Below are 278,185 nucleotides of genomic sequence, written 5' to 3'. Positions count from 1 at the left end.
ACAAGTGTTATGTTGCAGCTGTGGAATGTGGAAACTTTTGGATGCCAGTGCGATCCAGGACAAACATGTCTGTAGAAAGTGTAAGCAGCTAGAGGAATTTGGATCAGGATTATTGATCTGGAAGCTGAACTGCAAACACTGCACAACATAAGGGAGGAGGAGAAATGACTGGATACTTTGTCCAGAGGACGATCACACCTCTTAGAATAGGTTCGTCTGTTATGGTCAGCAGTGAGGGACAGGAAAATGTGACCATGAGAGAGGCAGGTAAAGGGGCCAAGCAGACAGTAGTGGAGGAACCTCAGACTTTGTAATTGTCAAAACAGGTTTGAGGTGCTCGCAACCCGTGTGGATAAAAGTGAGATCTGCAGGATGGATGAACAGGTTGGCCATGGCACCCTGGTGCAGGAAGCCGTTCAAGCAGGGGGAGCAAACAGGAATGTAGTGGTAGCAGGGGCAGTACAGTGAGGGGGATTGACACTGTCCTCTGCAGCAAAGTACGAGAGTCCAGATTGCTGTGTTGCCTGAGTTTGGGACATCTGCACAGGGCTGGAGAGGAACTTGCAGTGGGAAGGGGAGGACCCAGTTGTTGTGGTCCATGGAGGTACCAGTGATATAAGCAGGACAAGGAAAGAGGTTTTGCATAGTCAGCAGGAGAAGCTAGGTATTAAATTAAGAAGCAGAACCCCAAAGGTAATAATCTTGGGATTATTACTTCACCCATGTGCAAATTGGAATAGAACAAATAAGATTGGAGAGATGAATGTGTGGCTCAAAGACTGGTGTGGGAGAAGTGGGCTCTGGATTCATGCAGCACTGGCACCAGTATTGGGGAAAGTGGGTGCTGTACCGTTGGGATGGTCTACACCTGAACCATGCTGGGATCAGTGTTCTTGCTAATTGCATAACTAGGGAAGTAGAAAGGGCTTTAAACTAAACAAGAGGGGTGAGGGATCAAGCTTGGGTGGATGTAGCAAACCAAGGGGTAGAGTCAAGGCAGGACAGCTAAGTAGTAAATTGGAAATTGGGGTCAGAGAATGGCAGGAAGGGATAGAGAGAAAAATCTTAAGACAAGACTAGATATTAAAAGGATAACAAAAAGACAAAATGAAAGGCTCTGTATCTGAATGTGCATACCATTCATAACAAAGTAAATGATAGTGCACATTGAAGTAAGTTAATATGATGTGCTGACATTATGGTGACATGGCTGCAGGATGATAATGATTGAGTCCTGAATATTAAGGAGTATATGACATTCAAGAAGAATAGGAAGTTGGTAAAAGTGGAGGGGTAGCATTGTTAATCAACGATGGCATTGGTGCAATAGTTACAGGTGATTTTGATTCAAGAGATCAAGGTGTAGAATCGGTTTGGGTGGAGATGAGGAATAGTAGGGGAAAGAAGTCACTAGTGGGAGTGGTCTACAGGGCCCCTAACAGTAACCAAGTTGTAGGGCAAAGAATACAAGAGGAAATATTGGGTGCTTGTGATAAAGGGATGGCAATAATCATGGGTGACTTTAATCGACATATAAACTGGAAAATTCAGATTGGCAGTAGTAGCTGGATGAGGAATTCATAGAATGATTTTGAGATAGTTTCTTAGAGCAGCACGTTCTGGAACCAACCAAAAAGCGGGTTAAATTAGACTTGGTGTTGTGTAATGTGACAGGATTAATTAATGACCTCAGAGTATAGGCACCCTAGGTAGCAGTGACCACAATATGATTGAATTTTACATCCAGTTTGAAAAGGAGAGGAGTGGGTCGAGCACTAATATTTTAAACTTAAATAAGGGCAACTACATGGGCATGAAAGCTGAGCTAGCTGAAGTGAACTGGGATACTAGGCTAGGGGATAGACCAATAGAGAAGCAGTGGCAGACATTTAAGGGGATATTTCAGAATACACAGAATAAATATATTCCTACCATAAAGAAAAATTAAAGAAGTTAAGGAAAGCACCAAACTTAAGGAAAAAACATAAAACTGGACAAAGATAAGTGGCAGGTCAGATGATTGGTCAGAATATAAATAACAGCACAGAATGACTGGGACATTAATTAGTTGAAAGAAATTACGAGTATGAGAGGAAGCTAGCTAGAAATGTAAACACAGATAGCAAGAGTTTCTACAGGTATTTAAAAAGGAAAGAGTAAGTAAAGTGAGTGTTGGTCCCCTAGAGAGTGACAGTGGGGAGTTAGTAGTAGATAATAAGGAAATGGCGAATGAAATGAACAAATACTTTGTTTCTGACTTCACTACAGTAGATACAAAAACCATTCCAGTAATAGCTGTAAAACAGGAGTTGGAAGGGAGTGAGGACCTTGGATAAATTACAATCACTAAAGAAGTGGTACTGAGCAAACCGATGGAGCTGCAGGTTGACAAGTCTCCGGGTCCTGGTGGATTTCATCCTAGGGTCTTAAAAGAGGTGCCTAATGGGGTAGTAGATGTGTAGATGTTAATTTTCCAAAATTCGCTAGATTTTGGAATGGTTCCATCAGATTGGGAAGTAGCAAATATAACCCTCTATTCAAGGAGGGAGAGAGGCAGAAAACAGGCAACTATAGGCCAGTTGGCTTGATGTCTGTCATGGGGAAGGTGTTAGAATCAATCATTAAAGAGACTATAGCTGGACACTTATAAAAACTCAAGGTAACCAGGAAGATTCAGCATGTTTTGTGAAATGGAAATCATGTTTAACCAATTTATTAGAGTTCCTTGAAGGAATAGCATGTGCTGTGGATAAAGGGGAGCCTATAGATGTACTGTACTTGGATTTCCAGAAGGCATTTGATAAGTTGCCACATCAAAGGTTATTGCAGGAAACAAAAGCTCATGATGTCGGGGGTAATGTATTCACATGGATAGAAGTTTGGCTGGCTGGCAGAAAACAGAGAGTATGCATAAAGGGGTCTTTGTCTGATTAGCAGGATGTGACGAGTCGAGTTCTGCAGGAGTCTGTGCTGGGGCCTCAATTTTTTACAATTTACTTCAATGACTTCGATGAGGGGAGTGAAGGCATGGAAGCTAAATTTTCAGATGACACAAAGAAAGGCGGGAAAATAGTTTGTGTAGAAGACATAAGGAGGTTGCAGAAGGATTTAGATAGGTTGAGTGAGTTTGCAAAAATCTGGCAGATGGAGTATAATGTGGGAAAATGTAAAGTTGTTCACTTTGACAGGAAGAATAAAAAAGCAAGTATTAACTAAACGGAGAACAACTGCACAATTCCGAGGTACAGAGGGATCTAGGTGTTCTGGTGCACGAGTCACAAAAAGTTAGTATGAAGGTACAGCAAGTAATTAAGAAGGCTAATGGAATGCTATCTTTCATTACAAGAGTGATTGGGCGTAAAAGTAAGGATGTTATGCCTCAGTTATACAGGGAATTGGTGAGACCACAACTCAAATACTGTGTGCAGTTTTGGTCTCCTTATTTAAGGAAGGATGTAAATGGAAGCAGTTCAGAGGAGGTTTACTGGATTGATCCTAGAATGAACGGGTTGTCTTATGAGGATAGTGTGGGCAGACCAGGCTTGGTTCCATTGGAGTTTAGAAGAGTGAGAGGTGACTTGATTGAAGTATTTAAGATTCTAAATTATCTTGGCAAGGTGGACGTGGAAAGGATATTTCCTCTTGTAGGTGATTCCAGAACTAAGGGGCACTGTTTTAAAATTAGGTGTCGCCCTTTTAGGACAGGAATGAGAAACTTTTTCTCTCAGAGCTGTGTGACCTCAGAACTCCCTGCTTCAGAATGCGGTGGAGGCGGAGGTCATTCAATATTTTTAAGCAGAGATAGCTAGATTCTTGTTAGGCAAGGTTATAGGGTATAAGTGACAATGTGGAACTTGAAACACAAACAGATCAACCGTAATCTTATTGAATGGTGGAGAATGCTCAAGGGACTGAATAGCCTACTTCTGCTCTTATTTCATATATTCATATGCTCTTAAAATCTGGATTTGCTCTTCCATACTGCGCATCACATCTTTCATGTTCTTCAGGTTGGATCGAAGTTCAAAAATGTCATTTTCTTTCACAGTGAAGTTCCAACTTTTCATCAGATTTGGTTGGTAATTCTGCATTTAACCAACTGTCATAATTCAGCAGTAATTCCTTGTCCTGTTCCAGGCATTTTTCACGATATTTAATAGAGACTTCTGATACTTGAAGTTCATCCAGTTCTAATTTTTCATTAGCAAACTCGTATTTTGGATGTGAACATTGGTTCTCTGCACTGAACATTTTTCTCTTACCAGAGCCTAATCCTTCTGTGCTATCTATCAAGCTCACATTCTTTAATTGCACTTCTGCTAATTGTTTCTGACACTCTTCCCGCTCCTTTTGTGAGAACTTCTACTTTCACTTGGGTATGCTGTAGAAGTGGTAGAGAATTATTTTTGTGACAGTCGAATTGGAGCTGCAAGTTTTCTACTTTTTGATGCTCCTGCATTCCTGCTCTTCATTCCTCCTTTTCCTCCTGCAGTTCTAAGTTTCTGCTGTTCAGTGATGTTTTCATTATCTCAAAGAGGAATGTATTGTAACTGTGTTCCTTCTTTCAATATCTGGATGTCTGATTGCAGCCTGGCATTTTCCTCCTGGAATATGGAACATTGCTGAGTCTGCTTTGCCAACTGGTTCATCAGTTCTTTCAGAGTGACATTAAATTCATTTTGCTTCTCTTTGTAATTTTTCAGAGGAACAAACTTTGATCTGAGGTGTTGGAGTTGTATAGAACCTTGGTGAAGCCACAGCTGGTGTACTGTGTGCAGTTCTGGTCACCACATTATAGGAAGGATGTGACTGGAGGGGGTGCAGAGGAGATTCACCAGAATGTTGCCTGGGATGAAACATTTAAATTATGAAGAGAGGTTGGATAGACTTGGGTTGTTTTCGTTGGGGCAGAGAAGACTGAGAGGTGATCTGAGTGAGGTGTACGAGATTATGAGAGGGCATGGACAGGATGGATAGGGAGCAGCTGTTTCCCTTAGTTGAAGGGTCAGTCACGAGGGGACATAGATCAAGGTGTGGGCCAGGAGGTTTAGGGGGGATGTGAGGAAAAACTTTTTTTACCCAGAGGGTGGTGACGGTTTGGAATGCGCTGCCTGGGATGGTGGTGGAGGCGGGTTGCCTCACATCCTTTAAAAAGTACCTGGATGAGCACCTGGCACATCATAACATTCAAGACTATTGGCCAAGTGCTGGTAAATGGGATTAGGTAGGTAGGTCAGGTGTTTCTCATGTGTCAGTGCAGACTCAATGGGCCAAAGGGCCTCTTCTGCACTCTGAGATTCTATGAGGGATCCTTGTAGCACGTGAAGGTCCTTCAATAGGCTTTCCTTTTCTTTGCAAAGCTCAATTGCTTTGCCTTGAGTTTTCTTGTAATTCAACAGGGTTTCCTCGACTTTGTTCTGTTGTTCTTCAATTCTGGTATTCAAGATTCAAGACAGTCCTCGTTTCTTCATGCTGCTGAACAATTATGTATTCTCTTTTTGCATTTGATCTTTAGGGACAATCAGCAGTTCTTTCAACTGTTTATTTTCTTGTTCAGCTCTTGACTTCTCACTCTGTGCTTCAGTACATTGCTTTATCACTGATAGTTCCAATGCAGCTTTCTCTAATTTGTATTCAACAACCTTTTTAACTCCTCGTTTATTTGCAAGGGCATGTGTGGGTTCCTCAAAGAGTCTTCCAACGCAGTGATTTCTTTGAGTACCTTTTCTGCTTGCTGTTGTGCCTGGCTGTATTTCTGGTTGAATTCTTCAAGCTCCCTTTTTGATTTGCCCACAATGGAATTCAGAGTTGTCCTCCTTGTGCTTTTCCGGGGATACCTATTGAGTCTGTACACAAATCAGATTTTTGCTAATTGCATTCTTCTCAACATTCAATCTTTCTGTTTCTTTCAAAGCCTCTTTGTACCTTTGTGACACCCCAGAGACTTATTTGTTCAGATCATGAACAGTTAGGTTCATTGAAGACTTTAGTTAATCATGCATTTTCAAAGGTATATACTCAGCTTGAATTTTGTTTCAAATCTTCAAATTCAGTCTTGATGCAAACATTTTCCTGTCTTATTTCATTTTCCTTTTGCTGGGTTTATTTCTTTGAGGTTACATCAGATAGTTTTCCTTTATTAACAGCTAGCCGCTTGCTCTGCACTGCCACCTGCTGTTGCAGTTTGGGTAATGTCTCACGATTTTCAAAAAGGTATATTTTTAAGACTTCCGGATGGTTCTCTGCCTCTCTGCTGCCATCGTGCTGTTTGCTTTTGCCCTTTCATTCCTTTCTTAGGATTGTCCTAGACCCTTTTCTAAGGTCTGCGCTCTCCGCAATTTGCAATTTAAAATATTTGTCAAAAAAATCTTTTAATATCTCACCAAGTATGGTTGAGGATTCATCTTGTTTTAGGATTGCTTCATATGCAAATACACCAAATAAATACAAAAGCGAATTAACTTTATTTTTTCTGATTTCTGACTTAATCCTAATGTACACGGGTAATCTAAAAATATTTTTCTCCATGATGCCCAATTTTGCATCTGCTTTGGTCCTTGTATGAGCTCAAATTGGTCTGGAAGTTTTAATTTACTATCCATGGCCGTTTTTCAGAACGGGGAATATCACTTTAAATTTTGTTTCTCTCTTCCAAGATGGCGCCACTGTAACTGAGCTTTCAATTCTTCTTGCCAAGCCAAGAGGACCTTGGTTGCAGACCCAGCTCTTAAAGCAATCGATTCCCCAGGAAATTCTCAAACAAGCCATTTGGGCCAGGTATTTGGTTTTTTAAAGCTTAGACCATATAACTGGAGGCGTTTTTTTTAGTTCTGACTGCTGATTTTAAAACTTTTTTCATTCATTTGAACTTGGCTGCCATGTGTTATGGCGCCGGCTGTGGACCCATTGCTGCAGCTTTTTTCCAGCTTTGCTCTGGTATGCTAATGCTGATCATTATTGGTGCCTTGGGTAATTTCTGCCTTTTTACTGTATTTTTCTTACCCTTTTTGTGGATCTGTCTAAGCCCCTTGACCCTGGTAGAGTGCTTCAACCTCCATGTCTGCAATGGAGCTTCTTTTTAGGTGATCTCAACTGTGTCTTCAATTAGACGCATTTCTCGCAGGTCAGACTGCAGTTTCTTAATTTTTTCATGTCTTTAGGATTTTGGGGTCCATTCTTCACTGCCACCATGTTATAAGGTTGTTTAGTGTCTCACTAAGAGGTTTGGAGGCTTGTATGGTTGAACATAAACTGTTTATTAACAATTCGTTGGGTGGAATTTTACGACAGCACAATTTTATGGTCCCACCGAACTGAATGGAGTTGAGAATGGCTCACCGCATTTTACAGACCCATCCCCACTGTGATGGGGCCTTAAAATTCTGGCCATTGTTATATACATCTTCTGACTAGGTGCTACCTCCATGTAGGTTTTTGCTAGGCTCTGCTGTATTCAGTCCACCATCATGTGACTCTACATCATACCATAGGCGGTACTGTTTCGCCAGTCCCACATTAACCTTTTCTCTGTCCAAACATCTTTATACTACAAGAACAACCAGGCTGAACTAACTGCCTTAATTCATAAATCCATGGAATTTAATGAGACGAAGTTTAATGAATCGGCTAAATCTCTCAAGATTTTGAAGGCTCCAAGTCAAAATATCTTGCGCTAAATCAGTTTTCTTAAACATCAACAATGTTCACATTCTCCTGAGGCCCCAGCACTGATCCTTGTGGCACTCCACTAGTAACAGCCTGCAAACTTGAAAATGCCTCATTTATCCCTACTCTCTGCTTCCTATCCATTAATCAATTCCCCTATCCATGCTAATATATCACCCCAGACTCCATGGGCCCTTATCTCGTTTATTAATCTGTTGTGTTACTAGTTACATTTTCAAAAAACTCTAATAAATTTATCAAACAGGATTTCCCTTTCATAAAACCATGTTGACTTGTTCCAATCATACTATGCTTTCTAAGTGCATAGTTGATAAACTTTCTAAGGAAGTCTTAACAGTCTTCTCTTTCTCTGGCAGCATCTCCTTCCTTGATAAGGATAGATGCAAGGTACTCATTTAGTACCTCACCCTGCCTCCGAGTGTATATTCCTAATTGACCCCACCCCACATCTTTCTACTCCTTTACCATTTATGTTCTCATGATCTCTTTTCCTCTCTAATTTCCTTTTTCACTTTCCTTTGAACTGTCTATATCCAGGCTGGTTCTCACTTCTATTAACAACTTGACATCTGTTGTAGATCCCTGCTTCTTCCTTATCTTACTCTTTATCACCTTTGTCATCCAGGAAGTTCTAGATTTGGTTACTCTACCTTTCCCTCTCGTGGGAACACGCCATGAATGTATTGAACTACCTCCTCTTTAAAGGCCGCCCATTGTTCAATTACAGCTTTGGCTGCCAACCTATGATTCCAATTTACCTGGGACTAATGTAACCCCCCTGTTTAAGAAGGGAGTGAGGCAAAAGACGGGAAATTACAGGCAATAGTCTGATATCTATCAAGCATGCATGACCATGCCTCTGTCTGGAGCCTCCCAGTGCCCCATGCCTTGGCATTCATGGGCCCGAAAGAAAATGCTGACATTCCATCTAGGCCTTAAGGACCCCAATTGTTGATGATAAAGGGCACACTTGGATGTCTTGGAGAACTTGCTCTGATCCCATTTGAGGCCTCCACATTTTCATTCCAACAGTCTGATGACTGCACATGGAACCCAGGCACATCGATGTGATGCAAGTTGCATATTAACCTTCTGCCAGCTCTGAGATGTCAATTGACAAGGTGATGTGATGGGACACTAGCCAGACCTTCTGGCCTAGTGCAGCATCCTCCCATGTCCAAGTCAGGCATCTGAGGCCTCTGCACGCAGCTCTTAGGCCGCACAGTTTTAACCATCTAGTAGGAATCGCAAGGCTCAACCTCTGTCAATGAAGCTCCCAGATCTAAATCATGGAGGTTGGAAGGTGAGGACTAATGTTGGGGTAATGTTCATGTAGACGCGGACATAAGATAACACAGCAGGCAGAAAGGAATGCATAAGAACTCTGAGTTTGTGTTCATATGTAAAGCTCTCTCAAGACACCGACTCCATGCATGTCTCCATTCAATCCTGTAAGATCCACATTGAGCATTCTACAACGCAGAAGCATCGGGGGAACTAAAGCAGCCTCCACGTGCTAAACTCATGAGGCAACATTATATGAACCTCTGAAACAGGCCTTGGCTAACCACAACCTTCCTAGAGGCAGAGGCTTCACTCTTGTCAATACTGCACAGAGAACAGTCAGGCACTGTAATGGATGGTTTCGGACACCATAGAACAGAGTCAGACAATGGGAAATCTAGGAGGAAGGGGTTGGGAGGGGCACATCTGTGACAGGACGGACCACAGATCATATCATAAGATAGAAGAGGCATACACAAAATGAGAAGTGGAATGAGTAAAAATCTATTTATACCCTACTGCTACATCTAGGTGCAAAACCTACATCCACAACAGAGGTGGAGGCAGCCTGCTGACTGCTACGCACTGTTGTCTGTGATGACCTTGGTGGGTGTCCTCTGGAGGGCTGAGGCCTGGAGGGCCCTGGCCTGCTTTGGGTCTCCTGCTGTGGGGCAGCTGCACCCTCCTCGGCCTTTGGAGCTGCAGATGATGGGGGGTCACAAGCGGAGGAGGTTGAGATCGAATGAATACTCATGGAGTCACTTAGATGGATGGCCGCTTGGTGTCCAGCTGACAGTCCTCCTCCCTATGGGTGCCTGCGTTTCCCTGCCTGACTCCTTGAGGAGAAGGGATACCTGAAGTGAAGTCAAATTGCCTCATCCACATCTTGCTTAACCACTGAGGGATCCGACCTAGCCTACCGCAATGGAGTGAAGGTCCTGGTGCATATCAGGTACAATATCCTGGACAAAAGTCTCCATGGCAGTAGCCATCCTACCAGTGTTGATCTTGGTGCGCTGGCATGTCGGCACATCCATACCAGGCTCCTCCATCATCCATTGCAATCTGGTGATGACATCTGACAACCCTGTCTGAAGTTCCCGTGTCTGGGCTGCAGAGAGTGAATGATGTGCGTTGAGTGCAGTTTAAATATGGTGCCTGGAAAGATGATCCGATGAGGTCAATCCTAGCCCGCCCCACCACGAGATACAATGTGTTTCATGTTCATGCGTATGTAATGAGCTGAAAAGCAGATGATCTGGCACAGAAACCCGCCATGCTGGCTGGTGGGAAACGTGCCACTGTTCATGCCCACCACTGCACTTAGTCTCTGGAGAGGAAAAGTCCACCCATTGTAATCTGTCCCTCTCCCCAACCCCAAACACACACATACACACTTCCCCCAACTCACTTGCTCACTCAGCAGCCCCTTTACCCCTTTTGATCTCATTTCTGGTACCTTGCAATATGGGTAAGGAACATGTACAACAGGCAGAGAGGAGCAGAAATACAATAAAGCTTGAAGCCACCTCTCACTTCCTGGCTTAGCCACGTGACCTCCCAATTTTCCATGCCTCAGGCAGTGACTGAGTTACAGTCACAGGCTTCTATCTGCACCAAGATAGTGTACAAACATTCCAGGCACATCCACTTAAACTCGCTGCTAGAAGTGTTTTCTGAAGTTAAAAGCTGCACATTTCGAGCTCACCGTCCACTCCATGCAGAATTGATCCAGTGGGTCCAGGGCTGTCTTGCTAGACCCTCCTAAAAGATTGCCATGTTCATTCACACGTCTTAAAGAGATCACTTCTTGGGTGCAGGCTATTCTTGCTCTCTGCAGTAAGTTCTGGAATGCTGTACAGTCACACACCTGCACAGTTTAGAGGGAACACTGCCTGTCGCTGTGCATTCTCAGCAGGGACAGTTAACTGGATTATTTGTGATGGTCTGCTCCCAATCTGAAGGTTTGGTGCTTTCTTCAGCCACAAAGGGTTAGAAAACAGACCTGTGACAGGGTAAAGGTTTGGTATTCACCTGATGGATTCAGTGTATTCAGGTGAGGGCGACTGTGGGACACATGCATCACATTGCATAAGGACTGAGGTGAATGGCAGCCATAGATGGATATACGCATATGATGCAGTTCATAGAAAGTGAAAGGTGGGTGCTGTTGAAAGTTGAATGAGTGTGAGAAGTGATGTGTTGGTGTATGCCTTAGCAAGACAGAGTAAAGTTGTGCGGGGGAGGTGTGGTTGAATCGGAAAATGTACTCACTTTTCCTGACCTGGTTAGGTCTTAAGCCGCTTTGTACATTGCATCCAAGACCTGAACACCATCTTCTTGCTGCTCACTTCCTTGATTACTTCCAACCCATGTCTCCTTGATGAGAGCTGCAGATTTCTCCCTCCCATTGTTGGGGAGTAGCATGCTCCTCTTGCTCTTGCTGCATACAGCAGTACTTGCAGGGATTACCCTGCATCACCAAATCTGGATGCTGTCCTTCTTCTGTGGTTTTTTTTTCATTCTTTCATGGGATGTGGGCATCACTGGCAAGGCCAGTGTTTGTTGCCCATCCCTAATTGCCCTTAAACTGAGTGGCTTGCTGGGCCATTCCACAGGGCAGCTAAGCATCAATCACTACTGTAGTTCCGGAGTTAACTGTAGGCCAAAGCAGGTAAGGGCAATGGATTTCCTTCCTGGAAGGACATTAATGAACCAGATGGGTCTTTACAATAATCAATGATAGTTTCAGGTCTCCAATACTGAAACTAGCTTTTAATTCCAGATTTTTATTCATTGAATTTAAATTCCACCAGCTGAACACATGTCCCCAGAGCATTAGCCTGGGCCTCCGGATTACCAGTCCTGTGACATTACCATTGCATCACTGTTCTTTCCATTTGCATCACCCATCTTGAACACCTCCAATCTCTATTTGTGCATCGTCTCTTTAATTACAGTTTAGATCACGTCATTCAGATGCGCATCACTGCTGCTGCACAGCTTGGAGATGTGAAGTCAAAATTGATTGGTTTAACTGAGTTGTGATCACTATTCTGACCCCATTGAGTTGACTTCCAGGTTTCAATCTGCAATTCCAAACTCAGCTCAGAAGCCACCTCTAGACTAATATTGGGGCCACTGTAGACAATGTTCCTGTCAGCACTACACACCAATGTGAAAATCAGTGTCTAATTCAGAGAAAAAGCATCAAATAGGAAACCTGAGTTTGTGCAGTGGGTAGCTGAGTCATATGGAACAGAAAGGGATCAACTTTAAGAAATGCATTGGGTGAAATGGCAGATCTGCACCTGGCCGAATATCCATCTGCACTGACTTCAATGGAGAGTAAAATCAGTGGTGAAAAACCAGTGTTGCACATGAACGGAAGTAAAAACAGAAAATGCTGGAAAAACTCAGCCGGTCTGGCTTTTGTGGCGTGAGAAACAGAGTTAACGTTTCATGTCCATATGACTTCTTCAGAACTCTGTTCCTATCTCCACACATGTTGCCAGGCCTGCTGAGTTTTTCCAGCATTTTCTGTTTTTAGTTCAGATTTCCAGCGTCCGCAGAATTTTGCTTTTATCTTGCACCTGAACAGGTCAGCTTCTTGTCAGGCAGGTTAAGTTAAAATTGTCCCTGGAGAATCTATAGTTTAATCCCCGGCCTGTACCGGGTTTGCTGATCCAAACTGGAGAAATGGTATGGGGTGCTACAATAGGCTTCGCTGCCCCTGGATTAGGGGTATATCTGCCCGGATTCCCAATCTTCCAATTGTTATCTAGTGCTCGCTGTAGAAAGAACAAGTGTGTTTAGTAACTTGGTGAGCAGCAGTTGTTATGATGCCATCTTCTGGCCAAACGTTCCTCCAGCAGCCACTGATAAGGCTCACAAATGAACATTAGTCACTTGGGCAAGATATAGGAGTGAACTGGCAGCTGTGCAATTGTAGCCCAATGAGATGCCAGCAGAAGAGGGAGGTAGAGAGAAATAACTGGCTGACAATTTTAAAACATAAATCAGTAAATAAAATGAATAATGAATGATCCAATGAAAGTCAGATGAAAAAAGAGAATATTCATTGTACACCGTTAAACTGTACAATATACCGTACTTGAAAAAAGTGCTTTACGGGTACAGATTTGTATGTCAGGTCAGAACTGTTATGTTGAAGGGTCATGAGGACTCAAAATGTCAACTTTACTCTTCTCCATCAATGCTGCCAGACCTGCTGAGTTTTTCCAGGTATTTCTGTTTTTGTTTTCGATTTCCAGCATCCGCAGTTTTTTGTTTTTATAACTGTAGCTAGTGACATTGTTATCTAAACTTTATTCAGAGAGTCTACTAACACCAATGTGTCAGCCAAAGAGTTGGAGGTGGGTGGGATTTCTGGCAGAAACAGTGTATTTTACAGCAAACAAGGCCTATTTATTCAGCAAACGTAGCCTGTTTAAACAGTGCACTACAAAAAATAGTCTACACAGTCTATTTGTAAAGAGTCTCTACGAATTAAAGCAAACAGGGTGTTTTCTCCAGCAAAGTGGAGGGAGTGGTGAACATGGATCGCATTATGATCGAATTCAACGTTAAATTGAGAAAGGAGAAATTTACTAAGATTTGAGTTTCGGCAAGGCTAACTTTAATGGAATCAGGTAGAAACTGACAATTGCAAACTGCTCAAAACTGTTATTGGGTGAAACCAGAAATGAACAATGAGAGCTGTTTTTTAAAAATTAGCTTAATACTGGATCAATATATACCCCTAAGGTGAAAGAGCTACACTTACCAAGTAAAACAGCCATGGTTGATAAAAAAGGTGAGATAACATAAAACTAAAGGAGAGAATATATAAAAGTCTAAAGAATAGTGTAGATCCAGGGGACTGAAGTAGGTATAGGCTGAAATTTACTTCTAGCAATGGGGGTCTCTCCCATCAGTTGGACAACCACTCGGAGACCCATGTCACATCCATGCGGGAGGCCCAACACTATTTAAGTGTCCTCGGGTACCTAAGTGGACAGTGTCAGGCCTTCCATGTGATCAAGCTCCAGTGGGGCAGAAATACCACTCCTGGGAGTTGCCAAACAATCAGTTGCCCAGTCCAAGGACCACTGCTGGATCCTTGGACACAGGTGAGTGGGGCAGGGTGGCAGTCACAGGGAGGGGGTCGCCAGGGTGGATCAGAGCAAATGCAGGGGCTTGGCTTTCAGTGAACCTCCCCCACCCATTCCCGATGCTGGGTCCCTCAATTGGGTACTCAGTGCCTGTCAACAAGAGACCACTCCCCACCACAAGGCCACTGGCAACCCTGGCAGGGTTTGCCGGGCAGCCTTTGGGAGGCATGGGAGAGCCATGTGAGTTCTGTTTAATCCCTGAGCCACCACTAAATTCTAGTGGGATCATTAGTAATTGGTGTCAAGTAGCTCACTAATGAGCTGAATTGGCATTTCACTGCTAGTGGGTGGGATTCCCGCATTGAGCCCTTCCCGCCCCTAAATTAATTAGGGACAGTTTCCCAACACCAGGGATCCGATGTGGGTACAGGCCCACATGTCCTAGGCCTAACTATCTTCAGGTACTTCATTAATAACCTTCCTTCCATCATAAATTCAGAAGTGGGGATGTTCGCTGATGATTGCACAATGTTCAGCACCATTCACGACTCCTCAGATACTGAAGCAGTCCATGTCCAAATGCAGCAAGACCTGGACAATATCCAGGCTTGGGCTGACAAGTGGCAAATAAGATTCGCACCACACAAGTGTCAAGCAATGATCATCTCCAACAAGAGGGAATCCAACCATTGCCTCTTGATGTTCAATGGCATTATCATCACTGAATCTCCCACTGTCAACATCCTGGGGGTTACCATTGACCAGAAACTGAACTAGATTAGCCATATAAATACTGTGGTTACAAGAGCAGGTCAGAGGCTAGGAATTGTAACTCACCTCCTGACTCAAAGCCTGTCCACCATCTACAAGGCACAAGTCAGGAATGTGATGGAATACTCCCCACTTGCCTGGATGAGTGCAGCTCCTACAACAATGAAGAAGCTGGACACCGTCCAGGACAAAGCAGTCCGCTTGATTGGAACCAAATCCACAAACATTCACTTCCTCCACCACCGACACACAGTAGCAGCAGTGTGTACTATGTACAAGATCATTGCAGTAATTCACCAAGGCTCCTTTGACAGCACCTTCCAAACCCACGACCAATACCATCTCCTGGTTCCCCTGCCTTCATGCCCGCTCCAGCAGGCTCAATTCAATTCCATCTATAAAATCAGCAAATTAAGAAAATAAATTAGTAAGAGCTGCAAGAATGGAATACATAAAGAACAAAAATACTAAGGGCTATCAAGATTTAACACAAGACATTTTCATGATTATATGAGAATAAAAAATGTAGTCAAGGGTAATGTGGGCTCATTAAAAACTGATAGAGGTCACATTGCAAATGAAAATAAGGAAGTAGCAGACTTGTGATCGACTGACTGTTTTTGTCAGTCTGCATAAAAGATAGAGAGGATAATAACCTGACATTCCAGGGAAAGTAATAATGAATCAGGGACAGGAGATTAATAAAGTTAGCGGAAGCAAGAAAATGGTATTACTGAAAATGATGGCATTAAAGACTGACAAATCCCCAGGACCTCATGGTTTCCAATCCTACACAGCAGTTAAGCACAGAAATCACACCAATTACATTAGATTTGTTGGTGTTGACAGAACATAGCAATACTGTGCAATAGGAGATGCTGCTGACTTCACAGTAGATTAACAGTAGTGTCCAAATGAAAACACAGAAATGATTCATGAAGCAGCATTGCCTTGTAAGTTTCTGAAATATCATAATTATTCCATTTTATTTCACTGTGATTCGGAATGAGAGTAATCAATTAGCCCCATAACCAGGAAATACCTTGCACAGGATTTGCTCTTTGGTCTGATTGTAGTTTTGTTTTTTGCTGGAATTAAATTAGTTTTCTGTTAATTCATCCAAAATAAAGAAGAAAACAATAAAGAAATAAAATAAAAAAATCTTGAGGATGGATCCATGAAAACAGTGAGTTTTGTATCAACACATTCTCATCCAGTCAAAGGTGTCAGAAGTTTGGTTCTTATCTGTTTCAACAAAATCCTTTTAAAATCAAAATGTTACTATGTTGTGGACACATTTAATTTGTATCTTACACCCTCTCAAACTTCTTGCCCAATAACTCCTGTTCCACCCACATACTGTCAAACAGTATATACGATCAGATACAAACTTAAGCAAAATTTGAATTCTCCTCAATACACTATAAGAGCAAGTTTGTTTGATTTCTAGATAGTCTATGGATTCACTCGTCTGCCAATCTCCTGTTCTATTGGAGGGTGATGGGGTGGGGTGGTTGGGGGTGAGGGTTCAAGCTTGATAGCATTTTGTAGTTAAAACTTAACTTATTGCTGCCGTTTCTGCTACTCTCTGCCTGAGCACATTTTAGACAAAAACAATTCGATACAGCCCACAGCTGGATTTAGCAGATAGGTTGAACAATCTCTATTTCAAGACATGAGATTGTCACATGGTAATTTATACTTCTATATTCATCATCCACAGAGACTCAATGATTTAAGACGGATAAGGAATTAATGTTGAGTGTAATTAAGGTTCCTGGATTTCTTATGTTAAGTATTGGAGAATCCTCTGGCCCGGATGGATTACATGTGTGAATTTAGAACTGTCTAGGGAAGAGATTGCATTTTAATAATTTGCTAGAGAAAGGAGTAGTAGAAGACTGGCTGTTAGCTAACATTATGCCTATGTTTAAGAAGAGAGATATAGCATGACCATGGAACTATAGGCCAGTCAGCTTAATGTTGGTGGGAAGAAAAATAATAAGGGAACAAGTAGCAAAGTGGTTAGCTAGCTGGCTTCCAAGTCAGAAAAACAGAGGGAAGATATAAAGGATTGCTGTTCAGAGTGGCAGATGACAGAAAGCGGTGTTCCACAAAGATCAGTGCTGGGACCATTGGTGTTCACAGTTTTATATCAATGACTTTGGAATCAAAAGCATAATTTCCAAACTTGCTGATGACACAAATTGGTGGATAGTCAATACCTAGGAGGAATCTGAAGCAAATGGGAAGTGGTAAAACATGACGAATGGTTGCATTTGATAGGAAGAGAACCACAAACCAAAAAACAGTACAAGTGACAGACGCTATGTTTTACTTATAAGGAGAGAAAGAAAAGAAGGAAGGTAATCTTGCGAGGCTCGGAGAAAACAGCTTAACGCTTACTCATTCTTCGCAGAGTAAGTTTTGGACACATGGCTTATAGCATGGACTATTCTGTATTGTTGGCTAGGTGTTAGAGATGAATGTTTTGATGGCTAGGTGTTAGAGATGAATGTTTTGATGGCTAGGTGTTAGAGATGAATGTTTTGATGGCTAGGTGTTAGAGATGAATGTTTTGATGGCTAGGGGTTAGAGATGAATGTTTTGATGGCTAGGTGTTAGAGATGAATGTTTTGATGGCTAGGTGTTAGAGATGAATGTTTTGATGGCTAGGTGTTAGAGATGAATGTTTTGATGGCTAGGTGTTAGAGATGAATGTTTTGATGGCTAGGTGTTAGAGATGAATGTATTGTTGGCTAGGTGTTAGAGATGAATGTTTTGATGGCTAGGTGTTAGAGATGAATGTTTTGATGGCTAGGTGTTAGAGATGAATGTTTTGATGGCTAGGTGTTAGAGATGAATGTTTTGATGGCTAGGTGTTAGAGATGAATGTTTTGATGGCTAGGTGTTAGAGATGAATGTTTTGATGGCTAGGTGTTAGAGATGAATGTTTTGATGGCTAGGTGTTAGAGATGAATGTTTTGATGGCTAGGTGTTAGAGATGAATGTATTGATGGCTAGGTGTTAGAGATGAATGTTTTGATGGCTAGGTGTTAGAGATGAATGTTTTGATGGCTAGGTGTTAGAGAGAATGTTTTGATGGCTAGGTGTTAGAGATGAATGTTTTGATGGCTAGGTGTTAGAGATGAATGTTTTGATGGCTAGGTGTTAGAGATGAATGTTTTGATGGCTAGTGTTAGAGATGAATGTTTTGATGGCTAGGTGTTAGAGATGAATGTTTTGATGGCTAGGTGTTAGAGATGAATGTTTTGATGGCTAGGTGTTAGAGATGAATGTTTTGATGGCTAGGTGTTAGAGATGAATGTTTTGATGGCTAGGTGTTAGAGATGAATGTTTTGATGGCTAGGTGTTAGAGATGAATGTTTTGATGGCTAGGTGTTAGAGATGAATGTTTTGATGGCTAGGTGTTAGAGATGAATGTTTTGATGGCTAGGTGTTAGAGATGAATGTTTTGATGGCTAGGTGTTAGAGATGAATGTTTTGATGGCTAGGTGTTAGAGATGAATGTTTTGATGGCTAGGTGTTAGAGATGAATGTTTTGATGGCTAGGTGTTAGAGATGAATGTTTTGATGGCTAGGTGTTAGAGATGAATGTTTTGATGGCTAGGTGTTAGAGATGAATGTTTTGATGGCTAGGTGTTAGAGATGAATGTTTTGATGGCTAGGTGTTAGAGATGAATGTTTTGATGGCTAGGTGTTAGAGATGAATGTTTTGATGGCTAGGTGTTAGAGATGAATGTTTTGATGGCTAGGTGTTAGAGATGAATGTTTTGATGGCTAGGTGTTAGAGATGAATGTTTTGATGGCTAGGTGTTAGAGATGAATGTTTTGATGGCTAGGTGTTAGAGATGAATGTTTTGATGGCTAGGTGTTAGAGATGAATGTTTTGATGGCTAGGTGTTAGAGATGAATGTTTTGATGGCTAGGTGTTAGAGATGAATGTTTTGATGGCTAGGTGTTAGAGATGAATGTTTTGATGGCTAGGTGTTAGAGATGAATGTTTTGATGGCTAGGTGTTAGAGATGAATGTTTTGATGGCTAGGTGTTAGAGATGAATGTTTTGATGGCTAGGTGTTAGAGATGAATGTTTTGATGGCTAGGTGTTAGAGATGAATGTTTTGATGGCTAGGTGTTAGAGATGAATGTTTTGATGGCTAGGTGTTAGAGATGAATGTTTTGATGGCTAGGTGTTAGAGATGAATGTTTTGATGGCTAGGTGTTAGAGATGAATGTTTTGATGGCTAGGTGTTAGAGATGAATGTTTTGATGGCTAGGTGTTAGAGATGAATGTTTTGATGGCTAGGTGTTAGAGATGAATGTTTTGATGGCTAGGTGTTAGAGATGAATGTTTTGATGGCTAGGTGTTAGAGATGAATGTTTTGATGGCTAGGTGTTAGAGATGAATGTTTTGATGGCTAGGTGTTAGAGATGAATGTTTTGATGGCTAGGTGTTAGAGATGAATGTTTTGATGGCTAGGTGTTAGAGATGAATGTTTTGATGGCTAGGTGTTAGAGATGAATGTTTTGATGGCTAGGTGTTAGAGATGAATGTTTTGATGGCTAGGTGTTAGAGATGAATGTTTTGATGGCTAGGTGTTAGAGATGAATGTTTTGATGGCTAGGTGTTAGAGATGAATGTTTTGATGGCTAGGTGTTAGAGATGAATGTTTTGATGGCTAGGTGTTAGAGATGAATGTTTTGATGGCTAGGTGTTAGAGATGAATGTTTTGATGGCTAGGTGTTAGAGATGAATGTTTTGATGGCTAGGTGTTAGAGATGAATGTTTTGATGGCTAGGTGTTAGAGATGAATGTTTTGATGGCTAGGTGTTAGAGATGAATGTTTTGATGGCTAGGTGTTAGAGATGAATGTTTTGATGGCTAGGTGTTAGAGATGAATGTTTTGATGGCTAGGTGTTAGAGATGAATGTTTTGATGGCTAGGTGTTAGAGATGAATGTTTTGATGGCTAGGTGTTAGAGATGAATGTTTTGATGGCTAGGTGTTAGAGATGAATGTTTTGATGGCTAGGTGTTAGAGATGAATGTTTTGATGGCTAGGTGTTAGAGATGAATGTTTTGATGGCTAGGTGTTAGAGATGAATGTTTTGATGGCTAGGTGTTAGAGATGAATGTTTTGATGGCTAGGTGTTAGAGATGAATGTTTTGATGGCTAGGTGTTAGAGATGAATGTTTTGATGGCTAGGTGTTAGAGATGAATGTTTTGATGGCTAGGTGTTAGAGATGAATGTTTTGATGGCTAGGTGTTAGAGATGAATGTTTTGATGGCTAGGTGTTAGAGATGAATGTTTTGATGGCTAGGTGTTAGAGATGAATGTTTTGATGGCTAGGTGTTAGAGATGAATGTTTTGATGGCTAGGTGTTAGAGATGAATGTTTTGATGGCTAGGTGTTAGAGATGAATGTTTTGATGGCTAGGTGTTAGAGATGAATGTTTTGATGGCTAGGTGTTAGAGATGAATGTTTTGATGGCTAGGTGTTAGAGATGAATGTTTTGATGGCTAGGTGTTAGAGATGAATGTTTTGATGGCTAGGTGTTAGAGATGAATGTTTTGATGGCTAGGTGTTAGAGATGAATGTTTTGATGGCTAGGTGTTAGAGATGAATGTTTTGATGGCTAGGTGTTAGAGATGAATGTTTTGATGGCTAGGTGTTAGAGATGAATGTTTTGATGGCTAGGTGTTAGAGATGAATGTTTTGATGGCTAGGTGTTAGAGATGAATGTTTTGATGGCTAGGTGTTAGAGATGAATGTTTTGATGGCTAGGTGTTAGAGATGAATGTTTTGATGGCTAGGTGTTAGAGATGAATGTTTTGATGGCTAGGTGTTAGAGATGAATGTTTTGATGGCTAGGTGTTAGAGATGAATGTTTTGATGGCTAGTTGTTAGGGATGAATGTTTTGATGGCTAGGTGTTAGAGATGAATGTTTTGATGGCCAGGTGTTAGAGATGAATGTTTTGATGGCTAGGTGTTAGAGATGAATGTTTTGATGGCTAGGTGTTAGAGATGAATGTTTTGATGGCTAGGTGTTAGAGATGAATGTTTTGATGGCTAGGTGTTAGAGATGAATGTTTTGATGGCTAGGTGTTAGAGATGAATGTTTTGATGGCTAGGTGTTAGAGATGAATGTTTTGATGGCTAGGTGTTAGAGATGAATGTTTTGATGGCTAGGTGTTAGAGATGAATGTTTTGATGGCTAGGTGTTAGAGATGAAGGTTTTGATGGCTAGGTGTTAGAGATGAATGTTTTGATGGCTAGGTGTTAGAGATGAAGGTTTTGTTAGCTAGATGTTAGAGATGAATGTTTTGATGGCTAGGTGTTAGAGATGAATGTTTTGTTGGTTAGGTGTTAGAGATGAGTGTTTTGATGGCTAGGTGTTAGAGATGAATGTTTTGATGGCTAGGTGTTAGAGATGAATGTTTTGATGGCTAGGTGTTAGAGATGAATGTTTTGATGGCTAGGTGTTAGAGATGAATGTTTTGATGGCTAGGTGTTAGAGATGAATGTTTTGATGGCTAGGTGTTAGAGATGAATGTTTTGATGGCTAGGTGTTAGAGATGAATGTTTTGATGGCTAGGTGTTAGAGATGAATGTTTTGATGGCTAGGTGTTAGAGATGAATGTTTTGATGGCTAGGTGTTAGAGATGAATGTTTTGATGGCTAGGTGTTAGAGATGAATGTTTTGATGGCTAGGTGTTAGAGATGAATGTTTTGATGGCTAGGTGTTAGAGATGAATGTTTTGATGGCTAGGTGTTAGAGATGAATGTTTTGATGGCTAGGTGTTAGAGATGAATGTTTTGATGGCTAGGTGTTAGAGATGAATGTTTTGATGGCTAGGTGTTAGAGATGAATGTTTTGATGGCTAGGTGTTAGAGATGAATGTTTTGATGGCTAGGTGTTAGAGATGAATGTTTTGATGGCTAGGTGTTAGAGATGAATGTTTTGATGGCTAGGTGTTAGAGATGAATGTTTTGATGGCTAGGTGTTAGAGATGAATGTTTTGATGGCTAGGTGTTAGAGATGAATGTTTTGATGGCTAGGTGTTAGAGATGAATGTTTTGATGGCTAGGTGTTAGAGATGAATGTTTTGATGGCTAGGTGTTAGAGATGAATGTTTTGATGGCTAGGTGTTAGAGATGAATGTTTTGATGGCTAGGTGTTAGAGATGAATGTTTTGATGGCTAGGTGTTAGAGATGAATGTTTTGATGGCTAGGTGTTAGAGATGAATGTTTTGATGGCTAGGTGTTAGAGATGAATGTTTTGATGGCTAGGTGTTAGAGATGAATGTTTTGATGGCTAGGTGTTAGAGATGAATGTTTTGATGGCTAGGTGTTAGAGATGAATGTTTTGATGGCTAGGTGTTAGAGATGAATGTTTTGATGGCTAGGTGTTAGAGATGAATGTTTTGATGGCTAGGTGTTAGAGATGAATGTTTTGATGGCTAGGTGTTAGAGATGAATGTTTTGATGGCTAGGTGTTAGAGATGAATGTTTTGATGGCTAGGTGTTAGAGATGAATGTTTTGATGGCTAGGTGTTAGAGATGAATGTTTTGATGGCTAGGTGTTAGAGATGAATGTTTTGATGGCTAGGTGTTAGAGATGAATGTTTTGATGGCTAGGTGTTAGAGATGAATGTTTTGATGGCTAGGTGTTAGAGATGAATGTTTTGATGGCTAGGTGTTAGAGATGAATGTTTTGATGGCTAGGTGTTAGAGATGAATGTTTTGATGGCTAGGTGTTAGAGATGAATGTTTTGATGGCTAGGTGTTAGAGATGAATGTTTTGATGGCTAGGTGTTAGAGATGAATGTTTTGATGGCTAGGTGTTAGAGATGAATGTTTTGATGGCTAGGTGTTAGAGATGAATGTTTTGATGGCTAGGTGTTAGAGATGAATGTTTTGATGGCTAGGTGTTAGAGATGAATGTTTTGATGGCTAGGTGTTAGAGATGAATGTTTTGATGGCTAGGTGTTAGAGATGAATGTTTTGATGGCTAGGTGTTAGAGATGAATGTTTTGATGGCTAGGTGTTAGAGATGAATGTTTTGATGGCTAGGTGTTAGAGATGAATGTTTTGATGGCTAGGTGTTAGAGATGAATGTTTTGATGGCTAGGTGTTAGAGATGAATGTTTTGATGGCTAGGTGTTAGAGATGAATGTTTTGATGGCTAGGTGTTAGAGATGAATGTTTTGATGGCTAGGTGTTAGAGATGAATGTTTTGATGGCTAGGTGTTAGAGATGAATGTTTTGATGGCTAGGTGTTAGAGATGAATGTTTTGATGGCTAGGTGTTAGAGATGAATGTTTTGATGGCTAGGTGTTAGAGATGAATGTTTTGATGGCTAGGTGTTAGAGATGAATGTTTTGATGGCTAGGTGTTAGAGATGAATGTTTTGATGGCTAGGTGTTAGAGATGAATGTTTTGATGGCTAGGTGTTAGAGATGAATGTTTTGATGGCTAGGTGTTAGAGATGAATGTTTTGATGGCTAGGTGTTAGAGATGAATGTTTTGATGGCTAGGTGTTAGAGATGAATGTTTTGATGGCTAGGTGTTAGAGATGAATGTTTTGATGGCTAGGTGTTAGAGATGAATGTTTTGATGGCTAGGGTTAGAGATGAATGTTTTGATGGCTAGGTGTTAGAGATGAATGTTTTGATGGCTAGGTGTTAGAGATGAATGTTTTGATGGCTAGGTGTTAGAGATGAATGTTTTGATGGCTAGGTGTTAGAGATGAATGTTTTGATGGCTAGGTGTTAGAGATGAATGTTTTGATGGCTAGGTGTTAGAGATGAATGTTTTGATGGCTAGGTGTTAGAGATGAATGTTTTGATGGCTAGGTGTTAGAGATGAATGTTTTGATGGCTAGGTGTTAGAGATGAATGTTTTGATGGCTAGGTGTTAGAGATGAATGTTTTGATGGCTAGGTGTTAGAGATGAATGTTTTGATGGCTAGGTGTTAGAGATGAATGTTTTGATGGCTAGGTGTTAGAGATGAATGTTTTGATGGCTAGGTGTTAGAGATGAATGTTTTGATGGCTAGGTGTTAGAGATGAATGTTTTGATGGCTAGGTGTTAGAGATGAATGTTTTGATGGCTAGGTGTTAGAGATGAATGTTTTGATGGCTAGGTGTTAGAGATGAATGTTTTGATGGCTAGGTGTTAGAGATGAATGTTTTGATGGCTAGGTGTTAGAGATGAATGTTTTGATGGCTAGGTGTTAGAGATGAATGTTTTGATGGCTAGGTGTTAGAGATGAATGTTTTGATGGCTAGGTGTTAGAGATGAATGTTTTGATGGCTAGGTGTTAGAGATGAATGTTTTGATGGCTAGGTGTTAGAGATGAATGTTTTGATGGCTAGGTGTTAGAGATGAATGTTTTGATGGCTAGGTGTTAGAGATGAATGTTTTGATGGCTAGGTGTTAGAGATGAATGTTTTGATGGCTAGGTGTTAGAGATGAATGTTTTGATGGCTAGGTGTTAGAGATGAATGTTTTGATGGCTAGGTGTTAGAGATGAATGTTTTGATGGCTAGGTGTTAGAGATGAATGTTTTGATGGCTAGGTGTTAGAGATGAATGTTTTGATGGCTAGGTGTTAGAGATGAATGTTTTGATGGCTAGGTGTTAGAGATGAATGTTTTGATGGCTAGGTGTTAGAGATGAATGTTTTGATGGCTAGGTGTTAGAGATGAATGTTTTGATGGCTAGGTGTTAGAGATGAATGTTTTGATGGCTAGGTGTTAGAGATGAATGTTTTGATGGCTAGGTGTTAGAGATGAATGTTTTGATGGCTAGGTGTTAGAGATGAATGTTTTGATGGCTAGGTGTTAGAGATGAATGTTTTGATGGCTAGGTGTTAGAGATGAATGTTTTGATGGCTAGGTGTTAGAGATGAATGTTTTGATGGCTAGGTGTTAGAGATGAATGTTTTGATGGCTAGGTGTTAGAGATGAATGTTTTGATGGCTAGGTGTTAGAGATGAATGTTTTGATGGCTAGGTGTTAGAGATGAATGTTTTGATGGCTAGGTGTTAGAGATGAATGTTTTGATGGCTAGGTGTTAGAGATGAATGTTTTGATGGCTAGGTGTTAGAGATGAATGTTTTGATGGCTAGGTGTTAGAGATGAATGTTTTGATGGCTAGGTGTTAGAGATGAATGTTTTGATGGCTAGGTGTTAGAGATGAATGTTTTGATGGCTAGGTGTTAGAGATGAATGTTTTGATGGCTAGGTGTTAGAGATGAATGTTTTGATGGCTAGGTGTTAGAGATGAATGTTTTGATGGCTAGGTGTTAGAGATGAATGTTTTGATGGCTAGGTGTTAGAGATGAATGTTTTGATGGCTAGGTGTTAGAGATGAATGTTTTGTTGGCTAGGTGTTAGAGATGAATGTTTTGATGGCTAGGTGTTAGAGATGAATGTTTTGATGGCTAGGTGTTAGAGATGAATGTTTTGATGGCTAGGTGTTAGAGATGAATGTTTTGATGGCTAGGTGTTAGAGATGAATGTTTTGATGGCTAGGTGTTAGAGATGAATGCTTTGATGGCTAGGTGTTAGAGATGAATGTTTTGATGGCTAGGTGTTAGAGATGAATGTTTTGATGGCTAGGTGTTAGAGATGAATGTTTTGATGGCTAGGTGTTAGAGATGAATGTTTTGATGGCTAGGTGTTAGAGATGAATGTTTTGATGGCTAGGTGTTAGAGATGAATGTTTTGATGGCTAGGTGTTAGAGATGAATGTTTTGATGGCTAGGTGTTAGAGATGAATGTTTTGATGGCTAGGTGTTAGAGATGAATGTTTTGATGGCTAGGTGTTAGAGATGAATGTTTTGATGGCTAGGTGTTAGAGATGAATGTTTTGATGGCTAGGTGTTAGAGATGAATGTTTTGATGGCTATGTGTTAGAGATGAATGTTTTGATGGCTAGGTGTGAGAGATGAATGTTTTGATGGCTAGGTGTTAGAGATGAATGTTTTGATGGCTAGGTGTTAGAGATGAATGTTTTGATGGCTAGGTGTTAGAGATGAATGTTTTGATGGCTAGGTGTTAGAGATGAATGTTTTGATGGCTAGGTGTTAGAGATGAATGTTTTGATGGCTAGGTGTTAGAGATGAATGTTTTGATGGCTAGGTGTTAGAGATGAATGTTTTGATGGCTAGGTGTTAGAGATGAATGTTTTGATGGCTAGGTGTTAGAGATGAATGTTTTGATGGCTAGGTGTTAGAGATGAATGTTTTGATGGCTAGGTGTTAGAGATGAATGTTTTGATGGCTAGGTGTTAGAGATGAATGTTTTGATGGCTAGGTCTTAGAGATGAATGTTTTGATGGCTAGGTGTTAGAGATGAATGTTTTGATGGCTAGGTGTTAGAGATGAATGTTTTGATGGCTAGGTGTTGAGATGAATGTTTTTGATGGCTAGGTGTTAGAGATGAATGTTTTGATGGCTAGTTGTTAGAGATGAATGTTTTGATGGCTAGGTGTTAGAGATGAATGTTTTGATGGCTAGGTGATAGAGATGAATGTTTTGATGGCTAGGTGTTAGAGATGAATGTTTTGATGGCTAGGTGTTAGAGATGAATGTTTTGATGGCTAGGTGTTAGAGATGAATGTTTTGATGGCTAGGTGTTAGAGATGAATGTTTTGATGGCTAGGTGTTAGAGATGAATGTTTTGATGGCTAGGTGTTAGAGATGAATGTTTTGATGGCTAGGTGATAGAGATGAATGTTTTGATGGCTAGGTGTTAGAGATGAATGTTTTGATGGCTAGGTGTTAGAGATGAATGTTTTGATGGCTAGGTGTTAGAGATGAATGTTTTGATGGCTAGGTGTTAGAGATGAATGTTTTGATGGCTAGGTGTTAGAGATGAATGTTTTGATGGCTAGGTGTTAGAGATGAATGTTTTGATGGCTAGGTGTTAGAGATGAATGTTTTGATGGCTAGGTGTTAGAGATGAATGTTTTGATGGCTAGGTGTTAGAGATGAATGTTTTGTTGGCTAGGTGTTAGAGATGAATGTTTTGATGGCTAGGTGTTACAGATGAATGTTTTGATGGCTAGGTGTTAGAGATGAATGTTTTGATGGCTAGGTGTTAGAGATGAATGTTTTGATGGCTAGGTGTTAGAGATGAATGTTTTGATGGCTAGGTGTTAGAGATGAATGTTTTGATGGCTAGGTGTTAGAGATGAATGTTTTGATGGCTAGGTGTTAGAGATGAATGTTTTGATGCTAGGTGTTAGAGATGAATGTTTTGATGGCTAGGTGTTAGAGATGAATGTTTTGATGGCTAGGGTGTTAGAGATGAATGTTTTGATGGCTAGGTGTTAGAGATGAATGTTTTGATGGCTAGGTGTTAGAGATGAATGTTTTGATGGCTAGGTGTTAGAGATGAATGTTTTGATGGCTAGGTGTTAGAGATGAATGTTTTGATGGCTAGGTGTTAGAGATGAATGTTTTGATGGCTAGGTGTTAGAGATGAATGTTTTGATGGCTAGGTGTTAGAGATGAATGTTTTGATGGCTAGGTGTTAGAGATGAATGTTTTGATGGCTAGGTGTTAGAGATGAATGTTTTGATGGCTAGGTGTTAGAGATGAATGTTTTGATGGCTAGGTGTTAGAGATGAATGTTTTGATGGCTAGGTGTTAGAGATGAATGTTTTGATGGCTAGGTGTTAGAGATGAATGTTTTGATGGCTAGGTGTTAGAGATGAATGTTTTGATGGCTAGGTGTTAGAGATGAATGTTTTGATGGCTAGGTGTTAGAGATGAATGTTTTGATGGCTAGGTGTTAGAGATGAATGTTTTGATGGCTAGGTGTTAGAGATGAATGTTTTGATGGCTAGGTGTTAGAGATGAATGTTTTGATGGCTAGGTGTTAGAGATGAATGTTTTGATGGCTAGGTGTTAGAGATGAATGTTTTGATGGCTAGGTGTTAGAGATGAATGTTTTGATGGCTAGGTGTTAGAGATGAATGTTTTGATGGCTAGGTGTTAGAGATGAATGTTTTGATGGCTAGGTGTTAGAGATGAATGTTTTGATGGCTAGGTGTTAGAGATGAATGTTTTGATGGCTAGGTGTTAGAGATGAATGTTTTGATGGCTAGGTGTTAGAGATGAATGTTTTGATGGCTAGGTGTTAGAGATGAATGTTTTGATGGCTAGGTGTTAGAGATGAATGTTTTGATGGCTAGGTGTTAGAGATGAATGTTTTGATGGCTAGGTGTTAGAGATGAATGTTTTGATGGCTAGGTGTTAGAGATGAATGTTTTGATGGCTAGGTGTTAGAGATGAATGTTTTGATGGCTAGGTGTTAGAGATGAATGTTTTGATGGCTAGGTGTTAGAGATGAATGTTTTGATGGCTAGGTGTTAGAGATGAATGTTTTGATGGCTAGGTGTTAGAGATGAATGTTTTGATGGCTAGGTGTTAGAGATGAATGTTTTGATGGCTAGGTGTTAGAGATGAATGTTTTGATGGCTAGGTGTTAGAGATGAATGTTTTGATGGCTAGGTGTTAGAGATGAATGTTTTGATGGCTAGGTGTTAGAGATGAATGTTTTGATGGCTAGGTGTTAGAGATGAATGTTTTGATGGCTAGGTGTTAGAGATGAATGTTTTGATGGCTAGGTGTTAGAGATGAATGTTTTGATGGCTAGGTGTTAGAGATGAATGTTTTGATGGCTAGGTGTTAGAGATGAATGTTTTGATGGCTAGGTGTTAGAGATGAATGTTTTGATGGCTAGGTGTTAGAGATGAATGTTTTGATGGCTAGGTGTTAGAGATGAATGTTTTGATGGCTAGGTGTTAGAGATGAATGTTTTGATGGCTAGGTGTTAGAGATGAATGTTTTGATGGCTAGGTGTTAGAGATGAATGTTTTGATGGCTAGGTGTTAGAGATGAATGTTTTGATGGCTAGGTGTTAGAGATGAATGTTTTGATGGCTAGGTGTTAGAGATGAATGTTTTGATGGCTAGGTGTTAGAGATGAATGTTTTGATGGCTAGGTGTTAGAGATGAATGTTTTGATGGCTAGGTGTTAGAGATGAATGTTTTGATGGCTAGGTGTTAGAGATGAATGTTTTGATGGCTAGGTGTTAGAGATGAATGTTTTGATGGCTAGGTGTTAGAGATGAATGTTTTGATGGCTAGGTGTTAGAGATGAATGTTTTGATGGCTAGGTGTTAGAGATGAATGTTTTGATGGCTAGGTGTTAGAGATGAATGTTTTGATGGCTAGGTGTTAGAGATGAATGTTTTGATGGCTAGGTGTTAGAGATGAATGTTTTGATGGCTAGGTGTTAGAGATGAATGTTTTGATGGCTAGGTGTTAGAGATGAATGTTTTGATGGCTAGGTGTTAGAGATGAATGTTTTGATGGCTAGGTGTTAGAGATGAATGTTTTGATGGCTAGGTGTTAGAGATGAATGTTTTGATGGCTAGGTGTTAGAGATGAATGTTTTGATGGCTAGGTGTTAGAGATGAATGTTTTGATGGCTAGGTGTTAGAGATGAATGTTTTGATGGCTAGGTGTTAGAGATGAATGTTTTGATGGCTAGGTGTTAGAGATGAATGTTTTGATGGCTAGGTGTTAGAGATGAATGTTTTGATGGCTAGGTGTTAGAGATGAATGTTTTGATGGCTAGGTGTTAGAGATGAATGTTTTGATGGCTAGGTGTTAGAGATGAATGTTTTGATGGCTAGGTGTTAGAGATGAATGTTTTGATGGCTAGGTGTTAGAGATGAATGTTTTGATGGCTAGGTGTTAGAGATGAATGTTTTGATGGCTAGGTGTTAGAGATGAATGTTTTGATGGCTAGGTGTTAGAGATGAATGTTTTGATGGCTAGGTGTTAGAGATGAATGTTTTGATGGCTAGGTGTTAGAGATGAATGTTTTGATGGCTAGGTGTTAGAGATGAATGTTTTGATGGCTAGGTGTTAGAGATGAATGTTTTGATGGCTAGGTGTTAGAGATGAATGTTTTGATGGCTAGGTGTTAGAGATGAATGTTTTGATGGCTAGGTGTTAGAGATGAATGTTTTGATGGCTAGGTGTTAGAGATGAATGTTTTGATGGCTAGGTGTTAGAGATGAATGTTTTGATGGCTAGGTGTTAGAGATGAATGTTTTGATGGCTAGGTGTTAGAGATGAATGTTTTGATGGCTAGGTGTTAGAGATGAATGTTTTGATGGCTAGGTGTTAGAGATGAATGTTTTGATGGCTAGGTTGTTAGAGATGAATGTTTTTATGGCTAGGTGTTAGAGATGAATGTTTTGATGGCTAGGTGTTAGTGATGAATGTTTTGATGGCTAGGTGTTAGAGATGAATGTTTTGATGGCTAGGTGTTAGAGATGAATGTTTTGATGGCTAGGTGTTAGAGATGATGTTTTGATGGCTAGGTGTCTAGAGATGAATGTTTTTGATGGCTAGGTGTTAGAGATGATGTTTTGAATGGCTAGGTGTTAGAGATGAATGTTTTGATGGCTAGGGTGTTGAGATGAATGTTTTGATGGCTAGGTGTTAGAGATGAATGTTTTGATGGCTAGGTGTTAGAGATGAATGTTTTGAGGCTAGGTGTTAGAGATGACTGTTTTGATGGCTAGGTGTTAGAGATGAATGTTTTGATGGCTAGGTGTTAGAGATGAATGTTTGATGCTGGCTAGGATGTTATGCTAGGATGAATGTTTTTTGATGGCTAGGTGTTAGAGATGAATGTTTTGATGGCTAGGTGTTAGAGATGAATGTTTTGATGGCTAGGTGTTAGAGATGAATGTATTTGATGGCTAGGTGTTAGAGATGAATGTTTTGATGGCTAGGTGTTAGAGATGAATGTTTTGATGGCTAGGTGTTAGAGATGAATGTTTTTGATGGCTAGGTGTTAGAGATGAATGTTTTGTTGGCTAGGTGTTAGAGATGAATGTTTTGATGGCTAGGTGTTAGAGATGACTGTTTTGATGGCTAGGTGTTAGAGATGAATGTTTTGATGGCTAGGTGTTAGAGATGAAGTTTTGATGGCCTAGGTGTTAGAGATGAATGTTTTGATGGCTAGGTGTTAGAGATGAATGTTTTGATGGCTAGGTGTTAGAGATGAATGTTTTGATGGCTAGGTGTTAGAGATGATGTTTTGATGGCTAGGTGTTAGAGATGAATGTTTTGATGGCTAGGTGTTAGAGATGAATGTTTTGATGGCTAGGTGTTAGAGATGAATGTTTTGATGGCTAGGTGTTAGAGATGAATGTTTTGATGGCTAGGTGTTAGAGATGAAGGTTTTGATGGCTAGGTGTTAGAGATGAAGGTTTTGATGGCTAGGTGTTAGAGATGAATGTTTTGATGGCTAGGTGTTAGAGATGAATGTTTTGTTAGCTAGATGTTAGAGATGAATGTTTTGATGGCTAGGTGTTAGAGATGAATGTTTTGTTGGTTAGGTGTTAGAGATGAATGTTTTGATGGCTAGGTGTTAGAGATGAATGTTTTGATGGCTAGGTGTTAGAGATGAATGTTTTGATGGCTAGGTGTTAGAGATGAATGTTTTGATGGCTAGGTGTTAGAGATGAATGTTTTGATGGCTAGGTGTTAGAGATGAATGTTTTGATGGCTAGGTGTTAGAGATGAATGTTTTGATGGCTAGGTGTTAGAGATGAATGTTTTGATGGCTAGGTGTTAGAGATGAATGTTTTGATGGCTAGGTGTTAGAGATGAATGTTTTGATGGCTAGGTGTTAGAGATGAATGTTTTGATGGCTAGGTGTTAGAGATGAATGTTTTGATGGCTAGGTGTTAGAGATGAATGTTTTGATGGCTAGGTGTTAGAGATGAATGTTTTGATGGCTAGGTGTTAGAGATGAATGTTTTGATGGCTAGGTGTAAGAGATGAATGTTTTGATGGCTAGGTGTTAGAGATGAATGTTTTGATGGCTAGGTGTTAGAGATGAATGTTTTGATGGCTAGGTGTTAGAGATGAATGTTTTGATGGCTAGGTGTTAGAGATGAATGTTTTGATGGCTAGGTGTTAGAGATGAATGTTTTGATGGCTAGGTGTTAGAGATGAATGTTTTGATGGCTAGGTGTTAGAGATGAATGTTTTGATGGCTAGGTGTTAGAGATGAATGTTTTGATGGCTAGGTGTTAGAGATGAATGTTTTGATGGCTAGGTGTTAGAGATGAATGTTTTGATGGCTAGGTGTTAGAGATGAATGTTTTGATGGCTAGGTGTTAGAGATGAATGTTTTGATGGCTAGGTGTTAGAGATGAATGTTTTGATGGCTAGGTGTTAGAGATGAATGTTTTGATGGCTAGGTGTTAGAGATGAATGTTTTGATGGCTAGGTGTTAGAGATGAATGTTTTGATGGCTAGGTGTTAGAGATGAATGTTTTGATGGCTAGGTGTTAGAGATGAATGTTTTGATGGCTAGGTGTTAGAGATGAATGTTTTGATGGCTAGGTGTTAGAGATGAATGTTTTGATGGCTAGGTGTTAGAGATGAATGTTTTGATGGCTAGGTGTTAGAGATGAATGTTTTGATGGCTAGGTGTTAGAGATGAATGTTTTGATGGCTAGGTGTTAGAGATGAGTATTCAAGGTTAATGTTTGGGGGTAAGAAATGAAGTGAATTATTAAACATAATGACCTAGATTTTTCAATCAGTGTTGAAGGGATGGTCTGTTGTTCACCAGACCATAGTTTCCACAAACATTTTGTGGGTTTGTTAGTGGGAATTTCTCTCAGCAACTGTTTTTATGGGGCACCTCCTTACAGGGAATCTGTGACATCTGCAAACAAATGAAACAACAGGAAGGATATTTAACCAATCAGAATGAAGTATCCTCACTGAGATGCACAGAATTAAAACCAGGGAGTAAAAAACAAGAACATCTCAGACCCACTCCTCTTTCCCCCAAACTGAATGTAAAATTCAATCATATTATGGTTGCTGCTACCTAGGGGTACCTTCACTTTGAGATCATTGATTACTCCGATCTCATTGCGCAATACTAGGTCTAGTATAGACTGCTGTTTGGTTGGTTTCAGAATATGCTGTTCTAAGAAACTATCCTGAAAATATTCAATGTACTCCTCATCTAGGCTATCTTTGCCCATCTGATTTTTCCAGTCTATATGTAAATTAAAATCTCCCATGATTATCACTGTGCCTTTCTGACAAGCTGCAATTGTTTCTTCCTTTATGCTCAACCCTACCATGTGGTTACTGTTAGGGGGCCTGTACACAACTTCCACAAGTGACTTCTTGCCTTTATCATTTCTCATCTCTACCCAAACTGTTTCCACATCCTGGTTTCCTGAGCTTAGGTCATCCCTCTCTACTGTGCTAACACCATCATTAATTAACAGAGCCACTCCTCCACCTTTTCTTTGCTTCCTGTCCTTCCTAAATGTCCAATATCCTTCAATATTCAGGTCCCAATCCAGGTCCTCCTACAGCCATGTCGTAATTATTTATTTCTATGTGTGCTCTCAGTTCATCTGTTTTGTTTCAAATGCTACGTGCATTCAGATACAGAGCTCTTAATTTTATCTGTTTATTATTTTTATAGCCTCTAGTTTCATCTGTTGATTTCCTGTAGTAGTTTCCTGTAGTATTCCTGCAGTATTTCCTGTCATGGTCTGTTTTTCATTTTCTGTAATAATACCTCTTATGTCTTGTCTCTGCTCTTTGATTAACCATATCTTCCCAAATATGATCCCTTGCCCCCCCTATTTAGTTTAAAACCATCTCTACTTCCCTAGTTATGCGGCTCGCAAGAACACTGGTCCCAGTACGTTTTGGGTGTAGACCATCCCAATGGTACTGGTGCCAGTGCCCCACAAACTGGAACCCACTTCTCCCATTTCAGTCTATGAACCACACATTCATCTCCCTAATATGATTTGTCCTATTTGCTCAGGTAATAATCCAGAGATTATGACTTTTGAGGTTCTGTTTCTTAATCTGGTGCCTAGATCCTCATACTGACTATGCAGAACCTCCTTCTTTGTCCTGCCTATGTTGTTGGTACTTATGTGGGCCATGACGACTGGGTCCTCCCCCTCCCACTGTAAGTTCTTCTCCAGCCCCGAGCATATGCCCCGCACCCTGGCACTGGGCAGGCAACACAGCCGTCTGGACTCACACTCTTTGTTACAGAGAACGATGTCAATCCCTCTGACTTTATTACCCCCTACTACTACTACGTTCCTTTTTGCTCCCCCCACTTGAATGGCCTTCTGTACCACGGTGCCATGGCCAGTTAGCTCATCCACCCTGCAGCCCCCACTCTCATCCAAACAAGCTGAAAAAACCTCAAACCTGTTGGACAACTGCAGAGGCTCACACACTTGTGCTCCTGCCCTCTGAGTCCCCTTACCTGCCTCACTCGCAGTAACACTCTCCTGTCCCTGACCACTGACCGAATCAGAAGACCCTATCCTAACAGGTGTGACTGCCTCCTGGTACAAAGAATCCAGGTAACTTTACCCCTCCCTGATGCGTCACAGTGTCTGTAGTTCAGACTACAGCCCATAAACTCTGAGCTGAAGCTGCTCAAACTTCAAACATTTGCTGAAGATGTGTTTGCCCTGGATCAAACTGACGTCCAGGACTTCCCACATGCTGCAGCTGTGAGAGATATCCTTAATGTGTTCTAATTAATTCAATTATTTATTTAAGGTTTTATATATTTTATTAACCTTAGACTATTAACCTAGACTATTTTGAATCTTAGGAATAGAATAAACCCTAGTCACTGACCAGATACTCACCAAACAACTAGCTTCTTCTCCTGTAGCAGGGTACGACCACTTCCTGAAGGCTGAGAAAGTTAGAAAACAAAATAGCACCTCTTTCCCTTCCTTTCCTAACTCCCGACTCCCAGCACTCTATTCCAAGTTGCACCTCTTGCAGTAAACCTTACCCACAGCACCTCTTTCTCCCATGCACCGAATTCCCACTTGAGCCAAATTCCCAAATATACTCACTCAGGCTGAAGTCTGCCCTCACTGACTGCGCGCCTCTTACTGAGTGTGAGCCTCATCCTTATTATTACAGTAAAATTAAGACCATTACTGTCTCTTCTCTTACAAATCCATTAAAAGGGACAGGAAGGAGTTTTCCAACAGGGAGGGCTGACAGCAGGCATTGGGTGAGGGACAGCGGGTAGTAGCAAAACTGACAAAGAACGATGGGAGGACAGTCAGTGGATGATAGGAGGGGTAAGGGTGGGTAGTGGGAGGATTGACAGTGTGCAGAAGGGGCAGTGACTGCAGGAAATGAGAGAACTAACAGCAAGTGGTAGGAGTGTAAGAAAATCAGGATGTTTTACATTGTTTTTGTTTCAATGGAGGCAAAACTATAATATAGAATGAATTTATTTAAATCATGTTCTGAAAAGCCCTTATTAATGCAGCTGATGAAGAAAGCTTCTGAAACTGTGGCTTTTATCACAGCAGGAGGTGCCATGAGGATATGCACCAGAGGATTGTTTATACCAGAGGATGGTTTAATGTGAAAATGACACTAATGAGGTCTCTCCTTTCTGTTTGGTAAATGATTGAAACAAAGGGCAGTTGTAAAACATGAGGTAAGGGTTGGATTTGATATTTAAGAGTACCAAAACCAAAATAGTACAAGTAACAGATGCACATTTTACTTAGAAGGAAGTGAAAAGAAAGAAGGAAGGAAATCCTTGGAGTCTTGGAGAAATCATCTTCACAATTTCACACTAAATCTATGCACAGTATGTTTTTGACACAGGGCTAGCATGTGTTATTCTGTATTGTTGGTTAGGGTGTTTTAGAGTACAGAATTGTCTGTAATAAATGAAGTAAATTATTAAATATACCTGCCTGGATTTTGCTTTCAGTAGTGGAGGAACAGTTTTTGCTGTTCATCTTGAGGACTGGTCTGGTCTCAACTGGAGTATTGTGTCTAATTCTGGGCACCACACTTTAGAAAGCATGTGAAGGTTTTAGAAAGGATGCAGAAAATATTTATAAGAATGGTTACAGGATTGAGGGACTTCTGTTATGTGGATAGATTGAAAAAAGCTGTGATTATTCTCCTTAGATAAGATTGAGAGGAGATTTGCTAAAGGTATTCAAAATCATGAGGGGTATAGAGAGTAGATAGAGAGAAACTGCTCCCATTGGTGGTAAGGTTGAGAATCAGAGGACACCGCTATAAAGAACTAATGGCAGTGTTGGGACTTACGAATCCCAGGTGCATGCTTGTTGTGGGATGGCCAAGTTGATACTATAGATAGAGTTGATCAGCAGACACTTCTTAGGTGGAACACATTCTGTTTATTTACAAAGTACTCAGCAGCTACACATATGTGTGCTTCTACATCAAACCCTATCTCCATACTTCTGACTCTAACTACAGACTACTGACTACAGAAGTAGCGCGCGCTACTCCTCTACTGGTTACACAAGATCATGTGATCTAATTACCAGATCCCTCCCCCTTTACTTGGAACATACATCTTACATTTACAATTACAATTTTCTCAAAATAGCAAATTATTTACACAAATAAATAATTTACAAATTCAGTCTTTCTGGGGGTTTTCTCAGGTGTGTAGAACATCTCAGCTGTACAACTTCAGGTGCTTTGTTAGGAACCTTATTTCCTGGAGTTATCTGAATATCAGGGGCAGAATTTTCTGCCTGTCGGGCGGGCGGGCCTAACCCAACCTCCAGCGGGTGCGGAGCCGATTCCCACCAGCGAAGTGGGCCGCACTGCCATTTAATGCCTGACATCTGGTGGGAAGTGCTATGCGCTCCCTGTGCAGGAGAGGGGGAATCCCTAAAAACGAGAGTGTGTTCTTTCACGCATTCGCACGATAGAGCGCACATTTCCCTGAGTCTAAGTGCAGCCTCAGGGAGATCGCCTGGACTTTGAAAAATATTAAAAATAGAAAAAAAAATTCCCTTACACGTCCCCCTCATTGGGACATGTTAATAATTTACAAATAACTTTTGCCACTCCATTTGCCACTGGGGCTCCTGGCCTGCCCGCCAACCTTAAGGTTGGATGGGCAGGTCCTTTAATTGTTTAAATGATCCTGTCAATGGCCTCAGTTGGCCATTGACAGGTCGGCGGGCCCACAGCTGATTCTGCTGCTCCCAACATCATCCCGGGTCATTTTAAGTGTCGGCGAGCAGTGCAACAGACACATCAGACACATCTATACTAGGTTGAGGTCTTTCAACAGGAACCGTTGCCCAGTCATGAACTCTAGTGGAATCATTTCTTGGTGATTTATTTCTCTCTTCCTTAGATGGTCCACATGTCTCCATATGACTCGGCCTTGCACCTTCACATGTTAAGATAGAGGTCCAGTGACTTCACTTATTTCACCCAGTAACCACTTTGGTCCTTCTCCAAAGTTATTCACATATACCCACTCTCCCACAGTAAATTTCCTCTCACGACTATGTCAGTTGTGTCTAGTTTTCTGACTTCCCTGACTCCTTTCCACCTTCCCCACTAAATTCGGCATTATTAAGCTCAATCTCATCCTGAGATGGCCTTTCATCAATAATTACGCAAGTGTGACACCTGTTGTTGTGTGAGGGGTGATCCTATAATGAAAAAGAAAGCATGCTAGCTTGGTTGCTAGGGAATTTCCAGTTAACTTTTTCAGACCTGACTTGAACGTTTGGACTGCTCTTTTGGCCAGTCCATTTGAGAAAGGGTGGTACAGTGAAGTTTTTACATGAATGATACCGTTGAGGCCAATAAACCGTTAAAACTCTGCACTCGTAAATGCCGTGCCATTACCAGAAATGACCACTTCTGGTAGTCCGTTATTGGCAAAACTTTGATGTAGCTTCTCACTTGTAGCAGAAGACATTCGTGACTTCACCTCATTTATGTCCATCTATTTTCAGTGGACATCAACCATGAGCAGAGACATTGTTCCCATGAAAGGTCCCACATAGTCAATATGTAATCGTACCCATGGCCTTCCTGACCACACGCAAGGGTGTAATGGAGCTGTTGACGGTAACTTTTGCAATTGCTGACACTGCACACAATTCTTTACTGAGCTTCCTATTTCTCCAGCCATCCGTGCTATAGTCTTCATTTGGGAAATTCCTGAATGTGCACTGTGTAGTTCAATTAATAATGGCTTTCTTCCCTTTGGAGGAACTATCACTCGTGCTCCCTGCAATAAAATACCATCCTGGCTGGTTATTTCATGTCTTCTGTTAAAGTACAGTTTCATTTAGTCAGATACAGGCTCTTGTGACTAACCATGAAGCAGTTATTCTCGTACTTGAGATAGGACTGGGTCCCAACTGATCCAGTTTCTGATCTGTCTAGCATATAATGGCAATGAGTCTAAGAAATTTAACAATAACGCAAGTTCTTGTGGAACTAAGACATCGTCATAATTTTCTTGTAAAGGCAAATGTCTAAGTGTACCGGTGTTTGCAATTTGATTTCTAGGCCTATATACAAAAGTATACTTGTGTTCTGCCAGGATCAGGGCCTTATTTTTGTTTCTGTGAGGAGAATTTACTCCCTGTCGGGGGGGCTGGGCAGGAGTGGGCATGGACGGGAGCGTAGCTGATCGCTGACTGCGATTGGCTGCACGCCACCATTTTATGTGGGCGGGCCAGTGTGACACGCACCCAGAAGTGCTGAGCGCTCCCTGTGCGGGAGGGGGGAGTAGGCTGAGTTGGGCCTGTGCTCTTTCGTGCATGCACGCAAAAGACCACAGAAATCTCCCTGAGGCACAGAGCTGCCTCAGGGAGATTTGTTTGATTTTTAAATATTTTAATAAAGAAAAAAAATTTTTTTCAGACATGTCCCCTCATGTGACAGTGTCACATGAGCTGGGGCTTGTCAATTAATTTTATTAAAAATTTTTATTAAACTTTGAAAACCTTCATGAAACCTCATCCCACTCGTTGACCCGAAGATTCTGGCCTGTGTCTCTTTTCGATGGAACTTCTTTTTAACACTGACTTTAATCTCGGTCTTTTTTTTGGCTTCCATATTGGCCATACTACTCTGAGATGCAAGCTCGACTTGAGTGAACTCAGTTGTTGAGTTTCCCAGAATTTCATCAGCTGTCTGCTTCTTAGAAAATTCTGTGACTTTTCCTCCAAAGCCTCTCTGGTTTCATTTAGCTGTTTCTTCAACTCTTCCTACTCTTTTTTGTAATTGTTTGCTGCCTCCTGGAAAATTGAGCATTGTTGTGCCTTCTCTGCCAACTCATCCTTCAGTTTATTCAAAGAAGTGCTGAATTCTTTCTATTTCTTTTCATACTTTTCCAGAGGTACAAACTTAGACCTGAGGAATCTTGTATTATGTAATCTCTCCTGGTTACTATCTACTTCCCTCAAACCTTACAAGCCACCATAGTGTGGTCACTGTTGTCAAGCTGTCTCTGACACTGACCTGTTCCATCATCTCCTAGTTGATATTAAATATTAGGTTCAATAGCAGCTATGGTTGCAAAGCTTTCTTGACTGATTGTAACCATCCAACATCATGTGAGAGATCATTTTTTTAAAGGTATTGCACGCCTTATAGATTTTCAGTTTATCACCAGTGTATTAAATGTAATCTGTCTGATGTCACATCTGGCTTTCTGTAGTCATGTTGCTGTGCCATGAGTCTGTCTCTCTGGATGTAGACATCTTGAGTTCAGTTCAATAAAGCTCCTCACTGAGAAGACACTGATGAAGCACTGCTGTCCTAAAACTTGAAACATGATGTCAGAAGTTTCCATAGAAGACATAGCTCAGAAAGGTACACAGAAATGTTCAAACCTGCAAAATAGCTACTAAAAATGGAGTTAAGGATAAAGCACTGAAGAAGCACAAAGCTGCTGAAAAGGATAAGAAAAGGGAAAAAAAGGAGTTAAGGGAAGGCAAACAAATTGAAGGCTGCAAGTAAAATACTGAGTGATTAACATGGCTGCAGTAAATATTCTACTCCTTTCTTTGGTAGAAATGAAAGGAGATACATGGAAAAACTGACAGATTTTCCACTTGCAATGGCAAAACTATGAGATTAAAACATACTTAATTAACAAGCTGGAACCAATAAGAGTAGCCATGCTCCTAACACTGCTGTGGAGCGACTGCTACAAAGTGTATACCACTCTAAATCTAACCAATGAGCAAGGAGAACAGACGGCAGAAATTTTGAATGAATGAACGCTTTGAACCCCAAGTGAACATTACTTATGAACGCTATGGGTGGGATTTTCTGGCCCTGCTGCTGCCAGGATCGTCCGGTCCCACCGAAATTCAATGGACTTTTGGCTGTGCCACTGAATCTCCCGTGGAGGATCCCACAATGATAGGGCTGGAAAACAGCTTGCAGAATCATGTGAATTCAGACAGCTTAAAAGATGATCTGATTAAAGATCAAATGGTCTTAGGTGTACAAGACCTTGCAGTGAGAGAAAGTCTACTGAAAGATGAGAAACTGATGCCAAAGAAAGCAATAGGCATGTGCCAAAATGCAGAAGTTGTGAAATGTCAGCTACAGTATACATATGGCAGAGCAGACCAGGAGATGCATTATACTGAGATACATTCCCGGCCAAAAGAACAGAGCAATTGCAGACAAAGGGCACAATGCAAATACGGCGGAGGACAGCACACAAAGGAAAAGAAGGATTGCCCAGCATGGAGAAACCAGTGTTTTAATGCAAGAAACTGTATCATTTTGCATATAAGTTTCATTGGAAAGAAGCAAAACATGCCTATACAGATGGCCACTGGAGAGATATCAGCAGATGTGTCTGATTGCAACAGCTTGGTTCCATCAAATCTACAGGCAATGAATGGTTTGCGACTGTTACAATGATGACCACAGAGGGAGAATGTCAAGCGAACAAGAAATGTCAGATGGATACTCGTGTGCCGTACAACATAATGACCATCACAGACCTGTGCGAAGTGGTACAACCTGATAATCCAAAAATGAAACCTTCAAAATTGAGGTGTCAATGTATCAGCATTTATATTGTCAAGGTCCAATAACAATCATCTTGTTGACTGGCAATAGCAATTACATTGTTAAGACAATTGCATTGTTAAAACAGGTGATGAGCACTGGCTCACCCATAAATGTATTCAGCTGTAACACTCCGGGGGAAAATGAATTGGGGGTCTGTCACTCTGTTGAGCTGGCTGAAGAATGAAGCTGCTTGAGCTAAAAGACTAGCTTCAGACTCATTCTTCCCTTATATACAATTAATAGAGTTAGCATGAAGTTGAAGCTATATGATGGCATGATACTCATGCCGAGAGGACAAATTAGTCTGAGAGCCCAATGCAATGGCAAGCAGGAAGATCTAGAGTTCCAGATCATAGATAGGTCACAATGGCCACTCATCTCAGCTGAAGCAAGTCTAAAGCTTGGGCTGGTAATCCTAAACATGGCAACAGAGAAAGGGCAACAAGACTCCAGAGAAAGGGCAGCAAAAAAGCCCCAGAGAGAAAAACCAAAACAAAAGATTTCAGAGCAAGGGAGACATTGGTTAAGTAAACCACAAGATGGTTGCTGCCCACATCAGTGCAATGAAATGCACGAGCCTAAAGGTAAATGAAGCAGTTCTACGGGAAAATGTACACATCAGAGCTGAACTAGAAGTTCTGAACAGCAAGATTCCAGCTGAGTATATACCTTTGAAAACACAGTAAGATGCTGAAATTGATTCCAACATACCTGGCCTAGGCAACAAATCAGCTAGATTCCCCACTCCTCATCTCAATTCTTGCAGAGAAGTGTTCCTGTGGATAGCAGCCTTGGTTTGACTATCCCACTGCTCCCCTTATTGGCCTCCTGTCCCTCCCCTCCCCACCCATTTGAATTCATCCAAAACTCTGCACATAGCTTAGCATGAAATTCCATTCACCATTCAACCCTGTGCTCACTGACATACACTGGCTCCCAGGTCAGCAACATTTCAGATTATTAATTCTCATCCTAGTGTTGAAATCCCTCCATGGTCTCGCCATTCTCTTCCTTTGTGACCGCCTTCAGACCTCCAGCCATCTGAGCACTCTGCATTCCTCCAACTCTGGTCCCTTGCCCATCCCTGAGTTCCTTCGCTGAACCTGGTGAGGTTTGCACAAATTGATAAATACTTTTACCTGCTGTTAAATGAACCCAAGTCAGTGCACTCACAATCATCAGCCTATTTCCCCAATAGGAAGAGTGGTACAAGAGGATACATTTGGTGAGAACTCCTCTATCAATGTCATGCCCCACTTGGTGGTTGTATAGATCAGGGACTTAGCACAAGGGTAGTGTATGGCTTTGGTGGCACCCGAATTTTCTCACCACCGATTTTAATAACTAGCAATTCAGGAGTGCCATGAATCTGGCAGTCCCATTCATTGAGATTATGTCAGGTGCAGAAGCTCAAGACTGATCCAAAGATGTTTAGCAAATTAATTTGTTGTCTTTATACCATACTTTATATCCAGAGTAATGTGTTTAATCTAAATAATGCATATCACAAAACACATAATAATTGGTTAGAACCATAGAAAAGTTACGGCATGGAGAGAGGCCATTCTGCCCATTGTGACAGTGCCAGCCTAAAAAGAAAAGAAAAACTAGCTACCCATTCTAATCCCACCTTCCAGTCTTGCAGGCTACAGGACTTCAGGTGCAGATTCAGGTACCTTTTAAATGAGTTGAGAGTTTCTACCTTCACCACCAATCCATGCAGCAAATCCCAAACACCCACCACTCTCTGGGTAAAGAAGTCTTTCCTCATGTCCCCTCTAATCCTCCTATGAATCACCTTAAATCTATGCCCCTGGTAATCGACCTCTCCACTACAGGAAACAAGGCATCCCTATCTACTCTATATGGGCCCTTCATAATCTTGTACACCTCAGTCGTCACCCCTCAGCCTCCTCTGTTCCAAGGAAAACAACCCCAGCCTATCCAACCTTTCCTCATAGCTACAATTTTCAAGCCCTGGCAACATTCTTGTAAATTTCCTCTGTATTCTCTCCAGAGCAATTATCTCCTTCTTGTAACCAGAACTCTGCACAAAATGCCATCTGTGGTCTAACCAGCGTCTTGTACAGTTCCATCATTACATCCCTGTTTTTGTGAAGAGTATATAATTTTTTTCCCTAATATTACCATGGGATATTGAAGCAAGCTTGTGAGTGCTGTGTGTATGTATGTTTGTGTGTGTGACTAATTTAATTAAACTGAAGATAGACTGCAAGGTTTAAATCTTTAAAGGGGTTAGGTGTAAAAGCAGGCATTTTGAAATGGAAATGGGCAAGCTAAGCTGAGATCCCAGTAGATACAGTATGGATGGGAATTTGCATTGGGAGATAAGTGAGGAGTGAATTGTTAGCTGTTTGAATTTCAGAGACATAACCAGAAGTTTTACAATTGGCAAAATCGTAAATAAATAAGGCAAAATTATGAAGTCTATTTTTCCAGAAAATGCTGGCCATAATGACAACATGAAAGATTTTTATATTCTTGGAAAGGTAACTTCCAAAGAAAGTTTAAAACAATGGGTTTTCAAGATCAAAAGGGAGAAAATATATTTAAGGAAAGGTTGAAAGTTGTATAGGAGTGGCCATGTGAGATCTTGAAAGGTGGGCTGTGCGAAGACAGACCTGTGAAAAGTAGCCTTTAGCCACCCTCAAGAAGTGTTTGCTCCAGAAAGCAAGGTTTTGTTAAAATCATTGGATTTCCATTGTTGCTTAAAAGGGAGAAGGAAGCCCTGTGTAATTCTTCCCTTATAGCAAAAGTGGTGCCTTATAGTAATATTACTGGATGTTTTATAGATTAAGAAACCATTTGGACTGTTGCCTGAAAAGGGTGTTTATTTTGGGAGTCTAGTTAAGTAGAATTACTTCGGGAGATTTTGTAAGACTAAATTTAACTGGCTAGCTGTAATCTTGTGCATTTAAATTTTCTTTTCTTTTGTTAGTAAATGTATTAATTTAATGTTTAAGATCTCCAAAAGTGGTAGTGGACTCTTTACTTCTGACTTCAGTGCACATACCTTCTCGTAATAAAAATACAAATTGAAAATCATTGTGATAGCTTGGCCAAGTTTCCCTTTGGGATTTGGTCAGCCCGGCAATTATCACCTGCCATATCATAACACTTTTGTATTCTATACTTCGTCCAATAAAGGAAAGTATTCCATATGCTTTCTCTACCACCTTATCCACCTGTCCTGCCACCTTCAGGGACCTGTGGACATGCACTCCATGGTCTCTCACTTCCTCTACCCCGCCATTTATCCTACCATTTATTGTGTATTCCCTGGCTTTGTTTGCCCTCCCCAAATGCATTACCTTACACTTCTCTGGATTGAATTCTATCTGCTACACTTCTGCCCAAATTACTCTAAACAAAAACCAATGTCTAAGATTTAAATTATTGACGTAAATTAGGGAACTGTTTGGAAAAAGTGTGAGTTGGACAAATTGGTGCTTTGGGTTCAAATCCAGGCCACAATAATGAGTTGAAAGTCTCCACTCACTGACTGCAAAGATCCTGTGTGAAATTAGTTTTGCCATTTCTAAACTGTCATTAGATTAGTATGTCTTATACCATGAGGACAACTGAGTTTGGAGATGGAAATGCCACACCAATGCTTTTGAGATTGAGGTAGAGTAGATGGAGCTTTTCTCTGCATATGGCTATGATGTATCTGACCCCACAGCACTGAGTGGCAACAATGGCAAAATTAGCCTATTCCTCAATGTAGCCATGCTTCACGTCTATAAGCACAAATAGACTTAATGCTCCTCAAATAAAAACTAATCTGGTTTATAGATCTGTCTCACATTTAATGAGAATGAATTGAAAAGATGTCTTTCTAAAATCTCTGCTGGATACAGAGGAGTTGCATGATACATTTAAGAGCTAACGCTTTCAGTGAGAACCTTTGAATTTTAGTTCTTTCAAAAGGAATTGAAGATTCATTTTGCATAATGATCTCACCGCTGGATATCCTTGAGTTCAATTTCTTTGTTCATTTGAGGAACGATGGGGAAAGAACTGTAGAAGACAATCTTTTTATCTTAACATTAAATCACACGATATTTTAATTAAATATCAACCATTTCTACTTTTGAACTTGAAGGTCGAACATTTTAGGTTTAAATAAAGTCATGTGATCAAATTAATTTAAATGCATGAAGTGTTTAAAATGGAATATATTAATATTGATTTATTATGAGAAGTTTGAAGTTACTGGTTTAAATTGAAGATCTTAATTGTGGTCAGTTCCTGTCACTCATAAGCTGATCAAAAGTTTATCTGGTACTTTAGAACAGTGTAGGAAATGTGTCCTATTCAAACCCAATTTATTTTACAGTGTTCCCTTTACCTTTCACAGATGATCTTTAAAGAATTCAAACTAGATGCAAGAAGTTTGCTCCTGTCAGTGCACCACCAGATGGCAGAACTGGGCATGCTTGTTTCACTTGTTACATTTTTTGAAACTAACTTTCCCTCTCTGCATTACTGGTGCCAAACACTAAGAGTAAAGTAGTTTATAACACAGATCACTCTGTCGCTCTTTGCTAGGTCAATTCAAAATAAATATCACTGCCTCATATTGCTTTAAATATTTTTCTTTTAAAGATGCAATGGCTTTGCCATTCCTTAAGCCTGATTTCCCTCTGGGGGCAGGAAACCGATGTCGGGACTGTTTCCAGGTCCTGATCCAGCCCCCAAAGAGAAAGAGGCACAGCCCTCAATTTTCATAGTTTCAGACTGCGATTGGTTGGACGGCAGGTTGGGTGGTCAATTTACTGGAATGCATACATAAAGGGGGCGCATTGAATTCCAGCCTGTCCCACAGCATTTTGAAGACTCAGCACTGCAGAGGCTTCTGCTGTGTATGGTTAATACTCATAATCTCTTCTTGTGTCTCCTGTAGGTTCAGACGTTGAAGTGCATGCATCAGCATGCCAGGCACTGCCAAAGCAGACCTTAAAATAAGCACCGTCACATCTTACAAGCGCGCTCTCCACCAGTACAGACAGTCAGGTAGATGTGCGATCAGATAGGATGGCACAAGGTGAGGAGCACATCATGAGTCTGCAGGAAGAGTTGACAGAGGCAGCCCCCCTTGGAGGATGGAACTCTGCTCAGCTGGGTGCAGATGCACGGTCTGGGGATTCACAGGAAATGAGCCTCTACTGAGATCAGCAGCAACTGGTACACTCCCACATGTCAGAGTTTCTCCAAATTGAACGAGAACTTTCTCCCACCTATTTTGAATGCTTACAGTTCCACAGATGCCAGTTACCCCTGAAACTTGGCCTGAGTAGTCAATCTTCATGTGTTAACCTAGACACTGACAGTAGGAGACTGCTTGCCCACAGAGAACATCACAGAGACCAGATTTTGGGATGTTCTGAGGCTGTAAAAAACATTATACAAATACAACTTCATTTTTTTTATTTATTGTCCATCCCTTGTTACCCTGAGAAGCTCTCACTGAAATGTTTTCCTTTCACCACCCCCACACCTTGCAGAGAGCCCGGTGTTGGGGCAAACTATGATGGGGCCAGTTAAGTATGTCAGTGCAAAACAGCTGAAAAACTGAAGCGTGATGAGTAACAAAGCAAAGGAATTTGCAAAGCTTTGACTCCGTGCCTTTTAGATCAGAATGAGAATGCCTGATAGTTATTTCAGTCCTCCCTGAAAAATACACTGTATAGAATGCAGTATTTATTCCCCATCTCTAATTGCCTTGGAGAAGGTGGTGGTGAGCTGTGTTCTTGAACTGCTGCAGTCTGAGTGGTGTTGGTTGATACACCCACAGTGCTGGTAGGGAGGGTATTGTAGGATTTTGATCCAGCAACAGTGAAGGAACGTGACTATTCCCAAGTCAGGATGGTGTGTGACTTGGAGGGGAACCAGCAGGTGGTGGTGTTCACCATCTACAAGGCAAAGTCAGGCATGTGATGGAATACTCTCCACTTGCCTGATGAGTGCAGCTCCAACAACATTCAATATGTTCGACACCATCCAGGACAAATCAGCTTGCTTGATTGGCACCTGATCCACCACCTTTCATAATTACCTTATTCTTCTGATGTCCTTATTCTTCTCGGGGGTTGAAGCTAGAGGTTTGGTAGGTACTGTTGAAGGAGCCTTGTCAAGTTGCTGATGTCCATCTTGCAGATGGTACACACTGCTACACCTAGTGCTCGCGGTGGAGAGGGTAATTATGAAAGATGGTGGATCAGGTGCCAAGCAAGCAGGCTGATTTGTCCTGGATGGTGTTGAATGTATTGAATATTGTTAGAGCTGCACTCATCAAGGCAAGTGGAGAATATTCCATCACAAGCCTGATTTTGCCTTGTAGATGGTGGACAGGTTTTGGGGAGTCAGGAAGTGAGTTACTTGCCACAGAATTCCCAGCCTCTGATCTGCTCTTATAACTATACTACTCAAGTGGCTGGTCCAGTTCAGCTTCTGGTCAATGATAACCCCCAAGATGTTGATGCTGGATGATTCTGGGTTTGTAATACCATCAAATTTCCAGGAGTGATCATTAGATTCTCTCTTGTTGGAAGTTGTAATTGCCTGGCACTTGTGTGGCATTAATGTTATTTGCCACATACAAGCCCAAGCCTGAAATCTGTCCAGGGTTTGCTGCTTGTGGACAAAGACTGCTTCATTATTTGACAAGTTACAAATGGGACTGAACACTGCATAAACATCAGTGTTTGGAGTTGGGCCACAAACAGCAGAGTCTTGAATAACCTACTTGTTGCAACTATATTTAGAGAAACCTGACAATTTATTTAATATTACCTACTATCCCATCCTCAGTTTCTATTTTAGCCCACAAGTTTGTAAGCTCCTTTCACTTGTTTTTATACTTGTTCATCATGCTACCTACTTCATACTACATGCTCAGTCTCTTGTTTTGCCATTATTCCACTTATTACTTCTGTTTTTGTCCACATTGCTCTTTTCCCTCTTACCCTTTTCCCTTGTGCGCTACATCAGTTCCTTACTCTGAACATTTCTAAGTGTTGTCTACTTCTCCTCCCTGCTCTTTCTCTCTAATGTTGCTGTCCTGTTTAGTTTCCTTCACTTCCTCCTCAAAATCTGCCTTTCTAAATTTGAATGCTAATCCTTTCGCCAAGCTGGCTGTCTCCAAGTAACTCTCCTTGCTACTATCCACTGCTCAAACCTCACAAACTATACATTGGGGTCACTGATGCCAAGGTGTCTCTGACATTGCCCTGTTCCACCATTCCCTTGTTAACGTTTAATAATACGTTCAATGGTGGCCATGCTTGTAACTTGTTCCTTGACCAATTTTAGGAATCTCCGACATTGTGCTCGGGATCACATTTTCAAAGATATTGCACACTTTATAGATTTAAATCTATGCCTCTTATATTGAAGTCAGAATTTCTTCTTGTACACACTTCCCTCATTAGATTGGAAAGATTCTCTTGGCCTGTTGGTCAATTGCAAACACCAATAGACAGTTCCTTCCCGTCATTGCATTTATCCCTATCCACAGAAGCCCCCGCCTTCTCCATACACCATAATAATCAAGTTCCCTTTCACCTTAACCGTCTGCAAACTAAATTTGAAAAATTAAGACCATTTAAACATTATTTTTCATAAAACAAAAAACTTAATATTTTTTAAAATTCATTCTTGAATTGTGGATGTTGTTGGCAAGGGGATGCATTTATATGCAGCATTTATTTTCCATCTTCATTGTCTTGAGAAAGTGGTGTAGGGCCTTCTTTAATCATAATGGTCTGATAAAACTGAATTGATCGCTAGACCACTTCAGAGGTAAATTAAGAATCAACCATGTTTCGATTAGGGTCACATATAAGACAGCTCGGGTAAGCACTGTATGTTGCCTTCCCTAAACAACATGATTGATCCGGTGGGTTTTTACAGCAATCTGACAGCTCATGATCACTTTTACAGTCACCAGTTCATTAATCTCCAAGTGTTTTAAAACTAAATTAAAATTCTAAAACTGCCACAGTGAGATCTGAACTTGTGTTCTCCAGATTATTAGCCCAGAACTCTGGATTAGTAGCCTAGCAGCATAACTACTACATTACTTTGAGATTCTCCGGGTGGAATTTTCCGCTCCCATTGGCAGCAGGTGTGTTTGGCGGCATGAGCGGGCAATATGGTGAGAAGGCCAAAAATCGGTTTTATGCCATCGTGAAACCAGCTTGTGATCGTTCGCTCTAACTGTCAATAGTGGCATGCATTTCCCGCCACCGCACATCGTAAATCTAATTTCAATACTTTAGCATCTCATTAGAAGCCCTGCTCACCAGAATCATCCACCATGCTGGATCGCCGGGATTCACGCTGACGTGTTTCACAACAGTACGTAAGTGACGTGCATCTGTGAGCTGCACTTCGCACGGGACTTCGAGGTTTGTTTGCCTACCTTGCTTCGGGCAGCACTCGCAGTCATCAGTGCCAGGCTTCGCAGGCAGCACCGCATCACTTTTAGCGGGGCTCACGGGCAGATATCTATCTACCAGACCAGCCATAAGATGGGGTGGCTTTTCAACGGCTACAGGGCAAGGGCTTGCTTGAGGAAGGGGGAGAAGTAGCCTCAGGCAAGGGAGGAGGCTGCAGGACGAGGGCTGTACTGGGGAAGGTGAGTATCCCAGGGTTTGTGTGGGGGCACATCTTGATCTATGCAAGTGGCCTCAAGATGGTGAGGGTTGAGGAGGCGGTCTCCAAAGGAGATGAGGCCAGATGGAGATGGAGATGTGAGGGTGTGTGTAAAAGTGAGAGTGATGTCCTTTGAGTGGCAGTGAGTAAAATGCCAGTGAATATATGATGGCCTTGTGAGTGTGTGAGTTTAGAGTGATGAGATGGTTGCCTTAACCTGGCAGCACAGGTAAGATCATTTATCCTTTTTCTGCACTGGATGGCCAACCTCTTCTGTGCAGTGTTGGCACTGACCACCACTGCCACCGCCTCCCAAACTGGAGTGGTGAGATTGCTGGACCTCCTGCAACCAGAGAAGGGATGGAGGACATCATTGCAGGCCTCCAAGGGGCATTCCAGTGACGGATGTGTTTGGTGGCATGAGCAGACAATATGGTGAGAAAGCCAAAAATCAGTTTTATGCCATTGTGAAACCAGTTTGTGATCGTCCACTCTACCTGTCAATAGTGGCACGCATTTCCTGCCACTGCATGTCATAAACCTAATTTCAATACCTTAGCATCTTATTAGAAGCCCTGCTCACCAGAATCACTGAACTCTTCTTGGCTTTCAGGGCCATGTCTTCACTGGAGCAGTCATGGGCTACAAGCATTGAGAACTGTATGTGCGGCTGCAGTTTAGATATGGCATCCGGAGTGAGGAAACGGTGAAGGAATGGAATGTGGGTGATTCAAAGGCCGTCTGCCAGCAAGACGGAATGTTTCCCATGGCTGCATAATTAATGAGGCAAGAAGGGGATGATACGGCACAAAAATCTACCATTGCAGCTGCTGGGTAAAATGTCATTTTTCACACCCACTACAGCATCTAGTACAATTCTGGGATGATTCCGCCCTTATCCTTACACATCGCAATTTGTCAGTGGGCAGTGACAATGTGCTATGGAAGGGCTGACAGTTTGAGGTAGGTGGGTGGTGGGTGGAGCAACACCAGGTGATAGGAGGAGAGACTCAAACAAAATGCAATGATTCGATGATCGTTACATACAAATTGTTTCTGTTTAATCAATTGCAGTCACTTATAGCAGTCTGATCCCCCAACCTGACTGGGGAATTAGCAGTCATTTCTTTTCTTCCCTGGATACTGTGACTTACGTCAATCAAAGCAACGGCCAATCTTATTAGAATGGGGTTTCTCACTGGACACAGTGCAAGGTGTTTACTGCTGATTTAACTGCAGTGACCGAGTGAACAGAAGCAACTGATCCATGAGCAATGATGTATCGTAAGTTTCTGAAATATTTTAATTATTACAGGTTATTTTACTGCAGTAATTGTCTCTGGTAAGGAAATGCTACGAACAGGTTCTACGTTTTGCTCTGATTGTACTTCTGATTTTGTCGGAATGAAATTAACTTAATTAACTAGATATCCTAAGAAAGGTATAATGATATGCAGTCAGAGAAATTAATCAATCCATTCTCATCCAGCTGGAGGTTTCACAAGGTTTGCTCTTGTCTTTTAGTTTAAACCTATTTATTTAAACCCTTTGTAAACCAAAATGCAGCTGTGATGTGAGTTGGTTTAATTTGTACTTCACACCCCGCTGAAGATGTTCTCGACTAATAACTCCTGGTCCGCTCACGTACTTTTAAACTGATCCAGGCTTTAGCGAAATCTGAACTTTTCCCAACTCCCTCCAAACTGGGTTAGAGACTGTTGCAAGGTCCTACGAAAGCTCACTCAGTTTGCCTGACTTCAGAAAGCCTGTGAATTTACTGTGCCAATTTCCTTAGCTTTTTGACTCATTGCAGTATGTCCAATCCTAGGGATGTAATTTCTTTACAGTTATTCTTGCTTAAGGTACAAATGGCAAAGAGTCAAAAAACTTGTATGCCTTCAAAGGTAATGTCACGTCTTGAAAGTATCTGTGGCCTCTCCAGCCTCTGTGGGATAGCCACCAAGACTAGACATCAAATGGAATATATTGATGTTGAGTCACTGTCCAAGCACCCAAGACAAATAAAATTTTACCTGAAGGGTTTACCATGGCGTAATCAAATTGCATTACAAAATAGTCTTGTCTAGGTGGTTATTTAGATGTTGTCTATAAAGAATGCACAGAGGAAGAAAGCTTTTTTCCCATCTCAGTCAGCTGAAATTACAATTGATAAGACAGACTATCTTGGAAATAAAGTTACCAAAAGAAGATAGGTCAACTGATTACAAACCCTGAAAATTCTGGAAATGTGCAGGCATGAAGATTCAGTAATCAGGACTCCAAAAACGGAGAATAGAGATTATTGAACATTGGCTCGTATTGTTGGACTGACAGGGCTGTCCAGTCTGAACCTAATCCTGCTCTAAAGGAATGACAGGTTAAAGGTAACTAACACCTATTATCTTGCAGACCAGACTACCCTCTAAAATTGGTTGGATCTTGAAAATATAAAAGATTCTCAAGCAAAATATAGTGAGATATGCTCATTCATGTCTTATCTTCAAATCTTTCTTGTTTCTGAGAAGCATTTTAAATGATTGTCTGTGACGTCACTGCATGGCTGGAGCACATACTGAGCAATTGATGCATCCACAACTTTTTATATAGTGTCTTTAACATAACAAAACATCCCAAGACACTTCACAGGAGATTGTAAAGCAAAATTAGACACTGAGCCACATAAGGCAATAACAAGGTAGATGGACCAAAGCCTAATCAGAGGTAGGTTTTTAGGATCGTCTTCAAGGAAGAGAGGTAAAGAGTTAGAGAGGCTTAGGAAGGGAATTCCATTGCTTAGGGTGTAAGCAGCTGAAGGCATGGCCGCAAACGGTGAAGCAATTAAAGTTGGGGATATTCAAGAAACCAGAATAAGATGAGCACAGATATCTCAGAGGTTTGTGGGATTGGAGGAGATTACAGATAATGGATGAGACCATGGAAGGATTTGAAAGTAAGGATGAGAGTTTAAAAGTTGAGGTATTGCTTGTCAGGGAATCAGTGTAGGTAGCTAGGGAAAGGAGTTTGGAGCTGGGACTGATGACAATGGCTTCCATCTTCTCAATACTTAATTGGTGGAAATTTCTGGATATTGGTTAAGCAGTCCGATAATTTAGTAATAATACAGGAGTCCAGAGAAGTGGTGGTAAGGTGGAGCTGGGTGTCATCAGAATACCTGTGGAAACCAAAGCATGTAGATGAGAAACAGAAACAGGCCAACGATATATCCTTGACAGACACTTATTGCTGGAGATCACGATGGAGGAGACAGTGGAGAAGGGGTTAACAAGATGGTTTGCAGTGGAGGAAAGAAGCTGGTTGTTTTATTTACATCAAAGAATTAACTGGGAACTTCCAGATTTCCTAATTGCACAGTCAGCTAAACTTTGGCTCCGATTTGGGGGTGGAGGCAAGAGGCGATGCGGGGAGTTAATATGTAGTGATTACAGTGAGTCAAAAACTATGGGAAGAGTTCCACACATGGGGGCCTGGAGCCTCCCAAGAATTATCCCAATACGTCTGTGACAGCATAATTGCTTCCAGCATTTTAGAATTAAAAGTGAGATGAGAGTAATAAACAAAGCTTCTGGATGTATGGCAACAGTTAACTATGGAGAGCTGTGAGTATCTGGGGTGGGAATAAGCTGCGTTGCATGTAACCAAGTTGAATTGACTCTTTTTTCTTTGCAAGTATTGATTATAAAGGAAAATTAATTGGTATAAGGAAACCAGGACACCATTGCCCTGTGCATTAAGAACCATTAAGCCAACCTAAAAAAAAAACTCTTGAAGAAGTTTCCCCACTCAAGTTGCCAACTCAGGCTGGATGTATTCATGGACATTTTATCACATGACGTCCTGCAGCCAACAAGTTTGCCTTGATTGGCAAAAAGACCTTTCATTCCCGACTGGATGATTCATGACTGTCAGTAAAACACCATTTTTTCCTGTTTCTAACACCCTTTACAATAAAAAGTGCTCAAAGAAAAACTTAAAAATGCGGTGTTAGAAACTGCGTGTGCAGCATGTAAAATTAGTGCAGCCACCTCATTTTCATGGCTGCAGCATGGCCCAGAGCAGATCCTGTGTTGCATGCTAGCTCTGCAGGCGGCATCTGTACATTGCAGGGGGCCAGCTAGCATTGTGAGGAAATCACATACTCCTTTTTAAAGACACAGCTCCTATAAAAGATAAGTTGCACTTAAGCGCTTCATGCCGCTGGATAATCACTTTGGAACACTCAGGGTTAAAGAAGAAGTTGCACCGTGTCACTCCTTAAATGATGCCACCTTGGAGACACTGATTGGACAAGCAGAGGCCAGGAGAGACACACGGACCTGACTTTCCTTCTGGGATTGGGAAACGGACATTGGACTGTTTCTCCTGAACCTGATCTCACCTTGGGTGGGGGAAAGCAGTCACAGGCCTTGATTTTCACAGGGACGGTCTCTTAATTTGTTAGAAGGTGGGTTGGCGAAGTTCCGCTGAGGGGCTGCCATTAATGTGCCCTTGGACTGATTCAATTGTTGTATAATTCATTGAGTAAAAAAGGCAGAGGGCTGGAACCCAGGACAGGACTGCCCTTCACTATTTGCAGATACAGCCCTGGAGATCCTCCTCGAAGCAGTGAGGGAAAGGAGAGAGAGCTCCTCTTTCTAGAGGGTGGCAGAGAAGACCACTTCCTCCCCAAACAAAACAAGCCTGAATAGAGGTGGCTGAAACCATTACCAGGTGGAGTGTGGTCAGGAGGAACTGGGTTCAATGCAGGGAAAAGTTCAATGACTTTCTTTGCTTTGGCAAGTTGAGTGCAAAGACAGATCCTCATGAAAGGCCGCTGGGTATTCTATCTCCAGCAGACACCCAGCTGAGGAGCCTGTGGTTGCATGCTGCTCCTGAACATGGGAGGAATGAATATGTGCCAAGGGTACCTACTGACCCCTCAACAATGCTCAGAGCCATAGCACTGCTGATGAATTGTCAGCACTGCAGCTTCCTAGCTCAATGAGCTATTGGCATTAGCCATACAGGCCAGAAGTGCTTTATTTCTCTCTCTTTTGTCTTAACAGAAGAAATTGACACAAAATGCCTGTGAATGGGTGCGGACAGGAGGAGGGCTTCTCATCCTGTATATTGTCACTGCCATGGGAGAGGGAGAACTGGAGGTCATCAGGGTAGCTGACCACGAGCAAGCTGGGGAAGATGAGATAGGTATCTCTGATGGAGAGGGTGAATCCACACTTCGATGAAGGGGAGCAGTGCACGCCAGTCCATTTGACAGCATGCCGAAGACTCAGTTGCATTGGGAAGTCTCAGCACTACAGAGGTTTCTGCTCTTCAAGGCTAGTTCTCATGGTCTTTTCTTGTGTCTCCCACAGGTCTAACCATTGAAGTGCAGAAACAAATTCGTGTGTCAGCACTGGGAGAAGACACCTTCCATCTATTCAGTCACCTTGTTGGGTCCTCGCATGCACATAGATAGTGAGCAGGAGGAGAGGCAGCTGTGAGCAGACCTCCTCAGGGAATGGAGAATATATGCAACCATGCTCAGCTGGGCACAGGTGCAGGGCCTCTGGAGTCACTAGAAAGGGAGCTATTTTATCAGCAGCAACAGACATGTTTCCAAATGTCAGAGTACCATGACGCAGTGTGGGGTCATGGTCTGAGAATAGAGGAGTCATTCAATTCACGTGTGCCTCCATAGCTCCGGGTTTTTAATGCACAAGCTCCTCCATTGAGAGTGTGGTCAACCTCATGGATAGCATATGCAGTAACTCTGCACTGACATTCACAGGATGCAAGCTGCCCTATGCAGCCTTGACTAGTCAGTGGCACTGATGATGGAGATGTTTTGAGGGGATGCCAGTTGTGTCCCAGCTGGTGCTCCTCTCTAGCCATCCAGAGCACAAGCCAAGGACTGAATCACCAAGGAGGAGGATGAGGATGCCATCCCTCACAGGGCACCATCATTATCAGCCTCCTTGACTTGTCTGAGGGAACATCTGTGCAGCAGCTTCTGAAAGTGTCACCCCAGCACCTCAAAGACAAGGATAACAACCACATTTATCTCAGCTGTGAATGGTTCTGATGCCTGGACCAGTCAGGTGACATCCTGCAGCATAATCCTACAAAGGGCTTATGCTTGGTGGTGGTCTGTGTACTCTCCATAATAGACCCTCAAAAGAGGAAGGGACTCTGAAGAAGGTGAAGCCGCATTCAAAGACAAGTGAGTAGGCTTTCTCCACCTCATCCAAAATACCATGTAGAAGTGAATAAGAACATCGGGCAGAGCACAAAGTGAGTCACAGGTTTGTTCCACCTCAAGTTACAGACCAAGTGGTGCTACAAAAACTACCCCCATACCTGTGCAAGGTATTGATCTTTCTTATTTTACTGAGTGCAGCATATATCTCCAAATATCTCCAGCAATTCACCACATTGTTTCCAAAAAATTTGCCTAAGTTAAAGATACCTCATCTGCAACTCATTGAGTGGCCCTTTAAATATCTTGACATTGCATTAGTCTGTTGGGGTCACTGGTGTCACAATAGCATTCCTTCAAGGTATTCAGGTGCATGCAGGTGGCACACCTCTGGGAGCTACTGAATTTTGCACCCACAAATTTTTAAATGTCCTCTGACTTTTTTCCTCAGTGTAGCTCCCAGCATTGCCCGGAGATTAATCTGGAATCCCTGGAGACTCTAACTCAATCCTGGAGGGTTGGCAACAAAGCTGGAAACTTTATCTGGGTTTTAGGTGCTACTGCTGTTGATAAATTGCATGTGTGTTTTCCTGAGGAAATACAGTACCCAGAGTGCACCACACAATCCATGCCACATGACCACAAGACTGAAGCTGTGCTTCAACGTTAAGCTGCTGGGGTCAGGACCAGATCATTAAGTGACAAGGTATTAGGGTTTAGATACTTGAGGGTAAGGAGTAATCTCCCTGCACTCTACCAGTAGCTTCAGCATGAACTATAAACCAGCTGTGGAAGCACCTCAATCCTTTTCCCACCATTGACCTCACCCTCAGCCTTCTCCCATCCTTCACCTCCCCCTTCAGCCTTTACCTCTGCCCAAAACTTCAACCTCAGTCCTTTAAACTTCCAGAAGGATTTTCAAAATGCAATCCTGATTGGCAGGGGGTGATGGGGTGGTGGTGATAGTAGCTAGCATTCTCGCTCCCAGCTCGTATCTGGTAACTGCAGCTGAAATACGTATGCTTATGGAGGTCAAGTGACAACAGCATTGGGATGACTGTAATGTATTTTACAGTTGAATAGCCTGTTAACCCAATGTTTAAGCCCAGCTAGGGGTAATAGACACTTCAGTGAGACGGGGGTGGGGGAGGAGAGAAACAATTGGAAAGTAAAACCAACAAGCATATTTAGCCCATCTTTGTGTTGCTCAGATAATGTTCCCAATTTCTGTATTACTGTTGATCTCCGATATTTCAGTCAAAGCTGCAGCAGTACTTGGAATCGTCTTCTTCCTCTTCTTGGTTGGAGTAGCTGTTTGCCTCTGGAGGAAGAGATGTGCCTTTTGTCATTACGGAAACTCGTACTTCACTTTGTCTGGGAATCTAATTTATCGTCGACTGATGGCAACAGTCACCACCAGGTTCCACTTCCGTGCTCCTCCAGCCAACCAGTAGCTCAAAGGTAAGTGAACCTAGAATGAAAGACTTAATATTAGGACTGCAGGTGCTGCAATGTGTCAGTGCTTTACTTTCACATGGGTTTCAAACCAATCAAATGAAGGGGACAGACTCTTCTCCCTCTGCCAGTGAAAGGGAGCTCAAACGAGGGTTGGTTTGAGGGAAACTTAACCCAGTGCTTTTTGGCTATGAATCCTAATACAAAGAGGTTGATAGGTCTGTACTCACTGACAATAACTAGTCAGTGTTACGGTGTTACCAGAAGACATGGAATGCAAAAATATAATGGAGTGGAAGGAGCCTCTCAGCTTCGACTGAAATTTGAAAAGGAGAGAAGTTACGCTTGTATAGTAGCTTATGGTGTCCTCAATACATCCAAGAACCATTGAATTACTTTTAAGTGTGATGACTGCTGTAAGCAAATGCAGCAAGGTTCCATGAACAGCAAATGAATGGGTGATCAGAGAATCTGTTTTCAGGGGTTTTAGTTGAGGCAGGAATGTTGATTAGAACACAAGCACCCTGTGCTTCTTCATACAGTGTCATGAGAGCCTTAACATCCAGCTAAAGATATGGATGGAGCTTCAGTTTATCTGAAATAAAAACAGAAAATGCTAGAAAATACTTAGCAGGTTAGTCAGCATCTATGAAGCGAAAGTGTTAACATTTCAGGTCTGTGACCTTTAATCAGAACTGGGACATGTTAGAAATGTAATATAATTTGAGCAAGGGGTAGGTGGGACAATCACAAGACGAAAGTCTCTGATAGGGTGAAAGATGGGAGAGATTGACAAAAGAGTTAAACCTCCAGGGCCGAAGGGAATAGAGATGGAGCAAAAAAATAAAGAAACAAAACATGTGCCTACAGTAGAGGTGCTGCTTGCTGAAAGAAAAAAGCAAAGCAAGCAAAGCAAAAGAAACAAAATGGGGAACAGAGCTTTTGTGTGAAATTCTTGAACTTAATGTTGAGTCCAGGAGGCTGTAAAGTGTACAGTAAAGTGTAAAATAATTGAAAGATGAGGTGCTGTTCATCTGGCTCTGTTAAGTTTCTCAGCTGCCAGTAACCATTTGGTACTTCAATCAGTCACCAGTTCCAGCACCTTCCCATTCGTGTGTGTTGGCAGGCTACTCCTTGACCTTTATATAGCACCTTTCACAACCTCAGAACATCCCGAAGAGCTTTAGAGTCAATGAAGAACTTTATAGCACTACTGTAATGTAGAAAACAAAGCAGCCAATTTTTGCATTGCAAGTTCCCAAAAACAGTATTAACATAATGGACGAATAATTTGTTTTAGTGCTGTTGGTTGAGGGACAAATATGGGCCAGGAGTTGGGACACTGGGGAGATCTTGCTGCTTTTCTTCAAATCATGTTCTGGGATTCTTTACGTAAACCTAAGAAGGCAGACAGAGTTTATGTTTCACGTCTCAAAACAACAGTGCAGTGCTCCCTCAATGTTGTAGGGTGGCTGAGTTGTACTGTTAGTGATAGAGTTGATCTGCAGACACTTCTTGGGTGGAAACCTTAAGTTTATTTACAAGATACTCAGCAGCAATTGCACATTTGCTTTCAACTCTATCTTTACAGTGGCTGCTGAGGTAACCCACAGTACTCTCCTGTTGGTTACTAAGATCATGTGATCTTCCTTAACAAGCATTATTCTTAAAGGTACATCATAACTAAATAAAACCATAATTACTACACTTAGTATGGTACTGAAATGTTTGCCTAGATTGTGTTTTCAAGTCTCTGATGTAGACAATCTCTGACTCAGCTAAAAACTTCTAAAGCCATGGCTGGAGATTCTATCCATAGGGGTAATAGGCTGCAAAGTTTGATTCTGTAGATGATTTTGGGGCACTAAGGGAAGCAAGGATATGGGGATAGGACAGGAAAGTGGAGTTGATGTAGAAGTTCCACCACGATCTTACTGAATGATGGAGTAGGATTGAGGAGCTGTATGACCTATTACTGCTCCTGATTCATGTCTTGTGAGTGTTACCATTGACCAAGGCTGAAACTTCTACTTAGACCAGCAACAGAACCTGAGTCTGTCGTAAGGCTCAGTCCCTGCTACACATTTAAGCACTAAGCATTTAGTTTTTGAGAAGTTCCACATGTCTACAGTTTCAACTTTTCTAGCAGCCAATAAAACATTCTCTACAAACAGGTCTCAGTCACCTATAAACATATGTCAGTCTATTCTCCCAGCAACTCCATGGTCTGAATAATATTGTTAGTGTCATAGTCTGATGTTACAAAACCCTTTGCTTTCCAGAACTGAAAGTATTCCGACCATCATTCCACCAAAGTTTCAAGCACGAGTGCTGTTTTGTCTAGTGAACAACAAATATATTGGAGCTGATAATCCAGCCAACACTAACCTGGATCTACACCGTTCGTTGTTTGAGTATAAGGGTAGGATCCTGGAATATTTAAACACAGATTTCCATTCATTAAGAAAAAACAATGCCTCTTCATTTTCAGCCTGTATGCTATCTTGTTAAGTTCCTATGTTTGAATTTCAATGAGTGACCTTGAATAGGAAAAGCTTGATATAATCTCACTTCTCATTCCCTGTGCTGTGCTGAATTACCTGATGGGCAGTATGGGCAACATGAGGGGTGGTCCAATTGCCAGTGGTGCCCTGCGGACAGGGCACATCACAGCTCAGGCTAGTCTTCACCTTGGCAGGGGTTTTCTAGATAAAAGCTGGGAAGTGGAGAGTGTAGAACTCCTTTCTCCCCTTTCAGGTTTCTAAAACTCACGTTTGGTGTCCCTGACACAACGTTTTCCTTTCTTAGTTTTGAATCAGCATCGGCCCTTTACCTAGTGTTCTTGATTTAAAACACTGAATCTTCCTTAATACAGGCAGACTGAGGCCAATTATCTGACTCATGCAAATGGTCCAGCTAAAATTATCCGACTCATGCAAATGGTCCAGCTAAAATTATCCAACTCAACACAGATCAGGGATCAAAGCTTGAGTTTCAGGAAAAGCAACCTGCATTTATACAGCACCTTTAACATAGTAAAACATTCTGAGGCGTTTTTTCAGAGCAATAACAGGACAAGTGACCAAAATCTTAATTAAGGAGGTAGGTTTTCAGAGCCATCTTAAAGGAGAAGAGAGATCTAGAGGCAGAAAGCTTTAGGGAGAGAATTCCAGCGATTGGGGGCCAGATATTCAATGACACAGCTACCAATTGTGCAGGAGAGGAAATCAGGAATGTGTAAAGGACCTGAACTGGAGGAATGCAGAGATCTCAAAGGGCTGTGGGGCTAGAAGAGGTTATACAGATAGGGAACAGTGAGGCCATGGCTGAGAATTTTAAATTTGAGGAGTTGCTAGACTGGGAGGCAATGTAGGTCAGAGAGTACAGGGGTGATGGGTAGATTAAACTGTTCTGAGTTGGGTACAGGCAGCAGTTTTAAATAAGAAGTTTACAGAGGATGGAAGATGGCAGGCTGGTCAGGAAAGCATTGGAATAGTTGAATCCACAGGTAGCAAAAACATGGATGAGTGTTTTCATAACAGATGGATTGAGTCGGGGACAGAGATGAGTGACATGTGTATCATCAGCTTACAGGGACAATCAACAATTTCTGGTTGATAAGTTTCTGTCCTACACTAAGTGACACATCTTAAGCATTGCTTGATTGATTTATTGGGCAGAATGAGCTTGATGGTATGAACAGCCTTTTTTCAGACCACTGCTTTTCGTCCTACCCTCTGCCCGCTGACTATAATTTGATCCTTGCCTTTCTCTTCATCTCCAATAACAGGAGCATGTGTCTTCAGAGCCTTTAATCCAAATTTAAATAAGCCTCCAGAGGATTACAGTGAGACAAATCATCCAGAAAGAAGCATTGGAAAGCTCTGGCTCATTGAACAGTATGAACAGGAAACAGAATGGTTTCTGCTCACATTAATCAAAGTAAGAAATCTGTCATCACAATCAGAGACTTCAATCCTCTTTGTGAAAATCCCCCTTCTATTTAACATTCAGTCAAGAATCAAACACCAAACTCACATGGAATGAAAGACTTGTTTCCAGGTGGGTGATGAAAAGGCGAAAGTTAGATTGTCAGTTCCAGAGATACAGAAAGACAGGCCCAAAGATACAGGCAAGCAGACTGACAGAAAGACAGACAATTGGAATGACAGAGATACAGCCAGGTGGACTGATCCTGAGAAGAGACGTGGACAGACCCAGAGATGCAAACGGGTGGACAAACCTAGAGACACAAACAGTCTGTATGACCCAGAGATACAGGCAGATGGATTGACTCAGAGATACAGGTAGACCAGCCAACCCAGGTATACAGGGATAGGACTGACCTAGAAATGCAGATAGATAGACTGATCCAGAGATACAGACAGAAATGAAGAACAGGCCATCACAGTAGCTCCTCAAGCCTGTTCCTTCATTAAATGAGACCATGGTTGACCTGTGACCTAATTGCATTTACTCATCTTTGCCCCAAATTCCTTCATACCTTTGGTTAACAAAAATCTATCAATCCCAGATTAAAAATTAACAATTTATCTAGCATCAGTTGTCATTTGGAAAAGGGAATTCCAAACTTCTACAACTTCTTTGTGTAGAAGTGTTTCATAATTTCATTCCTGTCTGGCTCTAATTTTTAGATTACCCCTATTTGTTTACCTTAATGTCTTGAAAACTTTGATCTAATGACTCCTTAACCTTCTAAATTCCTGGTTTGCTACACAATACTGGTTTCTGTAATCTCTCCTTGTAATTTAATTCTCGGAATTCAAGTATCATTCTGGTAAATCTGTGCTGCATTCCCTTCAAGGCCACTGCATTCTTCATAAGGTGTGGTGCCCAGAACTCCTCTCAGTACTCCAGTTGTGACCTAACCAGGACTTTGCGTAGCTGAAGAATGACTTCTACCGCTTGAATTTTAATTCTCTAGATTTAAAGGCCAGCATTCCATTAGCAGTTTTGATTGTTTTCTGTACCTGTTCATTTTAATGACCTATATACCTAGATCCCCAAAATATTTTTGGATCTCTGTTTCTAACTTTTCACCATTTAGAAAGTACCTATTCTATCATTTTTAGGTCCAAAGTAGTTGACCTAACATATGCCTACACTATAATCTATTTACCACAGTTTTGCCCAAGTCATGTTATCTATTAACATTTCTCGGTAAATATAAGCTTGCATCCACATTGCCTATAATGCTGCCTATCTTCATGTCATTCATATTATTTAACTCAGTAATAAATATAGTGATTAGTTGAAGCCCAACACAGATCCCTGCAGGACACAACTAGTCACATCCTATCAATTAAGCATACCTGCCAATTATCCCTTCTCCCTTTCTCCTGCCACTCAGCAAATTTCTTAAGCATGTCAATACTTTCCCTTCAACCCCATGCGTTTCAACTTTAGCTAACAGCCTGTGAGGAATAGATTCAGAGATATAGTTGGATTGTTTGACACAGGGTTCTTTTATGCCATTTCCTTCCTGCTGCTGGCCTTAGTGCAGTAAAATTCTCCACGAAATGTTGACTAGCTGCTTCTTCGCCCAATTGTTAGCCAGCTGTTGGGGCGAGTTGTCGTGGGATCATTCATGAACGCAAGTGGCAAGCAGGTGAAAAACTGGAATGAGATGATTAACAAACTAAAGGAGTTTGTAAAGCAGTTGCATGCACAAAACAAGGGCTTGAAGCAGCTACTCGAGGGCCAGGATACTTACGGTGCTGAAGGATTTTGCCTGTTCCTACAACCTCTCAAACCTCTGGCACAAAATCCTGTACAGCAGCTTTCTGATCATGTCTGCTGACTGTTTTATTCTTCTGGTGGTGATTTATACATAAATACAGTGCTTTCTACTGCTGTAGTGCAAATAACATTTCCTAATATACAGCTTAGCAACTGCAGTCTCTAACAATGTACTTGTTATACACTGTGCAGAATTGATGTTGTGGTCTGTAACACTGTACCTGTTATACAATTTCCAGAACTGGTGGTATTGCAGTCTATAATACTGTACATGTTATACACTGTGCAAAATTGATATTGTATTTTGTAATACCATACCTATTATACACTGTGCAGCACTGGTGAAACTGGAGTCTGTAACACTGTGCCTGTTATACACTTTGCAGAATTGGTGATACTGTAGTCTGTAGCACTGTTTGTTATACAATTTACAGAACTGGTGATATTGCAGTCTATAACACTGTACATATTATACACTGTGCAGCATTGGTGATAGTGTTATAGTGTTATAACAGTGTAACACAGTATGCATGGTGTTTAGCAGTAGGAGAATATTGCAACCATAAATCACATTAAATAAAGCCTAGATTATCAAAACAAATCAACCATGTTTATCTTGAATTTCTCCTAACTCTTAATCACTTGGAGGAAGCTCAAGGAAAGGCCTCACAGAGCACCCAGCTCCCTCCTACAGACCCGGATAATTATCCAACACAAATTCTACTCCATGCAATCAGTTATGGAAACATAAAGGACAACTGGAGCTGCTCGAATGAAGGCTCCCAATTTCAGTTTGAATAACCTGATTGATCCTGAGTTAGGGGCACATAACAGCTGCAGAAATGATTGAAAATGGGAAAATCTGAAATAGCAGCATGCTTTAGTGAGGCAGTCCAATCTGGTAGTCCCGAGCTGCTCAAGTAGTAAGGTACTGAACCACACAGCTCACCTTTGGTTTCAAGTCAGATATGTTGAGTTCACTAATCGGTGCTAGGGCAGTGGTAGGGTTTTGCAATTTTCCTCAGTGGACCTTAACATGGAATGGGAAAAGACAAGGAGAGGATTTTCCAACCCCACTGTGGCGGGACCTGTTGTGGCAGGACTCGCTGTGGGGAATGCAGTGTGCCAGCCAAAAGTCCACTGACTTTTGTGGGACCAGAAGATCCTGGTGGTGGGCGGGACCAGAAAATCCTGGCCAGGGTTCCTGCTCCTGATCCTTATTCAGTGACTGCTCCCTGGAAAATCCACAGCACAGATAACAGGGTCAAGCCTTGTTATGCCCCAATGGTAAAACAGTCTGGCAATGTGTACAGACTGTACACAAGCAATTGGCATTTTGCTGAAGCACTGGAGGGAAAACATCACCCATGGAACTGTACCCCACAAGAGTTAGCATCTTTGTTATTGGGAGGGAGCAATACATCAGTGCAGCAAAGCAGCCCACCCAGAATGGTGGTACATGCATTCTCAGCAGTTGCACATGCCCAGCATCAATCATTAGGCTGATGGGGGTGGTAGCTAAATGTAGACCACAAACCTCTTCATGGATTGAGGGAAAACCATTGGGAAGCTTGGTTTGCAAGATCACGAATGATATTAAGATAAATAATGATACATTGCTTTCACTGGTTGGCAAATTTGCAGTAAGAGAGCACAAATTTAGATAATCACAAAGTGCAGGAATTAAACCAGGTGGTTCACGTGGAAAGAAATACCGAGGCCGGTATTCCCTATGTACACCTGAATGTGGGATTAAAAAGGTTCAATTCAAAACAGGCCAACTCCAAAATGGGAAAGGAACTCTAGTTTCTCACATGTTGCTGGCAGCTCCAAAATAGAAAACAGGAGAGAAACCTTGGAGATCAGAAAGAAAGCAGATCTAACATGTTTTTTCAGGATTTGTCTCAGTTAAAGATTATTTTTAAAAATCGATTACTTGGTGATATTGTAGTTATGATTTGTACAAGCAATCACAAATTTGAGGGGCCGATAGTCTGTCTTTGTGCTGAAACATTCTACAGTGGACGCTTAGCAACCATATTTCAACTGCAGTTAATATACCATGAGGTCAAGAAAGATAGGAAGTCCAACCACTACAAATAGGTCAAGGAAAATAGGAAGTCCAACCATTATAAACAATCATACGGAAAGAAAACATTGATATTTGCAGATCCTCCCTTGCTCATGTTTCATTAGAAGGCCTTCGTATACACACATTCCTGTCAACTGCAGTGTAAGTATTAACAAAATTAGTGAAAAGCAGCAATTATCAGCCTCGCAATCAATGTTCTCTCTAAGCTGTGCCGGTGTGTGACCATGCAGCAATCCAAATGTATTGTGCACTGAAACAGGCCCTGCACAATGAAGAAAAATTGGACGGAATGTTGCTCTCAATTCAACTATGTACAACCTCACTCTACTGGTTCCATTAGTGGTATAGCTTGTGATGACAAAGTCCTAGACAAATGAGAGGGCTTTATATTCAAACAGAGGCATGATGCAGTCCAATGCTACAGCTAGCAATAAGTACAACCACAGTAATATATGGTGTTAATTAACATCTGATATCATTGATAATTTAGATTGCAAGTGTAAATATGTGATTGCTTGTACAAATCATAATTACAATATCACCAAGTAATCGATTTTTAAAAATAATCTTTAACTGAGACAAACCCTGAAAAAACATGTCAGATCTGCTTTCTTTCTGATCTCCAAGGTTTCTCTCCTGTTTTCTATTTTGCAGCTGCCAGCAACATGTGAGAAACTAGAGTTCTTTTCCCATTTTGGAGTTGGCCTGTTTTGAATTGAACCTTTTTAATCCCACATTCAGGTGTACATAGGGAATTTCCAACTTCAATTCCAAATCCAAATCCTTCCTTTGCATTTTTAACAGTTTTACCCTCTTCACATTCTCTCAAGTAGGAAGTTAAGTTCTTCTTATTGTCATCCAGCCACAGTAAATATGTCTATAAATGCTCATGGTCATTGGCCTCAGCTGAGGAACAATGCCCGACCAGACTTCCCCCTTCAACTTGATCACTGTAATTGCCCATAAGCCATAAGAGGATTATAGGAACAATGCTATGTCCCCTTCTGCTCTAATATCTAGCCATTTCTTTATCTGGTTAAAATATGGCCATCTATCCCTCTTATCAGTCTAAGTCTTGTACATATTACTTCAAAAATTTATTACTGATAAGTGTCATTCAAATCTTTTTGTCCATTTTCCTGTAACCTTATTTAGTTTCAAATTCATCTTATCCTCCTTTTCAAGATCTTTAACATAAGGACCAAGCTTCTGCCGACACTCATTATTGTGGACAATGGAGAGGGTGGAACTGTTTAAATGAATATGTAATTGCTCCATATGTATATCCATGTTCACAATCTCATGTTGAAGTCCAAGTAGGCTGCTCTGGCAACTACATCCAGACCTCAGATGAAGTATGTTCTGTCATCCAGGATGGTGTACCTCAAATTTTCATCAACATGACATGACAACTGTCCCACTGCCTTGGTGAGTCTTTGTCAAACAGTATGGTTCATACTTTGATCATCCCGGCTGCCACTGAATGTGAAATTTTTGCCTGATTCTTAGGAGCTTTAATTTTTAACCATCTTCTTAAGCCCCTCTTCCCCTATCCTCTCCACTCTCACCTCTTGCATTAAGTGTTAGAAGCTCATGGACCTCTTTGTCACTAAGATCGAGACCATCTGATCAACTGCCTCTGCTTTATCGCTCCCTTTCACTAGCCTACTGGGCCAAACTTCATCGAAAGACCCTTCCTGCCCGAGACCTGAACTCTCATTTTTCTCTGGTCTCCTATCTCCCCTCATGCCCTCTCCAAGTTCATCTTGCCCATGAATTCCACCTCATGCTCCCTTTACCCACTAAACTGCTAACCACCTAATCTCCCTTCCTGGTTCCCATACTGGTTGATATTGTTAGCTGTTAATCTTTGCACCACCTCCTCATATTTCTCATTTATGGTTCCCCTCAGAGACATCATCTGAAAGAATAGTGTTAGTTTTTACATGTACAGTGAAACCCAGCTCCATTCATCATTACCTCTCTGGACTTCTCCACTATTGCTAAATTATCAGGCTGCTTATCCAACACCCAGTGCTGGGTCAGCAGAAACTTCCTCCAATTAAATATTAGGAAGAATGAAGCTAATGGTTGCGGCTGCCACTCCAAACTCAGTTCCCTAGCTACTGACCCCTGGAAACAATCTAAGACTAAACCAAACTATTTGCAAATTTGGTGTCATGTCTGAACCTGAGATGAGCTTCCAATCTCAGATTTCCACCTCCATAAAATTGACCAACTTCATCCCTGTCTCAGCTCATCTGCTGCTGAAACGCTCATCTATACTTTTGTTAAATCTAGACTTGACTATTGCATTGCAGTCCTAGCTGGTCTCCCATATTCTACCCTCTGTAAACTTGAGGTTATCCCAAAACTATATTGCCTGTGTCTTAACTCATAGGAAGTCCCATTCTCCCATCTCCCCTGTGCTTGCTGGCTTATATTGGCTCCTGGTCATCAATGTTTGGATTTTAAAAGCCTCAATCTTGTTTTCAAATTCTCCATGGTCTTGCCCCACCCTGTCTCTATAATCTCCTCCAGCCTCACAACCCTCCAAGATATTTATGCTCCTAATTCTGGTTTCTTCTGCATTCCCAATTATAACTGCTCCAGCATTGGCAACCATGCCTTCAGTTGTCTAGGCCCCAAGCTCTGGAATTCCCTCTTCGTTTCTCTATTTTGCTTTCCTCCTTTAAGACACTCCTTAAACGATGCCTCCTTGACAAAGCTTTTGGTCATCTGACCTAAAATCTCCTTATGTGGCTCATGTCATACTTTGTTTTCTAATGTGCCTGTGAAGTGCCTTGTGATGTTTCCTTACATCAAAGGCGCTATATAAGTTGTTTGTTAACAGAGTGCAAAAGGTCTGGTACAAATTGCTAAATTATATCCCTTGTGAACTTCCACTAAATGAATGCATCCTTCCTTCCCTGTTCTCACACATCCAACGCTGATTTTTCCCAGCCTAATATTCCATTCATATCTTCTAACTTACCCTGCATCCATTCCATTTCAACCTGATTCAGTATCGTCTGTCTTTAGCGATCCCTTCTTTTCTTCATTTGGCTTGTCTCATTTTACTTGGAGTCACCACAATGCTGGTTGATCACTCTGCTCCATCTCCCCCTGTCAATCATGCTATGTTCAAGTCTCTTGTCACTGCATCTTTCCATCTGGTCTTAGGCCTTCCTCTTCTGCTTCTTGGCAGTCCCATCTCCATCATTCATCTTATACATTTCCTCTTTGCCCGCAACAGATGACCATATTATTTCAATCTCTTCTTGGCTACTTTCTTCGATGCTCCCACAATCTTGATTGACCCCCTGAAATGCAAGTTCCTGATTTTATCCTGTCTCGTTACTCCGCACATCCACCTCAGCATCCGCATCTCATTAGTATCTAGTGGCTTTTTAAAAATTCATTCATGAATTGTGAGCGTCGTTGGTTAGGCCAGTATTTATTGCCCATGCCTAATTGCCTTTGAGAAGGTGGTGGTGAGCTGCCTTCTTGAACCACTCCAGTTCATGTGTTATAGGTACACCTACAGTGGTGTTAGGGAGGGGGTTCCAGGATTTTGATCTAGCAACAATGAAGGAACAGCGATATATTTCTAAGTCAGGATGGTGTGTGGCTTGGAGGGGGACTTCCAGGTGGTGGTGTTCCCATGTGTCTGCTGCTCTTGTCCTTCTAGATGGTAGAGGAAGGTGCTGTCTAAGTAGCCTTGGTGAGCTCCTGCAGTGCATCTTGTTGATGGTACACACTGCTGCCACTGTGCGTCGGTGGTGGAGGGAGTGAACGTTTGTAGATGGGGTGCCAATCAAGCAAGCTGCTTTGTCCTGGATGGTGTCAAGATTCTTCAGTGTTGTTGGAACTGCACTCATCCAGGCAAGTGGAGAGAGATCCACCACACTCCTGGCCTGTACCTTGTAGATGTGGACAAGTTCTGGGGAGTCAGGAGGTGAGTTACATGCTGTAGGATTCCTAGCCTCTGACTTGCTTTTGTAGCCACAGTGTTTATATGGCTAGTCCAGTTCAGTTTCTGGTCAATGGTAACCCCAGGATGTTGATAGGGGGGGATTCAGCAATGGTAATGCCATTGAATGTCAAGGGGTGATGGTTAGATTCTCTCTTGTTGGAGATGGTTATTGCCTGGCACTTATGTGGCACGAATGTTACTTGCCGCTTGTCAGCCCAAGCCGGGATATTGTCCAGGTCTTGCCGCATTTGGACATGGACTTGCTTCTAGTTATTCCACTCCAGCTGTTCCACTCTTTTTGATGTTGCCCTAGATTTTGCACTATATAACAAGGCCGGTCTCACAGCTGTCTTGTAGATTATTCCCCTCAACTTCAGCAATACTTTTCTATCACATAAAACTCCAGTGCATTTCTTCCAATTAATCCAACCGTTGCTTAATTTCCATTTCCATACTTTCATCTTCTGGCACCACTGACCCCAGGTACTTGAAACTACCCATTTTCTCCAAGTTTTCACCCATAAATGTTACACCTTCACTCTGATCCTCTTCCCTAGGTTCAAACTGACAGTCTTTCTCAAGCAATCAGTTTCTTTGCATTATGTTTTGCCTTTTTATACTGTTCTTTATCTTCTTTCAGCCCTTGCTGTTTCCACTTCTTTATCAGTTCCTTGTGCTCTGAATTCCCACATCACATGTGGATCTTCACACTTCCACCGTCTGATGTTCTGTCTACCTCGTCTGTTGCTGTTTTGTTTTCTTTGCAATTAGCAATGTCATCAGCACTCTGTGTTGGGTGGTCAGTGCCTCACTTGGGGAGACTTTAGAGTTCTTTGCTTCCTTTGCATGCTGTTTTCTAACCAGGGGGATGTAGTCCATGTGTGTTTCTCTACCACCACTGTTGTAGATTATAAAGTGAATTCTGCCGTTTTGGTACCAGGTGTTTAGTATTATATTTAGTTGATATTACACGGCAAACTCCATGATCTTGGCTCTTTCTTCATTTACTTCTCCAAAATCATGTTCACCAAGGATAACCTTGTATCTCACTTTTTTCCTCCCCAAACATCCATTTAGGTTGACTACCACCACTATTCCTGTCACTGCTTGGTATTGTTTTTATTGTATTGTCCATCTGTTACCAGAATTCTTCATCCTCCTTTGGTCCACACCTGCTCTGTGGTGCATAACAACATTTCACCCTGATTTTTAGCTTTACTTTGATGATTCTAACCACTGACAGAATCTTGTTCTTCATTTCCTTGCATAGTACTAGTCCAACACTACTTCTTCTCCCATCCTGTCCACAGTAGTAAAGCTTATATCCATTACAAAGTTATCTTGTTTTACTGGCCTTTCACTTTGTTTCCTGGAGCCCCATGATTTGTATACCTTTTCTCACCATTGTTTCTCCCTGTCAGTCTACCAACATTTAGACTTGCTACTTTGAGTTTGATCATCTTTTCACCTCACGTCTGGGCTTTCTACTTTGGCCATCCTTGTCCATTGGATAGTAACCCTTGCTATTCTTCACATGGCTCCGGTAGGGGCCCTGCACCTTGCCTGTAGGGTAAGTCCATACATGGATTTTACTTCCATTTATATCAGCCATCTTTTGGATTTGGTGGGTGGTTTTATAGCTGGATGCCCTTCCTGCCACTAACCCTCCCCATTTGTCCAGGCTTGGGACTGGCACTGATACACACTGACTTGCCTGCACCACTGGCTGGGTTTAGAGGTGTTTGTGTCAAAACAGCTATATTCAGCCTGCCAGAAAACCCATGCAAAACAATAATTCCATGATTTCATCCCCACTAAGACAGTAATCCCAGATATAAAGACAGGACACTCTTGTGTCTGGTATAATGCCATGAATTGAGTTTCTGCAGTGCTGCTGGAGATGGTGCTATAGAACTAGCAATGTCTGCTGGGGAATGCTGCACCTCAAGCCATTTCTGGCGATGTGCAATCTTGAGAAGGGTGCTCACTCAAACATCCCCTTGTGCATTGGAAGCAACTGATCCAGCCCTATCCTGATGTGACACCCATCTACTAAATTTGGATCACTCAGGTCCATTGAGCAAAGTCATCCATCACACCACAAAGAACAACCCATCAACTGCTAGATGGACCCTGCACCAGTACTCTTTGTATAAGTTTCAGCTGAGGTGCTTTTGACTTAGTTTTGCTTAGGCTGAGTTTATGGAAATAGTGTGCTGACTATTTGGCATTTGGTACTTACAGGCAGGCAGGGCATAGTAATACCTATTCCAGGTTTGGGGGCTGTTGTTAGCTGTTAGGCTGTTGGAGAGCGGATTATAAGGCTTCATTTCCACTTGTTATGACATGGCAAATGAGGTGTGCCAGGTGGATCAAATCGACAAGGGAAACTTGACCACGTGGTCACAACTGTTTTGCAATTTGAATTTTATTTTGAGATACTTCTCCTAAATTCAGAAGTAATAAGACTATCACGACTTCAGAGGTTTTTAGAAGACTAAATTAACATTTTATATCAAAAGACAAGATTTCAAGCATATACATAGGTCTACGAATTACTATTATAATAACTCGTACAACCCCTAATTAATCTGGCTCCCAGTTATACCTCCGTTAAGGCAACAGTAAAAACAAATAGATTTAAACTGACCAGGCAAAGCAACACGATACCCTTTACGGTAGAATTCAAAGTGAGTTTTCTCAGCTTCAGTCTCTGGAGACAGCAACTTGATCCACAGAGGTTGGAGGCTTTTCACACTTGTGTTAAATCTTAGAATGCCTTCTCCTCTTACACATAGCCTCATCTCCTTTACATATGTTTCTCCCATTTTAATGCAAATTCCATTGTTCCGACATGTCTTTGGAACTTTACTTTTGTCATAATATAAATCTTTTCATGGTACTAATTTTATCAGTATCCTTTGGGAAAAATTAACATGCTGTTTTACTCAGCTTCTTCTACCTAGGTGTAACATCTTACCATCTCTTTGGAAATTCAAACCACTCTGGTTTATCTAAAAATGCAAATTTTCCTTAAGCCTCACATTCTAAAACCTCAACCATGTTTACGTATTTAGCATTTCAAACCTAGCTTCTTTTTGATGACTCAAAGCCTGCACTCCAGCTGTCTCCAATTTAATTAAATCCCACACACACGCATACAGACACACACACAGAGAAATTATCCAAGCCCCACTATAAACCCGCTTTTACAGTAAATCACAATATTATGAAATTTATTATATTTTCATGACCCACAGACAATTTTCCTTGACCAATATGGATCTACTTTTCCAAGTGGCTGCACACCCATCTGGACATCCCCTTGGCCATGATCCAACAATAAAAACCACCAACGAAAACGTTTACATAACATGCTTATCCAAGAATACATTCAATTGTACAAATAAAAATGAACTTTCTGCCCTTATGCGTTCTCTTAATGCCTATGAAGGTGCCCTTGCCTGACCTAGTGCTCCCACGTAGTGCCATCCAAATGGCTGCAATGTGGCTGGTTGAAGGTTGCTTAGTTTCACTGGATGGTCTTGTAGGTCACCATTGAGCAGCTCTGGGCCTTGACGACCCAGCTTTGAATTGAAACATTTCGGCATGGTGGCAGCAGTTGGGGCTGCCTGCCATACAATATTGGGAGCACAACTACTGTCATCCTGAGAAAGAACAGGAGCCATTACCACTCCCTTAGGGTGGCACCACTGCACTCCTAGCAATCTGTTGAGTCTACATGCCCTATTGAGCACTGAGATCTGAAGCACTGATGGCAGATATAGAATCTAGCTTGGGGCCTTTCTCAATCCTGTGGTTAAGTAGCATTTACTCTCTGAAATATCAGGATCCACTCCCTCCATTACCGGCATAATGTGACTGCATTGATAGGATGCAGCTGAGCAAGCTGCCAAGGCTTCTTCAGCAGCACCTCCAAAACCCAAGACATCCTCAACCTAGAAGGACAATGGTAGGGGATTCACGGGAAAACCATCACTTCCAGCTGCCCTTCCAAGTCACACACAATCCCAACAAGGACTGTGGTGTTTCAAGGCAACTGCCCACCGTCAGCTTCTGAAGGGCAACTAGGGATGAAAAATAAAGGCTGGCTTTGTCAGTGAATCCCACGTCCTGCGAATGAATAATAATAAAATAAAAGGATAGAGTTAACACTTAAGGGAATGTTTATTGTCCCTCAGCACCCAGCGGGGAGCAATCCCTGAAAAGAGCATGGATTGACGATAGGTCTGTGGGCACTACGGACAATTCCCTACCCACACTTGCCTCCTCACATCATAATTACCCTCCAAAATAACCCTACCTGACACACACACTGGTCCCACACTGCCCCCACACCCCACCTGGGGAGTTTGGAGATTGGTAAATTCACCTTTCAGTTCCTAACAAGCTCAGAGGTTAATGATCAGGGCAGAAATCCAACAAATAGAATTCCTGGTTCATTGCGATGCTGTTTTCATCCAGATGGAACTGGCTCTGCAATGTCAGTACGTAATAGTCACGAGGGTCTGCAAACAACGAACAGCACAAATCCGCCATCACCATTCCATATGTCACCTGATCAGATGGGCCTGCAACACACAAACCCAGCACTTTAGTGATTGATCTCTCAAATAGGTTCATCCAGGTACTTTACATTTTAATACTGATTTCCAATGTGGAACAGAACAATGAACTAACCATGTATCGCAGCTGCTCTGCTGACCAAACTCTAGGGAAACAGAGGAGGGAAGACAGTGGCATAGTAGTAATGTCACTGGAATAGTAATCCAGAGGTCTCTGGGGGACATGCGTTTGAATCATGGCATCATCACCACGGCAGTTGGTGGAGTTTAAAGTCAATAAATCTGGAATTGAAAACCAGTTTCAGTAACGGTGACCATGAAACCACCATTGATTGCTGTAAAAACCACACATGATTTGCTAATGTCCTTTAGGGAAGGAAATCTGCTGTCCTTACCTGGTCTAGCCTATATGTGACTCCAGACCCACAGAAATGTGATTGACTCCAAAATGGCCAAGCATGCCACTGAGTTCAAGGGCAATTAGTGATGGGTAATAAACGCTGGCCTTGCCAGCGATGCCCACATCCCATGAAATAATAAAGAAAAAAATCTCAGCTATAATGCCACTGACGAACACAAGTTAATGAATCAAAATGATTATTTGATCTTTCCAAACGGTGTATGATATTGGAAAAACAAATAAAAAAACAAATTGGGTTTGGATTAGAATGTCACTGTTGATTTCCTATTTCCAAGCAGCCTTAGTGTTGTACCCGGTGATAACATGAGCTTCCGATCACACATTCATGTTAGCAATAAAGCTACCTACTTCCAGCTCCGTAGCATCGCCCTACTGCTCTACCTCATTTCAATTGCTGAGAAATCCCTTATCCATGCCTTGGTTACCCCCAGACTTGACTAGGCCAAAATACTTCTGGCTGGTCTCCCACATTCCACTCTCTGTAAACTTGGTGTCATTCAAACCTCTGCAGACTGTATGCTAACTCGCATCATATCCCATTCACCAATCACCCATCACCCCGCTGCTCAATGACCTATACTGGCTCCCACTTGAGCAACTCTTTGATTTTAAAATTCTCACCCTTGTTTTCAAATCACTCCAATGTCTCATCCCTCCCTATGTATACAATGTCCTAAAACCCTCTGAGATACCTATGTTCTGCTAATTCTGGCTTTCTATGTGTCCCCGATTTTAATCTCATGCTGGCAGGCTGTGACTAGTGCAGTACCACAAGGATCAGTACTTGGGCCCCAGCTGTTCACAATATATATCAACAATTTAGATGTGGGGACCAAATGTAATATTTATAAGTTCACATATGACACAAAGCTAGGTGGGAGTATGTGATGTGAGGAAGGTGCAAAGCGGCTTCAAGGAGATTTGGACTGACTTTGTGAGTAGACGAGAACATGGCAGATGGAGTATAATGTGGGAAAATGTGTGGTTATCCAATTGGTAGGAGGAACAGATGTGCAGAGTATTTCTTAAATGGTGAGAGATTAGAAAGTGTAGTTGTGCAAAGGGACCTGGGTGTCCTTGCCAGTAAGTTACTTAAAGCTAACATGCAGGTGCAGCAAGTAATTATGAAGGCTAATGGTAATGAAGCCTTTATTGCTAGAGGATTTGAGTACAGGAGTAGCGAAGTCTTGCTTCAATTATGTAGAACCTAGGTTAGACTGCACCTGGAGTTGTGTGCGCAGTTTTGGTCCCCTTACCTTAGGAAGGATATTATTGCCATAGAGGGTGCAGCAAAGTTTCACCAAACTTGTTCCCGGGACGGCGGGACTGTCCTTTAAGAGAGATTGGGGAAACTGGGCCTGTATTCTCTAGAGTTTTGAAGAATGAGAGGTGATCTTATTGAAATCTACAAAATACTTAAAGGGCTAGACAGGGTAGAACTGGCTATTTCCCCTGGTTGGGGAGTCTAGGGCCAGGGGACACAATTTCAAAATCTGGGGAAGCCACCTAGGACCAAGATGAGGAGAATTTTTTTTACTCAGAGGGTTTGAATCTTTGGAATTCTCTACCCCAGAGGGTTGTGGAAGCTCAATCATTGAGTATATTTAAAGAAGGGATCAAAATGACATAAAATGATAGTGTGGGAAAAAGGCATTGAAGTGGATGATCAACCATGATTGTATTGAATGGCGGAGCAGGCTTGATGGGCTGAATGGCCTACTCCTGCTCCTATGTTCCTAATCACTCCAGCATCGGGGGCCGTGCCTTCAGGTGCCTGGGTCCAAGCTCTGGGACTCCCTAAATCTCTCTGCCTCTCTATCTCAATTTCCTCCTTTAATGTGCTCCATAAAACTTACTTCTCTGACTAGGCTACTCTTATCACTTTAAGTGGCTCAGTGTTACTTTTTAAAAAATGCTCCTGTGATGTGCCTTGGGACATTCTATTATGCTCAAGGCATCATATAAATACAAGTTGTTATTGTTAACTTGTATCAAGTCTTGTTCACCCCTTGCCCCTGTGCTTGCTGACTACATTGGTTCCCGGCTAAGTAATGTTTCAATTTTAAAACTTGCATCCTTATTGCTTTCAAATTCCTCCACGGCCTCACCCCTCCCTAGCTCTGTGACATCTGCCAGTTCTACAACTCTCCTAGATATTTGCCCTTGTCCAATTCTTGCCTCTTGGGCATCCCTGATTTTAATTGCTCCAGCACTGGTGGCCGTGCTTTCAACTACTAAGTCCCTAAGCCCTGGAATTCCATCCCTAAAAATTTCTTCCTCTCTACCTTCCTTTCCTCCTATTATCTGATTATCCTGGTAATATCCTTTACTTAATATGTGAGCTGGGATCAGTTACCTATGAGTTTGCTTAGCCAGGTGGGAGGAATATTGAGAAATATCTTCTCCATGAGTTTGGATGAGATAAAAACATCAATCCGGGAATCTTGATCTGTTATTGAAAGCATTGTGGGTCTGGGAAAACACAAAGAAAACAATGTCAAGCTGACAGCCCAAACCAACTCATAGCTTGCTCCTAACTGATTGGGAATGTGCAGGGATCTCCCAACATTTCTTCTGGCTAGGTACACGACTGACATACTTATGTTGGATCGTACTGATTGTTATGAATGCATGGTGTTATTAGATGATTATGTTTTGGACCGTCTCTTTAATTTAAGGTAAAATGGTGTATTGAAGAGAGTCCTGTGATCTGCTATGAGTTTGGTCCAACAACAAGCTGGTCACCATGGGGATTGGAGGCCTAGGTTAGATGTTACTGAAATGCATATGCTATATTTTAACATCTGAAAGCAAAGGCAGAAGCAGATGTTCTTGTTATTGTAGACTTTCTGTCTCAGAGACTTTGAACAGAGACAGAGAGCGAGGGAGAGACAGATGACAGACAGAGAGAGAGAGAAAAAGATTAGAGAGAAAGATGCAGTTGTGTGGTCTTCACAGGAAAAAGGCTGTTAGTTATCAAGCAGAATGCTGGGGAAAGCTTGTCCACTGGTCAAAGAGAAGGAGCCTGCAGTATTTTAAGGACTCTGGAAGATTTGCCCCGGCGAGGCTAGGAAGAGAAATCACCAGAGGAGGCCTTACTGCTGAAAGTGGTTTGGGAATTCTTAGGGGGAGAGGGCCTTCAACAGTCGCTGGATGCTACGACTCGGCAAAACAGAGAGATGTGAACCCTTTGGAAGCTGGGAATGACTTTAGACTGTTTCCTGAAAAGATTGCAATTCTGTGGAAAGCGTTGACCAACCCTTGACCAATCAGGGTCAAGCTACCTGGTTTAAATTTTAAACAATGTTTGGCAGGTAACTGTCATTCACCATCACTGGTGTATTTTCCATGGCAACACCACTTGCCAACCAATCAGCACTCTCTTCACATACAGTATAAATTGTTGTTCTCCCCTTATATTGGTATTCTTGCGAAGTGTCCTGATGAGCACAAGAAGAAAAGCTTAGACATGTCTCTTTTGTCAGCAATACTCAAGTTCTGTACTATGAAATGACTATTTAACATTTAGTCCAGGGGTGGAGATCCCACGGCCAGTGGGCCGGATTCGGCCCGTTGCTCAATTTCATCCAGCCCACAGCAAGATTTCTAAAAATACAAACTGATGTCAGTAGCGCCTTCAAAATAGTATTTATCATCATCATTATGAATTTGCTTTGGATAAAAGCATCAGCTAAATTACTATAATAATATTTAACAATATAATGTTCAAATTCAGGTGTCACATTAAAACAGTGGGTGAGTAGAATGTTTCTGTATTCTCTCTAAAGAGAATAAACTAAAGTAAGTTGATTTCTGTGCGTGTGTGGCTGGCGACTGATTTTGGCTATGTGTGAATGGCCTGTGATAAGAAAACTGTTTCCCACCCCGGTTTAGTGGCTGTTGCTATTAGTTTGTTTGGTACAGTAAAAGTCTTAAAACTTGTCATGCAATTCCTTTAAGTTGCTCACTGGGAACTCAAATATTTTATTAAAAGTTATCGGTCTCCACAGGATCGTAACAAATTGGGGGATCTTGCAGGATTCAAATCCAGAGGCTGGGAATGAGTACACTGGAATATGCCAGAGTTTAAATGAACAAGATTTCACAGTTTCTTTTTCTGCATTCAGTGAAAGGTTGACATGGCTGCTTCTATTGCTGAAGCATTTCTCAAAAAGTTAGGACCAGTCCGAGTACCCTGCAACAATTAATAAAAGGAGAGAAATTGAAAATAGATTGAGAAGTAGGAACTAAAAAGGCAGAAATTGTTGAAGTGTCGACTCAACACCTGAACCTTTAATGAGCACACAGGTTGACTCAGCTGGAATTCAATTGCAAATGCAACAAGTGGAATTTGAGTCAAAAAGGCAGAAGTCTCATGAAGAGAGGGAAAATAAAAAAAAACTTGAATTCAAAAGAGGGGAAAAAGAGAGAAGGGAAATACGAAAGTTTGAACTTGAGTTTCAAAGAGAAAGAGAGAAAAAGAAAACCTTAAATCCCAGAGGCCTGGATAGCGAAAAGCTTCAATTACACAAACAGTGGATAGCAGGAAAACTTGATAATGATTCAGATTTAATTCCTGGTTTAGATTTGACAAGAAATATTCGTCTAATGCCAAAATTCAGTGCGAAGGAGTTGAAATGTATTTTGTATTGCTTGATAAAACTACTACAAAGTTACAAGGGGGCAGGAAAGTTGAATAGTTTTATTGCAAAGGACGTTCATGGGGAAAAGTGTAAGGAGTGTATTTGTTGGTTTCAGATATATGGTGTAGTGATTATGATACAGTGAAGAATGCTGTTCTCAATGTGTATGAGTTAGTTCTGGAAGCTTACTGACAGAAGTTTAAAAATCTAACGAAGAAACAGAATCAGATTTATGTGGAATTTGCTAGGGAAAAGGGAATGGTACTTGGTAGGTGTTATAGAACTACGAAGATTGATTTAGAATTTTGAAAACCTCAGAGAAGTATTGCTGATTGAAGAATTTAAAAATAGTATTCCTTTTGGAATAAGGCCCCATCTAGAAGACCAAAAGGTTTCTAAGAGCAGTACAATAATGGCTGATGACTACAATATGATGTTGTTTGTGCCTGCATGCTATTGTAACGTGAAGGTGCTCGGCAGGTCAGGACATGCAGAACATCTGTATTTAGTTCACTAGCATGACCCCAAGCTTCCAGCTGCCTGTCATTTAAATTCTCCACCCCACACTGATCTCTCTCTCTCTCTTTCCTCGGTCTCCTGTACTCCTTAAGAAGCTCAGCGTAGGAACATAACCTCATCTTTCGGTTAGGCACTTTATGGCCTTTTGGGCTGAACATCAAGTTTGACAATTTCAGATCATAACCTCTGCCCCCATTGTTTTGGATGGCAGCTGTTGGTAATAATTCTGCCTTTCCCATTTACAGCTCCTCTAGACCCATTTTTGGAGTTGAGGGATAGCACCGTAATACAACATAACACTCAGCTGTGATAATACAACATGGTGAGTAGCAGCGGTATATTTGCAACACAAATCTCACAAACATGAGTAGCAACAGACCATTGTTTGCAAACCCACACAGAAACTGGACAGACAAGAGATCTGATTGAACAGAATACTGGTTACAGTGAGGAAGATAACAGCAATGAAAAGAGAGATACTCCTCAGGGTGGTAGAAAAGATAGTATGGAGAGTAAGTATGATTCAAGGGACCTAACAGTTTACGTTTGTCATAAGAGATCAGGTCAGAGGCTAGGAATCCTGCAATGAGTAACTCACCTCTTGACTCCCCAAAGCCTGTCCAACATCTACAAGGCACAAGCCAGGAGTGTGATGGAATATTCTCCACTTGCCTGGATGAGTGCAGCTCCAGCAACACTCAAGAAGCTGGATACCATCCAGGACAAAGCAGCCTGCTTAACTGGCACCCAATCCATAAACATTCACTCCCTCCACCACCAACACACAATGGCAAATGTGTACCATCTACAAGACACAGTCCAAGAACTCACCAACACTCCTTATACAGCACCTTCCAAACCTACAACTGCCACCATCTAGAACGACAAGGGCAGCAGACACCTGGGAACACCACCACCTGAAAGATCCCCACCAAGCCACGCACCATCCTGACTTGGAACCATATTACCGTTCCTTCACTATCGCTGGGTCAAAATCCTGGAACTCCCTAACAGCACTGTGGGTACCTACACCACATAGGCTGCAGCGGTTCAAGAAGGCGGCTTGTCACCACCTTCTCAAGTGCAATTAGGGATTAGCATTAAATGCTGGCCTAGCGAGCAATGCGTACATCCCATGAATGAAATAAAAGAGAGGACATCTAAAGGCAGATTGTTGGAAGTTAAAAGCATATGTGGGCATGCATCGCGTGACTGCAGAAAATGTTGTATCAGTAGGTGGCGCTTGTAATAAACTGATAGCTTTGAATGTATTTAAGTGATGGAAAACTCTTTTCTTACAGTATGGAACAGGTCAAGGAGGTTCAGATTTAGCCCCCATCCTGTGCTCAGACAGCACAATAGCTGAGGCATGACCATTGTAGTATCCCTTAATAAAGAATAGGGGAAATATCAGCCAGGTTGTTTACCTCAGAACACTATCCAGTGACTTCTGCTGCAATGTGTACATTGAGGAGACAATTGAGCTTGGGGAATGTCCCACACTGAGTAGCCAGTGACCTTCACTGTCTAAACTCAAACATCAAAAAGTGGCTATTTGGTGGAAGGCTGCTGAAAACAATGCAAATGTACCTGAGCATTGTTCATCAGCCTCACAGAAATAGGAAAAAGCCATTCAAGCCCTCAAGCCAGATCCACTATTCAATCAAATCATGGCTGATCTGTATCTTCACTCCAACTAAACACCTTGGTTCAGTAAATCTTATTGCCCTTGCCTAACAAAAATGTATCAATCTCAGTTTTTAAAGTTTCAATTGTCCAGGCTTTTACAGCTTTTTTAGGGAGAGAATTCCAGATTTGCTCTATTTGTGTGAAGAAGTGATTCCTGACCACCCTTAAATGGCCTAGCTATGATTGTACGGTTATTCCCTCTTTGTTCTGAACTCCGCCATCAAGGGAAATAGTTTTTATCTACCCTAACAAAGTTCCTAATCATCTTAATTCGATCACCCCTCAATATCAAGGTCAACATCAAAAGAGGACAACTAACATCCCTGTGACACATTGGGTAAATTGATCAGTATTTTGCTCCCAGTGTGGAGAGGAGCATAGGTCAGAGAATCAGCACTAAGTATTGTAGTTAAATCTCTCATACATGCCCTTTTGAATATAATTCCTTGGAGGACGGCAATCTGTGTGTTTCCCCTGTACCACAGGAACACATCAATACTTTCAGAATAGGACAAGTAGGATAAAGACAGAAGAAAAAGATTAGATGCAGAGTAGAGTTTTCTCAATTCTGTTATATTTAATACTCCTAAGGCATGCTGAGCACTTGTTAGATACAGTATAACTAATCCCTCACAATGAGTTGCTTCTCCAAAAGTTGGAACAGAAACATCTACAAAGCAAATCTTCTTTTCGCAAAAGATGAAAAACTTATTCATCCATCTTTATGTAATTTTCCTATGCCAGGAACATAAGGTCACCCACCTTTCCTGTGCTCAGCGACAAAAAATGATTCCTGGTCCAACAATGCCTCAATTTTAAAATCTCGTTTTAAAATTCCTCCATGGCTGCACTTCTATCTCTGTAAACTCACCTAGCCCTGCAACTCTCCAAGATCTCTGTGCTCCTCCAATTCTGGCCTCTTGCACATCCCCGATTTTAATCATTCCACTACTGACAGCCGTGCTTTCAGTTGCCTGGGTCCTAAGCACTGGAATTCCATCTCTAAATCTCTCCTCTTCACCCCGTTTAAGATGCTCCTTAAAACCTACCTTTTTGATCAAGCTTGTGATCATCTGTCCTAATATCTCCTTATGTGGCTCTATGTTAAATTTGCTTGACAAAGGTCTTGTAAAGCGCCTTGGGGACTCATACGACATTAGAACTGCGAGGTAAGGAAAACTCCAACTGCTGCTTATTGCTGGAAGATCCTGCCTTTCCCTCTGTCAAGCCTAACACTTTGCCTAATCCTGAGTTATTTTTAAGAATAGTGCTGAGTGAGTAATCAGGTAGAATCTTATCATCATTTCAATTAAAATCCCTTAGAAATCCAGCCTAGCTGGGCTCAGTTCAGGCAGCAGCTGGGGCCTCTAACAATTGGTTTCACCAATCCTGGATTAAGGAGGGTTTCCATTCCTGTTTGTTACTCAGCAATTCTTTCTAAACAGAAATGTAGAAACATAGAAGCATAGAAAATAGGAGCAGGAGTAGGCCATTCGGTCCTTCGAGCCTGCTCTGCCATTCATTATGATCATGGCTGATCATCCAATTCAATAGCCTGCTCCCACTTTCTCCCCATATCCTTTGATCCCTTTCGCCCCATGAGCTATATCTAACTCCTTCTTGAAAACATACGATGTTTTGGCTTCAATTACTTTCTGTGGTAGCGAATTCCACAGGTTCACCACTCTCTGGGTGAAGAAATTTCTCCTCATCTCAGTGCTAAATGGTCTACCCTGTATCCTCAGACTGTGACCCCTGATTCTGGACTCCTCCACCATCGGGAACACCTTCCTGCATCTACCCTGTCTAGTCCTGTTAGAATTTTATAGATTTCTATGAGATCCCCCCCCCATCATTCTCCTGAACTCCAGCAAATATAATCCTAACCGACTCAATCTCTCCTCATATGTCAGTCCCGCCACCCTAGTAAACATTCACTGCACTCCCTCTATAGCAAGAACATCCTTCTTCAGATAAGGAGACGAAAACTGCACACAATATTCCAGGTGTTGTCTCAACAAGGCCCTGTATAATTGCAGCAAGACATCCCTGCTCCTGCACTCGAATCCTCTCGCTATGGATCAATGGATGTCGGACTAATGACATCCTGTGCGACAGTGACAAAGGTAAATTATCCCTCCTTGACCTTCCAAATCTGTCTGCAACCTTGGAAATGGTTGAACATACCATTTGCCTCCAATGTTTCTTCACTGTCGGGCACTGCCGTCAACTTGCCGATTCCATTTTTATGTTATTGCAGTCAGAGTACTGAAATAGCTTGTCTTTTTGCTCCTGCACCATTAGTTCTGGTGCCCCAAGAATCCATCCTTGGTCCTCTTCTATTTCTCATCTACACTGCTGCCCTTCGACAACACCATCTGAAAAGCATTAACATTCACGTGTACGCTTACAACACCCAGCTTCACTCTCTTGACTCTTCCACTGTTGCTAAACCATCAGACTGCTTGTCTGACATTCGGCTCTGAATGAGCAGAAATTTCCTCCAACTAAACATCGGAAAGATTGATTGTCTGCGATCCCTATTGCAAACTTCATTTCCTAGCTGCCAACTCCATCCTTCTCCATGACAGCTGTCAGAGGCCATGTCCATACTCGCTCTAAGTCCCATTCACCCACCAACCATGTGTTCGCTGACCTACACTGGCTCGCAGTCAAGCAACTTCTAAAATTTCATCCTTGTTTTCAAGTCCCTCCATGACCTCACCCTCCCTATCTCGGCAATCTTCTCCAGCACCATAATTCTCCGAGACATCTACATTTATCTAATTCTGGAGTATCCTCGATTTTAACTGCTCCACCATTAGTGGTCATGTCTTCATCTGCCTAAGCTGTTCTAAGCTCTAGAATTCCCTCCCTAAACATCTCCACCTCTTTACTTCTGTTTTCTCCTTTAAACCGGTTAAAGTAATAAACCTTTTCTCCTTAAAACCTTTCTCTTTGACTAAGCTTTTGGCTGTCTGCCCTAATATTACTTTAAGGGCTGGGTGTCAAATTTTGCAGTCCTGTGATATGCTTTGGGATGTTTTATTACATTAAGGGTGCTATATTAGTTGTTGTTATTATAGTGGAGTATCAGATTCAGATGTAATGCCCTCCATGGTGAAATAGCCTACTGACATATTGACATACACAGTCTACACAATGGGCTGAATTTTTTTTGGAAAGGGTCAAGTCAAAAAGCCTACCTTGCTCTGGCAGATGCAGCGACCTTGGTTGGGGGGAGGGGGTGGTGGGCAGCATTTTACCAGCTGCAACCAATTAACAGGCTGCCAGCAGAGCCGCCAGCCAATTGAGAATGAAAGTCTACCCCCATCCACCAGAGCTGTAAGCCCAATCAGATGTGGCCAATTACTGAGGCTGTATCACAAAGGAGAGGATGCCAAGGCTCTCTCTTGAGGACTGGAGAGTTTCCTTGGAGAAGCTGGGACCAGGCAGGCAGATCCCAGTGATTGGGAGGCAAAGGGTTGTTTAGGCAATGGTGTCTTGGGTGCAGGGGTGTGGATGGCCATTGCTGAGTAAAGAAGCAACATAATTAGAGGAAGAACTTGCATATATGGAAAGCACCTTTTCTAATTTCAGGACATCCCAATGAACTTCATGGTCAATGAAATATTTAACTGAAGTGTAGTCACTGTTACAATGTGGGGAAATGCAGCTGCCAAATTATGCACCACAGGATCAAGTGAACAAGAATGAGATAAAAGACCTTTCTTAGAGATGTTGAATGAAGGATAAATATCAGCTAAGACAGGAAGGATTTCCTATTCTTAGTTGAAAAGTGCCAAAGGATCTTCTATGTCTACCTGAGACAATGGACAAGACCTTGGTTTAATGCCTCCTTGGCAAAACAGCATTCCAATAGTACAGCAGTCCCTCACTACTGCATTAAAATGTCAGCCTAGACTATGTGCTTAAGTGAGTCTCTGGAGTGAGGCTTGAACTCATATGCAAGAGTGCTACTCACCGAGCAATGGCTGACACCTTAGCAGCTCAGGTGAAACCTTCCACTACGAGAAGCCATTGCAGGAACTTTAATCTTTAATCAAAATTTTTTGGGGAGACTTAGCATGGCAAATCAATAACATGACCAATTGTGCTGGGACTGGAACAATTATTTCTTTGCTTTCATGATGACAATGTCAGTCACTGCCTCACACATAAATACAGGATTGGAATTATTGTAAAGGGCCTTCGCTTTTGTTCCAGAAGGCATTTGCATGCAATGTAGAAAGTTAGTTAGATGCTAATTAAGCTTCCCTTTGCGTTGTTTGCTCCTACCTCCAACCTGATCAAAAAGTTAGTTGGGCCAAAATTAGCGGTGATCATCTATCTGAGACCTTCGCCGCTGACCTCACTAGAGTTCACAGGCTCAGGAGGAGGTATATTAGCATTCCAATGGTAGTGGACTGTGCCAGTAGGGTTGCATTCCAGACCCCCTGAAGGCATAAAAATCAGTAAAATCTTGCAGGCTTTTGGAGGATTTTCTGGGAGCCCCCTCCCTCAACCCCCAGAAAAATGTCAGTGTCCCCATCAGTCCTATTAAAAAAAGGAGGTGGTGATCAAACACATGTCAATGCCCTAGATGCCTTAAGTAGTTCGCAAGCACTAGTTGGCAGGCTTTCACTGGGCATACTGGTCAGCAATCATAACTCAATCTGCTGTTAGGCTTGGGACATGTTAACCTATGACAATAGAACTGCCTATCCTTTCCTATACCACTGGTCTATTGATGGGCAGTTGGAGGCTCTGGTCCTTGTAAGGCCCTGGAGAATCCCTGATGTAACTGGCCTACTTTCAGGCCATCCAGCATACTCCTACAGGAGTTACAGCAGGGCTGTGTAAAAAGGAAGGCTCACTTTTGGCCCAATTACATCACCACATCGACATACAGAAATTTTAAATACCAAGATGAAGTAGGAAGATCTTTGGCTGCCACATTAAATAGAATTGTGAAAAATTTTACATCACAAAAATATGTCATTTAGCCTCTTGGGGTCTATGCCAATGTTTATCTCCACGCAAGCCTCCTCTGACCACATCAGAGTATCCTTCTATTATTTTCTTCCTCATGTAATTACCTAGCTTCCCCTTAAATGCATCTATACTATTCATCTTACCTAATCCATGTGGTAGCAAAATTCACATTCTCACCACTCAGAGTAAAGAAGTTTCTCCTGAATTTACTACTATCTTACCTTCATGGCCCCTAGCTTTGTATGTCCCCGTACGCATTGTTCACAATTATCTGTGTTGCTTTGTCTTGTAGGTTACCAAGTTATTGCATCACCCACTTACAGCCTTAAAACACACTTTCCTGTTTACCTTTCACCAAGGATACATGACTTAATGTGATGTGGGGACTGTCGGGAAGAAGCTGTGGACAGAATTCTTACCTGTAAAAGGTTCGCAAGGTGCTATTTGGCAAGCATGAAATACACTGCTGGTAGATGCCATTTTCATCAAATCCCAGTTCTGAGCCACAGCTTCCACAGCCAGAATATGTAAAACAGGAGAGCGAGGCAAAAACTGTCTCCATTGGAGTAAAGGCGTCCATCGTGAACAAGGGATTAAGAGTAGAATTGGCATTCCACTGCATTGCTACTATGTGGACCTTTAATTGAACGCTTCCTGCAAAGAGAGGGACAGATAGCAGTGAACTTAAATAGCTGGACATCAGTCATTGGGAAAGTGCTGGACTTTATTATTAAGGAAAGCTTAACAGTGCACTTACAAAAGCATAGGTTAATTAGAACAAGTCAACGTGGTTTTACGAAAGAGAAGTCCTGTCTGAGGAAACTAGTAAGGTACATAAAGAGAAACCAGTAGATGTAGCATATTTGGATTTCTAAGAGGCATTTGTTAAAGTGCCACACAAAAAGTTAATAGACAAGATAAGGGCTCGTGGAATTGGGAGTGATATATTAGCACGGATAGAAGATTGGTTAACGGACAGGAAGCACAGCGTAGGGATAAATGGGGCAGTTTCAAGTTGGTAGGTCGTGGAGTGCTGCAAGGATCAGTGCTGGGGCCTCAGCTATTTATAATCTATATTATTGACTTAGACAAAGAGACAGAGAGTAATGTATCTAAGTTTGCTGATGATACAAAGCTAAGTGGGAATGCAAGCTGTGAGGAAGGCACAAAGAGGCTGCAAAGAGATATAGGCAAGTTAAGTGAGTGAGCAACAAGGTGGCAGATGGAGTACAATGCGGGCAAGTGTCAATATGGTAATATGAATAGAGAAGAAGAATGTTTTTTAAAAGGCATGAAACTTGTAGATGTTCAGCAAGTATTTGTACAAGGAATACAAAAAGTTAATCTGCAGGTACAGCAATCAATTAAGAAAGCAAATGGCATGTTGGCCTTTATTGCAAGGAGATTGTATGGATCTTTGGTGATACCATATCTGGAATACTCCATATTTAAGAAAGGATATACTTACATTGGGGCAGTACAGCAAAAGTTCACTAGATTGATCTCTGGGATGACAGGTTTGTCCTATGATGAGAGGCAGAGTAAATTGGGTCTATATTCTCTGGAGTTTAGAAGAATGAGAGGTGATCCTATTAATATATTCAAGGTTACAAAGGGGCTTGACAGGGTGGATACTAAGACATTGTTTCCCCTGGCTAGGGAATCTAGAACAAGGGGAAACAGTCTCAGGACAAGGGTAAATCATTTAGGACAGACATGAGCAGAAAATTATTCGCTCAAAGAGTTGGGAATATTTGGAATTCTCTACCTCAGAGGGTTGTGAATGTCCCATCATTGAATTTATTGAAGGCCAACATAGATAGTTTTTTGGTCTCTCACTGAATCAAGGGATAAAGGAGCCAAGTAGGAAAGTGGAGTTGAAGCCCAAAATCAGCCGTGATCGTACCGAAAGGCAGAGTGGGCTCGATGGGCAGCATGATCATTTCCTGCTTCTATTTCTTATGTTATGTTCTTAATTACATATTATAAATAAAATACAGTGACTCCTTGCTGGCTTAGTAAGTAAGGCATCAACAGGCGTGGTACTGAGCTGGGTAGGGCAGGGGCCTCCCAGATTGATTTTCACACCGTCTGCTGTATCCAGCAGTGAGAAAATACCTTCAGGAGAGATAGGAAGAAATTAGCAAGAGAAGGGCATGGAGCTGATTTTATGAACGACTGCAGCCAACAAGATATTGGGAGAGCACATCAGTAAATCATGGGCAACATTACACAATATCTCGATAAATGCACCCAGCAGGTGAGGCTACCCCGGGAGCATCCATTGCTAAAATCAGCAATCAAGAACATCAAAGCAGGAGCAAAATTCACTTTACTAGGAGTTAATTGAAAGGATATAGCTAGAGCTCCATTTGGCATTATCTTACAGGAACAATTGCTCCTCAGCTCATCTCTCAAAAGCATTACTGAATGCTTTTCAGTGAATGTACCACTTTTATAAAGGAGATTTACGAGTTATTTTCCGATACTGGTTATTGATTTGTCAATTATTAGTGAGTGGGTCACTTGAGCCAATCTGCACATTTTGAACCCCACAAACATTGTCATGTCCTCAGGCTATTTTCCCTACATTTGTCAGACACAGAACTTCATTGGAACATAGGAGCAGGAGCAGGCCATTCAGCCCATCAAGCCTGCTTCCCCATTCAATATGATCATAGCTGATCATCCACTTCAATGCCTTTTTCCTACACAATCCCCATATCTCTTCATGCCATTGGAATTTAGAAATCTTTATTTTAAGCATAGTTTATAACTGAGCTTCCACAGCCTTCTGGCGTAGAGAATGCCAAAGATTAAAAATCCTCTTTCTCAGGAAATCATATCCATGGAACGCTTTTCATTCCTCAGTCTTTAAAATCCAAGCTTGGTGTCACCTAATCATTAGTTCTTGACTTCCATCATTTTTTCCTCTGCTCCTTTCAACCACTGTAGCATCCTGACCTTGTGAGCTTTGGTCCTTCACAGAGATATCTCAGTGGGAAAATATTCAACTCTCATTTGTTTCCCTATTACAGTTTATGTTTTTCAGTTAGTATTAAAAAATACACAAAATTAGGGTGATACCTGGCCAATGGTGTTGGAAGGATTTAAAATATTAGCTTCAATGATGCTTTGCAGAATGTGTGCAATGAATATTATAAATGATTCTGTGTGTAAATTTATATACAGACGCTTTCCTTTAACCATTTTATCCAAATGGAAGAGGACATTATTGGCTCTGATACTTTCATCAGTGTGCAGAATTGATTGTGCAAGTGTTTCTAAGGTCCACATAGTGCTAGAGTCACTGTGTCAGTATGCATAATATAATGTCGTCTCAACTAGTGTCAGCTGTAGGATGGTCCATATGAATGAATCTGATCTCAATTAATAATAGCTACACTGCATCAGTGTGAAGAATACCCTCATGATAATCCTGGGTATATAGAGAAGTTACTTCTATTGGTTGGTAAGTTGAAGATGAGTGCCCATTAATACAAGGGAAGCACAAGGACCATAAAAGGGATTGGAAAAAATTGGAGTGAGAGATGCTTTGTCATAAGAATGACTGACAATAAATCACTTACAGCATTCAAAGATACTGTGTAGTTACAAAAGGAGGACGAATATAAAGATTTTAGGAGGAAATTAATAAAATGGGATGCATTTGGAAATGAGGCTGTGTAAAATTAATCCCCAAGAGAGAGGCAGGATCTGATATTAACACCGTTTGGTCTCCCCAATGCCCTATACAGCTGTAGCAAGACTTTGCTACTTCTATCCATCCTTTTTGAAATTAAGGTCAACTTTCTGTTTGCCTTCCTAATTACTTGCTGTACCTGGATGCTATCTATTTGTGATTCATGTAGAAGGACACCCAGATCCCTCTGTACTGCAGCATTCAGTAGTCTCTCTCCATTTAAATATTCTGCTTTTCTATTCTTCCTGCCAAAGTGGCAACCTCACATTTTCCACATACTTCATCTGCCAATTTTTTTCTCACTCATTTAGCCTATCTATCAATTTCCCTTTGCAGATTCTGTGTATCCTCTTCTCACCTTGCTTTCCGACCTATCTTTGTGTCATAAGCTAATTTGGCTCCAACACAGTCTTTCCTTTCACCCAAGTCATTATCATAGATCGTAAATAGTCGAGGCCCCAACCCAGATCCCTGTGGCACTCCTATAGATACAGGTTGCCAACCTGAAACGACCCATTTATCGCAACTCACTGCTTCCTGTTAGTTAGTCAATCCTGTATCCATGCTAATATGTCACCCACAGCACCATGTGCTCTCAGTTTGTGCAGTAACTTTTTATGTGGATTTTATAGAATGCCTTTTGGAAATCCAAATGCACTATAACTGCTGGTTCCCCTTTATCCACCCTGCTTACCGAATCCTCAGAGAGCTCTAATAAATTTGCCCTTTCACAAAACCATGATGATTTACTAAGTGATCTGCTACTAATAATAATGGATTCTAGCTTTTTCCCAATGGCAGATTACTAACAGGTCTGTAGATTTCTGCATTCTGTCTCCCTCGTTTCTTGAATTGTAATGTTACATTTGCGGTTTTCCAATCTGCTGGGACTACAACCAATGTACCCACAATCACTGCACCCAATGATTGTGATTGTTTTAAGTTCCTCCCTCCCATTGCAAGTTGATTATCTACTATTCCTGGGATGCTTTCTGCGAGTTCTACTGTGAAGACAGATACAAAGTGCTTATTCAAAGTCTGCCATTTCCTTGTTTCCCATTATTAATTCCTTAGTCTCATCCTTTAAGGGACTAATGCTTACTTTAGCTACTCTTTTTCTTTTTATATACATGTAGAACCTTTTATTGTTTTTATATTTCTTGCCAGTTTTCTCTCAGAATCCAATTTCTCCCTCTTCATTTTTTTAGTCATCCTTTGCTGGTTTCTAAAACTCTCCCAATCTTTTGGCCTGCCACTAATCTTTGCAGCAATGTACATCTGTTCTTTCAATTTGATACCATCCTTATCTTCCTTAGTTAGCCACAGATGGTGTATGCTTCTTGTAGCATCCTTCTCAATTGATTATTTTTTTTATTCATTCATGCAATTTGGGCTTCACTGGCTGGGCCAGCATTTAATGCCCATCCCTAATTGCCCTTGAGAAGGTGGTGGTGAACTGCCTTCTTGAATCGCTGTAGTCCATGTGGTGTAGGTGCACCTATAGACCTATTAGGAAGGGAGTTCCAGCAACAGTGAAGGAACGGCGATATATTTCCAAGTCAGGATGGTGAGTGACTTGGAGGGGAACTTACAGGTGGTGGTGTTTCCATCTATCTGTTGCCCTTGTCCTTCTAGATGGTAGTAGTCATCGGTTTGGAAGGTGCTGTCGAAGGAACCTTGGTGAATTCCTGCAGTGCATTTTGTAGATGGTACACACTGCTGTTACTGTATGTTGGTAGTGGAGGGAGTGAATGTTTGTGGATTCAGGTTGCTTTGTCCTGGATGGTGTCGAGCTTCTTGAGTGTTGTGGGGGCTGCGCACATCCAGGCAAATGGGGAGTATTCCATCACGCTTCTGATTTGTGCCTTGTAGATGGTGGACAGGCTTTGCAGAGTCACGAGGTGGGTTACTTGTCACACGACTCCTGGCCTCTGAGCTGCTCTTGTAGCCACAGTATTTATATGGCTAGTCCAGTTCAGTTTCTGGTCAATGATAGCCACCTGGATGTTGATAGTGGGGGATTCAATGATGGTAATGCCATTGAACATCAGGGAGCGATGGTTGGATTCTCTCTTGAAGATCATCATTGCCTGACACTTGTGTGGCACAATGTTACTTGCCACTTGTCAGCCCAAGCCTGGATATTGTCCAAGTCTTGCTGCATTTGGACATGGCCTGCTTCAGTATCTGAGGAGTTGCGAATGGTGCTGAACATTGTGCAATCATCACCACATCTCCACTTCTGACCTTATGATAGAAGGAAGGTCTTGGATGAAGCAGCTGAAGATGGCTGGGCCGAGGACAATACCCTGAGGAACTTCTGTGGTGATGCCCTATAGCTGAGATGACTGACCTCCAACAACCACAAACATCTTCCTTTGTGCTAGGTATGACTCCAATCAGCAGAGAGTTTTCCCCCTGATTCTCATTGACTCCAGTTTTGCTAGGGCTCCTTGATGCCACACTTGGTAAAATTCAGCCTTGATGTCAAGGGTGGTCACTCCCATCTCACCTCGGGAGTTCAGCTCTTTTATTCATGTTTGAAACAAGGCTGTAATGAAGTCAGGAGCTGAGTGGCCCTGGCGGAACCCTAACTGAGCATCAGTGAGCAGGTTATTGCTAAGCAAGTGCCGCCTGATAGCACTGTTGATGATCCCTTCCATTACTTTACTGATGATGGAGAGTAGACTGATGGGGCGATAATTGGCCGGGTTGGATTTGTCCTGCTTTTTATGTATAGGACATACCTGGGCAATTTTCCATGTAGCCAGGTAGATGCCAATGTTGTAGCTGTACTATAACAGCTTAGCTAGGAGCACAGCAGGTTCTGGAGAACAAGTCTTCAGTACTATTGTTGGAATATTGTCAGGGCCCATAGCCCCATTAGTATCCAGTGCCTTTGGCCATTTCTTGATATCACGTAGAGTGAATTGAATTGGCTGAAGACTGGCATCTGTGATGTCAGGGACCTCCGGAGGAGGCCGAGATGGATCATCCACTCGGCACTTCTGGCTGTAGATTGTAGCAAATGCTTCAATCTTATCTTTTGCACTGATGTGATGGGCTCCTCCATCACTTAGGATGGGGGTAGGATGGGGATACTTGTGGAGCCTCCTCCTCCAGTGAGTTGTTTAAATGTCCAGCACCATTCCCGACTGGATGTGGCAGGACTGCAGAGCTTAGATCTGATCCGTTGGTTGTGGGATCGCTTAGCTCTGTCTATCACTTGCTGCTTATGCTGTTTGGCACTCAAGTGGTCCTGTGTGATAGCTTCATCAGATTGACACCTCATTTTAGATATGCCTGGTGCTGCTCCTGGCATCCTTCCTGCACTCTTCTTTGAGCCAGGGTTGATCCCCTGGCTTGACGGTAATGGTAGAGTGGAGGATATGCCGGGCCATGAGGTTACAGATTGTGTTTGAGTACAATTCTGCTGCGGCTGATGGCCCACAGCGCCTCATGGATGCCCAGTCCTGAGTTGCGAGATCTGTTCAAAATCTATCCCATTTAGTAAATCTTTGTTGAGGGTTCTGAAATATCTCCTTAAACATCTGCCACTGCTTCTCTCCTTTTAACCAATTTTACTATTCCACTTTAGACAACTTTGCCTTCATACTCTTGTAATTACCTTTATTTAAGTTTAAGACAGTAGTTTCAGACACAAATTTCTCATTTTTAAACTGACTGTGAAGTTCTATCATGTTCTGATTACTCTTACCTATAGGAGCCTTTCCCATGAGGTCATTAATCAATCCTGTCTCATGACCTGGTAAAGGTCTAAAATAGCTTGTTCCCTGGTTGGTTCCAGAACATATTGGTCTAAGAAACTGTCCCAAATACACTCTATGAACTCAACCTCCAGGATAAATTTGCACTGTCCTGCATAGGGCATTAAAGGGTCTTATGCACTGAAAAGTGGCAGAATACTTCTGCTGCTGAGCTCCTGGGTCACCTCCAGTCATACATTTTTTGTGGCAGTAACAGGTTTCTTCTTCCTGTTGCTGGGGAAGAGAATCTCTCTCCTGCTCCTTATTGATCCCAGCAAGGGGTTGGGAGGATGTAAAAAGACTGCAAAAGGGTTTAGACAGACTAAGTGAGTGGGCAATAACATGGCAGATGGAATATAATGTGGGGGAAAGTGAGCACAGAACTCGAGGAAGAGAATTGAAGATGGTCCTTCACATCTCACAGCTAGCAACTCCAGTAGAGAAAGTGCTAAAGATCAGTGAAGTTTCAGGTTACTTGGCTGCTGGAGTTGGGGAGATTAGGAGACAGGGGCCTCCAAGATACCTGTCACTCAAAATTGATTCCAAGAATTCGTCCACAACTAAAGTTAAGCTCACCAATGTAAAATTATTCAGATTATCCCTTTGCTCCTCTTTAAACAATGGTACAATGTTGACACTCCTCCAATCCTCTGGTAGCATTCCTGTAACTAGGGAGGATTGAAACATCATGGGAAGAACCTTTGCAATTTCCTTCCTTACTTCTGTTAACAGCCTGGTATATATTACATCTGGGCTTGGCTATTTGTCTACTTTCAAAGATGTTAAATCCTTTAATATTTCCTTTCTTACAATCGCCAAACTCTGCTCAGCTGCATATAGATACCGTATCTCAGGGACCATTGCTGAAAAGGATAATCATTGAAGAGCACCAGGTATACTATGCGTTGATAGGCCTTCCTGAGCACACTGATCACGATTGCAGAGAGAATAGAGGAGTCCCGCTCAGGCATGATTGGGTTGATTTCGCGGTAACTGCAACTGTGCATTCTTGCACCTAATGGGTGGCAAGCTCTGTGGAACATCAAACTCTGCAATCAAATGAGTCCACACATGCCTTGACCATACTCTTGTGCATAATCTGCTGGTTAGCAGGTCTGATGCCTCAAATAGGATGACAAATACCTTAGCCTTGGTCTTACAGTGCCACATTGATCTGCGCCAAGTGATCTCCAGTAGAGTGGGAGCATTAAAGTGCAGCTGGCCCATGAGAGGGATAATGGTGAGAGGGGGCATGGAAGTTGGAGCTCCATTCAAAGCGCTGTCTTTCTACCTGCCGCCTCCCCAATGGCCATCTGCCCCTGCACAGGTGCAGATGGAGCAGTCTTTGGTGGGGTCCAAATCTCAGAGGTTTTCAGCCAAAAGCATCCCAACAGTCAGTGCAGACATCTCAGCAGCCAGCCTCTACCTCTGGTGAAGCCACAAAGGTGGGAGTGGTAGGAAAAGGAACAGTAAAGCTTTGTACTTTCACAAGAGAATGCACATGGGCGTATGAGAAAATGTTAAGTTGAGATGTCTCCTTTGTTTTGTTAAATCACGTAAATTTTATCTTTTTTGCACCACTTTCCCATCTTGTCCGTTATGGGTCATCTTTTACCTTGCTTGATGATGAATAAGATGGCATTAATTGACAGGGAAAAATTGGGGGATGTAAAAGGGGTCAGGGAAATGGTGGCATATAGGTAATGTCACTGGACTAGAAATCCAGAGGCCTAGGCTAATGTTCTGAGGGCATGGGTTCAAATCCCACCATGGGAGCTGGTGGAATTTCAATTCAATTAATAAATCTGGAATACAAAGCTATGCTCAGTAATGGTGACCACTGTTGTAAAAAAACCCATCTGGTTTACTTTATCTGCCATCCTTACATGGTCTGGCCTACATGTGATTCCAGACCCACAACAATATGGTCGACTCTTAACTGCCCTCTGAAATGGCCTAACAAGTCACTCAGTTCAAGGGCAATTAGGGATGGGCAACAAATGCTAGCCTTGCCAGCAACCCCACAAACCATGAAAGAAATGTTGAATGTTTATAGGACTGCTTTGTGTCAATGGCATTTGGGGGCTAGGGTGGATGGGGGCGAGCTATGTGGCTGTTGCATGTGCTTCTGGTGCAACCTAAGTGAGCCTTGCATTAGTAAGGGATTCCTTATTAATGCTCATGCTGCATTGCTCTCATCACCATCCTCTTCCTGGTCTTCCTACTCATCCTCTAAATTGCTCGCAGAAGATCTGTGCTGTGTCTAATTCTTCCAAGGAGCTTGTCATTCGGACCTCCAGGCAAGGAGCAAAGAAAATGCCTTTCTTCTTTTAAATGAAGCTTACTTTCTCATGAATGCAGTGTGAGAAATCAGTGGAAAAATATCTCAGAGTTCAAGCTCACTCTTAAACAAAACCTGTCGTTCAGTGTGGGGTCCAGTGATTCTTGGTTATGTACTGGTGGCTTTGTACACATATGATTAGCTGTTATGTAACATGTATCGTGTGTAGTGCCTTCTGCAAACAGTACCCCTCTGCTGCTCCCATTTCTGCTGTCCAACTGCAGGTCTCTGAATAGCAGGCTCCTGTCACTATTGCTGGTCATACTGGTTCTTGCATGAAGTCCAATTAAAGGCAGCCAAGGTACCAAACATTCTTCAGAAAACCTCCAAAGTGTAAAAAGGAAACTCTCATCTCCTTCAATTGTCATTTTGTGTTCTCACCTTGCTTTCCCTGGTGAGTTTCAGGAAGCCCAAGAAAAACGTGGATGCACGAATAAATTGAAAAGTATATTGAATTATCACTTTAGTTGAGTGATTGGCATATGTTGATAGGCAATCCACCTCTCCCAAAGAAGTTGCATGCTTGCAGCTTAACGTGCTTAAGTTAACATGGAAGTCAGCAGGATGGAACCAGACTCTGAACACATTTGCATTTTTGCCAAATGTAACATCCCACCTGGACCCAAACCCACACGCTACACCAGGTTAAAATTCTTGTATCACATTCATCATAGGTAACAAAGGCCAACATACTAAGATTTCTGTTTCTAAAACTTATTCAAGCCCGAGTGACAACCATAGGTTGAACTGAGTGGTTCTGTATGAAAGTTCCAGTGTGCCATCTAGTTCAGCTATATCAATTTCAATTAAGAGTTGCCTTGTCAATTACTACTTTTCCACCATGGAAAGCATCACCGTCTGCCATCCAGGAACAAGCACCTTCCAGCATCAGCAGGTAAAAAGCAACTTACTGTGGGAGGGAGGGTACCACAGCTGTGTTCTGACTGCATTCTCAACTGATTTGACTATTCCATTAAGGATCACTGAATACTGGTGAAGAGCAGGACACCTTGCATCACACTGCCATCGATGGCATCACACTGCCATCGAGCAAAAACCAGCCAATTCAGCACAGATAAGAATTAAGCCAGTGAACTTCTGCTGTGAATAGTTAAAAGGGTTTAGTATTTTCTGCTTTAGTTAGAGAATTATATCTGTGCCTCAGACCCCTGTCTTTACACAGTTGCAACCTGCTCCCTTATTCCAGTGAATCACACAGCCAGACCTTCAACGTCAGGATATCAAGCCAGTCTTGGCAAAAGTCCATTGTTGTTGTAACATGTGGCTACCAGGAGTGCAGGGCAAACTAGATGGACCTTGGTCTACTTTCTCTTTTAACAATTCTTTTGTTGCTCTCACACTACAGTCAAAACAAAGTTATTGAGAAATGATGCAGCTCACTCTTGCCAGAACCGTCCCATTCCTTTGTTCCTCCCAGTGATGCAGTTGGTAACACCATTGCCCAGTGTCCGACTGAACCATACTGACTAAAAGGTTTCACTCCTGGTTGGCTGATCTCAGCTGGGACACTACATGAACACTAAAATTGGACTTGGGTATTAGCCTTAGTTTAGCCAGTACCATTCTCACTTGAGTCAGAAGGTTATGGGTTCAAGTTATATTTCAGATGCTTAAGCACAAAATCCAGGATGACACTTCAGTGGGAGAGCTGCACAATTGGAGTTGCCTTATTTCAGATCGGATGTCAACCCAAGGCCCCATTTGCCCTCTCAAACTGATATAAATGATCCAACACGAGTTCTGCCTTGACCAATATTTATCCTTCAACCAAGTTCCTAAAGCAGATTATCCAGTCATTAACACATTGCTGTTTCTGGGATTGTTAAGTGCACAAATTGGCTGCAACGTTTTCCACGCCACTAAAGTATTTAATTGATTGTAAATTGTTTTGAGACATTGCGAGGTTATGAAAGACACAATATAGATGCAAGTTCTTTCTTCTTTCTCAAAACACCTAGATGAGAATTGAGAATTTCATTAATATTTACTGTTTGCACTTACACAAAGATTAGCCACTTGGGCCAGGTGCCTGATGCCTGAAACCAGGACCTCCAGACAAGGAGAGGAGAAAATTGAAGTGATAATTCTCCCTTAAAAATGTTCACTTTTTCACAAGTGCCATCAGAGTAATTAATTAGAAAATACTCCAGGGTTCAAACTCACTCTTAAGTAAAACCTGTGTCTCAGTGACCCTTGGTTATGCTGCTGTTGCCATCAAATAGCTATATACGCACCCGAATACCTGGTGTGAAGCAGGGTGGATAGGTCCATCATTTTAATAGAGTCTGTCTCGCTGGGTTGGTACTTGGTCTTGAATGCAATGGCTCTTTCATCATCATCAAACAAGCACTCACAGGACGACCAAGGTGTGGTGTGCAGTTCCAGATCTCCAGCGATGGGATTTTGAAAGACCAGCAGATTTCTGAAATCCCAAACGTGACCTGAAAGACCCAGAGATGCAGAAACGATGGGCTATAGCTACTAACAATAAATACAATGGTAAGAAGCAAGGTTATCAGATTAGCTGGGTGAAGGCGGTAGAAATGTAGCATTTTCCATATAGGACTGGAAATCACAGGAACAATGCCTAGTGTGCTGAATTAACCAAGCTGGGCCAGACTTAAGGCTTATTTACTATGTGCATAGTCACAGAGCCAAGCAATTTCCTTGTCAGTGGCTAGATGGAGTTCTTTGAGCCCACCTTCAAGTTTAAGTTAGTGGACACTCCTCGACAATGTGGGTCATTACTTGGACTGCACCACAGCCGCAGCCTGGATGGTCTTGGCAACCCCATTGATATTGGGTAGCTGCACAAAGGCCTTGGCCAGTCCGGAAACGGTTTAAAGAGGGAGATCAAAGCCAGGTGATGGATGAGCTGTGAGGTGAATGATGTGAGAGTGATTTCTGGCAGATGTTTTTTCCTGCCAATCCTTCTGTCATGGGTCCTCAGCTATTGGTCCTCAGTGTGGTGGGTTTAACCACATGGGGTAGTTTGAGGGAAGGCGTACTGCTGGTGGGCGGAGGAGGTCATTGAATAAGGGCAGTGTGCCAGGCTATCCAATTTCCCCAAAGTGTTAACGTGCCTGGGTGACCTTTGACTTGCTCCACACTCAGCACTACCTTCTGTTGCGCCTTTCCTCGATATGTGTAGGGCAGGCTTGGGTTGGAATAAACCTTCTCCAGTAGCGTGCCTGTTGAAATTACCCTTGTGATGTGGGGAGGGAGAGGGGCACAGAGTTGTGAAATATTGCTTAGAACTGAGAGCCAGGGACAGTGAGTTGGTTGAAGAGTACCTGTAATGATGTGATTGCTGAGTTGAGCTGCACATTGATAGGTTTGGTATGGGCAGATTGGTATCACACTGGGGCACAGTATTCTGCACTTGAGTACATGACGGCAAGGGCAGAGGTCATTAGGATCTTGGCCTATTGGCCCGATGCGATACTGGCTAGTTTAGTGAGGAGGTTGTTGCAGATTTTAATTTTTTCTGCAGTCTTGATGAGGTTCTGTCTGTACGTGAGGGTTCATTTGGTGGTAATGGATCAGCGTTCTCATCGTAGTATCCAGCCTACACCGGGGAAACCAATGATCCTTCTAGCAAACCAAATTCAACAAGTCTGCACTTGAAGAATCCCGGTATCACGGAATCAAAAACCACCATGTTTAATTAACTCAATTTATTGAATGGAAAATTCAGCCATGGATCCTGCTGATCAAATGCCATTGATCCCTGCATTTACATTGTGCAAAGACAAGATCCAGCAAAGCTGTGAATTCACTGCTCACTCCATAACTAAACAGCCTGACAATCTCAATATCTTGATTTACCAAACAAGAAACAGCAGTTTCAGAATTAGTGGAAGAAAACTGGGAAGGGACACAGGCTTTCCATTGTTCAACGGTCCTTACATAGCAACCCTTATTAACTATTCTTCACTCTTTACACACACTGTCCATCGTTCTCCATCAGTCATGCCTTACACACTGTCCATCATTTTCCCTCGATCACTCCTTACTTTAGGTGTTATGTTTCACTCACCCAATTTCTTTTGAATCCGAGTGTGCCAGGCTATCCAATTTCCCCAAAGTGTTAACGTGCCTGGGTGACCTTTGACTTGCTCCACACTCAGCACTACCTTCTGTTGCGCCTTTCCTCGATATGTGTAGGTATTCTCTGTATGTGAGGTAATGTTACATTATACAGTGCACCATCAGCTGCAGTAACCTGCAAATATTTTACTGAACAGAATCACAAAATAATGGAAGCATTTGAATCTGCTTGTTAATGACCTGTGTTTGGGAATCACATAATAAATATTGCATTTTATTCTGAACTGGTTCTCAACCAATATCCAAACACACAGTTTGTAGCTGAGTCACTAAATTGCAATCAAAGAGGGACTGCTGGCTGATTAGGCCCTCCCTAACTTTGCTGGCTCCTCCAAAGAAGGGAGTTTTCCTGCTCTGACCTTCCATTATTCTTTTACAACAAAATCTAAAACTGAAAGCTATACAAGGCTTAACATGAAATGTCTCTAACATGAAGAAACCTTGCTTTAATAGGATAAAGGTCAGAATAACCTTTGAACTACTGTATTAAAACAAGATTTTCATTAAAAACCACTATTTCTGGGAATCGGGTGGGAATGCTGGTCTTTCACCTCCAGATCAAAGTTCAAAGTTTAAAGAAAACTTAAAAGAAACATTTCATTTTATGTAGTACTTTTTGTGACCTCAGGATGTCCCAAAGTGCTTTACAGCCACAGTACTTTTTGAAATGTAATCACAGTTGTAATGTAGGAAATCAAAACAGCAAAGTACCACTAACAGCTATGTGATAATGACCAGGTAATCTGTATTAGTGATGTTGATTGAAAGTTAACTATAGAATCACGGAGTGCATCATAAAATGCTTACAATACAGAAGAAGACCATTCACTCATCGTGTCCATGCCAGCTCTCTGCAAGAGCAACTCATCTAGTCCCATATCTCCCAACCTTTCCCCATAGATCTGAAAATTCTGTCTCTTCATGTGCTTATCCAATTCCATTTTGAAAGTCATGATTGAATCTGTCTCCAACACGCTCTCAGGCTGTACATTCCAGATCCTAAACACTTTAAAAATGCTTTTCCTCATGTCGCAGTTGGTTCTTCTGCCATTTACTTTATGTCAGTGTCCTCTGGTTCTCACCTTTCGCTGATAAGAACAGTTTCTCCCTGTCTACTCTGTCCAGGTTCCTCATGATTTTGAAACTTCTATAAAATAGCTTCTCAACCTTCTCTTCTCTAAAGAGTACATCTCTAGTTTCTCCAATCTATCCATGAAGTCCCTCAACCTGGGAACCATTCTCATAAACCTTTTTTATACCCTTTCTAAAGCCTTCACATTCTTCCTAAAGTGTGGTGCCCAGAATTGGACACAATACTCCAGATGAATGTGAACAAGTGTTTTATAAAGGTTCATCATAAACTCCGTGCTTTTGTACTCTATGCCTCCACTTATGAAGCCCAGGATCTAGTATGTCTCATTAACCACTTTCTTAATCTACCCTGCACCTTCAGTGACACACACACATATATTCCCAGGTCTCTCTATTCCTGAACTCCCTTTTGGAACTGCACCCTTTATTTTATATTACCACTCCTTGTTGTTCCTACCAAAATGCAGCTTCACACTTCTTTGCATTAAATTTAATTTGCCATGTATCCTCCCATTCCACGAGCCTGTCTATGTCCTCTTTCATTATCTCCCTTAAAGTTCATAAACTTCCAAGTTTTGTGTCATCTTCAAATTTCGAAGCTGTTCCTGCATACCCAAGTCTATGTCATCAATATATATCAAGAAAAGCAGGGGTTCTGGCACTGACCCCTGGTAAACCACAAAGTGTACCTTCCTTTAGTCTGGGAAACAACTGTTCACTACTATTCTGTTTCCTGTCACTCAGCCAACTTCATATCCACGCTGCAACTGTCCCTTTTACTCTCCGGGCTTCAACTTTGCTGGCAAGCTTATTATGTGGCACTTCATCAAACGCCTTTTGGAAGTCCATGAACACCACATCAACTGCGTTGCCCACACCAATCCTCTCTGTTACATCATCAAAAAACTCAAACAAGTTAGTTGAACATAACTTGTCTTTAACCAAACCATGCTGGCTTTTCTTGAGTAATCCAGAACAAGTGGAAGAACTTCCTTGCCTCAGTTTATCGTCTCATCCAAAATATGGATGAAGCAATGAAAGTCTCCTTTAATGACTGTAAGGGTCCTATTTACTAGGAGTCTGTGCAAACATCTTGTGGACTTATGCCTACATCACAAATTTGTTCCTTCTTAGTAATATCATTCAGAGATTGGGTTAGTGAGTGAAATGGAAAAATGCCACAACAATGGAGTAGGAGGTGCTCTTCTAAGGTAGGACTGAAGCTCAGGGCAGGGTAAAAGGAGCCTTATAACAGAGGTGGCGGCAACCTGAGAGTGTTTGATGTTGACACTGTAGCCTCAAGTCTCCATAATATAGCCCATCTCTGTCCTTGACTCAGTCCCATCTGCTGCTCAAACTCTCATCCAGGCTTTTGTTGCCTCCAGACTTGAGAACTGCAATGTTCTTTTGACTGGGGTGTCACATCTTGCACTCTTCGTAAACATTAGCTGATCTCAAAGTCTATTACCTATATCCTGACTCGTGGCAAGTACCATTCATCCATTTGTCCTTGTGCTTGCTGATCTACATTGGATCCTGGTTCAGCAAAACCTCAATTTGAAAACTCTCATCTTGAGTTCAAACTCCTTTATTGTCTCAGTCCTCCCTATCTTTGCAACCTCCTCCAGTCCTATAACCCTTCGAGAATTCTGCGTTCCTCCAATTCTGGCCTGTCATGCATCTCCTATTACCTTTGCCTCCTCATTTGGAAGCCATTTCTTCAGCTGCCTAGGCCCTAGGCTCAGGGGTTCTCTCCCTAAACTTCTCTAAATTCTCTATTTCCCTTTAAGTTGCTCCTTAAACCTCCCTTTTTGACCAAACTTTTGCTCACATGTTTTATTATGTCCTTATGCATTAGGTGTTAAATTTTTTCTGATAACTGTGTGGCACCTTGGGACGTTTTACTAAGTTAAGGAGGCTATATAATTACAAGTTGCTGTTCTTTATCAGTGAGGAGTGTTCCATTCTCCAGCAGTAACGTCCCTCACCATGATGAAAATTAAAAAAATTTCTCTGCTTTGAATGTCAGATGGCAGCCAATCCTCAATGGGTGAACCCACTCCTAGTATGGAAATCAACAACAATAACTTGTATTCATTTTATACTTTTAACATAGCAAAGTATGCCAAGTTGCCTAACAAGAGTGACACAATAAAAACATTTTGACATCCAAGGCGCAAGGAGGTGGTATCAGGTCAGATCACCAAAACTTGGACAAAGAGATCAAAAAAATCAGCTGTGTTTGATTTCCAGTCTGTGCTGAATTAGTTAATCTCAGATTAGAAATAGACAGAGAAGGAATGAAATACATTAGCCAGGATTCCCCCTCCTTATTGCTTTCAAGGGGTCAATGCTGGGAGATTGTCTTGTCCTGACAAGTGTATCATGTGATGTCATCCATGGTTAAACAACTTAATTGCCACACTCTCTGTCTAGTACTCACACAATAACTGTTTTGGGTAAGTGTTATGGCACAGCAGAAGGAAAATGCCAAGCTGTTCAAATCCCAGAGGGAAACTTGAAACAACTGTCACAACTAATTTTCAATTTGTATAAATTTTGAGATGTGTGCCTTGAATTCAGTAGTAGTAAGACCACCAAGTCTTCTAGGTTGTTATAAAACTAGATTAAACATTTATTAATAAGAGAAATTATTTTAAATACATACATAGATCTACAAATTATTATGATAACTTCTAAATCCCTTACTCAATCTAACTCCCAATTACACTTTTGTTAAGGCAACAGTAAGACGCACAGATTTTAAAAGACCCAGGCAAAGAAACATGATACCCTGAACAAGTCGACTTCCATTTTCTTAACTTCAGTTAAGAAGGGAGGCATCTATGAGGCATAGATGCTGGAGGCTTTTCACACACTTGTAAGATCTTAAAATGCCTTCCCTTCCACACAGCCCTTGCTCCTTCTTTATACATATCTTTCTCTTTGAATGCAAATACCCACTGTTTCACAATGCCTTTGGACTTTATCTCCCTGATAATAAAACCCTCTCATAGCACTAAGTTTTACCAGTAATCTTTGGGAAAAATAAACACACCATTTCTAAACGTTACCTGGCTAGGTGACACATTTTACTCCTTCTTTGAAAACAATCCAGTCTGGTTTATATCAAAATGTAAATGCTCCCTTGACATCTATGTTTCTAAATTTCCCCATGTTTATCTAATTAACATTTCAAACCTAACCTCTCTTCTTAGATAAAAGCACCCAGACTAGTTCCTCTAATTCAATTAAATCTCTCTCACACACACAAAATAGAAACATTCCACCATTACTCTATTTTCCAATAAATTCCAATAACATTATGAGAATTATTATATCTTCTTGATAGTAAGGTTCTAGGGTGAGAGAGAGTAGGTATCTGTGGATTCTTGCTCTTTCAGGAGAGAAAGGGAACTAACATCAGGAAAAAAAATGGGAGAGATCAGAGGACACAGACCTGATAGCACAGTGATGAGGACAACTTTGAGTCGTGCATGTACCACCATGCCTGGTTGCAGTTTATAAATGTTCACATACTGCATGGACTCTAGATGTTGATGGTTTGTGGGCTCCACAGCCAAAAGATGGGAGTGTTGAGCTGAAATATATGCTATGAGCTCCTTCAGTGCCATTGCATTCACTGTTTGGGACCCTTTAGAAACAAAACATTCAGGAAAAGTTAGCTTTATTCATACAGATAAATATCCAACAAGCAAGATTAACAAGATAAAGCAATACAACCAAACTGACACCAATCTTGAACCACAGGCACTGGATTGATGGGATACATTTAGATCAGGTTACAAGGATTAGGACAGAAACTGAAGGAACAGGGCTCCTGTTCAACAGTCTAAGTATAACAGTGGCTAATAATAGACGGGGAGCTTCCAAATGACTTTGGGATTGTGTCACTCAATCCAGTGCTTTTAATCTGGGTCAGAGCACTCACAGCACCTACAATCTGGATCACCTCACTCAATCCAGTGCCTTTAATAGCAATGCGTAAGGACCTAACCCAAACAGATTCTAACTCGATTAACAATCTCAACAAACAATCATATCTGGCCATCTGAATCCTAATCACAACATCGAGATTTGGCCTGATCCCCAGTTTTAACATCCAGACTCATCCTAAACCCCAGTCTCAACATCCAGACTTGTTCTGAACCCCATCTCAACATCCAGACTTGTTCTGAACCCCATCTCAACATCCAGACTTGTTATGAACCCCAGTCTCTACATTCAGACTCATCCTAAATCCTGGTCTCTACACACAAACTGACCTAAACCCCAGTCTCAACACTTGGACTCATCTTAAACCCCAATCTCGACACCCAAACTTGCCCTAAACCACAGGTTTAATATCCAGACTCGCCCTGAATCTCAGTGTAAACATCAAACTACACTCTGAATCCAAGTCTCAACATTCAAACTCACCCTGAATCCTAACCTTGACCAACAGCTTGTGACACTCACCCTAAACGCCAGCTTCAAATGACAATCACATTTATTGGTCCTTAATTTTGACTTTATTTTTTCTTACCCTCCCCGACCCTCAAACATTACCCATAAATCAGATTAATCCACCATAAATTCAACAGAGTAAATTACAAGTGATTGGACTGACATCAAGGTTATAGGGGTGACTGTGAGGTTTCATTGCCAATATTGGCTTACACAAGATCATAAGATATAGGAGCAGGGGTAGACCATATGGCCCCTTGCGCCTACTCCGGCTTTCAGTATAATCATGGATGATCTTGGGCTTCAACTCCACTTCCCATCCGCTCCTCATATCCCTTGGTTCCCCGAGAGATCAAAAATCTGTCAATCCCAGCCTTAAACATATTTAACGATAGTACTTCTCTAGAGACCAGCATGATAGCCTGATTCACACTGATGACCTACGAGGCTTCACTCTGATACTGGAGACAGGTGCAACTACCCTTTGTAATTACAACTCTGGGTTCAGATGAAATCATTCAAGCTTTCCCATCTCAGTAGCAGGCTCACTGGCAACAAACACTCCTGCAGTTTACTTTGGTAAGGTACTGAATTTTCTCCTATATTTTGCATCCAGAGTCAAGCATATGGTTAACCCCAAGCGCTATTGTCCATTTTTCTCATACTAAGAACAAAGCACCCACACTGTGCAGTCTGAATCTGTAAGCAGGGTCCCAGCTTGATCATTTTAGTCCTTGGGGTGGACTGCAACAACTCCTCTCCTCGCCATTGGTTACAATGTACAGCGACATCTGAAAGGGCATAAACACAAGCAAATTACCCATTGATGAAAAGGAACCTTGATCCCACCTCTCCTGCCAAAATATTCAAGGGATCGTTTATCACTTATAAGCACATTTTAAAGCTGGTTGATAATTTTGACAACCCAAAAGATATCTGCAGTAAAGGTGAAGAGCTATTCTGTTTTTTTTTAAATTCATAAATATATAGACATTTAGAAAAATCATTGGGTTCAGCAGCACTAAGAAGACCTGCTGAACTGCTTTTGTATTAATGAACTTGTATTGCATATTTGCACATGGAGTTAGTGCAACCATTTGGACCACAACATTTTCAGTCCATTTCCTTAACATGCTTTTCCACCGCATAGAGCTTGTTCTGCATCTGGAATGCTGAATTAGAAATCAGTGAATTTGCCCCTTAAACGTTTAAGGGGATTTGTGTAAATTGATTCTTTCAGAAGAGGTGGTTTAGAAGAGAAAAATCACTTTGTAAACTATAACACAAACTATTTCCACTTCACAACTTGGCTCAATGGGTAGCACTCTTGCCTCATGTCAAAATGTCATTGGCTCATGCCATACCCCAGAGATTTGAACACATAATTTGGGCTGGCACTGTAGCATAATGTTGAGCTGTGCTATAGGTGATGCTGTCTTTTGGACTAGACATTATACACTAATCTGTGAATGTAATTGATGCCATGTAAGTTCAAACTTAAACAAGGAGAATTTCTGGTGTTCCAGCTAACATTTCCCCATCAGTTAATTCCACTTAAAAAGGCCAATTAACTGGTTATTCATAATTGCTATTTGTGGGATACTCCTGTATGTAGATTGGCTGCCTCGAGTCACAACAGTGACCCTACTTCAAATGTAATCCATGGGGTCTGTGATATGAAAAATTCAATATACATCTAAGTTCTTGTTGTCTTAACATATTTAGTTTCTAAACCACAAACTCCATTTCCTAGACACCAAATCTAATCCTTTCCCTGATGGCTGAGTTTGAACATTCACAACCTTGGTATCATATCTTATCCTAAGATGAATTTCCAGTCACAAGTTCACGCCATCACTGAGACCACCTACGTCCACCACTGTAACATCACCCACCTCCGCCTCTGCCTCAGCTCATCTGCTGCTGAACCCTTCTTATGTTTTCCTCTAGATCTAACTATTACAATGCACAGAGATAAAAACAAAAAACTGTGGATGCTGGAAATCCAAAACAAAAACAGAATTACCTGGAAAAACTCAGCAGGTCTGGCAGCATCAGCGGAGAAGAAAAGAGTTGATGTTTCGAGTCCTCATGATCCTTCAACAGAACTGATTTTTCTTTACAATGAGAGGGGTGAAATATAAGCTGGTTTAAGGTGGGGGGGGTGTTGTTGTAGGGACCAGCAAGCAGTGATAGGAGCAGATCATCAAAAGATGTCACAGACAAAAGAACACATAGGTGTTGAAGTTGGTGATATTATCTAAACGAATGTGCTAATTAAGAATGGATGGTAGGGCACTCAAGGTATAGCTCTAGTGAGGATGGGGAGGCATAAAAGATTTAAAAATAATGGAAATAGGTGGGAAAAGAAAAATCTATATAAATTATTGGAAAAAAAAACAAAAGGAAGGGGAAGAAACAGAAAGGGGGTGGGGATGGAGGAGGGAGTTCAAGATCTAAAGTTGTTGAATTCAATATTCAGTCTGGAAGGCTGTAAAGTCCCTAGTCGGAAGATGAGGTGCTGTTCCTCCAGTTTGCGTTGGGCTTCACTGGAACAATGCAGCAGGCCAAGGACAAACATGTGGGCAAGAGAGCAGTGTGTAGTGTTAAAATGGCAAGTGACAGGGAGGTTTGGGTCATTCTTGCAGACAGACCGCAGGTGTTCTGCAAAGTGGTCGCCCAGTTTACGTTTGGTCTCTCCAGTGTGGAGGAGACTGCATTGGGAGCAACGAATACAGTAGACTAAGTTGGGGGAAATGCAAGTGAAATGCTGCTTCACTTGAAAGGAGTGTTTGGGCCCTTGGACGGTGAGGAGAGAGGAAGTGAAGGGGCAGGTGTTACATCTTTTGCGTGGGCATGGGGAGGTGCCATAGGTGGGGGTTGGGGAGTAGGGGGTGATAGAGGAGTGGACCAGGGTGTCCTGGAGGGAACGATCCCTACGGAATGCCGACGGGGGGGTGAAGGGAAGATGTGTTTGGTGGTGGCATCATGCTGGAGTTGGCAGAAATGGCAGAGGATGATCCTTTGAATGCGGAGGCTGGTGGGGTGATAAGTGAGGACAAGGGGGACCCTATCATGTTTCTGGGAGGGAAGAGAAGGCGTGAGGGCGGATGCGCGGGAGATGGGCCGGACACGGTTGAGGGCCCTGTCAACGACCGTGGGTGGAAAACCTCGGTTAAGGAAGAAGGAGGACATGTCAGAGGAACTGTTTTTGAAGGTAGCATCATCGGAACAGATGCAAATTACAATGCACTCCTGGGTGACCTCCATTCTTCCACATTCCATACACTTCTGGCCATCTAAAACTCAGCTGTAGTAACTTAACTTGCACCAAGTTGCACTCACCATCTTTCCTGTGCTTGTTGCCCTAAATAGCCTCTGTTTGGCAACATCTCGAATTTAAAATTTTCATCCTTGTTTCAAATCCTCCAAGGCCGAGCTCCTCTTTATCTCTGTAACTTCCTTCAGCCCTGCAACCCTCTCAGGTCTCCTCCAATTCTGGCCTCTTGTTTATCCCTGATTTTCATCTCTCCACCATCGTTGTCTGTGCTTTCACTTGACTGGGCCCTAAACTCTGGAACTCCCTTTTTTAGCCTCTCCATCTCCTTTAAGATGTTCCTTTGTTCAAGCTTTTGATCATTTGCCCTAATATCTCCTTGTGTGGCTTGTTGTCAAATTTTGTTTGACAATATTCTTTTGAAGCACCTTGGGACATGTTACTATGTTAAAAGTATATTTATAGAAAGGTACATAAATGCAAGTTGTTACTGCCATTGTTGATTGGGATTCAGCTGAAATTCATCAACATGAGCAGTAAGTGATAGTATTTCTCCATTAGAAATAGGTTATGGAAAGATTTCCTGTGCACTACACAAAATCATTAACTCATTTCTTAAGAATGTGCACAAGAAGTAAACCCAGAGTAATCTTTCTGCTGTAATTAATGTAACTGTTTATTCTCTCTCCTTGCCCCAGTATCCAGCAGAGGCTGTAGTTTACAAAAAAATCATCAATAATTCAGCTTGCCACCTCTGTACACCAAAACCAGGATTTTCAAGCAAAGCAATAGTAATGATGCCTCCCTCACTGACTGCATGATAATTAGAAGGATGGGAGATAAGTCCACTGTTCTAATCAATTTTTGATTTTAACTTAACACCTATCGTTTGAAATCAAGGCAGCCTTCTCTCAGTACTTAGAGCACATTCATGCACTGCATTTAGCTGATAAACCCACCCATACTGATGGAAGAAGGCAGCAGAGTATAAATTGAATATGAACACAAGCTTGTTGCTCCCTTTCTCTCCTGCAAGTGTTAGGGTACAACCTACATCTGCCAGCTACCCTCAGGTACCTCACCAAAGTGATGAAGAACAACTTAAATTTATGTAGCATTTTTCACAAAATCAGGATATTCCAAAGCACTTTACACGTTTTAAAGGTGTAATTGTTGTTGTAATTTGAGGAAACATGGCAGCTAATTTGCACACAGAAAAATTCCAGTGTTTTATTTTTGGTACACACATGAAACGTCGAAAGGCTAAATTCTAAAAAATATTTCCTAATGTAGACTTTTTGTGAATCAGAGGAAATTGCGTCACTTGCTAATTGAGAGGTGTAAGAATGGCTGGCATGTTTTAGTGCAATGCACAATGGTCTCTACAGAGATGACATTCATTTCACACAATTTAAAAAAAACAAAACACAATAATCCCAGAGTAATTTTTAACTGTTCTCAGCAGCTGATTTAAATCAGCCGACATTTGAGAGAAAAGGAGCTGAGGAGCCAGTGAAGCTACATCCAGCTCTTAGAATGGCATTGGTCTGATGGATATGGCCCAGGCCCCGTATTCTTCCCATTCAAAGCTCACACAGACTTCAAACTCTGAACAAAGCCAAATCAACAGCCCACTTGGACAAACCTAGAAATGCCTGAATTTAGAGTTCTCATTCTTATTTTCAAATCCCTCCACAGCCTCACAATTCCCTATCTTGGTAACCTCCTGCAGCCCTACAACCCTCAGAGGACTCTACACCCCTCCAATTCTGGCCCCATGTGCATCCCCAGTTTCCTTCACCCCATGCATTCAGCTGCCTAGGTCCTATGCTCTGGGATTCTCTCCCTAAACCTCTCCACCTCTCTACCTGTGTCTCATCCTTTAAGAAGCTCCTTAAAATCTACCTCTTTGATCAAAATGTTGGTGTCTTGTCATAATATCTTATTTGGTTTGCTGCCAGGTTTGGCTGATTACACTCCTATGAAGCCTTTTGGGATGTTTTACTATGTTAAAGACACTATCTAAATGAAGCTGTTGTTGTTAGTGATGCTAAGTAGACACAGCAGCTGTCCACTTACAAGGGAACTCCAAATATTGTTTGCAATTTGCTCTCCCTCTCTGATGAAGGGACTGAATCTTGTTGGGTTGCAGCTTTGGAATGAGAACAGCCATAATGGTACCTCATCCAGGGGGTCTTTTCACCTAATTAGTGGCAGCATGGCTCAGCCTGATCCAGTCCTCATTCACCAACAACAAATGGGTACTTTGCAGTGTTCCTAATCTAGAACACTATAACTTCCTACATTACAACAGTGACTACACTTCAACAGCAAAAAAAAAAAATCACTGGTTGTGAAGAGTATTGAAAATCTTGAAAGGTGCTATATAAATGCAAGTCTTTCTTTTTCCTTCATCTGCTGCTTGGCTGAAACTAACTAACCCAATACAGACCAACCTCTGAGCTTTAGATCTTATAGTCATTCTAATAAACTACCTTTAAGTGCCCTTCTCTAATCAACTTTACATCTCCTATTACAGTTGGATTGTCATCTCCATTAGTACTGGGACTAGAGACTTGTGAATGTTATCTTGATAATTAAAAAGTAAGTCTCATATCAGTGGTAGGAAAACAGAATGTTATTAATAAATGTTAAACAGCAGAAGCTGGAAATGTGACAACAGAAAATGGTGGAAATATGCAGTCAATCAGCATTTCTGGAGAGAACTGAGGAGTTAATGTTTCAGGAGTCGATCCTTTAACAAAAATCAGAGCAAAGCAGAAGAAAGGTTGGTAAAACATACATAACAGAAAAAAAGAATAAGCTATGAAGTGTCTAAGTTAAAAAAGGAGCTAATTAAATTGGCAGAAGTAATATTAGCATAAGACAGTAGGAGGCCTAATGTGAGAAATCAAAGAAATTTAAGACATTTATGAAACACAGAGAAATTGTGAATAGCTCAAGCAGTGGGAAATGAGGCAGGTCGAAATGGAAGCCTTCTCCCACCTACTGAGCTATTCACATAATCTCTATCTCATATATAATATAAAATCTGTATCTCATAAATGTCATCAATTTCTCTCATTACTATGACTTTGACATTTAACCAACTTCTGTTTTCCATTCAAACACCCTGCAGGTTACTCTGTTTCTGTATTTGCGTGTGTGCATACTTTCTTATTCTCTTTTTTGTTATACTTTTTAAATGCCACTTATCTTGTAATATCTTCTGGTTCTGATGCAGGATCCACACATGAAATATTAACCTGTCTGCTCTCTCTACACATGCTGTTGACCAACTGAGTCTTTTCCCGGAGATAAAAACAAAAAAATTGCGGATGCTGGAAATCCAAAACAAAAACAGAATTACCTGGAAAAACTCAGCAGGTCTGGCAGCATCAGCGGAAAAGAAAAGAGTTGACGTTTCGAGTCCTCATGACCCTTCAACAGAACTTGAGTTCGAATCCAAGAAAGAGTTGAAATATAAGCTGGTTTAAGGTGTGTGTTTTGGGGGGCGGAGAGATAGAGAGGTGGGGGGGTGGGTGGTGTGGTTGTAGGGACAAACAAGCAGTGATAGAAGCAGATCATCAAAAGATGTCAACGACAATAGTACAATAGAACACATAGGTGTTAAAGTTAAAGTTGGTGATATTATCTAAACGAATGTGCTAATTAAGAATGGATGGTAGGGCACTCAAGGTATAGCTCTAGTGGGGTTTTTTTTATATAATGGAAATAGGTGGGAAAAGGAAAATCTTTATAATTTATTGGAAAAAAAAAAGGAAGGGGGAAACAGAAAGGGAGTGGGGATGGGGGAGGGAGCTCACGACCTAAAGTTGTTGAATTCAATATTCAGTCTGGAAGGCTGTAAAGTCCCTAGTCGGAAGATGAGGTGTTGTTCCTCCAGTTTACGTTGGGCTTCACTGGAACAATGCAGCAAGCCAAGGACAGACATGTGGGCAAGAGAGCAGGGTGGAGTGTTAAAATGGCAAGCGACAGGGAGGTTTGGGTCATTCTTGCGGACAGACCGCAGGTGTTCTGCAAAGCGGTCGCCCAGTTTACGTTTGGTCTCTCCAATGTAGAGGAGACCACATTGGGAGCAACGAATGCAGTAGACTAAGTTGGGGGAAATGCAAGTGAAATGCTGCTTCACTTGAAAGGAGTGTTTGGGTCCTTGGATGGTGAGGAGAGAGGAAGTGAAGGGGCAGGTGTTGCATCTTTTGCGTGGGCATGGGGTGGTGCCATAGGAGGGGGTTGAGGAGTAGGGGGTGATGGAGGAGTGGACCAGGGTGTCCCGGAGGGAGCGATCCCTACGGAATGCCGATAATGGGGGTGAAGGGAAGATGTGTTTGGTGGTGGCATCATGCTGGAGTTGGCGGAAATGGCGGAGGATGATCCTTTGAATGCGCAGGCTGCTGTTGGGTGATAAGTGAGGACAAGGGGGACCCTATCATGTTTCTGGGAGGGAGGAGAAGGCGTGAGGGCGGATGCCCTCAACAACCCCCTTTCTGTTTCCCCCTTCCTTTTTTTTTCCAATAAATTATAAAGATTTTCCTTTTCCCACCTATTTCCATTATATAAAAAAAACCCCACTAGAGCTATACCTTGAGAGCCCTACCATCCATTCTTAATTAGCACATTCGTTTAGATGATATCACCAACTTTAACACCTATGTGTTCTATTGTACTATTGTCGTTGACATCTTTTGATGATCTGCTTCTATCACTGCTTGTTTGTCCCTACAACCACACCCCCCCCACCTCTCTCTCTCTCTCTCTATCTCTCCGCCCCCCACACACACACCTTAAACCAGCTTATATTTCAACTCTTTCTTGGACTCGAACTCAAGTTCTGTCGAAGGGTCATGAGGACTCGAAACGTCAACTCTTTTCTTCTCCGCCGATGCTGCCAGACCTGCTGAGTTGTTCCAGGTAATTCTGTTTTTGTTTTGAGTCTTTTCCCATATTTTCTTGTCTTGCTTAGGACATTACCAATGCTCATTTCATACATCCTTTATCTTGCAGACTTGTATTGCTGGAACTTATGGACAGTTATCTGAATAAGGACAGCCAGAATAAAAAAGCAACCCTGGAGGTGAGCAGTGTCAATGCTGCCAGCTACCTCTGCAGGGGTGATGCTGTGCCTTAGGAGGTGATGTCACTGTCACTCAGCAGCACACCATCTAATTAAAACCAACAACACACCCACTAGAATTATTTTTCACCAAGTAACTAAGTTGATTGTCCAACAAAATAATGCACTTATATTTTAGAAAATATTTGATAAAGTTCCACATGGGTTAATAAATGACAGCCAAAGTAAATTTGTTTAAGTCAAATTGTGTTTGATTAACAGATTTTGGTATAAATCATTTCAGACTGTTCTTTCCCCACAGAACGCTTTTGTCCTATCACAACACTTCTTTCACATCTTGTCCAGTCTCTTCCCACCCACATCTGTGACTTTCTTCTGATGCCCTTCACCACACTGGCAGTTTCCAGTTTCCTGGTCCTAACAGTTTCCTTTATACCATGGATGTCCAATCCCTCTGCAGCTCCATTCCCCACCAGGACAACTTGAGGATTCTCCATTTTGTCAATGAACGGAGGCTCACCAGCTCCCATCTGCCAACAACCTCCTTCGTCTGGCTGAACTTGTTCTCACATTGAATAATTTCACCTTCAACTCCACTCAATTCTTCCAAATGATGGGTGTTGCAATGGATACTGGCATGGGTCCTAGCTATGTCTGCCTTTTTGTGGGGAATGTGGAACATTATTTTTTTCCAGTCCTACTCAGGTCCCCTCCCTCACCTCTTTTTCTGGTACATTAATGACTGTACCAGTATCATTTCCTATTCTTGCCCTAAACTGGACCATTTAATCAACTTTGCTTCCAACTTCCACCCTATCCTTGCCTTCATATGGTCCATTTTCAACCTTCCTTTTCTTCTCTGTCTCCATTTCTGAGGATACGCTATTGACCAATATTCTCTATAACCACACTGACTCCCACAGCTCCTCTGACTACATTTCCTCACACGCCACTCCCTGTAAGAAGTCTATTCCATTCTACCAGCATCTCTGTCACATCTGTTCTGACAATGGAACCTTCCATTACCAACACTTCTGATATGTTTCCCTTTTTCTTCAGCAAGGATGCACCTACAGCATGGTTGACAGGGCCCTCAACCATTCCATTTCTCACACTTCTGCTTCCATTCTTCCCTCCCCAGAACCATGATGTGGATATCCCTCACCTCCCATCCTACCATCCTCCACATTTGATTGCTCACCCTTCACCACTTTTGCCACCTCCAGCTCTTCCCACAGAACCTTCCCAAAAGCGCAGGAGATGAAACACCTGCCTTTTTACGTCCTCACCGTCCAAGGCCCCAAGCATTCCTTCCAGGTTAAACAGCAATTTACTTGTACTTCTTTCAATTTAGTATATTATGTTCCCTGTTCATAATGTGGTCTGCTCTGCATTGCCTGAATGCCAGAGGCAGGATTGGAGTCAGCAGGAGCCGAATAATGGCAGTTAAAGGCCTCTAGTTCTCCCCAAGGCATCGAGGACTAGGCCTGGAGACAGCCAATTGGTGGTAGATGGTCAGTATTCCAGGCAAGCTTTGAGGCCCTTCCCAGCTGTCTGACTGCAACTGTAGCCACAGCCACCAGGTTAGGGTTGGTAACCCTCCAGGGTTGGTCTAGAATCTCCAGGAATTGATGATCAGTCTCCAGGACACTGCTGTGTGCAACCCTGGAGAAAAATCATCAGGGCATTAAAAAGTGTTTTTTCTGTCATTTTTTTGAACATTTCTCTTTACCAGGTATAAAAATATTGAAAATGGGTAAAAATGGCTGCTCAGCTGACAATCAAGCATCATCCAATTAGGTAATGAGTTGTTTTGTTTTCCAATTGGCGTAGGAAGGCAGTGCATCACAAGGATGGATGTAATAGCCAACTAATGGCTGGAGCATGGAAACCTCACTTTAATCACAGTTGGCAACCTTACATCCTGTGGAGAGAGTCCCTCTCCACAATGATGGCCTGGCTGCTGAAGTCATTTTAAGATTTACAAGTGTGAAAAGTTGGAGATTTGGAGGTGCCTTCTCTCATACTTGAACTGAAAGCTGCTGTGCCTTCAGTGCTGGAGGCCTCTTATTGGCCCTCCAGCTTTGAGAGCCTGCCCTCTGGTCACTAAATGGCCACTATGGGGAAATCCCACAAGGTGCAAGGTTGTGAACCCCATCTGACCCTGACATCAAGATTAAAAGGGCAATATCTTGCCCATTACTCAGTTTCCTTCTCCACAGATGCTGCCAGGCTTGCTGAGTATTTCCAGCATTTTCTATTTTAATTTCCTATTTGGCTACCTTGATTGAGTTCTTTGATGAATCAACGGAGAAGTTTATTGAAGGTGAACTTTCAAAAGATGTTACCACACAATAGATTTGTTCACAAAACTAAAGTGGGATTAACGGGACAGTGACAGCATGAATACAAATTGGCTTAGATATAGAAGGCAAAGGGCAGTTGTGAACAGCTGTTTTTCAGACTGGAGGGAAGCTGAGTGGTAGCCCCTAGGGATCTGTGTTGGGTCCAATGATCTTTGTGATCTACTGTAGTGCAAATTAATGATTTGGGTATACAGGGCCTCATTTCAAAGTTTGCAGGTAACTTAAAACTCGAAATGTAGTAAAGAGTAAGGAAGATAATAGGGTTCAGGAGGACATAGACAGACTGGTGAAAAAGGCAGATGCATGGTAGACACGATTTAATACAGAAAGGTGTGAAGTGATGCATTTTGGTGGGAAGAATTAGGAGTGGAAAAATAAATAAATAGTGTAATTGTAAAGGGTGTGCAGGAACAGAGACACCTGGGAACCTATGCACACAAATCATTGAAGGTGGCAGGACTGTAGACTTACGTCGATTTTCTGGGAGCAGGCAGGGCTGCAGGCCACTACTGTATGGTATTCCTCATTGAAATCATTGAAGAAACATGTACGAGTCATGCTGGTTGTGGCCTGTGGTACCATCAGCCCCTGGGAGTCAATGTAGTCTGCGTGAAGCAGTGCTATACAAATTGATTTTCTCCCCTATACCACTTAAATGCTGTAACAGAACTAGTGACTCTTTCCAAAAACATCATGAGATTGGCCAGAATTAGATGCATGCAATTTTATTCCTTCCTTCTTAAGATTTCGCAATGTGAATAGAGTGTCTGAAACCCTATTGTGCCTCTAATCAGTACAGCTTCATTGTTATTTATCACATTACTATCCCCATAGAGACCGATAATGTTTAAGAGATTGGAATTCCCAGTGACCAATTCAAAGGGTCACATGACAAGGTTTCGCATTTTAGGACTTTTACTGTAACAAACACACTAAAAGCAACATTGGCTAAACATTACTCAGTAGGCAAATAATACACCAAACTACAATAATGATATCCTCCCTTAACTTTCTAACACCACCGAAAACCCCTGTGATGCATTTATACATGACACTGCACTCTCCGCAGAAATGTAGTCTCTACAAGAGCCAGTCCAAAATTACTCCCAGCTTCCAACAGACTCACTTCTTCGTTTCACCGTGATCATCAAAATTAATTTCCCTCAGTCTTCTCTCTCTCTCTTTGTCCAGGATTTCTGAGTCAGACTGCCTGAGAGTCTATGGGCAGTATTTAATGAAGGTGACGGGGCTCTCTGCCATCTGGAGAGCTGGAGGGAGCCCCGCATCGCCTTTGTTAGCGGAGGCCAACCAAATTAAATGCCTGCATGAAGGACCCCGATGGCGTACGTCCCACCTGAGAAGAGCTGCTGGCCAATCAAGGCTGGCAGCTTGCATGGCTCAGCAACGTCATTGGGGAGGCGGTGGCTGCTGCCGAGAATGCACCCATTAAAGGCCCAAGACCCAGGCTAGGACTGGGTAATGGCAGGAGGGAGGGTGCTGAATGGCGGTTACAAAGAAGGGGAGAGGAGCAGAATCAGCGACAGCTGCAAGACCGGGGTCGGGGGGAGGAGGTGGATGTTGGTGGGCCTTTCCTTCCCGATACCAGGACCCTTGATTAGGCACTGAGTGCCTTTGAATGAGGGAGGCCCCCTAGAGCAGGCAAGTAACCCCGCACAGGTTTGCTTGTCATGGTCCCGGCATGACAAGCCCCCTACCCGCTGTTTGGTTAATACCAGCGGCAGTAAGTGAGGCCCTTAAATGTTCCACTGGCCTCCCCACCATGGACCTAATTGGGGTAGAAGCAAGAAGGTGGCAGGGTCCCCAGTCACCACCCTCCCATCTCATTAAATGCCCTCTTGCCACCAAACTCACATTAAATTTTGCCCTCTAAGTCTGCACAAAGCCTGGCCAGCTGCTTCTGTCTTTGTGCCTAGGTGTGGAAGCTGGCACTTGGGTTTCAATAGTTCTTGACCTGGGACCCTGGTCCCCATAGCAACCAGGTTACATTGGCTTATCACCAGGCTGAACTTGTAGGAAGGCACATGCTCCATTTTATCTTGGATTAAAACAGACAGTTTAAAACATAACCATCTAATGAAACCTCGCACTCATATCAATTAAGTGGCTGAAAATGTCACTGTTGAGATCACTGATGAAGTAAAACATGGTGGCTGATCTGAAGTCAAGCAGAGCATGAGCAACTATACATTTTCCAATTACCAATACTGCTGAATCTTGATCATCTATACGGCTCAATATCACCCTCTGGCGGTTGGAATCAAGGGCTGAAACTTCCAGACTTTGAAAATTTTTCAGCATTGGGACCCTTTTATTTTCATCCCATTCAATATCACAATTGCCCCTCTTTTACTGCTACATGGGCAGAATCTTGTTCTTCAGTGAAGTCAGGTGCAAAGTACATATTTAGTACCTCTCCTTTTTGGTCCCTAATCAGCCCCGCCTTTCCTTTGGCTACTTTTTTTTATTATTTACGTGTTTATAAAGGTCTTTTGGGTTCCCTTTTGTGTTAGTTGCTAATCTATTCTCATACTCTGACCTTGCCCCTCCTACTTCCTTTTTTAGATCTCATCTCTATTTATTCAGCTTGGCTCTCTGCTGTATTATGAACTGTAATATTGTCATAAGCCTTTTTCTGTCTCATTTTAACATCTATATGTTTCATTATCTATGTAGCTGTGTGGCTTTGGGTGCCCTTCTTTTCCCCCATATAAGAATACTTCTACTGGGTACCTTAATCATTGGGCTTTGACACCCCACCAGTCGTGTTTTCGGTGGGTAGACCACCGTCTTCCTGCCCACCCCCACCCTGGTCATCATAATATTCGGGGTGGGTAGGGTGCCCACTAGCCCTCTAACTTTGGCTTATTGAAACCCTTAACTGCCCAATTAAGTGGCAATCAAGGGCCTCAATTTGCCTCCACTGCCATAATACATTATGGGCAGTGGAAGGCTGGGGAGAGTGGGAAGACAACTTTTTTTAAGCAAGGTTGGTAAAAAGGCAGGGACCGGGGCCGGGGGAGAGTACATCATTGGGGGGGTGACATGTGCACATCAGGAGCACACCTCCTAAGACTGTACCACCCGCGTGGTGCTTTGCCACCTGGCCTCCAAAAACCGTCTCTCCACCCCACTCGGCAACCCCCCAGCCCCCGCCCCAGTCACCATCTATCTTCTTCAGAGTTGCTTACAGTCCCAGCAGTGCCCACTCCTAAGTTCTGGTGCTGCTGGGACTGCAAGAGTTGCTGGCCAATCAGATTAGATGGCAGAGCTTGATGTTGGAACTTCCTTCCACTGAGGGGCAGAAGTCCCACTCTCTGCTTGTTAAGACCACTGTGAGGCAGCCTTTTTTAAAGTCAGTTGATTTGAGATCGACTTTTCTAACAAGGTGGTGGGGCCAGCAATGTGACCCCCAGTGTAAAACTCACCCCATCATCTCTTTGAAAGCCACCCTTTGTTCAATGACTGTTTTGCCTACAACTTTTGATCACAATCCAACTGGACCAGATCCCTTTTCAACACATTGAAATTTGGCCCCCTACTGTTACCTATTTTTGCACTTAATTGTGCATTGTCCTTTTCCATAACTATTCTGAGCCTGGTGATATCACAGTCATTGTGTAAAATTTTTGGATGTGTTGAATGCTGACTTGGGCTGAACACATGGGCAATATGCCAATTTTCTGGGGATTTGAGACAAATGATTTGGGAGTCTAAGTCATGAAAGACTCAACATCCAAGTCCGCATCCTGATCTAGCTAAGAGACACTCCATCGAAGGAACAGCCCGTGACATGGAAAATAAACAAAATAGTAAACCAGTTAAAAATATTTAAGCCAGGATTTACCTAAAGTAGTGTCAGTAAGAGAACAGTTAGGGGACAGTGATCATTGTATTATAAGGTTTAGGCCAACTATGGAAAAGGACAAAGAACAGTCCAGAGTAGGAATAATTAACTGGGGGAAAGACAACTTGAATGGAGTAAGTAAAAATAGAAAATGCTGGAAAAACTCAGCATGTCTGGCAGCATCTGTGGAAAGAGAAACAGGGTTAACGTTTTGAGTCCGTATGACTCTTCTTCAGAGCTAAAGAGAGGTAGAAATGTGATGCATTTTATACTGTTTAAAAGGGATGCAGCAGGTGGAGCAAAATAGGTGGTCAGGGATTGGTGGGAACTCAGAAGAGATTTGACACAGATGTCATGGATTAAATAAGGTGCTGATAGCGATATAAAGACAGCAGAATGTGGTTAATGGCAGAACAGTCCGTAGGGACTGTTCCCTCCATCACCCCCAACTCCCCTTCCCCTTCCCATGCAATCACAGAAGGTGCAACACCTGCCTCTTTACCGCCACCCTCCCCACCGTCCAAAGCCCCAAACACTTCCTTCAGGTGAAATAGCACTTCAATTGCACCTCCTTCAATTTGGTCCACTATATTCGCTGCTCCCATTGCGGTCTCCTCTACATTGGGGAGACTAAATGCAAACTGGGTGACCGCTCTGCGGAACACCTTCGCTCAAGCATGACCCAGACCTTCCTGCCGCTTGCCATTTCAATTCTTCATCCTGTTCTCATGCCCACATGTCCGACTTTGGCATGCTGCAATGTTACAGTGAAGCCCAATGCCAACTGGAGGAACACCACCTCATCTTCTGAGTAGGCACTTTACAGCCTTCAGGACTTAACAGTGAGTTCGACAACTTCAGACCCTGAACTCTCTCCCTCTTGATCCCTTTTTTAATCCATTTTTTTCCAATGCCCCACCCCGCCACCGCCACAGGGCCATCTGTCACTTGTTCTTATGTTTTGCTTTCACAGAATGCTGACCCTTGTTCTGCTATTAACATTCTGCCATCTTACCTTGATACAACTATCAGCATGTTCTCTTGTCTTTAACACTACCAGGGGAGGTGATGGCATAGTGGTATTGTCGCTGGACTAGTATGACAGAGCCCCAGAGTAATGCTGTAGGGACTCTGGTTCAAATCCCACCATGGCAGATGGTGAAATTTGAATTTGATAAAAATCTGGAATAATCCTGAGGCCATAAAAAAACCATCTGGTTCACTAATGTCCTAAATGTGGGTCCTTCAGACCCACAGCAATGTGGTTGACGACAATTAGGGATGGGCAGTGCCACTGATGCTCATGAATGAATTAAAAAAAACACTCCTTGTGTCTATGGCAAATCTTTTGCTGCACGGACTCAAAATTTTAATGCTTCTCTCCACAGATACTGCCGGAACGGCTGAGTTTTTATCTCAGACTTCCAGCATCCACAGTATTTTGCATTTATTTTAATGAGGTAAGAATGGATCTGGGCCAAATTAATTGAAGGCAAAAGTTGACAGGAAAAATTGCAGCTGAACAATGGGCTACCTTCCAAGAAAAGGTATTTTGAGCACAGTCAAGGTATAGTTCCTCGAAAGGGAAAGGTAGGGCAAACAAAGCCGGAGTCCCTGGATGACAGAAGAGATAGAAATTAAGTAGAAATTAAAAAATATTAAGAACTGGGCTGGATATAGGAAGTTCAAGGTATTTACACATGCGTGTAAAATTAAAGCATATGGGATTGGGGGTAGTGTATTGAGATGGATAGAAAACTGGTTGGTAGACAGGAAACAAAGAGTAGGAATAAACGGGTCTTTTTCCGAATGGCAGGCAGTGACCAGTGGGGTACCACAGGGATCAGTGCTGGGACCCCAGTTATTCACAATATATATTAATGATTTAGATAAGGGAACTAAATGTAATATCTCCAAATTTGCAGATGACACAAAGCTGGGTGGGAGGGTGAGCTGTGAGGAGGATGCAGAGATGGTTCAGTGTGATTTGGACAAGCTGAGTGAGTGAGCAAATGCATGGCAGATGCAATATAATGTGGATTATCCACTTTGGTAGCAAAAACAGGAAGGCAGATTATTTCCTGAATGGCTATAAATTGAGAAAGGGGAATGTGCAACGAGACCTGGGTGTCCTTGTACACCAGTCGCTGAAGGTAAGCATACAGGTGCAGCAGGCGGTAAAGGCGGCAAATGGTATGTTGGCCTTCATAGTCAGAGGATTCGAGTACAGGAACAGGGATGTCTTGCTGCAATTGTACAGTGCCTTGGTGAGACAACACCTGGAATACTGTGTGCAGTTTTGGTCTCCTTATCTGAGGAAGGATGTACTTGCTATAGAGGGAGCGCAGTGAAGGTTTACCTGACTGGTTCCTGGGATGGCGGGACTGACATATGAGGAGAGATTGAGTCAATTAGCATTATATTCACTGGAGTTCAGAAGAATGAGGGGGGATCTCATAGAAACCTATAAAATTCTAACAGGACTAGACAGGGTAGATGCAGGAAGGATGTTCCTGATGGTGGGGGAGTCCAGAACCAGGGGTCACAGTCTGAGGATATGGGGTAGACCATTTAGGACTGAGATGAGGAGAAATTTCTTCACCCAGAGAGTGGTGAGCCTGTGGAATTCGTTACCACAGAAAATAGTTGAGACCAAAACATTGTATGCTTTGAAGAAGGAGTTATGGTGAAAGGGATCAAAGGGTATGGGGAGAAAGCAGGAACAGGCTATTGAGTTGGAGCCATGATCATAATGAATGGTGGAGCAGGCTCGAAGGGCCAAATGGCCTACTCCTGCTCCTAGTTTCTATGTTTCTTTGTGATAAAAAAGAGAAGCAAAGAGGGATTATGAAAAGAGACTGGCAGTCAACATAAAAGGGAATCCCAATGTGTTCTATAGACATATAAATAGTAAACGGGTGGTAAAAGGAGTAGGAGGACCGATTAGGGATCAAAACGAGATTTACACATGGAGGCAGAAGGCATAGCTGAGGTATTAAATGAATACTTTGCATCTGCCTTTACCAAGGAAAATGCAACCCAGGCCATGGTGAAAGAGGAGGCAATTCAGACAATAGAAGGGTTTAAAATTGAAAAGGAGGTATTGGATAGGCTGTCTGAACTTAAAGTGGATAAGGCACCAGGACTGGAAGAGATGCATCCAAGGATACTGAGGGAAGTGAGAGTGGAAAGTGTGGAGGCACTGGCCATAATTTTTCAGTCTTCCTTGGATATGCGGGTGGTTCCTGAGGACTGGAGAATTGCAAATACTCCAGCTGAGGCTGAACAAGTGTCCTATACAAGTTCAACATAACCTCCTGGCTCTTGTACTCTATGTCCCTATTAATAGGATACTGTATGGTTTATTAGCAGTGCTTTCAGCCTGTCCTCCTACCTTCAATGACTTATGCACATATACACCCAGGTCCCTCTGCTCCTGCACGCTCTTTAGAATTGTGCCCTTTACTTCACCTTTGTTCAAAACGGTGTAAGGATAAGCCTAGCAAATACAGGCCAATTAGTTTAACTTCAGTGGTGGGGAAACTTCTAACAACAATAATTTGGGACAAAATTAATAGTCACATGGACAAACGTAAGTTAATTATGGAAAACCAGCATGGATTTCTTAAGGGAAAATCGTGTTTAACTAACTTGCTGGAATTTTTTGAAGAGGTAACAGAGAGGGTTGATGAAGGTAATGCTGTTGATTTGGTTTATTTGGACTTCCAAAAGACGTTCAATACAGTCCCATACAACATAATGGCGAACAAAGTTATAGCTCATGGAATAAAATGGACAGCAGTGACATGGATACAGAATTGGGTGAGTGACAGGGAACAGACAGTAGTGGTTAATGCATCTTTTTCGGGCTGGAGAAAGGTTTGTAGTAGAGTTCCCCAGGGTCAATGTTGGGATCCTTGCTTTTATTGATATATAGTAATGACCTAGACCTTGGTTCACAGGGCATAATTTCAAAGTTTGCGGATGATACAAAACTTGGTAGTATTGTGGAATGTGAGGAGGGTAGTGTAGAACTTTAAAAGGACATAGCCAAGTTGGTGGAAGGGATGGACACCAAACAGACAAACTTCAATGTGAAAAATGTGAAATGATTCATTTTGGTAGGAAGAACATGGAGAGACAATGTAAAGTAAAGGGCACAATTCTAAAGAGGGTGCAGGAGCAGAGGGACCTGGGTGTATATATGTATAAGTCATTGAAGGTAGGAGGACAGGCTGAAAGCACAGCTAATAAAGCATACAGTATCCTATTAATAGGGGCATAGAGTACATGAGCAAGGAGGTTATGTTGAACTAGTTCGGCCTCAGCTGGAGTATTGTGTCCAGTTGTGGACGCTGCACTTTAGGAAGCTGTGAAGGCACTGGAGAGTGTGCAGAAAAGATTCAGGAGAATGGTTCAAGGGATGAGGAACTTAAGTTATGAAGATAGATTGGAGAAGTTAGGACTGTTGTCCTTAGAGAAAAGAAGTTTGAGAGGAGATTTGATAGAGGTATTCAAAATACTGAGGGGTCTGGGCAGAGTCGATAGGAAGAAAATAGGGGAATTTCATGAAGCTATCTGTGTGGCACGGGTGATTGAAAGTGTGCTCTACATAGATGATGTATGCCAATGCAGCGAGAAAATTAAATGCTCCTTGTACCAAACTGGGCATAAGCATGTGACACATCAGGACACGAATGTTGGCTTTCCCAAGTTTTATTAGGTTGAATTAAGGCGTAGTTATAGGGCAGAACCTTACAATGAGATGACCTATTCACTTTGCTGTGTGTAAAGAACCATCTAATTGTTCTCACATTACTGTAACCATGAGAAATTCTCTCATTATCATAAGGAAGATATTGTTAATATTTCACAGGGTACTCTCCTGGAGTGCAGCCCAACACCCTTGCAGTCTCTCTCAGCCATCTGTCTTCAGCTTCCTGCCAATTAATTGACAGAGTATAGAGACAACTGCCAGAGACTTCCGACAAGGTTTCTTGTTTATAATGGAGTCCTGGCAACCGAGAAAGCAAGACGGGCCAGGAGAAGGCTGGCCTGGATTCTCAGACATGTGCCATTATTTATGAAGCATGCTCACTGGTGAATGCAAGGGCTATGCCTCAAACAGAGCAAAAATGGGAAAAGAGAAATACAGAAATAATTTAAAGAGCAAAAACAACAGTAACAACAATTTGCATTTATATAGCACCTTTAATGTAGTAAAACAGAGAAGCTTGGGAGGGGAGTGGAATTTCAGAACTTAGGGCCTAGACAGCTGAACACACAGCCATCAACGGTGCAGCAATGAAAATAGGAGAGTGCAAGAGGCCCGAATTGGAGGCCAGCAATAACGTCAGAAAGTTCCAGGGCTGGAAGAGGTTACAGAAATAGGGAGGGGTTAATACGGAGGTTAAACATTTTTACATTAAGGGGTTGCCACTCAAGGAGATAATATAGTTAGTGAGCACAGAGGTAATGGATATAAAGGGGAAAAGCTAAACAAAACAGAAGTGATTAAACAATGAGAAAAAGACCGATGAAAGATTGAATGAGCCAATGAAAGAATGGAAGATGTTTTAAAAATTCACTATTATTTTATACACCTTTCAGCTGAAATGTTAAACCGAGGCTCTGTCTGTCTGTTTTAGGTGGATATAAATGATCTCATGGTAGCAGTTGAGAAAAAAAGCAAGAAAGTTCTCATCATCTCCTGCCTGACATTCTACCCTCAACCAACATCACCAAAACAGATTATTTGGTCATTCATTTAATCTTTTGTTTGTGAGATCTTGCTGTAAACATATTAGCTGTTGTATTTTCCTGAAGTAACTGTACTTCAGTAATTTGACCCTGAAGTGTTTTGAGATATCATGTGCAAAAAGTATTTTATAAATGCACAATCTTTCTTTTTCATTAATATAGTGATCTCAGACAAGATGAAACACAGAAAACATGCAAGCATAAAAAGAAACTACAGACATGACAGGTAATGTGAAGATGAGAGAGTTTCAGATAAGGCAGAAGTCATGAATATGGTAAAATTGATAGATCCAATTCACAACTGACCTCTTAAGAATGCTGTTACTAAGCATGTTAAGAGTTAAATTGCTGGATGAAAGGATGTGTTTGTAATGTCTCTTGATGTATCTGCTTGGTGTCTGAAATATTACCCACAATGTACTTTAGCTCCCCAAGGTAAAAAAAAGATTCATGCAATGGGTGCTGATTATTGCCCCACGGAAAATGCAAACAGCTACTATGTATACTGATGTGAAACATAGGCAACCTGAGAAACCCTGCAATTTTTCATCAGCTATGGCTCAGCAAAGCATCCCTTGACTCTATCATTCACTTTACAATGTCTTTTTTCTTGAGAGGTGGGCTCGCTGGCGACACTAGTATTTACTGCCAAATAGTTAAGCTGCTAGATAGGATGCTGATAACAGACAACTTTGTCTTGAATAGTGTCAAGCCTTTTAAATGTTGTTGCAGTTGCACCCATCCAGGCAACTGGAAAATGTTCCATCATACTCTTGACTTGTATCTTGTAGGAGAGGCTTTAGAGAGTCAGCAGGTAAGTTACTCACCAGAGAATACCCAGGCTCTGACCTATAGATCAGGAATTGAATATAGATCTTTCTGGTCTGTTTTTTTAAAAATAACACTTGTATTAATATAATGTCTTTTACAACCTCAGGAGATTCCAAAATGCTTGAAAGCCAATGAAGTACTTTTGAAGTGTTGTAACTGTTGTAACGTTGGAAACACGGCAGCCAATTTGTGCACAGCAAGGTCCCACAAACAGCAGTGAGATTATGAGATCATCTAGTTTTGTGTTGTTGATTGAGGGTTAAATTTAACTATAGTAAATAGGTGAGGCCTCAGCACTGATCCCTGTGCACCTCATTAGTTACAGGCTGCCAACCTGAAAACGAAACATTTATCCTGACTCTCTGTTTTCTGTTAGTTAGACAATTTTCAATCCATGCCAACATATTATCTTTAACACCATGAGTTCTTATCTTGTGCAGTAATCTTTTATGTGGCACCTTACTGAATGACTTTTGGAAATCTAAATACATATACTGGCTCACTTTAATCCATCCTGCTCGTTACATCTCAAAGAACTCTGATAAATTTGTCAATCACGATTTTGATCAAAGATTCAAGGAGGTTCCCCATTTGTCTTCAATCCTGCCCAGCAAAAGCCCAGAAGAGGGCAGGATGATGTTGGAATCCTGATCCAATGTTAATTTCAGGGGATTTAACTCCTCTGATACACACAAACTTGCCGCTCTTTGGCTGGGAAAATTCCCCCCAAGTGTCTGAAAGGGTCAACAAATGTCTCAAAATATATGTTCCCTTACCTGTTACTAGTAGGACATCCCCAGGGGAGACACTCAATGCCCAGAATGCAGAAGCTCGCCATAGCGCAATCTTTATAGTGACTCCTGATTGGTCTGTAACCACAATAGTTGCTATGGGGACCCTGCACCCAGCGAATGTTCCTGATTTGATCTGTATCTCCTTCAGGAGGCAGCGGAACAGAACGGTGACCAAAACATGGTACCGCTTGCTTCTGTCAGTGCAATTTTTAAGCCTTTCTATTTCAATGAAGCCAACCTTAGGTGTTGGCCATCGGTTCCTCTGTGCCTCCAGATAGTGTCCTAGATCTGATATTCTCTCAGAATCCATCGTCTTTATTTTCTTGCATGATGGTGGGTCAATATCGAAATAAACTGGAGATCTTGATGTTTGGGTCACCTGCTTTAACTTCTCAGGCTCCTTGGTAGCCTCAACTGATCTTTTTAAAGGCCACTTAGAACTATCTGCAACCTGAGAGCACAGGAAACCTCCACTGTATGGTTCAACATTAACCTCAACATCATCTTTTGACCATTTAGTGAAGGGACTGAAGGAATGTTCTGAAACTTCTGATATCCTCCCATCTACAGCCTCATTGGACAATTGCTGGTTACTCGGTAAGCTGAAAAGTTCAGGGGTATTTTCTGAACTGTCAACCTGTCCACACACTGTCTGATTGGCACTGTTTCCATATGGCCTAACGAAATTATGGGTAGATGGAAGTGACTGACAGGACAGTTCATTATCTTTTGTGTCTGTTTCCAGTTTAGCCTTTAAATTTTCATGGGAGTCCTGTGTAATAAACTGACTCTCTGACAATCCCTGTGAAAGAATGGCAGCTTGACTTGCGGTCAACACACTGAGGAACTCAGCATCTGTTGATAAACCTTCATTCAATGATGTGCACCTGAAACAAGATCCCTGCCCTTCAGCTGGAAAGGTATTCTGCAGGTATTCCATCAGAGAGTCACAGAGAAATTCTGGACAATCTTCTTTCAAAGGTGCATTCTGCTCTGCTATTCTACCATTAGGGTCCCAATTGTCACTCCCATTTTCTCCGCTTTGTCTGCTCCCCTCATAAGACTCCAAAGGTGTCTCAAAACTTCCTCCTGAGCAAGCAGGATTGGTGGGATCATGATCATGTTCTTCAGTTATTTTGACACCCCTTTCAGAGTTCAGCAATGTTCTGTTGCTCAACCCTTTCCTGTGCTGTTTTCCTTTCTGTCTGGTATTGAAGTCATTATCATACAGTATATCACTCTTTTTGCTCATGCTCTGTTCCAGTAGGAAAGCATCAAGATTCTCAAAAGTAGATTCTTGAGATAATGCTATGTTTCCTTCTTCACTTTTTGAAGTGGAAGACTGTCCAGATTGATTTTTCAATTGTGATGTTGCTTCATGGCAAACAAAATGTTTCTGAGACTCCTTGGTGCTGCACTCCCGAGGACTAGCATTGAGAGATCCTTTGTCATAGAAGACCTGGCACTGAAGCCACTTCTTGGAACTGCCTTCAACTACTGCTTCTTTTGCTGATGTTTTCCACTGTGTCAAAACAGCTGGTGCTCCAAGGAAAACATGAACTTTCTTTTCATTGTTCATGTTGGGATGATAAACTCTTCAATCCTCTCAGGTGATGTGGTCTCCTACTGAATCTCATCACTTTCACAAGTTTAACCTGATATGGAAACAACAAATCATTGAAAGAGCAATTACAAAGCTAAGAACTATAGAAGTTTAAATATTTTTGCATGATATTTCCAACTGGCCCCACGGCTACTTGGGCAGGCATGGTGACACGCTTTGATCAGTAGACTAGGCTACCCATCTCATTGTTGATAGGGGAGGGGTTGGCAGCTGAATTAACATTAACACTCCCCAGCATATAGATGAGCAAAGTTGCAAGTAAATCACAGCTTTCTTTGGATATCACACAGATCATACAAAACCTTTGTAGATATGTCAAAAGTTTACTATCTAATTTACCCTAGCTGAGATCATCTAACTTGGCACACAAAATTGAAGCTGTATATGTAGCTCAGTACCAGAATGAGTGCACACAGATACTAAAGCATCAGGCATTCGTTAGCTTCAGGTACCTTCCAAACAAACAGAACTCAATTACATTTAAGTTTAATAAGTTACTGAACTGGACAGGGGAATGGGGCTAAATGGATAGTTCCTTCAGGCAGCTAGTGTAGGTGAAATGGGCAAGATTGAATTTTTCACAGATAAATTCTATTATAGAATATTGAATCAATATCAGCGCACTGCTGTTCCACTAGAGGACAATCAGTTCCCACACAGCACAGAGGCAAACACTCAGCAAACTTTCCATAAAATGATAAAAGCAAAATACTGCAGATGCTGGAAACTGAAATAAAACAGAAAAAGCTGGAGAAGCTCAGCAGGTCTGGCAGCACCTATGAAGAGAGAAAGAGAGTTAACGTTTCGAGTCTGTGTGACTCTTCAGAGCTAAAAAGAAGTAGAAATGTGATGGATTTTATACTGTGGAGTGAACTAGAAGGTCAGGGATAAGTGGGAACTCAGGTGAGATTGACAAAGATGTGATGAACACAAGACAAAAGGAATGTTAATAGTAGTGTTCTTTAACACTGCCATTAATACTCCCTTTGTCTTGTGTCCATGACATCTCTGTCAATCTCTGCTGCAGCAGCAGATTGGGAGATGCAGTAAAACAGCTGTTGGCAAACAAAGGCAGCTAACTATATTTGTGCTGCTAACTGTGCAAGACTCCTATCAAGAATCAATTTCACTGCCGTAAGTTAAAAATGACTTAAGCCATCATTTATGTAGACGTCTGGAATGGTTTCTATGTCCTTTATTGAAATTAAAGTTATTACAGACATAAGGGACTGTCTTACTTCAAATTATAAGAATCTCTGTTTTGTCTGCCACTCATGAATTAAATAAAAATTCTGTAAAGCAAAAAAGTACTCAGTAGAAGTAGATGGAGAAAAATGAAAAGGTTTTAAGAATCAGTTCCAGCAGGGATCACTGGATTGTGATCAGGAATGGGAACTCTGGCAAAAGGGCACTGAGCATGACCGTAGTCCAACAATGACGATAACAGCCGAAAGTACCTCAGGATGGATCGAACTTGGGACTTCCCTAGTATGTTTGGCTCAGCACAACATAAAACGATTAATTTTCTCTGAACCGTTAGGACATTCATGTGTACAGTTTCATCCAAATGGATATCCATCATCAGTTCCTCATGGGCACATTGAGATTGTCCAATGAGTGGATGATTATATCCAGTGGCCTGCAAGAAGTATTTGTGTATGCAGACATGGGTATGAGGATAGTATAACTATGAGAATTCCTGGTAGAACAGCCTGGGAGCACATGATAATTGGCTGCCTGGGCTAGAAACAGAGGGCCAATTGGCATCTGTGGAACTCAAGTAAGGAGACAATCTCCTCAGCACAGGAGGGGAAGAAGTGAAAACTGGTGAGGAAAAATAAAAGTGGTTGCAAAGGACAACGATTATTAAAAAGTACATGGTGTCAAAAACTACAATTAGCATAAATGGAGAAAGACTCAAGATTACATTGGAACCATGAAATGGAGGGAGGCAAGTGGGGAACAGGAGAAGAGCCTAAACATAAAGGTAGCAGGTGTATTGCTGCTGCACTAGTTACTCTCTGCTTGTCTACTGTATCAATTAATAGGCGGGCTATCCCCAGGAGACTAGCTCTATTTTCTCCGCTCACAGCCCAGTTCCTTTGCATCTTCCTTGCTGATGCATGCCTCTTAAAACACACTCAACAGCATATGAAGAACGGTTGAGTTCAGCATTCGATGCCTGTGCCCGAATGCAACGTCTGCTCTTTAATGGAGTAAATTTGATTTAATTTGTTGGAAAATTTGTTCGGCAAGGAATACAAAACATACATGTTAGGGGACATGGGTATAAAACATGAGTTCTGAAGAAGTGTCATATGGACTCAAAACGTTAACTCTGTCTTTTTCTCCACAGATGCTGTCAGACCTAAGATTGACAATTTTTTATTAGACATGGAGTTCAAGGGATGTGATGCAAAGGCAGATAAATGGAGCTGTGGTGCATTTCTAAATAGAATGATAGAACAAGCTAGAGGGACCAAATGACGACCCCCTGTCCCTGGGTCGAATTTCTTGTTGACTGTTCCTATAAGCATTTTTATCACAAACTGATGAGTTTTTCCAGCAATTTTTGTTTTTGTTTCAGATTTCCAGCATCCACAGTATTTTGCTTATACATTAATACAAAACATATTCAACTTCGGGGCTTTTGTGATAAAAATGCTTATAGGAACAGTCATTAAGAAATTCGACCCAGGGACAGGGGGTCGTCATTTGGTCCCTCTAGCTTGTTTTATCATTCTATTTAGAAATGCACCACAGCTCCATTTATCTGCCTTTGCATCACATCCCTTGAACTCCATGTCTAATAAAAAATTGTCAATCTTAGTCTTGAATATTCCAATTTCTCCAGCATCCAATCTTTTTGGGGTGTTGGTTCCAGATTTGCACTACCCTTTATGTGAAAAAGCGGTTCCTGATTTTACTCCTGAATGGCCTAACTCTAATTTTAAAATTGTGACCCCTTGTCTGTATTCCAACACCAGGGAAAATAGATTCTCTGTACCTATCCTATTGAACAGTTCAACCAGATTACTTCTCAACCATCTGAATGAAGGGAATTCAAACCAAGTTTATGCAACTTGTCTTCATAATTTAACTCTTGTTAAAGCCCTTGTATCATTCCTGGTGAACCTACAATGCATGTTTAAAAAAAAACCAAAAATGCAACAATCTCTAGATTACTACCTGAGTCACCAGCACATTGGCATGGGGTAAATAAGATCAGAGGGTTAAATTTGTGGCTCAAAGATTGGTGTGGGAGAAATGTGTTTCAATTCATGGGGTGCTGGCACCAGTACTGGAGAAAGAGGGAGTTGTACCATTGGGGTAAGCTTCACTTGAACCAGTTTCCTGGCAAATCGTATAACCAGAGCTGTAAAGAGGGCTTTAAACCAAATAGTAGGGGAAGGGGGTGGGAGATAAGGATCCAGGTTAGGGGATATTTATAAAGTTAATGAGAAAGGAAAAAGAAATAGTGCAGTGTAGCGATGCAGGTAAAAATAATCAGCATGTGACAGGGATGGATAGAAAGTACAAACATAAATACTCACCAGCAAATTGGGTTAGAGTAGGGAAAAATGGTAAAAAGGCTGAATTATAGGCTCTTTATCTGAATGCACGTGGCATTCATAACAAGATGGATAAATTGACATAGAAATAAATTGTTATGAGATAACCATTAGAAGGGTGTGGTTGTAAATTGACCAAGGCTGGGGACTGAATATTCAAGGATACTTGACATTTCAGAAGGGTAGGAAGAAAAGAAAAGGAGATGGAATAGCTCTGTTAACAAAAGATGAGATCAGTACATTAGTGAGAAATGATCTTGGCTTGGAAGGTCAAGATGTAGAACCAGTTTGGATGGAGATAAAAACAGCAAGGGAAAGAGGCAATGGTGGGAGTGGATTAAAGGACCCTTCAAGCAGCTATAGTGTAGGACAGAGTATATATAAATCAATAAATAATGAGGCTTGTAAGAAAGGTACAGCAATAATCTTAGGTGATTTTAATCTTCATACAAATTGGATGAATCAAATTGACAAAGGTAGCCTTAAAGGTGAGTTCATAGAGTGTATTCAGGATTTTTTTTTTAGAACAATATGTTCTGGAACCAACCAGGGAATAGGATATTTTAGACTTGGTAATGTGCATTGAGGCAGGATTAATTAATAACCTCGTAGTAAAGAATCCTCTAGGCAGGAGTGATCATAATATAATAGAATTTCACATTTAGTTTGAGGGTGAGAACTTGGGTTTAGAACTAGTGCGTTAATCTGAAATTAAGGGAAATACAAAGGTATGAAGACAGAGTTCAACTGGAAAAACAGGTTAAAAGGTAGGATGGTACAGAAGCAATGACGTTTAAGGAGATATTTCTTAATTCTTAATGAAGATATATCCCATTGAGAAAGAAAGACTACGAAAAGGATACATCATCCATAGCTAACTAAGGGAGTTAATGATGGTATCAAATTGAAAGAAAAGACATACATTGCTGTGAAGATTAGTGGTAGCCTAGAAGAGCGGGAAAATATTGGAAACTAGCAAAGAATGACAGAAAAATAAGGAGATTAGAATATGAGAGTAAACAAGCAAGAAATATAAAAGCAGACAGTAAGAGCTTCTACGAGTATACAAAAAGGAAGAGAATAGCTAAGGTAAATGTTGATCCCTTAGATGATCAGGCTGGGAAATTCATAATGGTAAATAAGAAAAGGGCAGAGATTTTGAACGAGTATTTTGTATATGTCTTCATGGTAGAAAACACTAAAAGCATCCCAAGAATAGTAAATCAAGGGGCAAAAGAGAGGGAGGAACTAAAAATACTTGAAACACTATGGCTAAAGAAAAAATACTAGAAAAGCTCATGGGACTAGAGGCTGACAAGTTCCCTGGACCCGATGGCCTGCATCCTTGGGTCTTAAAAGAAGTGGCTGCAGAGGTAGAGGATGCATTAGCCTCCAGACCAACCATCCTCACTACCCACTGCTGAACTTTATTTAACTCTGTAACTCATACAAGTAGTAGGTTAGAATCTACAGCAAGTAGCTAAGTTGGCACAAAGAGGAGTACACATTGTTGAGTAGTAGTTGCAGATAGGGTAAATGTTATATATGAAAAGGAAGGTTATAAAAAAGTTACGGGAAAGGTAGGGAAATGGGAATAAAATAGATAGCTAGCACGGGCACAGACTCAAGGGGCCGAAGGGCTTCCGCTGTACTGTAAATTCTGTGACTTCCTCTCAGCACCAGCATTTGAAACATTTGTGTGTTGGATCTGGAAACTTCAACTCCATAAAGGAGAAACTTTAATTCAAAACCAGGAATGTTAAAGCAGTCACTTGACATATCCTGGGCATTGGACTTTATATAAAAAAAAATCAACTCACCTCCAGTGTTACCAAAACACTCACTTGGCATTCACTGGGTATCAGGACTCAAAAAAACAATTCACTCAGCATCAACAACTATAGAATCACAGAATTTTTCCAGTGCAGAAGGAGGCCATTCAGCCCATTGTGTCTACACCAGCTCTCTGAATGAATAATTTATTTAATGCCATTCTCCCGTCTTCTCCTCATAACCCTGCACATTGTTCCTTTTCAGATAACAGTCTAATTCCTTTTGAATGTCTCTATTGAACCTGGCTCCACCACAATCTCAGGCAGTGCATCCCAGACCTTAACCACTCGCTGCATGAAATAGTATTTTCTCATATTGCTTTTGCTTCTTCTGCAAGTTACCTTAAATCTATGCCTTCTCATTCTCAATCCTTTCATGAGTGAGAACATTTTTCCCTATCTACTCTGTGCAGACCCCTCATGATTTTGTATACCTCTATCAATTCCCCTCTCAGCCTTCTTTTCTCCAAATAAAACAGTCCCAACTTCTCCAATCTATCTTCAAAAATAAAGTTCCTCATCCCTAGAGCTATCTTGTGAATCTTTTCTGCAGTCCCTCCAATGCATCCACATCTTTCTTAAAAGTGTGGCACCCAGAACTGGAAGCAATACTCCAGCTGAGGCTGAACTAGTGTCTTATACAAGTTCAACATAACCTCTTTGCTCTTGTAAATAAAAGTAAAATACTGCAGATGCTGGAAATCTGAAATAAAAACAGAAAATGCTGGAAAAACTCAGCAGGTCTGACAGCATCTGTGGAGAGAGAAACAGAGTTAATGTTTTGAGTCTGTATGACTCTTCTTTAGAGCTAAAGAGAAGTAGAAATTGATGGAATTTATACTGTATAAGAGGGTGGAACAGGTAAAGCAGGATAGAAGGTCATCAATAAGTGGGGTCTAAGGAGAGATTGACAAAAATGTCATGGACATGCTCTTGTATTCTATACCCCTGTTAATAAGGCCTAGGATACTGTATGCTTTTTTAACCGTGCCCTCAACCTGTCCTGCCAAATTCAGTGACTTATGTACATATACACTCAAGTCTCTTTGTTCTTGTACCCCTTTAGAGTTGTACCCTTTATTTTATACTATCTCTCCATGTTCTCCACGTAAAGCACTAATTTGACACGCCTTCTGCAATTTTCACACCACTTGTTTCCTTCCTTCATCTATATTTTAAGAACACCAAAATATATTCAGAAGGTAAGAATTGTTTATACCTTATTGAGTGCTATTTTGATAAATTTCTTTAATGAGAAATAATTTGTGTACAGGTTTTGCTTCAGTTGTTCGCTTCTGAAATATAATTCACGAAACAGTACTTGTCATACAAATTTCAGAATTTAGTGTTGTTAAGGTGACAATTCAGTAGCAGCAACAAGTTACACTTTTGATACTGAAGCTAAAATTATTTTGACCTCAATCCACAGTAAAATGGCCAAGTTTCACTCATCACTTTATTTGCTGCTCCTGAGCATCAATGCTTACCTCGCTGCCTGCTGCTCCCCTCTCTTCATAAAATTCTCAGCTCCCTTCTTTCCAGCCTCAATCCTGTCCATCTTCTACAGTGCCATTAAATGTCAGCCCTGCTTCCCTGAAATGGCACCAAAGAGAAGCTATCTGCTCCAAGTGCACATGATTGCAGTAATCAAAGAAAGCACTGTAGTACTGTCACGTATTAAAAGGTCAAAGAGTCAAACTGGAGATAGATGCAAGCTGACAGGAAATCTGGGGTTAAAGAACTATAATGTTTATTTGGTATTCCATGAAATATTCCATTGACATATTTGGCTGCTGATAGTAACATGCCAGCTTAAAATTTAAATATGTTGGGTAAAATATTCATTGCCTTCACACAATTTTCTGATATTCCTGCCAGAATAACACTATTTCAACAACACTCCCATATAAAGTGGAAACTCATGTTTGCTAAGTCTAAGCTGTTGATAGAGACTTCAGCGATGATTGAAGACTGCAAGGGGAATTAATGAGGAAACAGTTAACATTTGTTTCCTTCTATAAATGGGGTTTCCACTGGACTTTTAGGGAAGTTACAGTGTTGAGACGGGAGAGCTCTGAGCAAATTCCAGGTCTTTGTTTCCTCTTATTTTAACTTAGGTGACTGGTATCTTTGACATTTTTCTTTGAACCTCGTTATTATGGCCGCAATGGTTTTTTTCATGGTAATTCCTCTGTATCTGTATTTTTTGAGGAAGAGGATGATCATCATAAGTGATGCCAGGCTGGCCAGGGTGCACCCGTCACACAGGGGTATCTCTATAATTGCATTTAAAGATTGAAAGACATATATAGCCATTATGCTATGATTCATAAGGAAAGGTGTAATGGAGCACAGCATATTGACCTGCAGCTAAATATCCAGAGCCATGAAACTCCCAGTGCCTGTGAAGGTCACAAAGGCCTTTCACTACACATACGAATCATTTCAACGTGCTACAGGTGACCTCACATAAGTCAATCTGCAATGCAGGGATGTATAAGCAAATGACTCATGGATTATTTCCTTGAATAAGCTCCTCTCCAATGGACAACTGGCAGCGTCATGAGAGGACTGTGCCATTTTATCAATTAGCAAGGATCCTGAATGTCTAGCCAATTATATATTGCATTGTCCGTTGCACAATATATTACCCACACGAGCGGGAAAGGATTCAATTTTCTGAATAGTCAGCTTGTTAGCAATATCAGACCTGGATTATGCAAGTCACTGATCAGCTCCTAGATGTCAACTGTGTTTGATCTTGGTGGCTGCGTGATCAATTTTATCTCTGCTGTGCATCGTGGCTGTCTCAAAGATGTTCTGAATCAGGGATGAAGAGGGTAGTCTTGGTCTCCTAGAAATAATCCTTGCTGTTACCCTTCTTCAAATAATCCTGCCTTAAAATGGGCATGTGATGACTACCGCTTGGGAAGCTGGCATTCAACGACAATTTATATACTGTCCCTAATAAGATGTCCCAAGCACCTCACAGTAGCATCAGAAGATTGGTGAAGATTTTTAGCAGGGGCGACAAGATGTCTGGTCACAGTAAAACTGGAGGGAAAAGGTGAGCCAAGGCCAGGACTCGCTCTTCCAGAGCTGGTCTCCAGTTCCCAGTATCCACCGGCTGCTGTGCAAGGGTCGTTATGCCAAGCATGTCGGGGTTGGAGCCCCCGTCTACCTGGCCACCGGCCTCAAGTACCTGACGGCCGAGATCCTCAAGCTGGCCGGTAATGCGGCCCAGGACAACAAGAAAATCCACATCATCCTCCGCCACCTGCAGCACGCCACCGGCAATGACGAGGAGCTCAACAAGTTGCTGGGAGGGGTCACCATAGCAGAGGGTGGAGTCCTGCCCAACATCCAGGTTGTGCTGCTGCCCAAGAAAACTTGGCACCTCAGCAAGGCTTATGCCTGAAGGGGTGAGATGAGAAAAGATCAAACAAAATTTGACATCTTGCCACATGGAGATATTTTGACAGGTGACCAAAAGCTTGGTCAAAAAAGTAGGTTTTAAATAGTGTCTTAATGAGGAACCAAGAGATAGAAAGCCAGAGATTCATGCTCTTGTTTTAATGGAATGTAAGTTCTTGACATTCATAAAGATGGTGGGATAGTCTGCTACATATGGGCAGACTCAAGGCAGAAAGCAGTCCCATCAGGCATTTCTAGAAATTACATGCACATTCATAAGCATTGTATTTCAACGCATTATACTTAAAAATGAAGCTTATGGTTGTTTGAACAGTGGGCACTTCAGCAAATCAGATGACCTATCAACACAACTTCAGCTGGAACATGTACAACCTAGTGGAACACCGAGAATTGATCTTAGGGCTCTTAAATGTTGGAAATGCAACAAATTGGAGGAAAAAAATTAAGCAAGGTTCGAGAGGCAAGATGGGGAACCATGAGCGGTATCAGAAATTAATGGAAATGTGTAGCAGTATGATCATTATGAACAAGGATCAAGTGGAAAGACTGAGTGGCACAGGATTGTAGTCCAACACTGGTGTGAAGTGATCAGATTCTGGGAGGCAAACATATTTGTGGCATTTTGGTGTAATGCTGCACCCTGGACCAAAGTACGGCTAGAATGCCTACCATGTGTGAGAAAGAACTAGGAGTTCCAGCCTCATTGTAGTCTGGGCATTGTTAAGGAATGACTTAAATATTAATGTAACAGTGTAGTCACTAGGTGCAAGGCCAGAGCTCAAAAACATAGTCAAATAACAAAGGATCAGTGCATCAGTTACAGTGGATGATGGTAGCACTGGGCAGAGGACGGGGCATTCATCAAACTGCACCAGGTCACATCCCATTCTGGCCGTTTTGAGCTGTATTTCTAATTATGATTGTAAGAATATCTTTCTGTAAAATTTGTATTTAATGTGAATAAAACCAATTGATTTAAAAATTTAAAGCCTTGCTTGAAGTTAGAGCTCTGATTACCCTAATGAGTAAAGAAAGTTACATAAAACCCTAGAGATTGTAACATTCATTCCTTACACATCTGTAGAATTTACAGATACCCAATTTTTTTTAGAAGCAAATTATAACTACTCTCTTCACCACAATGAAAGAATTTGGGAAATATGTAACTCAAATATGGAACTCATTCAAGATGGCTCACTGATATATTCTGCTAGGCTACCAGAGAACTGATTGTTCTCAACAACTTTTCATTGTGACCACTTAAGGATCAGATTGTTTCTATCTCCAGGAAGTAGAAGTGTGGTTAAATAATGTTTTTACAGCTTTGTAATATACAGGGACAGAGCCTTCATGTGAGAGGCATAATGCCTATTTTAGCATTAGCTATTTACTGATTGTATACTGTTACTTTTTACTTTTTACATGGCACTTTATCGCTAATGGTAAGTGAAGCAATCCAATGGAATTGTCCAAATTGATCAACTTAACACCTTGAGTGAACCCTCCAGTCCTCATTAGCCACTGAATGGTGAGAACCTAATTTCTAGCATGAATCTTCAAATACCATCATAAAATCATAGAATCTTATAGCACAAAAGGAGGCTATTCAGCCCATCAGCCTGGGTTGGGTTGTTGAAAAAGCTGTCCAACTTAGTCCTACACCCCAGATCTCCTGTTTATCTGGTACAGTAGGACTACGGCTATAAAAATCGGTCATAAGCCCACTCAGAATTTCAAATTCTAAAACTGTAATAGATATCCGGACAGTGTTTGGCTGGTGACTTTTGAATTAGATTCGTGCATCTCACCAATGTTATTGTTGTTAATGTTATTACAGTCAATAACGCTACCAGATTATCTAATTATTATTTCATTGTTGTTTATGGGAACTTGCTGTGGTGCAAATTGGCTGCTGCGTTTCCTACTTTAAGATAAAGATATGCTTGCAACTACAGGCCAGTCAATTTAACCGGGGATATTGTATGATTTATTAACCGCGCTCTCAACCTGTCCTGCCACCTTCAATGACTTATGCACATATACACCCAGGTCCCTCTGCTCCTGCAGAGAACAGAGAACAGAGGTGGGGGAACTTCTAGAAACAATAATTCTGGACAAAACTAAAGTCATGAGGACAAATGTGGGTTAATTAAGGAAAGCCAGCATAAATTTCTTGAGGGAAAATCACATTTAACTAACTTGCTGGAGTTTCTTGACAAGGTAACAGAGTGGGTTGATGAGGGAGGGCAATGCTGTTGACATAGTGTACATGGATTTCCAAAAGGTGTTTGATGCAAAGCTGCACAACAGACTTGTGAGCAAAGTAACAGCTCATGGAATAAAAGGGAAAATAGCAACATAGAAACAGAATTAGCTGAGTGACAGGAAACAGAGAATAGTGGTTAATGGATCTTTTTCCTGTTGGAGGAAGGTTTGTAGTGGCGTTCCCCAGGGGTTAGTGCTGGAACCCTTGCTTTTCCTGATATATACGTATGAATGACCTAGATCTTGGTGCACAGGGCACAATTTCAAAGTTTGAAGATGATACAAAACTTGGAAGCATTGTGAACTTTGTGAAGAATAGTGTAAAACTTCAAAAGGGCATAGAAAAGTTGGGGGAATGGGTGGACGAGTGGCAGACAAAGTTAAATGCGGAATGATTCACTTTGGTAGGAAGAACATGGAGACACAATATAAAATAAAGAGTACAAATCTAAAGGGGGTGCAGGAGCAGAGGGACCTGGGTGTATATGTGCATAAGTCATTGAAGGTGGCAGGACAGGTTGAGAGCGCGGTTAATAAATCATACAATATCCCCGGTTAATAAAGCATACAATATCCCAGACTTTATTAACAGAGGCATAGAGAACAAGCGCAAGGAGATTATGTTGAACTTGTTTAAGTCTAGCCTCAGCTGGAGTATCGTGTCCAGTTCTGGGAACTGCACTTTAAGAAGGATGTGAAGGCATTAGAGAGGGTGCAGAAAAGATTCAAGAGAATGGTTCCAGGGATGAGGAGCTTCAATTATGAAGATAGATTGTAGAAGTTAGGATAGTTTTCCTTAGAGAAAAGAAGACAGGAGATTTGATAGAGGTATTCAAAACCTTGAGGGATCTGGACAGAGTAAACTGAAAGACAGTGTTACCACTCATGAAACAATCGAGAACAAGAAGGAGCAGATTTAAAGAAATTAGTAAAAGAAGCAAAAGTGATATGAGGAAATACTTTTTCACGCGGCGAGTGGTTAGGGTCTGGAATGCACTCCCTGAGTGGGTGGTGAAGGAAGGTTCAATTGAAGCATTCAAAAGGGAATTAGACTTCTAATTGAAAAGGAAGAATGTACAGGGTTACAGGGAGAAGACAGGGGAATGCACTTGGTGAGTCGCTCATTCGAAGGGCCGGTGCAGACATGATGAGCTGAATAGCCTCCTTCTGCACCAAAACAATTCTGTGATTACAACAGTGACTACACTTTAAAAGTACTTCATTGTTTGTAAAGCACTTGGTGATATCCTTTTGTTTTTGAAATAAGCTATATAAATGCAAGTCTTTATCTTTTTTCTGACCAATCTTTCATATGTAGCTTGTTGAATGTGGAACTGAGTCACACTGAGAACTAGGTCAGTAGTTTACTTAACCATAAAGGAGGGAGATGGTACATCATGGCCAAGCCCAATTCCATCCTAACCTGGCATCTATAAATGCACATTTTCAGTCAGAATAATAGAACAAAAAGAAACAGAAATCCTAGCTGTTTGTATTTCCTTAGCTCAAACACTTTGAGGACCAATTAATGGACCAATTGCTTTCCAAGCTGAGATCAGTTAACTCAGGCACAGATCAGGAATCCAATCTGTACCTGAGCCATTGGAAGAGCTTTCAAGATAAGATTCATTTTGTGATCTAACTTATTTGGTTTTACTTTCTTGCTTACTTCCAAAGCAATTAAAAAAGAATGTTAGTGTGGTTACGACGTGAGTCTGTGACTATAAATATACAACATTGTGTTGTATGCCAGTATTCAGGAAATAACTTTATTGATGAGACTCGCCCCCAAATGACTCCAACACAAATCCTAGGCCTAGATGTGAGAAAAGTTAACTTTTGTGAGGGTAGTGCACAATTATAACAAATGGATGCTTTTTGCTCCAAATTATCTTCAAACCTCCTCCCTTGAAGATGATTCACGTTAAGATAGGATTCCACAACCATCAGGAACCTTCTGACAGACTACACAAGTTGCAAACTTCATGCAGGCAAATCTTCATGAAAGAGCATCACTGCCTGCCCTTGTCTGACATGCACTTTTCCTTCGCAATTTCACTGTGTCCGAAGCAGCAATGTAAGCTGATTTATTCCCCCCTCTCTTTGAGGCACTGATGCCAACCGCAATGTTCCTTATGCAGTCTTGGGCTGACATCAGTTAACTCAGCACTAAGAGGAATTCATGGTTTGTATGAGTCAATACTACGCTACACATTTACCACTGAGCCCCAGTCTTTCAAAGTCAATCTTTTCTGTTAAATGAAGTTGCTTCCGATAGCACTGTACAGATTGGTTCTATTTAAATCCTCTTATTGTATAGTCTCATTCCCAGTTTCATCACACTTGTGATGAAAAAAATGACAAAATTAATTTGCCCTGGTGCTGTATACATTACTGAGGCTGGATCTCAGCAAGCATCATTTCCAGGTCTATGAGCAGCATTACTGTTAGTCTTGCCATCACAACATCTGGCCAGTGCTGCAGCAAAATCAAGCACTTTAGTTTACAATACTGCAGGGGATTACTGTGTCAAACCTCAAGGAAAATGATTTGTTAGTTGATTAAAATATACAAAGACTGAAAAAACTAAAATCTACAAAGCATAAAGAAATTCAATGCTGCTTTTAAGTAGTAAAACAGAGAATGTATTTGCCCATTGCCAAGTCCACCACATAAATCTAAATATTTAAAAGCATGTCACATTTTACATGTGTTGTCATCCCATTAAGTCTGTCTATAAAAGAAAATAAATCCAGCATCAGGTTTTTCTGATTGCCTCAAATAAGGAACTTAACCATATCAATTCACCGATTCACAGATGGATTCCACACAATACCAACCCACTGAAATGCTAGGCTTAAACCAATTTCAAAGTGGTTTCAGCCAGGGCCTTAATTTCTGAGCCCATTGACTACAAAGCCATATAATTACATAAGAAAAGTATTTTTTAAATTCCTACTGAAAGCATTGAACTTATCCATAAAAAGTTAGTAATTCATTTTTTCTTATTCGTTCATGGGATGTGGGCATTGCTGGCTGGGCCAACATTTATTGACAAGGTGGCAGCAAACTGCCTTCTTAAACCGCTGCAGTCCATGTGTTGTAGGAACACGCGCAGTGCAGTTAAGAAGCGATTTCCAAGATTTTCATCCAGCAACAGTAAAGGAACGGCGATATAGTTCCAAGTCAGGATGGTGTGTGGCTTGGAGGGAAACTTGAAGGTGGTGATGTTCCATGCTTCTGCTGCCCTTGACCTTCCCAGGTGGTAGAGATTGTGGGTTTGGAAGATGTTGTCGAAGGATCCTTGGTGCGTTGCTGCAGTGCATCTTGTAGATTGTACACACTGCTGCCACTGTGCGTCAGTGAAGGAAGGAGTGAATGTTTATTGTGGTGGGGTGCCATTCAAGTGGGCTGCTGTGTCTTGGATGGTGTTGAGCTCCTTGAATGTTGTTGGAGCTGCACTTATCCAGGCAAGTGGAGAATACTCCATCACATTCTTGACTTGTGCCTTGTAGATGATGGACAGGCTTTGGGGAGTTAGGAGGTGAGTCACTTGTCACAGGATTCCTAGCCTTTCACCTGCTCTTAAAGCCACAGTATTTATTTGGCCGGTCCAGTTCAGTTTCTGGTCAACGGGAACCACCAGGATGTTGACATCAGGGGAATTCAGCGATGGTAATGCCACTGAATGTCACGGGGACATAGTTCATTCTCATTGCCTAGCACTTCTGCAGCACGAATGTTACTTAACACTTATCAGCCCAAGCCTGAATATTGCCAGGTCTTGCTGCATATGGGCACAGATTACTTCAGTGTCTGAGGAGTCGCGAATGGTGCTGAACATTATGCAATCATCTGCAGGCATCCCCACTTCTGACCTTATGATGGAGGGAAGGTTATTGATGAAGCAGCCGAAGATGGTTGGGCCTGGGCCACTACCCTGAGGCACTCCTGCTGCGATCTCCCAGGACTGAGATGATTGACCTCCAACAACCACAACCATCTTCCTTTGTGCGAGGTATGACTCCAACCAGTGGAGAGTTTTCCCCATGATTCCCATTGAATCCAGTTTTGCTAGGGCTTCTTGACGTCCACACTCAGTCAAATGCAGCCTTGATATCAAAAGCAATCACTCTCACCTCACCACCTGAGATCAGCTCTTTTGTCCATGTTTGAACCAAGGCTGTAATGAGGTCAGGAGCTGAGTGGCCCTGGCGGAACCCAAACTGGGCATCAATGAGCAGGTTATTGCTGAATAAGCAGCACTTGATACCACTGCCGACAATACTTTCCACCACTCTGCACATGATGAAGAGTTTCATTTCATTGCAAAATTATCTTTGCCATCTATTTTTTCTTTATCCTTTCATGGCATGTGGGCGTCACTGGCAAGGCCAGCATTTTTTGCCCATTCCCTATTGCACTTGTAACACAAAACTTGGAAGCATGTGGACTATGATGAAGTTCAAAGCAGAGAAATGTGAAGTGATTCATTTTGGTAGTAAGAACATGAAGACAATATAAAATAAAGAGTACAATTCTAAAGGGGGTTCAGGGGCAGAGGTATCTGGATTTATACGTGCATAAATCATCAAAGTTGGAAGGTTGAAAGAACAATTAAAAAAGCATACAGTAAACTATTAATGGGGGCATAGAGTACAGGAGCAAGGAGGTTAGGTTGAATTTGTGTAAGTCACTTGTTCAGCCTCAGCTAGAGTACTGTATCCAGTTCTGGATGGCGCAGTAGGTAGGATGTGAAGGCACTAGAGGGGGTACAGAAAATATTCACAAGAATGGTTCCAGGGGTGAGGAACTTAAGTTATGAAGGTAGATTGGAGAAGTTAGCACTGTTTTCCTTAGAGAAAGGAAGGTTGAGAGGAGATTTGATAAAGCTATTCAAAATCACGAGGGGTCTGACAGAGTAGATAGGGAGAAACTGTCCCCACTTGTGAAAGGGTCAAAGACACGAGGGCACAGATTTGAAGTAATTGGTATAAGAAGCAAAAATGACATGAGGAAACACTTCAAGGGAGGAGATTGCTGGGGCCTTGACAGAAATCTTTGTATCCTCACTGGCTACGGGTGAGGTCCAGAGGACTGGAGAATGGCCAAAGTTGTTCCAATGTTTAAGAAGGGTAGCAGGGATAATCCAGGAAATTACAGGCCAGTGAGCCTTACGTCAGTGGTAGGGAAATTATTGGAGAAGATTCTTTGTGACAGGAAGCAAATGGGCGTATTAGTGAGAGGCAGCATGGTTTTGTGAAGGTGAGGTCGTGTCTCACTAACTTGATCGAGTTTTTCGAGGAAGTGACAAAGATGATCGACGATGGAAGGGCAGTGGATGTTATATACATGGATTTCAGTAAGGCCTTTGACAAGGTCCCTCATAGCAGAAGGTAAAGTCGCACGGGATCAGAGGTGAGCTGGCAAGATGGATACAGAATTGGCTTGGTCATAGAAAACAGAGGGTAGCAGTGGAAGGGTGCTTTTCTGAATGGAGAGCTGTGACTAGTGGAGTTCCACAGGGATCAGTGCTGGGACCTTTGCTGTTTGTAGTATACATAAATGATTTGGAGGAAAATGTAACTGTGCTAATTAATAAATTTGCAGACGACACTAAGGTTGGAGGAGTTGCAGATAGTGAAGAGGATTGTCAAAGGATACAACGGGATATAGATCAGTTGGAGACTTGGGCGGAGAAATGGCAGATGGAGTTTAATCCGGACAAATGCGAGGTAATGTATTTTGGAAGGTCTAATACAGGCAGGAATTATACAGTAAATGGCAGAAGTCTTAAGTGCATCGACGGGCAGAGGGATCTGGGTGTACAGGTCCACGGGTCACTGAAAGTGGCAACGCAGGTGGATAAGGTAGTCAGGAAAGCATATGGCATGCTTGCCTTCATCCACAGGGGTATTGAGTATAAAAGCTGGGAAGTCATGCTGCAGCTGTATAGAACCTTGGTTAGACCACGCTTGTAATATTGCGTGAAATTCTGGTCGCCACATTACCAGAAGGATATGGAGGCATTGGAGAGGGTGCAGAGGAGGTTTACCAGGATGCTGTCTGGTCTGGAGGTTATTAGCTATGAGGAGAGATTGGAGAAACTCGGATTGTTCTCACTAGAGCAATGGAGATTGAGGGGCGACTTGATAGAAGTTTACAAAATTATGAGCGGCGTGGACAGAGTAGATAGTCAGAAGCTTTTTCCCAGGGTGGAAGAGTCAGTTACTAGGGGACATAGATTTAAGGTGAGAGGAGAAAACTATAGAGGGGATGTGCGGGGCAAGTTTTTTACGCAGAGGATAGTGAGTGTCTGGAATTCGCTGCCAGAGGAGGTGATGGAAGCAGGTACGAGAAGCAGCTTGACAAATACATGAATAGGATGGGAGTAGCGGGATACGGACCCCAGAAGTGCAAAATGTTTTAGTTGCCAGGCAATATGATCGGCACAGGCTTGGAGGGCCGAAGGGCCTGTTCCTGTGCTGTACTTTTCTTTGTTCTTTTTCACACAGCAAGTGATTAGGGTTTGGAAATACCTGCCTGAGAGTGTGGTGGAGGCAAGTTCAATTGAAGCATTCCAAAGGGAATTAGACTATGATCTGAAAAGGAAGAATATGCAGGGTAACAGGGAGAAGATAGGGGAATGGGACAAGGTGAGTGGCTCACTCAGAGATCTACTGCAGAAGGAGGTCATTTGGTCCATAGCGTTTGCACTGGTTCTCTGAAAGAACATTTCACCAAGTCCCACTCCCCTGCCTTATCCCCGTAACCTTGCACATTCTCTCTTTTCATGTAGCAATCCAATTCCCTTTTGAATACCTCGATCAAACCTGCTTCCACTGCCCTTTCAAGAAGTTCGTTCCAGACCCCAACCACCCTCTGGTTGAGAAATTTTTCCTCACATTTACTCCTTTTGACAATTATTTTGAATCTGTGCCCTCTAGTACTTGATGTACTCTTGAGTGGGAACAATTTCTCACTATTTACCCCGTCCATACCGCCAAGATCTTGAATACTCCTATCAAGTCGCCTCTCAGCCATCTTTTCTCCAAGGAAAACAGTCCCAGCCTCCCCAATCTTTCCTCATAGCTACAGCTGCTTATCCCAGGAATCATTCTTGTGAAGCTCTGCTGTACTTTCTCCAATGCCTTTGCATCCTTCCTGAAGTATGGCACCCAGAAAAGGACGCAGTACTCCAGATGAGGCCTAACTAGTATCTTATACAAGTTCAACATGACCTCCTTACTCTTGTATTCAATGCCCCTATTAATAAAGCCTAAGATACTGTATGCTTTATTAATTGCTCTCTCAACATGCCCTGCCATCTTCAATGACCTATGTACGTATACACTGAGATCCCTTTGTTCCTGCAGCTTCTTTAGAGGCTCTTCCTTTATTTTATACTCTCATCATATCTTTGCTGCCAAAACAAATCAGCTCACACTTCTGGAGTGAATTGAATTGGCTGAAGACTGGCATCTGTGATGCAGGAGGCAAGGAGGAGGCCAAGGTGAATCATCTACTCAGTACTTCTGGCTGAAGGTAGTTGCAAATGTCTTAGCCTTGTCTTTTGCACTGATGTGCTAGGTTCCCTCATCATTGAGGATGGGGATATTTGTGGAGCTTCCTCCTCCAGTTGGTTATTTAATTGTCTACCACCATTCATGACGTGTGGAAGGACTGCAGAGCTTTGATCTTTTCCATTGGCTATGAGATCACTTAGCTCTATCAGATACTGCTTCTGCTGTTTGGCATGCAAGTAGTCCTGTGTTGTAGCTTCATCAGGTTGATATCTCATTTTTAGGTATGCCTGGTGCTGCACCCGGCATGCCCTCCTGCACTCTTCATTGAAACAGGGTTGACCCCCATGCCTAAGGTAATGGTAGAGTGGGGGATATGCCAGGCCATGAGGTTACAGATTGTGGTTGTACACAATTCTGCTGCTGCTGATGGCGCCTCATGGATGCCCAGTTTAGCACAGTGGTAGTGCCACACAACATGATGGAGGGTATCCTCAATGTGAAGATGGGACTTTGTCTCCACAAGGACGGTGCAGTGGTCACTCCTACAAATGGTGTCATGGACAGATGAATCTGTGAGAGATAGATTGGTGAGGAAAAGGCCAAGTAGGTTTTTCCCTCTCTTTGGTTCCCTCATGACCTGCCAAAGGCCCAGTCTAGCAGCTACGTCCTTTAGGACTTGGCCAATTCAGTCAGTAGTGGTGCTACCAAGCAACTCTTGCTGATTGACATTGAAGTCTCCCACCCTAAGCACATTCTGTGCCCTTATCACCCTCAGTGCTTCCTCTAAGTTGTGTTCAACATGGAGGAGCTCTGATTCATCAGCTGAGGGGGACAGTTGGTGGTAACCAATAGGTGATTTCCTTGCCCATGTTTGACCTGATGCCATGAGACTTCATGGGGTTCAGAGTCGATGTTGAAGTCTCCCAGGGCAACACCCTCCCAACTGTGTGCCACCTCTAGTGGGTCTGTCCTGTCGGTGGGAAAGGGATACCCATAGCTAGTGATGGTGGTGTCTGGAACAATGTGTAAGGTTCCATGAGTATGACTATGTCAGGCTGTTGGTTGACTAATCTGTGGGACAGCTCTCCCAGTTTTGGCACAAGTTCCCAGATGTTGGTAAGGAGGACTTTGCAGGGTTGACAGGGCTAGGTGTGCCATTGTCATTTCCAGCGCCTAGGTTGATGCTTGGTGATCCATGCGGTTTCATTCCTTTTAGATTTCATAGCAGTTTGATACAACTGAGTGGCTTGCCACTTCAGAGGGCATTTAAAAGTCAGCTACATTGCTGTGGGTTTGGAGTCACATGCAGGCCAGAACTGGGTATGAACAGCTGATTTCCTTCTCTAATAGACATTAGTGAACCAGATGGGTTTTTACAACAACTGACAACGGTTTCATGGTCACCATTAGGCTAGCTTTTAATTCCAAATTTATTACTCGAATTTAAATTCCACCAGCTGCCACAGTGATACTTGAACCAGTGTTGACAAAGCATTAGCCGGCATTACTAGTCCAGTGACATTACCACTACGTTGCCACCTTTCCAATGTTGGAACTCACTACTAAGAGTTTTATTTTTATTCCCGCAGACCTGCTCCTTCCTCTTTAATTCAAAGCTAAAAACATCACCTAGACCTGGTGTGCTAGGGAGGTAGACAAATTGTGTTTTTTTTAGATAATAGCATAATATGAATGAGAGCTTTCATTTAGCGCCTATGAAATTGCAATATCCAGACAAGTTATTTGATATGAGAAACAAGTAGAAAATAATTATTGAATTCAACCAGGGATTTTTAGTTCTTGTTAGAGATATATGTACACCATGAGCACTTCTGATTCCTATCTGCAGTTCTGGGACTGCAAGGCCTTAAAGTGCTCAATGACAATCAGGCAGAGAATTTACAAAAATACAGTCAAGTACAGACAGAGAGAGAGAAAATGAATAAAAAATGCTGGGTCAGAAGGTGCAGTTGCAGTCAGTCAGCAAACCCAAGACCATGGTGAATGGTCATCTGCTCAAGGTGCTGAATATTAAGAGCTAATAATGGATTAATTTCTTCTGATTTCACTTCATGCCAAACATAAAGGCAGCTTTCAGCAATACCTACAAATCTACTTGGTGAATTAAGGAAGGAGTATCTTTTATAATCACATAGATAACATGAGTAATAAAAAGGAGAGGTTTTGAGGAGAAAAGAGATGGGAAGTACTTGCAGCTTTAGCAAAAATTACAAAACTACCATTGGAGTTAAGGCAATAAATTGTGCAATGTACATAATTGAGAAAAAGAGGTTTTAGAGAGAGAAGAACAAAGCTGTCATAAGCATCATAAGCAAATTGTCAAAAGTGGCAGGTAGATAATATTCACATTTTTCAGCATCAGTAAGGTTTTATTTGTGCTAGTCATGCAATATATTGCTTTAATTAACTTGCTGTATTAAAGCCAAGCTAGTGTCATGTCTAAGACTAAGGCCAGTATCCGAAACAGGTTCCAGGTTAGGAACAAGACAATGGGAGAAAATATAATATTGAGCTTATACTAATATTTAACTCTCGAGTTCATAGATTCATGTGTCTTACTAAAATACAGGACACAAGGCCTTTAAAGGGCAGCCTACCGCACCCAGGCAGACAGGGAGGGCTTCTAGGCCTACCCAAAGTGTGGGCCTCACTAGTCTGACACTGGCTCCTGCCACCTGTGGGAACCTGGAGGCCAACTGGAAAATCTCAGTTGACCTCTTTTAATTGGCCTTAAGTGGCCCTTAGCAAGTCGTGTTGGGGGCAGGATAAAGACGGGGAACCAGCATGCTAGCTGTCGAGGTTATTTTTGGCTCCTGCTCACCTCCAATCCCAGCCCTGGCAGCCCAACAAAATCAAGACCACAGTGTCTAAGCCAGGAAGTATAAATCAGAATATTTAGTTTGATGTAAAATCATGAATAGAAAGTGAAATTAAAAGGTGGGATTAAGTGAGAGGCTGATTAAAAAAAAGACTAAAAAATGTAAAATTCTCTGTAGCAAAAGCTTGCAGAAGAGCAGGCAAATCAGACAGCAACTTCTAGATTTCTGCCTTTAACTGCATTTGTGCAGACACTGGATGTTGCTGTCCAATTTATTCCATAATAATGGTAAGTGCTAATAGGTCTCACCATTACTCCTATCACAAAATCTTAGCCAGTAACTCCTGGGGCTCGGTTCCATCAGCTCTGATTGCCCTGGCCAGTAAGACAAGGAAACACACAGGCTCCTTAGACAGCACCTTCCAAACCCATGACCATTACCATCTAAAAGGAGAAGGGCAGCAGACACATGAGAACATCAGCACCTGGAAGTTCATCTCCAAGCCACATGTTATTTGGAAACATATTCACTGTCGCTGGGTCAAAATCCTGGACCTCCCTCCCTAACAGCACCGTGGGTGTGTTTACACCACCACCTTCTCAAGGGCAATTAGGGAAGGGCAATAAATGCTGGCCTAGCCAGTGACGCCCACATACCATGAATGAAAAAAAACTAAATGATCATTTTCCATTCATGAACCGATACCACGCTTGTTGATAAGCTATTCAACCATAGAATGATCTCAGCAAGCCTGATCCTGCCCTTAGTCAGCACCCACTAAACAAAGTAGCTTTTTCAGCTGGGCCTGCTCATTAGCAATCAGGAATGGGAAATAGGGCTTCTTTTCCCTCTTCCTAGATGAAGTGGGCGTACTAAGGCCAGTTATAGAACTCCTACTGATGGCTGGACTAAGATCAGTTTACTCAGTACAGAACCTGGGGCTTCCCTGGTCTGTATGTTTTAGCCAGATAAGCCATCAGTAAGCCTTGGAACTGAGCTTAACTAACCAAAAGGACATAAGAATCACATGCATGCACAGTGTTCTCCATCTTTTTCATCTGAATAGCTAAGTTGGTGTATAACATAACCCAGGATGTTCCTTTGAAATTATTCAGTGGAAGATCTTTGACTCATACTTGTTGACAGTGCACCTGAAAACAGGTTTATTTGCAACTGATTCTAACTTGAAATTCTTTTGAAATAAACTCTGTGTTATGCACATCATATTAAAGTTTTGGCATTATGAAATCAATACACTGAACTCAGCACCATAAATTACAAAAAAATATGTCAAGCACGTAGGGCACAAAGTACAGATCCTAAACAGGTGGTCATGGGTTAAGAGTTCCAGAGCTGCCCGTCACTGACAAATGTCACTTTACTGAGAGCAAATTTTATCACTTTGTGGTTAGACCACAAGAGGGGGTAAGTTAATAAAATAGCTCAGGAATAAATTAATTCTCAAGGCTCTACTGACAGTTTACTGGGTGAAGATACTGCACAATGTGGGTAAAACAAACTGAGCTATTCGCACCAATGGATTCCAGATTCGATTTCTGATCACTATTAGGCTGGCTGATCGCAACCTGGCAAAGTTTTAGGCACCATTATTCACCTCAGCTGCCCAAGGTGGAGAAGGAAACAAAATCAGGAGTTAAATGGTGAATAATCTACAGACATTGCACTTTTAATGAGCAACCAGCGTAATGAATTTGCTGACTTTGTGCTTTGAATCGCAAATCAACTTTTACCCTGCTGAACCTTGGCCATAAACTGTTAAATAAAATTGCAAGTGCATTGGCATCTCATCATTAAGTTGGCTTCAGATCACTGCGATATGATACTTATTTACATGAAGTTATGCAGATAAAAAGACTGGCGATTATTTTATCTACATATTTGCATGAGAGAGTTCTGCTGTTCTCCAAGACTCGTTATTCATTTGACTGAATAACATACAGTTACAAATGATCATCTTCCAACATCTATGCACAGAAAGATTACTGTTCACTTGAAAATAGTTTGAAACATCTGCAACGATTCCTATTATTTAATTTAATGTTACTTGTTACAGCTTTCCAACTGGTTCACCACACTTAGTGAGCAGCTGCACTGTACAAACCAAAATCCCAGGTGCAAATGCCTGGTCTGTCGTAAATGAGAATCTTAGGGTAAGGCACAAGAAGCCCCAAAATAGATCTCAAGGGCTTTGAGTTAAGAAAAGGGAAAGTCATCCAGGATTTCCACTTCTAATCACTATTCACCAACCTCTGCTGGAGTTATGCAAGTGTAGACATCAGGTGAAGACACAATCCACCCTGACTGTGGCACTCCCAGAGGATGAAAAGTCTACTAATGTTGACTTTCAAGGCTTACAAGTTAATAATGTCCTGTGGGTGAGATTCTGGAGATGACAGATGACTATAGTATCATATCCTAGCAAGCAGTCAGCACTCCAATCAGAAGAGGGAAGACAGGAGACAATAGAGAGAAAGTAGCTTTTGTCACAGATTTGTCAAGCATTAGTTTAGCTTATTCAGAATGAAACAACATTGTTATCACTATTTTTTTCAGAAACTGTTTGAAATTACTATTTTTCTGTTACTTACTTTTTAATCCCTTTGTATCTTTCATGTTTCCTGACATTTATTTTTACAGCCTGTTGGCCCAACCTCTTTACTGCATTTGTCAGGTTATTTTATTCACTATTCACTTTATTCACTGTCTCCTCCCTCTTTCCTGGACAATTCCCTGAGCTGAACCCAACCATGGAGACATTTACAGGCCCTTAACAGTGGTTATAGTTTAGGACAAATGTTCACATTTTGACTGATGCTTCACATCAGCATTACTAGTTATATAAGAACAGGAGTAGACCATTTGTTCCTTGAGCCTCTTCCACCGTTCACCGAGATCAGAGTTGATCAGCAATCTAACTCCATATATTTGCCTTTGCTCCATATCCCTTAATACCTTGGGTTAACAAAAATCAATCTCAGTTTTAAAGTTAACAATTGATCAGTTGCCATTCGCGAAGAAATGTCCAAACTTCTACCACCCTTTGCATGAAGAAGTGTTTCTCAATTTCAATTCTGAAAGGTCTAGCTTTAAATTTTAGATTATACCCATTATCCTGGACATCCCAATTTGCTGCAATAGTTTCTTCCTATCTAATGTCTTGAAAAGTTCAATCAAATTGCAAGGCAAGACAAGGCATGAAGCATCTGCAACAAGTTAGATGAAATAACAGCAAAAATAGAAATGAATAGGTTTGATCTAATAGCCATAATAGATACATGATTGCAAAGTGACCCAGGTTAGAACTTAAATATTCTGGCATACTTAACTTTTAGACAAGACAGGCAAAATGGAAGAGAGGTAGCCCTGACAATAAAGGAAGGGATAACGACAGAAAGAAAGGGTCAAGGCTCAGAAATTCAAAAAGTAGAATCAGTTTTGATGGGGCTAAGAAACAGCAAAGATCAGAAAACATTGCTGGGAATTATTTTTAGGCGCCTTAACAGTAATTATAGTCTAGAGTATAGTATAAATCAGGAAATTGGAAATGCATGAAATAAGTGTGATACAGTCAGTAAACATCTTAATACAGATTGGGCAAATCAAATTTGCAATAATAGTGTGGAGTACAAGTTCATGAAATGTACACAAGGTAGTTTTCAAGATCAGTATTGTATGTCAAGCAACCAACTTGAGAACAGGGTATTTTGGACCTAGTATTGTGCAGCAAAGGTAAATTAATAATCTTGTAGTAAAGGGGCCTATCAGGAAGAGTGGCCATAATACGATGGAATTTTATAATCAATTTGAAAGTGATATAATTATGTCTAAAACTAGGGAGTTAAATCTAAACAAAGCAAACTACATAGGTACATGGGGCGAGTTGCCTAAGGTAGATAGGGAAATTACATTAAAAGATATATTGATGTAGGAAATGGGTAAAGAATTAAACATAATTTACAACAAACGTGCATTCCTTTAAGGCACAAAAACCCAACAAAGTGGTCCAATGAGTAGCTAACAAGAGGAGTTAAAGGCCATTTTAGATAAAAGGAAGAGGCTTATAATGATTACAAAATGAGTAGTAAGCCTAAAGATTAGGATGATTTTAGAATTCAGCAAAGGAAGACGAAGAAACTGATAAGGATAGAGAAAAGAGAGTACTACAGTAGACCAGCAAGAGGCATAAAACATATGGTAAATATTTCTGTAGGAATGTACCTTCGCTGTGAGCGAGGGCTCGAGAGATGAGTGGTGAGAGATAGGAAGCACTGTTATGAATTGAGAGCAGCTTGATCTTGTAGGGTCGCAGATGTATGCTGCAAGCTGAAGAGGCGGAGAGTGGGAGAATCACGAGCAGCAGGGTCAGCAACCAGCAGGTGGCTCATTGAACGGAAGGATCAGCTAGCGAGAGGTAAGCAAGCGGAAGAGGTTGCTCCAAAACGGTGCTGATTGTCATTAGGCCTTTATCACATACCGGTGCAAAATAATGTTAATGTGAATCCATAATGCTAAACATAAATACTGGCCTGCATTAAAAATATGACTGAATCAAAATTACTTACAATGGGGCAACTTAAAGCAGGGACTTACTGGATATCCTTCCTAAGGTATGGTGCCCAGAATTGCTCTCAGTACTCCAGGTGTGGTTTAACCAGGTCTTGGTATAGTTGAAGCATAATTTCCAGTTCTTGTATTCCTCTAGATATAAAGATAAAATTTCATTTACCTTTTTGACTATTTTCCCTCTTAGTTCATGACACTTTACTGACCTATATCGCAGAACCCCAAGACACTCTGGTCCTCCAATATTTCTAGCTTTTCACCATTTGGAAAGTACCATGTTGTCCTTTTTTGGTCCAAATGGACGATCTCAGATCTGCTTACATTGAAATTTATTTGCCACACTTTTGCTCATTTACTTAATCTATTAGTATCTCTTTGTAATTTTACACTTCTATCTATACTGTTTACTATACCATATTTCTTTGCAACATCAGCAAATTTGGATATGTAGCATTCAACTTTTTCAGCTATTCATTTAAGTCTTTAATGAATACAGTGAATTGCTGAGGCCCCACAACACAAGCTTCAGCTTTCTTTTTGACCTACAAAGCATTTTTTAAAGAAGTGTTCCTATAAACCAAGGATTTCTGATAGGAAAATGCAGATCTTTGTAAGACACCACTTGTCACATCCTGTCAATTAGTGTACCTGCCCATTATCCCTGCTCTCCATCTCCTTCTGCTCAGCCAATTTCCCAGACAGTTCAATATGTTCATTTTGCCAATCTGTACAACTGAAATTTAAAGAAGGGAAGACCAGATCTACTCAAGAATATTTTTTTTAAATGTCAAATTGTCTTTAATTCCTTGTGGGCCCACCATGTACTCCACATACCCAGTTGGCATTATATCTTTGACTATCTGGCAGTTCACAAAAATACATGTGTACCTCCAAATCCAACAACCCTAGCTTCAGTCTGTTCTTATAACTCTTTCGAGTCAGATCCATTCCTGCTGTAACTCTTTCGAGTACAAACACTTTTCCATCTGTTTCCAGATGAAGTTACATTGTTTCATAGTTTGCCATTGTGAGATTTGAACTCTTGATACTCTTTTGAGTAAACCTGTTTCCATCTGTTTCAGATGAAGTTACATTGTTTCATAGTTTGCCATTGTGAGATTTGAACTCTTGATCTTAGGGTTACAAACCCAGTACCATAACCACTTGGCTATTAGGCCAAAAAAACTGCTGGGTGAAGGGCAGTTGTAACTCTTTCGAGTATAAACACGTTTCCATCTGTTTCAGATGAAGTTACATTGTTTCATAGTTTGCCGTTGTGAGATTTGAACTCTTGATCTTGGGGTTACAAGCCCAGTACCATAACCACTTGGCTATCATACCAGAACTCTCTGTTTTTATATAATTTGCCATGGTGAGATTTGAACTCTTGATGAAGTTACATTGTTTCATAGTTTGCCATTGTGAGATTTGAACTCTTGATCTTGGGGTTACAAACCCAGTACCATAACCACTTGGCTATTTAGGCCAAGCAAGATGTAACTCTTTCAAGTACAAACCCGTTTCCATCTGTTCCTATTCAGATGAAGTTACATTGTTTCATAGTTTGCCATTCTGAGATTTGAACTCTTGATCTTGGTGTTATAAACCCAGTACCATAACCACTTGGCTATTTAGGCCAAGCCTTAACAAGTAACTCTTTCGAGTACAAACCCGTTTCCATCTGTTTCAGGTGAAGTTACATTGTTTCATAGTTTGCCATTGTGAGATTTGAACTCTTGATACTCTTTTGAGTAAACCTGTTTCCATCTGTTTCAGATGAAGTTACATTGTTTCATAGTTTGCCATTGTGAGATTTGAACTCTTGATACTCTTTTGAGTAAACCTGTTTCCATCTGTTTCAGATGAAGTTACATTGTTTCATAGTTTGCCATTGTGAGATTTGAACTCTTGATCTTAGGGTTACAAACCCAGTACCATAACCACTTGGCTATTTAGGCCAAGCTCTCTGTTCTTATATATAACAACACAAGTGAATCCCCAGTTAATGGCCTCCACCTGAACACAATTAAACTATTAATTAATATTAACAATGGAAACATGCCAGCATCAGGATGTCTGAAATCACAGTCCCACCTCTACAATCTACATATAGAGCTTTTCCCCAACATTGACATCATTGGAATGGTCTAAAGGCAAGGACACTAAACATGACGAGTTTCCATTGAGCTGAAGAAATTGATTTTTTAAACTCATATTTTTGTTTGGAAAGGCAATGTGGAAGAACTTTGAACAAAAGAAGGGTCTAGTTCTCATGGTCTATGTGGGTATCAATGATAAAAGTAGGTCAAATAAAGAGATTCTGCTAAGGGAGTATGAGCAGCTAGGAGGTAAATTAAAAAATAGAACCACTAAGTAATAATCTTGGGATTACTACCCGAGCCACAAGTGAATTGGCTTGAGGAAAAAAGATCAGAGTGTTAAATGCATGGCTCAAAGATTGGTGCAGGAGAACAAAATTTGATTCATGAAGCACTGGCATCAGTACTGGGGCAAGAGGGAGCTGTATTGTTGAGACACTCTTCACCTGAACTGTGCTGGGACCAGTGTCTTGGCAAATCTTATAATTGCGGCTGTGGAGAAGGATTTAAACTAAATAGTGGGGAAAAAAATCTGTCAAACAATATTTTCCCTTGGGTGCAGCTGTTTCAACAGACTAATGGATGTATGGGCTTTTTCTCTTAGATCTATTTCTCAATTGCTCAATGTTTATTTACACAACATGAAGAGGTGTCAAGTGCTTGCAATTTCTGCTATTCATACTTTAAAGGTGTGGTTGATTGACACTTCTATAGGGCTGTAGTGAAAGCAGTTTTTTAAAGAAAGTTACGAATGAATGACTTTTTAAAAACCTTTTCACACATGACATTGTTACTAAAGGGTAAGAGTGTATACTCAGTAAATAGGTTGGCATGGACGGTCTGCGGCCATAGCAGTGTGGGTGGAATGGCATAGGTTGGCATGGCGTAAGAGGAGCCATGGTGGGTGGATGGAGGGGCATAGATTGGCTTGGGGATATGAAGGCCATACAGGTGAGTAGAGAGGCATAACTTGACATGGAGGGTATGAAGTTCTGTGGAGGGACACACCCATGTTTCCTATGCAATACTAAGACCTTTTGATCTTACCTTTCAAAAGGTTCTCTCATGCAGACTATGGTTCATGAAACCGCTAGGCGCCTACGACTCTTTGAAAAGCTGGTCTGATTCCACAAAAATTGCATGAGGCTAGGAGATGCTTATCCCCTGCAGCAAGCCAAGCCGGGAGTGCAGGGTGCAGGTACTGCAATCCGCAACAGCCCTTATCCTGCCTTGATGAAAATTGGGAGAGTTGAGAATTTTTTTTTTTTAAATTCATTCATGGAATGTGAGCATTGCTGCTAGGCCAGCATTTATTGCCCATCCCTAATTGTCCTTGAGAAGATGGTGGTGAGCTGCCAATATTGAAGCACTGAAGTCCATGGGGTTTAGGTGCTGATAGGAGGGAGTTCCAGAATTTTGACCCAGCGACAGTGAAGGAACAGTGATATATTTCCAAGACAGTATGGGGTGCGGCTTGGAGGGAAACTTCCAGGTGGTGATGCTCCCATGTGTCTGCTGCCCTTGTCCTTCTAGATGATAGAGGTCGTGGGTTTGAAAGATGCCTTGGTGAGTTTCTGCAGTGTACCTTGTAGATGGTACACATACTGCTTCCACTGTATGTCAGTGGTGGAGGGAGTGAACGTTTATGGATAGGGTGCTAATCAAACTGGCTGTTTTGTCTTGGATAGTGTCAAGCTTCCTGAGTGTTGTTGGGGCTCTATTCATCCAGAGAAGTGGAAAGTATTCCACCACACTCCTGACTTGTACCTGTACACAGTGGAAAGGCTTTGGGGAGTCAGGAGATGAGTTACTCGCTGCAGGATTCCTAGCCTCTGACCTGCTCTTGTAGCCACAGTATTCATATGGCTAGTCCAGTTCAGCTTCTTGTCAATGGTAACTCCCAGGATATTGATATTGGGGGATTCATTGTTGGTAATGCCACTGAATGTCAAGGGGTGATGTTAGATTCTCTCTTGTTGGAGATGGTCATTGCCTGGCACTTGTGTGGTGCAAATGTTACTTGCCACTTGTCAGCCCAAGCCTGGATTTTAACCAGGTCTTGCTGCATTTGGACATAAACTGCTTCAGTATCTGAGGTGGCGCAAATGCTGCTGAACATTGTGCAATCATCAGCGAACATTCCCACTTCTGACCTATGATCGAAGGAAGGTCATTGATGAAGCATCTTAAGATGTTTGGGCCTAGAACAATATCCTGACAAACTCTTGCAATAATGTCCTGGAACTGAGGTGACTGACCTCCAACAACCACAACCATCTTCCTTTGTGCCAAGTATGACTCCAACCAGTGAAGAGTTCCCCCCCACCCCGCCACACTCGGTCAGACGCTGCCTTGATGACAAGGGCTGTCACTCTCACCTCACCTCTGGAGTTCAGCTCTTTTGTCCATGTTTGAACCAATGCTGTAATGAGGTCAGGAGCTGAGTGACTCTGGCGGAACCCAAACTGAGCATCAGTGAACAGGTTATTGCTAAGCCTGTGCCGTTTGATAGCACTGTTGATGACCCTTCTATCACTTTACCGGTGATCAAGACTAGGCTAATTGGGCAGTAATTGGTCAGGTTATGTTTGTACTGCTTTTTGTGTACAGGGCATGCCTGAGCAATTATCCACATTGCTGGGTAGATGCCAGTGTTGTAGCTGTACTGGAACAGCTTGATTAAGGCGCAGCAAGTTCTGGAGCACAAGCATTTAGAATAATGCCAGAATATGTCAGGATCCATAGCCTTTGCAGTATCCAGTATCTTCATGTGGAGTGAATCAAATTGGCTGAAGACTGGCATCTGTGACGCTGGGGACCCTGGAGGAGGCAGAAATGGATCATCCACTCAGCACTGCTGGCTAAAGATTGTTGCAAATGCTTCAGCCTTATCTTTTGCACTGATGTGCTAGGCTCTCCCATTATTGAGAATGGGGATATTTGTAGCCATCTCCTTGATGTGAGTTGTTTAATTTTCCACAACTATTCACGACTGGATTTAGCAGGACTGTATTAGATCTAGGCCGTTGGTTATGAAATCACTTAGCTCTGTCTTTCACATGCTGTTTCCGCTGTTTGGCATGCAAGTAGTCCTCTGTTGTAGCTTCACCAGGTTGACACCTCATTTTTAGGCATGCCTGATGCCACTCCTCGCATGCCTTCCTGCACTCTTCATTGAACCAGGGTTGATGCCCTGGCTTGGTAGTTAATGGTAGAGTGAGGGATATGCCAGGCCATGAGGTTACAGATTGTAGTTGAGTACAATCCAGAGATTATAACCTTTGGGGTTCTGCTTCTTAATTTGGTACCTAGCTTCACATACTGACTATGCAGACCTTCTTCCTTGTCCTGCCTATGTCGTTGATACCGACATGGACCACGACGATGGGATCCTCCCCCTCCCACTGCAAGTTCCTCCCCAGATAAAAACAAAAAACTGCGGATGCTGGAAATCCAAAACAAAAACAGAATTACCTGGAAAAACTCAGCAGGTCTGGCAGCATCGGCGGAGAAGAAAAGAGTTGACGTTTCAAATCCTCATGACCCTTCAGCAGAACTGTTGAACAGTTCTGCTGAAGGGTCATGAGGACTCGAAACGTCAACTCTTTTCTTCTCCGCCGATGCTGCCAGACCTGCTGAGTTTTTCCAGGTAATTCTGTTTTTGTTTTGAAGTTCCTCCCCAGTCCTGAGCAGATGTCCCAAACCCTGACACTGGGCAGGCAACACAGCCTTCTGGACTCTCAGAATCACGCTCTTTGTTGCAGAAGATCCCCCTCACTATACTTCCCCCTACTACCACTACATTCCTGTTTGCTCCCACCGCTTGAACAGTGCAATGGCCAGCCTGCTCATCCAACTTGCAGACCTCACTTTCATTTACACAGGTTGTGAGCACCCCAAACCTGTTTGACATTGCAAAGTCTGAGGCTCCTCAACTACTGCCTGTTTGATCCCATTACTTGAGTCACTGGCGGTCACATCTTCCTGTCCCTCACTGCTGACCAAAACAGACAACCCTATTTTAAGAGGTGTGAATGTCTTCTGGAACAAAGAGTCCAGGTGCTTCCTTCCCCTCCCTTATGTTACGCAGTGTCTGCAGTTCGGCTTCCAGATCAATAATCCGGATCCAGAATTCCTCTAGCTGCTTACACTTTCTGCAGAAATGTTTGTCATGGGTTGCCTTGGCACCAAAAGCTCCCACGTTCCACAGCTGCAACATAACACCTGTCCTGCCATTGTTACTTAGATTAGTTAATTAATTTAATTAATCACTTAATTAACTTAGAATAATTCCTATGTATTCCAAACCTCTTTTCCCCCGTGCCCCGAGTTCCCATGTGAACCTAATTCACTACTCACTGAGTCTCCATCTCACTCCAGCGTAGTCGCCTGTCTCCTCACACCCCTTCCAAGTTGGGTCTGCAAAGTTATTGCTTGACGGTGAAAATTTCCAAAATGTTCTACTTTTATTCAACTTCCTTGGTTGTTTGGAACTCTGCACTGGATGAATGTGTTGGCTAATGCACGGCTTGCTTGTGCTCCCCCTCTTCCTTCACCCCACCATTGGTAAATGTACTTTCAGCAATTTGGGCTCCACATTCTGGAATTCCCTCCCAAAACTTCTCGACCTCTTTACTGCCCTCTCTTCCTTTAAGGCCCTCCTTAAGACCCACCTTTTCGATGAAGTTCTCCCTATTATCTTCTTCTTTGGTACACCATCCATTTTTTATCTATTAGTCTCTGTGAAGTGTCTTGGAACACTTTCTGCATTAAAGGAGATATATAAATGCAAGTTGCTTTGAGTTTCTAAGACTTCTAAAAGTCAACTTCATCCACAGGTATTATATCACTATTCTTGAAGTATGTTTGCTGCCACTTTTTCCTTCTTTTGTACATTACTTTACGCTTGTCTGCATTTAATTTCATTTGCCACAGTTCATTCCAGTCACATATTTACTTAAAGAAAGGAAGACGTCCATTTAAATAGGACTTTCACAACTTCAGGATGTACCAAAGAGCTTGATGGCCAAAGAAGAATTGTACTTTTTAAGTCACCATTATAATGTAGAAAATACAGCAAACTCCCACAAGCAGTAATGTGATAATGACCAGATAATTTTTTTTCACGATTCTGACTGAAGGATAAAAATTGGCCATGACAAAGGGGATAATTGCCCTGCTCTTCTCTGAAATAGTGCCATGCAATCTTTTATATCCACTTCAGAGAGCAAACAGGCGCTCAGTTTAACATATCTGAAAGATGGCATCTCTGGCCATGCAGCATTCCCTTCATTCTCCGCTGGACTATCAGCCAAGAATTTTGTGCTCAAATTCATTCAGCAGTTTGAGCTGCTGTCTTCAATTCCCTACTTTGGCATCATCTGTAAATTTAACCAATTTGTATCAAGTTTCAGAATACAAGTCAGTGATTTATATTATAAACAGTAGTAGTCCCAAAACTGAGTCCTAGGGCATTTATCTTAGTACTTATCCCTGACACTACACCCCAACCTTGTTAGTTTCTTATCCATATCTAATTTTTGGCCAGAATCCCCACAGCTTTGAAATTAATTAGTACTCTTCCGTGTGGAACTTGAAATGCTTTTTTTATAGTCTGAGTACCCAATGACATAGGGTTTACCACAGATGACCAGATTGTCACTTTTCCAAAGAATGTTGGTTTTACAAAATCTTCCCTGTCTAAAGACATGTTGACTCCTACTTACTAGGTAATTATGGTATAAATAAGCTCATGTTTACTCCTCAGCTGCGTCTATGACTATGGAGATGAAAGCATTTTGCAGTTTGCAGAGTACACAGTGAGTTAGGTTTTGAAATCAATGGTATTCATTTTGACAGTAACCTTTAACTTTGTAACTATCATTCCCCCTTCCCTCCCCTGCAGCTGTTTATAAAACAGTTATCACATTACGTGCATCATTCATCAGGTTCCAGTTTCAAAGAAACACGCCCCCACTTTCTACAGGCTGTTCATGACACACCACGGGGAATCAGCCTAACCTTGGCAGTGATAGGACAGAGAGGGACAACACCCACAGCACTCATCGAGGAGCATTAGTAATTGTCAATTACTTTTATAGCATTCTACATTGCTATCGTAGACTAGCTTGTAAGCCTTGTACTTAAAACAGACAATGTCCCACTTCAACAATGAATTGCAGAATTGCCACCTTTTGCCAAATGCAAACAAGAGCAAGGAATGGGTAGCGCCATTTTTCTTTCCCCACTTTCCTTCATTCTGTTCCTTCGTTTGAGCTGCTCATCCTTATTTTTCAGGTGACCTGCTGAGTATTCCCAACATTTTAAGTTTTTTTTTAAGATTTCCATCATATGCAATTTTTTTTGTCTCATTTACTATGGGTTTTTTGCTCTGAGATATTTCACTCCCTGAACACGATAAACATATGTTCAACACATCATTTGAATTAATTATTTATTTACTGAAGTCCAAAACTAGTACAAGAACTTTGGCATTCCCATATAATCAGTCTTCTGAATGAAAATTAAAAATTTTATTTTCAGGCAAGAACATTTGGACAAACAGACTCGAAGTAATGTCACTTTTCAGGTCAATAGATCTGGTTCAGTGACATCCAAAAAACATTGGCCAGTTTTAAGGCAGAAAGGCAGCCCCATTTTTGCCAAGCTGACGCTAGCACTTTCTGAGCACAGGATCATCTCTTGTTCTTTGAACATGAGACAGCTGCAGTAGTAGACTGTGCTATTGGCCAGTGGGGAAGAAAGTCAACATTTAGGTCAGCCTTCAGCGTCATTATCCAGGGATTGCTTAACTCAAGTGCCTTCAATCATTGAATAAACACAAGCACCCAAAGATGCACAAACATAGGAAAGAACTGAAGGTTCATGTTGCACTCAGTTTATCAGTGATGCTTTTCCTATAATGCAAATCAGTGATACAGTCTAAACTAGAAGTTCTAATATTTCAGAAAGAAGGGCAACAAGAACATGGGCATAACAGCTCTATTTCTAAAAACATATTGAGTGGAATCTTGTGCTCTCACTAGTGGAAAGTTTGGAGGCGGGGAGGGCATCTGCTTAGGTGGGGTATCTGAACCCTGCCGCCATTCCGCCTCCATCACTATTATGTTCTGGGTGGGAAAGCCCATGGTCAATCATTCCAACCCGCCACCAAGTGAGGCCTTTAAGTGGCCAATTAATGACCACTTATTCCATCACCGTTGGAATTAACCCAGGCCTGTCTCTTTGCGATGTGCACGGCAGATGAAATTGTGCAGCCAGCTTGTCAGCTCCGGGGTGGGCAGTGGTGGCTGGACTAGACATTGGAAAGGAGGGGAGGCCTGCTGAGAGCCACTGCTCTGCCTCTGATTCTGACCCCCCCTCCTGCCCCATTACTCATCTGTAGCCTGGGTGGCTCCATGATCCTGGGTCTCTTGGGGGGGGGGGGGGGAAGTTCCTCCAGGAACAGAAGTAGCCTCCCCAGTGATACTGCTGAGTTCAAGATTTGCCAGCCTCTGATTGGCTGGCAGTTCTCGTCAGGCAGGATTTTCACCACCACCCCCTCCTCCCCCCCTGGTTCTTGATCCCTGGAGAAGGCCTGCTGGTGGCTTCACCACTGCCTAATTGGCGTATCGTTCAGCAGAGCTTCCCGAAAAGAGGTACCGCAGGCCTGTCGTTGACTCTCTAGCTAGCAGGCGAGACTCCACCCATTATCAGACTTTACAGAACTTAACTCAAAGGTTTCTCAGGATTTAACTCAAAAGTTTCTCTCACTGGAGCCTGAAGTCCATTCCTTTTATAACAGTGCTTTCAGAACTCTGCAGTCACATCATTTGTGTCAAAATCTGTCATCAATCATGTTTACAGGAAAATGTTGAACTGGTTCATTCATATGTTTACAATATGGAAGCAAATAAGAGTAAATTTACTTGTCTACTCTGGTGGCAGAGGTCTTGCAAATGGCAATGTACATCAGAAATTCAGGTGTAACTTTAATGGTTATACACTTGGATTTCTGACATCCGTAAGTCCTGGCAAAAATCAATTTAATGACCACAAATTTAGGGCCACAGAACTAACTCCATAATCAATTGGTAAAATGCAATGGGGCTGAAAATCCAGTGAAATGCTCCAACTTCTGGTTTAAGTGTTGGGAGCAGCCTATGGGGGATCTTGGACGCTGAGCCCACGATCTCATATAAATGGTGGGTGCCTGGACAAATAGGAGCGCCACCCCCACCCCCAACACATTTACATCCTTCCTGAAGCATAACATCCTTACATTTATGTTCAATTCCTATTGTAATAAAGGATAGCATTCCATTAATCTTCTTAAATACTTGCTGTATCTGCATACTAACCTTTTGTGACTCCTGCATCAGAACACCTAGATCTCTCTGCACCTCGGAATTCTGTAGTCATTTTCCGTTTAATTAATACTTATTCTTTTATTTTTCCTGCCAAAGTAAACAACTTCACATTTTCCCACATTATACTCCATCTGCCAGATTTTTGCCCGCTCACTCAGCTTATCTATATCTGTCTACAACCACCTTAGGCCTCCTCACAATATTCTTTCCTAACTATCTTTGTTTTATCTGCAAGTTTAACTACAATGCCTTTGCTCCACTCGTCTATGTCATTGATGTAAATTGTAAAAAATAGATGCCGCAGCACAGCTCCCTGTGGGATTCCACTAATCACATCCTGACAATCAGAGAAAGGCCCATTTATACATACTCTGTTTTCTGCCAGCCAACCAATCTTCTATCCAAGCTAATATGATAACCTTCTGTGAAGCACCTTGGGACCTTTTAATATGTTAAAAACACAATATAAATGTAAGTTGTTGTTTGTGTGTGTGAGGAAGGGGGGATGATGGGTGAGCATAGCGCTGAGCGCTGTTCCAACACCGTCCTTGAATTTTCCCAACAAAAATCTGTCCCAACAAGTCACAGTAGGAATAACAAAACAGCAGAATGGTTACTAGGGGAAAGTTATCAATTTTTTTTCTATTTTTCCATTCATGGGATGTGGGGCTTCACTGGCTAGGCCAGCATTTATTGCCCATCCCTAATTGCCTTTGAGAGGGTAGTGCTGAGCTGCCTTCTTGAATTGCTGCAATGTGATGTAGGTACACCAACAGTGCTGTTAGGACAGGATTTCCAGGATTTTGACCCAGTGACAGTGAAGGAATGGTGATATATTTCCAAGTCAACATGGTGAGTGGCTTGAATGGGAACTTCCACGTTGTGGTGTTCCCATGTGTCTGCTGCTCTTGTTCTTTTAGATAGTAGCGGTCTTTGGTTTCCTTCGCAACTGGAAGGGTCAGTTTCCTTTTTCAGTTTCAATTTTCAGTTAGGGTCTAACTCAAAAAAAAAAAATCAAGCTTCGAAACCACAGATTCCATCACAGCACACAAATGCTGTGATGCTCAGGAGCAGCATGTGCCCTGACGCACCTCATGTGGTATGCCTGCTGGAGGGTACAAGCCCAGAGGCCTGGCCTGAGGGTTCAGAGTTTCATTCACCTTGCCAGAGCATATGAGGTCATTGAATCTTTTATGTCACCATATCGAATTACACTTCTGCTGCTGACAGTGGCAGCTGTCTTCACCCAGGCCTGTTTCATCTGGATGGGTGGCCTCCTCCTGCCAATCTCTGGGAAGATTAACCCCCTTTCTTTCCTCATAGCCTCAAGCATTGCCTCCAGGTCATTGTTCGAGAACCAGGAGACTGCTGTACCCTGAGTGCCAGGCCTCCAGCTTTCCAATGACTTCATTGAACACTGCAGTCCATTCCAAGGCTCTCAGGAACTCGTGTGTTTGCTTCCTCGGGATTCAAACAGCAACCACAGCAATGGCTGTGTTTAATTCGGGCCTTCAACTTTAACTGATCTGCCTCTGTTGCCACCCTAGCAGCCTTTAATTGGCTGCTCTCCACACTCCAATCCAATTAAGGGATTACCCTGCTGAAAATCTTGACTTTACTTACCTTCCCGTGGAGGTGGCTTTGGGACTTGAAAATAGGCCTGACTTAGATTTTCCATCTCCAACGTGAAAATTCACCCTATTATACTCCATCTGGTGCTGAACTAGAGTTTTATATAAATTTAGTATAATTTTCTGACTTTTTTACTATGTCTCTATATAAAGGTCAAATGGTCTTCTATGCTAAAACAATTCTGTGATTCTGCGATAAAGCCCAGGGTCCCTTGCTTTATTACTTGCTTTGCAAACCTGTCCTGTCATCTTCTACACTTTGTGTATAAACACCCATACGTCTCTGTTTATGTACCCTTTTAAAACCATTTAACTTGGATTATCTCTCATTCTTCCTACCAAAATGCATAACCTCAAACTTTTCATCCGTCATGTGTCCACCCATCCCAATAACCTGTCTATGTCCTCTTAAAGTATATCACTATCTTCCTCACCATTAAGTATACTTAAAGTTTCATGTCACCTGCAAATTTTGAACATTGTAGCCCTGTACCCCACAAGTCCAAGTTATTAGTGCTTATCAAAAGCAGCAGTGGTACTAATACTGAACACTGGAGAACACCACAGTATATCTCCCTCCAGTCTGAAAGAAACAGTAATTCACAACTGTCTATTTTCTATTCCTAGCCAATATTGTATCCAAGCTGCTCCTGTCCCTTTTATCCTATGGACTTCGATTTTCCTAACCAGCCTAGTATGTGGTAATTATCAGACACATTCTGAAAGCCCATATACATGAAACATCGACTGCATTGCACTCATCCACCCCTTATGTCGTCATTATCCAAAACCTTAAATCGTACACAATTTTCCCTTTACAAATTCATGCTGCCCTTAAGGTTGCCAACTCTCCGGGAATAGCCGGGAGCCCCCCTGAACTGGCCCCAATCTCCCAGTGGCACATCAGCTCCTGGCAATGATGGCCAGCACAGGATGCCAGCCAATCACAGCCCAGACCTGAAATTCCTTATGTCAGGGACTAGCTGCCAGTCAATCAAATCCCAGGCAGGGGTTACCACCTGATCTTCCCTACATCAGGGACCAGCCGTCAGCCAATTACAGCCCAAGTTCAGTTACCATCTGACTTACCCTACATTAGGAAACTACTCCCCACCCATGGAAAAGCTTAACTCAGTAGAGGCCATTTGATGGAAATATGCAAATGGCCTACAGACCATGTAATCAATACTCCAATCGGTCGAGGCAATGTCCACTCGGGCTGAAGGAAATGATTTTGAGCCAAGGTTAATCTTGGCTGAGACTGCTGGCTGCTGGTATAGTGATTAGTGTTGTGAATGTCATTAATTAGTGTCAGAATAAATTGCCCAGATATGTCCTGTACACAAAAAGCAGGAAAATCCAAACCAGCCAATTACTGCCCCATCAGTACTCTCGATCATCAGTAAAGTGAAGGAAGGGGTCATCAACTCAGTGCTGTCAAGTGGCACTTGCTTGGCAATAACCTGCTCACTGATACTTAATTTGGGTACTGTCAGAGCATCTCAGCTCCTGACATCATTACAGCCTTGGTTCAAGCATGGACAAAGAGCTGATCCCCAGAGGTGAGGTAAGAGTCACTGCCCTTGACATCAAGGCAGCATTTGACCAAGTATGGTATCAAGAGCTTTAGCAAAACTGGAGTCAATGGGAATTAGGGGGAAAACTCTCCACTGGTTGAAGTCATACCTGACACAAAGGAAGATGGTATGGTTGTTAGAGGTCAATCATTTCAGCTCCCGGACACGCAGGAGTTCCTCAGGGTAGTGTGCTAGGCTCAACCATCTTCAGATGCTTCATCTGTGACCTTCCTTCAATCATAAGGTCAGAAGTGCAAGATGATTGCACAATGTTCAGCATCATTCATGACTCCTCAGATACTGAAGCAGTCCATGTCCAAATGCAGCAGACCTGGACAATATCCAAGCTTGAGCTAACAACTGGCAAGTAACATTTGCACCACACAAGTTTCAAGCAGTGACAAGAAAGAATCTAACCCTCACCCCTGGACATTCAATGGCATTACCATCGCTGAATCTCCCACTGTCAACATCCTGGGGCTTCCCATTGACCAGAAATTGAACTGGACTAACCATATAAATATTGTGGCTACAAAACCAGGGCAGAGGCTAGGAATCCTGCACCTCCTGACTCCCCAAAGCCTGTCCACCATCTACAAGGAGCAAGTCAGGAGTGTGATGGAATACTCTCCATTTGCCTGGACAAGAAGCTGGGCAGTTTCTAAGAAAATGCAGTCCGCTTGATTGGCACCCCTTCCACAGAAGTTCACGCTCTACACCACTGACACACATTGGCAGCAGTGTGTACCATCTACAAGATGCACTGCAGAGACTCACCAAGGCTCCTTAGGCAGCAGATTCCAAACCCATGACTGCTACCATCTAGGACAAGGGCAGCAGATACATGGGAACACCACCACCTGCAAGTTCCCATCTAAGCCATTCACCATCCTGACTTGGAAATATATTGTCATTCCTTCACTGTTGCTAGGTCAAAATCCTGGAACTCCCACCCCAACAGCACTGTCGGTGTATCTACTCCACATGGTCTGCAGTGGTTCAAGAAGGCAGCTCACCACCACCTTCTCAAGTGCAATTGGGGAAGGGCAATAAATGCTGGCCTAGCCAGTGACACTGGCATCCTTTAAATTAATTTTTAAAAAGTCACTTGTGTCGCAGTGAGCTGGTCACTGGGATGCCTTCTCACTGTCTCTGTGCACTGTTTCCCTTTCTTTTCATTTTATGAAAGCCACATCAAGGCAGATGTCTGAGACCCCTTTTATTACTGGCATGATGAAAAAAGTGGTATGAGGTGGTGAAGGAGATCAAGGCTTCATAAAAGGTGAGGGCAAAGATTCTGGGCACATGTGCACTCTTCATTGACAGTAAGATTTTAGGTGTTCCAGCCTGCATCTTCCATGGATGTGTCAGAATGGGCACCTCAGCATCCCATGCCCTTCGTCCTGGGTCAGAGGAGTTTAGCTGAAACTTTCCTGAGAAGATCCTTGACATTTATGGCATCCTGATAGGACACTTGCACCATGTCTGACCCCCCCCACCCCCAGCTTCTTGTGCAGCCAGGGCATTTTCGTGTTCTGCATCCTTGCCCTCTGCCTCCATTTCCCCCTCTTCTCCTATCTCCTGCTCCTTCACTTAGTCTAATGAGCCATCCCATTCCAGGGTCTCACCCTCCTCAAAGTCCATACCTCCCTGGAGGGCCATGTTTTGGAGCGTGCAGATCACAATAACCGAGCTCCTTACAGGAGTGAACTGCAGGGCACCACCTGACCAGTCCAGGCACCAGAACTCCCTCTTTAGAAGTCGAATAGCTTGCTCAATAGTTGGCCTAGCGAGCAGATGGCTCCAGTTACCTTCCATCAGTTTACTCTAAATCCCCTTCAAATATTTATGTAATTTCCTAGGCCTTAGCTGAATCCCTATCTGCTGCCTTATCTGGCAGTGCATTCTAAATCCTAACCACTCATTGCATAAAAAAGTTTTTCCTCATGTTGCCTTTGGTTCTTTTGCCAATCACCTTAAATCGATGCCCTCTGGTTATTGACCCTTCTGCCATTAGAACCAGTTTCTTTTTATTTACTCTATTTAAATTCTTCATGATTTTAAATACCTCAATCAAATCTTTTATTTAGCTTTCTCTGCTCTAAGGAGAACAACCCCAGCTTCTCCAATGTATTCAAATAACTGTAATCTTTCAACCTGGACCAAGCTAGTAAATCTCTTCTCCGGTATAAAAATATTCATTTGGTAGTACAGAACTTGAGTATTGCTGAAAAAAGAGATGACAGGTCTAAGCTTTTCATCTAGCTCTTGTCAGAACATCCCCAAGAATGACAATATAAGGGGGAAACAAAAATTTACACTGTATGTGAAGAGAGTGCTGATTGGTTGGCAAGTGGCTTTGCCACAGAGAAAACACCACTGATCGTGACTGACACTTAACTGTCAAGCATCTTTTGAAAGTTAAACCAGGCAGCCTGACCCTGATTGATCAAGCATTGCCCTGAGAAATGAGTCAGCGAACGGCTGTCACTTATTTTGTTTAGCTGAAAGAGGCACAATGTATGTGCACGTCCTTTCTGTCTGCAAAGAACAGGGCCCTGTGTATAAATATATGTAGCTTGCAGTACATGCAAATGTGCCAGACTGCAAGCCAGACTGATAAAATCTTAAATTGAAGCACACGGAGAGCGGACCTGCCTGAGAAGGGTTGCGGCGGTGGAAAGTAAACAACCGGCGGCGGGAAGTAAAAAACCATGGCAGAGAGCTCCTTCAAACCTGTTTCTACCTGTCAGGGTCAAAGAGTGATGTCAAAGGAAAACAGGTAGGTGACTGGTAGGTATCTCTTCTATGTATCTTTTGATTGGCCAAGTAGTTTAAATCAGGAGACATTATTAAAGCTGAACTGTACAGTTAAGAAATTCACTTTTAAAATACTTAACATCCAAATTCATTAAATAGGATAGAGTTGGCTGGTCAGGCGATGTGTTGCAGCTGTAGTATGTGTGAGCTGGTGGATGCCAGTGTGGTCCACGGTGACCACATTTGCAGCAAGTGTTGGCTGCTCCAGGAACTTCGTCTCAGAGTTGATGAGCTGGAGTCTAAGCCGTGGACACTGTGACACATCAGGGAAAGGAAGAGTTGCCTGGATACTGTATTTCAGGAGACAGTCACACCCCATAGGTTAATTACATCAAATTTGGACTGGGGTCAGGAACAGGAAGTTGTGACTGCGAGTGAGGCAGTTAAGGGGATCCAGAATTTGGCTTTGGAGGAATCTCAGGCAAGTGCGAGGTTCTTGCTCCCGGTGTGGATGAGGTAACAGACTGCAGGATGGATGGGTGAAGTGACCACAACATCATGGTACAGAACACCATTCAAGTGGCAGGGGGAAGAAAAGAGAAATGTAATAGTAATAGGGGATAGCATAGTTAGGGGAATAGATACTGTTCTCTGCAGCAAAGACAGAGAGTGCCAAAGGATGTGTTGTCTACCTGGTGCCAAGGTTAAGGACATCTCTTCTGGGCTGGAGAGGAACTTGGAGTGGTTGGGGAAGGACCCCATTGTCGTGGTCCAAGTAGGTATCAACGATATAGGAAGGACTAGGAAAGAGGTTCTACTGAGGGGCTACGAGGGGTTAAATTAAAAAGCAGAACCATAAAGGTAATAATCTCCGGATTACTACCTGAGCCACAGGCAAATTGGCGTAGGGCAAATAAGATTAGAAAGGTTAATGCGTGGTTCAAAGGTTGGTGTGGGAGAAAAGGGTTCTGATTCATCAGGCACTGGCACCAGTACTGGGGAAGAGAAAGCTGTTCTGTTGGGATGGGCTTCATTTGAACCATGCTGGGGCCAGTGTCCTGGTGAATTGTATAACTAGGGTTGTAGATAGGACTTTAAACTAATCAGTCGGGGGAAGGGTTCAATTGAAGGGAAGTTTAAAAAATCAAAAAGAAACAAGAGCAGAGGTGCAGGGTAGTGAAGGGCTGAACGATAATCAAAGTGTGACAGGAAGCGGCAGAAAATATATGTAGAATAGTGCAGCAGAAATTAGAACCAGAATGAGTAATAATGGTAAAAAGTCAAAGCTTAAGGTTCTTTATCTGAATGCATGCAGCATTCATAACAGGATAGATGAGTTGACGGCACAAATAGAAATAAATGAATATGACTTGATAACTAATACAGAGACATGGTTGCAGGGTGACCAAGACTGAGAACTCAATATTCAAGGGTATTTGACATTCTGGAAAAATAGGCAAAAAGGAAAAGGAGGCGGGGTAGCCTTGTTAATAAAGGAAGGCATCAGTGTGGTGGTGAGTAGTGATATAGGTGCATAGATCCTGATGTGGAATCAGTTTAGGTGGAAATAAGGAACAGCAAGGGGAAGAAGTCACAGATGGGAGTCGTCTATAGGCCCCCGAAGAGTTGCCTCACTGTAGGACAAAGTATAAATCGGGAAATAATGGAAGTAGGTGTGTAAGAAAGGCACTACAATTGTCATGGGTGATTTTAATCTGCATGTTAACTGGACAGATCAGATTGGCAGGGGTAACACAGAAAACAAATTTGTAGAGTGCATCAGGGATTGTTTCTTAGAGCAATACACTGCAGAACTTACTTGGAAACAGGCTATTTTAGATCTAATAATGTGTAATGGGGTGGGATTAATAAGAGATATCATAGTTAAGGATCCTCTAGGGGATAGCGATCACAACATGGTAGAATTTCAAATTCAGTTTGAAGGCGAGCAACTCGGGTCTCAAACCAGTATCCTCAACTCAAATAAGCGCAATTACAGAGATATGAAGAAAGAGTTGTCTAAAGCAGGCTGGGAAAATAAACTAAGGGGAAGGTCAGTGGATGAGCAATGGCAGACATTTAAGCAGATATTTCATAACACTCAGCAAAAATTTATCCAGGTCAAAAAGAAGGACTTGATGAGAAGGACGAACCATGGTGGTTGACAAAGGTGGTCAAGGGGAGTATATAATCAAAAACTAAGGCATACAAAACAGTGAAAACTATTGGTAGGCCAGAGGATTGGGAATTTTTTTTAGGAACCAGCAGCAGATGACTATAAAGCTAATAAAGAGGGAGAAAATTGATTATGAAAGTAAATTGGCAAGAAATATACAAACAAACAGCAAGAGCTTCTACGGGTATATAAAAAGAGAGTGGCTAAAGTGAGTGTGGGGCCCTTGGAGGATGCGATTGGAGAATTGCTAACAGGGAAATGACAGATAATTTAAACCAATATCTTGCATCAGTCTTCATGGTGAAGGACACTATAAATATCCCAAAGATATCAGACAAGCAAGGAGCTAATGGGAGGAAAGATCATATAACAGTCTCTATCATGAGGGACAAAGTATTTGACAAACTAATGGGACTGAAGGCAGACAAGTCACCAGGACCTGATGGCCTGCATCCAAGAGTTTTAAAGGAAGCGGCTGCAGAGAGAGTGGAGGCATTGGTCAAAATATTCCAGAACTCACTGGATTCCATCAAAGTCCCAGGAGATTGGAAAAACTGCTAATGTGACCCTCCTGTTCAAGGAGGGAGGGAGACAAAAAGCAGGGAACTATAGGCCAGTCAGCCTAACATCTGTCGTTGGGAAAATGCTAGAATCCGTTATTAAGGAAGAAATAGCAAGACATTCAAAAAAGCTTAACACAATCAAACAGAATCAACATGGTTTTGTGAAAGGGAAATCATGTTTGACAAATTTGCTAGAGATCTTTGAGGATATAACAAGCAGAGTTGATAAAAAGGAACCAGTAGATGTAGTGTATTTAGATTTCCAGAAGGCATTTGATAAGGTGCCACATAAATAGTTATTGCATAAGATAGGAGCTCATGGTATTGGGGGTATTAGCATGGATTGAGGATTGGTTAACACAGAAGACAAAGAGTCGAGATTAATGGGTCTTTTTCAGGTTGGAAAGATATAACTAGTAGAGTGACACAAGGTTCAGTCCCAGGACCTCAGTTATTTACCATCTATATTAATGAATTGGAGGAGGGGGCAGAGTGTAATGTTTCCAAATTTAATGATGATACAAAAATAGGTGGGAGGGCATGTTGTGATGAGGACATGAAGAATCTGCAGGGAATATACATTGGTTGAGTGAGTGGGCAAAAACTTGGTAGATGGAGTCTAATGTAGGAAAATGTGAGGTCATGCACTTTGGGAGGAAGAATTAAAAGACAGACTATTATTTAAATGGAGAGACTCTCCAAAAAAGTGCAGCATAGAGGAGTCTGGATGTTTTTGTGCATGAAACACAAAAAGTTAGAATGCAGGTGCAGCAAGTAATTAAGAAAGCAAATTGAACATTTAGGCCTGTATTGTTAGGGGGCTGGAGTTTAAAAATAGGGAAGTCTTGTTACAAATGTTTACGGTGCTGGTGAGGCCGCATCTGGAATACTACGTACAGTTTTGGTCCCCATATTTAAGAAAGGATATACAGGCATTGGAGGCAGTTCAAAAGAGATTTACTAAACTGCTTCGTGGGATGAAGGGTTTGACCTATCAAGAACAGCTAAACAGGATAGACCTTTATTCATTAGAGCGGGCTTGGCCAGGTAGATGTTGAGAAGATGTTTCCACTAGTGGGGGAATCTAGGACTAGAGGATATAGTTACAGAATAAGGGGACAATCATTTAAAACTGAGGTGCGAAGGAATTTCTTCTCTCAGAGAGCAGTGAATGTCTGGAATTCTCTACCCCAGAGAGCTGTGGAGGCAAGATCTCTGGCAGTATTTAAAGAGGAGGTAGGTAGATTTTTGAAATATCAGGGAGTTGAGGTATATGAGGAGTTGGCACAAAAAAGGAATTGAGGCCTGGGGCAGAACAGGCATTATCTTATTGATTGGTGGGGCAGGCTTGAGGGGCCTAATAGACTACTCCTGCTCCTATTACTTATGTTCTTATGTCAACATAATTCTTAGCGCATTGAGGATTAGTTAGCAAACACATTGTCCATTCGCGGAATCACATCTAATGTTGGACACTATGTTTTGAGTTTTCCAAGCAAGGTCTGGTTGGGTATGGTCTGTACTCTGCCCATTGTGAACAGCGGCTTGGAAATGCAGTATCATACGATCCACCAATCTTTTGGACATACGGCCTACATACCTAGCATCACACTGGCACTGACATTCATATACCACATTACTCATTTGTGTGATAGCAGAACGTCTTTTTGGTAAGGAATTCGCTGGCAGATTTCTCAACTAGTACGTCAAGGAAGGAGAGTTCATTTGACTGCTGCATTTCATTGGTGAATTTGAGCGCAAATGGGGCCCATTAAAACATATAAGGAAATTGTTACATGCAGCTGCAGATTTAAATATAGCAAACATATCATCCACATATCGGAAATATGTGAGGGGTAGGAGGTCAGGTGTCATTCTATCAAAGACACGTTTCTCATGGAACCCAACAAAGATGTTTACGAGAGCTGGGCCTAGAGGGGATCCCATGGCAACACCATCTATTTAGGCGTCATCAAAACGGAACTCAACTGCGTGAGTTGCCGAAGTCATAAGTTCAATGAATACTGATTCACATAATGACGGCAGGTCTAGATCGCTATGATATTGTACTGCAGCTCAAATATCCATGGTTTTCTTAAATGGAACATTGGTAAATAGGTTTGCAATGTCAAATGAGCACAAGGACACAGCATTGGTATCCATATGCATGTCCTGCATGGCCTTCGCAAATGTGAAGGAGTCCTTCACCGTGCATGTGGAAAAGTTGGTCAAAACTGCTTATAACAATTCCCCCAACCATTTGGCCAATTCAAGTTGTGCAGAACCAGTCATAAATAAGATGCGGCGTAGAGGGACATCACTGTTGTGTGCCTTGGGCAGCCCACATGCACGCAGATGTAGCGAACCGTGAGGACGAATTCTGTCATATATCACGCAGTACCTCATTGCTCTTACACAAGTCCAGCAAGCATTTTTTAGCCTACCCTTTTGGACAAAGCTGTCTAGTCATGTTGAGCGGCAGGTCCAATGGATATGAATTTGGACCTGTCATTATAAATGGTGGGTATTTTGCTGATATAGTCAAGCTTGTTAAGGATGACTACTCCTGTCCCTTTGTCAAAGTTTACTGTTGTATATGTCCAGGGTGGTCTTAAGGCCTCTCAATACTGTAAGACATTCACATTACACAAAAGTCGGACAGGTCGTTCGGAATCCCACAATATGCATGCACTAGGCCAGCTAGGCACACTTTCAAAGATTCAGGGTCTTCAACGGGCGCTGGTTTGTGGCGGGATATTTGGGACCAGTGGAGTTCAAACTCAGCTAATATCTCTTCTCGTTTGATTTGGGATGAAGGCACACCAAAATTGAAACAATGCTCAAGAACAATCTCCTCACTTTCTGAGAGTACATGGTCAGAGAGATTTGTTACGTGTTTAGTGGCATCATTAATTGCATTTCCAAACCGCTTCTGCTTAAGTGAGTTTATGGTGTGGATGTGTTTCAAATGGGTACTGTTTATGGTGCGGTCGTGTACTGAAGCAATATTGTGGCATAAACGGATCAAATCGAGAAATGAAAAAATTTGTGCACCTCAGATCAGGCACAGTGTAGGGCATGGCGCTAATTAGTAATCCTATTACCAATCTCATCTCACATAAATGCTCGCTCGATCGTTGACTGTGTCTCACTTTAGCATTATCGATACTTTTGGGAAAGAAAACTGGCACAACCTTACGTTTAATACATGCTTGGAGAAATTCAATATATAACTTACTTGTTTTTAACTTACCTGTAAGTCGAACTATGTTGCTGATACCTGAATTTTATAGTACCTCTGTCTCAGGTATACAAATAGTCACTTGGTAATACAGAACTTGAGTATTGCTGAAAAAAAGAGACATGTCTAATCTTTTCGTCTTGCACTCTCAAATATTCTCCATGGCAACACCACTTACCAAATGATCAGCACTTTCTTCACATACAGTATAAATTGTTGTTTTTCCCTTATACTGGTGCTCTTGCGAGTGCCCTAACGAGTGCAAGACAAAAAGCTTAGACATGTATCTTTTTTCAGCAATAATCAAATCTCTTCTGTATCCCACCAAAGCTTTCATGTTTTTGCTAAAGTGAGGTGCCCAGAGCTGGACACTAGCTGAAGTTTTGGGCCCTGTTGAAGTTGGGAATAGAGGCATACCATGCCCAAAATTGGCTGGATTGGATTGTCGTGCTTTTTGTGGACAGGACATACTTCAGCAATGTTATCCTTTGTTAGGAAGATGCCAGTATTATAGCTGCAATGGAACAGCTTGGCTGTTAGCTAGTTCTGGTGCACAAATCTTCAGCACTACCGCCAGGATGTTGTTGGAGCCCATAGGCGTGGCTGTATCGAATTTGCTCAGCCGTTTCTTGATATTACATGGAGTGAATTGAATTGACTAAAGGCTGGCATCTGTGAGAATGGGGACTTCAGGAGGAGGCTGAGACGTGTCATTCACTTGGCAATTTTGACTGTAAATCATTGCGAATACTTCAGCCTTGTCTCTGACACTCATGATGGGCTCCGTCATCATTGAGCATGGCGATTTTCATGGAACTTCTTCCTCCCATTATATATTTTGATTGTCTGCCACCATTCATGACTGGAGATGGCAGGACTACAGAGCTTTGAACTGATCCATTGGTTGTGGAATTGCTTAGCTGTTTAGAATGTATGTGCTGTCATTTCGCCAGATTGGTAGCTCATTTTCAGGTATATCTGATGCTGCTTCTGGCAATCTCTTCTACACTCCTCACTGAACTAGGGCTGGTCACCTAGCTTGGTGGTAATAGTAGAATGACAGATACGCTGGGCCATGAGATTACAGATCATGATGAAATACAATTCTGCTGCTGCTGATAGGACATCGCATCTCATGAATGCTCAGCTTTGGGCTGATGATCGGTTCTGACACAATCTCACTTAATACGTTTGTAGTGCCATAAAACGTTTGGAGCATGTGTGAATGCAGAACAGAGGCATTCTGGATTACTCCTGCTAATACTGTCATGGTGAGATATATCTGCAACAAGTGAGGAAGAGGTCAATTCTCGTGCTTGTTTTCTATGTACATGCTGCAAACCCAGTTAGCAGCTATATTCTTCAGGAACTCTCAACTCAGTCGGCATTTGTGCCATCGAGCCACTCTTGAAGTCCCCCAACAAGCGAACCCTTCCTACCTTTAGTGTTTCTTCCAAGTGGTGTTCAACACGAAGAAGTATTGATTAATCAGCTGGGGGAGGGTGGTAGGCAGTGATCAGCAGGAGGTTTCCTGCCCACATTTGACCTGATGTCATAAAACTAAGGTCCAGAGACGGTTTACCACTGTGCCACAAGCTGCCTTTGGGACAGAAACAGTGATGGAGTAATCTGCAACTTTGGCTGATAGTCATTTTCAAAGAATCATACCTATGTAAAACCCTCCCAATTTTGACACAAGTCCTTAAATGTTAGTGAGAAGGATTTTGCAGGGTCAACTTTGAAGTATACATTTGTGTCCATATTGGATACTTAGTAGTTTGACACAACTAAGTGACCATCAAGGTAAAAACAAAAAGACTGCGGATGCTGGAAATCCAAAACAAAAACAAAAACAGAATTACCTAGAAAAACTCAGCCATCAAGGTGCCCTGGCAAAACAGGAATCAATGGGAACCAGGGGTAAAACTCTCCACTGGTTGGAGTCATACCTAGCACAAAGGAAGATGCTTGTGGTCGTTGCAGGTCAATCATCTCAGTCGCAGGCATCACTGCAGGAGTTCCTCAGGGTAGTGTTCTAGGCTCAACCATCTTCAGCTGCTTCATTCATGATCTTCCCTCCAACATCAGGTCAGAAGTGGGGATGTTCGCTGATGATTGCACAACATTCAGCGCCATTTGTGACTGCTCAAATACTGAAAGCAGTCCGTATCCATATGCAGCAAAACCTGGACAATATTCAGGCTTGACTTGATGAGTGCCAAGTAACATTCGCACCACACATGTGCAAGGCAATGACCATCTCCAACAAGAGAAAATCTAACCATTGCCCCTTGACATTCAATGAGATTAACATCACTGAAATCCCCCACTATCAGCATCCTGGGGGTTACCATTGACCAGAAACTGAACTGGACTAGCCATATAAACACTATGGCTACAAGAGCAGGTCAGAGGCTGGGAATTCTGAGGCAAGTAACTCACCTCCTGACTCCCCAAACCCTGTCCACAATTTAGAAGGCACAAATCAGGAGTGTGATGGAATACTCTTCACTTGCCTGGATGAGTGCAGCTCCAACTACACTCAGGAAGCCTGACACCATCCAAGACAAAGCAGCCTGTTTGGTTGGCATCCCATCCACCACAATAAACATTCACACCTTCCACCATCGATGCATGATGGCAGCAGTGTGTACCATCTACAAAATGCACTGCAGCAACTCACCAAGGCTCTTTTGACACCATCTTCCAAATCCACAAACTCTACCATCCAGAAGGACAATGGAAGCAGATGCATGGTGACACCACCAACTTCCTACAAGTTCCCCTCTAAGCCACATACATCCTGACTTGGAAATATATCGTTGTTCTTTCACTGTCGCTGGGTCAAAATCAGGGAACTCCCTCCCTAACAGCACTATGAGTGTACCTGCACCATATGGACTGCAGTGGCTCACCACCAGCTTCTCAAGGACAATTATGGATGTGCAATAAATACTGGCCCGGCCAGTGACACCCACTAACATCCTGTTAATAAATACATTTTTAAAAAATTCCAGAATGCAGCTAAGAATCAACCACAAGCCAGATCAGAGAAGGAAATGAGTAAAGCAGCTCAGTTTTTACAACAATCCATTAGCTTCATGGCGACCCTTTAATGATTCTAGCATTTCATTCCTGGTACATTTAATTAAACTGAATTCCAATTCACAAACCGACACAATGGGATTTGAACGCATGTCTTCAGATTTTAGTTCTTACCTCTGGATTACCAGTCCACTAGCCACTTTGCTACTTTATCTGATAGTTATAAATTTGATATGTTGCTTCAGATTAGTTATTTACAGCAATGGGGTAATCTGCTGTTATGTTTAGATTGCAGTGGGAAACATGAGTACTAATGAGCGAACTGCACAAAATTAAGCAATTAAATTACTTTTTTTTCAAAGCTACTAATCCTCATGTGGCAAGTAACAGAAGCTGACCCAGCCATTCAAGTAAATTTGTGAAGTTGGCTTGAGCTCTCTGTTACAGTTCAAATTGGCCTTGACAGTAGTGCCTAGTGCTTTCAGCAGAGATGAAGTTTCTATAAGCAGATTGAGTCTGCTATGAACTGAAACCTACAACCTACCCACATCAGCTGTGGCTAAGTTGGTAGCATTCTCTCGCCTCTGAGTCACAAGTTTCTGGGTTCATGCCCCATTCCCAGCACTTGATTACAAAAATCTACGCTGACCCTCCAGTGCAGTACTAAGGGTGTCCTACGTTGTCACAGGCGCTGTCTTTCGGACAAGACATTAAACTGGGGGACTGAGGGCCCATTTTCTTGCTTGGGGGGATGTAGAAGATTATAGAATCAAAGGGAAGAATCATCTGGTCCCATTGCCAGCAGGCATCATGGTGGGTATGAGCAGACAATATGGTGAGAAGGCCAAAAATCAAGGGCGGGGGTTTGGGGGAGGTGGTGGGTGGGTGAGAGAAGCAGCCACGCACTTCTAAAAGCTTGTCAAAAGTGAGCATTCTTCCGCAGCTGAGACTTTTCAGCAGCAGCTCCATTGACATGCTTGGAGTCAGGCCTCTGAAGGTTTTCTGCCCACTCAAGCAATACAAAAGCATGAAAGTGCTACCAAATGCTCCAGAATTTTTCACCCCTTGGGCGCAGACTGCAAATTAATGTGTATTTTAGTGGGCAGCAGAACATCTGGCCAACTGGGCAAGTTGTACAATCCCCTTGTGAAAGGTAACCATGGCACAGTCACTGTAGGAGGCATTCACAGCCCCTTGCAATGTCATTATTAAACTTTGGACCAGTATCCCTCATGGTTCAAGCTAACAGCACAGCCTTGCAGTGCGGGTTAGGAGAACGAAAGCACCTGAGCTGAGAGAATAGCATTCAGTCCAGTGGCCAAAGCTGCCACTGATTGGTCAAGTGAAATGATCCGGAGGTGGGTGGGGTTTCAGACAGCCATGAAGCGCACTACACACTGGCCATCCAAATGGTGGCCAGCACTCTCAGGCATGCGTGAAGGGGCCTTCAGACTTAACCAGGAGGGGTTCTTAGCACACATATGCTAACCCAAGCATCTCTCTCTTTGGTCCTGCAGCAGGAGAACATCAGGAGCCTGGTGATTTAGTGGTGTGCCTCATGGCTTACAGGGAGAAAAGACAAAGATGAAGACGAAGAAGAAAAGTGCGTGGAGGCATCTGGCTCGGTACAGGGGGTGGCACCTCCCCCTCAAGATGAAGGGGTGACAGGGCTTGCTGTGCACACAGCTGAAGATCCACAGAGAGCCATCGCTCATAGGTGCTTCGCTAGACCCAGGGTTTATAAACAGCACTTGTCATTCCTGCAGATGACTGAGAACCAGTGTCGCTGAAGACTGTGCATGTCTAGGGAACTGGTCGGTCACATATGCCACCTGCTGCAGGATTTGGCACCACAGGGACATGGAGGGCAATCACTGCCAGTGACCGTGAAAGTGACCACGGTGCTCAATTTTTAGGCCAGTGGCTCCTTCCAGGGCTCCGCAGGTGACTTGTGCGGGATCTTGCAAGTCTCCACACACAAGTGTATCTAGGAGTTCATGGACGCTATCTTCGCGAAGGCACAGAACTTTGTGCATTTCAACCAGGATCAGGAAAGCCAGGATTTGCCCAGATCTCAGGTTTCCCACAGATGCAGGGTGCTACTGACTGCACTCACATGGCACTTAGATCTCCGTGGCAGCAAGCAGTCAACTACATCAACTACAAGGGCTTCTATTCACTGAATGTTCTGCTGGTGTGCAACCACCACAAATGCATCCTACAGTATTGCGCACGATTCCCAGAGGGCATTCATGACTCCTACATCCTTAGCAGGGCTCAGATCCCTGGTTGCTCTCTGGGAATCGTGTGCAATACTGTAGGATGCATTTGTAGTGGTCGCACACCAGCAGACCAGTTCCCTTGTCCATGGGAAGCCAACCCTGCAGCCTCTCTGGACCCTGGAAGATGTCCAGAGAGGACATGGCTGATGACAACCATGCGGCGGCCTCAGGCTGCAGCAGAGCGACGGTATAATGAGGGTCATCCGCGGCCCGGGCTTTGGTGGAGCAAACAACAGGCATCTTGAAAATGAGGTTCCAGTGCCTTGACAGGTCTAGTGGAGCACTGGAATACAGTCCAAGGTGTTACGCATCATTATAGCTTGCTGCACTCTACACAACCTGACAATGCAACAGGGGGAGGTCATAAGACAGAGGAGCAGAAATTAGGCCGTTCGGCCCATCGAGTCTGCTCTGCCATTCAATCATGGCTGATAAGTTTCTCAACCCCATTCTCCCCGTAACCTTTGATTCCCTGGCAGGAGGACCTGGCTAAGGAGAAGATAGAAGAGCTACACATCTCCTCCTATGAGGAGAATGTCAAAGGGGATGACGGTAATGAGATCCTTGAAGGCAAGGATGCCGATGATGAGAGCTGGATAGAGGGCAAGTGATAGGTGGAGATAGCCAAAAGATGTCATAGACAAAAGGACAAAGAGGTGTTGAAGGTGGTGATATTATCCAAGGAATGTGCTAATTAAGGGTAGAAAGCAGGACGAGCAAGGTACAGATAGCTCTAGTGGGGGGTGGGGTGAAGGAATCGAAATAGGCTAAAAGGTAGAGATAAAACAATAGATGGAAATATTTAAAAATAATGGAAATAGGTGGGAAAAGAAAAATCTTACTTTCCTTTATTAGCTGAGGCACTGAGTATAAAGACAGGGAGGTTGTGCTAGAACTATATAAAACACCAGTTAGGCCACAGTTAGAGTACATTTCTGGTCACTGCATTACAAGAAATACATTTTCGCACTGGAAAGCGTACAGAGAAGATCTACTCCTTGTGTTGGCAGGAATGGAGATTTTAACAACGAGGGAAGATTGGATTGGGTGTAACTATTTTCTTTGGAACTGACGAGGTTGAGAGGAGATTTAATTGTGCTATTAAAAAATTACAAGGAGCCATTAGAGTGAATAGGAAAGACATATTTTCCTTAGCAGAGGAGTCAATAGTCTGATTCATGGAATTAAAACGTAAGAAATAAAATTGGCAGAAAAATTAGAGGGGAGTTGAGGAAAAATCTCTTCACCCAGAAGGTGGTGGGGATCTGGAACTCCCTGCCTGAAAAGGTGGTAGAGGCAGAAACTCCCTTTGCATTTGAAAAATACTTGGATATGTGCTTTAAGTGTTGTGACCTGCAAGGCTCCAGACCAAAAGCTGGAAAGTGGGATTAAACTGGATCATTCATTTTTGGCTGAATGGTTTCCTTCTGTGCTGTAAATTTTCAATGTTTCCACATTAAGTAATTTAAAGGAAATCCAATAAAACCCAGTCACTATTATCAATGATGCACTCCAGTTCCTCTTGTGCGCACCAGTCACAGAAAGGCTCAAATGTACCAGTGGACATCACATGCTCCTCTTCATGGACACCCAGGCAGGGACATGGCAATGGAAGAGAGGCAGGTAGTCAGGTTAAATGACCGCTTGATCGCACACTGCTTGCATCTGTGAATGGGCTGTGCATGCTAAAATTCTGTCCGTGAATATTAACAATAGTTGCCACAAACATATTGCTAGGACTAATCATCCTTCCATTTCTAACAGGATAGCATTCTTCCCATTTCTGGCTGTTCTACCCCCATATCTTTCTTGTAATATAGAGACCAGAGCGAAACCAGATCTAACTTCTCCTCTTCCAGATATAGCTTCAAAAATCACCTCCCTAACCAAAGCTGAACCAATATCATCTTCATCATTAAGACCACTTACTTGCACCTCCATAACACTGTCCATCTCTGTCTCTGCCTCAGCTCATTTGTTACTGAAAACCTTATTAATACTGTTATTACCACCAGACTAGACTGTTCCAATGCACTTCTGTCTGGCCATCCATCCATAAATGCTGTCCATTCACGTAATACCCCTTTACTTGCTAACCACATTGACTCCCAATCTACCAATGCCTCAAGTTTAAAATTTTTATTGCTGTATTCTAATCCTTCCATGGCCCTCCCTAACTCTGTTAACCTCCTCCAACCCTACAACTCTCCTAGAACTCTGCAATTCTGGCTTCTTGCAAATCCATGATTTTAATTGCTCCATCACTGGTGACCATGTCTTCAGCTTTCTAGGCCCTAAGCATTGGAATTATTTTCCTAAACCTCTTTTTTCTCCTCTAAGAAGCTTCTTAAAACCTGCATCTTTGTCCAAGCTTTTGGTCACCTGTCCTAACGTTTGCTATCTGATTCAGGCCAGGGTTTACATGCGCAGCTTGCCGCCGGGAGCTTCCAGTCCTGCCGAAAGTCAATGGACTTTTTGGCTGGACCGCCGCATCCCCCACAGCAGGGCTGGTAAATCCCGGCCACAGAGTCAAATTTTGTCCGAGTACATTTCTATGAAGTACTTTTTACTACATTAAAGATACATGTTTTTGTTCTAGCGATACATCCCAATATTTTATGAATATTTCTTTCACTTCTTGCAAAAACCGAAAAGTTATAGCGATCACTGCTGGAGGGGCTGGTGGAGAGTAGCAGAAAGAGGGGTTGACCTAAACTTAGCTGGATGACAGATGTCACAGAGCGTTTGCAGATTAACTACATTGTATGCGAGGATAACACAAGACAGACAAGCATGACACACCATGACAACAGATCTGGCAGAAGTAGCTACAAGCAGAAGAGAGAGAGAACAAAAACTGAACCAATGCTTCAGCCAACTTTCCACAGATCTCTTCCTTGTTCAACTACCTCAGACACGTTGCCATTTAATATGTAATCTATCATCTCATTTCTTTTACCCAATTTCCTGTGTTTGTATTTAACTCCATCTGCCTCCTCTCCTTCCATTGAGCTGACCTGTTTGATCCTTTCGTATATGGGCAAACATTGAACTCAGGTACTTACTAGACAAATTCGGTAAGCCACAATGACAGTACTGGGTTCTTTTTATCAGTGGAATACAGCATCTCATACTTGGTAATCACAATCGTATCTAATCTTAGTATTTACATTTGTCTAGGAAATTCAAAGACCTTGATATCTAATAATCTTATAACAATAATAAAGAACTCAAGGCTTATCACAACCAATCCACCAGCAGAGAAATTATAACCACTGAAGTCTATAGTTTTAGTTGGTGCACGCTTTTGTGGGTTTGAAGATAGCATACGCAAAGTTAATTTTCTACCAGATGATTACAGTGTGAAGGGTGATTACTACTTACAGCATGCTCACCAAAAGATTATACAGTTGTTTCTTTCTGTTCTGAAAGGATGGGTGGGGGGAGTAAGGGAAATTTTTCTCCTTTTTTCATTTCCTGTAAACACGACTTGCTGCACCACAGTTTTACTTGTGCTAGCAGTCCTGCAGAACAATGTCCAAATGGCTACTCTTCATGTGTCACTTTAAAGAGTGAACTCTATTCAGCCATGGAGGTCATTACAGCTGAACCTTATACTGTTCTCAGATCATGCCCACATTTTCAAGAAGAATCTATCAGATGATAATAAGGAGCAGGAATTCTGGTCTAATTTTCTTTCTCCCTACCTCAGGCACATTGAGGTCAACTGGAGCAGCCAAACTACTGGTGTGTCTTTAGGTAAGGAAAATCAACCATGCATTGAAAATGATGGACTCTTAAAATTAAGTCTGTCATAAGCACTAGTGCTAAGTCTGGTTCACCCATTCACCCCTGTGCTTTCTGACCTACACTGGCTCCCTGTCAGGCAACACTTAATATTAAAATTCTCATCTTTGTTTCCAAATTGCTCGATGGCTTCACCCCTCCCTATCAATGTAATCTCATCCAGCTCCTCAGGGAATTCCTGATTTTAATTGCTCCACCATTGTTGGCTATGCCTCCAGTTGCCTAGGTCATAAACTCTAAAATTCCCTTCCTAAACCCCTCTGCCATCCTTTAAGATGCTCATTAAAACCTATCTCTTTGATTTAGCCTTTGATCATCTGACCTTATGTTGCTCAGTGTCTAATTTAGCTTCATGATGTCCCTAGGAGGCACCTTGGGCCTTTTTATTACATCAAAGGTGCTTTATAAACATGTTGGATGACGGTTTCAGCGGGTGAGTTGAGGCAGTAGAAGATTCGGATGATGTTAAGGAGGTGGAAGTAGGCGGTCTTTGTTATGGCACAGATAAGTGGTTGGAAGCTCACCTTGGGGCCAAATATGAGGCGAAGATTGCGAACAGTCTGGTTCGGCCTCGGATTAGAAACAGAATGGGAAGGGAATGGCTTTACTATCCCATTTAGAAATGTCGAGATAAACTCCCAGCGTGGTCACGTCAGCAATTTAGCCCTTGAGTTTGTATTATGGGGAATTTTGTGCAGTCTCGTTACCACGCATTTGAAACATAATGCAGCTTGAAAAACATCCTCAACCACTTGGGGTTGACCAACTTTTGGGTTTTGAAGTCAACTTGCCTTTAATTGGCAGGTATCTGATCTATTGCACCTAGTTCATTCAAAATTACTTTAAACCATAGGAAATTGCGAACTTGGAAGTTACGTGAGCAAAATAATTAAATGTTTATCTAGTGAGGTCAATGACATTCGGCCTCACACTAATAATTTGAAGAAAGTTTGCAGCCTCCCTACCTCTGGCACTGACACCGTCAGGGGGCCGAAGATTAACGAAAGGGAAACCTAAAAGCTAAACCTTTTTGTCAAAATTTTTCCAGCTCAATACATATTTCGTGATGAACGCACTGAATCCCTGACACATACTTACCCGATTATATTCTGAAAGGGTCGCCTATGCAACGGAAATTACCGAAGGTTCTCGAAGCTCCTCAGGTTGGCCAATCCCTATTGGCTGTTTTGATTGTCAGGTGATCATCGCAACGGCGCGCACGTCGACGCAGGCTCATGCGCGTTCAGTCACATGGGGCCGGCAACCGGAAGTGGATGGGGTTGCGAGTGTGCCTCCGCCCCACTAGCCTTGGGCCCCGCCCCACTAGCCTTGGTCCCGCTCCCTCTCTTTGGTCCCGCCCCTTTGTCCTTGCGACACACGATCCTCAACGTCCGCTAAGTCGGCCCCACCGTATGCATCGAGTAAGCACGTGAGAAACGCCCCGCCTCCTTTCCGACTCCGCCCTGACACCGGACGCAGGCGTAGTGGTGGGCGTGGTGGTAGGCGTGGTCGTGGGCGTGGACGTCTGGCAGGGAGCGCACGCGCAGTGACGGCGTTGAGGGTGGTTTCAGCCTGAAGCGGCGGTGGGGGGCGGGTGGAGAAAAGTCCTTGGTGCTGTCAGTGCTCTCGGAGCCCACCTCAGCACGGTATCCGTCCACCCAGCCCTCCCGCACAGACACTCCCCTGCACCCCCTCCCCATCTCGCGCACCATGTACCGGTATCTAGGGGAGCTGCTGGCTCGCGGGGCCGCCGCTTCCTCGCCGTCCGCCGAGGGCGGTTTGCAGCGCCTCAGCGGCCCGGCTGCCCTGCTCTGCTGCCGCCTCTACTCCGCCGAGCCCCCGGCCAACGAGCTGCAGGACGACCCCAACTTCTTCAACATGGTGGAGGGGTTTTTCGACCGCGGGGCGAAGATCGTGGAGGACAAGTTGGTGGAGGACCTGCGGACCCGCGAGTCGGACGAGCAGAAGCACAACCGGGTGCGGGGCATCCTGAAGATCATCAAGCCCTGCAACCACGTCCTGTCCATCTCCTTCCCCATCAAGAGGGACAGTGGCGAGTGGGAGGTGATAGACGGCTACCGGGCCCAGCACAGTCAGCACCGGATGCCCTGCAAAGGAGGTAAGGCAGAGCGATGCTATCCCTCGGTGGGGCAGCTTGCAGGCACTCCTGCCCCTCGGTGGGGCAGCTTGCAGGCACTCCTGCCCCTCGGTGGGGCAGCTTGCAGGCACTCCTGCCCCTCGGTGGGGCAGCTTGCAGGCACTCCTGCCCCTCGGTGGGGCAGCTTGCAGGCACTCCTGCCCCTCGGTGGGGCAGCTTGCAGGCACTCCTGCCCCTCGGTGGGGCAGCTTGCAGGCACTCCTGCCCCTCGGTGGGGCAGCTTGCAGGCACTCCTGCCCCTCGGTGGGGCAGCTTGCAGGCACTCCTGCCCCTCGGTGGGGCAGCTTGCAGGCACTCCTGCCCCTCGGTGGGGCAGCTTGCAGGCACTCCTGCCCCTCGGTGGGGCAGCTTGCAGGCACTCCTGCCCCTCGGTGGGGCAGCTTGCAGGCACTCCTGCCCCTCGGTGGGGCAGCTTGCAGGCACTCCTGCCCCTCGGTGGGGCAGCTTGCAGGCACTCCTGCCCCTCGGTGGGGCAGCTTGCAGGCACTCCTGCCCCTCGGTGGGGCAGCTTGCAGGCACTCCTGCCCCTCGGTGGGGCAGCTTGCAGGCACTCCTGCCCCTCGGTGGGGCAGCTTGCAGGCACTCCTGCCCCTCGGTGGGGCAGCTTGCAGGCACTCCTGCCCCTCGGTGGGGCAGCTTGCAGGCACTCCTGCCCCTCGGTGGGGCAGCTTGCAGGCACTCCTGCCCCTCGGTGGGGCAGCTTGCAGGCACTCCTGCCCCTCGGTGGGGCAGCTTGCAGGCACTCCTGCCCCTCGGTGGGGCAGCTTGCAGGCACTCCTGCCCCTCGGTGGGGCAGCTTGCAGGCACTCCTGCCCCTCGGTGGGGCAGCTTGCAGGCACTCCTGCCCCTGTTGTCCTGTCCCTGTCGTTCTGCCCCTTGGGGCAGCCACAGATGCACCTGCCCCTGTCGTTCTGCCCCTTGGGGCAGCCACAGGCGCACCTGCCTCTGTTGCCCTGTCCCTCAATGGGGCTGTTGCAGGCACTTCTGCCCCTGTCATCCTGTCCCTTGCACTCCTGTTCCTCCTGGCCCTTGGTGGGGCAGCTGCAGGCATTCCTATCCCTGTCCCTTGGTGGGCAGCTGCTGGTACTCCTACCCCTGTTGCCCTGTCCCTTTGCTGGGCAGCTGCAAGGCACTCCTGACCCTGTCACCCTGCCCCTCAATGGGGCAGCTGCTGGCACTCCTGTGCCTCTCGTCCTGTCCCTTGGTGGTGTAACTGTAGGCATCCCTCTCCCCTGCCCCTCAGCTGTTGCAGTCTCCTCTGTCCCTGTTGCCCGGCCTCTCAATGGGGCAGTTGCCAGTGCCCCAAAGTTGGAATAGATAACTATCCTGCCCTAAATTGGAATCCTGTATGAGTTTCTAATAATTTTATTTATTCTACTGCATAGGTCTTATGGTAGTGTTCCTGTTTTAAAAAGCTGAAGAGACTCATGTATGTACATATGAATATACAAATTAGGAGCACCACCATTCGATAAGATCATGGCTGATCTGATTTTAACCTCAACTCCACATTCCTGCCATCCTCAATAACCTTTCACCCCCTTATCTACATCTGCCTTAAAAATATTCAAAGATTCCGCCTCCACCATCTTTTGAGAGACAGCATTCCAAAGGATCTCAACCCTCAGAAAAAAAATTCTCATCTGTCTGAAATGGGCGACCCATTTTTAAGCAGTACAAGTGCAGATTCTAGACGCTGCCTTGTGCAGGAAAGTATAGTCGTGTGTATTTTTAGTATAGTGAATGAGTGGGAGACTAGGCATACTATAAGGGTAGCTTAAAATTCAAAACAAGGTGTGCTGTAAACCACCTTCAAGTTGTTCAGGATCCTAGGTTTCCCATTGCAACATTTATTTCTGACCACGTTTTGACCCTTTGATTTTTCTAGGGGTTTAAGAATTGTTTCTTTTCCTAATGAGCCAAAACTGTGTTCTGATACATTCAGCCTTATTTGGAGTTGTGGCTGTTTTATTGTTCAAATAATTCTGGTGTTGGTTCTTCTGTAACTGCACAAGTATTCTATTTAATCATTCAGAATTTTTACGTTTTATAAGTCATTTCGCTAAAGAACACATCCAGAGAGTTGGAAATATGCCAAAACAGTGTAGTTTTATAAGAAGAGCTTTCTCTCACCTCCTCCCACCCTAATTTCATTTATTGTCTCCTGCTTTTCAACGAGCAACGACTGATCCTTAGTGACTTTAATCTCTCTTGAGCTCCCATTCCTTCCATGGCAGATTTTTATGCTTTGTAAGCAGCAGAAGGTGAACTTAGTTCCCCAAGTATACCCATAGCCACACCCTCGATCTTCAGCACACATTGTTTCAGCCGCTTTCGTTTTTATCTTTGCCGTTCTCTCTAGCTGCTTCCTTCTCTGCATTCTCCCACATGTCTGCCTAAAACTGCCCATAGCCTCTCACTTGTCACTTTCTGCTACTGGAAAAGTTAACTCCAGAACTGTCCCTGCTGCTTTTTAATTGATCTTTTGTACCTTGGGTTTTGTCACATATGGAAAGCCTTTCTCCACAAATATCACTTCTGTTTGTTCCTCTACCATTGCAATCCCATAGAGTACCCCAGCTTCGTTGCTTGGCTGAGCAACAACTTCAAATCAGTTGGCCCCTCTTGAGTGTCATTGATCTTTTCCTTGGCCTGACTGCCTGCAAACACCTTTTGGCTGATTGACCTCAGTTTGTATAATTGTTCTCGTTCCCTGCCATTTTGTTGCCAAAATCACCAACTACAAAATCATTCTGAAGAGAGGAACAACTTGAAGTTTCTTTTTTTTTTTGAAGTACAAGCAGCTGCTTGGTTCATCCCCCATCTTCACTTCAGATTTGATGTGCAAGGAATTATTTTTGTCCAGTATTGCTACAACCACTGACTGTCCTTACTTTCCAAAACTCTCAAGTTTCTCCATCTGGCCTCCAAATCATGACTTCACCCTTTCCTCTCTTTATAACATAATATAATATCTCATCTCTCCCTCAGCTCATTTATCTTACCAGCTCCCTTCACTTCCCATCCTAGCTCTTGCCCACTTAACTTCACATCCTCGACCCCAAGTTCACCAAGACTAGGCAGTCTAAGATGGCGGAGACCAAAATTGCGAAGAAGGCGGAACAGTGAATGGCGGACGTGTTGGTAAATTTAGGTGTTGTCTCTGGCTTAGGAATTGTATTTTCTGTCATCATTTTTAAGCAGTGTGTTTGGCCTATTACTTTTGGTGCAGGAATGGTATAGGAATGGCATATGCTAACTGCCAGAATGATTTCCAGTCCCCTTTTCTTATATACGGAAAACTCGTCAAAGACCAGTCACCTTAGGATTTACTTATTGTACAGTACCAGCTTACCGTGGATCAATTCTGCCTGTGTGCATGTAATAGCGACTCTTATTGCTGTGCTGTATTTAATTTCACTTCTCGCTTGTATATTAAAATCGTTATTAATAAAAAGAAAACATCAATCTGCCTCCCTTGCCTGGCATCACCTCCATCCTGTTCAGAATCGTGACTGTCAGCCTGTCTTCAAGAAACCTACTTTAAATCTCTCTGCAACTATTAGCCTATTTCAAATCTTCTCAAAATCCTGGAATGCATTGTCATTGGAATATCTTGTAATTGCACTTGCACTCCTCTCTCTACTCATTATTTGAGCATGGAGTCACTGCGTTACTACTTCCCCATTTTAGCCATGTCCACCCCCCATTGACACTTGGTTCTCCCCCTCGTTTACTTGTACCCCAGATGACAGGTAATGGCAGCACAGAGTAACCTTCCACCTGAATGCTGAAGACATCAAGTTTTACCTTGCTGCCTCCCCTATTGACCCAAGGTGGATGATATCAGACAGGCAATTTGTAAGTATAGCAAGATCTAGACCTAGGTTTGGCAAAACTTTCTCCTGCTAAATATTGTTGAAATTGAGGCTGTCTTTTCCTAGCACCTATTTCCTTGAATCCATCAGCCTCACTGGTTGACACACAATGGATGCAAAGACTTGGCATCCAAATGGCCTGAACTCGCATCCATTCTGTTTTCAAAATAACTTCTTTCTACTTCCACAACCTTGTTCGCCGTTCTCCCCATTCTTCTTGCTTCATTCACCTTCATGTTTTGTATCTCCAATGTCCTATTGACAGGATTCGTTTATCAATCCTCTCAAAATTTCAACTTCATACAAGGTACCATAACTTGCAAAGCCACTAATTTGCATCTTTGTTTCCACTGACCTCTTCCACTGCATCAATTGCTCTGTCTGCTCCCCCATCATCACCTACTCATAGCACCATCCTGCACCTGCCCTCTGCCATTCTTTATCCAGTTCCCTTGTTATTTCCCTCCTGCTTTTTAAAACATTCCTCAAAATCCTCGACCGTTCTCCACCCAGTCAGCTGCTTTCCTGTTTAATTCCTCTCTTCGCTGCTCCCATATTCAGTGTCCATCCTGTTTGTCCTTAGTGCTCTAAGATGGAGTCCTGCATGTAAAGAATGCTAAAATTCTTAGAGTTGTTTTAATTCCCTCTGAAGCAATGCTCCCTCTGTAACTTTGAGCCCTATGGCTCTTCTCCAGCTCTGGCATTTGCAAATCCCCTGTATTCATTGCTGCACCACTGATGACCATGCCTTCAGCTGCCTAAGCCCTAAGCTCTGGATTTCCCTCTTGAAACCTCTCTGCCACTCGACTTCTCTTTTTCTTTTAAAATGTTGCTCAAAGCCTACCTCCTTTACCAAATTCGTCCTGTCCTAATAGCGCCTTTGGATGCTTTACTGCATAACTTACATTTATATAGTACCATTATCTACAAGTTCAGGTTTATTGAGTATTATTTGGCTTTAAGTCGGTCCTGGATTCCCCAGTTGTAATGCAGCATTTGAACATTTTCTAAAGTTTTCTCTGTTCTAATCTTTGCAGCAGATTTTCTGAGAAGTCTAAATGTGAGTGTCTGGTTTTCAGGTGTGGCATTCACATATATACTCAGATTGGCACCTTGATTATTGGCACTCCTGATTATCCACTGGAGGGTTTGTGGGTATTGTTAAGTTTTGTATAAATACAATTGAGTATTATCTTAGTTTGAATTTTTGCACTTTGTTCTTGAGACTGCAGGATAATTGGTGTTATCTGAAATGTCCAGTGTCTGATACAATTTAATGACCACACAACTGATATTTTGCTTCAAGCTGGAGATATAAAGATCTTGGTTTTCAGTCTGGGACTTCACCAGAGGCAAGGGGTCAGGAATTTTCTTCTGTTGTGGAATCAAAGAATGTTGCAACACAGAAGGAGGCCATTTGGACAATTATATCAGTGCAGCAATTCGGAAGAGCTACCAATTACTCCCATGCCCCTGCCCTCCCCCCATCTCCAATAGCCCCGTGAGTTTTTCCTTCAAGTATTCATCCAATTCCCTTTTGAGAGTCACTATTGAATCTGCTTCCACCACCCTTTCAGGCAGCGCATTCTAGACCATAACTCCATTTTAAAATAATAATTCTGCTTGCCTCGCCTCTGATTCTTTCGCCAGTTACCTTAAATCTCTTTCCCCTGTCCATGGAAACAATTTATCCTTATTTTATTGAAACCCTTTAAAGAAATTTTTGTATGCATTTTTTGTTCATTAACATTGCCTGTCTGAGCTTAACTGCACTCTTGTACGTAGGCTGACTTAATTATCCACGCCATTCATTATCTGCACATCCATTACAGTGCACAATCAGGCTTCCAGGGCAAATTATGTTTATATGATGAATTGGAAAGTGGTGGCTGAGGTGGAGCTGGGTGATTGTGTCCACACTGTTGGAAGTGTCTTTTTCCAGCTGCAAAGGTCCTACATCAACTTTATGTCTGAGCTAGTCATGGACATGGCTACTTACCAACTTGCATCTGGTACAAAATGATAACTGGATGCTTAGGAGAAGGAACAAATAAGGGATGTACTACATTTATGCATGAAAATGACATACTAATGCACATGTTAAGGAGAAGTGACCAATAATCTGTATTCCATATAGACATACAGGCAGTCATATGTAAATGGTAGCCCCTGTCTTGCTCTCAGATTCCTGTCAATCTTGAGGCACTTGAATGCTATCAATAAATGGCACTAATAGGCTCTGTGGTACTGATGGCAGGCATAGCTCAAATGTGGCTAGCTGAGATACTGTGGCAACAGTGTCACAGCAGCTTGAGTAGTTAATGACCAGTAATAGTGTAGATAAACAGGTTGAATGAATGGCTGGATAGAAAGAGTTCTCATGCTGGCAGGTGTGTTACAGAACCTAGTGAAATTTTAAAAAGCACCAGGATCAAGTGCCATCTGGTTATGGCTTTTGTTTTCCATCGCTAACTAAATGACTAGATCTGATGCAGTCAGGGCGTTTACATATTGAACTCAGGTGTCACCCATGCCCAATGGACCATTAGTCCACTGCAATCTTGAGTAAAATGCATGTTGAAATGAGTTGTGTTAGAACTCCTCTTAACATATAGACTAGAAAATGACCTTAATCTAGCAACAAGGATTTGAATTTGTTATAGGAGCTTGAATTGAGCTCTTAGCTTTTAGCATTCGCTATTGGAGCTTTAAGAGCCTCTGCAGCAGAAAGATGCTGTACTTGTAGCTTCCATATCTTATGGCTGTTCATATCTCCTCATGCTCCTACCTCATTTCATGTGTTTCTTTGGGAAATTTAACTCTGGCTGCCTGCGTTGAAAATAGAAGATATCTCCATTGATTCTGTGCGTGAATACACCAAGCGTTATGAAACTGAGCCATATATAGAGTCAGGTTTGTTTCCCTGACCTGTGTTGGGTTAGCTGATCTTAGCAAGGTAGCAGTATGGGGTACTACATTAGGTTCTTGTGACCTCATACAAAGGTGGGAAAATCAGTAGACATCTTGCTCCTGATCACTGTCTTGTGCTTTTTTTTTCTGTTTGCCCCCCAAATCCAATGGGGGACACTATCGGGTGTTATGACACAGCCGATTGTAAAGGCTGAGTTTCAAATCCCAGAAGGAAACTTGAAACAACTGTCATAACCCATTTTTGCAATTTGTACATTTCAAGATGCAGGCTTTGAATTCAGTAGTAATAAGACCAAGCCTCAAGGTTTTTTTCTAAAACTAAATTAAACATTTATTAATGCAAGAAAGATTGTAGGAACATACATATATCTTAAAAAAAATTACTCCTATAATAACCACTAAAATCCCCTAATTAATCTCATTCTCAGTTAGACCCCTGGTAAGACAATAGTAAAACATATAGATTTTAAAAGACCACTGGCAAAGCACACCCTGGACAGTCACATTCAAAATAAATTTCTTTCAGTTCGGGTCCTTGCAGACAAACTTGAGGCTTACAGGCTAGAGGTTTTAGATCTTAGAATCCCTCCTCCTTTACCAACAGCCTTCTCTTCCTTTATACATATTTTCCTCTTTGAATGCAAATTCTCATTGTTACTAGGTTTTTTTTTAATAAACTTTAAAATCTTCTAACAAAACCCTTTCAGAATATCCACTTTACTAGTAAGCTTTTTAAAAAATAAGCATGCTGTTTCTGAGCTTCACCTGGTTAAGTGTAATATTTCACTTGCTCTTTTGAATGGTCTATTTAAAAATGCAGATTGCACTCCTTTGCACCTCATCTTCTATTTCCCTATGTTTATCTAATTCCCTTTTCAAACCTACTACTTTTCTGTACCATCAAAGCTTCTAGACCAGCTGGCTTTAATCCGATTAAGACATAGACACAGACAACACTAAACCCTATTTTAAAATAATTTCCAAAATATTATAGACTTTATAATATCTTCTTGACCTCAGGTTAGGACTGAATTGAGTTTAACCATACTGCTATCTGTAGTGTATGCCTTGACTCAATGCTAACACGTTTATCTCCTACTCAGAAGTTCGAGTGAGCTCAAAATCTAGGCTAGACACTGGTAGAGTAGACAGAGTGCTATGCTGTCTTTTGGATGAAACATTCAACAAAACCTCCCTTGTCATCTTAGATCTCATGATACTATTTGAAGAGCAAGGGAGTTTTCTCAGTGACCTGGCCATAATTACAACAGTGACAACACTTCAAAAGTACTTTATTAGCTTTGAGTGCCCTTCATATGTGAAAGGTACATACGAAATTCAAACTCTTTTCACCTCCACCTCCAAGTCCCCTCACTCTGGCCATAGTGTACAATCTCTCAGATTTTTGAACAAGAAATAGGGAAGTAGACAATGCTGCCATCAGCTACCAGTCCGATGAGTTGCGGATGTTATGTCAAGGCTTGCATATGAAGAATGACTTTGGGATTGAGATTATTGCAGGATGCTGACATGATGGAATTGTACAGCAATATGAGTCATGACCTTCAAGAGTCGACAAAGGAAGTGAAAGGAATTCTTGTTAAACTTTTGTTTTGGGGAGGGGTGCAGCAAGAAGATTACTGCACACTGTTTCATGACTTGGAAAGTGAGCCAGCAACCTGCCCCCAGATTGTATTAATGTCAGGATACTAAGCTAGCTGATAGGGGCACAACAGCAAGCAGCTGAATCTCTTCTCTGGGGAATGCTGCATCTCAGTTGATTTTGAAGTTTATTTGGAAACTTTTTGCTGTGTAACATAACAGTTCAAATGTACTAAAAGGCCATTCATTTTGTATCAGATGGACTAGTCTTCTGCCTAATCCCCACCCTATTAAGATATTGAAGGATGCAGCTATTGCTAAAATTCCTAGAGGTTTGGTATTTCCTGAGTATGTTCAAAGGAAAGTATTGCTCTGCAGGACAAAAGCAGGAATGAGATTTCTTACCATACAGTTATTAACAGTGCTGACACTTCCCAAATACATGGTCACAAGTTCAAGTCACTTGACTGACAGTCGGTGACAGCTGTGTCGGTTTCCTTATTTCTTCTCCAAAGTCTGAGATTAGACCATTTCATAAGGAGTTTACTGGCTTGCTGCAAGTATAAATGTTATCAGCTGATTGTGGGATTACTGCCTGTAATAAAGGTCCAGATTTTTCAGTCCTTCTGAATGGGAAAGAATTGCTGAGTCTTTTATTTAGCACATTGTACAAAAATGCGGTACTTTAAAGGAGCTGAAAAAATATATAGACAATCGGAACTCAAGCATGTCTCTAAGTTTTTGCACATCAAGTACTTTAATTAGTGAGGATGGCAAGTGTGCAAATGTTCATCCTAAAATTTAAAATGAAAACTGATTACTCCCTATGACCAGGAGCATCAAATTCTTTTATAATTCTTATTGTATACAATTTCAGGTGGATAATAGTTGTGTGTACTACATGTATAACAATGCTGGATTGTCAGTAATCTGCGACTGACTGTTCCAGTTCAGTGTGCACCCACCGAATGCAGACCAAAGATTGCTGCATCCTTTCCGGTCGGTTCTGTTCTTGAAAAGTGATGACAATCTCGGAACAGTACAATCAGTTAATTTACTGATGAATAAGCAATTGGTATTACAGAGCTTGAGTATTGCTGAAAAAGGGCATTTTTGTTGAAGTATTTCACCTTGCACGCAGGACATATAGCAAGAATACAAATCCAAGGGAGATGGCAAATTTATACTGTATGAGAAGAGTGCTGATTAGTGGACTCGATGATAGAGGCATTGCATGGAAAATGCACTAGTTGACGGTGACTGACAGTTAACTGCTAAACATTATTTGAAGTTTAAACCAGGCAGCTTGACTTTGGTCAGGGCATTGCCCTAATTGTTTCAAGCTGCTACTATGCAGTAGCAATGTAAGTGGTCTTCGCCGCTAACAAGATGCTGCCATCAAGTCAAAAAGAGGTTCTGCCTATCATATAAATGAGTAATATGGTATTTGAATTTCAGTGCCAGTGTGCTGCTAGGTATGTAGACCGCATGTCCCAGAGATGTATCAAACAGCATGTCCCTTCCGCTGTTCACAACAGCAAGGTACAGATCGTACCCAACCAGCCTATGCTTGTAAAATTCACAAGTGTCCACCATTAGATGTGATTCCGTGATCGGACAACATTTGCAAATAATCCTCACTGTGCTAAGAATTACGCTGACAGCCAATAAAAGATTCAGTTGGGCTCGTAATGTGTGTACCGGAAGCTATGTATATTAATACACAAGGCTCAGTTCTTTATGCCTGTTTCAGCTAAACAAAGCAAGTGACAGCTATTTGCTGGTTCGTTCTTCTGGGCATTGCCTTGACCAATCCGAATCAAGCTGCCTGGTTTAAATGGCAAACAATGCTTGGCAGTTAACTGTCAGTCACAATCAACTGGTGCATTCTACCAATCAGAGCCCACTTGCCAACCAATCAGCACACTCTTCTCATACAGTATAAATTTGTTGCCTCCCTTGGATTTATATTTTTGCAAGATGTCCTGATGAGTGCAAGATCAACAAAAGTATTTCTTTTTCAGCAATGATTAATAAGAGATTAAGTGTGAGCTTTTTAAACAAGCTGTCTAGATGTACTGGTGTAGGTTTGTCATCAGGTAACATCGTCCAAGAAATTTGCAAGATATTGCCCCTCCTGCCTATCTGCTGGGTGGAAGGTAATGCTGGACTACTTTGTTTAGAATAAAACCACTAAAGAAGGACTTGCATTTAAACAGTGCCTTTCATGATATCAGAATGTTGCAAAGCACTTCATGGCCAATGAAGCACTTTGGGAATTGGCTTCAACAAGGGCACTAATGCTTGTTTGAAGTTCCTCCCATTGAATCTGAAGGATGCCACGAAGGCATTGCTGATGGAATTTCTCTGGTCTTGTGCGTCACTGATACACAGCTGTATCACTACACTCCTGTACTGCAGTGAGACCTGGACTGTTTATCTGCAAATGGTAATGTAGCAATGACCAAATGTTCTTCGTGATATTGGTTAAGAGTTAAATATTGTCCAGATCACTGGAGAGAGCTCCCCTACTCTTCAAAATGGTGCCATGGGACCTTTTATGTCCACTTGAGAGGTATGACGTCTTATCTGAAATTTGGCATCTCCAACAATGCAGCACTCCCTCAATACTTCAGCGAAGTTCTGCCTAGATTACGTGCTCAAGTCACATAGCTGGGAATTGAATCCATAACAGTCCAACTCCGTGTCATCACAGAGTTAAAACTGACAAAAGGATTTATCAAGTGTATTTACAAGTTAGTAACTTGCATGACAGAGAAATAGGAAAATACTATGATAAAAGCAAAATACTTCGGATGCTGGAAATCTGAAGCAAAACCAAAAATAGCTGGAAAAACTCAGCAGGTCTGACAGCATCTGCAGAGAGGAATACAGTTAACGTTTCGAGCATGAAGAGTCATACAGACTCAACTTTAACTGTATTCCTCTCCGCAGATGCTGTCAGACCTGCTGAGTTTTTCCAGCTATTTTTGGTTTTGTTTAGGAAAATACTACGTTAGTAGAGCAAGTGATTTACATATAGTCGTAAAGGGCTTAATTTATTTATCCTTTTTAAAAAGTCAGTATTTTCAGGTAAAAGTAGATGTAATTTGGCCCTGGAAATCTTTCCCTTTGTGCTAATGTAACAACCATTCATGACAAAGCTGTTGCTTCTGTTGTGCTCAGAATGAGGGGGAATCAACCAAACTGGAGGACCATTATTTCAAAGACATGTTCCCTTTTAAAGATAAAGCTGGCAGTTGTGATTGCAAGAACAATGGCACAGGTTTTCAAAATTTTAGGGATTAGTATTAGAAACAGTGCACATTGGAATACCAGTGAAAATATACAAGCACTGTCTATAGTAGGAGTAATTAAAGTAAGCAAATGGTCCAAGGCATTTCACAGCAGACTAATCAGATGAAAGATTTGACACTGAGTCAAAGGAGGAGATATTAGGAAGGGGATCTGAAAGCTTGGTCACAGAGGAAGGTTTAAAAGAGAAAGGCCTGAGAGGTATAAAGCAAAGTCCAGACACACTTGAAGTGCTGTTGTTTCAGCAACCCATGTTGTGTCACTAGTTGCTGACATCCAGGTCTCATGAATCCAGCTGGAACATAAATGCATCATTCCAGTGTTCTATTTAGTCAGTTAACAGAGAACTGCTTTTATGCTGCATGCATATATTCTATTGACTATAGCAAGGCATTGGACAAGGTGAAACATGAACTGATGAGTATATTAGAGTCCCTTGACCTTGTTGGCAAAGATCCGAGAATGTTAAATCTTTATTAGGAACAAATTGTAGCCATAAATGTTGAAAATGATCTAAGCGATTTTTGTGAAGATTAAAAGAAGGGTTAGATAGTTGTGCTTTCTCCCAGATTTATTAATTTGTGTAGTGAAAATATTTGAGATTGAAGGCCTCCCTAGATTAGTTGGAGGTTAGAACCTTAATAATATAAGTTACGCTGAAGGCACCGTTCTTAGTGCCAAGTCTGAAGAGAAACTGCAGAAGATTTTTGATGGGGTAGAGTGAATGTGAGAAGAGCCGAGTATAAATTGTAAGAAAACAAATTGTCTAGCAATGTCCAAAAAGAAAATCATAGCAAAATGTAAGATCAAAATGAAGAATGAAAAGGTCAAATGGGTAGACAAATTTTGTCAAAATGGCAAAATAGACTAAATGTTTTTCCCGCATGTTATGTTGTTCTTGTAGATAAATTTTGTTATCCATTCACAACGGATGGAAAGTGCGACCAAGAAATAATACAATGGATTGGATTGGCCAAAGATGCATTTCAAAAAATGTAAAAGATTATGATCAACTCAAAATTAGCCATGAAAACAAAGCTGAGAATCCTGGAATGTGACATCGCAATAGTTTTGACATATGAAAGGAAGTGTTGAACCATCAGTGAAGCAATGCAGAGAAGAATTGCGGCTGCAGAGTTGTTTTTTTTTAAAAGGGGGATAATGAAGATATCTTGGACAAGTCACTCTGCCAATGAAGAGGTGCCAGTAAAATTCTGAGACCAAAAAAACTCTGACCAAGATCAGGAAAAGTCAGTTGGAATTTCTGGGGATGTAGTAAATGATAATTTAGAAAATCTGCTAATTTGAAAGATCCATGGTACAAGAGTTCGAAGGAGTTAAAAGAACGTTTCAAGAACCTCGCAAAACAGATGAATATGCCGTCAGTGAAGATAAGCCATGCCTCCAGAGCATGATTAACATGGAAGTCCATGGTCACCAACACCCTCTTGGGGCATGGTACCTAGAGAGAGAGAGAGTGTGTGCTTTAGTGAAACCAGAAAGTTTACTTCATTTCAGTATGCTGCACAAGACCTGTGCATCAGGAGGCAGTACCACCAGCATTGGAATTGCTTAATGCAAGAGCAGCTACATATGGTAGCTTTGGTTTGATGTAGCTTGAGGGACTAAATGGCCTACTTCTGTGCCGATGTTCCTCTGATCTATTTACTGTATCAGAATTTTCTTACTAATTCTGATTTTGAGCATTTTCCTGATACTTCTTCCAGGATTTCATTTAAATGTCTCCTGAATACACTTAGTGAAAATTCTCCCCACTTAACAGCCAACCTTCAAAAGTTTTCTCGTATAATCTTACTTGCCAAATTAAGTATTGTGTAGTGTAGTAATTCTTACCTAATAACATTGGTTATACACAAATATCCCATGAACACCAATTTAAGTCTGTCGCTAATTCGAAAAGGTCTGAAGATCCTGCTTATATGAAATAAGTTTATATTTCTGTAGCTCTTCATTAATAGAAGGATATCACAGCACTTTGCAGGCCAGAGTGCTAATGTGGATGCCACAAAAAACACAATTTGGGAAGGTGAAGTTGTTTTGAAAAAGCAAAACTGAGGGATTCAAAGGCTGAATTCCAGATAGCAGTGTTTTTGTGGGCCCATATTTGATGAAGCAGAGGGAGTGGGATAGCAAGGAGCAAACTGGTGTCAGAGATTGCATGCATGATTTTTGGTAACCTGGCCATTACCACATTGCTGTTTGTGAGAGCTTGCTGTGTGCAAATTGGCTATTGTGTTTCCTACATTGTAACAGCAACAATGCAATACTTTAAGTAACAGACTTTGAGGTGTCTGGGGGTCGTGAACAGCCCTATAAAAATGCAAATCTTTTTTTAAACATTTTTCAATGCTGAAGTAAAGATATTACTTTGAAAAGGAGTTCAGTGAATTACTGCCGATCCAGAATGTGATGCTAAACCTCTGAGATTAAAATGCTGCTAGTGTTTTTTTTAAAATTAATATACTGGTCAATTTACTTAGGAGCTTGATCTTCACTCAAAACAGAGTTGTGATGCTACTCAATGTGTTTGGTGGTAGGAGTGCAATCTACTGGAGCCTGCTCAATTGTTGAGGAGGATTGGGTTGTGATGAAGGTGACTCCTGCTCCGAGAATATGATTGATGATCAAGCTGGAATTTTTTTCCTCATGGGAAGGAAAGATCTTGGCTTTGTGTGAGAATTTATTTACATTCTCTAGAGAGGGGTGGCCTCTGTTCAGTGGAAATTTGGGGAACAATTTCCCTGAGGGGATTGGATACCCCCAAGCTCCCCACCAAAGTGTCGAGTCGATTTTAAGATTAAGATTTCCAATTAATTTTTCATCAGCAAATCAAACTCGAGCCATGATCTCACCACCTCTGCCCAAGTTCTGTTCTAGTGCGAAGGTGATTAATGTCAGGCTGGTTCTTTGCCTGTTTATCCATGAGCATGCTAATGCAACCTAAATAGACAGAAAGAAGGATAGACTATTGGCGTTTAGGGATAAATGCTGTTTTTTAACTTGAGATATTTGCATTTTGTATGGAACATGACTTGGTTTAGAGATGCAAATTTATTATTAGAAATATTTCAATTATGTGAATGAAACAAGTAGGTCCAAAAAGACTTTCACTTCTCTATCTCATCCTTCCACTAAAGAATATGTTTTATCAGAAACACTTAATTTTTATTGACTTAAACGGGAACTTCAGTAATTGGTATTTAATGAAATAATCATGCTGTTTAGAAGTTGGAAATGACTCCAGCAAGATCAAGATTGATTTTACAAATCTGTTCAGATGGTTTATTGTGCCAGAGTACATATTGTCTATTTGCTAGACTAAGACATGCTGGTTAATGATAGAAAGTGATTTTTGAACTCTGATCAGCGATTCATGTCTCACTGCATGGTGTCACATGCCAACGTCCTTCACCTTTTGATTAGCTAAGGTTAATGATAGCCATGTGAGCTTAGAAGCTGCTTCCTTATTACAAGGTTATATTATTCTTCATAAATGGAACCTAATCTTTTTCCCTCTTCTGCTGGGGTATGGTTTCATGGTGTCCTTGAGTATATGGCCATTCTTGTACATGGCAGTAAGGATCATTGTAATTGGCTGATTTGAGCTGTCCTTGAATTAAATGAGACAGAAACTTGTATTTCAGTAGCACTTTCCATGTCTTGGGACACCCAAAAGCACTTGCAAGCAATTCCTGTTGAGGTGTAGCTGCTCTTATAGGAATGTGGCCACTAAGGGATTTTTCTTTATTGCATAATTGTAAGGGAAAACAGTAGAGTTTCAACAGAGCCTGCCAAGCCCTTTACAATTCATCCAAGCAATTGTTCACTAATATTATTTGCTCCTTTCGTGTGTGACTTATGTAAAAGTCACAGGGATATAAGCATTGTACAATAAATATTTGGGATATTTACTGTTACTTGAACTGGAACGTAGATGCACACCACAAGTACAGTATGGTAGCACGTTTACACATTTACTCGGGCCCATACAATTTCTGGGTCATGTAATAGGTCGCCTCCTTCAGTAATTCTCCACTTAAGTGTCTTAGTGATCCCACCTTTTATTTTTAATTGATGTGGTTGTCACAAGCAAAGCCAGCATTTATTGCCCGTCCTAAGTGCTGAAGGTGGTGGCAAGCTGTTTCCTTGGAACTGCTGTAGGCCATGTGGTGAATGTACTCTCTCAACACTACTGAGCAGGGATTTTCAGGATTTTGACCCAGTTACAAGGAATGGCAATAATTCACAAGTCAGAATGGTGTACGGCTTGCAGAGAAACTTGCAGACGATGGTGTCCCTAAGCACCTGCTGACCTTGTCCTTCTAGGTTGGAGTGGTTGCAGGTTTAGGAGATGCTGTCAAAGAAACCTCGGCAAGTTGCTGCATCTTGTATATAGTACATAGTGCAGACAGTGTGCCAGTCATGGAGGGCGTTAACATTTAAGATCATGGTAGTTGTCAGTCAAGAATTATCCTGGATATTGTCAAGCTTCTTGAGTGTTGTTGGAGCTGCACTCTTTCATGCCAGTGGAGAGCATTCCATCACACCCCTGTAGATTGTGGCCAGCTTTTGGGGAGTCTGGTGAGTCATTCGCCACAAAATAGTCAGCTGTTGACCTGCTCTTGTTAAGATTCTGGTCAGCGCTAACCCTGCCTCACTCACTCTCCCCCCCCCCCCCCCCCCCCCCCCCCCCCCCCACCCACCCACCCACCCACCCACCCACCCACCCACCCACCCACCAGGATGGTGATGGTGGGAGATTCAAAGATGGTGATTTCACTGAATATCAAGGGAAGATTGTTATTTTCCCTCTTGCTGAAGTTGGTCATTGCCTGAGAAGAGATCTAATGTTCCAAGAAGCCAGTGTCATTTAAAAAAAATTTTGCCATGGTTTATCACCTGTAGTTAGATGGCTGAGTTGATGAGACTACAATATTCAGTGCACTTTCTCTTGACTCATCTCCATATGGAGCAAACCTTCAATAGTCTAATTTGATCATCTAAGATGCTGTTGATTGATATCAAGTATCCAATATGCAACAACTGTAAATTCCTGATGGAAGACATCAACCTGAGACATTGACTGTTTCTCTCTCAATAACTGCTGCCTGATGTGTTAAATATTTCCAACATTTTCTGTTTTTACTTCAGATTTCCAGTAGCTGCAATATTTAGTTTTTTGCAAGCTTCCAGGCTGGCTCAGTATGGGTTGGCAGTTATGCCAGACAGCATCACTTTGCTGCATGCCTTCTATCTCGTCTTTCAACAGAGGTGGAAAAAAATCAATTTAAATTCTTTAACTAATTGGCGCTAAGTTGTTTCAATTATTTCATCCTGTTCAAGTTGCAGCAACAATCCATGTTGAGCATCAAAGAAAATCTCTCTCTTTTTACCTTGCTGCTTAGCTATCCCCATGGCCCTGTATTGGAGCCTCTGTACATCTTGGTCAGATTACAGTTGACTGGTGGCCAGCTTTTTTTCCAAGCATGATAGTTATTTATCTGGCTTCTTCCCTCTGATCATGACATGGTTGGTTCTGCCAGGTACCACTGTTATAAGTCTTTGAGTTATGGAGACTCAGGTTGCCTAACATTTCTTTTCTATTGCCTGACCAGAGAAATTTTAGTTTTGCAGAACAGGGAGAGAGCAGGAGGGGTGAGAAAGGAGAGGAAAGGGAAGGAATCATTGCTATGGATACTGGAAAGAAAAACAGCAGTACTGTTATTAATTTTATTCACTGCCAGATGTGACGATGGTGACTAATGCCAAAAGAATGTAAAAAGGAGGAATAATTGAGAATTGTTTATATGAATATTGAGTAATTGAGCAATCCAGTAAAGTTGTTTCTGGGCAAGGCGCAAGGAGACGGTGGTGACTCAAATTTGTTCACTATGAAGATACATGGTGTTTTCCCCTTGAATCATTGTTCTGGCTGTGCTTGACACTGATCAGGAATCTCCAAAGATCTGGGGACTTAAAACTTATGTTTGTTTAAAAAAAAAAGCTAACACTTTGTTCTTGGCCTTTAACCTACATAAGTTTATTTTAAATGGTGAAAATGAAAATGGTGCTCACAAGAGATGCTCTGTAGTCATTTGCTAATGGAGGTCTCTAGTTCGCAAAAATCCTACATTGTTCTCTATTGCAAACTTAAGGCCACACCTTAAGCAAAAACCTTCTGATATTACAATGGTAGTGTGAGCTTTAAAGCCTCGGCTGTTATAATGGAGTTAACAAAAGGTGCCTTTGCTTGAAGGGAGGATCAGGAAGTGCAGCTTTAAAACATCTCCCAGCTTCTGTTGCAAAATTGAATTAATTTTTGAAAATTTGCTACTCATGGGAATGCCATCTGAACCATTCTCTCCACAAAACTCAGATCTACTCTTCAATTGCCCCTTCTGATGACACTTCCCCATGCAAGCTCAGGACAGGCAACACACATCCTTTTATCTTCTCCCTCCTCTCTTTCCAAGACCCCAAACACTCCTTCCAGGTGAAATGGCAATTTACTTGTATTTTCAGTTTAGTTTACTATACAGTTTGTGCTGTTAACAATGCAGCCTCCTTTACACAGTTATGGAGGAATACAAACTCTTCTCAATCAGGACAAATGTGACAGAGACTAAACACAGATGCCATGATTACTAAACACCACAAGCGTGACTTTGAACACCTGGCCTCTTGTCAATTTAATTCTCTGCCTCTGTCCGTTACCCTCTTCTAATGAAGATCAACAGAAGCTTTAGTAATAGCACCTCATCTTTCAGTTAAGCACACTACAGTGTTCCAGACTTGATATTGATTTTGATTGTGACCACTGCTGCCACTTTTTTTGGACAGCAGCTATTGGTAACGATTCTGCTGTTGCCCTTTACACCACATGACAGTCACATTTTGTTTCTTTATTTACCCCATTACCATCCCTTTTGCCTTGCACCGTCACTCCCTTTTTATATGGGATGTGGGCATCACTGGCTAGACCAACATTTATTGCCCATCCTAACTGCCCTTGAGAACGTCATGGTGAGTCACCTTGAACTGCTGCAGTGCTCTTAGGGAGGGAGTTCCAGGATTTTGAGCCAGTGACAGTGAAGGAACAGCGATATACTTCCAAGTCAGGATGATGTGTGGCTTGGAGGGGAACCTGCTGGTGGCAGTGTTCCCATACATCTGCTGCCCTTATCCTCCTTGGTGGTAGAGGTCATGGGTTTGGAAGGTACTGTTGAAGGGGCCTTGTTGAGTTGTTCCAGTGCATCTAGTAGATGGTACACACTGACACTGTGCGTCGGTGGCGGAGGGAGTTAATGCTTAGGTGATGGATGGTGTGCCAATGAAGCTGGCTGCTTTGTCTTCTTTTTATTTGTTCACTGTGTGAATGTTGCTAGTAAGGTGAATATTGCCCATTCATAATTGCCCATGAAGATGGTGCTGAGTTGCCTCCTTGAATACAACTGAGTGGCTTGCTGGGCCTTTTAAGAGGGCAGTTAATAGCCAATGCTATAGATCTGTATTATATAATCCAGACCAGCTAAAGTGGATAGATTTTCTCTCTAAAGGACATTACTGACCTGCGTATTTTCAGCACTTTGTTATTTCAGATTTCTAGTATTTTGCTTTTAGAAATGGTTTCTGTTTTTTAATGTATGTCAACTAAATATTATATTAACCTTTCTCTATGCTGTCCCTCAAGTTCAACAAACAAACAGCTGACCTGGATCCAGGCCTCCGTCGATCAGATCTTCCAAGTCTAGAAAATCTGTTTAGCATGCAACCTTGCATGGGGTGGGGCCAAGTTTTGAGGCTTTTGACCATCAAAGCTTTGGCTGATCACACTACTTAATTGAACTCAGTATCAAACACAATTAAGGCACAAATGTGGGTTTAATTAAAATTGCGACTGTTCAAAATTATTTGAAAGATTTTATTCTAAACATTCATTTGAAACTTTGTAGATGCAGCCTTGGCTGTCTTTCTGTAAAGCAGTGAAGGGAATTGGGACACTGTCCAGGAGTTAGGGGAAGAATTAGTAAGGTCCCTGACAGATGGTTGGTGTAGGTTTTGAAGTGGGCTTCTGAAGATGTGGGACAATGTAGCGATAGCCATGAATTTAGAGTACTGGGGTGTGATGAAGGTTAAGCCAAGTGAGTGGAGGTGCTAAGATGCGCAGTAGGCCCAAATTGGGTTAGCAGATGACACTAAGGCATTGGTCTATTGAGATTCACGGTGATGTACAGCAGTTTGAACACCAAGTTCATCTTGCATTGTGGAACAGTTTTCAGTAAACCTATTTCATTTTTGTTCATGGTCAGTCATCACAAAACTTGATATCCAGGTTAGAATTGTTCCCTCAATGGCCGAAGAAGCCCAAATAAACCAATGTTCTAATTGCATCACTGGGATGTACAAACAGATTAAGAACTCTGGTCACTTAAAGCCAGAATAAAATGGTTAACTTAGCAACAAGTGGCAACATTTACCACTGGCATTGTGCCCTGAGGTGTGAACCACAAAATTGTGAAGGGCTTTGTATGTGTTTTTGTGTTGCCTTTCTTTTCTGTCACTACACATGGAATTTAAGCCATGTTGGCCCACAGAAACTGGTCCTGTTGACTGATCTGATCTTGGCCTCAAATCCACTTTCCTGCCTGCTTCGTATAATCCTCAACTTCTCTGCAGTTTAGAATTTGTCTATCTCAGCCTTGAATATATTTAATGATTCAGCCTTCACAGCTCTCTGAATTGGAGAACTCCAAAGATTCATCATCCTCTGTGAGTTGTTGTTCCTCCTCCATTTTAAATGGGCAACTGCTTATTCTGAAACTATACCCACCTTGAGGGGAAATAACCTCTCAGCATCTACTCCGTCAGGCCCCCTCAGAATCTCTTATGTTTCAATAAGATCACCTCTCGTTCTTCTAAACTCCAATGAGAGTAGGCCCAACCTGCTCAATTTTTCCCCTCTCAACTGCCTCCAATGAAAGTATGTACCTCCTTTTAAATAACAAGACCAAACCTGCATGCTAGGACACTGGGTGTAGTGTCACCAACATCCTGTATAGTTGCAGCAAGACTCCCTTATTTTTATACTCCATGCCCTTGCAATAAAAGCCAATATTTGCTTTGCCTTGCGTTCTTAATTACTCACTGTACCTGCTTACTAACTTTTTGTGCCTTGTGTGAGGACACCCAGACCCCTCTGTATCACAGAATTCTGTAGTGTCTCCATTTAAATATTCTGCTTTTCTATTTTTCCTTACCAAAGTGGATAACATCATATTTTTCCATATTATACTCCATCTCCCAAATTTTTGCCCACTCTAATAACCTACCCAAACCCCTTTGAAGACTCTTTGGCCCAGATCTTGTGGTCAGCAGCAAAGTACAGACATTCGCTGCTAACTACGTGAAGTACGACCCCAGCTTGGTCTATGCTGCAGCAGAACCTGCTCTCCCAGCTGCAGCATGGGTCCAATGGTAAAGTTAGAACAAAGGCCCAGTGATGCGGTGAATTACAGGCGAAGCTACATCCCCAGGCAATTGACACCACGAGCTGCAGACACGACCTGTGTTCATTGAGTTTTATTAAAAGATTTTAAATATTAAACAATAATGATTGCATCTGTCAAAGTTATAATAGGAAATAAATGTATGGTACATTTCAGCAAAATTAAAATGTTTCTTGACTCTTTAATTGAGAATTGAAATTTTTATTGAATGGTAATATTGTAGCTCTGTATGCGGCACCCATCCACCCCCATACCTCTCCACCCACACTCTCAGAACTTTAATGGCACAGAAGGAGGCTGTTCAGCCCATTGTGTCTGCACCAGCTCTCCAAATGAACATTATGACTTAGTGCTATTGCCCTTCCTTTTCCCTGCACATTACTTCTGTTCAAATAATCATCTAACATCCTCTTGAAGGCTCCTTAGCTCCACCGATGTCAGAAATAGCACTTGATAGAGGAGTTTTAGGGCTAAGGGCAGTGCTTAAAAAAACCCAAAAAGCTGTGTAACTTCTGGGCAATTAGCCCAAGTTCCTGAATGGCATTTTCTGGCAGAACCATTGGCATTGGCTCCTCTGAAGCCTATTCACCACAACTTCCAGATCTCAGTGTAAATGAGATCAACAGAAGTTGTAGTGCTGTTGCACCCCATAATATCGGTTAACTCCTCTGTGTTAGCCGCTATTGGGACTGCAAGAACCAGGCCTTTAAGTTCTCCATACAACTTGCGTTCCCACCTATTTTCATATTGTCAGAAAACATGGTGCAGCATGCTTGGTCCCTTCATCAAAGCCATTAATAAAGATTAGGTGGTTGAGGGTCCAGCATTGATCCCTGTGGCACTCCATTAGTTAGTTAGCTAGCCAACCTGAAAATTACCCATTTATCTCGACTCTGTTTCCTGTTGGTTAGCCAATCCTCTATCCATGCTAATATATCCAAAACACACTGGCTCTTGAGGCACCCTATTGAATACCTTTTGGAAATCCAAATATATTTGCTGATTCACATTTATCCATCATGCTCGTTACACCCTCAAAGAGTTTGAATTCTGTCCAAAGGAGCTTGAAAGAGGGACCAAACAATTAAACACAAACACAAGAATCCAGAACAAAAACAGAATTACCTGGAAAAACTCAGCAGGTCTGGCAGCATCGGCGGAGAAGAAAAGAGTTGACGTTTCGAGTCCTCTTGACCCTTCGACAGAACTTGAGTTTGAGTCCAGGAAAGAGCTGAAATATAAGCTGGTTTAAGGTGTGTGTGTGGGGGGCGGAGAGATAGAGAGACAGAGAGGTGGAGGGCACCTCTCTGTCTCTCTATCTCTCCGCCCCCCACACACACACCTTAAACCAGCTTATATTTCAGCTCTTTCCTGGACTCGAACTCAAGTTCTGTCGAAGGGTCATGAGGACTCGAAACGTCAACTCTTTTCTTCTCCGCCGATGCTGCCAGACCTGCTGAGTTTTTCCAGGTAATTCTGTTTTTGTTTTGGATTTCCAGCATCCGCAGTTTTTTTGTTTTTATCACAAGAATCCAGTGTGTTTCTGTTTAAATATGTTTGATTTGCGATATTCAAGCCCTCGAGTCTGGTCCATCATTCTTTTAGATCATGGCTGATCTGTACCTCAACTTCATCTATCTGCCTTTGCTCCATATTGCTTGACACCCTGGCTTAAAACAAAGATAGAACTATATTTCTGAGAATTAAAATTTCAGATGTGCATATTTAAATTGTCTTTGTCCCAATTGTACTTTGAAAGTATGTCTCGGCTTGTCTCATTCTAATAGAATAATCCATCTGAAACAATCAGATGCTCCTTGCAATAAACTAATATTCAGGAGTGTTGCAGTAGGTGTGACTTCTGGTATTTGATATTTGTCTTGTGGAAACAGGAAAGCTTGTCTAAGTATTATAATTGTTGTTGGAAGCTACTCACGTCTCTGGTTCCTGTTTAATTTATCTTAAGTGAAGCATGTATCCTACTCTTCCTGAAATAAATGTAGATCATATGAGAGCACGTGGTATAACCAACTAGCTAAAATTAGTGATGAGGTTGTTCTTCCCATTCTTTCAGATTGCAAGAAGTGAACTAGATACTTGTTAAGTAATGAAACACTCCAATTTACAGGAAGAATGTTTCCCAGAACGAATGATGGAAAACCCTGAACTTCAGAAAAATACAGTTTAAAAATAAATAAATAGAACTCCAAAACATTGCGTGTAGGTGGTCTTATTTCTATTACAACATTGCTTCCAAGGCTATTTTTGAAAATAATACTTATAGCATTATAGGAAACAAGTGCTGTGTTGATATACTCTTTTACCATGGTGTCATTGGTCAACTCTTAGCTGTGATCATTCAGAATAACTTGAAGGGGGTAATTTTAATTTTAAAGGACTGGTGACTAATGCAGCCCTCCCCATGGCTCTCCACATTTGGAAATGTCTCTTTGCCAGATCACCTTTAACTTAAGTCAGTACCATACTCCAGCAAAGTAAAATGCGCTTGCAGTATAAGGGCTGACTTCATTTGAAAACAGCAACTTTAGAATTAGCACATGAGCATGCCTGATGGATTGGTATGTTGCAGGTTTGGCTGATGGGCAGTGTTACTTTTGTTGCTAATTTTGTCTATTCAGATGTAGAATTTCATTTTGATTTGTTTTTGTCTGAAGGAATATTTGCTGAAATGTTGCAATCTCTGAACCTTTAGACTCTGTATTGAATGCTAATAAACCTATTGGTGCATAATTCAGAGTTTGTATATAGTGTTTATATTGTATATGTTCAACCTAATATTCCCATTTTAAGCATTGTGCATACTCCAAGCAAAACAAGCCCTAAGACACTGCTGTGCTGTAAAATATCGGTGGTGTTTCTGAGGTGATCTGCTTGGGGCGTTGTGGAATGCAATTGCTTATTGTTCCTTCGTCTTGTCTGTTGCTTTGCACAGTTACTGCAACCAATGTGGAATATCAATATAGCTCATAACTGTGCTCCAAGCAGGTTTCAGACAATGTAACTTTGTAAAATGTCTATAAATTTAATGAGGATCATCATGGTAAGCTTAAACAATTTTAAGGTTCAGTGAGAACCAGGCCAAATACAATAAGTTGAGAAAGGAAATAAAGAAATAAGACTGGCAGAGAATTTGAGAATAAAATGGCAGTTAACATAACTGAGAAACTAAAAATGTTGTAAATAAGTAAGGTAAGGAATAGTTAGAGGTGTGATAGGGTCTGTTGGGGATAAGCAGACTGGCATATGCTTAAGAGGTACAGAGGAAAGCTTGAATACTTGAGTACCTTGTATCATTGGCTACTAAGGAAGAGAATGTTGACAAAATATCCATAGAAACAGTTATAATTAGAGAAAATGAATGGAATGAAAATTGAGGCTGAATGTGCTTGGAGTGGATAAGTTGGCTTACCTAGATGGCTTGCATCCCAAGTTGGGAAGGGAAGTTGGGAGTGGAAACAGTGGAAGGGCTTTCCATAATTGTCCAATCTTTCCTAGATAATTGGAGAATGGCAAATGTGCCACCCTCTATTGATCTAAGGACAGTCCTAGTAACTACAGGCTGGTCAGTTTAATGTCAGTGGGCGGGTAAGGTTTTAGAAACAGTAATCAGGGAAGCGGATCAACAGGTACTTGGGGAATCAACAAGGTGTTTAAATTGCATAAGGAGAGCCAGCATGGATTTACAAAAGGCGTGTTTACAAGGGTGTGCTTGACTATTCTCATTGAATTTTTTGAAGTAACAGAGAGATTGATGAAGGGAATGCAATGGATGTTGTCTATGTGTATTTTAAGAAAGCATTTGTCAAAGTGCCACCGAAAAAGCTGGTTAACAAAATTTGAGGTTTGTGGGAATGGAATGGTCAGTGTCAGCTTGGATAAAAAAAATTGGCTTCAAGGCAGAACATAGTGAGTCACAAATTGTTTTTCAGACTGGAGGATAGTTGACGTTGATGTTCTCAGAGTCATTGCTGGGACCACTGCCTTTTATGATGTTAGACAATTGACTTGGAGATTGGAATATGGAGTAAAATTTCAAAATTTGCCAATGGTCCCAAACTTAGAGATATGGCAGTCTGAGAGGATGATAGCAATCAGCTGCAACAGGGCGCAGGCTGGCAGGATGAGCCGACCAGTGGTAGATGGAATTTAATACAGGGAAGTGAGAGATGATGCATTTTGGTAGAAGAGATAGGCACTGCACTTTAAGAAGGATGTGAAGGCATTGGAGAGTGTAGAAAAGTTTCATGAGGATGATTCCAGGAATGAGGAGCATCATTAAAACAACAGAGGTTAATGAGAAATAATAGCTGGAAATGAAATTAGTCAGGTGTTGTTCACAAATTGAATACATTTTTTTTTCCCCTACTAAATCCTTGAAGACTCTCACTCGTTGATGTACCCCATGTCTCAGCGGCCTTTCCCCTCAAAGGCAATTATAACATCTTGCTGTTCTGACTACAGAGGCAATCATAAGTCTCTAACATTGACTTGAGTCATTGAAAATTGGGAATGAGAGGACTTGATTTCTTGAGTTTAGCAGCATTAAGAACCATGTTTATTTTTTCTGTTGTTCACCTGGCCTGGGACTACGCTAGCTTGTTTTATGCAGCCATTACCTATTTTTCTAGGAGTGGAAGAGAATTTGAGGAGTTCTGTAATTGAGGTTTTAAAATGTTTTGTTCGCTAATTAACCATTTCATCCCAAATGTTGAGAATTGTTCAATGTTTCATTCTTCCCCACAGAGGGAGGTTGGTGGAAATTAAGAAAAGTTAGAAAGTAAAACTATTTCAGATAATTGGTTGCTTTAATAACAGGTAATTAAGAAAGTTCTCTCAAACAACTTTAAATACTCCTAAAGATGACCTCTGACCAGCTTTTCAAAAGTTTGTCTGTACATAATTATTGGTGTTTTTCAGTTTCCTTTGTGCTTTTATGATCATACTCTGGTGACTGGAGTTTCTGTGCCTAATTACAGGGATCCGTTACAGCATGGATGTTTGTGTAGATGAAGTGAAAGCCCTGGCCTCTCTGATGACTTATAAATGTGCAGTGGTTGGTAAGTACTGAGATCAGCTTACTGATTCTGTTTTGCAGCTTCTATGTTGAACAGTTCCATCTGTATCCAGAAGAATCTCAAAATCTTTACAGTGCAGAAGGAGGCCATTCAGCCTATCTTGTCTGCATCTGCTCTCCAAATAAGCAATTCACTTAATGCCATTCTCTTGCCGCCTTCCTGTAACCTTGCAAATTGTTACTTTTCAAATAACAACCTAATTCCCTTTTGAAATGCCTTGATTGAATCTGCCACCACCACACACTCGGGCAGCGCAATCCAAACCTTAACCACTTGCTGCGTGGAAAATTTTTTTGCTCATTGCTTTTGCTTCTTTTGGCAATTACTTTAAATCTGTGCCCCCTCCTTCTCAATCACTTCGAATGGGAACAGTTTTTCCCTTTTATACTTTGTCCAGACCCCTCATGATTTTCAATACCTCTATCAAATTTCCTCTGGCCTACTATTTTTTCCCAAGGAAAACAGTCCTAATTGCTCCATCATACACACATCCAGGTCCACCTGCTCTTGTGCCCCCTTTAGAGTTGTACCCTTTATTTGATATTGTCTCTCCATTTCTTCCTACCAAAATTAATTACTTAACATTTCTTCACATTGAACTTGATCTGCCACCTGTTTGCCCATTCCGCCAACTTATCTGTGTCCTTTTAAAGTTCTGTGCTATCCTTCTCAGTTCACAATGCTTCCAATTTTCGTGTCGTCTGCAAATTTTGAAATTGTGCCCTGTGCTCAAAGGTCTAGGCCGTTAATATATAGCAGGAGGAATTCAGTCCTAGTACTATCTCTAAACTTACATTCTGGGAAAGGTGTGATGCAAAAACGTGAAATTTATGCAGAAACTTGAAATTATGTTCCCAATTAATTTGGAAAATGCAGATTAAAACAGCTAAAGTGTGAGCTTTTTACCTACCCAACCCAACTAACCATACGATGCATTTTACCCATACCCTGATTCCCAAGATTCTTCCCTATGTAATATATCAAATTATCCTTTTTCTCCTTTTGCCTTTGTTCCATTGGAAGCATTTATGGATAGATTGTACAAGGAAGCCTTGCCGTGGGATTAAAAACATAAAAGAATCTGAATAGACCGTTTGGCCCCTTGAGCCTACGCTGCCATTCAAGTTCATGGCTATCTCAACTCCACCTTCCCGCATGATCCGCATGATCCCCATATCCCTTAATTCTTAGCAAATCTTTTGTAGTACTCTATTTTTGTGTCTCAATGGCAAGTAGGAATTGGTTTAATGACTTGCAATTGGGTTTCCCTAGTTTTGTATAGGTACAACTTTGTTTGGTCATCAAATGACATTGCCCACATTATGAACAGAATGCAGGCTCCAAAAGCAGTCTTTCAGAAGGTAGCCTGAAGCTGGGCTGTAGGAGTGGATTAGGAATGGGGGTTGGGTGCAAGAGACAAAGGAGGAGATAAAAGGACTAGAAAAATGCATTTATTTGTCCCTGCAGCAATGTGTTTAAGCCTGAAACTTTCATCATCTCACTAAAGATGAGCTGATTTCTCCATTTTCTCCTTTTTTGTCCGTGTCGTAGATGTGCCATTTGGAGGTGCTAAAGCTGGAGTGAAGATTAACCCAAAGACGTACTCAGTAAGTATTAGCCTGCAAGCCTCTTTCTTTTACTTCTGACTTGTTCCTTGCTATGCAACAAAATGCAGCTCATGTTGAGAGAGCAGGTAATTCATTTTCAAACTTTTCTGTACCGAGTATTTGCAAACAGTCTAAAACTGAGGATTGCCCTTCTATCTGTGTCTGCTATATTCTGCTTGTCCCATGATTGGTCCCTTAAGTGTTAATTAATTGAGATTGATAGCAACAAAGCAGTTGACATTTTTTGTCCTGCACTGCTATGTGGAGAAGTGATTTTAACTTAAATCCTGTTTGTGGTCGCTCCTGCTTGGGAAGAAATGTATCTAATGTGCAATTTTCCACTACTGATAACTTGTGTTATTTGAGTAGGCTCGACTTCCAACCAAGGCTAAATGGAAAAAGATTGCTTAAGTGCCCTGTTGACATGATGCCTCCTTCATAACATGCTGGCGATATTAAGAGAAACTGATCAATAATTCTTGCAAATTTCAATTCAGGGCTTGGAGGAATGTTAATTTGTGAGGGAAATAGCTATCTCAGTTTAATATTTTCTTTGCGTTTTAACCTTGGTCATATAACAGTAAGCAGAAAATCCAAATAAGTGAAAATACTGGCTACATAGATAATGGGATTAATGAGAAAACAGAACAGCCCCAAAACTGTAACCACATATCCCCTAAGTCAAATAAAGGGCCAGAAAATCACCTGAAAATAAGGCTGTTGGAGCTTGCCAGCATTCCTCAATGCTCATGAATGATCACATTTTTTATGCATGATGCATTGCATGATGGACCCTTGGATTATCAATTTGAAGAGATCACCAATTCCCTGCCCTCCCACATCAGGCATAAGTGCTACTTTACCAAGTCAGTGGTCATTAACATCTTATGATAAGTTATAGTCAGAGAATTGCTCAAATTGTTACTTGGATAAAGGCTTCTTGCAAATTCTCCATCTTTTTAAGAAACAAAATCTAAATTCAGGCTCATGATGGAATCAAGCTTCTCTCACTTAAATTAGAGGGATTATATGGTCCTTGCTGACTGCTGTTTTACCACAACATCTAAAAGATTTTGACTTCCTGATGACTTTCTCCTTTCTCTCTTGTCCACCCCTCCACTCACCATGGTATGCAGCTGGAATACTAGATTGTGTTGTCATCAGTCCATAAGAGCCTCCAGAGGGTGTCTTAAAAGGGAATATTTGATCCTGATTGACATTCCAAAGATACTAACTCTTAACTGAAACTAAATATCTAGTGATCTAGGGGGTCACAGTTCCTCATAATTATTTCAGCATGTATTAGGGACAACAGGGTTCCAGTATTGGAGGCACACTATGGTGTGGGGATCTGATATCCACTTATGGCCTGAATTCTATTGGGGACCTAGTATAGTGAATGGAGCTGATAAATGCATCACTTCAATGTAATGCCCCTATGAAGATAATGGGACCCCTTAACAAAGATTTAGCCCTTTCTGAACTTAGCTGGAGCTCAGCATGAAGCCAGATATAAAAGCAAGGAAGTTCTCCATCACCAGTGTTTACAACATTAGACTGAAAACGATGCACCTTGAGATAGGGACAAACACGTCCACATTAGATTATGCAGCTTAACTACAGCCTTTCAAAAGTTGTTAGTACCCTTGTATAATATCAGAATATGTTTAACCCTTGTATAATATCAATATGTTTAGGCTAGCTAAAAGTAGTGCTCTACACTCTAGAATAGGAGCTTATCGAGGTTGGAGCACAAAGACTAGAAAAATGTAAGAGAAATGCCTCTGTTCGAGGATTGCTGAAAATATTTGATCAAGAGGCGACTTACTTTTTAGAGAAGAACAATGGGGAATTAGTTCAATTCCTTGAATGTGGAACTGTACTGTCTATGTATGTACTTAAAGTAAATAAATAATGTCCTGTAATAATTGATATACATAGCCATTTTCTTAAGCATACACAGAGGTGAAAATTGGGTTATTTTGTAGATTCAGGCTACACTGCATTCAGATACTTGAAGCTGGTGCTGTCAAAAGAGAAGTGTTTTTAAAAGTGGTAGAAAGTTTAAAGTCTAAGACCCAGACTGCTGAGTACAATACCCTTCTGCTATGCTGTAGTACTCATTAAGACTTCAATATAAAAAATGTTCCTACAGCAATATCTCATTCCACACCTGCAAAACACTTCTCCATTTCCCTTTCTGTGTTTTCCCTCTCTCTACCCAGTCACCCCTCCAAAAAGAGAGAAACACATTTTAAATATACATGTGTAGCAAAAATTCAATGAGGTAAATGAACAAGTATATAAGAATAGCATTCATATTGCACTTCATAGTAGGTTGACATTGACATGGATCCAGCTCACTTCAATTAGAAATAATGTGATGTAATGTTAGAATAGTCAATCAGACATGCACACAGCCACTGGCTGCTTTCTGACTGGAACCTGATCGTAGGCCACATCTGCTTGGCTGATTTGATTGGAACAATCATGGGTATCCTTATACTTAATTGGAGGTTTTCCCTTCTTTGTATCCCAAAAAAGGGAAGTCGTCATTTTGAAACTCAGTTCAAAACTGTGGAGTCAGTCGCCTGAAGAAATGAGAGATTTTCTGTTTGATATCTGATCCCTTCCACATCGCGTGCACGCGCACCCCCCCCCCCCCCAGTTCATAAGTGCAATAATCCCTTCATCCTTTTCTGGAATTAAAAAGTGTTATACAAGTAAGCCAGCAGCAACTCCCATTTGTGCAACTGTGCTTCTTGCATTTTGCTGTGGCCTGTCAAGCTTGACTCCAACCAAGTTATAGTGCTTTATGTTTATTCTGAAAGTATAAGGATTGAGCATGCTAGAACAAGCTGTAGGATATGGCAGCATCGGTGGAGAAGAAAAGAGTTGACGTTTCGAGTCCTCATGACCCTTCGACAGAACTAAGAAATAGGAAAGGGGTGAAATATAAGCTGGTTTAAGGTGTGTGTGGGTGTGTGGGTTGGGTGGAGAAAAGTGGAGGGGGGGGGTGTGGTTGTAGGGACAAGCAAGCAGTGATAGAAGCAGATCATCAAAAGATGTCACATACAAAAGAACAAAAGAACACATAGGTGTCGAAGTTGGTGATATATATCTAAACGAATGTGCTAATTAAGAATGGATGGTAGGGCACTCAAGGTATAGCTCCAGTGGGGGTGGGGGGAGCGTAAAAGATTTAAAAATATTTAAAAATAATGGAAATAGGTGGGAAAAAGAAAAATCTATATAATTTATTGGAAAAAAAAAAGGAAAGTGGAAGAAACAGAAAGGGGGTGGGGATGGAGGAGGGAGTTCAGGACCTAAAGTTGTTGAATTCAATATTCAGTCTGGAAGGCTGTAAAGTGCCTAGTCGGAAGATGAGGTGTTGTTCCTCCAGTTTGCATTGGGCTTCACTGGAACCCCCCACCCCCACTGGAGCTATACCTTGAGTGCCCTACCATTCATTCTTAATTAGCACATTCGTTTAGATATATATCATCAACTTTGACACCTATGTGTTCTTTTGTTCTGTTGTCTGTGACATCTTTTGATGATCTGCTTCTATCACTGCTTGCTTGTCCCTACAACCACACCCCCCCTCCACTTCTCTCCCACCACCCAACCCACACACACACACACCTCCCCCCCGCCCCACCATACACACACACACACACCTTAAACCAGCTTATATTTCACCCCTTTCCTATTTCTACTTAGTTTTGCCGAAGGGTCATGAGGACTCGAAACGTCAACTCTTCTTCTCCGCCGATGCTGCCAAACCTGCTGAGTTTTTCCAGCTAATTCTGTTTTTGTTTTGGATTTCCAGCATCCGCAGTTTTTTGTTTTTATAAGCTGTAGGATATGGTGTGTCTAAGAAAAAGATACCAGTTGAAGGAAAGATTCCTCACCTTTTTTAGTTCTTCTGGCTTCTTAAGATGAGATTCTTTTTTTATGGAAAAGAAAGTGTTTATTGACAGCAAACCTTAAATTGGACTTCACGACATTCTACAGAATTATAAAATAACAAATACTTTCTTTTCACCTGCCCTAAGATCCACATGCTAATTATCCATAATTATTGGACTCTGCCATTCTCTGATTGGATAAGCAGGAAGTCGAGCTGCTTACTCTGGCCATTGCTAATGGAATTTCACAGTGCTTTTTAATTAGTGCAGGTTTTGAAATGTACTCTTCCATAGCTGGCAGATATTTTCCATTCAGTTTGGAAGCATTGCAGCAGGAATAAGTCATCCTGCATGAAAATTGGATTAAATGAAAGCATCTATCCCTCCCATGACAAGTCTAAATACTGGTAATATATACTGCTGACTAATATAAAATTTGTTATCTAACATTCTACTAACTGGTAGAGCATAGTAACCAGAATTCTGGTGTCAGGTCTGCCGGGTCTGCTTTTTGTCTGGAGATGTCTCACCCTCGGAAATTGACAACAGCACTTGTTTCCCATTAGTCCCACCCTCTCTCAACCACGGATAGATGTCAAACTCACTGGTAGCTATCAGCAGCCTGCCCTCACCCTGGCTTCAGCCTCCCACTTTTCTGCATTACCGTGTTCCCTCTCACTAGATTCACAAGCTCTTGCACCTCGTGAGACCTGAACACCTGCATCACCACAGGATCACCCAGGAGCTTTCTGATTGGATGCAAATGCGGAACTCACCTTGCATCTTGGTTAACCGGCATATGTGTATACCTATTCTGCCTCTTTCATCTCTGAGTACCTTTTATGTTCGGGATTTTTCACCATTTTCCACAGAAAGAGGGTATTGAAAAGTTGCATTTAAATGTCCAATTTTTAATTTGGTATTTTTTTAAATTAAAAATCACTAAAATGCTAATGAACTAAGCATTAAAGTCATTTCTCTCATTAAGTGTCCATTCTGTTGGGAAGTCACTGGCCATAGGTACTTGGCAGAGTTGGTGGCACATTAGCCTTCCTCACTGTGAACCTGGAGGTAAAATGGGGACAGAAATACACACACTGCCAGTCAGGCTTTAAACAAATGTGTTAGCGTAAGCATTTGCAGAAATTGTAAAGTACCCCAAAATCATTTCATGCAAGTTGAACAAAATGACCCATTGCTGTGGAGAAGTGTAATGCATTGATTATTTGTATTAAGTGAAGATAAGTTGAACTTGCTTTGAATATACTGTGAAATAAAACATTAATCTCTGGCCTCCATGCAGACACTTGTGAAAGACACAACATCCAGTTCGGATCACAGCATGGCCCTACTGTTACACTCCTGGGTTACAGTATCAGATGCTTAGATGCTGGATGGTGTAAACATGACCCTAAACACAAGATGTTGAAATAGTTTATTGAAGTGGCCAGCCAAACTTCAATGAATACCTACAGCAAGATTTTAATTTGAAACACAGCCTTGCTCTGACATTGGCTAGGTGTTAAGTTGTGGCTCAAGGTTACACTCTTGCCTCTGAGTGAGAAGGTTGTGGATTCAAAGATCACAAAATCTAGTCTGACACTTCAGTGCAGCAATGAGGTGGTGTTGTCTTTCAGATGAGACATTAACTCAAAGCCTGAAGTGAATGTAAAAGATTCTGTGGCACTATTTTAACATAGAGTTCCCCCTGATGTCCTGGCCAAGATTTATCTTCCGATCAGCATCACTAGAATAGATTATTAGTCATTATCTCATCGCTTCTTGTGGGAGGGGACTGCGTAAATTGGCTACCACATTTCCTTTATCACAAAAATGACTGCATTTCAAAAAGTACTTTATTGGCTATAAATCACTCTGTTATGATGCCCCAGGGTACCCCAATCTAGGTTTCTTTCCTTTAAAACTATTCTATCTCTAGAAACCATTTTTCTATTGCCCTTTTTTGACTAATTTCCTGAGTCTTTTAATACATTCCTATATATTCTTTCTATATTTCCCTGACATTTAATTATATTTTCTTTTAAACAATAAATGGTTTTTAGCACAACACACTACATTATCAGAGCATGTTGATAAATTTCTAAGTTTTGGTTTGCGGTCTGATTTGATTACTTTGAAGTAATGTATGTAAACAATGGAACATTTTTGGTTGCTTGTATCATGTTTGCAATCATTTGCCTATTTGGCACGCTTTCAGTTGAATTAAGTTTTGAGTCTGTTAATTAAGTGAATGGAAATGTCCTTGTCCGACATTATTTTAAGAACTGGGTTTTGCTGGTTTATGCCTGAACTCTAGGAAAGATCCTACTTCTAAACAAAATTGAGTCACATTTCAGTCTGTGTAGAGCTTTGCATTGTACCATGGTATATTCTAGAGTGACACTCTTTCTGCAATATTGCAGGATTCTGAATTGGAAAAAATTACAAGAAGGTTTACCATTGAGCTGGCAAAGAAAGGATTCATTGGTAAGTTTATGGAGAATTCTTTCTGACTATTTTATATTTTTGTGTAATATTCATAAGGCTACTTGTTCATCAGAAACCATTCCATTCATATTGTGGCTTGCATTAAACAGCACTAAACCAACAGACATGTGTTTTACCTGTACATGTTATAATTCCATTTTCTGACCTTGTTGACTTCAAAAAAAATCATGATTTTTTAAAAATTCATTCATGGAATGTGGCCATCCCTAATTACCCTTGTTCAGAGGGCATTGCTGTGGGTCTGGAGTCACATGTAGGCCGGACCAGGTAAGGACAGCAAATTTCCTCCATTTGTGAGCCAGATGGGTTTTTACAACAATGGTTTCATGAGTCATTTAATTCCGGATTTTTATTGAATTCTGCCATGGTGGGAATTGATCCCGGGTACCAGAGCATTACCTTGGGTCTCTGGATGAATAGTCCAGCAACAATACCACTACGCCATCGCCACCCCAGAGAACAAGTGGAAAATTTTAATTCATATAGCAAGCTGAGTACCTTAACTAGTTTTAGAGAGTGACCTACTTCTCCGGAGATAGAAGTAGTTCAGTACAGCTATATCTACCTGAAGAATGTTTAGATGTGGGGAGCAGCATCCCACAGGGTTCAGTTCTGGGGCAACTTGTGTTCTATGTGTATCAGTGAACTTGGATGCAAGGTTAGAGAGAGTGGTGTCTTCTTGTACTGGCAGACAACACTAAATCATAGGCATAAATAATTGTAAGGGCCAAAGGAAACTGTAAAGGACAACTATAAAGTTGACATCTGGACAAAAATATGGCAGATGGATTCAGTGTTAGTGAATGTGAAATGGTACTTTTTTTTCATGTAATACTTTTGGCAGAAAGGTCGATGTATTAGAGCGGAGGGATTTGGTGCTTCAGGTAAATGACATTAAGTGCACTGCCTCAAGCTGATAAGATGATTTATTTTTTAAAAATGAATGGAATACTAGGTTTTATTTTTAGAGTTCATAGAATTTAAGGTCAGTCTGTGTAAAACATTGGGCAGAGCACAGTTGGTGTATCTAGTTTTAAGCTGCACACCGTAGCGAGGGTACTGAGGCAAAATGAGGGGATAGCACAGATGCACTGGGATGCTGAATACTGGAATGCGGAAATACAAGTACAGAAAGACTTGATAGCTTGGGCAAAAGTGAATTGCTACAGTTGCTTCTGAAATAAAAACAGAATTACTCAGCAGGCTTGGTAGCATCTGCTGCCAGATGTGTTGATGACTTAATCTCCTCTCTTCCAATAAAAACAACTAAGTGTTGATTTGATAAGGTGTTTGAAATTTATGAAGGGATGAGACAGAGTAAATAGAAACAGACCATGTCCAGTGATTTGAGAACAAGGAATTATAGATATGAATAAGGAGAAATGGATGGAGAGCAGGAAGACCTCTGTTTTGTACAGTGGGTTTAGAGACTATGGGGATACATTACCGGAGTAAGTGATTGGAGCAGAGACCATGGGTTGAATTTTTACCCTAATCAGGCAGGTTCTGTTTGGGTAGTTAAAGTCAAAATAATCTGTTTCTGACCCCAAATCTCATTTTTAGCTTTAAGTGAGACCAGTTGGTGGATTGTCATTTGGGTTTTCAACTTTAAACTGCTGTCAGCCAGTTTCCCCAGTGGCAGGAAACCCGGCAGCTTCGAGGTGAGGATTTGATGGATTTGGGAGGTAAGCATCTTTACACCCACCTTCTGGATCCAGGTCTGCCCAGCCCTCCTGCCACCAGGCCCTGATGTTTATTCCCTGACCACCACAATCAGACTATCGATTCACTACGTCTTCCCCAAGTCCCCAACGTTGATGCATCTGCATGCTGTGGCCTTCACTCACTGGCTTCTTTCCCAACTGGAGGCCCAGCTGTAAATTAGGCTGGCCTCTGGGTTGGGAAACTGATTATTGACATCACTGACTTGCTGTACAGCATGTGGAGGAATCCAGAACTTTGCATTTCCCCATACTTCTAATACACCCGCTCATTGCCCATCAGGTAAGTTCAAGGTATCCCCCTGCAATTGTCAACATTAAAGCATAGGTTAAGAATACAGTTACGGTGACTTAGTGGTTATGTTACTGGACTATTAATTTAGAGGTCTAGACTGATGATCCTGAGAAGCCAAATTCAAATCCCACTATGGCAGCTTAAGAGTTTGAATTGCACTTTTTTAAATTCTGGAAAAATTCAGCAAGAGTGACAGTGAAGCAATCAGGTTATCCTCAAAACCAACTGTTTGACTAATGTCCTTTGGGGAAAGGAACCAGCTATCCTTTTAACTGAAAGAGGAGAAAGTGTATGTGACTGGAATGAAACTTATAAGCAAAATTCAGTACTGTTTCATCTCTAGTCATTTAGCTCCTCACTCCTCTTACCATCAAGAGGACAGACCCTCTGTTGAAGTCTATGTTCAACCAATCACCAAACCATTTTATTTCCACCTCTACAACATTGCTTGTTTCCTAGCTTGGCCCCTCACTCCAAACCTATACTTAAGTTTTGATCATCTCCAGGCTTTTGACCTATATGTGACTGCAGTCCCGCACCAACGTGGTTGACTTTTAGCTGCCCAGATAGCACATCACTCAGTTGTATCAAACGGAAGGCAGCTATTTTCTGGAAGAAACTAGGAGTGGGATATACAAAATTCTGAGAATGAGTTAAAAAAAGAAAATATATGGTTGAAGGAAAGGGGAATAAAGAGATATGGTATGAGATGGGTACATGGGATTAGGACTACTGTTTATGTGGAAGATTAACAAGCCAGACTGGTTGAACCTGTTATTTTTATATCTATAGCAAAAGAAAATCCACTGGCACTTTGCAGAGTAACAGTAACAAGCAGAATACCAATCAAGGGACAGTTTAGGTGGGGTGCTTGAAGATGTTTTGGGTGTAGAAGTGTTTTTGAGAGCGAGTTCCAGAGAGCAGAGTTTAGGCAGCTGAGTAGGAGTAGGCCACTTGGCCCCTTGAGCCTGCTCTGCCATTCAGTAAGATCATGGCTGATCTGATTGTAACCTCAACTCAACATTCCCACCTGTCCCCAATAATTTTTCATCTCCTTATCAAGAATTTATCTACCTCTGCCTTAAAAATATTCAAAAGACTCTGTTTCCAACGCCTTTTGAGGAATAATTCCAAAGACACTCAACCCTCAGAGAAAAAAATTCTCCTCATTAAATGGGCAACCCCTGGTTCTAGGTTCTCCCACAAGAGGAAACGTCCTCTCCACATGCACCCTATCAAGACCCCTCAGTATTTTATATGTTTCACTGAAGTCATCTCTTACTCTTCTAAACTCCAGTGGATGCAAGTCTAGCCTCAGAAGACAACCTGTCCAATCCAGGTATTAGTCTCGTAAACTTTCTCTGAACTGCTTCCAACACATTTACATGTTCCTTAAATAAGGAGACCAATTCTGTATGCAGTACTCAAGATGTGGTCTCATGAATGCCCTGTATAGCTGAAACATAACCTCCCTACTTTTGTATTCAATTCCCCTGGCAATAAATTATATTAAAAACAGAAAATAGGAGCAGGAAAAGGTGATTCGGCCCTTCAAACCTGCTCTGCCATTCGATATGATCATAGCTGATCCTTTATCTCAAGCGCCATACCCCCACGCTCTCCCGATATCCCTTGATGCCTTTAAAGTCTAGAGACCTATTTCCTTCCTAAATATATTCAGTGACTTTCCCTCCAGAGCCTTCTGTGGTAGAGAATTCCACAGGTTCACCACCCTCTAAGTGAAGAAGCTTCTCCTCATCTTGGTCCTAAATGGTCTACCCTGTATCTTGAGACTGTGAACCCTTGTCCTAGACAGCCTAGCCAGAGGAAACATCATCCCTGCATCCAGTCTGTCCAGCCCTGTCAGAATTTTATACACTTCAATGAGATCCCCTCTCGTTCTTCTAAACTCCAGTGAATACAGGCCTAGTCGGCCCTATCTCACCTCATACAACAATCCTGCCATCCCAGGAATCAGGCTGGTGAACCTTCGCTGCACTCCCTCTATGGCAAGTATATGCCTTTCTCAGGTAAGGGGACCAAAACTGCGCACACTATTCCAAGTGTGGTCTCACCAAGGCCCTGTACAGCTGCAGTAAGACATCCTTGCTCCTGTACTCAAGTCCTTTCGTAATAAACCATTTGCCGCCTTAACTGCTTGTTGCACCTGCATACTTGCTTTCAGTGATTGGTGTACAAAGACACTCAGGTCCTTTAGTACATCAACATTTCCCAATCTATTACCATTTAAATAATACTTTGCCATTCTGTTTTTCTTACCGAAGTAGGAATATCCAAGTTATACTGCATCTGCCATGTATTTACCCACTCTCAACCTGTCTTAATTGCCTTGAAGCCTTTTAACATCCTCCTCGCCGCTCACATTCCCACCAAGTTTTATATCGTCAGCAAACTTGGAAATATTACATTTGGTTCCCTAATCCAAATCATTGATATATATTGTGAATGGCTGGGGCCCAAGCACTGATCCCTGCAGCACCCCGCTAGTCACCGCCTGTCCCTCCGAAAAAGATGTGTTTATTCCTACTCTGTTTCCAGTCTATTAACCAATTCTCAATCAATGCCAGTATATTGCCCCTAATCCTATGTGTTTTAATTTTGCACACTAACCTGTTATGTGGGAATTTATCAAATGCTTTCTGAAAATCCAAATACACCATATCTACTGGTTCTCCCTTATCTATTCTGCTAGTTACATCCTCAAAAAAAACTCCAGTAGGTTTGTCAAACATGATTTCCCCTTCATAAATCCATGTTAACTTTGTCTAATCCCATTGCTATTTTCTAAGTGTCTTGTTATCACTTCCTTTACAATAGACTCTAGCATTTTCCCTACTACTGATGTCAGGCTAGCCAGTCTGTAATTTGCTGTTTTCTCCCCCTTTTTTTAAATAGTGGGGTTACATTTGCCACCTTCCAATCTACTTGGACTGTTCCAGAATCTACAGAATTTTGGAAGATGAAAACCAACACATTCACTATTTCCATGGCCACTTCCTTTAGTACCCTGAGATGTAGTTTATCAGGCTCTGGGGATTTATCGGCTTTGAATCCTCAGGACACCCAACACCTCATCTTCCGATTAGGCACTTTACAGCCTTCCAGACTTAACATTGAGTTCAACAACTTCAGATCATGAACTCTCTACTCTATCCCCACCCCCTTTCCAATCCCCCTTTTTTCCTAATAATTTATATGTTTTTCAAGTATATTTTTCTTTTGCCACCTATTTCTATCAGTATTTTTAAATGTATTTCTATCCATTGTTTTATCTCCACCTTTTAGCCTATTTTGATCCCTTCCCCCTATCCCAGCCCCACCTGGGCCATCTGTCACTTGCTCGTCCTGCTTTCTACCTTTAATGTCAGCATTAGCTAATATCACCACCGTCAACATCCCTTTGTCCTTTTGTCTATGACATCTTTGGCAATCTCTTCTTTGCCTCCACCTATCACTGGCCCTCTATCCAGCTCTACCTGTCCCACCCCCCTCAAACAGCTTATATTTCACCTCGTTTCTATTTTTCTTCAGTTCTGATGAAGAGTCATATGGACTAGAAACGTTAACTGTGTTCCTCTCCGCAGATGCTGTCAGACCTGCTGAGTTTTTCCAGCTATTTTTGTTTTTGTTTCAGATTTCTAGCATCTGCAGTATTTTGCTTTTATCTTACTGTTGAAACTCTGTACCCATTCTGGTCTACAGGTGACTCTTATCTAGACCAAATGATTGACACATAATGCCCTAAGGCAACTAGAAGATTGGCAATAAATGCTGCCTTGATGCAATCACAAAAACAAATGTAAAAAAAAACCCTTTTACTTTCACTGTGTACACTTCACCTGTGTGTAAGTGTATATGTACTTCTAATTTAATTACATGTAGGTTTATAAGAACGTAATATAAGAAATTGGAGCAGGAGTAGGCCATTTGGCCCCTCAAGCCTGCCTCACCATTAATGAAGATCATGGTTGATCTGCCCCGGGCCTCAGCTCCTCATAGCCCTCAACTCCCCGATATTTCAAAAACCTATCTTCCTCTTCTTTAAACACTTTCAGTGATCTAGCCTCTGCAACACTCTGGGGTAGAGAATTCCAGACATTCACTACCCTCTGAGAAGAAATTTCTTTACACCTCAGTTTTAAAGAGTGTCCTCTTATTCTGTAACTCTGCCACCTCGTTCAAGATTCCCCCACTAGTGGAAACACCTTCTCAACATCTACCCTGTCAAGCCCCCTCAATCTTGTACGCCTCAGTAAGATCACCCTCATTCTTCTAAACTCCAACGAATAAAGACCTAACCTGTTTAGCTATTCTTGATAAGTCAACCCATTCATCCCAGGAATCAGCCTAGTGAATCTCTTTTGAACTGCCTGTAATGCCAATATATCCTTTCCTAAATATGGGGACCAAAACTGTACACAGTACTCCAGGTGTGGCCTCACCAACACCCTGTACAGTTGTAACAAGACTTCTCTATTTTTAAACTCCAACCCCCTAGCAATACAGGCCAAAATTCCATTTGCCGCCTTAATTACTTGCTGCACCTGCATTCTAACTTTTTGTGTTTCATGCACAAGAACACCCAGACCCTTCTATGCTGCACTTTTTTGGAGTGTGTCTCAATTTAAATAATGCCTTTTAATTCTTCCTACCAAAGTACATGACCTCATACTTTCCTACATTAAACTCCATCTGCCAAGTTTTTGCTCACTCACTCAACCAATGTATATAGCCTTGCAGATTCCTTATGTCCTCATCACAACATGCCCTCCTACCTATTTTTGTATCATTGGCACTACACTCTGACATTACACTCTGCCCCTTCCTCCAAGTCATTAATATCGGTAGTAAATAATTGAGACCCTGGGACTGATCCTTGTGGCACTCTGCTAGTTATGTCTTTCCAACCTGAAAAAGACCCATTAATCCCAACTCGGTCTTCTGTGTCAATGCATGCTATTACATTAACCCCAATACCATGGGCTCCTATCTTGTGCAATAACCTTTTAGGTGGCACGTTATTGAATGCCTTCTGGAAATCCAAATACACTACATCTACCAGTTCCCCTTTATCAACTCTGCTTGTTATATCCTCAAAGATCTCTAGCAAATGTGTCAAACATGATTTCCCTTTCACAAAACCATGTTGGTTCTGTTTGATTGCGTTAAGCTTTTCTGAATGTCTTGCTATTTCTTCCTTAATAACAGACTCTAGCATTTTCCCAATAACAGATGTTAGGCTGACTGGCCTATAGTTTCCTGCTTTTTGGCTCCCTCCCTTCTTGAACAGGGGTGTCACATTAGCGGTTTTCCAATCCACTGGGACTTTGCCGGAATCCAGTGAGTTGTGGAATATTTCGACCAATGCCTCCACTATCTCTGCAACCACTTCCTTTAAAACCCTCGGATGCAGGCCATCTGGTCCTGGCAACTTGTCTGCCTTTAGTCCCATTAGTTTGTCAAATACTTTGTCCCTCATGATAGAGACTGTTACATGATCTTTCCTCCCATTAGCTTCTTGCTTATGTGATATCTTTGGGATATTTATAGTGTCCTCCACTGTGAAGACTGATGCAAAATATTGGTTTAAATTATCTGCATTTCTCTGTTCCCCGTTATCAATTCTCCAATCGCATCCACTAAGTATCCCACGCTCACTTTAGCTCCCATTTCTTTTTATATACCTCTTGCTATTTGTTTTTATATTTCTTGCCAATTTACTTTCATAATCAATTTTCTCCCTCTATTAGCTTTTTAGTCATCTGCTGCTGGTTCCTTAAAACAAAATTAATTCCCAATTCTCTGGCATGCCGCTAGTTTTCACTGCTTTGTACACCTTAGTTATAGTTGAGATTATAAGTGTAAGGAGTTACTTGTTTTTCAATAATTATGTCCATTCCTGCCTCTTTCTGGCCTAACATCAAGGAGGTAAGTACACGTGTTGGCACATCAACACTGCTGGCTGCCAGGACACATCCAGGCATTGACTGTTCTGTTTTGTTCCTTTATCTAATACAACATAGATTAGATAGAGGATTGAGTATGGAGCAGAACTAATTTTATTCAGCTCTGTGGCATCTGAAGTTTACAGTGGCACCCCATCAACAGTGTCAAAGTAAGTGAATGCAAAAAGTAATTGGAAGTCAGGTTTTATCATTGTATGGTTACAAGGGGTCTGCTTGATTAACTGGAGCTTGCATTTCCATTCTGTTTTTGGAAAAGATTTATTTAATTGTGTAATCTTTCAAATTTGTTTAACAGACTGTTCACTATTTAGAGAGTTAGAACAATATCCTTATTTCTCGTGATGTATGTTGAATCCAGCCCAGACTGCCTGGATGAAGGTTTCACTTCGCTAGCTGCAAAGTTCCTCTGAGAAGCAAACATTGGCCAGTTTCAACACTGTCAAATGAGCATGATTCAAGAACTGAAATTTATCTGATTATCATGTCCTGAGAATGTTGCAATTTTTCATGTTTACTTGGCTTCTCTCCCACATGTCTAAAGAGTATAGGTTTGTCTGTTCAGTGAGCTGGCCTGAGGCTGGAGTTTTTGCTGCATGAAGAGAGGGGACAAATTAATAATAGTCAAAGTGGAAACTTCAATCACACATGGCTTCCTTCAGGCACAGATAATGCCAGGAGCATGCATCAGTCAATGAGGCTGGGAGTGGGATGGGTGCTAGGATGTGGAGTGAAGACATAGGACTGGGATACATTTGTATGGTATCTGCTATGATTTATATTTTTAACGTGTTCCAGTGTAATTATGTCAAAGAGCAAACATTTTTGAGATTAAAATTTTCCCTTTTCCTCCTAGGACCTGGTATTGATGTGCCAGCCCCTGACATGAGTACAGGTGAGAGAGAGATGTCATGGATTGCCGATACATATGCCACTACAATGGGACACCAGGTGAGTGCATGAAGGAAATTGAATGGCAAGGCAAGGGGTTTAATGCATACATCACTTCTGAATCAATTCAGTTAGATTACATTTGAGAAAATCTTTATTTGTACAAGGCAAGGTTATTTAATGAAAGTGGCGATGGATTTTACAAAGGGCTAATTCTGACTTCCAGATTCTGAACTGAGATTCAAATCCAACCAGGAAATTGCAGCGCATAAGGTGAGCAATAGAAAATGGAGGAGAAAAATGGAGAAAAATGGGGGAATGTATCAGTGGAACGTTAATAGTTTCAGGCTGTTAGATAAAAGTATCTCACTTGTAACAAATATTTCACACAACTTTTCATTTCCACAGTACTTGATTAGATGAATTCAAGGTAATTGTAACAAAGGGCTTAAGATTGCTCTGATGAAACTGAAGCCATTGTTGATTGGTCTACAGCAAGCAGTGTACCACACCCTTTTTTGCCATGCAGATTAAACAGAACATTCCATTTCAAAGGCATTTCTACATTTGCACCTGTTGTACCTCAGTTTACACCTCTGTAGTGGGGTGCAAGCCTCCTTCCATTTGAGGAACTTTGCTATTGGCATTTGACTAATGGGTGCCTATTTGTTGAGTCAGATTTGTTCACCATTTTACATGTTGATACTGCACTTCAGTTTTGCAAAACCTCTCCACACAATGTTTCTTTATTGCTGTAGCCAAATAAATTTCCTCTCTTCAGTACCCTTTGATATAGGAGTCAGTTTTCAACTTCAGCGCATGGTAATCTGAAGATAGGAACTGAAGGAGGAGCAAATCATCTGCTTGTCACTGAACTTGATGTGTATTAATGTGCATGTCGGCTACTGTGTTTGTGACAGTACACCCCAATCTATAGCCTTTCTGGCAGGAACAAATCTCTTCAGCCTGTGAGCAAGCAAAGGCCAGTGAATTCTACACCTTCTCAACCCACTGTCCTCATCTGTTGCAAATGCAATAGAATCTGCCATGTCAGTATAGGACTCTTGAGCCACACCAGGCAATGCTTGTTTAACAGAGTTGACCACCAAGGGACAAACCATCATCTCCTAAGAAGGAAGGCTACCAAAGGAATAAGGCCTGTGATCCTGAGTTTAAATGGGTTTAATTTTTTTAATTCAAACAAAATCCTTGGTTAGCCCACAGTCAAATGTTGCATCCAATTTTCAATGCCCTGTTTTAGGAAAGATGTCAAGACCATGTCACAGAAGAGATTTTGAAGATTTACAAACTGGGCTCCCTTTAAAACTGAGGAAGTAAAGAGGCGATCTGAACAATCTCAAATTTGCTAAATTTTTGTTGAGATTAATAGATTTCTATGAATCAATAAATAAGATCATAAATTTTTGATTATTACCAAAACAACAAAGAGGGAGAAGGAGAGATTTTTTAATATGCAGGGAGAATTGTTAGGGTGTTGAATCCCGAGACAAAACAAGAAGTGGAAGCAAAATTCATGTCAAATTTCAGTTTAAAATTTATTAAGTATTTGGAAATGGACAGGAACAGGACTTTGGTGATGGCTATTTCAGAGGGCTTACACAATGGGCTGAATGGTTGCCTTCAGTGTGATTGAGTAAATTACCTCTCTCAATTACCCAATCATATTTATACTTTAGTTGCGACTTCTACCTGAATCAGCCTTCTACTGTTGGGAGTGTTTTATTGTTCAATACATTTTGCTCTCTAGTAACCCCTTTCCTATCTCTGTTTTTATTTTAAAATATATTTATATACATATATTTTTTCCCACAGTAGCAGTCCCCCTATCCCGCTCCTTTATCCAGTAGGATTTGTCTAGATTATCTTTCTTTGACAAGTTCTTGCCTTGCATATATAATATAACTTTAGAAATTCACTTCTTTTCGCTAACCAAGCTATTTTACAGCAATGCACCCCACTATATTTCTTTTACTTTGTCATCTTGATGGTGTTTGCCTTCCTGAAATCATATTTCTGTCTTTGTTACTCACTGGCTCGGATTGTAATGATGTCAGCAGACAATCGCTTATCTCCTGAAATTCTTTTTCTGTATTATGTTATCTTACTTGCAAGAAGTAGGTCCAGATTCCAGTTCTCCTTTCTGATGCTCATAAATCTTTATGTCTGGAAACAACCTTGAATCATGATCATTCTAATTTGGATGTTGTCATCGCTTCCACTAGGGCATTCGTTTTTATACTAGGTGGGTGGCAATTGCCCAATATTATATTATCTGTACATGGCCTCTTTTTTTCAATACCTAAAGTGTTGCAGCACCCAGTTGTTAACTCTGCCTCAAAGTACTGCTACTACTAGAAATCTGAAATAAAAAAGTTGGTATTACTCAACAGGTCAGGCAGCATCTGAGGAGAGAAACAGAGGCCAGAATTTTCCAGTCCCGCCAACGATGGGCATTGTCACGAGCTTGACTTTTGCCTGCTCTCCAAATTTTCGCTTCCTGTATGTGACAATACCCATCGCTGGTGGGACCAGAAAATCCCGCCCAGAGGTAAAGCTTCAGGTCAGTGACCTTTAGTCAAAATTAAAGAAGATTGGAGATGTGCCAGTATTTAAGCAAATACACAAACCAGTGAAGGGAGGGAAAACAAAAGGGAAGACCTAATGATCGAAAGGAATGATTTAAGTGGCAAAAGGAATGATGGTGCAAACCAAGCAATTGGCAACTCTGTCCTTCCAAGCCAGATTTTGTTCTTGCCCTACTTAAGCATTTATTTCTGGCCATATTTCAACTTCCAAATTGATTCAAGTTTTTAAGATTTGTAAAGGAATTGATAGAGTCGGTAGAGAAACTTTCTACAAGTTCGGGAGCCTAGGACAAGGGATGTAACTTTAAAATCAGAGAAGTTGAGAAAACCTCTGCACACAATGTGGAACTCTGCAGAAAGCAGATGTTGCTAGCTCAATTCAAAATTTTAAATCTGGGACTGAGATTTTTGCAAGCCAAGAGTATTGGGGAGCCAAAGTGGATGGATAGAGTTACGATACAGATCATTGATTGGCAGAACAGGTTCAAGGAATGAATGGCCTCTGTCTGTTCATCAAAGCCTAAGAGGCTCTCCATACCAGCCATGTTTTGCCTCCCCATCCCCAAAGGAGGACAGGCACTGGCCACTGGACACTAAGAAACATCTTGTTTGGTGTACAGAAAATCCAAGACCTCCATTGAGCTGCAAGGTCAGCACTAAGACTGTCTACAAATTTTGTGGACATTGGCATCATTTTTCTGACAGTGTGAGTTTACATCATACTCCATTTGAATTATAATTCAATCTTTCTCCTCTATATTGGGTCAATAGTGCTTTATTTAATCCTCTACCATCGGTTCATCTGTTTGTCCTTACCCTATTTAGGTCCAACCAATCGCTCCTGTATCAGTCTATTACTTTTTTAAAAAAATAATAATACTGGTCTTGTTCGAACTAGCTTGTGTCTCATTTAAGCCTGCAGTTCTACTCAAGCACTCATTACTTCTGTGAAAGACCATCACTAACTCCAAGTTCATAGCTCTTATTCTTCACTGATAACATCTTTAAATTCACTATTAAGTGCCTTTAATTCCTTCCCTTTTTTAATATTCCAGTGTAATTGACTGTCACTGGCACTAATTTATCTCCTCTGTATCTGCAGCCTGTGCCCGGCAATCTAATCACTGCTTTTTTGCTTTGCTACAGAAGAAACCACGTACAAATGTTGCCATTAAATCTACTACTGCTTTTGAGCACACTCCTGATTACTGCTGCTTCAGGGAAGTGCTTTGTTACCCAAGTTGCCATTACTCATGTGACTTTTGACCATGAGTGTTGGTAGGCTATTTCTCCATGAAAGAATTCATTGTCATGTCAAGTCCTGCATTCACGTGACAACTACACATTGTGCTTCCAGCCATAGTCACTGCATAATGATTAGGAACCCTGGCACCCCCTCTCAGTCCACCACACTGCCCAGATAATCTAACCCAAGACATCCAAGATTGTACGTCGGGCTTCACTGGTATATTGCAATCACTCCCATCATCAGTCAAGCTATTTCAAACTCATTTTGTAAAATCCAGTATTCCCTAAAAATATAAGTTACGATGGTAATTTTTGTTAAAATGAGTCTGCAAGCTCATTCTTGATGTTAGAATGGTATCTTAGAGCTCTGGAAGCTAATTTAAGAAAACACAGACATTGTGAGCTTGTGATAGAGCATCAGATATTTGAGGTGAGAGCTTAAGAATTAAACTTGATTTTCAGACCTTAAGTTCACTGCTATGGTTTCATTATTGAACATCTCTTCTGCAATTTCAGCTGTGACTCAATTTTCAAATGTTCTCCTTAACCCCACACCATGAAAACTGCCACAAATATGAGAAATAATGTGAACTTTCGACTATGTTGTATTATGCACTCTGCATTTTATTATAACATTTTTTTTGTTCCTCTAATTAACAACTAAGTGCCTTCCTAATAGTGAGTGGGGGAGGGGGGTGCAAAGGAAGTAAGTTTATATTCTGCAGTGCTATGTGAAGTAACAGGAATTCATTTTGCTTGAGTGGTGTGTGCCCTTTTATACGTTTTCCCTCATCCTCCAGCATAAAAATGTCTGTCTTGCAAATTGCTGGAGGTGCGAGCTGATAATGGCACAGCAAGGACGACATGGCACCTGGGACCTTGATGCATGGAGAGACTAACAGTCATTCTCCTTAACCAATGAGAGTTGAGGATTGAGAATGAGGGAGACCACAGAAGGAAATATGGTGACTTAGAGTCAAAACAGGGACAGCAAGAGATAGGAAAAGTAAGAAAATAAAAGTAAGCTTTAAATCTCAACAACAGTCTTCTATCTTCAAGAATGAGACTTCATTGTTTAATTTGTTCCCTTTCTGGGACGGAGAGGTTGAGTGACATGATTGGAACATAAATCCCCTCATTTAATGAGGTTGTTGTGCTATTGAATTCCAACCCTAACATTCTGCAGTAAGTTTAATTGGGAATTAATGTGCAAGTACAACAGTTTTGTGAAATTCAAGGTTGAGGATGAGTTGCCGTCTTTGCAAAGCTAATGCCAGAGCAGAGTTGGCAAAACTTGGCATTACCATCGCTGAATTCCCCCACTATCAACATCCTGTGGCTTACCATTGACCAAAACTTAACTGGACTAGGTGTGTAAATACTGTGGCCAAAAGAGTAGGTCAAAAGTTGGGAATTCTGTGATGCGTAACTTACCTCCTGACTTCCTAAAGCCTGTCCACCATCTGCAAGGCACAAGTCAGGGGTGTGATGGAATACTCTCAGCTTACCTAGATGAGTGCAGCTCCAACAACACACAATACTCAACACCATCCAAGAAAAAACAGCCCTCTAGATTGGCACCCCATCTACCACCTTAAACATTCACTCCCTCCACCACCAGTGCACACTGGCAACAGTGTTATATCATAAACAAGATTCACTACAGCAGCTCACCAAGGCTCCTTTAACTGCACCTTCTAAATCTGCAACTTCAGCCACCTAGAAGGGCAAGGGCAGTAGATGTACAGGAATGCCACCACCTGCAAGTTCCCCTCCAAGCCACATACCATCCTGACTTGGAACTATATCACCATTCCTTCACTATTGCTGGATCAAAATCCTGGGACTCCTTCCCTAACAGCACTGTGGGTCTACCTACACCACGTGGACTACAACAGTTCAAAAATATAAATAACTTGGATGAAGGGACTGAAGATACGGTTGTTAAATTTGCTGAAGACACAAAGATAGGTGGGAAAGTAAGTTGAGGACGAAAGGAGGTTACAAAGTGACATGGGTTAAGTAAGTGGGCAAAGATCTGGAAAATGCGGTACAATGTGGGCAAGTGTGAAATTGTCCATTTTGGCAGGAAGAATGTAGAAGAAGCAGGGATCTGGGTGTCCTAGTGCATGAATCACAAAAGGCTAGTATGCAGGTACAGCAAGCAATTAGGAAAGCTAATAGAATGTGGAGTGGAGGTTACAATCTGATCAGCCATGATCTTATTGAATGGCAGAGTAGGCTGGAGGAGCCAACCCTGCTTCTAATAAGTAGGTTTGTATGTAAGACAGCTCACCACCACCTTCTCTAGTAATTAGGGTTGGGCAACAAATACTGGACTTCTTAACGATGCTCACATCCCATGAAAGAATTTTTTAAAACTGTTCAACTGTAGGCAATCCATAATTCATGAGGTCTGTTTTCCTTGTCCACAAGTTGCTGCACAATTTACACAATATGGCAAGCTCCATTAAATTACACTTCAACAAAGCGATGGAAACTGCTTGACAAACCAGCTATTGGCTGAAACAAAAACAAAAATTGCTGGAAAAACTCAGCAGGCCTGACAGCATCTGTGGAGAGAAAGACAGTTAACATTTTAAGCATGTACAGTTTGTGATAGGAGCTGGATCTGTAATTGCATCAGATTACCAAGAGATGGCAGATCAGTGTGTGTTATGAATTCTAATTGTGTATGCAAGTGAAATAGTATCACTTTTGGAAAATTTGTTGAGGGACGTTCTCAGACACTCACATGCACTGCCCTGTTGTGATGCGATAGAGACATCCACTACAGTTCCTCTTACAATTTCCATCATATCAATTGTGGGCATTGGCCAAGTGGGGAACAGCTCTAAGGAAGCAATGGACCAACACCTCTATTGTGTAGAGACCCTTCCACATTCTTTTGTCTCAAGTGCTAAAATGCAAGAAATGGAGAGTAGACTGAATCCCAACCCTGTCACTGCCTACAGCCATGAAGCAACAAGCTGGTTAGCTGCTCAGCTGAAAGGAGGGTGAACCATACATGTTGCTGGGCCCTATTATGAACATCACTGTTCTAAATGGCTGCAGTTAATTGCTTAGTGATTATTTGTGAGTGTGTCATTAGCCAAATGTTATGCATTGTATACAGAAATATTGTTTGAATAGCTTTTTTTCAATGATTATACATGAACTTAACCCAGTTCCCTGGCCAATTACAGTAGATGAAATGACAAATTCAAACATATCACTTTACAACTGAACTATTTTCACCTGTTAACTACCCTCAGTCTAGATCTATGGGAGGCTTCCTGCTCTCAGCCTTCAGTTGATGTCACAGAGAGGCTTTTGGAGTCTCCCAGCACTGGGGAGTTAGCTGTGATATGATTCTAATTGTGTATGCAAGTGAAATAGTATCACTTTTGGAAAATTTGTTGAGGGACGTTCTCAGACACTCACATGCACTGCCCTGTTGTGATGCGATAGAGACATCCACTACAGTTCCTCTTACAATTTCCATCATATCAATTGTGGGCATTGGCCAAGTGGGGAACAGCTCTAAGGAAGCAATGGACCAACACCTCTATTGTGTAGAGACCCTTCCACATTCTTTTGTCTCAAGTGCTAAAATGCAAGAAATGGAGAGTAGACTGAATCCCAACCCTGTCACTACAGGAGGGGGAGGGAGGGGGACTGGAAGGAGTGTCCTGTCAGCTGGGATGTAGTGGCGAGACTTCAGGACAGCAAGAATGTGGACTGTCAGCTTTGAGGTATTTTCCTCGTTGTATGACTGTGAATTATTCCCTCCTGTCCCTTGCTGATCTAAAGCATTTTAACCACCATAATCTATTCCTTGCTCCAGTTCTCTTGTATCTGTTGTCTTCTAAAAGCCAGTTCGGTTTCCAGCATTAAGTTTGCTTGTGCTGCATTTGCAGAGTGTGTATAAAAGAAGGTCAAGGGGAAAGTTGCAGGAACATCTGGCTTGGGGCAGACTTATAATCAGAGTTGGTGGGCTGAAGCATGCCGTGTGGATCAGGGGCAAAAATCCAATGCATTTCCAACAAGATTTGGGTGGTTCTTATAAATGAGTTAAATAGCTTCTTGCATTAATTATTTTTATAGATTGTTTTTGTATTTTGAAAATCTCTGTAATTGGCTGGCAGAGAGGCAGACATAATATGGAACCAACTTGTTTAATTTCTCTTTAGAAGTGGTAGATTTGTTCAGTCTGACAGGTACCAAGTTCTTCTCGATAATAACATGGACATAATTTGAAAATTAATTTGATTTGTGTTCTTCGTTGCCTTGGTTATACTTCTGATCCAAGATTTGATTTGAAACAAATCTGAGCAAATTGGAGTGCAGACTTCCTGTTTCTGTCACAAAATCAATTCTGTGAAGTCTGTCTTGCTTTCTGATAGCCTCCCAGTTTATAAACTCTCAGCTGGGGGAGACAGTAGTGTAGTGGTAATGTCACTGGACTAATAATCCAGAGGCCTAGGCTAAGGTTCTGGGGACATGGACATGGGCTCTAATCCTGCCAAGACAGCTGATGGAATTTAAATTCAGTTAGTAATTTAAAAAAAGCCTGGAATATAAAGCTAGTCTGTGGTGACCATGGCAACTATCATTGATTGTTAAAACCCATCTGGTTCACTAATGTCCTTTGGGGAGGGAAGTCTGCCATCCGATCATGGCTTTGCCTACATGTGACTCCACACCCACAGCAATGTGGTTGACTCTTATCTGCCCCTCTGAAATGGCCTAACAAGGTACTCAGTTCAGTGGTAGTTAGGGATGGGTAACAAATGCTGACCTTGCAAGCGCAGCCCAGATCTCTCAAAAGATAAAGGGGAAAAAAAGTTCCCATCCCCTCCTGAAGACAGACTTGCTGCTTCATTACAGTTACGTTGATGCCTGGCACCCTTCAAAACATCTGCCAGGTGGCCATTCTTCATGGGTGAACCTTATCTTGCTATTTGACTATGGGGCACCACAGCCGAGCCTGATGCTCCCCACTGTGTTCAGGCACCTGTGTTTGCAGCGGGAGGCACACATTTGTGATCAGTGGAGTAGAAACATTCACCTTTTTGTTCCCTTCACTTAGTGAAGACTCAGGCTGCTAAGGCCAATTGCAGTGACCTAACCACTCTTCTGCTAACCACACAGAGCAAGGATCAAACCTGGCACATTCCTGCCCTGTACATTACAACTATTCTTAATTGACTGAGCTTTCAGCTGAGTTCTCTGCTTTGGTTACGACTCATATGAGCAGTAAGCCACTGTAATTTTCCAATAGCTGGAGACATGATGAAATAGATTGGTGTCTGACACTGGTGGGTGTTTCAGTCTTAGAAGTGAGCAGCAGGTAAGAGGACTGGCCCCCTGTCTGCCAGCATTAGTGTGCACCAAATGATTATTTTATTGTGTGTATTGTGATATTATTGGAAAATATTTTTTTCTTTTAAAATAGAGGTCTGTGGGTGTGTCTTAATTGGATTAAAGCCAGCTAGTCTGGGTGCTTTGATGTGTTCTAGTTTTGAGGTGTAAACAGAGAGGTAGTACATTTGCATTTGTTGAATTGAGCATTCGAGAAGCAGGGTGAAAACTGATCTATCTAACAAGTATCAAGCGATGTGTTTATATTACAAATAAAATTGGTATTATGAAAGGGGTTTTATTGTTGGAGAGGTTTAGTTCAGAGGTTGGTGATACAATGAGAATTTACATTCAATGAGCGGTGCTAGGTATAACTTCAACAGTGTTGTGTATGTAGAGCAGAGTCAATGTGAGATCAACAGCAGCTGTAAGCCTCCAACTGACTCCACAGGAACCAAAGTGAAAAGAACTTCATTTTGAATTTGTAAGATGAAAATGCCTTGCCTGGTGTTTGGTTAAGTCTATGGGTTGCTGTTGCCTTAATGGAGATTAGTTTGGGAATTCGTTATAAGTTATGATAGTAATTTGAAGCCATGTGTATATATATTTTAACCTGTGTAAATTAATAAAATGTTTCATTTAGTTTAATGTAAAACCTCGAACTGGTGGTCTGATTCCTGAATTTAGAGTTGCATCTCAAACATAGCACTTTAAACAACTATCATAACCTATAATTTTAAGTTTCCCTCTGGGATTTTTAAAAAAATAGCTTTACCAACTGCATCGTATAGGTATACATTTTACATGTATGTAAATTATCTCTGTTGTAGGATATAAATGCTCACGCCTGTGTGACTGGTAAGCCCATCAGCCAGGGTGGCATTCACGGCCGTATTTCTGCTACAGGACGTGGCGTCTTCCATGGGATAGAAAACTTCGTCAATGAAGCATCCTACATGAGTGTTTTGGGAATGACCCCCGGCTTTGGAGATAAAACCTTCGTTATTCAGGTTTGTAGTGGATACTGAACAATGAACTGACTTTACTTTGTCTTCTGCCCTGTTCCTTCCAGTGTTAGTGCCCTGAGCTATGGGTTTTGTCCTTTTACTCCACTTTATAGAGATAGAAAAAGAAAAGCTGAAAGCAGTGTAATTAATTTAACTCTGCTATATTTTGAGTTTACATTCAGTGTTCTAACTGGGTGCTGTCACCAATCATTCCCAAACCTGCATCCCTTTATGATCCGGATAAGCCTTCGTCTACCCAACATCTAGGTAAATGGTGAGACCCGGATAGAATGCAAAGCCTTTGCCAATATGCACTGGCTTACTGGAACGCAGCATACTTCCATGTGATTCTCTTCATGCTCAATAATCGATCAGTTTGTTCAAGTCTTTGGCAAAAAACCAACTGATGTGGAAAGGTCATCTTTTGAATCTGGCGATGAATTATTGCACTGAGTTCTAGATGCCTGCAATTGGATAAAACAGTAGGTCTCTTCAAGTTGCATGTGGCAAATTGAAATATTTTAGCAGTCTGAATGAAAACTAGGACTTGCTGTTTTCTCTGGTGAAAAATTATTTTTAGAAATCCTTATGATGGCTATTTTGCTGCGGCATAGTTTTTGCCTTGGGTATTATTGGACCCTTGTATTCATTTGGAAACTGTGTTGTCCTGGATAAAATCATTATTGCATATAGATTACAAATTAATTGGTTCAAATTCCAGCCTGTACTAAATTAGCCAGGGCAGCCCTTGGAATACTTCATAAAAACAAAAATCCAAAACAAAAACAGAATTACCTGGAAAAACTCAGCAGGTCTGGCAGCACCAGCGGAGAAGAAAAGAGTTTTTTCTTCTCCACCGGTGCTGCCAGACCTGCTGAGTTTTTCCAGGTAATTCTGTTCTTGGAATACTTCAGTTGACCTCAGTGCCTTGAGCTTGTGAAAGGAAAAAAAAATCCCATCAGGTTTCCTGCTCCTGCTAACTAGTGACTTAATGCTGAAAATTACATATGTGTGGATATCTGGTGAGGCAAGAGTGGTCTGAACAGTGATGTGATCCACAAGAAGAATATTTAGTAAAGTGAGGTACCAGAGTTGCTATTGGTATCCATAGGACATTCCCCAGCAAAAGGTATTGTTTTATGGGAGTGATAAGAAAATGATGAAGGGAGGAACTTCAAGGAAAAATGTTTCTAGTGCACATCTATTTTCAGAGCTTTCAAAGACCTTTGCACAAAGCGCCAACACTGGTAATAATTTAACCAACTCTTGTATTTCTCTTATTACCCCACAGGGATTTGGTAATGTAGGTATGCACTCAATGAGGTACCTACACCGCTATGGAGCCAAGTGTATCGGCGTTGGTGAATTGGATGGCTCAATTTGGAATGATGACGGAATTGACCCGAAGGAGCTAGAGGATTACAAACTGGTATGTGAATGTTACTGGAACTTTGATCCATCATGGGTCAAGAAGGGTTAGTAATTTTCTACAGCCCTATTTTCATGGGGAGACAGATGGTGGTGTAGCGACAATGTCACTGGGCTAGTAACCCAGAAGCCCAGGCTAATTCTCCAAAAACATTGGTTCAGATCGCACAATGGCAGCTATTGGACTTTACATTTAATTAATAAATCTGGAATTGAAAGCTAATCTCAGTAATGGTGACCATGAAACTATCATATATTGTTATAAAAATCTATCTGGTTCACCAATGTCCTTTAGGGAAGGAAATCTGCCATCCTAACGTGGGCTTGCCTACATGTGACTGCAGACCCAGCAATGTGGTTGGCTCTTAACTGCCATCTGAAATGGCCTAGCAAGCCACTCAGTTCAAGGGCAATTAGTGATGGGCAGCAAATGCTGGCCTTAGCAATGATGCCCATATCCCATGAAAGAATAAAGAAAAAAAATTCACTGCTAGTTGTCATCAGCCTATTTGTATATTGTAACTGGCTATTTTCAACTAAAGACAGCTCCACATTGGATTCAGCAGCTGATAGGCGTTTTGTTTTTGAGTCTGCGCTGAACAAGAAATGAAACTGTTTCATTTTACTGAAAACAATTGCAGTTTTATGGGTACATTGTATTAGATTAATAGAGTAGAGAACTTCTGGAGATTTAGTTGCTATGCAGTCTAACAGCCACGGTGCTGCTGCTGCTATCAACAACAGACAAGCTGATTCAGAACCGAATAGATTTTTCAGTCCATTTTTTCCACAGAATTGGAAGTGATTTTCTAATCTGAGGTTCAAATGACTTATGAACTGAAGTTTTCAGATTAAGACATCTGTGTACCCCCTTTTGAGAAGGTTTTTTATAATTATTAAAACGTTATCATTTTTTAGCCTGCTACATCCCGCCAAAATTGCATACCAAACTCCTTATTCAAACTGCAGAGTTTAATGGTTTTGAGCTCTTCTTATCCTATTGGTTTGTGTATACAGGCAAATGGAACTATTGTTGGATTCCCTAAAGCACGGCCTTATGATGGCAACGTCCTGGAGGCAGAATGTGACATCCTCATCCCTGCAGCCGGTGAGAAGCAGCTGACCAAGAGCAATGCGTGGAAAGTCAAGGCAAAGGTGAGCAGAAATCTTGCGTCCCTACCTTCATGTTGGTAAGAAGAAAATGTGCCCTTTACCCACCTCAATTAAAACACCTTGTTTCTGTCCTCTACAATATAGGGTGCACTTTTTGTAATTTCCCCCTGCAACTGCACTGAGATGACAGAACCATTGTTCCTCGTCTCCCTTCAATAATAACTTATGACAAAGCATGATTGTGGTTAGTTTAATAATGCAGTCATTCTGTTAATGAGATTAAAAACCAGCTGCATTCAAAATCATATCCCTAACTTGAAACAAATGTCAGAAATGTTTGTTCAGATGTCTCTACGCATTAAGCAACACAATTCAAACAAGAATATAATGAAAGATTTGTTCACATGACTGGCAGATTTTAAGCTAACAGTAGTTCCAAATCCAAGAATCCATGACCACTGCGTTTGGGGATATTTAATTGACTTAGACTGAACTAAGGTCTGGATGTTCAAAGATTATGTCAGACCAGTTAGCTGCTGCAGTCTGTAAGAATGCGAAACAGGAATAACCATGTATATAAAAGCTAATTACAAGCTGATTAACCCACAAGGGCTAGGTCTGAGGAAATGCAGAGACTTGGAACAAATATTTTGTATTTGTGTTCATGGTAAAAGACACAAAAAAGATCCCAATAATAGAAAATCGGGGAGCAAAAAGGAGGGAGGAACTTGAAAAGACAATCATTATCACTAGGGAAAAAACGCTAAGCCAGCTTGAAGTCTCCTGTACCTGATGGTCTTAAAAAAAGTGGCTACAGAGATAGAGTTGTAATCTTCCAAAATTTCTAGTTGTGTAAAGGTCCCAGTTGATTGGAATACCACAAAAATAATGCCCCTATTCAGGGATAAAGGGAGACAGAAAGCAGGAAACTATGGCCAGTTAGCCTAATGTCAAGGAAGTAGAAGCAGGATATTGAGAATATCATAATACAATCAAGCAGAGTCAACATGGTCTTATGGAACAGAAATAGTGTTTGATTTATTAGAGTTCTTTGACTATGTAACGAGCAGGATGGATAAAGGGGAACCAGTAGATGTGATGAATTTGGATTTCCGAAAGGCCTTTGATAAGATGTCACACAAAAGGTCACTACATGAGATAAGAGTTCATGGTTTTGGGGTGATACATTAGCATGGATAGAGAGGATTGGCTTACTAACAAAGAGTCAGGATAAGTGGGTCATTTTCAGGTTGGCAAACTAACTAGTGGAGTGCGACAGGGATCAGTGCTGGGCCTCAACTGTTTTCCACCTATATTAATGACTTGGATGAATGAACTGAATGTATTGTAGATGGATTTGTTGAAAATATAGTTGGGAACGCAAGTTGAGAAGATCAGTGCAAAGAGATATAGGCAGATGGGGTATAATGTTGGAAAATGAGGTTATCCCCTTTGGTAGGAAGAATAGAAAAGCAAAATATTATTTAAATGGAGAGAGACTACAGGATGCTGCAGTACTGAGGGATCTGGGTGCCCTCATACACGAAACACAGTTTGGCTATGTAGATACAGCATGCAACTAGGAACCCAAATGGAATGCTGTCCCCTATTGCAAGAGGGATGGAGCATAAAAGTAGGGAAGTCTTGCTACAGCTGTACAGGGCATTGGTGAGACTACATCAAGAGTATTCTGTACAGTTTTGGTTTCCTTATTTAAGGAGGAAGATACTTGCATTGGAGGCAGTTCAGAGAAGGAAGGTTCAATATCTTAATATTAAAACAAAAAATGCTGGAAAAACTCTGTCTGAAAGTATTTGTGGAGAGAGAAACAGGGTTAACATTTCGAGTCCACACGATTCTACTTCAGAGCTAAAGAGAAGTAGTTGTGTGATGGAATTTATACTGTTTAAGGGGGATGGAGCAGGTAAAGCAGAATACAAGGTCAGCGATAGGTGGAGAGACTGACAAAGATGTCATGGATACGAGACAAAGGGAGTGTTTAATGGTAGTGATTAAAAAAGATGCTGATAGTGGCACAAAGGTAAGAAAGCAGAATGTGTTAATAGCAGAACTCAGCACTCTTGTGAAAGAACAGCATAGAACAAGTGACAGATGGCTGTTTTGTGGGGAAGAGGGGCTGGTGGTTGGGGGGGGAAAACAAGATTTAAAAACAGATAAAACAATGAATGAATAAAAATGGAAATAAGTAAATAAAAATAAAAATAAATTTTTTAAAAAGGGGTTAAGAAAGGGGCAAAGATAGAGGAGAGAGTTCATGGTCTGAAGTTGTTGAACTTAATGTTAAGTCCGGAAGGCTGTAAAGTGCCTAGTTGGAAGATGAGGTGCTGTTCTTCCAGTTTGCGTTGAGCTTCACTGGAACATTGCAGCAGGCCAAGAACGGACATGTGGGCATGAGAACAGGGTGGTGTGTTGAAATGGCAAGCGACAGGAAGGTCTGGGTCATGCTTGCGGACAGACCAAAGGTGTTCCACAAAGCGGTCACCCAGCCTGTGTTTGGTCTCCCATTGTCCAGGAGACCACATTGGCTGCAGTGAATGCGGTAGACCAAATTGAAGGAGGTGCAAGTGCTTCACCTGAATGGAGTGTTTGGGCCCTTGGATGATGAGGAGGTAAAGGGGCAAGTATTGCACCTTTTGTGAATGCATAAGATGGTAGTGTAGGAAGGGGATGGGGTGTTGGGGGTGATGGAGGAGTGGACCTGGGTGTCACGGAGAGAACGGTTCCTACAGAATGCTGATGGGTGGCGGTGGGGGGAAGATGTGTTTGGTGGTGGCATCATGCTGGAGTTGGTGGAAATGGTGGAGGATGATCTTTGAATGTGGAAGCTGGTGGGATGAAAAGTGAGGACAAGGGGGACCCTATCATGGTTCTGGGAGGGAGAGATGGGTTAGATACAGTTGCAGGTCCTGTCAATCACAGTGGTGGGGGAAACCTCAGTTAAGGAAAAAGGATGGCATGGCAGGAGCACTTTTTAGCTCTGAAGAAGAGTTATGCAGACTTGAAATGTTAACTCTGTTTCTCTCCCCACAGATGCTGTCAGACCTGAAGTATTTTCTGTTTTTATTTCATATTTCCAGCAGCCACAGTATTTTGCTTTTATCTTTTTGCTTTCACTATCTTGATTCTTGGGGTGAGGAGGTTGTCATTTGAGGAAAGTTGAGTAGGTTGTGCCTATTCTCATTGACGTTTATAAGGATGAGACATTATCTTATTGAAATAAATAAGATTCTGAGGGGGTGTGACAGATTAGATGCTGAGAGGCTGTTTCCTCTCATGGAATCTAGAGCATAATTTCTTAGCTCATCCCTAACTTTCAACCAGGCGCAGAAACATCCCTAGAATGGACAGGGGCCCCTGATTTGGAGAGGGAATATGTAAGCCAAAGAAACAAAGCTAATACCTACTGGTTGTGGGGCCTTCTGCGACGTTGTCAAAATAGCCTCCAGAGGGCCTCCAACCCTGCTGCTGTTCCTTGCAGGTCTAGAAAAATAATTGTTTTGTGGTTACAAGTTACTGGCAGCTCCTTCTCAGACTCTCCAGACTAAAGAAGCTGAATACATTCTCTAAGGCTGGTTTCAATTGAGAGTTAACTTGCTGAGTGGAAATGAGCTGGCAGACAGCCTGGCATAACTCCCACCTACAATGTAAATGTTTATTTGATGCTTCCTGTCTCAGATGGGAGCTTTCTGACCATACTGTGGGACACCAAGAAATGTACACAAAGCACAAAGGGTAGAAATCTGACATAGCGACAGTGGGTCTCGACCTCTTTTTCCCCACTTCTGCATTTGAACAAAATCAGCGCCACTTATATAAAGCAGCGATGGAACTGAACTTTTTCTGCCATCATGTGGTGTTAGCAAACCTTAACAACCACAACAACAAAGTGCACTTATTTATTATGTAGTGCCATTAATATAACAATGTCAAAGGCATTTCACAGGAATGTTGCCAAACAAAATTTGACACCAAGTCATATAAGAAAACAAGCGACCAAAAGCTTGCTCAGAGGTACGTTTTAAGCAGCATCTTGAATGAAAAGGAAGGTACAGGGAGGTGGTGAGGTTTAGGGAGGGAATTCCAAAACTTGGGGCCTAGGTAGCTGAAGGCGTGGCTGCCAATAGAAGGCAATTTTAAAATCTGGACTGCTCAAGAAGCTAGGACTAGAAGAGCACATATATGTGGGTTGTATGGTTGGAAAAGGCTACAGAGATAGGGCGGGGCAAAAACATGGGCAAATTAGAACATAAGGATGAGAATTTTAACATTAAAATGATGCTGGGCTGGGAGCCAATGTTGGTCAGGAAGCACAGGGATGATGCTGCGCCACATTTATCCAAACATTTTGTCCTTGAATTGCGTAAGTTCACACTGGCTTCTCATGGGCCACATGTAAAGTTTAAATTTGTGGTGTCTTTAATTTGCATATGCCTTATTACAAATGAACCAAGCTAAAAACAGCTGTTCCAACCTACCATACCCACAAAATTCAGAAAGGAGAAACTCAGAATAAGGCAGCCATTGTGTCTATCATGTCTATGCTGGCTCATTTTCTCAATTAGACCCCCTCCCCTGCTCTATCCCCATAGCTCTGTAATCTCTTCCCTTTTTCAAAATATATATGTTTTTTAAATTACTGTTGAGCCTGCTTTGACCGTTCTCTCGGGCAGTGTATTCCAGATCATGACTTGCTGTCTAAAGAAGACTTCTCCTAGTTCTTTTGCCAATCAGTTAATCTGTGCCCGCTGGTTTCTGACCCTTCTGCTATACGAAACAGGATAAATAGGGAAAAACTATCAAAACCCCTTGTGTCAAAGAATTGTGTAAAACTAGGGCTCAATTGCCTGGGCTTTGCACTTCAGAAATGAGTCAGAGGTCTACAGCACAGGAAAAGACCCTCGCATCCCCACTAAACCTCCTGCCCTTTACCTTAAATCTACGCCCTCTGGTTATTGATCCCTCTGCCAACGGGAAAAGCTCCTTCCTGTCTACCCTACCTCTGCCCCTCATAATTTTGTTCACCTCAATCATGCCCCCTGCTCAATCTCCTCTGCACCAGGGAAAATAACCCCAGTCTATCCAATCTCTCCTCATAACTAAAACTCTCCAGCCCAGGCAGCATCCTGGTAAATCTCCTCTGCACTCTCTCTAGTGCAATCACATCCTTATGATGTGTTGCTTTGTAATCATTCATAAATGTAAACACTAGCCAAGTGATAACGCTGCACATTCACAAATAAAGGTCCCGATAATCTTTTTGGTGGTAGTTGAGGGGCAACTGCAGGCCAGTAGAGCAGCAGAACCAAAAACAAAAATAACTGGAAAAACTCAGCAGGTCTGACAGCATCTGCAGAGAGGAACACAGTTAACATTTCGAGTCCGTATGACTCTTCATCAGAAGATTTCTATAGTATGTACAGTCTGGACATAAAGTATCCATTTGGCTGTTGCTGCCACTGACTTCCAAATCAGAAGTTTGGGTTCAAGTTTCCAATTATGAACTTGATGCTTCAGCACATTAGGGAGGTTGGGTGGGGGGTGGTTTTGTGTCCCCCCCCTTTGATGAAATCTTAAACTGAGACCCCCCCATCTCTTGTCTCTGTATGTAAAGGATCCCACTGTGTTATTTGTAGAACTGCAAGTTCTCATATTGCACTAGCTAATATTCCTCCCTTGACTAACACCACACACAAAAATTATCTGGTCGCTCATTGCTATTCCTGAATTGTGTGTGCAAATCCATTAATGAGCATGTAGGTGGCTTGAATTTCAAATTTAATCTATTGGTTTATAAAGTGTTTGTGTATTCGCACTTCCTGAGTACACAAGGTGTCCAAAAATGGAATATCTTTCCGGGCATCGTCCTTGGCTCATAGGTGACACACTCCCTTTTGAGTTTGGTCTGGGGTTCAAGCCCCGTTCTGCAGACTTGGTCCCAGGCAAGTACTGAGGGAACACTGCACTGCTAGGGTCTTTTGGCTGCGATGTTATGCTGAGGCTACGTCCACTTCCTTTCAGGTATTGTTTTTATGTCATGTGCCATCCCCCCCCCCCCCCCCCCCCAAAAAAAAAAAAACTGGTGTACAAGCGTCTTCTCTGGCAGCACCTAATTTAAAACATATATATTTTCTCTTGAGCTTTCCTTGTGTCTCCTATTAGGAAGGTCTTGATTGCTAAAATTGCTTAACATGGGTGGTGGTACTTTGTGTTTGAATCAGGATAATGAGTGCTAGCAGACAGAGTTAGCTCTTGGGACCATCACAGCTGAGTAGGCAGATCTTGATTCAGTGCATTCCTCGCATTCGCACATGTAGAGGTCACTGGAATAAAGGAAGATTTTGTATTTGTTTTAACACATTATTACATCCTCAGGATGCGTGGCCACTAATACTGTGGTGGAGAAATTGGGAGATATGAAAGAGGCTAGTATTGGATGAGCACAGAGATCTCTCAGGGTCGTAGTTATAGAGGAATTTAGAGATGGTGGGTGGGGGGGGGCAAAGTCATGATGGGATTTAAAGACAAGAAAATATACTTGTGCACTATACACTGACATTGATGCCAACCTTCTCATTTTTCACAGATCATTGCTGAAGGTGCCAATGGGCCGACAACTCCAGAAGCCGACAAGATCTTCATGGAGAGGAACATCATGGTTATTCCAGTGAGTTATTGTTTAACTTGCTGTTTCACATCTAAATGGGTATTGCCCTTCTCTCCTAATGGCTGCTGCTTTCTATTAATCTCTTTATAACTGACCCTGCAGATGCAATGAGCTCTTTATAACTGGCCCTCCAGATGTAATGAGCTATGTCAATCATGGCACTTCCTGATTAAGATCACTTTCACTCACATTGTGTTTCAGCCCTGACTTGAGATCTTTCCTGAGAAGCCTCTTGCTTATTTGAGGATTGACCACTTTTGTTAAAAAGATAAACTACATGCATATTTTTGGGGTTGTGGGGGGCGGGTGGATGCAGCAACCAGTCTCCTGCCCTGTTCCTACATTGCTGCAGCTAAGGAAGGATCCTGAAGAAAAGAGTGTATGAAATCATGCTTCATTCAGCAAGTTGGTGCTACAATAGACTGCACTACATGGGACAATGCGATCCTGATCTGTGTAACTATTTTCCCCTCCTTTGCAGGACCTGTACTTGAATGCTGGTGGTGTCACCGTTTCCTACTTTGAGTGGCTGAAAAATCTGAACCATGTTAGCTATGGCCGTCTGACCTTCAAATATGAGCGAGACTCCAACTACCATCTGCTAAGTAAGTGACGTGGAGGCTTTCATGAAGAGGTATTTGAGTACAATATTGAAGGCCAACACTCCATGGGAACATCATAGAGTGATTTTGTGGTTCTTTGATCTGGATTTATGATTCAACAATGCAATGAGATAAATGATAGTGGGTTCCAAAGCCTTCACTCAGGCAAAAGTAGAGCCATTACAGTTGGCATGTCCATGGGCTAGGAAATGGGGGAAATCTGTCAGCAGTTCCACTCTTAATTGCTGTCTGCTGATTCTTGCTGGAATGCTAACAGACATTTGGTCAGGGCACATTTTTGATCTTCACAGAGGAATATTCACTGTCCAGGCTCCAAATGGTCATTTGGGTAAGATGCTGGAGGGCTGAAACTCATGTGGAGTTCTACCCCAGTATAGATTAGGGGCTAACAAGAGAAAATTATGGGAGACACAATCTCTCACCTTTTGGGAGCTATTTTTAAGACCTTCCTAAACAGAGGGGGCAATTCTTTCTATTAAATAATATTTTAGAGGGCGTCATTAATTTTGGGCCCTGACACCTGTGACTTTGGCTTTAACCCAGCACAGATGGTGGGTAAAACTTATCAAAGGTTCCCGTTGAGCAGTCACAGACACACAAGATTCCTCAAGGTAATAATTCTGCATTATTATTCTGGCTTAATGACTGCTTTAAGGAATCATGTGGCTGGCCTCATTTCTTCTTTGGATTTAATCTGTTTGCTACAGTTCTTGAGGGTTTTGTGTTAATGTCAGGGATTGTGCTTCCTATCCTCTGAAATACAGCGACTAATAAGTTAGTGTGCACAGTGCTTTTGATGGTTATACATATTTAAGGGGTAGGCCTTGAGTTGGCCTGGTGCATTTGGTGGTGTACAATTCTATAAGAATGGCACTAAGTGGAGGAGGGAGCTATCAGAGTTTGGCACCCAAGGACTGCGCACATGCAAACAATTTATAGCCGCACCAACAAAAAATGACCTGTAACTTAATTAAAAGTAATGTTGCGGTAAGTGCACAGACTTTTAAATGGTTATACACTGCACCTTTTATGTTGTAAGATGAGCTGCTGTAATTCCCTTGCCAGAGCTTGTGATGACAGAATTAAACACATAACAGGTAATTTGGCAGGGTGGGAGAGGAATCATGAAGTGTCTGTCTGCTGCATAAATAATAATGAAATTATCAGGCCTGACTTGGCTTAGAGCTGTTGAGATGAACACCAGGCATTGAAAAGTGTAGAATAAAAACAGAGCATGCTGGGAAAGCTCAACAGGCCAGGCAGCACCTGTGAAGAGAGAAAGAGTTGACATTTCAGCTTAATGACCTTTCATAACTAGGAAAAGCTAGTGACGTGTTAAGTTTTGAGCAAGCACAGAGGCAGGGAAAACAGAGTGGAGGGGAAGAACAAAAGGGAATTTGTGTGGAATTGAAGGCTGGAGAATTAAAATAAGAGGTGACTGGAAGCTCATTTCTTCTTTGGATTTAATCTGTTTGCTCCAAATCTTGAGGGTTTTGTGTTAATGTCAGGGATTGTGCTTCCTATCCTCTGAAATACAGCAACTAATTAGTTAGTATGCACAGTGCTTTTGATGGTTATACATATTTAAGGAGTAGGAAGGAAGCTGTTCCACAAAGCAGTCACTCAATCTGCATTTGGTGTCCCAATGTAGAGGAAACTGTATCATGAACAGTGAGTGCAATAAATTACAATGCAGTACGAGCAAATTGGTTGTTTCACCTCGGAGTGTTTGGATCCCTGGTTGGTGGTGAGAGGAGGTAAAAGAGGAGGAGTTTCTAACTTCTGAATGTATGTATGGAAAGGGGAGGGGTTGTTGCAAATGATTGAGTAGTGGAGCAGGGTGTTTCAAAAGGAACAACCCCTTTCGAATGCTGGGAGGGAAGATATATTTGGTGGCAGAATTGGTGGATGAATCATTGAATGTGGAGGCTGGTGAGGTTGAAGGTGAGAACTGGGGAACCCTACCGTGGTTTAAGGAGAGAGGGGAAGGGGCAAAAAGCAGAAGTGCGGGAAATGGAACAGATGCGGTCAAGAGCCCTGTCATCTACAGTGACGAGAATCTTCATCTGAGAAATCACAGAATCTCACAGTACAGAAGAGGCCCTTTGGCCCATCGAGTCTGCACCAACACATGAGAAACACCTGACCTACCTACCTAATCCCACTTACCAGCACTTGGACCATAGCCTTGAATATTATGACATGCCAGGTGCTCATCCAGGTACTTTTTAAAGGATGTGAGGCAACCCACCTCCTCCACCCTCCCAGGCAGCGCATTCCAGACTGTCACTCAGTATAAAAGTTTTCCTCACATCCCCCCCACCCCGGCCCCCAAACCTCCCGCCCACCGCCTTGAATTTATGTCCCCTTGTGACTGACTTTTCAACTAAGGGGAACAGCTGCTCCCTACCCACCCTGTCCATGCCCCTCATAATCTTGTACACCTCGATCAGGTCGCCCCTCAGTCTTCTCTGCTCCAACGAAGACAACCCAAGTCTACCCAACCTCTCTCCAGAACTTAAATGTTTCATGCCAGGCAACATCCTGGTGAATCTCCTCTGCACCCCCTCCAGTGCAATCACATCCTTCCTATAATGTGGCGACCAGAACTGCACACAGTACTCCAGCTGTGGCCTCACCAAGGTTCTATACAACTCCAACATAATCTCCCTACTTTTGTAATCTGTGCCCCGATTGATAAAGGCAAGTGTCCTATATGCCTTTTTCACCACCCGAGTAACATGCCCTTCCGCCTTCAGAGATCTATGGACACACACGCCAACATCCCTTTGTTCCTCAGAACTTCCTAGTGTCAGGCTGTTCATTGAATACTTCCTCAACAAATTACTCCTTCCAAAATGTATCACCTCATACTTTTCAGGGTTAAGTTCCATCTGCCACTTATCTGGCTATTTGACCATCTCGTCTATATCTTCCTGTAGCCCAAGACACTCAACCTCACTGTTAATCACCCAGCCAATCTTTGAGTCATCCGCAAACTTACTAATCCACCCCCCCCACGTAGTCATCTATGTCGTTTATATAAATGATGAATGATAGGGGACCAAGCACAGATCCTTGTGGTACGCCACTGGACACTGGCTTCCAATCACTAAAGCATCTTTCTGTCATCACCTTCCGTCTCCTACAACTAAGCCAATTTTGAATCCACTTTATCAAATTACACTGTATCCCATGTGCTTTTGCCTTCTTTATTAGTCTCCCATGTGGGACATTGTCAAAGGCTTTGCTGAAATCCATATAAACTACATCAACTGCACTACCCTCATCTACACACCTGGTCACCACCTCAAAAAAATACAATCAAATTTGTTAGGCATGATCTCCCTATGACAAAGCCATGCTGGCTATCCCTGATCAAACCTTGCCTCTCCAAGCGGAGATAGATTCTCTCCTTCAGAATTTTCTCCAAAAGTTTCCCTACCACTGACGTGAGACTCACTGGTCTGTAGTTCCCTGGCTTATCTCCACAACCCTTCTTCAATAGCGAAACCACATTAGCTGCTCTCCAGTCCTCTGGCACCTCCCCCGTGGCCAGAGAGGAATTAAAAATTTGGGTGAGAGCCCCCGCGATCTCCTCCCTTGCCTCCTTCAGCAGTCTGGGATACAAGTCATCCGGACCTGGAGATTTGTCCACTTTAAGCCTACCAGCACCTCCAATACTTTGTCACTCCCGATATCAATTTGCTCAAGAACCTCGCAGTCTCTCTCCCCGAGTTCGATACCTTCATCCTCATTTTCTTAGGTGAAGATGGATGTGAAGTATTCATTCAACACGCTAGCGATGTCCTCTGGCTCCATGCATGGATTGCCCCCTCGGCCCCTAATAGGCCCTACTCTTTCCGTGTTATCCTCTTCGCATTGATATAGAATATCTTGGGATATACCAGCCAGAGCTTTCCCATATCCCCTCTTTGCTCTCCTAATTGCTTTAAGCTCCACCCTGCAGTTTTCTGTATTCCACTAATGCCTCTGATGATTTGCTCCCTTTGTACCTGTTAAAAGCCTCTCTTTTCCTTCTCATCACATCCTGAATATCTCTGGTTATCCATGGCTCTCTTGGCTTGTTATTCCTTCCTATTGCCCTAGAGGGAAAATGTTGAGCCTGTATCCTCCCCATTTCCTTTTTGAATGCCCACCACTGCTCCCCTGTAGATTTCCCCACATGTAGCTGTCCCCAGTCTACCTTGGCCAGATCCTGTCTTATTTTACTAAAACCCGTTCTCCCGCAATCCAAAACAGTTTTTTGCAACTTGTCTATTTCTTTGTCCATAACAAGCTTAAATTGTACCATGTTGTGATCGCTATCACAACATAGGAAGTCCTATTGGAAGCACTGTTGTGGAAGATTGCATCATCTGAACAGATGCAATGGAGAAACAGAGAATGGAATAAAAGTTCTTACAAAAAACTGAGTGAAATAAGGTGTAGTCAAGGTAGCTCAGATTATCTCTGATATTGTTTGAAAGCCTATCCCCGGAAATAGATGTAGAGGAAGGGAAGAGTCAGAGATTGACCATGTTGAAGGTAAGGGAAGGGTGGAAACTGAAAGCAAAGTTGATTAAATTTTCCAGTTCAGGGCAAGAGTAGGAAATTGCATTAATAGACATCAATGTACTGGATAAAGAAGTGAAGGAGGGGACCTGGGAGAACTGGAACAAAGAATGTCCCACATATCCCACAAAAAGGCAGGCATAGCTAAGACCCTTATAGGATCCCATAGCAACACCTTCTGTTTATTTGGAAGAAGTGAGCGGAATGGAAGAAGTCGCTCAGTGTGAGAACAGATTCAGTCAGGTGGGGTGTGTGGAAGAAAACCTGTTAAAGGGATGGAGATATAGAGGGATCAGACATCCATGATTGGATCAGAAAACTCAAAAATATTAGTGTTGGAAGGCATCAGAGTTGCGGATGTAAGTGGGAAGAGACTGGACAAAGACGAAAAATAATTGCAGTAGGAAGAAATCAGTTCCGTGTGGTAAGCACAATCTGGGTTTATCAGGGTGGTCCTGTTTGTGGATCTTGGGAAGGAAGTAAAAGTGCATTGGAGACCATGAAGAGAAGATCTCCAGAGAAGATAAGGTTAATGGCAGTCTTTGAAACAATGCCTGAAAAGTCCATTCTAAGTGGTGCTCTGTCTGCAAACAGGGTCCAAAGCAGAAAGAGTCATTGCTATTGATTTTTTTTCAACTTGATGAACCATGGTCAACGGCAAAGGCCCATAACAAAAAACTAGTGGTTGAAATGAAAAGGAGCGACAATGGCAATAAATCTAAAAGTAATGATTCGGTGAAGTCAAGCTTGGGTAACACAAATCACCTGCTGCCCGAGTTCTTATGATTAACTTGAGCACTGTGGAAGTGGACATGATTCTTATCCTCCTTTTCCCCTCCACATCCCTGCCAGAAAAATGTCAGAAACAAACTGCTCCTGCTGTCCTGAAGTTTCCATGAGGAATGGTACATCAGTTCAGACCTTGGGTTAGATTAACTGATCTTTGAATTGCTGGTGCTGAATGGTACAAGGACACCAAGGACGAAACTGCGCGAGGGAGAACAAGATGGCTAAAATGCGCCCACATAAAGTTTGAACTATCCTTACTGGACGTTGGGAGTAGAGGGCAGCTAGTCAGTGAGATCTCTTGCTGGCTGATTTTTATACTAAGAACATAAAGATAGTGCAAGGGTTGAATTTATCAAACGCTTTGTGAAATCTGCTGATTTGTCCCAGTGTCAAAGATTTTGAGTAGATACAAGATCATTGCCTTGAATGCAATATATTATTGTTCCTCCACCCATTCCATGGTTACCCATAAATACCAAAATCATTTCTTCAGTTAATGAAATGCTTCTTTATCCAGATACTTGGCTGTAGGCCCTATCCGTATAGGTAAAATTCTGAAATTGGGTGTGGTGACAATAAGCACTGAAGCGTAATGGTGGCTGGAATATTATCGCTAGCAAATTATTGAATACCAGATGTGGTTTCTGTTACTTTTGTAGGAACTGTTGATATTGATAATGGATTTGAAAACTGAAGAATAATAGATTGAAAGTGTAATCAAATTTAAGCTTTTAGCAGTGTTTGATTTTATTTTATGATAAAATTTATTTTGGGAAGGCTTCAGACACACTGAACTTGTAATACAATTGACAAAAACCACCAGCAATGAGGAAGGCCTGATGGCCTTCTATTCTGATGGTTTCTATTGTAAATTGTATGTTTTAACTTGAAAGGTTTTAAAACTGTCTTCACTTCCTCGCCCCCGCAAAGTGCTCAAATTTTCTGTGTCTGCTGTCCAACAATGATCTTTCAGCCAATGTGGAAGCTTGTGGAAGGAAGGAGCAATTGCTATCTTGCAACAGTTCCGCATATTTTCTTATTTGAACTTTGACTCTGCCTAGCCAGTAATCCTGTTCCATTTTCTCCTTAGTGTCTGTCCAGGAAAGTTTGGAGAGGAAGTTTGGCAAGCATGGTGGCACCATACCAGTTGTACCAACTGCAGAATTCCAAGCCAGAATAGCGGTGAGTTTCTTGGACTATTCCTCTTCTTTACCCCAATGCACAAACCCCTAGCCCCCCGCCAATCCCTGAGCCTCCAGCTCTCCAAATCTAACAGACAAATACGCTGATCTGGGCTTATCGCAGAATAGGGCCTAGAAGAGTAAAGTGAAAACAGAAAAATATCGTAATCCTAATGCCAAAGTATATAATCCTGGATCCGATCAGGATAAGGATTTTGACAGAGCAAACGAATGAAAATGGGACCTTGAAAGATCTCCTTATTTTTGATACAGCAGATTTTATATTTAATATCTTAAGGATGATGGAAGTTTATGCATTGAAGAGGAATAAAGCTGCTCTGATGCTAACCCTGTGTTCGGAAATTATTGTTGGTTCAGCAAATCCTGGGTGTAGTAGCAAATTAGATATGCTGAAGGAAAATGTTTGACCATTTGCATGGGAGAGAATTTGCTAAATTAATTGCATGCAGTTCCTCTATTCCTCTTTAACGATTAGTGATATTCCATGCCTGGGCAGCTGCAGTGGTGGTGTGTGCCACATTCGAGAGGACTGTGGTATATATAGATAACCTACTGATAATGAATTTGGACCGCCCTGAGTATATTGCACCATGCACTATTTAACTGATGATCCTTTTCTTTAACATGTTTCAGTTAGCGATACCACATCTGATTCCTCCAGGAATTAATGCTTCTAGCTTCCTTATTTTGTTTTGGGTGCTGTGCACATTGCTTTACAAGCAATTTAATTATTTATTAATCATTTCCCTTCATTTTTAAGCTTTTAAAGCTGAATATCAAGCAGAGAACAAATAAAGGATGTAGGCAATTCGTTTAAGTGATGGGAATGCAAGTATTCTCACCTGAATTTTTAGATAAAGATTGCCAAGTGCTAATGGCACAATTTGTGTATATTTAAACTCTTAGCCAGCTCGTTCAAAATTAGGGTGTTTCCTTCAAAGCTGGGCAGTGAATGTTCCATTTATAGAACATATACAATCTATGTTAACTAGGTGTGGTAACCAGTTATGCAGGCACTGCCTTTGCAGACAGATGGTTACAGTCCATGAAACCTGACCTTTATTTTTATTCTTTCATGGTGTGTGGGCATCACTGGCAAGGACAGCATTTGTTGCCCAATCCTAATTGCCCTTGAACTGAGTGGCTTGTTCAACAGTTTCAAAGGGCAGTTAAGAGTCAACCACAGCTGTGGGTCTGGAGTCACATATAGGCCAGATTGGGTAAGGATAGCAGATTTCCTTCTTAAAGGATTTTAGTAAACCAGATGGGTTTCTAAAACAATCGGTAGTTTCTTGGATTCCGTTACTGAAATTAGCTTTCAACTCCAGCTTTTCTTAACTGAATTAAATTCTACCAGCTGCCTTAGTGGGCTTTGAACCCATGTCCCCTTAGCATTAGCCTGAGCTTCTGCATTACTAGTCCAGCGACATTACCACTATGCCACCCTAATGGCACAACCAAGATCGAAAGTTTGAGTGGTGAGTCTCAGGAACAACCCCACATGCTCCTGCACATTGGTGCCCTTTAGCAAAACTTCTCCGGTGTATTTTACAAAGAAGATACATCTCTCCAGCCTGATTACTGGTCCAGTCCACCAGCTGATAATGAAGGTAGGAAGGAACCCTGCTGAAATTTTGCGATTTATCCTTTTTAAAAACGAAGTTCCCTTTTTCTACCTTTTTTGTTTCCTGCACTATACCCATCAGAGACCCAAGATCAACTTTGCCAATGTTGGTACTCTTCCCTGGGAATTGAGTCTCACTGGCTGACTTGCTCCATGCTTTGTCATGGTAATTCATTTTAACTTCCATCATGTGCCTCCACATTGCACTATTGTTGATCACATTTGATCTGTATCTTAACTCCATCTACCCACCTTGGTTCTGTTGGAAAAAACATTTCTTAATAGAAATCTATTCATCTCAGTTATTACATTTTCAGTTGACCTCAAGCCTCGATGTTTTTTTTTTGAGGAGCTCCAGATTTCCACAATCATTTGAGAAGAAATACTTTCTGACTGCACCCTAAATGGTCTAGCTCTAATTCCAATGTTACATTCCATGTTCTGAACTTTCCACTGGAGGAAATAATTTTGCTTTTTTAAACTTCTCAAATCCTTTAATGATCTTCAATACTCTAACCAAATCACCTTTAATCTTTAACACAAAGGATTGCAAACCTAGTCAATGGACTCTGTCTTCATAATGTAACCCATTTAACTTCTTAGGTTTTGGAATGTGAAGTGTGCAGTGACTAATGCTAGTGTACAGTTCCACAAGCCATTGCTTTTAATTACCAATACTGCAATTAGAAAATACTTAATTTTCTATACACGAGGGAATGCAATCTATCCTCATAACTTAACACTTTTAGAACCAAAACGTCAACTCTTGAGTTCATTGCATGTAGAAGGATCAGTGGACTCTTACTAGACCTGTCTGAAATTACTCAACTTCTCTAAAATTCTTCCAAAGTGAAATATAGTGTTGAATGGAGGGGTGTTGTGGAAGGTGAAAGAGCAAGTCACTGCCTTCTTTTTCCAATTAAACCTCATCTCCATTCCATAAGAAATGGCTGAATATAAAAAATGTGCCACGGTCAGGGGAAAAAAGGGCTACCAAAGTACAGGCCGAAAACCAAATCTTCTATTGTATTGGTAACTTAAGTAGAAGTGGATCTTGTTGAGGAGGAGTTTAGATTTGTATTGTGTTAAATATAATGAACAAACAATGCAAATGTATTTTGTACATTTTGGTGCTATACCTGCAAGAGATCTGTAAAATTGACAATAAATTAGACACCTAGCAGTTCATTTACCCTGCCCCACTCAAGAATGTTGATAACTAGCAGGGATTTCATTGGCATAGGTTTCAGGGTGGAAAATCTGCTATATTGTCCAGGAAGATTGTGAAGTTTAAGCAATTTGATTCAGTCCTTAGTCACACACCCTTTTTTCGTTTTCTACGCCCACCGCCCCCCCCCCCCCCCCAACACCACCATTTGAAACAAGTTTTGAAGACCTATTTTGCTTTGAAAAATTACCTGGTGAGTGACAAATGAATGGAGAGAAACTAAAGAACAGTACAGTACAGAGGCATCTCAGTGTCCTAGTACATCAATCACAAAGTTGGTATGCAGGTGGAGCAAGTGATTAGGAAAGCACATGAAATGTTGGCATTTATTGTAAGAGGAATTGAGTATAAAAGTAGGAAGTTTTGCTACAGTTGTACAGGATGTTGGTGAGACCATTTCTGGAGTACTGAGTACAGTTTTGGTCTCCAAAATAGGATATAATTGCATTGGAAGCAGTTCAGAGAAGGTTCATGTGACTGATTCCTGGGATAAAGAGGTTTATCTTATGAGGAAAGGCTGGGTAGGTTGGGCCTATAGCCTTTGGTGCTTAGAAGAATGAGAGGTGATCTTATTGAAACACAAAATTCTGAGGGGACTTGACTGGGTGGATGTTGAGAGAATGCTTCCACTTGTGGTGGAGTTTAGAAACAGGGGACACAGTTTTAAAAATAAGGGGTCTCCCATTTAGGATGGAGGTAAAGAGAACTATTTTCTGAAGGTTGTTCATCTGTGGAATTATTTTCCCTAGAGAGCAGCAGAGTCTGGGTCATTGAATATGTTCAAAGCTGAGTTAGATAGATTTTTGATCAGCAAGGGAGTCCAGTGTTATGGGGAGCAGACAGGAAAGTGGATTTGAGGCCACAATCAGATAAAGCACAATCTTAAATGGTGGAGCAGGCTTGAGGGGCCAAATGGCCTCCTCCTCCTAATTCTTGTGCACATTATGGGTGTCTAATTCCAAACATCAAAAAAACAACAATGACATGTATTTATATACTAGTTTAATGTTGTAAAACGTGTCGAGGCACTTCATAGGAGTTATTAAAAAAATTTGCTGCTGAGCCACACAGATATCGCGACAGATCAAGACAGTTGGTTAAAAGCTTACTCAAAGAGGTAGGTTTTACGGAGCATCCTCAAGGAAGAAAGAGAGACTGAGAGGTTTAGGGAGGGAATTATAAAACTTAGGACCTCGACAGCTGAAGGCATGGCTGCCATTGCTGGAACAATTAAAATCAAGGATGCACAAGAGACCAGAATTGGAGGAGCGCAAAAGGGAGTTGTGGGGCTGGAGGGGGCTACAGAAATAAGGAGGGAAGAAGCTGTGGAGGAATTTGAAAAACAAGAGAATTTTAAAATCACAGCATTGCTTAACGAAGCCAAAATAGCTTAGTGAGTGCAGGTGATAGGTGAATGGGACTTGGTATGAGTTGTGATACAGGCAGCAGAGTTTGATGATATCAAGTTCACTGAATAGAAGATAGGCGGGGGGTTGACCAGGAGTGCATTGAAGTAATCAAATCTAAAGTTAATAACTGAATGGATGATGTTTTCTGCAGCAGGTGAGCTGAGATGGAAGTGAAGTTGGGAATAAATGGGCTTAGTAACAGCGCCGATATGCATTCAGAAGCTTATCTCGGGCACAATTAATGACACCAAGTTTGCAAATGGTCTGGTTCAGTTTCAGACAGTTGCCAGGGAAAGGGATGGAGTCGATAGCTAAGCAACAGAATTTGCGACGGAGTCTGAAGACAATGGCATTGGTTTTTCCAATATTAATTGGAGGACAAACTATCTGACATTTTAGAGACAGTGGAGCTGGTAGTGTTGAGGTAGGGCTGGGTGTTATCAGTGTACATGTCTCTATTTTTTCCCTGTTATTCCTTCCGGTCTGTTTTCATGAGGTTCAAAGCATGTTTTCATGAGGAGGTTCAAAGCAGGATAAGTCTGTGCACATCATCTTGCTAGATGTCATGCTCAGTGGTAGAGCATGATTTGCACACCAGTGCTTAGAATCCTGTGAACAGTTATTGTCAAGGTTGTGATTCAAACTTGTATTTCATGTGATGTTCACTCTCACATCATAAATTTACTTTTCTTAGTCCTTGCATGTTGTGGCATTCAAAATCATAATTCACTCTGGAGTGAACACTTGGGCTCAGTTCCCTTGAATAAAATGTGTTGTAACAATAATGAAGCAGTCTCCTTGTTGAAAGGAAGAGTCAGTTGCCTAGAGGCCAGAGGGAGTGGCAGATCTCCATTATGGCAATAAAGCAGATTTTGAATGTTTCATGCAAGTTTCAACCTAGCACTCGGAGCATATCTGAAGAAACGTCAGAAACATGTGAAAGCACATTTGTGCAGTTAGTTGCTTTGAACTGCAGGGATTATCATTTTGGCATGTGCCCTGCAGAGTTAACCACCAGTTCAGTGTGCCAATTCTGTGCTCTCACGTAATGGGTTAGGTTTCAAATCCAGTAGGTTCTGAGATAGCACGATGCGAAAACTTTGTGAATTCACCATTGAATGAATGTACTAAACTGTAGAGCAGTAAAGGGAAGTCTGTATAATATCTGATCCATGAAACCTGAACCCAGTATGCAAGCCATGCAACTGTCATGACTGAGAGGTTGCCATGCAAAAAGCAGTTTTTGTTCCGTCCACCTGCCTGGCTTTGAATGCTATATGCCCTTTCCTCAGGATGTTTATTGTTTCCATACTGTGTGTTAACTTTCCTGTGAGTCCATTCTAATAATGCTCTGCAATAGCCCACGACAATAATACCATTCTCGTTTGATGAAAAGAGCTGGAAAATTGGCAGGTGTTTTATTCTTGACATTGGATATGAAATAAAGGCCTGTCATTTGCTAACTTCCACCACTGCCCTTTAGTCTGGTTTGAGAAATTACAATCACTTTGGTGGTTTAAATAGATTTAAATCAACAATGAGTCCTGTATTGGTAGAAGTGCTAACGAGCCTTCCTTTCTCCAATGATCCTGCATGACAGACCGCTCCACTTTTGCCTCTGGCTGGAACTAACTTTGGCAGTTAGTAATGCATCTCATCATAATTGCTGTTCACATATTTTGTTTCTATCACCAGTGGCTAATGTTCCTTACAGATACACAAAGCTTTTCAGTTCAAAGTTTGCTTTAACCCTTTTGTAACGCATGACATGTTTGCGCATAACATTTCGCTGCGTTGATCGAAGGCTGCATTGCTTTATAATGAGTTGTAGGGAACTGGTGAGATGTTTAGACTTGCCTCCAGCATTTATAATTAATTTGAAGCAACTTTTATGCTTTGCTCAGAAAAAGAAGTGTCATAAATGTTGGCATTAAAAGCCAAATCTGTGTTACATTTGGATATGTTGCTTTTAATAGGAGTTTTTGCAGTAGCTCTGTTCAGGGCAGGCATTCCTTATAAATTTGGTATGTCAAAATTACTTTCAATGTAATATACATGAAAAGGAATTACATTTGGGTCATTCTATAAAGTATTTTAAGTAGCTCTTCTGTGACCAGACATAATCTAATCTGTAGCTTTAACAGTTCATGTATATAAACTAGGGTGGTGCTTGCCAGATTATTTCCTGCTGTGACCCTATTTTAATGCTTCACACTTGCGACAATTCCAGAGTGAAAATTTGGGGAGGTTGGGGGAAGAGAAAATCTTATTGAGTGGGGTTGTATGGGGCGAGATGGGAGAGCGGAGTTGTTGAGTCATTGCTGCCTCAGCTTGTGACCCCAGTTGCTTGTCCCATGATCCCAATGGGGGGTTGCAACCCACAGTTGGGGAACCCCTAAACTATCGGGTTGTGACAAGCAAAAATTGGTTTCTTGTTGATTTTTACTTATTGGTCCTTTGTCCTATTTTACCTCACCATAAGAAGTTTCAAGTCCGACTACCATCAGAAAGGAAAGTTACCCCCTGTTCTACTCTCTCCAGTAAGTTCAGACTAGAAAGTGTGAGAGAACACCCCAAGGTGTCTGATCAGTCAGCATCTCCTTTTGTGTAGTTGCAGTGAAATAAAGCCTTGGTTAGATCACAACAGGAATGCTGTGTAGAGTTCTAGGCACCATACTTCAGAAAAAATATATTACCCTTGGTCTTGGAAGGAGTGCAATGCATATTTCCCAGAATATTACCACAACACCAAGGGTTAAATTATGAGGAGATATTGCGTAAATGAAGCTTGTGCTGTTTGGAATATAGAAGGCGACGTGATTTGTTCTGGGGTTTGTGAGGATTTTGAAAGGAATTGAAAGGGCAGATGGAGAAACTATTTTAACTGGTGGGGAAGTATATAACCTAATCTTAAAATCAAGCTATTTAGGAAAGAAGTTAGGAAACACTTTGCACAAAAGATGTGGAAGTGTCGAACTCAAAAAGCAGTAGATGCTAGTTCAATTAATAAATCAAAGTTTTGCTAGCCAAGGATATTGAGGGGTATGGAGTGAAACCCCATGAATGGAGTAAGATACAGATTAACCATGATCTTATTTAATGATGGAACAGGCTTGAGGGACTGAATGATCTATTCCTATGTTCCTGTGGGAAAATGCTTGACGTTTGCGTGATGCCTTCTGGTGGCGACATGGCTCAGCTCAGTGACTGACCATGTGAGGAGTCAGCCTCAGAGACAATCCACCTTCTGGTAGACATACACTGCAGGTGTACTGTAGGTCTCTTGAGTTCTGTCGGAGTCTGTAGAATTCACTTACTTTTGTCAAAATAATTTCCAAGAACAAGTGGCTCACTGAAAAATTTGCTGGTTGTTTTTGTATTGATTGCAAGGCAATTCTTTCCTTACTAAATTAGCATAGAACTAGTTAGTTATAGAAACTCCATGTCCAAACTTGCTTGACATTCCTGAAGATCTGACGAGTTGGAAATGGAGTGAATGCAAACCTTTCTCTTCATACTGGTCACATCCTCAGCCTTACCTGAATGAAAACAGAGTGCACCAGGACTGCAACAATAAATCTTTGAGAGCTGCACTTTTGTTCTTGTTACCTTGTGCACTACAGCAGGGTTGCCATTCTATTGGATAATTAATTGCGATCTTCCTTAAGAGAAGCTCGTTGATCTGCAGCGTAGTAAGGCTTCATTGTCTCCTGGAGATCATTGTGGGAAGGCATGAAGTGGAGGAAAGTATTGAGTCGTCATGAATTTATGAATAAAATCCAAATCCAAAATCAGTTGGGAATAAAATAATTTCTAGGAGTAACAAATCCTAATCTTGGAACTGACGTCAGAGGATCCAACTAATGTTGTCAAAGCCCAGGTTTGCTTATTCACAACATTTTTTTGTATTCCCTGATCATGAGAACAGAAGTAATTTTCTTTGTAACCCAATTTAGTTTTTACATTCTTGCTTTTTTTTTTAAAAGCTAGAATTGAAAGCAGCAATCAGATTGTTCTAAATTAAAATGAGTAAAATCTGGGAAAGAAGACGGGACAAAAGTTGAACTACGTTATTTAGGGTGATTTAAAACTTGAGCCCCAGAGTTGAGGCTAAAAGTAAAATTATCTTTGAGGTTAGTCTATTCCACATGAGGTCTGCCGTCTGTCACCTTATTTTGAGAGACACTGGGGGAAATCTAGATACGGGACTTAGTCTGAGAAGATGGGCAACATCCGTTCTAAAGATAACTTGTTCCCTCTAGAACAACAGTATCCTAATTCATTCTGCCAGATTGCATGTTGCACTAAGCTACTTATATATTTTCACACACAATTGCTATTTTTTTCTAGGCTAATGTGCTCCTCTCTCTCCACAGGGTGCCTCTGAGAAGGACATTGTCCATTCTGGACTTGCATATACCATGGAACGCTCAGCAAAGGTATGCAAATAGAGAAATAAGTTGTGCAAAGGAAGGTAGAATAGCCCATTTGGGAATCTGTACAATGTTTACACTCTGTGATCTAAATTCTGTGCTACCATAAGAGGTTTAAACTACCAATATTACCTTGTGCAGCATGGAATTTTAAGGGATTTTAATCCTGCCTTTTCTCCACATGACCTCGAGTTCCATACCTGACTTAGAAAAGAACAGACCTTGCATTTATATAGTGTCTTTCATGCCCTCAAGGCACTCCAAAGACTTCACAGCTAATAACAAACTTTTTAGAGCATAATCACTGCTAGGAAAGTGTGGCAGCTGATTTGCACACTGCAAGGTCCCTCAAATAACAATGCTAAATAATCCAATCTGTTTTAGTGGCATTGGTTGAAGGACCAGTGTTGCCCAGGGGACAGAAATTATTTCCCTTCTCCTTTTCAAATCTCATCTTGAGATCTATTGTATACACCTGAACTGGAATATGGTGCTTTGGTAACATAGAATTAGAGATTCTACAGCACACAAACCATTCAGCCCAACCAGTCAGTTGGCTTATGTGCTCCAATCGAAGCACCTCCCACCTTTTCTCATCCAGCTTTGAGCATGACCCTCCATTCCATTCTTCCTAATATACTTACCTAGCTTCCCCTTAAATGCATCTGTTGTATTCACCTCAACTACTCTGTGGCAATGAATTCCACATTCTAACCACACTCTAGGCAAAGAAGCTGCTTCAGAATTCCCTATTTAATTTTTTTGGTGATGTCTTGTCTATTAATGGCCCATAGTTTTGCTCTTCCCCACAAATGGCAGCATGAATTCTGTCTACTCTCTCAAAACCTTTCATAATGTTAAAGACCTCTGTTAAGTCAGCTTTCTCTTCAGAGAAAGGAGATCCAGTGTGTTCATCCTCTCCTGATTGTATACCCCCACATTTCTGATATCATTCTTGTAAACCTTTTTTGCACCCCATTCTATGTCTCCATATCCAGTTTATAATATGGTAACTGTAGTCCAAATGTAGTCTAACCAAGGTTCAATACATGTTTAATGTAATGTCAAATTTTCTATCCCTCTTGTGCTTGGTTTGCTTTTTTTATGGCATTATTGACCTGTGTCACTACTTTTAGTGATCTGTGTATTTGTGCTCCTAGATCTTTGTTCCTCCGCCCCATTTTGATTCTTTTCCAAGTACTGGAATAGGTTTCTTCATTTTCTCATCAAAATGTCATACTTACCTGTGTTGAAATTTATTTTGGCGATTATTTGTCCATTCTGAAAATGCATTAATGTTGTCTTGTAATTTGCTGCAGTCTTCCTCCATATTGTGTTTTGATTCCAAGGTCTAAATTGTTCCTATAAATTATTTGTTACAATCCCTATAGAGACCGATAAGTTTTTAAAAAATATTTGTTTCCAGTGACTGACTGGATCACACAGCAAGGCTTCAAGTTTTTAAGACTTTTACTGGAATAAAAGCAACATTGACTAAATGCAATTTAGTAGGCAACTTATACTCTAAACTACAGAGAAAGTCCCTCATTTAGCTTTAAACATGATTAAGAACTCTACACTATGGTTATACTTTACATTGTCCCTTAAGTGGAAACTTCATTCTCCAGGAACCAGTTCCAAGTTATTCTCAGCTCCTGAGGACTTGCCTCCTTTCTTTTCCCAACTGGGTAACTTCTAATCCCAGAACAGACTTCCACTGTGAGGATTACATTGGAGATTTCTTCTATCTAGCCCAAGCATGGCAAATCTTCCAGCCTCCTTTTAAATCCACACGAACTCGGTCTATTCAATATGAGCTGCCACTGTCTTCTGCAGAGTGAACAAAAGAGTCAGTATTTTCTCTGCTCAAGTGCAGGACTGGCTGCCTGTATCTCCTGCCCTGTGCTCTCAGCTACAGACTGACATGTGTCTGAGAGTTCAGGGATATCTTAGCAACCCTGTAACCCAGTACTACAATGGCGACAATGACATTTCCCTTGCCAAAGCTTGTCTCTATGGCAACATGAATTGCATGGACCTTGTATCCAGATAGAAATGCTAATTAGCTATCCTCTAGACCCCCAGCTCTATTTTATCTTGGAATTAAGCAGACAGTTTGAAGTATAACCATTTATAAAACTTGACATTCCTAAAACCTCCCTATGACACTTGAAGACTAATAAATCTAGCCACAGTTGGCACAACTGCTCTTGCCATTGGCTATAGGTGTGAACATTTTGCATCATCTTTCCCTTTTAATCTTTAACAACCAAGCCACCCAGGCTTCTTGAGTAAAATTCACAGCATGTCACGTGACCCCCTTCATTCCTCCATTTTACCTTGGGAGTCCCAAAACATAACCTTAATATTTTATTCATAACATTATGAACAACACTGATCCCAGCATTAGTCCTCATGGAGCCACCTTCTGTCATCCTGAATTAACTGTCCTTTACTCCTACTGTCTGCTTGCACGCGGCTAGCTGCTCATTCATTTCATCATATCTCATTAAGCATGTTACTTGAAAGTTGGGACCTCCATCAATGCAGCACTGCTTCAGTATTGCACTTAAGTCTCTTAATTGGGGCTTAATTCAAAACCACCTGGCTCAGAGGCACAAATGCTATCATCATGCCAGCTCTCCCTTATGCCCCTTAGCTGAGGCACACACAGGGGTATGTGCCACAATACAGCAAATGATGCAGCATATGGGTGTGGTGACAAATTATGCTCGGGCTATTCATGCAAGTCTAACAAACTTTTTTTATGTAATAGTGTGAGAAACACTGGGTTGAATTGTGATTTCAGACATTGCATAACGCCCTTGCCTCTGGCAGTATGACTCTTGGTGTTTAGTATTGCATTCACCAAAGTACCTGTCTCTCCCGGTAATTCGCATAGAATAATAATTGGTCCCACAAGACATGATTTTCTGCTTCATAATTTTAAAATTAGCTCATGACCTGCTTTTAAATAGATGGCTTTTTGTCTTCCATCTATTAAACTTCACTGTATTTCTGAGGGAGTGCTGCACTACCAACGAACTATCTTTTGGATGAGAGATTAAATTGAGGCCCTATTTGCCCTCCTGATGTCCTAGGCAGTATTTATCCCCAATCTCCGCTAAATCAGATTATTTATCATTTATTTATTTGCTGTTTGTAGAACGTTGTACACAAATTGATTGTTGCCCTTTCTACATTGCAACAGTGGCTACACAAAGTATTAACTTGGCTGTGAAGCACTTTGGAAAATTCTGAAACCCTATAAATTACTATATAATTCCAAGTTTTCTTAACATAGAACTGCACCCAGTTTTAGATGAAACAGATAGCTCTCCTGAATTATGTTTCTATACATTTCTGGCCAGCACACATCTGTTGTTTTTTTTTATAAAAAGACAATGTACATTTCTTCCACTTCTGCACCTTAATATCTGAGAGCTGTTTCCCTAATCCTGTCTTTCCAGTGGGGAACCACATTCTTGGGGATTGCAAATTTGAAAATGGGAGTTATGCCGTTAGTAGTTTCTGACCAGTGCTCCCTTCAGAACCATGAGAGTAGGAATAGGAGTTAATACTGGAGTCATTAGGTATAAGACCATAAGACATAGGCCAATCGGCCCATCGAGTCTACTGCGCCATGGCTGATATAATCCTCAATTCCACTTTCCTGCCTTTTTCCCATAACCCTTGATTTCCTTACTGATTAAAAATATATCTATCTCAGCCTTGAATATACTTAACAACCCAGCCTCTACAGCCCTCTGTGCTAAAGAACTCCACAGATTCACCATGCTCTGAGAGAAGAAATTCCTCATCTCTGTCTTAAATGGGTGACCCCTTACTCTGCGATTATGCCCTCTGGTCCTAGGCTCTCCCACAAGGAGAAACCTCTCAGCATCTACCCTGTCAAGTCCCCTAATAAACTTATGTTTCAATAAGGCCGCCTCTCATTCTTCTAAACTCCAATAAGTACAGGTCCAACCTACCCAACCTCTCCTCATAAGAAAATACCTTTTTGAGCCTGCTAATGAATTTTCATTAAACCAAATGCCACAAGTGAATGCATAATCCTCCATTTGCATACAACCTGACTTGTTTAAGAATGTAACAACCCCACTGTTACCCTGAAATTTGGTTGACATAGAATTCCAAGCAATTTCCACCAAGATAAAGGACAAGATTCTGGAACACTGAGTGCACCCAAACTGTGACTCGAGTCTGCATGTCAAATCTTGTCTCATATCAGATTCCGGGTAAAGTTCTTCCTGCACTGTCAGTACTATCTCTTAAAACATAAGTGTCACCTAGATGGCCTACAGGCTATCCATACCCTGTGAATCTCCAGTGTCTTGCCTCCTGCAGTCTGCTCGATTTCTGATTAGTTTTAAAAATTGTGCTCCTTAAACCTGTTTGTCTTTCCTAGGTCTGTTTTCAGTACTGCTTCCTCACAAAATGGAAATCGAGACACTCAACTTCAAACAGTTAATTTGTATTGGCTTAAGATAGAATGCTTTTTATTACTCTCTTTTGAATCTAACTTCCCTTTGAAAGTAGGGAAATGACTAAGCATTTGTTTCATTATTATGTGACCTGCTGCTTCTTGAGTTTAGTCATCCATGCCTTATAAACCCTTTAGACAAAGAGTTACATTCCCAACATTGGGGGATGGATGCTTCCACAGCAGCCCACAAAGCTGCACCAACTGAGTCTGCTTGTCTGGGATTTGCCCCACCATTAGCAGAGATTACTCAAACATAAATAACACATTTTGATGGCACCGGCCATTTTGATGGCCTCCTTGCACTAAATTTGTGAAAGCATTGAGTTACTTGACAAGATATTGAAAACAGCCAGCATGTAAACTTGGCATGCCCTCCTGTCCGTCCAGTGTTGCTGAGGACAAATTAGAGCGCTTCATGAAGCCTGATTTGTTTAAAGATCATGTGACTCTTCCAAATCACCCATGGCTGTTAATCATCAAACGTTGAGCTATTCAAATTTTAAGCGGCAATGTTTGCTCTGTAGAAAGACCCCTCTGTTCAGTACTGAGAGCTGTGTGCTGGTAAATGGCTGCTTGTAAAACAAGGCCAGTTCTGTCTTGCAGCGTCTTTCCTTTTGCTGAAATCTCTTGCAACTGTTTTCTACTATAAATTGGTATTTGACTGTGGAAAGCAAAGTGCAATCAAAAACCTTTTCTAAAAAAAATAGATCTCTTGTACTTGGAGAAAAATCATCTGTCAATCTCTTCTCCCTCCAATTTTATTTGGTCCTCTGCCAATATCCTTGTACATGCACAAGTCACTGGGCAGTGAGCTGGTCCCTTGGCAGGCAGAGTCTGAATGGTGCAGCTATTTGGACATCAGGGTGCAAGTAGGATTAGGGTCAGCTGTTGTGGCTTTCATTTTGAATTATCGGTTTGGGGTGGGCATTTAGAGTGGTTAGTAGAGTGACGTGCCAGGGGAATGCCAGAGCTGTAGAACTGTACCCCAATGAGAATGAAAAGAGTCTAAATTAAGTATGCATGCATTCTTTCATAATTTTATTTTTCCCTCCATTACAGCAAATCATGCGCACAGGGATGAAGTATAACCTGGGCCTGGATTTGAGAACAGCTGCCTATGTCAACGCTATCGAGAAAGTTTTCAAGGTGTATAACGAGGCTGGCCTGACCTTCACATAGAGTGGGCACCGTCCGTCCTTTTCAAACCCTCTCTTGCCCTTTTCCCAGCCAGACATATCAAACGTTTACATATAATAGAATATTATTTTCCTTTTTACTTTTTAAACCATTGGAACACTAATTCCACAATAGAAACTGCCATAATTAGTCAATAGGTTGAATAACTAATGTAACCCACAAGTCAAAATTAAGGCTTACAGAAAATTTTATGATCTCACACTGCTGGCAGGTGGGAGCCATGTTACAATTACTTGAAGGGAGGAGCTTTTCACTGTGTTGCATCCGAATTGTGGTCCCTAGCTCACAAACCCTCAGTTTCATTAAATTGACATACACTCTCACTGAGAGAGATTCTGGAAGCCTGTTTGCCATTTGGGGGTATGATACTTCAGCATATTTGACCCCTCAATCCTCAAACAGAATGGATTTCACCAAGGGATTGCCATTTGTCTTCACTGAGTCTGACTGTTCCAAATGTCTACAAGTTAACTGTAGCATACTTGTCAAAATTGTATCATTTAGGGTCCTGATATGCACATGGCAAAAAAGAACAATATTGCTTAAGGGCAGTTAGATCTTAAAAAGCTGCACCAGAGTGTTTTTTTAATTGGTAAACTATAATTCGCATTTGACAGGAGTTATTTTTTATGGTTCATTGACCCTGCTGTAAAATTCACCTGCAGAAGTCAGGATCAGGCTCTACTGTGATGCCAGTCATGGTACAATAGCTGACTGAAGCTTGCTGAGGAGACTTGCATATGAAGAGTGACAACTTGGACAAGTGCAGGCTGTCCGCAGGAGTCACTAACTTCAAGAGAATGAGTTGGAGGGGTAGATATCCTTACGATAGCACACCAACACAGTGAATACTGGTGATGGTTGGGGCTCTGTTTACTTAAAGTGCATCTAACTTGCATCAGAGAATGCCATCAAGACACGTGCAAACAGGACAACCTTGTAAAAAGTGGAGATGACTAAAGGATACATGGAAGAGAGGATGAGAGGGTTTGCAAACATGCATGGAAAATAATTTCTAGAGTAAAGCTTACTTTTTCCTGGCTGCGATGTTTTTCATTTCCTTTGTCAATCCATTTGCTTAGCAAATATGCCACTGTGGTTCATACCATATTTTTATTATAGCACAGTGGTTTCAGAGGAACAATGGAGCAGTGCAGTTGGGGGCCCTGTGTTCCTGAGTAATCAGTCACATCAGTGGAAGCCCTTAGTGCAGTTTTATTTTGGAAGCTATATGGGTATTGCCCTAAAGTTGGGAGGAGAGGGTGGGGTGCAGAAAACAGAAATTAAAACTGGCAATCATGACTTTCAAATAACTTGTGCAGCTGCATTTTTTAAAATTAATGCTATGGAATACACCCTCCATTGTGAACAGGGCAGAACACCCAAAACACAAAAGCAACTTTATTAGTAAAACTCTCATTGATCTCCATTTTTTTAAAAGGCACTTTTCTCTACTAGGTAGAATTTCCATTTAAAACTGTAAAGTCTGAGGATGTAACTTTTTCAATTTATATTTATGTTTAAAACTGTTTTTTTGCATGTTTCCTATTTGCATGACTCCCTCACTTTGTGCAGCAATTAGGACGGTGAGGACATTGAATTCTGTAAGCCTTATTGGAAACTTACTGCTATCTGTCTTCAAAGTTCCCTTCAATCCTGCCTCAAACACTTTGAACAGGTGTAAAAATTGATGATTTAAAAAAAATCTAATCCCTTTATTAGAGTATGGTAAACCATCTGTATGGTAATCCCTGTAGAGTGGCTTCAAGTCTTCAGCTTGAGTACAAGCAAGTAAAGTCATAAAGATATGGCACCTCCTAGTTGACTTGAACTACATGGGATTGTCCAATGTAGCACCCTGTATTGCAATGATGTTTTTGCAGATTACACAGGCAAACCAGTGTAGCATCTGATCTTGTAAATTTGCCTGTTAGATTTGCGACAATGCACTTTTCACAGTAGTAACCAGATTGCTTTGAGCTGCTCGGATCTATTTGATAAGATTCGTAGCTCAAAAACTGCAGGATACTGGTAATGACGCCATATCCTGCGGAGGTTTTGTGGCAAGTTTCTTCCCCCTGTCTATCTCATGAGGCCTTGGTAAATGTTCAGAATGAAATTGCATATGACAAAGGGACACTGGAAGAATGTTTCATATTTCTGTAAGATTAAGCATGTCAGGTTTGTCAGCTTTTGGCATTGGCCCTAGGTGCAATGAAATGCCTGATGAACCTTTTTTAAAACAACAGTCTTGTTCTTTTCTATATTCTTTGTAATTGCATGAGGGTGAATTGACAGATTATTAAACTTTTGACATTTCAGAAGCATGTTGATGCATTATCACTAAGTTCTCATGCATTAATCCTCTCTTTTCCTTGGTGACATGGTGCTGAAGTTAGTAGTGCTATCCATTTGCGGCCCACTGTTATAAAGTCATTGGTTGGCGAGCATTTTTGGGTCAGTCTTCACCATCAAACAATTTTGAACCAGGTTCAACCAAATACTCAGGTATATAACTTTAAAAACGATTAATTCAAGTTTGGGGGAAGCACACAAATAATTGGCAGAGGGTCTTAGTAGCTTTTTATTTTTAAAAAGGTAACTTTAGTTGAAGACAAATGGAATACTTTCTAAGAATGTTCTATTCAGTTAAGAGCAACCCAAGGGCTAAGTGTGAGACAAACCTGAGATGGACTAATAAGACAATATGAAAAATCAGTGAAACTCCAACTCTAGGGAGCAAGATCAGAAAAATCACTGGAAAAAACAGACTACCAAACCCACCTTTTTTTCAAAAAGGGCAAGTGAAGGGGCAGAGAGAGATGGAAATAAGTCCCATTGTAGATGCCAAATGGGATAATAAATTATTTCTGCAAATTGTCAAGAGAATCAAGATCTCTTAAGCATGTAAACTTGATTGAAAGGATAAAGAAATATTTAACATATTAAAGCGTTACTGCCTGGAAGTATTCATTAAAGAAGCCTAGGTGGTTTTGGAATCTTTTGGTTATATATTTAGAATAGACCTAAACTAGCTTAAAGGGCTCAAAACCAGAAAATTCCCAAGAATGAGGTTGAAGGTGCTAATTGAGACTAAAGTGCAATAATCAGGAGAGAATCAACGAATACACAGGAGGTATGTGAATTGGAAATGAGCTACAGTGTTGATTATTATTTTAGAGAGAGGCAATAGAACAAACCTGAGTAACAGTGGATTTCTCAGAACTTATTTGGTCTCTTCTGCTGTAGAGGCTCAATCAGGTAGCACACTACTCCCAGAATGTAATAGGGCCACTTGGCATTGCAGCTGCAAAAAAATGCAGCAATTTGAGAATTTGCACAATCAGTGTGAATTTGGGACATTGGTTGCCATACCTATGTTCTGCCACTCCTCCACCCCAACACCATGTGATTGGGTTATTGTCAACGTGCTCCTTGTGCTGCTGAAATGATTGGATGCACTCACTCCCTTCCCATCTTCTCAGCCTCTTGGGTGCCAGAAAACTGGAGACAAACATTTACAGAGATAACAGAGGAAAGAAAGACCAGCGCCTAAATTAATCCCAGTAATTTGATTGTATGAATGTTCGCATCAAATTGCTCACCACTATGTAATGACCTTGTCTAATTGGCAACAAAACAGGTGGATAATTGGGTTGCTTCAAAATTCAACTGTTTTTCATTTTGAAAATTGAATATTAACATGGAGTTTCTGTACCCGTTTCTCTTCCTCCAACCCCAGTATATATCTCTCTCTCTCTCTCGGCGTAATATACTTAAGTTTATAGAACTCTAAATTAATGTGGCGGTAAATGTGTAACCAGAAAGCTGTTTTTCATTTTTTTAACAGCTCAGTGTAAATTTTACCTCAATAAAGCATTTGAAATTTGGCTTGCTTTTCAAAATCATTTGAAGAAAATCTGCTGAACAGAAAATGCTGGAAGCTAAAGAAAAATATACCATGGTATAGCTACCTGAACAGTACATGTTGAAAACTCATACACATTTTCCATATTCAAACTTCACAATCCAAATTCATCTGAGTCATCGCTGTGGGCTGTCTATTGAAAAATGTGTTGAAGGGGAAAAATTAAAAAGCCAAGCTAGAGAGAGAAGTGAAGGCAAGGACTGGTTAACACTGGAGGAGATTAAGACATTGAGAGTGAGAAGAAGAAGGGTAGAGGGAAACAAATATTGGTGGGGTGAAGATGGTAAGTAAAATAGAGAAGTGGAGGAGGAGAGTGCAGTGTGTTCTTTATCAAAAGAAGGATTCTAGACCTCACCTTTTCTCGGATAGTTGGGACAGGAAGGGATATGGGGAATAGCTTGGTAAAGTGGAATTCAGGTAGCAGACCAGCCACTATCTTAATGAATGGTAGAGCAGGCCCAAGGGCCTTACCACAGGCCTCATAATTCACTGAAAGATGAATGATATATGTGTTGCAGTTCTGCTGCAGCCACATTGTCATTTAGAATGAGGTAAACTACACAAACTCTTTCCTGTGTCCCGAACTCATTGGATAGGCCTATTGACCTACCCTAACTGATTTGACAGATGATAACACTTTAAAGCACTTTTAACAAGTATTTCATGCAGTATAGTTCAAGTATTATTACAGCAGTATAATTTCTGTTTTATTACAGAAGTATAGAGCTCCACCCCGCCAGTCAAGTATCTCCCCCCATTTACCACACTCTGCTTTCAACTCTTCACCCTCACCCCAGAACTATGATGAGGATCCCCCTTGTCCTCTCCTGACACCTCACCAACCTCCACATTCAGCACAATATATCTACCATTTTTTGCCACCTCCAACCTGATGCCACCACCAACCTCCTTCCCCTTCCCCTTTCTACATTCAGCAGGGAACATTCCCACCACAACACCCTGCTTCACTTTTTAATCATAGACCACCCACTCCTCTTTGCATGGCAAGTGCAAAAAATAGAATATGTTCTCTTTAACCTCCTCCCTTCTCTGTCCAAGGCCCCATCTAGACTTCCAGGTGAAACTGATCTATTTAGCCTACTGAATTAAAGTAGTACATTTGCTGCTCACAATGCAGTCTCTTCCACATTAGGGAGACCAAACACAGACTGGGTGGTTACTTTGCAGAACACCTCA

At 41.7% G+C, this 278,185-nt stretch overlaps 2 protein-coding genes and 1 pseudogene across 9 annotated transcripts; 2 read left to right on the top strand and 1 right to left on the bottom strand.

Annotated features, from left to right (window-relative positions):
* Positions 1-55,911: 55,911 nt before the first annotated feature.
* shld2 (shieldin complex subunit 2) lies at positions 55,912-187,819 on the bottom strand. Of its 8 annotated transcripts, XM_041176164.1 has the most exons (12): positions 187,564-187,682; positions 155,076-155,183; positions 135,886-135,991; positions 127,353-129,025; positions 106,066-106,173; positions 104,376-104,570; positions 99,753-99,887; positions 97,948-98,154; positions 86,301-86,535; positions 76,392-76,507; positions 73,730-73,896; positions 73,472-73,620 (listed from the first exon to the last, which is right to left on the bottom strand). In XM_041176164.1, exons 4-12 carry the CDS (start codon positions 128,947-128,949, stop codon positions 73,603-73,605), a joined length of 2,778 nt encoding a protein of 925 aa, XP_041032098.1. In that variant the 5' UTR covers positions 128,950-129,025; positions 135,886-135,991; positions 155,076-155,183; positions 187,564-187,682; the 3' UTR covers positions 73,472-73,602. The 8 variants fall into 8 exon arrangements, with proteins under 8 accessions (XP_041032100.1, XP_041032101.1, XP_041032099.1 ...); XM_041176166.1 differs by lacking the exons at positions 73,730-73,896; positions 135,886-135,991; positions 187,564-187,682 and adding exons at positions 55,912-57,216; positions 187,697-187,819 and having other exon boundaries at positions 73,422-73,620; positions 155,048-155,183; XM_041176162.1 differs by lacking the exons at positions 135,886-135,991; positions 187,564-187,682 and adding an exon at positions 187,697-187,819 and having other exon boundaries at positions 155,048-155,183.
* A 331-nt stretch (positions 187,820-188,150) lies between these two features.
* Positions 188,151-276,950, top strand: glud1a (glutamate dehydrogenase 1a). Its single transcript, XM_041176213.1, has 13 exons — positions 188,151-188,717; positions 215,007-215,087; positions 216,657-216,712; positions 223,047-223,110; positions 231,988-232,082; positions 242,071-242,250; positions 243,539-243,676; positions 244,693-244,830; positions 251,393-251,473; positions 251,955-252,078; positions 258,551-258,642; positions 267,300-267,362; positions 272,923-276,950. The coding sequence occupies exons 1-13, from the start codon at positions 188,309-188,311 to the stop codon at positions 273,040-273,042; spliced, it is 1,641 nt and encodes a 546-aa protein (XP_041032147.1). The 5' UTR covers positions 188,151-188,308; the 3' UTR covers positions 273,043-276,950.
* Positions 191,847-192,082, top strand: LOC121270837 (annotated as a pseudogene).
* Positions 276,951-278,185: the final 1,235 nt, after the last annotated feature.

Source organism: Carcharodon carcharias, chromosome 28, assembly GCF_017639515.1.
Source record: "Carcharodon carcharias isolate sCarCar2 chromosome 28, sCarCar2.pri, whole genome shotgun sequence".
NCBI lineage: Eukaryota > Metazoa > Chordata > Chondrichthyes > Lamniformes > Lamnidae > Carcharodon > Carcharodon carcharias.
Note: the sequence above shows the minus strand (reverse complement) of the source record. Positions and strands in the feature narration are given on the sequence as shown.

Excerpts from the sequence above, each read along its gene's own strand:
- glud1a (XM_041176213.1), top strand. The coding sequence starts at position 188,309 with ATGTACCGGTATCTAGGGGAGCTGCTGGCTCGCGGGGCCGCCGCTTCC. Across the intron at positions 216,713-223,046 it reads TTAACCCAAAGACGTACTCA|GATTCTGAATTGGAAAAAAT; the intron begins GTAAGTATTAGC and ends GCAATATTGCAG. Across the intron at positions 243,677-244,692 it reads AGCTAGAGGATTACAAACTG|GCAAATGGAACTATTGTTGG; the intron begins GTATGTGAATGT and ends TTGTGTATACAG.
- shld2 (XM_041176162.1), bottom strand. The coding sequence starts at position 128,949 with ATGAACAATGAAAAGAAAGTTCATGTTTTCCTTGGAGCACCAGCTGTT. Across the intron at positions 104,571-106,065 it reads ACAGATTCAGACTGCACAGT|GGTCCCAAACAGTGAATGCA; the intron begins GTGGGTGCTTTG and ends TTGTTTCTAAAG. Across the intron at positions 76,508-86,300 it reads ACCTTGCGAACCTTTTACAG|ACCCACAATGCTTTCAATAA; the intron begins GTAAGAATTCTG and ends GTGTTTTCCCAG.